Source organism: Camelina sativa, chromosome 19 (assembly GCF_030686135.1).
Source record: "Camelina sativa cultivar CO46 ecotype springtype chromosome 19, ASM3068613v1".
NCBI classification, from domain to species: domain Eukaryota; kingdom Viridiplantae; phylum Streptophyta; class Magnoliopsida; order Brassicales; family Brassicaceae; genus Camelina; species Camelina sativa.
The window spans coordinates 4,541,879-4,782,557 of record NC_141898.1 but is presented as its reverse complement, the minus strand read 5'-3'; the positions used below and the strand labels follow the sequence as shown (position 1 = coordinate 4,782,557).

The window sequence follows — 240,679 nt, the reverse complement described above, 5'->3', positions numbered from 1 at the left end:
GTGTCAAAAAGCTGCACCCCAAGTACAACATCAGCAAGTCGTCGTGGTGGACTTTGTTCCCGATGTCGCGGTTGAAGACGAGGTTGCTGAAGACGCGGGAGGCGATCCTGACTGCGGGATGCCAGATGTTCGTCTGGCTGGCCCTGTTGGAGCGGTAAGGCCCCGAAGCTATCAAGCTCCAAAAGGTGGCTGCCTCTGGGAACTTCCTCGGGAAGCTCATGTTCTCGTCCTCGAGATAGAACCCGTAATGGAGGCCGAAGTCATGCAGGAGCAATTCGTAACGGCGCCCGCCGGCCTTAAAAGAGAATGTGGCGCCGGCGATGGATTTCTTCTTGGGGTCAGCGTGTGTGAGTGTGGCGGAGGCGAGGCACTGCCGGACCAAGTCAGGGTATAAGTCTCCCTCCCAAGTGGTAAAGATCCCAACACGCGCTTGGCACAATATCTGGTAGACTTGGTCGTGCAAGCCGAGCATCTTGAGCGTGTCATCACAAAGAGTGCGGGTGGGCTCGATCTTTACGGACAGCAGCCTATTGTATTGGTTGGCGTCCCTCTGATCCCAAACCGTGTTAGACTCGACGGGTAACGAGTCATCGTTCATGTTGAACGGTTCTCCCTTGCACCGTGGCCACGGGAATGATTGTGAATCGTCGGTTGGTCTCTTTGTTGTGCTCTTTCTTCCCGAGGTAGAGCGTCTAGGGGCCATTTTGTACCTTGAGTGTGTGCTTAAATGGACTAGAGATTGAGGATTGTGGTGGATAATAAAGCAATCTAGTCTCAAAAATCACTGAAATCGGTCTGTTTTTGAAAAAGTTAGCAAAGGGAGAGAATGAGAGCTTCGACGGCGACAAGGAGAAGAAGAGAAGAAAGAAGGAAGAAGAAAAGACAGAAGGGTTTGCGATTTGGTGGGTTACCTGGGCCTGGGCCTGAAATTCATTAAACTTACCTGGCCCAATCGCTCTTCTCTTTTTCTTCTTTTGTTCTCAGTTTGCCGAGCATGTGCATCGGGTTGCTCGCGTCCGGCGAGCATGTGCTCCGCATCTTTTTTCTTTTTTTCTCAGTTCGCCGAGCATGTGCATCGGGTTGCTCGCGTCCTGCGAGCATGTGCTCCGCATCTTCTTCCAACATTCCTGAAACCGAAAAGAGAAGAAACAAATCCTAAAAAGAAAAAGAAAAACTCAGCAATATATACCTAGTGGGTTGCCTCCCACCCAGCGCTTGTTTTAAGTCGTTAGCTTGACTCGAAAGCTCCTTAGGCAGTAGGAGGGTCGCCTTTGGCGAAGGTTTCACCCCTTGCGTGCTCAGAGGCAGCAAGATATTGTTTCAGCCTCTGTCCATTCACCACAAATTCTCCTCCTTTTGTGTCCAGCAACACAACAGCCCCATATGGTCTAATCTCCTTGATGGTGAAGGGTCCGGACCATCGTGATCTTAGCTTTCCGAGAAACAGTTTCAGCCTAGAGTTGAACAACAAGACTTGATCATTAGGAGCAAAGGTCCTAGTGAGGATCCGCTTGTCATGGTAGGCTTTGGTACGCTCCTTGTAGAGTTTTGAGTTTTCATAGGCGAGGTGCCTAATCTTCTCTAGCTCATGCAGTTGTATCTTCCTCCTTTCATGGGCGCTCTTAGTGTCAAAGTTCAACATTTTCACTGCCCAAGCAGCCTTGTACTCTAGCTCAACAGGAAGGTGACACGCCTTACCATACACCAAGTGAAACGGTGTAGTCCCCAGGGGTGTTTTGTAGGCGGTTCTATAAGCCCATAGAGCCTCATCTAGCTTCAGAGACCAATCCTTCCTTGTTGTGTTCACTGTTTTTTGCAAAATGCTCTTGATCTCCCGGTTAGAGATCTCAACTTGGCCGCTTGTTTGTGGGTGGTAGGGGGTGGCGACCTTGTGCCTCACTCCATTCTTCTTGAGAAGACTTTCAAAGACCTTGTTAATGAAATGCGATCGACCATCGCTAATGACTACCCGTGGGACACCAAACCGTGGGAAAATAACCGACTTGAAAATCTTGAGCACGGTCTTTGCATCATTATTGGGGCTGGCTAAAGCTTCAACCTACTTGGACACGTAATCTACAGCCACCAATATGTACTCATTGCCGAATGAGTTCGGGAAAGGTCCCATGAAGTGAATTCCCCAAACATCAAATACCTCAACCTCCAAGATGAAATTCTGAGGCATCTCATTCCTCCTGCTGATGTTCCCTTGTCTCTGACATGTGTCGCAAGTAGACACGAACCGCTGCGCATCTCTGAACATGGTAGGCCACCAATAACCCGCTTGAAGAGCTTTGGACACGGTTTTGAAAGTAGCAAAGTGTCCAACATAGGGTGAGCTATGGCAATGAAACAAGACTCCAGGAACCTCCTCCTCAGTCACACACCTCCTGAAAACACCATCCGAGCAATGCCTATAGAGGTAAGGCTCATCCCAAAAATACCGCCTTATGTCTTTTAGGAACTTCTTCTTCTTGTTCCCCACAAACTCAGTAGGTTCTTTCTATGCTGCTAGGTAGTTTGCATACTCTCCAAACCAAGGAAAACTCGGCTGTTTGTTGGTATCGATTGCCTTGCACGGGGTTTTCGGAGCATGTGCTCCCAGGCGGAGCATGTGCTCGGCGGGATCAAAGATGCCGATCGAGTAAACATGTTCTTCAGGAAGGCTATCATCCAAGGGTAGCTCTTCTTCTATCCTCATTCTTGACAAGTGATCTGCAACTCCGTTCTCAATACCCTTCTTGTCTTTAATCTCCAAGTCAAACTCTTGAAGCAACAAAATCCAACGGAGTAGCCTTGGTTTTGCATCCTTCTTGGTTAGTAGATACCTCAATGCTGCATGATCAGTGTGAACAACCACTTTGGAACCAACAAGGTATGATCGGAACTTCTCAAAAGCAAACACAACCGCTAAAAGTTCTTTCTCGGTTGTAGCGTACTTGCACTGAGCCTCATCCAAGGTACGGCTGGCATAGTATATCACGTGCAGCTTCTTGTCTTTTCTCTGTCCCAGAACTGCTCCCACGGCATAATTACTCGCATCAATCATGACCTCAAAGGGAAGGTCCCAATCTGGCGGTTGTACAATCGGAGCGCTAACCAAAGCTCCTTTGATCGTGTGAAAGGCCTCCAAGCAAGCAGAATCGAAATCAAACTTCACTTCCTTACACAATAGCTGGGTAAGTGGTCTTGCTATCTAGGAGAAATCCTTAATGAACCGTCTGTAGAAACCGGCGTGGCCAAGGAAACTGCGGATCCCTTTTACTGAATTAGGCGGTTGTAAACTCATCATCACCTCAACCTTGGCTTTGTCAACCTCAATCCCCTTTTCAGAAATCTTGTGTCCCAGCACTATCCCATCTCTGACCATGAAGTGGCATTTCTCCTAATTCAGCACCAGATGTTTGTCTTCACACCGCTGCAACACCCTGCACAAATTAGACAAACAAACGGAAAATGAGCTCCCACAGACGGAGAAATCGTCCATGAAAACTTCCATTATATCCTCAATCAGGTCAGTGAAAATGGACATCATGCATCGTTGGGAGGTCGCTGGTGCATTGCACAAGCCAAACGGCATTCTGCGGTAAGCAAAGGTGCCGTAGGGACATGTGAATGTGGTTTTCTCTTGATCGTCGGGATGGATTGGGATCTGAAAGAAACCTGAATAGCCATCTAAGAAACAGTAGTAAGGATGGTTAGCCAATCTCTCAAGCATTTGATCAATAAACGGCAAAGGAAAATGATCCTTACGGGTCGCAGTATTAAGTTTTCTATAGTCTATGCACATGCGATGTCCCGTAACTGTCCTAGTAGGAAACAACACATGCGACTACATGAACTGGACTAATCCAGGAACTATCAGAAATAGCATAAATTACACCCGCATCTAGAAGTTTCATTATCTCTTTCTTAACAACATTCTTTAGATTCGGGTTCAACCTCCTCTGATGTTCTACCGAAGTCATTGATTCATCTTCTAGATGTATCCTATGCATGCAAAGATCTGGTGAGATTCCTGGGATGTCATCTAGTGAATACCCTAGAGCATTTCTATACTTCCTAAGTTCACAAAGGAGCAAAGCGGTCTCTACATTGTTTAGTTCAGAGTTCACTATCACGGGGTATGTAGAGTTAGGACCTAGGAACGCGTACCTTAGTCCGGCTGGAAGTTGTTTTAGCTCTACCTTTGGAGCTCTTAACTCGCTCCAAGGACCGTCCGCTGACTTTACCGGAGCATGTGCTCTGGAATCCGGAGCAGGTGCTCCCTCGGCGGATTCCTCCCCTGATTGGTTCTCATCGTCTAGGCTGGCGTAAGCTACCAGTTGCTGGAACCGTGTACCTGCATCCAAAATGCGTGTAAAACCATCAGCTTCCTCATTCAAGAATCCATACTTACCCTCTGTTTTTGTCAAGGCAACCTCCAACGGGTCGAGAGTGAGAACTTCATCGGTAACCTCATGTGCGACCTCTGAACCATCATCAACCACAAAAGTCTGACCATCTATCATAGGTTTCTTGAGCAGCTTGTTCATCTCAAACCTTGCAATCATATCCCCCAGCTGGAGATCGATCGCTCCCCCTTGCACATCTATAATTGCACCAGCTGTGCATAAGAATGATCTACCTAAGATCAGGGGGTCACGTGGTTCTTCTTCAAGTTCCAGAACCACAAAGTCTGCTGGTATAAGCGTTTTCCCTATCTGGACATGTAAATCCTCCAACACTCCTATGGGGCGCTTGGTGGATCTATCCGCGAATACTAACGAAATCCGTGTAGACTTGAACTTCGTGTATCCCAGCCTTTTAGCCACTGAATATGGCATAAGGTTCATACTGGAACCTAGATCACAGAGGGAGTTTGCAAAAATCATTTTACCAATTCTCACGGATAAGACAAATCGCCCTGGATCATCTCTCTTCTTTAGCACTTTGTTTTGCAGCACAGCACTGCACTCTCTTGAAACCATCATCACGTTCTCTTCCTCTGACACTCTCCCAGAAACTAACCCTTTCACATACCTCTTCAAAGCAGGTATCATCTGAACAGCATCAGCTAGGGGTAGTTTTACCGTCAATTCTCTCAACATCTCCTTGCACTTTGCATCCTCCAAATCCTTGCGAGATTTCTTAGGAGGAACAGGGTAAGGAACCCTAGGGGTGTACACGCGTGCAGGAGGTACCTCAGTAGGAATGGTCTGATCGGGAGTCGGGAGCACGTGCTCGCTGGATGCTTCGGCTTCTTTTTGACTCAACGGTGGAGTCTCAGCAGTATGTTGAGGAAGGTATTCTTCAGCAATACCCTTGCCCTTGTCAATCCTAGTGGATGGTGCTTCTCTAGGGGATAACTTCTTTCCTCCCCTTAGCTCAATCGCATTGACATACTCGTTTCGCGGGTTTGCTTCCCCTTTTCCGGGCAGAGTCCCAGGAGTTCTTTTCACAGCTTCAGCAGTCTGTGCAACCTGAACATCAAGCTTCTTCACATGTGACATTACTGCCTCATACTTCCCATTAAGGTCATTGTACATGATATCGACCTTAGCGTTGATTTCCACTGAAGCTTTTTGTTGATTCACCAAGAGTTGTTGCATCATGTTTTTCAGCTCATCTTGAGAGCTGCTAGCAGATGAAGGTCCCAACTGCTGGTTGGTGAAAGGCAGTGCTTGTTGAGCGCTTGTATATGCCTGCTGGTTCCCCCCTTCGAAGCGGTTTTGAGTGGGTACAAACTGTTTGCCTTGGAAGTTGTTTGAGAAGGTTTTCTGATAACCCATCTGATTCTGAGCTCCTTGCTGCGGATACACCTGATCCTGAGGGTTCTCCACGTTGGTGCTTCTATAGGACAAATTCGGATGGCTTCTGTAGTTCGGGTTGAAACCCCTGTTCTGCACAAAACCTTGCCCACTCACATAATTAACCTCCATCGTTTCATCCTCTCCATCACAAATCTCCTGAGCTAGCGGCATGTCTCCGGTCTCATCGACAAAATGGATAGTTTTCTGGCTCCCCTTCAGAAGAAGGTTCACCTTGGCTGTCAACTTGTCAATCTTTTGCGTATCGACACTGTTGACCTTCACGGACCTGTCATACTCAGGAGCCTTGTTGCTGGAGCTTGCAGCTAGGTTCTCAATCAACTGATATGCTCCTTCCTTAGACTTTGTCATAAAATCCCCATTGCTGGCCGAGTTGAGAACGTTTCTGTAGTCCCAGTTAACTCCATCATAGAAAATGCCCAGAATCTTTTCATCACTGAATCCATGGTGCGGACACTCTCTACGGTACTCTTTGTACCTCTCCCAAGCCTCGCAGAAGGCTTCTCCAGTGTGCTGTTGGAACGATGAAATCCTATTCCTCAGGGCAGCGGTCTTAGCCTTGGTGTAGAAATGGTCCAGAAACGCAGACCTACACTGTTCCCATGATGTCAGAGACCCAGGTGGCAATGACTTCAGCCAACGCGAAGCTCTATCCGCAAGAGAGAAGGGAAAGAGCTTGCACTTCAGAAAGCCTGGCGGTATCCCATTTGAACCAGTGGTGCTACATATCTCCTCAAAATTCTCGATGTGGTCCATCGGAATCTCAGCTGGGAGACCGTGAATAGGTGCTGCTTCACTATAGAGATCATCTGTGGCTTGATCTCAAAATCTTGGTTCGGGATGGTGGGAGGAACAATCGCCGCTCGGTTGGTGTAGGACACATGCGGGTTGTCCTTTTCCCCAATGGACGGTTGCGGCGGCGCGGCTCTTTCGTGTTGAGCACGGAGCAACTGCCCCAACTGTTGTCAAAGTTGCTGCAACTCGGCAGCCATATCCTCATTGTTTATGTTGTCACCCATGTTGACGGATTGAAACTTTCTGTTCTTGCGGTTTGTTCTTTCTGCCAAAGAGAGCTCTGCGGCTGACAAAGCGACTAGTTCTTCGGTGTTGTTTCTTCTTGTAGATCTTCTTGACATGCACCTGAAACACACGCAAAGAAGAAGCAGAAAGACAAATCAGTAAGGTCTTAGTCTAGTAATTTCGCCGAAAACCAAAGGTAAAAATTTGGTCCCCGGCAACGGTGCCAAAAACTTGATACACAGAGTTTTAAACCTTATTTTCCTACTGCAAATGCACAGCAAATAAGTGGTACTTAGGGGTCGCATCCCACGAAGACCAAGTTTTACTCTATGGTTCTATTTGTTCAATTTCAAGCTAAGACAATTCAAAGTTGGGTTTGTTTGGTAACAGTAACGCGATTAAAATGGTATAAAAAGGCAAGAAGCAAAACACTAGATCAGGGGTAATTCTCGGGAATTTCAGAGACAGTAACTAAACAACTATTCAGGGCATAGATTAAGTACCAGTCTAGAACTCAAACATAAATATAAACTGATCCACTGTCGTGGCATCAATAACTCTATCTGATCGATTCTGTGCGGAAACGCGGAGCATGTGCTCAGACATCCGGAGCACATGCTCGGCGGTCCATAAACCATAAACTGTCGTTTGAGCCCAGAATCGCAGACAAGCATTAAAGAACAGGAATGATAAGTTCACAAATCACCTACACATCAACTTTCGCAGGTCTAGGATAATTTGCCCACTAATGTCTTTTCTAGCAACCTATTACACTTTTGATGAATAGATAAACCTAGAATCATAGATTGGGTGATCAAATCAACCTAAGCATTAAGTCTAACAATAGTGAAGACAATCGATTATATAAAGCCCTATTTGTGTTCTGTTGCTAACCCATGAAACCCCTTTTGAAACCCCTAATCTAGCAAAGAAAACTACTCAGACATAGAGAAATGAATCATAGCAAAAGATGAGAAATTCAATGACATAAAAATAAAAAGGGTTCAGAGAATGCTTCACAAGGTGGCCGCTCTTCTTCCTCTCACAAAAACGTTGCTCAAAAACCAAAAGAAAAGAATATCCTCTCTCCTAAAAACCCTAGGTTAAATAGCATACAAGTAGAGAAAAATAAGGAAAGAATCCAAATTTAAATCTCCCTATTAAAAATCGATCTCCTCTCTCTTTCTCTCACAAAAGATCGCCTAAAATAAGGGGAATTAGGCAGGGAATCGGCGCCTAGATGCTTGCCACGTGTCGTCATGAAACCGTAGAGTTGGGAGCATGTGCTCGGAAATCGGGAGCATGTGCTCCTGGGTCTAAAATCAGCTTTTCTGCTCCAATTCAACTCCTTTCTGCTCCGATTGCTCCCGCTGTTCCAATCTTTGCTTTTAGCTTCCTAGCCTCTTATTATAACCTGAAAAGGACTCAAACAACTACAAAACTATCAAATAAACGGGGTCAAAGTGAGTCAAAACCGTAACATATCAGGTATCGCTGTTTCTATCCCCCAACTGGGCGTGTCTATCTTAGTCGCCACGTCGTGTTTGATGAGACAGACTTTCCCTTTACAAACACTTACAGACATCTGCAGCAGTCTGCACCTACTCCTCTCTACACAGCTTGGCTAAAGCAGTTCTCATCTGAATCCGCGATCACTGATCAAATAGAATCTTCTCCACCTGCTCCTACGATTTCCATTCCTGTGACAGGTGAGTTAGTAGTAGCTGCTGCTCAAGCTCCTGTAATACCAGTGAATTCAGAAAGTGAAACCACCATTAGAAGAACTGATGCAGAAACAATAATCAACACGACAGAGGTAATCATTGAATCACCACAAAGGACTGATGATGAGAGTTCTGGGTGTACGGCAAGCTTAGACCTTGTTCCTATAGGCAACAACTCTCAATCATCAGCTCCAAGTGTGCAACATTCAGCAGATACCACTCAAAATTCAGCAGAAGATGTCATGACCAATGTACATTATGTGTCAGCCTCGACTCACCCGATGAACACTCGATCCAAAGTAGGAATTTCTAAACCAAATCCAAGATATGCCCTCCTCACAAAGAAGGTCTCCTATCCTAAACCTGAAACAGTGACTGAAGCTCTCAAGGATCCCAACTGAACAGGAGCAATGAATGAAGAAATGGGAAATTGCAAAGAAGCAAATACCTTCTCATTAGTCCCTCCTTCACCAGATATGCACGTCCTTGGATCAAAATGGGTTTTTCGAGTTAAACTTAATGCAGATGGCTCATTGGACAAGTACAAAGCCAGACTCGTAGCTCAAGGATTCAAGCAGGAAGAAGGAATTGACTACCTTGAGACATATAGTCCAGTAGTCAGGACAGCAACAGTTCGAGCAGTTCTACATTTTGCCACAATGATGAACTGGGAAGTCAAACAAATGGACGTGAAAAACGCTTTTCTACACGGCGATCTCACTGAAACCGTTTATATGAGGCAACCAGCCGGATTCGTTGATGAGAGATACCCGGATCATGTATGTCTATTGCACAAGTCCCTTTACAGTCTCAAACAGTCGCCAAGGGCTTGGTTCGATAAGTTCAGCACCTTCTTGCTTAATTTTGGCTTTACTTGTAGTCTGAGGGATCCTTCTCTTTTTGTTTGCTACAAAGGAAAAAATGTCATCATGCTCCTGCTTTATGTTGATGACATGGCCATCACAGAAAATTCCTCTGGAATTACTCTCTGATCTCCTTTCACAGCTGAACATACATTTTCGAATGAAGGGCCTTGGTAAGCTTCATTACTTTCTTGGGATCCAAATTCAATACACTGAAAATGGAATGTTTCTGTCGCAACAAAAATATGCAGAGGATTTACTAGCTACAGCAGGAATGTCAACGTGTGCCTCCGTTGCAACACCTCTTCCTCAGCAACTCAATCGGAAGCAACAACAATCTACTCTGTTCTCCAATCCCAAATACTTTCGTAGTCTGGCTGGACGCTTGCAATATTTGACACTAACGAGACCGGACCTGCAATTTTCTGTCAATTACGTATACCAAAAGATGCACGAACCTACGGTCTCTGACTTCAATCTTCTCAAACGGATTCTAAGGTATATCAAAGGAACCAGTACCATGGGTATCACCTTTGACAAGCACACAGATTACAAGCTTACGACGTATAGTGACAGTGACTACACCGGTTGTCAGAAGTCCAGCCGCTCCACTGGCGGATTCTGCACTTTTCTCGGACGAAATATGATCTCTTGGTCCTCAAGAAAACATGACACAGTCTCTAAAAGCTCCACTGAAGCTGAATACAGGGCTATGTTCGAAGCTGCCTCTGAAATCACATGGTTAGTCAACCTGCTTCAAGAACTTTTCTGTGACAACCTCTCTGCAGTCTATCTTACAGCAAACCCCAGCTTCCATGCTTGCACCAAACATTTTGCTACACATTACCACTACGTTCGCGAACAGGTAGCTTTCGGAGACCTCATCGTGAATCATATCTCTGCTGATTTTCAACTCGCCGATATACTCACCAAGTCTCTGCCTCAAAGACCCTTCGAGATTCTAAGGCTCAAACTTGGCGTTGGTGTGCCACCTACTCCAAGTTTGCGGGGGAGTGTGAAGACCAATGTCCAAAACGACATGGCTTTGCAAAAAGGCATATTGGGACCACGGCCCAATACAATGCCACAAACTAAGAAATGCTCTCCAAAGCCCACAACTGTCCAACGGTCACATGCAGTTCACGACAAAGGTGAGAGCTCAACAAATAGGACAATATATGCAGAGAGTACGACCATAACAACCAACAATCGTTTTGCTGCCCTTGAATCATGTGAAGACGAATGTAGCCACGTCACAGTCACAGCTAATGATTAGAAGATCCTAGAACTTAGGTTAAAACTTTTGTATCCTTGTATCCCCATATAAAAAGGAACAAGCCACCGTATTATAATCTATCGATTGAAGTAATAAGAATCAATCTTTCCTCTTTCTCTGTTCCTCTGTTTCTTCTTTCACTAGTCACTCTTAGTGATTAATGGCGATCGACAGCGTCTCACGAGTTCATTAATGATGGAGGCAGCTGCAGCTTCTAGCTCGATCACTTCCCCGGACTTTGCATTGCACGTGGTACCTTCCTAATTACAACAATCGCTGTTATTCCTCCATGGCTCCCTTGTCGGATGAGGGCTTACTCGGCAATTATTGCGATAACACTCATGATGAATGGTAGGGTAGGCTTCCGAACCTCAATAAACTCATTATTGAATTCGAGAAGCGCATCTCTTTGTTCGGGACGACACAAGTGCCTCGGATCCGCAAGCACGTCCGCAAAATTAAGAAGGAATGAAATGAGAAAATAAAGTGTAACAAGAATTCAATGATACTCCTTGAATTCCAAAAGCCTTTCATTCATCCTTCTCTACGCTTAATTAACCTTTTTGAATATCAATAATGAAAAAGAAAATATAGAAATTGCTATGGTAGGTAAGAATGACTTCGCACCCATCTCTTAATATACATAAACATAGTAGTAGACTAATATTAATACGAAGTGTTCTGTTAAACGCAGAGAGTAAGAGTTTGAGTTGAATAGTGAATTCACACATTATTGTCGTACGTTAAAGTACACGTGCAGGAAATCGAAAAAGGTTGCCTGTCCAGAAATTGAGAAATCCATGAAAAGAATGGAAAATAAAAAGTAATAGGAATGATACTCATTGAGTTCCAAGAGCTAGCGTTTCGTCCTCAAGCTAATTTACTTTAGTTTTCTTTCATAACGATAATGAAAAACCAAAGACGAAGGTGGAAATTCTGATCGTAAGTAACATGATGGTCCACAAAAATAAATCCAACACAGCTTAATTTGCTATAACTGTCTTCGTACGTGTTGAATAGTCAATTTCCACACATTGTGTCTTACTTTTAATTACGTACAGGAAACTTCAAAACGTTGTTTGTCCAAAAAGAATCAACTCTCTTTGTAAAGTTTTCTCGATTCAACAATAAAATCAAAGATTCTGCCAGACACTGGGGCACGGCTTTAAGACCCAAAAAAAGGAAGTCATATCATATTTGAGTACCTTCTTCAGCTAAAAATTTCTCAGGACGAGGCAGAGAATGTCACGCAAACCCCTGATCTCGCTTTATCGTGTTCTTGTTTCTTCAATATATGGCAGTAGTTAAGCTGTCTCATAACAAAAACAAAAAGATGAATAATTTTGGTGTTAATCACTGCACTTTCTCATTCGATAAAAATGCATAAAGGGAGATTAGTGATGAGAACCAAACCTCCATACGGAATACACTAGTTGGTAAGACGATTCCAGCACCAACTGAAGTTCTAAATGTCTCCAAGAACTTTGGCGCAGAGAAGTTTCTAAACTCATTTTCTGATAACTTTGTCATATTCCCCGCAGATGCAAACACGTGCCCGTGGATTCCTCTCTCTCTTAACCATCTCACTGGCAAATCAAATGAGAGATCCGCAAATGCAGTCACCGCAGCATCTCCTCCAACAAAATCCCGTTCACTATGGCCTTTCCTCTTTGGCTCGTTGGGACCAAGTCCTCTGGTCTTGAATCCCCATAGTGCAGATGGCCCACCTAAAGAGCATAGAGGCGATGAATTGCCACCCAAGAAGAATCTCTCTGGCACAGAGGAAGGGCGGTTCTGGTATCCGCTTCCCCACGGAAAGGAGACACCACCAGACACACCAAAGTTGAGAGCAGCGTTGTAAAACCCGAACGGAACAGCATATCGAAGATCAATTTCCTGAGAAAACAAATGACAATGAGGTGCTAAAAAGTATCAGAGTTCTAAGATTCTTGTTATTTCCTCTCACAGTGAGCATAAATTTCAGACGTACTTCACTAGGGAAGATATGAATGTAAAGAAGGGACTGGTACCACAGAATTTGCCTCTCTCACAGCCAAGCTTCGAGAATCTTGTAATCTTTCAACCTTTGTGAGAGTACAAATATACAAAACAAGTGATAATTTTAAGAAGAAATTGCTAATAGAAACTTAACAAATAGTCATTTGCTTAATTAAATCTTCTTATCAGGTCATTTTTCTTCAATTTAACCCTAAAAAATAGTGATCCTTTAAATAATCTCAGAGGCTTGCTTTCCCAACTTTTTATCTAGTAGTCGTTTAACATATCATCATCACTCGTTCTCCTTAAGGCACAACGAAACTCATAAATTTTCCTCAAAACACACATCTCCATTCTCATTGTAAGTTCCCTGAAATAAGTGTAGAATGAAGCAGGTTGTTGACAAATAAAATAGCTATGTCAACGTCTAATAAAATAATTGCTCAGTATTTCTGTAACTAATTGATATGAACTATGGACATACGTATATATAGATGCGAGAGTCTAATAGGAAAAAGTAAAGATAACATCGCAGAAAAAAAAAATTACATGTGCATTTAAAGGGAGAGTAATTTAAGGTTCGAAACAGAGTAAAAGAGAAACACACAAACCTAAACTGGGAACAATAACCGAAATCTAAACCAATCTGGATTTGGACAAAGCTGGCTTAAAGAGTGGTTACTTTGACTTTCCTCGTCCAGATTCTTCAGATAGGCTTTTATATAAGCCTATAATAACGAAATAGCTGTTAAACAAATATAATTTCATTCTGATGAAAGCTAACAAATTCGTATAAAAGTGAGGACATTACCTCTCTAGTGAGTTGTAGTGGTTCTCCACGATTGTTTTGGCCGAAAGGGTTCATGAACCACTCTGGTTTGCGGGAAACCAATATGTATCCAAATGTCAAACCAGATACAATACCAGGTACGAACCCTATTGCAGCTACTATCCAACTAATCGCCTCTTCGTCTTCTTCCTCTAATTCTGGTGTTTCATATTGTTGATGCGATGCTGGCATGTGAATATCGCCGCAAACTTTGTCAAGAGAAGAGCCAAAAAGAAGTCCCAGGTTATCTTCAAAGGAAGAGCAAGGCTGCGTTTGAAATTGAGTGCCCCCTGGTACTAGACCTGAAAGCCGGTTATGAGAGAAATTCATGTATTCAAGGTAGGAGAGGTTGCCTAGCTCTTTTGGAATTTCTCCTGAAAGAATGTTTTGGGAAACGTCCGAAGACTCGAGAGCTGTGAGGTTCCCCATAGATGAAGGGATGTTGCCAGTGAAAGCATTGTTTGACAAGTTGAGCACATGAAGCTCTTTCATTAGACTGATGGACTTTGGAATCTTTCCTTCAAATTTGTTTCCCGAAAAGTCGATTGTTGTTAAGATTTTTAAGATACGTAGTCGCTCCATCTCTACGCCTTTATTCATCAAAACCATTGAATCATAGTAATAGGTTGATCCCATGTAATTTTCATTCGATCGATCTTCGTCTGTTATAAATGCTGACGTAGCACTCGACGACATAGCACTCCACTTCACAAAGTATTCCGAAGGCAAAGTTCCATTGAAGTGATTATGCGATATGTCGATGATCCGCAACTGAGGGAAGGAGGCTTGATGTATTGGTCCATGAAATGCATTGGAGCGAAGGACAAGAACTTGTAGCTTTTGTAGAGAACCCAACCAGAACGGAAACGTGTCGTTGATTCTGTTGCTTTCCACGTTCAAAACTTCAAGTGTTGAGAAACGATTCAAAGATCTTGGAAGCTTTCCCACAAGTTGGTTATGACCAATGTCAAGCGACCTTAGATTTTCAAATATATGCTTTGGAAGACCTCCACTCAGATTATTCTGACGAAGGTTTAGATGTGAAAGATTACTCTTGAGATTTCCCAAGCAATGAGGGATTGAACCGTTAATGTTGTTTTCAGATAAATCGAGAGTCTCTAGAGAACGAAACTCGCATATGAATGAAGGAATCTTGCCAGTGAAGTTGTTGTTGGAGCCAAGCAAGTACTGCATAGATGGTTTCCGGACAGAGGATAATCCTTGTTTCTTCTTTGATCTTTGGAAACCGTTGAAAGAGTTGTTGGAAAGATCCACGACGTACAAATTTGGTAGAGTCCATAACCAACCAGGAACTTGACCTTCGATTTTGTTGTTGGAGATGTCTAGAACTTGCATCCAATGTAGGGTTCTTAAGAGCTCTGGAAACTCGGTGATACCGCAGTCTGTCAAGTACAAAGATCTAATCAACTGTGAAGGGGGATTTGAAACAAAACTCTTGTTTGTTGTTGAAACATGGTTGCCTGAGAGATCTATAATAGAGAGGCTTTTGGAATATGATAAGATATCATTCAAGTCAATTGTAGTGGTGGTGTTTAAATGGGAAAGGGCAAGATCTTCGAGAGACTTGAGAGGAGAGAAGATACTAAAGTCAACTAGGCGGCCTTGGGTGTCGAAATGAGAAAGGTCAAGTATCTGAAGGTTGACAAATTTGGAAATGGATCTCGGGATTGGCCCTTTGAAGTTGTTGTTGCCAGTGTCTAACGAGTATAGGTTAGATGGTGAAGAAATATTACCAAACTCAAGAGTGCCGTTGAGTTGGTTATCAATCAAAAAAATATCTATCAAAGAAGGAATGGTGAAGAGACGAAAAGGGATAGTTCCAGTGAAATCATTGTGACTTGCATCAAAACATCTTAAGTTTGATAGTGAAGTGATATTCGGAGGAAGCGCACCACTGAACTGATTGTTGGAGATATATAAATGTGACAACCCTGTCAAATTCAGTAGTACATTGGGGAAATTCCCACAAAGCATATTGCTTTGAACATCTAAAGTGGTTAGCTGGTTTAGATTGCCAAAAGAAGATGGTATTTCACCAGATAATTGATTATTAGGAAGCGAGAGAAAGAAGAGTTGAGTAAGGTTTCCAATCGAAAACGGAATTTGACCAGATAATTGATATCAGAAAGGTCGAGATAGGTGAGATGAAAAAGGTTTCCAACCGAAGATGGAATCCGACCAGTGAAATGATTATTCGAAAGGTGGAGAGAGGTGAGATGAAGAAAGTTTCCAATGGAAGATGGAATCCGACCACTGAAATGATTTCCCGAAAAGCTAAGATAGATAAGATTAGAAAGGTTTCCAATCCAATATGGGATTTGGCCAGTAATATCGTTAAATGAAAGGTCAAGAGTGGTTAGAAAAGGAAGGTTTTGAAGACTGCTATTGGAATGAAACCGGCCATGGAAGCCGCTGCAGCTAAGGTCTAGCTCGACCACTTCTCCAGACTTGGCATTGCACTTGATACCCTTCCAACTACAACAGTCGCTGTTATTCCCCCATGACTCCGTCTTCCGATGAGAGTCAATGCGTTCCGGCTGACAATAATAATTAAGCTTCCCAATATGAAACTCGTTTTCCAAAGCGAGAAGTGTATCCCTTTGTTCGGGACGACACAAATGCCTAGTAGGAGCTGCAAGCACGTCTTTCAAATAATAGATGGACAATAAATTAAAACAAAGAGTAATAGGAATGATACTCGCTGAGTTCCATAAGCCTTTCATTTGATTTTCTTGAATTAAAAGTAAGGAAGAAAACTGGGAATTGTGAGAAGATAAATAACATGGTTTCGTGCCCCATCTCTCTTTTATATACATATAATAATACTACATTCTACTCCACAAAGGCAATAAATCCAACACAGCTTGGCTGACTCACTATTACTAGTCTTTCTACTACCAAGCGTTCTAGACGTTTGAATAGTCAATTTCCACAAAATTTGTATTACTTTTAATTAGGTACAGTCGGGGAAACTTCAAATACAAGTTGTTTGTCAAACCAAATTAAATGACCCAGGAAAAAATCAATTCAACGAGAGATGACTTTGTTAGTTGTGTACCAGTAGTACTGATTGATGATTGATATTGATGATCTACAGCGAGAGAAATCCGAAAAGGCTAAAGCCCGATAGTATAGGTTGGATAAAATTAAGATCCACGCCCATTTTATCACATGCCACCAAACTCAGAAGAGTATAAAATATTTTCTTTTTTGAAAAGAAACCAGTAATCACACGTATCCGAGACAAAATAACATTATTATTTGATTGAAATATTTAATTAATAATTTATTATAAATAAAATTTAAAACTCTAACCTAGTTTTCATATTTACTTAATAATCTTACTTATTATTTTTAAAATTTTTATCTATGATATTTTATATGATTTCTATATTATTTTATTTGGTTAAAGTATAAAAATTTATTGGTTTTAAACTTTTTTTAAAAAAAATTAAATTAGTTTTAGTGAATATTGATGAGTTATATAAATTTGGTTGATTTGTTTTATGGTGTACCTTTAAACATTGCTTTTTTAAGATATGTTATAAATTTATTAGTTTGTTTTATTTTTTATTTTTAAGATAAGCTTGGAAAAAGCCAACAAAATCTTGTAGCCCTATTAAAAATGGACCGAACTTTGAATTATAGGCTCAGAAATATTTCGAACCGGATCAGACTCAAACAAATGAGGGATTTGCCGGCTTCGGGTCTAGTCGGGCTGGGCCAATCCAATTAACACCCCTAATTATTCACCTAAGGGGTATATAAATTGATTAACATGATATCTTATTATATAAAGTTGAGTTTTGAAAGTTAACCATTAACAAGATTTTGACATGTGTCAAGTTTATATAAATCTGAGATTTTGACATGTGTAAAAGTTAATATTTAATATGAGAGATTTGAGATTACAACAAAAAACAAAATATTTTGTGTTAAACAATATTAATAATATAAAAAGATAATTATCGAAAAGTTACAAAATTACTGATTTTTTTTTTAATAATTATAAGAAGATTCTATATATATATATATATATATATATTTTTCATAAAATTTGAAACTATAACATTATTTACTTATTTTTAATTTTAATTTATTAATTTTAATTTTAATTTACAAAGAATAGAAAGAAAAATATACAGTTAATTATTAATTCTAAATTTTGTAAATACTCATTTCAGTATAAGCATAGATCGTCTCATATTTTTCATCTAGTAAAATAGTTTATTTAAAAATATTGTTTTCAACTTTGTTCTATTGGTAAATTTTTTTCAATGGAAAGGTAAATTTGTCTTATTTTTTAAAACCAAAATTTTCTCTTACTTTTTCTTTTTCAGTTTGGAATATGTAAGATTAATATGTTGACCCAAAAAAAAGATTAATATATGTGTCTTTTTTCTAATACTGTATTTTAAAATTTAATGTAGTATTTTTAGATTGTTTTGTTTAATTTATCTTTTCACCTTTGAATTATTTGAGATTCATATATTATCGTGTTTATAATTTTCTATTATTTCTTTCTTTATGTCAGATTAATTTTCTTCTAATTTCTTTGATTGGTTGGTCATAGACCCTTTTTTTTGCAAACATAGATAGATAGATTGGAAAAACATAAATTGTTGTTGATAGATCTATAGGAGTTCGGAGACTGTGACACCCTGGTTTACAGATATTTTAAAAAGAATTGATTTGACCACCTTTGTCACCAAAGTGCACTTATCTTTTCGATCAAGGGTCCTCAGGTAACTCTAGAGTTAAATGTGTTTGAGCTGAAGTAGTTTCAGGATAGGTGACTTTTCGGGAAGTAATTGTCGGAACTGTGCGAGTGAAAACAAAACACAATGAAAGATCATATGGTTATTTGTAGGGTCGGTAAACAAGTATTTAAATCCTCTCATACGTAATAAACCAGCAGTCGGATATGGATAAGCCAAGAGTAAATGTGGGGCCCACTGAGAAAGGTGGGCCCATGAAATGGGAGCGGACATGGGGCTCACTAAGCAAGGTGGCAGTGGCAGTCAAGGCATTCTAGAGACAAAGGATACATCATGGTGTGTTGAAGACACTTCCACAAATACATTGAAAAATTTAATAGTAGTTACTATCAAAAAAATTTGTGACGTTAGAAAATGGTCTTTAGTTTCATTGGTAGTCGGAGCAAGAAATTTTGAGATAGCTAAAAGACGTGAACATGTTCTCACCACACATGAGGAGGGCATAGCCATGTAGAGGAGGTTGGACGCAAGGTTATCTCCCCAAGAGAGAAACATGGAGCCAAGGTTCTCTACATGGTGGAGGAGGTTGGACGCAAAGTTCTCTCCATAAGGGAAGAGGGTGGAGCCGAAGTTTTCTCCATTGTTGGTCATACAATATTGTGATGATACATCATTGATTAGTATACTATGTAATATATTTTTTTTATTCAAAATGTATTTTGAGCCAATAATTTTTGTAATTAAAAAAACTATGCAAAAGTGAAAGTAAAAATACATATAATAGTTAACTTAATGTGTTCATACAGACATTTTCTAGATAGTAATAAAAAGTATATTTGTAAGATTCATTATATTTAGATATAAAAAATACGCTTTTAATGGTAACATAAATAAAAGATTTGTAAATGGATATAAATTAGTATATTATATCAAAAATAAAACTTATAAATAACGTACAACAAATTTTAATATATTTTTATTAAATTTAATTTTATTTACAAAACTTTAAACCCGTATATCAGACGTGTCCTTATCTAGTAAAATATATACTGTATGTAAAATAATTTTAATTACCATAAAATATGGAAATAATTCAGAGAAATTCACACTGGATATGTATACACACTGGATTGAGCCACGCTTTAGCCATAACAATTAACAAATATGAATAACGTATACAGTGAGCTGGATATGTCTTTACGTGTAGAAAATTAAATCTTTGAACTGGATATGCTAAAAGTATACATTAAGCTGGATATGTTCATCTACAAAAAAAAAAAAACAAAAAACAAAAACAGATAGGAATAATGGATACACACTGGATATGTCTTGTTTCAATATCCAATTAGCAAACCTTGGAGGGATGAAATATGCAAAATAGAACAATCAATAAGAAAAAATTGTATGCCATTTTGATCATGCTTACAACTTTGGATGTGCATGGGCAGAAAATGGAAACCAATATGCCAAACAAAAGGTAATTTTGGGAATGAACATAGTGGGAAAGTTAATAAAATTGGTCCAAAGTAAAAAGATGGGATTTATCATCAGAGGCTTGCTTTCCTAACTTTTTTCAATAGCCGTTTAGCATATCATCATCACTCGTTCTCCTTAAGCCTCAACGAAACTCATAAATTTTCATCAAAACACACATCTCCATTCTCGTTGGAAGTTCCCTGAAATATATGTGTAGAATGAAGCAGGTTGTTGACAAATAAATAGCTATGTCAACGTCTAATTGCTCAGTATTTCTGTAACTAATTGATATGAACAATGGACATACGTATATATATAGATGCGAGAGTCTAATAGGAAAAGTAAAGATAACATCGCAGAAAACAAAAAAAAACATGTGCATCTAAAGGGAGAGTAATTTAAGGTTCGAAACAAAGTTGCTCAATTACAAAGTTGGCAAAAAACAGAGTAAAAGAGAAACACACAAACCTAAACTGGGAACAATAACCGAAGTTCTAAACCAATCTGAATTTGGACAAAGCTGGCTTAAAAAGATAGTTACTTTGATATTCTTCGTCCACATTCTTCAGATAGGCTTTAAGCCTATAATAACGAGATAGCTGTTAAACAAATATAATTTCATTCTAATGTTTGCTAAAAACATTCGTTAAAAAGTTAGGAACATTACCTCTCTCTACTGAGTTGTGGTGATTCTGCGATTGTTTCGGCCAAAAGGGTTCATGACCCACTCTGGTTTGTGGGAAACCAATATGTATCCAAACGTCAAACCAGATACAATACCGGGTACGAATCCTATTGCAGCTGCTATCCAGCTAATCACCTCTTCTTCATCTTCGTCCTCTGATTCCGGCGTTTCATAGTGTTGATGTGATGCTGGTGGTGTGTGAATATCCCTGCAGACTTTGTCAAGAGAAGAGGCAACAAGTCCCGGATTATCTCCAAAGGAAGAGCAAGACTGCGTTCGAAACTGAGTGCCCTCTGGAACTAGGCCTGAAAGCTGGTTATGAGAGAAGTTCATGTACGCAAGGAACGAGAGGCTCCCTAGCTCTTGTGGAATTTCTCCTGAAAGCTTGTTTTGGGAAACATCCAACGACTCGAGAACTGTCAGATTCCCCATAGATGAAGGGATGCGGCCAGTGAATGCATTGTTTGACAGGTTGAGCACATGAAGCTCTTTCAATAGACCGATGGACTTTGGAATCTTTCCTTCAAATTTGTTTCCAGAAAAGTCGATTGCTGTTAAGATTTTTAAGATACGTATTAGCTCCATCTCTACACCTTTATTCATCAAAACCATTGAATCTTGGTAATAGCCTAATTTATCTCCCATGTACTTTTCGGAAGACTGATCTTCGTCTGTTCCAAGTGATGACATAGCACTCCACTTCACAAAGTATTCCGATGGCAAAGTTCCATTGAAGTGATTATGTGATATGTCGATGATCCGCAACTGAGGGAACAAGGCTTGATGTATTGATCCATGGAATGCATTGGAGCGAAGGACAAGAACTTGTAGCTTTTGTAGAGAACCCAGCCAGAACGGAAACGTATCGTTGATTCGGTTGCTTTCCACGTTGAAAACTTCAAGAGTTGAGAATCGGTTCAAAGATCTTGGAAGCTTTCCCACAAGTTGGTTATGACCAACGTCGAACGACCTTAGACTTTCAAATATATCCTTTGGAATACCTCCACTCAGATTATTCTTACGAAGGTTTAAAACTGAAAGATTACTCCTAAGATTTCCCATACAAGGAGGGATTGACCCATTAAACTTGTTTTCAGATAAATCGAGAGTCTCTAGAGAACGAAACTCGCATATGAATGAAGGAATCTTGCCAGTGAAGTTGTTGTTGGAGCCAAGCAAGTACTGCATAGATGGTTTCCGGACAGAGGATAATCCTTGTTTCTTCTTTGATCTTTGGAAACCGTTGAAAGAGTTGTTGGAAAGATCCACGACGTACAAATTTGGTAGAGTCCATAACCAACCAGGAACTTGACCTTCGATTTTGTTGTTGGAGATGTCTAGATACGCCACTTCATGTAGGGTTCTTAGGAGCTCTGGAAACTCGGTGATACCGCAGCCTGACAAGTACAAAGAATATATCTCCTGTGAAAGGGGATTTGAAACTGAACTTTTGTTTGTTGTTGAAACATGGTTGCCTGAGAGATATAAAAGAGAGAGGCTTTTGGAATATGATAAGATATCATTCAAGTCAATCGTAGTGGTGGTGTTTAAATGTGAAAGGTATAGAGATCTGAGTGAGTTGAGATGCGAGAAGATACTAAAGTCAACTGGACGGCCTTGGGTGTCGAAATGAGAAAGGTCAAGATACGAGAGGTTGACAAATTTGGAAATGGATCTCGGGATTGGCCCTTTGAAGTTGTTGTTGCCAATGTCTAACCATTGTAGGTTAGATGGTGCAGAAGATGTATTCCCAAACTCAAGAGTGCCGTTGAGTTGGTTATATCTCAACATAATAGATGTCAAAGAAGGAATGGTGAAGAGAGAAGAAGGGATTGTTCCAGTGAAAGCATTGTCACTTGCATCAAAACCTCTCAAGTTGGATAGTGAAGTGATATTAGGAGGAAGCGCGCCACTGAACTGATTGTGGGAGAGCGATAAATCTGACAACCCTGTCAAGTTCAGTAGTACAATGGGAAAATTCCCACTGAGCTTGTTCCAAGTAACCTCTAAGGTGGTCAGGTGGTTTAGATTGCCAAAAGAAGATGGGATTTCACCATCGAGATTGTTTTCCCGAAGGTTGAGAGAGGTGAGTTGAGTAAGGTTTCCAATCGAAGATGGAATGCGACCACTGAAATTATTTCCCAAAAGGTCGAGAGAGGTGAGTTGATAAAGGTTTCCAATGGAAGACGGAATCCGACCACTGAAATGACTTTCCGAAAGGCGGAGATTGATAAGATTAGAAAGGTTTCCAATGGAATCTGGGATTTGGCCATTAAGATCATTAGATGAAAGGTCAAGAGTGGTTAGAAAAGGAAGTTTTTAAAGACTGCTATTGGAATGAAACCGGCCATGGAGGCGGCTGCAGCCAAGGTCTAGCTCGACCACATCTCCGGACTTGGCATTGCACTTGATACCCTTCCAACTACAACAGTCGCTATTATTCCCCCATGACTCCGTCTTCCGATGAGAGTCAATGCGTTCCGGCTCGCAATTATAATTAAGCTTCCCAATCTCAAACTCGTTTTTGAACGCGAGAAGTGCATCTCTTTGTTCGGGACGACACAAAAAATGCTTAGTAGGAGCCGCAAGCACGTCTTCAAAATGATAAATGAACAAGAAAATAAAAGAGAGAGTTATAGGAATGATACTCGATGAGTTCCAGAAGCCCTTCATTTAATTTTCTTGAATAGATATAACTGGAAAATATGAGATGGTGAATATTAAATAACATGGTTTCGTGCCCCATCTCTCTTTTATAAACATCATAGTAATAATACACTCTACTCCACAAAGACAATTCCAACACAGCTTGACTGACTCACTATTACTAGTCTTTCTACTACCAAGCGTTCTAGACGTTTGAATAGTCAATTTCCACACAATTTGTCTTACTTTTAATTACGTACAGTCGGGGAAACTTCAAATCAATGTTTTGAAACCCGGACCGGACCGGCCGGTCGGACCGGTCCAACCATGACGCAGTAGACATTCCGGTCCGGGTTACTTCTTAAAAACGAACAAATAAAAACCCGCAAAAACCCGGAAAAACCCGCGAACCGGTGGTTGAACCGGCCAGTCGGACCAATGGGTTAATATCAAATTAGAATATTTTATTTTTATCACACTTCAAATTCAGACTATATTATAAGTAAACGTTGTTATTTATAAAAAAAATACCTACTTATTTTATCTAATCATTTAAAAGATTATTTTTAGTTGTTTAGTACTTAATTATGTATATTTTGTTCATATATTTATATAAATGTAGATGTTATATTCATAACATGTAAATATAATAATAAACTAATTGATCTATAGTTTAACCGGTCCGACCGGTTGACTCAGTGACCCAGAAGATTTCCGGTTTATCTTCCGGTTCGATTTTAAAAACATTGCTTCAAATACAAGTTGTCTGTCAAACCAAATTAAATGACCCAGAAAAAATCAATTCAAGGAGAGATGAGTTTGTTAGTTGTGTACCAGTCCTACTGATTGATGATTGATATTGATGATTGAGAGCGAGAGAAATCCGAAAAGGCTAAAGCCCCATAGTATAGGTAGATAAAATTAAGATCCAGGCCCATTTTATCACATGCCACCAAACTCAGAAGAGTATAAAATATTTCCCTTCTTCAAAAGAAACCAGTAATCACATATCCGAAACAAAATAACAGTAATCATCTTTTCAAAAAACACTACTTATAATATTATACTATTATAGATTATAATCTACACACTATATTAAGACTCGGGTTGAAATTCATTTAATTTATATTATATTTTTATATAAAATATAATTTATATTATTATTTTTAAAAGTTTTTTTGAATAAAACATTATGCAATAAAATCATATGCTAAATATGAAGGCTTGAAAAAAAACACATATTTTGTAAGTTTTATATTGTTAATGATTTTAGATAAGTACCCGTGCTATAACACTGGTTAAATTTTATTTCGTTATCTATCTTGTAACCCACTATTTAACTTGTGATCAATCAATCTATCAATTTCGTAATCTATCTTTGGTTAACGTTGTGGTCTATCGATAAAATCTGTGATTAATAAATTTGTAATATTGTGTTTAAATATCTTTGGAAACAACGTGATATAAGAGTAAAATCTTCTAAAAATACAGTTTGGAATATCCATGATTTTATTTGTTACCATTAATATATCAATTATCAATTTGGAATATCCCTAATATTTAGGTATAACTATTAATATTAATAAATAGATTAATATATAACATATCTATAATCTATTTGTAACTATTTGTAATCATATATTAAAAATATAAAGTTTACAAAAACTATGTTGTGTATTTCCCTTTTAATAAAAAGGGGATTTCAAATTATCAAATATAACCTGTGGTTGTGATGTTGCTTTGTGTTTGCGATGTATAATTTACTTACTATATTATCTTCTATATATTAATAGAGAAGCACATTTGAGAAAAAACTGATGTGTCGCCGCTAGAGAGCTCAACATACTTTTAAGCAAAATACCCTTAAATTTTCTAATTAATTACAGCTCTATGCCATTGTATTTATTTTAAAAACAATTCACTGAATAATAATTATATATGTCATCATTTCTTACACAAATTTAATAGTAAAACAAAATTTCACTAAAATTTACTTACAAATATACAAGTAAAAACTATATTGATTTCTTAAAATTAATATAAATATTGATTTCTTAAAATGAATATAAGTAAAATATTCTAAAAACGCTATAAAAACATATCAATTAATATAAAGTTAATAAAAATAAAGAACATATAACTTATTAAACATATAACTTATTAACATAACCATATAAAAACGAAATGGTATATGTTAGTATTATTACCATAATAATTTAAATAACAAGCTTTCAAGAGTTATTAAAATGGATTATAAAATGAAATATATTATCTCTGAAATATCTCTAACTCATTAAAAGAAACTTAATTCCCAATAAATATAGATTTATATATATTCATAAATAAATATAAAAATGACAACAAATTAGGGGATATCGTGATGTGTGGTTATTTATATATATCTAAGTATGTAAACTAATTAATCTCAACATTTAGTGTGATTATTTATTAAAAAATGGAAATATTGATAACCGAATAGGAATATACATTTTAACTGTATATTCATTTATGTTCTATTAAAAATGAATGAGACAATAACCCTTATCATTATATATATATTTAGTACCCAAAAAAATCATAATATATTTAAAATGAGTGATTATTAGATCATGCAAAATTGTTATAGTTACTCGACAAACCATAAATATAAATTTGATTTTTAAAACACACAAAAATATATATTGCCATAAATTGTAACATTTTATAAATATTTTCTTTACCACATTCACATATTTCACAGGTGAAATGTATTTTTACACAACTACGTTGATTTTGGAATTTCATTAATTTTTCATAATGGTTTTTTGGTAATAATCCGTCATTTATAGAAAATTAACAAATCAACTAACTCAAAATATTTAAATAGAATCAAAAATATTTAATCAATAACTTAGATTATCTTCAGAAAATTTAGTTTAAAATCTGATTGTTACTAACATATAATAAAATTGAATAATTAAACTACCCAGTAATTTAGTATATGTTGTTATGGTTATATAAGAAACATGCAAAATTGTTATGATTACAAAATAAAACGTAAGAAGATATGAATTTGATTTTTAGACCATACAAAAAACATGTTGCAATAAATAGTAAATTTTTATCAATATTTTCTCTACCAGAAATTCTCTTACACATTCAAAAATTTCACGAGTGAAACATATTTTTTACACGAAAAACGCAGCTTTGAATAAATAAATAAAAAATTTAAGTTACATATTATGTTTGACACAAACAAATATTGGTTGTAGAATAATAATTTTACTTATAATAATTTTCTTTAAATCAATTTATTTATGCATAACAATTAGATATTTCTCAAATATAGACTACTAGTATTTATCCCGTCCTCAAACACACACTTAAGATTACAAAGAATAATACCTTGTCATGATTTTGTCTGCATATTGTTTATTTGTTTTCCAAAGATAATTTCTGTTACTAAACTAAATGGATTGATTTTATAACAGAAATGTTTTGAATAATGATTTTGATACACGTAATGTAAATACACTAAATTGGTTGTGCAACAAAACTTGTGACACGAAGGAGAGTAAATCGAGTAGCTTTTCATCCATCACACATTCATAACTGATGTTTCAGACATTAAATATGTTTAGTAGATTGAAATTGTCTTGGATAGAAATTGAATAGTAAATTAAAAAAAAAACGTAATTTAGTTGATGGATTACATCATTAACATAAACACAAAGCAGGCGTCCCTTTAATACATCTTTTCAGGTGGTGGACTTGTGGTATTGTCTTCACCCACTTTCATTTGTCCTTGTTGAAGTCCATAGTAGTACATTTTTTTCTCGCGGACTTGAGTGGTGTGGCTTCATCCTTATAAGTATTTCTCTTTTAATTAATACTGGAGCTTGCAGGCTGCACAAGATGAGCTTGATCGTGGCTCATGCCCTCTCATCTCAAAATTGTTTTTGTTTGTTTTGATATTGGATGGTAAATGTTAGGCTCTCGTTTTTTCTGAAGTTTTATCTCGTGCTTCCTTTATATATTAATAAGACTCTTTTAACTTTTTGTGAAGAAGAGTGATTTTGAAAGTAATAGAGAAGGGAACAAATGGGACAAGGCATGGGCCTATTCATCATTTGTGTTGGCTTGAGCTTTTCTTTGCTAATTGCATGATTGGTTGTGAGTTCGAGTCCAAGCTCGTAGGTCATAAATCATAATCATATACCGGTTTATCTTTGAGATTTTTGGTATTGAGGTTTGAGTATAATGTTGAAAAATCAAAGGACAAGGTACTATAGAGATACAGAGACTAAAAGTAACCAATCAGCTAATTTTCTCTGTTTGAGAGTTGGGGATATATATGAAAAAGAGAGAATCAAGACTTTGGATTAGATGAAACAAGTCAATCAAGGAAAATACAAAGAAGGCTCCAAATTGAACATAAAGTTTCATTCAAAGTGGCCGATGCTTAAAACCAAATAGAATTGATCACAAATTACCTTTTGGTTCTTGTTTTAGATTATATATATTTGATCAAAAGAATGTCAAAATAATAAAGAAATCACAGGTTGCATATAAATTGGAGTGTGGAAATGGAGAAGACAAGACATTTGACAAGAAAAGTGAGAGAGCGAGAAGCCCACCACCACCACCACCGTCCCCTTCACTATCCATTTCCCCCTTCTTTATTTGTCTTCCTCTCTTCTACTCATCATTCATTATGGCTGTGAATATACCAATAACAAGAAAAATCAAACGCAAACTTAACTTTCTTTGTTAAATCAAACACTCAAAAACGTTACGGATATATAATAAATGAGTATACAAAAATATAATAACAACAACTTAACTACAAATTTAAAGAATATTGTAATCTTTCAACCTTTGTGAATGAGAGTACAAATATACAAAACAAATGATAATTTTAAGAAGAAATTGCTAATTAGCAACTTAACAAATAATCATTACTTAATCAAATCTTCTTATCTTGTCATTTCTTAAATCAACCCTAAAAAATAGTGATATATATAAAATCTCAGAGGCTTGCTTTCCTAACTTTTTCTACTACTTAGCATATCATGATCACTCGTTCTCCTTAAGCCACAACGAAAATCATAAATTTTCATCAAATCACACATCTCCATTCTCATTGTAAGTTCCCTGAAAGATGTGTAGAGTGACGCTGACGCAGCTTGTTGACAAATAAATAGCTATGTCAACGTCTTATAAAAAACGACACAACTGACTTTGAATATATCAATGCATGTATAAGGTTATAAAATAATTGCTCTGTATATCTGTAACTAATTGATATGAACAATGGACATACGTATATATAGATGCGAGAGTCTAATAGGAACAAGTAAAGATAACATCGCAGAAAACAAAAAAATTACATGTTCATCTAAAGGGAGAGTAATTTAAGGTTCGAAACAGAGTTGCTCAATAACAAAGTTGACAAAAAACAGAGTAAAAGACAAACACACAAAGCTAAACTGGGAACAATAACCGAAATCTAAACCAATCTGGATTTGGACAAAGCTGGCTTAAGGAGTGGTTACTTTGACTTTCCTCGTCCAGATTCTTCAGATGGGCTTTAAGCCTATACGAGATAGTTGTTAAACAAATGTAATTACATTCTGATGAAAGCTAACAAATTCGTATAAAAGTCAGGACATTACCTCTCTAGTGAGTTGTAGTGCTTCTCCGTCTACGATTGTTTTGGCCGAAAGGGTTCCTGAACCACTCTTGTTTGTAGGAAAGCAATATGTATCCAATCGTAAATCCAAAGGAAATACCAGGTATGAATCCTATTGCAGCTGCTATCCAACTAATCACTTCTTCTTTGTCTTCTTCCTCTGGTTCCGCCGTTTCATACTGTTGATGCGATGGTGGCGTGTGAATATCTCCGCAATCATATTCAAGAGAAGAGCCAAAGAGTCCCGGATTATCTCCAAAGGAAGAGCAAGGCTGCGTTTGAAACTGATTGCCTCCTGGTAGTAGACCTGAAAGCTGGTTATTAGAGAAGTTCATGTATGCAAGGAACGAGAGGTTCCCTAACTCTTGTGGAATTTCTCCTGAAAGCTTGTTTTGGGAAACGTCCAGCGACTCCAGAGCTTTCAGGTTCCCCATAGATGAAGGGATGTTGCCAGTGAATGCATTGTTTGCCAAGTTGAGCACACGAAGCTCTTTCAATAGACCTATGGACTTTGGAATCTCTCCTTCAAATCTGTTTCCAGAATAGTCGATTGCTGTTAAGATTTTTAAGATACGTACCAGCTCCATCTCTACACCTTTATTCATCAAAACCATTGAATCTTGGTAATATCCTGATTTATCTCCCATATACTTTTGGGAAGACTGATCTTCGTCGGTCCCAAGTGATGACATAGCACTCCACTTCGAAAAGTAATCTGATGGCAAAGTTCCATCGAAGTGATTATGTGATATGTCGATGATCCGCAACTGAGGGAACAAGGCTTGATGTATTGATCCATGGAATGCATTGGCGCGAAGGACAAGAACTTGTAGCTTTTGTAGAGAACCCAACCAGTAGGGAAACGTGTCGTTGATTCGGTTGCTTTCCACGTTGAAAACTTCAAGAGTTGAGAATCGGTTCAAAGATCTTGGAAGCTTTCCCACAAGTCGGTTATGACCGAGATCAAGCGACCTCATATTTTCAAATATATGCTCTGGAAGACCTCCACTAAGATTATTCTGCCGAAGGTTTAAAACTGAAAGAGTATTCTTGAGGTTTCCCAAGCAAAGAGGGATTAAACCGTTAAACTTGTTTTCAGATAAATCAAGAGTGTTTAGAGAACGTAGCGAGCATATGAAAGAAGGAATCTTTCCCGCGAAGTTGTTGTTGGAGCCAAACAAGTAACTCACAGATGGTTTCCGGACAGAGGATAGTCCTTGCTTCTTGTTTGAACTTTGGAAACCGATGAAAGTATTGTTGGAAAGATTCACGTACTCCAACTTTGGTAGAGTCCATAACCAGGCAGGAACTTGACCTTGGATTTTGTTGTTGGAGATGTCTAGATCCGTCATTCCATGTTGGGTTCTTAGGAGCTCTGCTGGAAACTTGGTGATACCGCAGCCTGACAAGTACAAAGCATATATCTTGTTTGAAACTGAACTCATGTTTGTTGTTGAAACATGGTTGCCTGAGAGATCTAACTGAGAGAGGCTTTTGGAATATGATAAGATTGATAAGATATCATTCAAGTCAATCGTAGTGATGGTGGTGTTCAAATAGGATAGGTCAAGATAATAGAGTGACTTGAGAGGCGAGAAGATACTAAAGTCAACTGGTCGGCCTTGTGTGTCGAAATGAGAAAGGTCAAGTATCTGAAGGTTGACAAATTTGGAAATGGATCTCGGGATTGGCCCTTTGAAGTTGTTTCTGCCAACGATTAATTGTTCTAGGTTAGATGGTGAAGACGATGTATTTTCAAACTCAAGAGTGACGTTGAGTTTGTTATCACTCAAACCAATATACATCAAAGAAGGAATGGTGAAGAGAGAAGAAGGGATAGTTCCACTGAAAGCGTTGTGTTTTGCGTAAAACTCTACCAAGTTGGATAGTGAAGTGATATTAGGGGGAAGCGCGCCACCGAACAGATTGTTTTTGAGTGATAAATATGACAACTCTGTCAAATTCAATAGTACAATGGGAAAACTTCCACTGAGCATATTGATACCAACATCTAAGCAGTTTAGCTGGTTTAGATTGCCAAAAGAAGATGGGATTTCACCAACGAGATTGTTTTTCCCAAGGATGAGAGAGGCGAGATGAGAAAGGTTTCCAATTGAATTTGGGATTTCACCAACGAGATTGTTACCCGAAAGGCTGAGAGAGGTGAGTTGAGAAAGCTTTCCAATTGAATATGGGATTTCACCAGAAAATTGATTAAAAGTAAGGTCGAGAGAGGTGAGTTGAGTAAGGTTCCCAATTGAAGACGGGATTTGACCAGAGAATTGAGTATGCGAAAGGTCGAGAAAGGTGAGATGAAAAAGGTTTCCAATTGAAGACGGGAGTTGACCAGACAATTGATTATTAGAAAGCTGGAGGGAGGTGAGTTGAGTAAGGTTTCCAATCGAAGATGGAATGCGACCACTGAAATTATTTCCCAAAAGGTCGAGAGAGGTGAGTTGATAAAGGTTTCCAATGGAAGACGGAATCCGACCACTGAAATGACTTTCCGAAAGGCGGAGATTGATAAGATTAGAAAGGTTTCCAATGGAATCTGGGATTTGGCCATTAAGATCATTAGATGAAAGGTCAAGAGTGGTTAGAAAAGGAAGTTTTTGAAGACTGCTATTGGAATGAAACCGGCCATGGAGGCGGCTGCAGCCAAGGTCTAGCTCGACCACATCTCCGGACTTGGCATTGCACTTGATACCCTTCCAACTACAACAGTCGCTATTATTCCCCCATGACTCCGTCTTCCGATGAGAGTCAATGCGTTCCGGCTCGCAATTATAATTAAGCTTCCCAATCTCAAACTCGTTTTTGAACGCGAGAAGTGCATCTCTTTGTTCGGGACGACACAAAAAATGCTTAGTAGGAGCCGCAAGCACGTCTTCAAAATGATAAATGAACAAGAAAATAAAAGAGAGAGTTATAGGAATGATACTCGATGAGTTCCAGAAGCCCTTCATTTAATTTTCTTGAATAGATATAACTGGAAAATATGAGATGGTGAATATTAAATAACATGGTTTCGTGCCCCATCTCTCTTTTATAAACATCATAGTAATAATACACTCTACTCCACTCCACAAAGACAATTCCAACACAGCTTGACTGACTCACATTATAACTAGTCTTTCTACTACCAAGTGTTCTTCACGTTAAAAGTTAAAACGTGTTCTTCACGTTAAAAGTTAAAACGTGTTGTTCACGTTAAAAGTTAAAATGCAAAGACTTAAAAAGAGTCTTTACATTTAAATAGTCAAATTCCACATATTTTGTCTTACTTTTATATAACGTATAGGAAACTTTAAAAACAAGTTGTTTCTTCGAACCAACTTAAATGACCCAGGAAAAAATCACAATTTAAGGAGAGATGACTTTGTTAGTTGTGTACCTAGTCACACTTAGTAATTAATGATGATCGACAGCGTCTCACGAGTTCATTAATGATGGAGTCAGCTGCAGCTTCTAGCTCGATCACTTCCCCTGACTTGGCATTGCACGTGAATACGTGATACCTTCCTAATTACAACAATATAATCGTAGTTACTCCTCCATGGCTCCGTCGTCGGATGAGGGCTTACTCGGCTATTATTGCGATAACACTCATGATGAATGGTACGCTTCGAACCTCAATAAACTCGTTCTTGAATTCGAGAAGCGCATCTTTTTGTTTGGGACGATACAAGTGCCTCGGACCCGTAAGCACGTCCTCAAAATTAGGAAGGAATGAAATGAGAAAATAAAGTGTATAACAGGAATGATACTCCTTGAATTCCAAAAGCCTTTCATTCATCCTTCTCTACGCTTAATTAACCTTTTTGAATATCAATAATGAAAAAGAAAATATAGAAATTGCTATGGTAAGTAAGAATGATTTCGCACCCATCTCTTAATATACATAAACATAGTAGTAGACTAATATTAATACGAAGTGTTCTGTTAAACGCAGAGAGTAAAACTCTGAGTTGAATAGTGAATTCACACATTTTTGTCGTACTTTAAAATACACGTGCAGGAAATCAAAAAAGGTTGCCTGTCCAGAAATTGAGAAATCCATGAAACAATGGCAAATAAATAGTAGTAGGAATGATAGTCATTGAGTTCCAAGAGCTAGCGTTTCGTCCTCAAGCTAATTTACTTTAGTTTTCTTGCAGAACGATAATGAAAAACCAAAGACGAAGGTGGAAATTCTGATCGTAAGTAACATAATTTCGTGTCCATCTCTTTATCTAGCATATACTATATAATAATAGACTCTACTCCACAAATATATTCTTTTTTTTTTTTTTGGACAACTCCACAAAAAATCCAACACAGCTGAATATGCTATAACTATAAGTCTTTGTACGTGTTGAATAGTCAATTTCCAGTTTCTCACACATTGTGCCTTACTTTAATTACGTACAGGAAACTTCAAAACGTCGTTTGTCCAACCAAAATCATAACAACAACAAAAAAACAATAGGTAACGTCTTAGTGAAGAAAATAAATCAGATGAGGATAGTTATTACGAAAGAACATAAGGCGAAAGAAACAGACAGTATGAATGATACTCGTTGACTTGCAAGAGCTTTTTTCATATTCTTTACGCTAATCTAATTTTCTTTAATATATAAAACACTTCACAATAAATAGACCGTTACGGATAGCCAAGGAAAAAGAATTCAAGTAAAGATGACTTGTTAGTACTAGTCCTAGTAATGATCCACAGCGTCAAGAGTTCATCAGCATCATCATATATAGTGGCTGTTATAATTCAAACTCAACCAATTAATGGTGGTTCAATAGTTTTTTTAATTTATTTTTTCTTTATTACCATTCCTCGTGGATTCAGAATGAAAAATCCAGAAATGAGAAATCCATGCAAACATAACAAAAATAATCAACTCTCTTTGTAAAGTTTTCTCGATTCAACAATAAAATCAAAGATTCTGCCAGACACAGGGACACGGCTTAAGACCAAAAAAAATGAAAGGCCATATCATATTGAGTACCTTCTTCAGCTAAAATTTCTCAGGACGAGGCAGAGAATGTCACACAAACCCCTGATCTCGCTTGATCGTGTTCTTGTTTCTTCAATATGTGGCAGTAGTTAAGCTGTCTCATAACAAAAACAAAAACAATGGACAATTTTGGTGTTAATCACTGCACTTTCTCATTCGATAAAAATGCATAAAGGGAGAGTAGTGATGAGAACCAAACCTCCATACGGAATACACTAGTTGGTAAGACGATTCCAGCACCAACTGAAGTTCTGAATGTCTCCAAGAACTTTGGGGCAGAGAAGTTTCTAAACTCATTCTCTGATAACTTTTCCATATTCCCCGCAGATGCAAGCCCGTGGATTCCTCTCTCTCTTAACCATCTCACTGGCAAATCAAATGAGAGATCCGCAAACGCAGTCACCGCTGCATCTCCTCCAACAAAATCCCGTTCATTATCGCCTTTCCTCTTTGGCTCGTTGGGACCAAGTCCTCTGGTCTTGAATCCCCATAGTGCAGATGGCCCACCTAAAGATCATAGAGGCGATGAATTACCACCCAAGAAGAACCTCTCTGGCACAGAGGAAGGGCGGTTCTGGTATCCGCTTCCCCACGGAAAGGAGACACCCCCAGACACACCAAAGTTTAGAGCAGCGTTGTAAAACCCGAACGGAACAGCATATCGAAGATCAATTTCCTGAGAAAAAAATGGCAATGGGTGCTAAAAATTATCAGAGGTATAAAATTCTTGTTATTTCCTCTCACAGTGAGCATAACTTTCAGACGTACTACACTAGGGAAGATATGAATGTAAACAAGGGACTGGTACCACAGAATTTGCTGCGTAAGCAAACTCAACTTCCCAAACTATAAAGTTCATGTAAATGAGGGGACCAACCTGGTTCAAGAAGCGTAAGCTGAAAGACCACCGATTTGAGAAGTAGAGATGAAAGCATATCTCAGAGGCTTGCTTTCCTAACTTTTTCTAGTAGTCGTTTAGCATATCATGATCACTCGTTTTCCTTAAGCCACAACGAAAATCATAAATTTTCATCAAAACACACATCTCCATTCTCGTTGTAAGTTCCCTGAAATATATGTGTAGAATGAAGCAGGTTGTTGACAAATAAAATAGCTATGTCAACGTCTTATAAAAAACGACACAACTGACTTTGAATATATCCATTCATGTATAAAATAATTGCTCTGTATTTCTTTAACTAATTGATATGAACAATGGACGTACGTATATATAGATGCGAGAGTCTAATAGGAACAAGTAAAGATAACATCGCAGAAAACAAAAAAACTTACATGTGCATCTAAAGGGAGAGTAATTTAAGGTTGGAAACAGAGTTCCTCAATTACAAAGTTGACAAAAAAAACAGAGTAAAAGAGAAACACACAAACCTAAACTGGGAACAATAATCGAAATCTAAACCACTCTGGATTTGGACAAAACTGGCTTAAAGACTAGTTGGTTGACGTCCTAAGAGTTTATCGGTTTACTTTGACTTTCCTCGTCCAGATTCTTCAGACAGGCTTTAAGTCTATAATAACGACATAGTTGTTACACAAATATAATTTCATTCTGATGAAAGCTAACAAATTCGTATAAAGTCAGAACATTACCTCTCTAGTGAGTTGTAGTGCTTCTCCGTCTACGATTGTTTCGGCCGAAAGGGTTCAGGAACCACTCTGGTTTGTGGGAAACCAATATGTATCCAAACGTCAAACCAGATACAATACCAGGTACGAACCCTATTGCAGCTGCTATCCAACTAATCGCCTCTCCGTCTTCTTCCTCTAATTCTGGTGTTTCATACTGTTGATGCGATGCTGGCGTGTGAATATCTCCGCAAACTTTGTCAAGAGAAGAGCCAAAAAGAAGTCCCAGGTTATCTTCAAAGGAAGAGCAAGGCTGCGTTTGAAATTGAGTGCCCCCTGGTACTAGACCTGAAAGCCGGTTATGAGAGAAATTCATGTATTCAAGGTACGAGAGGTTGCCTAGCTCTTTTGGAATTTCTCCTGAAAGTTTGTTTTGGGAAACGTCCAAAGACTCGAGAGCTGTGAGGTTCCCCATAGATGAAGGGATGTTGCCAGTGAAAGCATTGTTTGACAAGTTGAGCACATGAAGCTCTTTCATTAGACTGATGGACTTTGGAATCTTTCCTTCAAATTTGTTTCCCGAAAAGTCGATTGCTGTTAAGATTTTTAAGTACGTAGTAGCTCCATCTCTACGCCTTTATTCATCAAAACCATTGAATCATAGTAATAGGTTGATCCCATGTAATTTTCATTCGATCGATCTTCGTCTGTTATAAATGCTGACGTAGCACTCGACGACATAGCACTCCACTTCACAAAGTATTCCGATGGCAAAGTTCCATTGAAGTGATTATGCGATATGTCGATGATCCGCAACTGAGGGAAGGAGGCTTGATGTATTGGTCCATGAAATGCATTGGAGCGAAGGACAAGAACTTGCAGCTTTTGTAGAGAACCCAACCAGTAGGGAAACGTGTCGTTGATTCTGTTGCTTTCCACGTTCAAAACTTCAAGTGTTGAGAAACGATTCAAGGATCTTGGAAGCTTTCCCACAAGTTGGTTATGACCAATGTCGAACGACCTTAGACTTTCAAATATATACTTCGGAAGACCTCCACTCAGATTATTCTGACGAAGGTTTAGATGTGAAAGATTACTCTTGAGATTTTCCAAACAATGAGGGATTAAACCGTTAAAGTTGTTTCCAGATAAATCGAGAGTCTTTAGAGAACGCAATGCGCATATGAAAGAAGGAATCTTTCCCATGAAGTTGTTGTTGGAGCCAAACAAGTGTCTCATAGATGGTTTCCAGACAGATGATAGTCCTTGTTTCTTCTTTGATCTTCTGAAACCGTTGAAATTGTTGTTGGAAAGACTCACGACGTACAAATTTGGTAAAGTCCATAACCAGCCAGGAACTTGACCTTCGATTTTGTTGTTGGAGATGTCTAGAATCATCATTTTGTGTTGGGTACTTAAGAGCCCTGGAAACTCGGTGATACCGCAGCCTGACAAGTGCAAAGATTCTATCTTCTGTGAAGGGGGATTTGAAACCGAACTCTTGTTTGTTGTTGAAACATGGTTGCCTGAGAGATCTAAATAAGAGAGGCTTTTGGAATATGATAAGATATCATTCAAGTCAATCGTAGTGGTGGTGTTCAAATAGGATATGTCAAGAGAATAGAGTGACTTGAGAGGAGAGAAGATACTAAAGTCAACTGGGCGACCTTGGGTGTCGAAAGGAGAAAGGCTTAGAGACTCAAGGTTGACAAATCTGGAAATGGATCTCGGGATTGGCCCTTTGAAGTTGTTGTTGCCAATGTATAACTCTAGTAGGTTAGATGGTGAAGAAGATGTATTCCCAAACTCAAGAGTGCCGTTGAGTTGGTTATCACTCAAATCAATATATGTCAAAGAAGGAATGGTGAAGAGAGAAGAAGGGACAGTTCCAGTGAAAGCATTGTCACTTGCTATAAAAGATCCCAAGTTTGATAGTGAAGTGATATTAGGAGGAAGCACGCCACTGAACTGATTGTTGGAGATATATAAATGTGACAACCCTGTCAAATTCAGTAGTGCAATGGGGAAATTCCCACTGAGCATATTGCGTTGAACATCTAAAGTGGTTAGCTGGTTTAGATTGCCAAAAGAAGATGGTATTTCACCAGAGAATTGATAATCAGAAGGCTGGAGAAAGGTGAGTTGAGTAAGGTTTCCAATTGAAGACGGGATTTGACCAGAGAATTGATTATACGAAAATATGAGTAAGGTAAGATGAAAAAGGTTTCCAATCGAAAACAGAATTTGACCAGATAATTGATTATCAGAAAGGTCGAGATAGGTAAGATGAAAAAGGTTTCCAACCGAAGATGGAATCCGACCAGTGAAATGATTATTCGAAAGGTGGAGAGAGGTGAGATGAAGAAAGTTTCCAATGGAAGATGGAATCCGACCACTGAAATGATTTCCCGAAAAGCTAAGATAGATAAGATTAGAAAGGTTTCCAATCCAATATGGGATTTGGCCAGTAATATCGTTAAATGAAAGGTCAAGAGTGGTTAGAAAAGGAAGGTTTTGAAGACTGCTATTGGAATGAAACTGGCCATGGAGGCCGCTGCAGCTAAGATCTAGCTCGACCACTTCTCCAGACTTGGCATTGCACTTGATACCCTTCCAACTACAACAGTCGCTGTTATTCTCCCATGACTCCGTCTTCGGATGACCATATGAATAACAACTAGAAAGCCTCCTAATCTGAAACTCGTTTTTGAAAGAGAGAAGTGCATCTCTTTGTTCGGGACGACACGGAAAATGCCTAGTAGTAGGAGGAGCCCCAAGCACGTTTTTTAAATAACAAATGAAAAAGAAAATGAAAGAAAGAGTAACAGAAATGATGATACTCGTCGAGTTCCTGAAGCCTTTCATTTTAATTTTCTTGAATTAAAAATAAGGAAGAAAACTGGGTTTCGTGCCCCATCTCTCTTTTATATACATATAATAATACTACATTCTACCCCACAAAGACAATAAATCCAACACAGCTTGACTGACTCACTATTACTAGTCATTCTACTACCAAGCTTTCTTGACGTTTGAAACTTTGAATAGTCAATTTCCACGCAATTTGTCTTACTTTTAATTACGTACAGTCGGGGAAACTTCAAATACAAGTTGTTTGTCAAACCAAATTAAATGACCCAGAAAAAAAAATCAATTCAAGGAGAGATGACTTTGTTAGTTGTGTACCAGTCCTACTGATTGATATTGATGATCGACAGCCAGAGAAATCCGAAAAGGCTAAAGCCCGATAGTATAGGTGGATAAAATTAAGTTCCACGCCATTTTATCACATGCCACCAAACTCAGAAGAGTATAAAATATTTCCCTTAAATCATCTTTTCAAAAAACACCTACTTATAATATTATACTATTATAGATTATAGAGAATTTTATCCAAAATATCATGAACAGTGTCAAACTTTCTCTGGAATGCTATTTTCAATATCTGTTTCTCCCGCCTGCCACAGACAATGCAAAGAAAACCTCTATACCCTCCATCAACCTATCTCCATAATTAAACAAAAGAATTTTAATTAAAAATTATATTTTTATAAATTACAAAAATTATTTACGACATGGCATTAGGAAACCCAACCCGTTTCGTCTTCTCTCATCAGAAATCTTCTTTCTTCGCCTCTCTCGTCTTCCCTAGTGTTTCTCGTCTCTCTCTGTTCCTTCTTTATCGCCGGACAAGCCCCATATCGTCGTCTTAGGGTATAATGATGAATTTCTTAATGAAGCCACTTTTACAGCCGAATCCCCCGCCGATTCCGCCTCCACCCGCCGCAGTAGACGAGACAGGGGAACCTACAGCAGAACGCGACCCTTTGTATGTAAGAGAATTTTTTTTTGTCTTACGATTTGTCCACAAATCCAAAAACCTTACCCTTTCGTCTTTCTTGTTTCAGTCTAGAGTCAGATGCAGATATTTTAAGCGAGGCGAAGCCAAGCGCGTTCATCGGCTCTCCCAGGTAAATTTTTTTCTTTTTTCGAATTCGCATCACAGCCGCGTAATTCGTGTTTCCTGTTAGAATTTTTTGTCAGTTATTCAAATAAATAGTTGTGGTAACCGATCTGATAGACCACTTAGTAGATCCAAATTTCTCTCCACAAAAAATTTGAAAAAACGACGATAGACAAAATTTTGATAGACCTTTTATGATGATTCAACAGTTGGTCTCCGGTAGACAACAATCAGAACATTTTCTTCTCCGCCTTTGTTTTTTTGTCCATCCGTTATTGGGAACTCACTATTAACAATTGTGCAGGTTAGCTGGGGCGGTGGACGCAATCCATCAGGAATCCAGATCTTCTGACCACGAATGCGCCGGTCTTGTCCCATCGTCACAGGAGATACGCCAGGTTGACCAATTACCGCAGCCAATGTATGTCCACCCGTATACTTCTGTCTATCTTTTCGATGGACTAGACTTAATGTCCTCCCGTGTGTCTATCGCTTAACTAACCCCTCATTTTCTTCAGTTTTTTAAATAAATAGTTGACCTAACCGACCTGATAGACAACTTAGTAGATCCTAAATAACTGTCCACCAAGATTTGAAAAAATGAGGATAGAACAAATTTTGTTAGACCTGTTGCGATGATTCACCATTTGGTCTCTCCTAGACAACCATTAGAACATTTTATTCTCCACCTTTGTTTTTTATGTCACTCCGTCTTGGGGAACTCACAACTAACAAATGTGCAGGTTATCTGCGGGCGTTGGACGACATCCATCAGGAATGCAGGTCTGCTGACCAGGAGATATCCCAGGAGGACCAGTTACCGCAGCCAATGTATGTCCACCCGTAACTTCTGTCTAGCTTTTTGGGTGGACTAGACTTCACATCCCCCGTGTGTCTATTGCTTAACTAACCCCCATCTTTATGTCGATACTGTTGTAATGTTGCTGGAGGCCTAACTGACAATGACGTGGCCATGGTGGACCAGCTCAGACACATAAGGTAGATGTCTACTCGACGATGGACCATTCCCATCCACACAAGAATAATATGTCCATATTTGTACCAAACCACTATTTTTTTGAATAACATTGTTGTTCTCCGTTGAGCAGGGTGGGTGAAGTGTTCGGGGACACTTCTAATCCGTTCCCAGGGGAAAATAGTAATGTTGCAGGAGGCCTAACTGACAGTCCGGCGGACCAGATCAGACAGACAAGGTAGATGTCTACTCTACGATGGACCAGTCCACACACTAATTATTTGTGGATTTTGTGACCAAAAACACTAATTGTTTGGACAACATTGTTGTATACAGGGAAGTAGGCGACTATTGGATACTAGTAGGCGATTATCATCTGTCAAATATGTCCATCCAGTGCGATAGACACAACTTTTTTTTTTGGTCTAGTCCCCGCGTATGTCTATCCAAGTCGATTGTGTGTTGTTTTCCTGCTTTTTTTGTCCACCCTTTTGTCTATCTCTAACCTAGTGGAGGGACATGTATTCCTCTTTTTTTGGTCTATGTTTTTCATGGATGTAATACGGATGCAGTGTTTGTTGGTCTACCTTATTGTCATTTCTCTATTACCATATGAACTAAGACATCTTTTCGTTCTTGTATTTGCACAAGTAAACAGTGGTAGGCAGATACTCAGATTAAATGCAAGAATCCTTCTTTGGTAATCGACATTATTAATTGCAAAAACATACCTCCCCTTCTCCAACAACCAATTCCACCTCGTCTTCACCTACTTTTTTTCTTCAGATCTGCTTTTGTTTAATGCAAACCAATGGCAGCATTAACTCATATTAACTCAATTTTTACACTATAAAACTCGTAAATGACTGTCCTCCCCTGCCATTAATGCATGTCCCATCGTTATTACTCACTCATATTTTGAATTTGCCCGCCACTTATTTTCAGCCTTTAACGAGAGGCTATTTTCGTCATTTACTATCCTACTAAACTTATTAAACTGGCATTTTTGACAAGGCATTAACGAAAGTGGCATTTGAGAGAAGTTTTCAAGCAGCAGTGGCATTCTTCATAAAATTCCCTATATTATAATCTACACATTTCAGATCATCAAATAACTTGTGGTTGTGATGTTGCTTTGTGTTTGCGATGTATAATTTACTTATTATATTATATATTATTATAATCTACCCATTCCTTATAAATTATGCATAACTAAAATTTTTTATCAAAAATTAATATTAGATATTTCTCAAATATAGACTACTAGTATTTATCCCGTCCTCAAACACACACTTAATATATTACAAAGAATAATACCTTTTCATGATTTTGTTCTGCATATTGTTTATTTGTTTTCCAAAGATAATTTCTGTTACTAAACTAAATGGATTGATTTTATAACAGAAATATTTTGAAAAAAATGATTTTGATACACGTAACGTAAATACACTAAATTGGTTGTGCAACAAAACTTGTGACATGAAGGAGAGGTAATCGAGTAGCTTTTCATCCATCACACATTCATAACTGATGTTTCAGACATTAAATATGTGCAGTAGATTGAAATTGTCTTGGATAGAAATTGAATAGTAAATTAAAAAAAAAACATAATTTAGTTGATGGATTACATCATCTATATATAATAGCAAACCCATTTTTTGTGTCATTTTTAATCAAACGGATGAGATTTATTCTATTATTTCATCTAACGGTTGAAACTTAATAATGGTCCCAACAGTTGCAAGTCTTATTCCTTCAAATAATCGTGTCTCTTTGTCGTATCCTCATCTTTCAAAAATCGCACATTTTAATTTTTGCATCTCTTCGTCGTACCCCCATCTTTTAAAAATCACACCTATTAATTTTTGCACCTTTTTGTTTCATACCTCTATGTTTTACACCTTTATATTTTTACACCTCTTTGTTTATTATATATAAATTTTTATGGACTACAAAAACATGTTTCGAATTTATTGTTTTCAGAGTATTTTTAAAAAAAAAAAAAAAATCAAAGAATTGTTTTATTGGAGTGTTTTTAAATTTTAACCTGCATCAATCTCATATCAAGGTATTTTTATGAATTTGTTAGTGTCCATTCCGAAAAATTGGTTTTGTTTCCTCCTCGGTTTCGTTCTCGTATATATATTATAGATTAACGAAAAGTTTGGTTCTTCTTAACTGCTCTGTTTGTTTTTATGTTGTCGGTTAAATAATTTATTCAAGATAGCACTTACATTTAATTCCTTCAAGTTAAAGTAGACTATTAAAAGGACGTGAGATCAATACCACTATCACTCGACGCTAGCGGTTCATTACATTGCATATTTGTTGATTTGGCATAACTAATTTATAACGCTCATCATAATTGTAGGTGAATGGTGGAAATCGGATATCGAAGATATTGCAACACATGATCAACGGACACCCAGGCCCCGTTAAAAAATGTCCATCCCAAGGTAATCTCTTTATTTCCAAGTTTACATAATTTCCAACAACATGATGTCAAAAAAAAAAAAAAAAAAAAAAAAAAAAAAAAAAAAAAAGAAACTGATCATGAAAGCCTCTTTCTGTGTGCGAAGGTTACAAACTGTCAGTAGAGAATGGCAAAACCTATTTGCTACGACTAATCATCAATGCTGCACTTAATGAACAGAGCCGTGTCTTAGGCATATAAAAAATGGCATTTGCCTTCGGCCACAAAAAAATTACATAAATAATAGGTCACAGTTTTTTCTAAATTAGGCTAAACATTCATTTATATATAATGTTATAGGACTTTTTTTGGAAACAAGACTCATATAGTTTACATTTATGGAAATTTTGTTTGTTTTTCCTTTCCATGAGCTACTAAATCTTGCTTTTTAGGAATATGTTTTGAAAATGAACAATATATCCTTTTTTATACTAAAAATAAAATAAAACTTCCCTCAAAAATAGAATGTGAGAAGCTACATTTTTTTTTTTTTTTGCCTTAGGCCTCTATTGACCTTGGCACGGCACTGTTAATGAAGAGCTCTTTTTCAAAGTCGCCGGCCATCTTTTCACGGTGGTCGAAGTCCACGCGGTCTACGCTAAACCGTTCAAGATCGACACCGTTCTTAATGCCCCCGGTCAAACCACCAACGTTCTCCTAACCGCCTCAAAATCGGCCGGCAAGTACCTGGTAACCGCTTCACCCTTCATGGACGCCCCAATCGCGGTGGACAACGTAACAGCCACCGCAACAGTTCACTACTCCGGAACACTCTCGTCCTCTCCAACAGTCCGCACACTCCCTCCACTGCAAAACGCTACTTCGATTGCCAACAGCTTTACAAACTCTCTTCGTAGTCTCAACTCCAAGAAATACCCTGCCCTCGTCCCGACCACCACCTCTTATTCACCGTTGGTCTTGGGCTAAACGCATGCCCTACTTGCAAGGCCGGAAACGGAAGCCGTGTCGTGGCCAGCATCAACAACGTAAGTTACGTAACCTTCGTCATGCCCAAAACTGCTCTGCTCTCGGCTCATTACTTCAAGAAAAGTGGAGTGTTCACGACGGATTTTCCCAAAAACCCACCGCATGTTTTCAACTACAGAGGAGGATCAGTCACCAACATGGCCACCAAAACCGGCACCAGGCTATACAAGCTACCGTACAACGCCACAGTTCAGCTTGTCCTCCAAGATACCGGTGTCATATCACCAGAGAACCATCCGTTGCATCTTCACGGTTTTAACATTTTCCAAGTTGGTCGTGGATTAGGTAACTTCAACTCCACGAAAGACCGGTTAAGAGGAACACAATAGGAGTTACATCTGGTGGATGGGTCGCCATCAGATTCAGAGCGGATAATCAAGGTATGGACACTAAATTAACGTTAAAAAAATGAATCAAATATTATAGTTTAGTGATTAATTATCGCCATGTAAAGTTAGGTCGTATAGATCAATTTCTACTAGACACATCATCATCTCTTTGTCCTTTCCGGAATTAACATAATTAGCAGCTACACAAGCTATAGTAATTGGTTTATGACTGGACTTGCAATCTCCATGCCACTAATAAAACAAATGAAATCTTATGGTAGTAAGTCAAATACTATTATAATAAAACCGATGGATTAATATGTTGTAAAATATAGGGGTTTGGTTCATGCATTGTCACTTGGAGGTACACACGACGTGGGGATTAAAGATGGCTTTCTAGGTGGAGAACGGCAAAGGACCCAATCAATCGATTTTGCCACCGCCTAAGGATCTTCCCAAGTGTTAAGTCCTTCAACTAAACAAGGCGACATATCAACATTACGCCACGTCCAAGAAGACCAGTGAGTGATGATGAATTAATGCGTGGATTTGATTAACCAAAATTTTTTTTTTGAGCAAAGCAAAAGGTTCGATATTTTTTTGCTCATGGCAAAGTTTAAATAAAGGATGAAGAAAAAGAGCAATGTATTATAATTACTAGACTCAGACCCTGCGATGTCTGGGGAAACATTTTAAAAAAAAAGAATTTAAATTATATATTATAAAATCATTTGAAAGTATGAATAGTTTCATGGTATGTACTTAAAACAAAAATTAATAACAATGAAAAAAATAATAAGTAGGTTTATAATTGTTCGTAAAAGTCACAACTATTTTAAACAAACACAACATATATATATATATATATAATAGCAAATCCATTTTTAGAGGTCAATTTAAATCTAACGGATGAAATTATTTCTATTTCGGGTCATCTAATGGTTTAGATTTGTTAATTATCTCAAAAGTTGCAATGTTTTGATCCAACAATTGTGTTTTTTCGTCGTACCCCTAACTTTCAATGTTTGCATTTGTTATTTTTCGCACCTTTTTGTTTCACATCTTTTTGTTTCATACTTTTTTGTTTTCACACCTCTTTGTTTTTATATATATACTAATGTTTTTAAACCCGAACTGGAAAGCAAACCGGACAACCTTTCGGGTCACCGGGTCACCGGGTCACCGGATCAACGGGTCAACCCAGTCCAACCGTGGATCATTAATTTACTGAATTTTAATATATATATATATATATATATATATATATATGTTCATACTTTGGTTTTATGAATATCCAAACAAAATTTTTCATATCTATCAGTTATTAATTAGTTTTATGATCTCAAAAGTTGCAAAGTTTTGATCCAACAATTGTGTTTATTCGTCGCATCCCCATCTTTCCATGTTGGCATCCGTTAGTTTTCACACTTTTTTGTTTTACACATCTTTGTTTATATAAAGTTGCAATGTTTTGATCCAACAATTGTGTTTTTTCGTCGCGTCCCTAGCTTTCAGTGTTTGCACTTATTAATTTTCACACATTTTTGTTTCACACCTCTTTGTTTTGTTTCACACTTTTTTGTTTTTATATATATACAGATTTTCATGTTCTTTGAAAAGAATTTTTGTTCTTTGAGTATTATTAATGATCTCACCCTTTGTTAATGACCTTAAAAGTTGCAAAGTTTCGATCCAACAATCGTGTTTCTTCGCCGCACCTCCAGCTTTCCATGATGGCACCCGTTAGTTTTCACACCTTTTTGTTTTACACCTCTTTGTTTATATAAAGTTGCAATGTTTTGATCCAATAATTGTGTTTTTTCGTCGCACCCCTAGCTTTCAATGTTTGCACTTGTTAGTTTTTGTACATTTTTGTTTCACACCTCTTTGTTTTCACACCTTTTTGTTTTTATATATATACAGATTTTTATGGACTTTGAAAAGAGTTTTTGTTATAATGATCCGTTAGTTTTCACACCTTTTTGTTTTACACCTCTTTGTTTATATAAAGTTGCAATGTTTTGATCCAATAATTGTGTTTTTTCGTCGCACCCCTAGCTTTCAATGTTTGCACTTGTTAGTTTTTGTACATTTTTGTTTCACACCTCTTTGTTTTCACACCTTTTTGTTTTTATATATATACAGATTTTTATGGACTTTGAAAAGAGTTTTTGTTATAATGATCCGTTAGTTTTCACACCTTTTTGTTTTACACCTCTTTGTTTATATAAAGTTGCAATGTTTTGATCCAATAATTGTGTTTCTTCGTCGCACCCCTAGCTTTCAATGTTTGCACTTGTTAGTTTTTGTACATTTTTGTTTCATACCTTTTTGTTTCACACCTCTTTGTTTTCACACCTTTTTGTTTATATATATATATACAGATTTTTTTGGACTTTGAAAAGAGTTTTTGTTATTTAAGTATTATTAATGATTTCACCTTTGTTTATGATCACAAAAGTTTCAAAGTTTTGATCCAACAATTATATTTCTTCATCGCATCCCCAGCTTTCCATGTTGGTACCGTTAGTTTTCACACCTTTTTGTTTTACACCTCTTTGTTTATATTAAGTTGCAATGTTTTGATCCAATAATTGTGTTTTTTCGTCGCACCCCTAGCTTTCAATATTTGTACTTGTTAGTTTTTGTACCTTTTTGTTTCACACCTTTTTGTTTTCACACCTTTTTGTTTTTATATATATACAGATTTTTATGGACTGTGAAAAGAGTTTTTGTTATTTGAGTAGTATTAATGATCTTAAAAGTTGCAAAATTTCTATCCAATAATTATATTTCTTCGTCGCACCCCCAGCTTTTCATGTTGACACGTTAGTTTTAACACCTTTTTGTTTTACACCTCTTTGTTTATATAAAGTTGCAATGTTTTGATCCAATGAATGTTTTGTTCCATTTACCACTCAAAAATGAGAAATTAACAATGTTAATCATTTCAAGTTTTCACTTTCCCGTGTGGCAACGCACGGACCGACATCCTAGTTATCATAAACACAAAGCAGACGTTCCTTTAATACTTCTTTTCAGGTGGACTTGTGGTATTGTCTTCACCCACTTTCATTTGTCCTTGTTGAAGTCCATAGTAGTACATTTTTTTCTCGCGGACTTGAGTGGTGTGGCTTCATCCTTATAAGTATTTCTCTTTTAATTATTAGTGGAACTTGCAGGCTGCACAAGATGAGCTTGATCGTGGCTCATGCCCTCTCATCTCAAAAAAAAAAAATTGTTTGTTTTGATATTGGGTGGTAAATGTTAGGCTATCGTTTTTTCTGAAGTTTTATCTCGTGCTTCCTTTATATATTAATAAGACTCTTTTAACTTTTTGTGAAGAAGAGTGATTTTGAAAGTAATAGAGAAGGGAACAAATGGGACAAGGCATAGGCCTATTCATCATTTGTGTTGGCTTGAGCTTTTCCTTGCTAATTGCATGATTGGTTGTGAGTTCGAGTCCAAGCTCGTAGGTCATAAATCATAATTATATACCGGTTTATCTTTGAGATTTTTGGTATTGAGGTTTGAGTATAATGTTGAAAAATCAAAGGACAAGGTACTATAGAGATACAGAGACTAAAAGTAACCAATCAGCTAATTTTCTCTGTTTGAGAGTTGGGGATATATGAAAAAGAGAGAAGCAAGACTTTGGATTAGATGAATGAAAAAAAATCAATCAAGGAAAATACAAAAAAAAAAAAGATTTCAAATTGCTCCAAATTGAAGATGAAGTTTCTTTTCTTTCACAGTGGCCGATGCTTAAAACCAAATAGAATTGTTCACATATCAACATTTGGTTCTTATTTTAGACTATACTTATTTGATCAAAAGAATGTCAAATAATAAAGAAATCACAGGTTGCATATAAACTGGAGTGTGGAAATGGAGAAGACAAGACATTTGACAAGAAAAGTGAGAGAGTGAGAAGCCCACACCACCACCACCGTCCCCTTCACTATCCATTTTCCCCTTCTTTATTTGTCTTCCTCTCTTCTACTCATCATTCATTATGGCTGCGAATATACCAATAACAAGAAAAATGAAACGCAAACTTAACTTTCTTTTGTTAAATCAAACATTCAAAAAACGTTACGGATCTTGAAGTTTTTCAATCCTTATAATGAGTATACAAAAATATAATAACAACTTGACTACAAATCCAAAGAATCTTGTAATCTTTCAACCTTTGTGAATGAGAGTACAAATACACAAAACAAGTGATAATTTTAAGAAGAAATTGCTAATAGCAACTTAACAAATAGTCATTTACTTAGTTAAATCTTCTTATCTTGTCATTTTATAAATTAACCCTAAAAAAATAGTGATTTATATAATCTCAGAGGCTTGCTTTCCTAACTTTTTTCTAGTAGTCGTTTAGCATATCATAATCATTCGTTTTCCTTAAGTCACAACGAAACTCATAATTTTTCATCAAAACACACATCTCCATTCTCATTGTAAGTCCCTGAAATATGTGTAGAATGAAGCAGGTTGTTGACAAATAAAATAGCTATGTCAACGTCTAATAAAAAACGACACAACTGACTTTGAATATATCCATGCATGATCCGCAACTGAGGGAACGAGGCTTGATGTATTGGTCCATGGAATGCATTGGAGCGAAGCACAAGAACTTGTAGCTTTTGTAGAGAACCCAACCAAAACGGAAACGTGTCGTTGAATATGTTGCTTTCCACGTTCAAAACTTCAAGAGTAGTGAAACGGATCAAAGCTCTTGGAAGCTTTCCCACAAGTTGGTTATGACCAACGTCAAGCGACCTTAGACTTTCAAATATATGCTCCGGAAGACCTCCGCTAAGATTATTTTGACGAAGGTTTAGATCTGAAAGAGTACTCTTGAGATTTCCCATTCAACGAGGGATTGAACCGTTAAACTTGTTTTTAGATAAATCGAGAATCTCTAGAGAACGCAACTCGCATATGAAAGAAGGAATTTTGCCCGTGAAGTTGTTTTTGGAGCCAAACAAGTAACTCACAGATGGTTTCCGGACAGAGGATAGTCCTTGTTTCTTCTTTGATCTTTGGAAACCGATGAAAGTGTTGTTGGAAAGATTCACATACCTCAAATTTGGTAGAGTCCACAACCAGCCAGGAACTTGACCTCCGATTTTGTTGTTGGAGATGTCTAGATGCGCCACTTCATGTAGGGTTCTTAGGAGCTCTGGAAACTCGGTGATACCGCAGCCTGACAAGTACAAAGAATATATCTCCTGTGAAAGGGGATTTGAAACTGAACTTTTGTTTGTTGTTGAAACATGGTTGCCTGAGAGATATAAAAGAGAGAGGCTTTTGGAATATGATAAGATATCATTCAAGTCAATCGTAGTGGTGGTGTTCAGATATGATAGGTCAAGATCTTGGAGTGACTTGAGATGCGAGAAGATACTAAATTCAAATGGGCGGCCTTGGGTGTCCAAATGAGAAAGGCTTAGAGACTCAAGGTTGACAAATCTGGAAATGGATCTCGGGATTGGCCCTTTGAAGTTGTTGTTGCCAACGTGTAACTCTTGTAGGTTAGATGGTGAAGAAGATGTATTCCCAAACTCAAGAGTGCCGTTGAGTTGGTTATATCTCAACATAATAGATGTCAAAGAAGGAATGGTGAAGAGAGAAGAAGGGATAGTTCCACTGAAAGCATTGTGACTTGCGTAAAACTCTCCCAAGTTTGATAGTGAAGTGATATTAGGAGGAAGCACGCCACTGAACCGATTTACGGAGATATGTAAACCTAACAACCCTGTCAAATTCAGTAGTACAATTGGAAAATTCCCACTGAGCTTGTTCAAATTAACATCTAAGGTGGTCAGGTGGTTTAGATTGCCAAAAGAAGATGGGATTTCACCATCGAGATTGTTTTCCTGAAGGTTGAGAGAGGTGAGATGAAAAAGGTTTCCAATCGAAGATGGAATCCGACCACTGAAATTGTTAACCGAAAGGTTGAGAGAGGTGAGATAAGAAAGGTTTCCAATGGAATCTGGGATTTGGCCAGTAAGGTCGTTATATGAAAGGTCAAGAGTGGTTAGAAAAGGAAGGTTTTGAAGACTGCTATTGGAATGAAACCGGCCATGGAGAAAACTGCAGCGAAGGTCTAGCTCGATCACTTCTCTGGACTTGGCATTGCACGTGATACCCTTCCAACTACAACAGTCGCTATTATTCCCCCATGACTCCGTCTTTGGATGAGAGTCAATGGGATCGCAATAATATCTAAAAAGCTTCCCAATCTCAAACTCGTTTTTGAACGCGAGAAGTGCATCTCTTTGTTCGGGACGACACAAAAAATGCTTAGTAGGAGCCGCAAGCACGTCTTCAAAATGATAAATAAACAAAAAAATAAAAGACAGAGTTATAGGAATGATACTCGATGAGTTCCAGAAGCCCTTCATTTAATTTTCTTGAATAAAAATAATGAAGAAGACTGGAAACTGTGGGATGGTAAAATATTAAATAACATGGTTTCGTGCCCATCTCTCTTTTATAAACATCATAGTAATAATACACTCTACTCCACAAATATAATAAATCCAACACAGCTTGACTGACTCATTATAACTAGTCTTTCTACTACCAAGTGTTCTTCACGTTAAAAGTTAAAACGCAAAGACTTACAAAGAGTCTTTACATTTAAACAGTCAAATTCCACACATTTTGTCTTACTTTTATATAACGTACAGGAAACTTTAAAAACAAGTTGTTTCTTCGAACCAACTTAAATGACCCAGGAAAAAATCACAATTTAAGGAGAGATGACTTTGTTAGTTGTGTACCTAGTCACTCTTAGTGATTAATGATGATCGACAGCGTCTCACGAGTTCATTAATGATGGAGGCAGCTGCAGCTTCTAGCTCGATCACTTCCCCGGACTTGGCATTGCACGTGATACCTTCCTAATTACAACAATCGCTGTTATTCCTCCATGGCTCTGTCGAAGGAATGAAATGAGAAAATAAAGTGTATAACAGGAATGATACTCCTTGAATTCCAAAAGCTTTTCTTTCATCCTTCTCGACGCTTAATTAACCTTTTTGAATATCAATAACGAAAAAGAAAATATAGAAATTGCTATGGTAATTGGTAAGTAAGAATGATTTCGCACCCATCTCTTAATATACATAAACATAGTTATAGACTAATATTAATACGAAGTGTTCTGTCAAACGCAGAGAGTAAAGTCTGAGTTGAATAGTGAATTCACACATTTTTGTCATACTTAAAAATACACGTGCAGGAAATCGAAAAAGGTTGCCTGTCCAGAAATTGAGAAATCCATGAAAAAGAATGGCAAATAAAAAGTAACAGGAATGATACTCATTGAGTTCCAAGAGCTAGCGTTTCGTCCTCAAGTTAATTTACTTTAGTTTTCTTGCATAACGATAAAGAAAAACCAAAGACGAAGGTGGGAAATTCTGATCGTAAGTAACATGGTTTCGTATCCATCTCTTTATATAGCATAAGTATATATTATACTAGTAGTCGTTCCGTGCTACGCACGGACTTAGTTTACATTGTATTTGGATATTTCTTTTGTAATTTTTGAGATTATTAGTTAATTAAAACAATATTAATAAAATAAAAATATTATGTAACATTTAAGATATGAGGATTAGTAAAATGTGTATCTTTCTATTTATAAGAGAAATTGTAGTTAAGAGTATATGGAAAATTTATTATTTAATTGGATATTAAATGCACTAATATTTATATCAATTAGGTAAATGTAATTCTTTCTCCGGCTTTTTACTTGTCGTTTAAAGTTTTCTCACACAAATTAAAAAAAACTATTAAATTGTCTGTTTTACCCTATATTAATATATTTTATAAATATTTCATTAATCAAAACTTTAAAACATCAGGGATAAATATTCACCAAACATTTTTATTGTAAACCTAAAACGACAACTAAATTAAAACAGAGGGAGTATTTCATTGTTATAGGAGTCACATAAATTATGTGAAAGTTATAGATATGCAATCATTACATATTAATATATTTTCTTATATATGTAATATTTCTAAATATTATTATTAATCATTCATTGCATTACTATAAAGTTACAAAATTGAGAGTTAGTACAAAATATAGGATTGATGAGATGGAATAAAAAAGTTAATAAAAAATGTGTCAGGTTTATAAAAATACATTATTGTGAATTAATAACTAAAATTGTCTATCGTTTTAAATATATACTCAAGAGTTATATATTATAAATATATATATATGAGCGGGCATCTTAGCTAATAAATCATGACTTTAAATATATATTCACTTCTCTCTTTAAACAGAAATATATACAGTTATCTCTTTGTCAAAAAAAATAATATATATATTTAATTCTCATTTAGTTATTTAGAAATTATATATTAAAATATACTTTAGTTTATTTTAAATGGATTGAAAATGAAATAAAATAATGTAATATCAAGATCATTTGAATTATTTATATTAAAGTGTGGAAATAAAGCAACCAATTATTACTCGACATTATCCTATACAACCCAAATATATATACTATAGTCTTATATCCTTAAACTATTTAATCATCAAATTATTTGTTAAGCAAAATTTTTATTATGTAAATTCAATTGAATAAATTTGTTATACTAAAAATTAAAAAAAAAAAACAAAATGGCACTTGTGAAAGAAGAGACCAACAAATGATAATCTTTTGGAGGTTTCCAAAAGAAAACTTTACTTTATTATTAGATGATATAATATAGTAATGTTTCTTTAAGAATATGACGCCCATCATTATTATATATTAAAATTCTTTTAAAATCAATTACACATTAAATTATTTATTTTCTTTAATAAATATTTTAAAATGATTAAGTAAATCATCAAAAGATGAACAATAGTGAAAATAATTTACATTTTTGGAGAAACTATTCAAGACTTAGTAAAATAATATTTCTTCTAAAGTTATGAACTTCCCAAAAACGGATGATCCGAACAACGATACTATTAATACCGGTGTTTTGTTGTTCGTTGGAGATTGAATCGAGGATAGCAAAGAAGAAAAATTCTTGGGTTCACCCCTAGGGGTGAATAACTTTCATTCACCCCCTCTTAATTAACCAATCAGAATACAATAATATGACATGTCATATCATATTTAAATAAAAAAATCAAAATTAAAATAAAAAGACAAAACAAATTAAGGAAACAAATTATGTAGATCTTTTATTAAGGAAATTATGTCGGTTTGGTTTTATAAAAGAAGATTAGAGTTTAAATATATGTCAGTTTGAATTTATAAAAGAATGGTTAGGATTTAGATTTTATAATTAAGCAAAATTATATATCGGTTTGGATTTACAAAAGAGTTGTTAGGGTTTAGATTTTACAATTAAACAAAATTATATGTCGGTTTGGGTTTATAAAATAATGGTTAGGGTTTAGATTTTAGTATTTTACAATTAAACAAAATTATATGTCGGTTTGGGTTTATAAAAGAGTGGTTAGGGTTTAGATTTTACAATTAAACAAAATTATATGTCGGTTTGAGTTTATAAAAGAGTGGTTAGGGTTTAGATTTTACAATTAAACAAAATTATATGTCGGTTTGGGTTTATAAAAGAGTGGTTAGGGTTTAGATTTTACAATTAAACAAAATTATAATTTGTTTGCTTAATTTAAAGGGGGTGAATAAGAGAAGTTCACCCCTAGGGGTGAACCCAAGAATTAGTAAATGTTTTAGTTTTCACAATAGTCTGAAAGAGGATGTGTTCGTATGGTAATAGGTTATTTTTAGAAAACTAAAATTTATAGAATGTTTGAGCCTTTAAGAGAGAGAAGGATTGAAATCAAATATTAATGATCATAAATTCGCAAGTATTTCAAAATAATAAGTTAAAAATGAGAAGTAATATAAACAAAAATGAAAATTGAGGAAATAGTGAGTAGATATAAGGCAATGCATAAAATGATGGTATTATTTCAAATCAAAACATAACTGATTATATTCATAATTTATGAAATTCCAATATGAAAACTTATAAATTTATGTAATTCAAAAATATGACGTTTGAAATAATAAGTTTGAATCGAGCAAAATAATTATAGAATTAGATCAAAACTATCTCACAATCTTATGTAATTTTCTAGAAAGTAAGCTCAAAAATTTAATAATATACTGTATAATTTTTTGAGAAAAAATTAAACTAATTTACTTAAATAATATCCCACCATCTTACTTAAATTTGACTCCGTTTGTGCCCGTGAAAATTATATAAGATTCAAACACAGAAATTAAACCCAAGAATTCAAACCTATAAATTTAATTTAATATTGGTATAGTTCCAAGTGAAACCAACCACAGACTAATATAACGTGGCTCTAGATTCTTGGGGGCTGCATATGTTTCTGATTAGAGAAGCAGAAATGAAATGTTGATGGTCTTTTTGTTTTTTTTCTTTTGATTTTATGAGCATATAGTTATTAAGGTCCAAACTATAGTTAATAAGGTCCAAACTATAGTTAATTAGGTTCAAACCAAAAATACAGATGTTAGAAATATATTAAGCCAAATGTCTATCTCCTTAGCAAAAGTTGAAAAAAACCTTCTCATATTATATAAGATAATAATAGACTGTACTCAACAAAAATAAATCCTTTTCCTTCTTTTTTTTTTCTTTTTTTTTGGGACAACTCCACAAAAATAAATCCAACAACATAGCTTAATTTGCTATAACTACAAGTCTTTGTACGTGTTGAATAGTCAATTTCCACACATTGTGCCTTACTATAATTACGTACAGGAAACTTCAAAACGTCGTTTGCCCAACCAAAATCACAACAACAACAATAGGGAACGTCTTAGTGAAGAAAAGAAATCAGATGAGGATAGTTATTACGAAAGAACATAAGGCGAAAGAAACAGACAGTATGAATGATACTCGTTGACTTGCAAGAGTTTTTTTCATCTTCTTTTATCTAATTTTCTTCAATACATAAAACACTTCACAATAAATAGACAGTCACGGATAGCCAAGAAAAAAGAATTCAAGTAAAGATGACTTGTTAGTACTTAGTACTAGTCCTAGTAATGTTCCACAGCGTCAAGAGTTCATCAGCAGCATCATTAAAAATAGTGGCTGTTATAATTCAAACTCAACCAATTAATGGTGGTTCAATAGTTTTTTTAATTTCCTTTTCTTTATTGCCATTCCTCGTTCAGAATGAAAAATCCAGAAATGAGAAATCCATGCAAACATAACAAAAAAAATCAACTCTCTTTGTAAAATTTTATCGATTTAACAATAAAATCAAAGATTCTGCCAGTCATTGGGACACGGTTTTAAGACCAAAAAAAAATGAGAGGCAATATCATATTGAGTACCTTCTTCAGCTAAAAACTTCTCAGGACGAGGCAGAGAATGTCACACAAACCCCTGATCTCGCTTGATCGTGTTCTTGTTTCTTCAATATATGGCAGTAGTTAAGCTGTCTCATAACAAAAACAAAACGATGGATATAATTTTGGTGTTAATCACTGCACTTTCTCATTCAATAAAAATGCAAAAAGGGAGAGTAGTGATGAGAACCAAACCTCCATACGGAATACATTAGTTGGTAAGACGATTCCAGCACCAACTGAAGTTCTGAATGTCTCCAAGAACTTTGGAACAGTGAAGTTTCTAAACTCATTCTCTGATAACTTTGCCATATTCCCCGCAGATGCAAACACATGCCCGTGGATTCCTCTCTCTCTTAACCATCTCACTGGCAAATCAAATGAGAGATCCGCAAATGCAGTCACCGCTGCATCTCCTCCAACAAAATCCCGTTCACTATCGCCTTTCCTCTTTGGCTCGTTGGGACCAAGTCCTCTGGTCTTGAAACCCCATAGTGCAGATGGCCCTCCTAAAGAGCATAGAGGCGATGAATTGCCACCCAAGAAGAACCTCTCTGGCACAGAGGAAGGGCGGTTCTGGTATCCGCTTCCCCACGGAAAGGAGACACCCCCAGACACACCAAAGTTGAGAGCAGCGTTGTAAACCCCGAAAGGAACAGCATATCTAAGATCAATTTCCTGAGAAAACAAATGAAAATGGGCACTCAAAGTATCAGAGGTCTAAAGATTCTTGTTATTTCCTCTCAGTGAGAATTTCAGACATAAGATATATATGACAAAAAGGGACTAGTACCACAGAATGAGGTCTAAAATTCTTGTTATTTCCTCTCACAGTGAGCATAAATTTCAGACGTACTACACTAGGGAAGATATGAAAGAAAACAAGGGACTTGTACCACAGAATTTGCTGTGTAAGCAAATTCAACTTCCCAAACTTAGATAAAGTTCATGTAAAATGAGGGAACCAACCTGCTTCAAGAAGCGTAAGCTTCGGCTATCAGGAGCAAGACCACCAATTTGAGAAGTAGAGATGAAAGAATATCCACTAGTTGGCCTCAAGTATGAGTTTCTCTGGTCAAATTTGAAAGTATACTTCAACGCAGAAAGCAGACTGTGTCCCAGTTGCCTCCTTATTGACACTGAAGCCGCTCGGGATGGATCTATCAGATTACGCCAGGCAATCGTGTAGACCAGCTCGTGATACTTGCTTGAGAGAAGACCGAGAGAAAGACCGAGGGAACGTTCTTTATACGATGAAAACTTAAGCCAGTCTTGAGTCGAAAGGTAAATACGAGAAGTAAAAGGAGTAGTAAATCCTCTGAACCTTGGTAGATACATCCCCAAGGCAACCTCAGCAGAGTTGTCATAGCCATAAATTATAGACCCGTCCCATATATCTCCATAGCCAAAAATGTTCTTATACTTCAAAGATGCTTCAATGCTTGATGATCTAGCCTAAAAGAGCAATGCACATCATCAGTCCAGATTCAACTTTATCGAAACCAATACCGAATAAACAAACTCAACTGAAGCATAGCAGTGAATTGTTACTATCAAAGCAATACCTGAGCTTTAGTGTAGACGCCAATTTGGCCGGTGAGAGGGCTTTTGCTCTCGACGACTTCAATTACCACATTGGTGGTACCAGGAAGCTCAGGAGGACCAGAATCGAGAGTAATGTTGACGGAATCGAAGATATCTAACGCTCGGAGATTCGAATTAGCAACCCTAGAAGCTTCGAGAAGCTCCTGCAACGTGGTCGCCTCTCTCGCAGCTTCCAATTCCGCCTCGATGATATGGTCCTTTGTCTTCTCGTTTCCTTTCACAATCACGTCGTGAACACGCACCGGCACAGGAGCAGCTCGCATCCGACGGAAAAGCGATTCCGCTTTGATCCTGTCTACACTGGACCGGCCTTCGCGCGTTTGAGATTTCGACTCGGTGTCATCATCGTCTTCTCCTTCGTAATCATCCTCTTCTTCTTCGTCTCCGTTCAGTTCTTCAACTTCTTCTTCTTCTTCTTGGGGTTCTCGGATTGGTGGATTCACGTCGGGTTCTTCCGCCGGATTCGCCATGAGGCCGAGAGATATCAACTGAGAGAGTAGGAATTTCGAGTTTTCGGCAAATCGACGGAATCAATTTGACGACTAATAAGAAGTCGGCGTCTATTGTAACCTTCTAGATTGTTCAGAAGGGTAAGTGAGGTCTCTTGCTTCCTAAAACGCTGTCGTTTAGCAAATAATCAGCAAGTATATGAACTTTGACTATTCACCAAATAAAGGATGTCGTTTTTGTTATTTGACACTGACTGGATGAGTAGATGGATTTGTTTTGGGTAGGTGGACTTTGTGGAGGATCCTAAATCTAAGAACCGTGAAAGAAAAAAAGTATAGAGACCAAGAGATCATTGATGTACTAAACATATGCTCTCTAATCTCTATTATGAGAAGATGAAGTTATTGGAAGAGTCCGAAGAAATGTAAGTATTCGTTTAACGGTGTTCCCCTCTGTATGTATATAATACTATATAGATTATGAAGATAAGTTACTCTATAAGGTCTGCAAGCATAGTTTCAGACATTAATCAACTCTATAACTGTTATTCAGTTTGTTTCACTTCCTTTGAATGGTTAGCAGGATGTGTAATTCCATGTGTCTGCCTTTTTTGATGTATTACAACATAAATAGATGAATACTTTTGAGATTTGGTATTTGATATCTGGAAGGTTTTCAATACTTGAGGATGATGAGTTTGAGTTGGAACATCAAAGAAACTAGCCAAGCCAAGCCAAAATATTAGAATTTCCATTGTTCATCCCAAACTGCTAAAACCTCGTTACAAACCAGCCAAAAACCACAAAACAAAGTACATTTCAGGTAGGTTCTACAAAAGCAATACAAACTCAGGGAAAGTTGACGACTTTGGAGCAGAACTTAAGTAGATGAGTAGCTGTGTCTTCTGTTTCCTTGATGAGTTCCAGCTTGAAGGACTCACCTATATAATATTCACTCCATTAACATAACAAACTCTTTCCACTCTTTTCCCAATCTCATTTTTCCATGTTTGTCGTCCGGTTTAAGACTCGTCGTCCGTTTGATATTGTATTGATCCACGAGAGTTATTTTCCTCGCTCTCTCGATACCATTCGCCTTCACAAATGTCCCCGGTAGACACTACCATAAAGAACTCGAAAACATTGCAAAATCTGACAACAATGTTGAAATGATTGATGCAAACTTACTTACTAGTTTGTACTTCTTGAGATTGTATGGTTTGAGAGTTAGTGTCAAGAATCTGTTTTGGCTCGTCGTAGAAGAAGAACAAAGCTGGAGAACAGGTGTTTTACCGGTTTGCACAAGCTTAAGGGATAAAACATCGTTGACTCTTAGTCGATTTTCGAAGCAGAAACTTCTCCAACCGCCTCTGATGTAAACCTCGCCGTCTGGTTTATGACTCAGGATCAATTTCCATGGTATCCCATCTTCATTCGATAGAATGATCTCACACTTACGATTCATCAAACCATTAGATCTTGAGAAACCTCTAGGGAGAAACTGCATAACTTACAGAGAGTGTATATCAGTATATGATTAGATTCTAAAGAGAAATATTTCAGTGCAGTGCAGAAGTAATCATTCACCAGACTATCTTTGCGTAGATTCGATGCGGTGACACCGACACGTGCTACAAAACAAGAGTGATGATCTGATGAAGATCCTTCATCTGCTGTGTTCTGATTCTTCTCTGAATCTGAATCTGGTTCAAGTTTGAATGAGAATTAACCAAACTACCAGTGTGTATGTATACACATCATTGAATCCGGTTCGCTCAAATAATCAATACTGATACAAAAAGCCGTAAGTCGTACCAGAGGATATTTGAATGACATCATATTGAATCTCACAGCAGCTTGGTCCAAAACACGTGACATGGAACAACAAACCTCCATCATGTCTGAAAACAACTATGTCGCCGACTCGGAGGTCATGGCTGGCGGCGAACTTTTTCCAGCCTTTGGTGAGTCTCCGACCCTCCATCTTCACTTGCCAGGTTATATCAGAAACGTCCGATCTCAGCTTCACCACCGCATTGTCCTCGTTTGTTGTTCCATCTATGTGCCTTAAGAAGAAACACATGGGAATTTTCTGCAACAAAAGAAACCCAGAGAGAGAGAGAGAGAGATCAAACAAACAGTATTTTAAGCATAGCAAAGAAAGAGAGTGAAAGAGAGATAGATCACGAGGTAGCTGTTGGAATCCAGGAAGAAGAGGCTGGAAGAAGTGTGGATTGATCGGTGAGGAAGGTGAAACATTTTCCATTGACGAAGAGCTTTCTTTTTCTTGAATAATGGTTAAAGCTGTGAAGTCGCTTCGTATTCTCCAATTTTGGCTCTGTTTTGGTGGGTTTCTTATAGAGACAAATCTTTTTTTCCAACGTCATGCCGTTTGGGTATGGCATAAACGACACTTTGGCTCCAACCGAGGCGTTTAAACCAAAATCAAACCAAGTTTTTTTCTTTCTAAACAAAATCCAAGCTCAATCTTTTGAAAAGTTAGGAGTAGTAACTTCAGTCACCAGTAAAACCTATGGCAAGAGTTGCATTAAAGCAGTGGACTTGCATAGTTGCATTTATTATTAGACTACGAGTTATTACATTATTCAGCAGTATTAACACACTCTCAACCATTCGGTTAAACAAACAAAACCAAAGAAAAGAAAGGACAAACGGTGCTGTATAGCACAAGGAAGACTGTAACCGAATCAGAATCATCATCATCAAAAGCTGCAGCTCTACTTCTTTAACCCTCATGGAGAAGCATTTGATCAAAATGCCACACTCCTGCAGTTTTCACACCGGAAGGGGGAGTTAATGTAACACCCAAAAGGAAGTGAAATTGCAGTTTTGAGGCTTATGGGTTTAAAAGGACTTACCGTGACCCTTTCCCATTCTTCTTAGCTGTGCAACGTACTCTGAGATTTTCTTGATGGCTTCAACCTGTTTTTACAGGTTACGTGAGGAAGATCGTTGCGTACTTTAAATGTAATGATAATATGAAAACTTTGTGTTTTTACCTGATCGCCTAGAAACTCAGATTCTACAAAATCAACCAGCTGAACATCATTGTTCTTCACACCAACCTGTAGGATCAAACAGGGGAGAGAGATTAATCTAATCATCTTTTTTCACTGTCAAAGCCTGCCCTGTTACTGCAATCATGGCTTTAAGGCTTAGCATTCATAATTCTAATGATGAAAAGATAAGGTCCTTACACTTTGTAACTTCAGAAGCTTTTCATTAGTAAGTTTCTCCAAAGACAATGCAAGCTCCATGGCTGATACATAAAAAGAGTCGGAATCATCAATCAAGAGCATAATATTTAAAAGACCATAGTGATATAATATGAGTCAACTTACCATACAATGCATCTCCCTTCTCCTCGTGATCAAACTCAGATATGGGCATCAAAATAGACTGCAGCTTCACTCTCCCGCCACGCTTGTTCTAAAGATCGATCCATCAAAACATAAGTAACACTATCAAAGATCTACAACCTGATAGTTTTCCTGAAGTTACCTGATACTCCATAAACTTCTCAGCATGACCTCTTTCTTCAAGACTCGAATCGTTAAAGAACCTATCAGTAAAACATACAAATACAACAACCAAAAAAGATGACCAACCAGCTGAAGAGACGCAAATACGATTTTCTTTACAATAAAGGAACTCACCTGGCGAAACCTTTCAAGCCGACATTATCTCTGTCGAAGTAGGCATACAGGGCATGGTAGATGTAGGAAACGTTATACTCCACGCTATGATGATTCACACAAAAGCAAATAAGACATGTTAAGATTCAGACACACGCCGTCACGTATTAAACAATATAAACAACCAAGCTAACTCGATTCAGACAAGCAAAATTAAATTTTTGATTCAGAACAGACGCACCATGATAAGTGAATCGAAGCTGAATCAGTACCAAACTATGACGATTAAGTTATAAAATAAAGCAAAAAAAAACTAAGCAAGAGAGAGTACATACTTGATCTGATCGTTGATCGCAGATTCAGAGTCTTCGTGAAACTTGTGGCGAGCGAGAGAAACAAGAGGGGCAGTGGGAACGAGATCCATTTCCCTTTTGACCTCCTGAAAAGGTTCGAATACAACTCCGGTTAACGACTTCGTGTTCGTTCCTTTCGCAGCTTTAACAGAAAACGTAGATCCACGAGAAGAAAACAGAGGATTTGACGAATTTCTCGACGGATGAAACAGATTCGTTCCGCCGCCGGAGAGAGAGAGAGCGGGAGAAGCCTTGAGCATTGGTTCTCGAGATGTATAGAGAAGGAAGCAAAGAAGAGGAGAGTGTCTCTGTGTTAAAACGTCGGAGTAAGCGAACGAACGGAGAGAGAGAGGAGGTTTAATAAAAGAGACGGCGATGGGTCAGGGGATGTGAATGACGTGGTACACTGTTGCTTGGACACGTGGAAAGACGAGAAAAGGCTTGTGGCATACGCGTGGTCTCTCTAGAATCGGCCGTTGAGCAAATTAAGGCGTCGTGTAATTTAGCTAACGTAAGATGACAACATTGACAAGGAAACTAAGTGAAAACGATGGTTTATAATAATACTGTAGTAAGATATTTTATTAATCATCAACAGCTGCCCAATATAAAAATATATCAACAAAAAGAATTACTAAAAATGTTGCAAGATTATCATTGATCTGCTGGGGAAGTTAAATAAAAATTAATTCGATATTCATGCAGTAATTTGCTGCTATTTGTAATTGATATTACGGTATGTTTCATTTTTGTATCGTTTTTTCCCAGTTACAGTATGTATTATAGATTAAGATTTTGGCGTCAAGCAAAACCACATAGGAGAAATCTTAGAGACCTTCCAGTACAACTAGAAGCGTAGGGGAATCATCCAGCTTGGCCCATGAACCATCTTTACCACAGGTTTGAACTACGAAGCGGACTCCTTTCACTTCCGATTCTACCACCAGTTCCGCTACGTAATAGGCTGGTACGTGAGCGACTCCAAGGAACACTGTCTCGCTTCTCGGTTTCTCTAGAACCTTCCTCGGTCTTACATCAGTCGACTTCGTTTTCTCTGCATACACATTGTACCTTGGGAATACAGAATCTTCAAGGTCTTTCTGTCTCCATTCTAGCTTAACCCTGAGGATCTTTGTACCAGAATTACCGGGTACAAGCTCTATGTTATGAGCTTCGATGACCCACGGCGACGACGCTGGAAGTAAAGTCTCAGGTTTCTGCTGGTACTGAACATGATCTTTGATTGAGATGTGTCCGAGCAATGCAACATATTCTGCCCCCTTTGTCGAATTCTCTGGTCTGTAGCAAAAGGCAGAGATTTCTGTCAGTGTGTGACCATCCATGACAAGATCTGTCTCGTGTACCGTCCACTCGGATACAGTCTGCGGTGATGTGGTGAGACACTGTAAGAGCAGGTCGTCGAATCTGCGGATGGGTTCTTGTGGCGCCACGAGTATGGATTTAGTTTCATGTGATAGAGATGAGAAAGATAGCAGGATTCCAATTTTAGAGGTTTCATCTGATTTCACCTGCACCAGCTCCAAAATCCTCCATTAGTAAAAAAAAAAACAAAATCTCATAGTGTAATGTATTTCAGTATCTAAAAGCAGAGACTTACAGAGTAGGATATTGTGATGGGGGAAGATGAAAGCTGAAGATGGGGTTTGAAGAGCCTTGTTGTGAAAGACGTATTTCCCTCGAGTTTTCCTCTAAAAGCAATGGTCCCTCCTCCGTTAAAAGATACCTCTCGAGAACTGTCAAATTCACAGTACTTCTTGTTTAAATGTTTGCTCAGAATGTCAAAAACATTTTTCCCTTTTTGGTCTTTGCCGAAATAAATATGAGGATAGTATTAGGACCAGAACTCACTCAACAGTGACCTGGATGATATCTTTGTTGTCTTCATTGAATTCTAGGAGAGGCTGACATGAAGAACAGAGCAAAGACGGAGATCAGATGAGAGGAGAGACAAACTCAGATAAAAAAGATTAATTGTCATATTGTGACGGGATAAGTCTCTGGTTCCAATAAACATTAGAAGTGTACAGTAAAATTAAAGACAGTAAGATGGTTGAACCTGAAGACTTTGGCAAGAAATGTTGTACCATGGAGCATCTGACAGTTTGCGACCTTCGAGTGAAACATGGTAACCAAATCCCTAAACAAAAGAGAGAAGAGAGTTTCAGAACATAGCTGAACATCCCTGATAATAACCAAGAAAATCAATGAATGATTCACTGTGCTGTTAGTGTTACAAGATAAGAACAAAGACTTGATCGATCTCAACTTACCTGATTGAAATCTGAGTAAAAAGGCAAGACTTGTGGATAAGTTTGGACAATTCCCCAAGACTTCTCGACAAGTGACCACCATCTGAAGAGAAAACACATGAATAATAGTAAGATCCAGCATCTTCTTTGCAACAGTAGGAAAACAAAAATGGAGCTCAAACACAGTAATGGTAGTTAAAATTTGTAGACCACAAGGAAAGCAAATGATTTAAAGCATTACTTATTTTGAGCCGTATAAAAATTGGGTGGTTGTGCAGTCTCATATACCCATCCCGGAGCAAACATGGCAGCTGACAGATTGTGTCTCTTCAGCAAATCAAGAGCAGCATTTACCTAGCATGTAAAAGAATAGGACGAGGAAGAAAATATTCAAGTACACATTATTTGTTTTCACGCTGTCACCAATAGAGAGGCAAATATCATAAAGAGTTTCAGAGACATACAGTCCATTGCCCACCACCAAAAGAGCCCCGACCAAAGACATCAATTCCCATGTAGACATCGAATTTTCTGTCCCCTGCAACCTCAGCTGATAGTTGTGGGTAGTTCTCCTAAACATCATCACTCACTCATAAAAAACAAGACATATAGAAGAAACTGAGAATGAAGAGATTAATCGAACCCAAAAGGCAGACCTTCCATGTATAGTTCATGAATATTCCATCACATAAGTCAAAGAAAGGTTTGTTCAGCTCAGTCAATTGATCTTGCCATTGAAGATTACCACGAATAGTGACACTGTCATACCTGCAGAAAGTTATCAGATCAAAGTGACACTGTCAAAATATGAACAACGAAAGTCTTCTGAGCAACTCACCATATGACTAAAGCCCCAGGTCTAGATATATGCAAGACTTTTGTTAAATGGCTTACGAATTCCTTCAAATTTGGGATCTGTTCTTCATCTATTTCATTCTCTATATTAATCTGCAAGTTACAATTGCAGACGATTAGAACATAAATATTTATGAAAAATAAAGCAAATGAAAAGAACCTCACCAGCCACCCATCAAAGCCTAGAGCAGTAGCAAGTTCTGCCAAACGCTCTGCATACATCTGAGCAGACTCCTTTGTGGCAAGCATCTCTTTGCAGGTAGCTTTTCCTTCATCCCATTCTGTGATGAAAGTCCCCAATACCTTTTATGTTTCCATAAACACATGAAAGTAAACACTTTTACCCATAAAACACTCAACAACATACATACCCAATTCAACAGACAATCAAATTCTCTAATTTTATAATCCTAATCAGCAAATTCAGAGATATCTCAACCAAAAAATCGAAACTTTGGAAGTTGAAGAATCCAAAAGTATTAAGACAACTTACTTTAACACCATGCCTATGAGCAGTATTGGTCCAGCAAGGAGGAGGAAGAGTAACCAGAGAATGAGAGAAGTAAACAAAAACGTCCATCAAATACCAATGCCAGATCGCATATCCGGCGTCGTTCTCACACCCTTGTACCCACTTATCATCTACATACCCTCCTTTCATATCGTGGCAGGCCAAAACCCTTGGACGATTCGTAACATCAGAGCTTCGCCGGAGAGGAACGGTTGAACGATTAAACTGGAAGTGAAAGGAATCGGAGTAAGAACGAGATTTCAGGTCTTGAAGAGATTTGATCGGGAAAGATATAGGTAACGACGGCTTAGACAGATCGAGAAGCGGAACAGCCTCAGACTCTGCGTCGGCGCCGTCATTGGATTCGGGCATGAGGAGAGAGAGAGGGAACGAAGTAAGAAGCTTACGGGAGATGGAGAAGAAGAGATTGTAAATGTATACAAGAGTTCTTCGAGAGAAATAGGCGCGAAGCAGGTCTCGCATTTTGATGGGAGAGAGAGGTCAACGGAGGAAGAAGACGATGACATATAATTAAAACAGAGCATCATTCTTTAAATGTGAATATGAATCTAAACGACATGAGAATTTCGTTTTTGTAAAGTTAAAAACTTACACGAAAGCAGAGAGAAAGAGATCAGATGCTCTATAATGGGCCTATAAAGTAAAAGAATTGGATTCTTCTTTATTGGGTCTTATAAAACGCTTATAAGGCCTTGGAATGTAAAGTTGAATGTTGTTTTGTTGATCAATTTTATAAAGCTTAAACATGTGATTAGCAAAAAGTTTAGTGGCTTTCTTTGCTTTTCTTTATGCTTTGGTTTTCATAGATTTTCCTGCTAATTAAAAAGTCTTACGAACATATATTCCTAAGTTTTCGAATTAAAATATTAACTGTCGTGCTTAATTATGGGTAGAGTAACATGGGGTTTGGTTTTGGATCGTGCAAGTGCAACAAACTTGTATAGCTTTTATTTTTTTAAATAAATCATACACTATACAAATTACAAATCATTCACTATAGTCCAAATTTCATTTTTAATCAAATTTTGGCATTACAATACATAGAAGACTGAGAAAGGCATACAAAGTGTATAAAAAGAAATAAATTAAACGTTTAAATAAAAAAATGACATCGCCGTTGTTGTTATCACCGTCTCACCGTAGAAAACGCCGTCTCACTCACCTCTTCTACACCGTATTCGCTTTCATCTTACTCGCCGTCTTCATCTACGGCCACGATTTCATCTCTTTCTCCCATCGTTCCCTTAACTCACCAACGATCCTCCACCAATCCGCTGTCGTTGTTGTCGTCGACGAACCTCCTCCTCCTCCGCCACCATCTCCTCCGCCACCGCCTACTCCGCTACTATCTCCTCCGCCGTCATCTCCTCCACCACCGTCACCTCCGCCACCGGCTTTTGCGGTAGGGAAAATGCCGGAAGGATGCGATGTGTTCAGAGGGAATTGGGTCAAAGACTGGTCAACGCGTCCGTTTTACAGAGAATCGGAGTGTCCGTACATTCAGCCGCAGCTCACTTGCCGCACGCATGGCCGTCCCGATAGTGATTATCAGTCATGGAGATGGCAACCTGAGTCATGCTCGCTTCCTTCGTTAGTCTCTCTCTCTCTCTCTCAATTTCGAAATTTTGAATGCGATTATTTTGATTCGGTGGTTGATGTTCAGATCGGTTTGCTCTGTGGTTTGTTGAAATGTGTTATAGGTTTAACGCGACGGTGATGTTGGAGAGCTTGAGAGGGAAGAAGATGATGTTTGTTGGAGATTCGTTGAACAGAGGAATGTATGTTTCTTTGATCTGTCTTCTTCATTCACAAATCCCAGAAAACTCTAAATCAATGGATACATTTGGTTCCCTCACCGTCTTCTCTCTCAAGGTAATTTGGTTCAGATTTAGAAAAGTCTTGTGGAATCCATTGAAGTTGCTCTGTGTAGAATGTGATGATACAGTATACTGAGATCTGAGTATGAAGGATGACAAAGACTAAAGCTTAGATTTGAATATTTCTTGCTAGGATTCTTATAGATTCTTCTGGTATGTTGTTTATGTAGGATTACAATGCAACGATTGAGTTCTACTGGGCACCGTTTCTTCTAGAATCAAATTCAGATAACGCTACTGTTCATAGAGTATCAGATCGGATTGTGAGGAAAGGCTCGATTAACAAACACGGTAGGCATTGGCGTGGTGCTGATATAGTTGTGTTCAACACATACTTGTGGTGGAGGACTGGCTTCAAAATGAAGATCTTGTATGTACCTAATCATGATGACATAAACTCTTATCATCGTTGCTAATAATAGGTTCTCAGATATTTTTTCTGTATACTCTCAATACTGTCTTGTGATTTGATTGATTTTTTTCAATTTGTTATTTGAAGGGAAGGTTCATTCAAGGATGAGAAGAAGAGAATTGTTGAGATGGAGAGCGATGATGCATATCGAATGGCACTGAAGACTATGGTTAAATGGGTGAAGAAGAATATGGATCCATTGAAGACAAGGGTTTTCTTTGCTACCATGTCTCCTACTCACTACAAGTCAGTACCTTCTCCAACTTTTCTGTGATTTCTAGTCATTTACAAACAGTTGCTTCAAATTCAAAACCAGGAACTGAGAAGTGAGGAGGGGATATATGGCTTAGAGCTTTAGAATAATCTAGTCCGGATTTGGTATTGAATGAAATAAGCAATGGGGTTTAGAAGGATCCGGTTTATCTTAATAGTTCAAGTAAATGTGGCTTTTGATTTGATCCGCAAGTTGAAACGAGACTAAGATTTAGCTTGAACGAAGCGTTAGAATTAAATTTTCTACCTCCATGACCAGGGGCGAGGATTGGGGTGGCAAGGAAATAATTGTTACAATCAAACAACTCCGATCCAAGACATGAACCATTGGCCATCAGACTGCAGCAAAACCTTAATGAAAGTGATAGGAGAGGAACTAGACAACAGAGCGGATTTCCCGGTGACTGTACTTAACATCACACAACTCTCCGGCTATCGGAAAGACGCACACACATCAATCTACAAGAAGCAATGGAGCCCATTGACAAAGGAGCAGCTAGCAAATCCGTCTAGCTACTCCGATTGCATACATTGGTGTTTACCTGGTCTTCAAGATACTTGGAATGAGCTTCTCTTTGCGAAGTTATTTTATCCATGATTTTTTTCTCTATATTTAAGATTTTATTTAGAACTGTAATTGTAAATTATGGTTAAATTTTCTGTTTATTTTGTATACACTATTGTTCTACAAAGAGGAGAAAAAGAGTAACCCTGCCGTTCTCTATATTAAACTCAATAGATGAGAATCAACACTTCATGTTCGAAGGAAATAACAAAAACTATAGAGTTATTTAATATTTTTTCATTGTGAATCAGCTCATTAACACCTATTTCTTGTTTCTGCTATGATCAATCCAAAGATCATGGTGTAGTCTTGTAGACCATTGCCTCAGAACTCTCAAAGATCCAGGGAACTCAATCCATCGAACTCGTGACCATCGTGTGGCTCCAGATGAAGCGGATGCATATCATAACTACCAGAATTTATGTGGTTTTGGTCCTCGCTCTGACCAGGACAAGGTAACATGTCTTCATTTATGTCTCCAAGGAGTTCATCAATATCAAACAACTCATTAGGATCCCAAAGTTCCTGATCACTCGGCCAAGGCCAACCATAATCTCCAACAGTAAGCAGATCAGGTTGCTGTTCCTGTTCCTGCTGTAGCTGTTGCTGTAGCTGTAGACGTTGCTGCATCTCTTCTTCTTCCTGCTTGGGTCTCACCTCTTCTTCCTGCTTCGGTCTCTCCTCTTCCTTCATAGCTTCGCCCCAATACTGCTGTTCAAACTCTTTCAACAAATCGTAATTCAGCACGGTATCCACATTTTGATGTCCAACCGCACAATTGTCCATCCTGGTTTCACCAGACTCTTCCCGAAAATCTAATATCTGACTATATTGTTTACTTTCACAATCTGTATCTTCCTGCTTCACACAAATATCACCACAAAGAACCGCCTTATCCTCAAAGGTACACACCTCAGACTGACTCGACGTACTAGTAAACTCAGAACCAACACACTGCGGGAAGTTAAGACGAGCCAACGAACCGTACATAACCCTAGCAGCTTCATCATAAGCGGAAGCAGCTTCTTCAGCAGTAGGAAAAGTACCAAGCCAAAGCCTATTCCCTCTATTAGGTTCCCGAATCTCTGCAACCCATTTACCCCAAATCCTTTGTCTAACACCTCTAAAACTACAGTGCGGATTCTCGGGTCCTCCTTTACCTTTCATACAACCTTTCTTAGACCCTTTGGCAGGAACCTTGCGTCTTGGTTTCTCTCCTTGTATAATAATCGAAGCTTCAACAGTCTCGTTGTACTCTTTCCACTTCTTTAACCTATCAGCTACTGTTAAACCATCAGCTCGAGCCCTCGATTTCCTTTTCTTCTGTGTACTGGTTCCGGTTTGATCATATATAGCCATCGTCCTCTTAGTCGCAATCACAGAATCTACAAGATAGGTTAAAAAATAAATAAAAAAGTTTCGACTCAGTCTCTTTCTCACAATTCCACAAAAACAGAAACCTTATGGAGTCAAACAGAGGATTTATAGTTATATAGAGAGAGAGGCACAGAAACAATTTGGGCACCAAGGGTGTATATTTACTTGCTCACCAAGTTTTACTTTATTTAATAGAAAAGGAAAAATTCGGAACTGAAATTTCCCAATTTTTTTTTTGCCGAATCTTCGGGAGCAAGCTAACGATTGTAAAAAGCCACTCTCAAAAATTAAAGAAATCTTCTAAAATAAAAATACCCTAAAATTGGAAGAAAAAAAAATCCCCAATCTTCTTTAAAACATCGAAACCTAGAAAAGTGGAAAATTTTCATTTTTTTCACAAATCAGTGAGCACGAAAACATCTAAAACCCTAAAATCATCAAACCCAGAAACCTCTTCGAGACTAATTCAGCGAAAAATCGACGAACCCAGAAAACATACCTATCGTGAATGATTCCAGGATTAGAGTCGATTAAGTCGAATCTCTCCTTTAGCGGGGGGGGGGGGGGGGGGGAACAAAATCTTCTTTATTACGCAGATGATATTTGTTGTTCGTTGTTAAAATGAAATCGATCAAAAATCAAATCTTCTTCGGAAGCTTTCTTCGCGTTCTTTCTAGCGTCTCCCTTTTTTTCTGTTTTTGTTAACTTTTAAACTTTTTACCAGAAATAAAAAAAAGTAGGAATTGAAGGGGTCGAAGTGGTATTTACAACTTTGTCTAGATATTTCTGATATTTTAATGAGAGTAGAAGTGACATGGCACTTATTAAAACTCGAGCTCTGGATCAGATCATAAACCAGGTGATGACACGTGTTGAAATCGCCACCACATAAAAACACGCTCTTATTAATACGGGTAAGCAATTGAATCCTTACTATAGTTGATAAAAGCATTCAAACACATAAAGAAACATATTTAACTCAATAAATAATACATTGACAAAAAAATAAAGTTTGGAAAATAACATACAAGTATGTTATTCAAGGTGCAATAATTTAATTCAATCTATTACAAATTTAGATTATAGAATAATATAAATATTTTTAAGTAAGTTATATTTAAAAATTAATGAAAACTTATTTATTAAGATAAAAGTCTCATTTTGAAGATTATATTCACTATTTGAACAAAACCTAATATTTTGAGAAAATAAAAGGGTGAATTTGCGAGATGACCAAAACAAAAAAACAAACAAAGAATATAGTACACTAATGAAAAAAATTAAGTAAATAAATATTGGCTAATGTAAAAAGACAAAAAGGGGTCACATGAAATACACGCTCAGCTTACAAAGGTGTTGGAATATAAGTTCAATTTTATATATAATTATTCTTTTATTTATTTGGATATAATAGTTTTTACCCCCATTAAATTTTAATTGATACAGCTTTTCAACAAAATTAATAAAAACTTTGAAATTTTTATTTTAAAAAATAGAATTTTTTTTCTGCATTCAACCTAACTTGAATTTTTAAAATCGGAAGTTGAAAACTTTAAGTGATGAATAGTGTTTATAATGAAATAGTATAGCAAAAAAAATATTATGGAACATAAATAACTCAAATCCAATTAAAAGTAAAAAAAATGTTATATTTTAAGGGATACAACATAAACAATCTACCCAACTATGTAAATGCTGACCATAAGAGATAAACACATAACAAACAAAATAAACGCAAAACACAGAAAAAACGTTATACCCTAAGTAATACAATATAGACAATCCAAGCCACCATGTTAAACAACGGTGATGACGAAAATGATAACAATGACTATGGTCGTAGCAGTGGTGGTGGTGATGGTGGTGGTGGTAGTGATGGTAGCGGTGATAATATACCCTAAGGGATACAACATAGGCAATCAAGCAAACGAGTTAAATGCATGGAACAAAAAATATATAACATAAGAAATATATATCAGAAAAATAAGTGAATAACCATTGGCCAATATAAAAAGACTAGAGATGATATCAGTGAAGGACACATGCACATGTAATATATAGAATATTTTTTTACAACACCTTAATAAAATAGTATAGAACAAAACTAAATAGTATAGAATGAAACATTTTTCATAAAATATATTGATAGTACTGGTAATGATGGTATGAAATGAAATAAAAAATTATGAAACAAGCCGTTTCATAAGAAATATACAACATATGAAATTTAACATGCCGAATTTAACAATTTCCGAAGAAATTACACTATACCCTAAGGGATGCAACATAGAGAACCCAAACTATCGAATTAAGCGCATACTAAAATTAGGTTACAAGGAAATTAAATTAATTGTAGAATATATATATTTTAAGAAAATGTAATAGAATATTATTGTATTCTATATAGGATAGTAGAATAAATAATTACATTATTTTAGTTACTTATTGAGTTAAAGTTGTTCAATTAAAAAAAACAAATAAAAATATAAAAGAAAATGTTTATTTTAAATAAGATTGTGAAATCTAAATAATTTGTGTAAATAGATTTATGAGAATTGCCCTAGATTTTATTGTAAAGTATAAATGAATAAATAAGAGATAAATAAGTAAATGAGAAAAATAAAGGAAGAAAGAAAAAGAAAGGGAGGAGGGGATGCACGTGAGAAAGGGTGTGTTTAGCTGTTCATAATGTCATATAGGCAAAACTGTCATTATTATAGAAAATATAAAAAATATTATAGGATGATGGTTAGAATACTTAGTGAATTAATTAAAGTTTTTTTGTTGGTTACTTCTGCCAATTTTCCAAAATAAAAAGTTAACAATCTCTTATTCATAATTTTTAACAAAAAAAAAATTGAATGCAATCTATAGTATTGAGAATATTATTTATTTTCTTACTTTATCTATATATTTAAAAAATTGAATTATATATCCAAATACACAAACAACATCACAACCAGAGTTTATTATTATTTGGGCTCGCTCTTCTCTATTTCGGATATGTGATATCTCCAAATATTTATACTTTTCTTAGTTCGGTGGCATGTGGTCATATGGGCCTACATTTTATTTTATCCCCATATTACGATTGGGCCGTAGCCTTTTCGGGTTATTTCTTTTTGGCCCAAAATTGATACATCTATCAGTTACGTGGATGGAACACTCTTGACATCTCAACAATTTTGTGAAGTTTCCCCTACTGTACGTAATTAAGAGTAATGTGCGGAACTTGACTATTCAAAGTTCAAACGTAAAGACTTTTTAAAGTATTTGCGTTCAACGTGAAGAACACTTTGTAAAAAGACTAGTATCAGTCGAGCTGTGTTTGATATATTATCTTTGTGGAGTAGAGTTTATTATGATTATGTATATAAAAGAGAGCCCGAAACGATGTTATTTATTTACCATCTCACAATTTCCAGTTTTCTTCATTAGTAAAATTCAAGAAAATTAAAAAAATGAAAGGCTTGTGGAACTCAGCGAGCATCATTCCTATCACTCTTTCTTTTATTTTATTTTTCATTTGTTATTTCGAAGACGTGCTTGCGACTCCTCCTACTACTAGGCAGCATATTTTGTGTCGTCCCGAACAAAGGGATGCACTTCTCGCTTTCAAAAACGAGTTTCATATTGGGAGGCTTTCTCGCTATTGTTCAAGTGGTAATCGGACGATTGAGTCATGGGGGAATAACAGCGACTGTTGTAGTTGGAAGGGAATCAAGTGCAATGCCAAGTCCGGCGAAGTGGTCGAGCTAGACCTTAGCTGCAGCTTTCTCCATGGCCGGTTTCATGCCAATAGCAGTCTTCAAAAACTTCCTTTTCTAACCACTCTTGACCTTTCATATAACAATCTTACTGGCCAAATCCCAGATTCCATTGGAAACCTTTCTCATCTTATCAATCTCCGCCTTGCGGGAAATCATTTCAGTGGTCGGATTCCATCTTCCATTGGAAACCTTACTCAACTCACCTTTCTCGACCTTTCTCAAAATCAATTATCTGGTCAACTCCCGTCTTCTTTTGGAAACCTTTCTCAACTCACCTTTCTCGACCTTTCGGAAAGCAATCTCGTTGGTAAAATCCCATATTCTTTTGGCAATCTCAACAAGCTGACCAACTTTGAAGCAAGTCGCAATGCTTTCACTGGAACTATCCCTTCTTCTCTCTTCACCATTCCTTCTTTGGCTGCAATTAATTTGAGTAATAACCAACTCAACGGCACTCTTGAGTTTGGGAATACATCTTCTGCACCATCTAACCTACAATGGTTAGACATTGGCAACAACAACTTCAAAGGGCCAATCCCGAGATCCATTTCCAAATTTGTCAACCTTCTGTTTCTTGACCTTTCTCATTTTGACACCCAAGGCCGCCCAGTTGACTTAAGTATCTTCTCCCATCTCAGGTCTCTCCGAGATCTACACCTTTCATATATGAACACCACCACTACGATTGACTTGTATGATATCTTATCATATTCCAAGTGGTAATCGGACGATTGAGTCATGGGGGAATAACAGCGACTGTTGTAGTTGGAAGGGAATCAAGTGCAATGCCAAGTCCGGCGAAGTGGTCGAGCTAGACCTTAGCTGCAGCTTTCTCCATGGCCGGTTTCATGCCAATAGCAGTCTTCAAAAACTTCCTTTTCTAACCACTCTTGACCTTTCATATAACAATCTTACTGGCCAAATCCCAGATTCCATTGGAAACCTTTCTCATCTTATCAATCTCCGCCTTGCGGGAAATCATTTCAGTGGTCGGATTCCATCTTCCATTGGAAACCTTACTCAACTCACCTTTCTCGACCTTTCTCAAAATCAATTATCTGGTCAACTCCCGTCTTCTTTTGGAAACCTTTCTCAACTCACCTTTCTCGACCTTTCGGAAAGAGAGCCCGAAACGATGTTATTTATTTACCATCTCACAATTTCCAGTTTTCTTCATTAGTAAAATTCAAGAAAATTAAAAAAATGAAAGGCTTGTGGAACTCAGCGAGCATCATTCCTATCACTCTTTCTTTTATTTTATTTTTCATTTGTTATTTCGAAGACGTGCTTGCGACTCCTCCTACTACTAGGCAGCATATTTTGTGTCGTCCCGAACAAAGGGATGCACTTCTCGCTTTCAAAAACGAGTTTCATATTGGGAGGCTTTCTCGCTATTGTTCAAGTGGTAATCGGACGATTGAGTCATGGGGGAATAACAGCGACTGTTGTAGTTGGAAGGGAATCAAGTGCAATGCCAAGTCCGGCGAAGTGGTCGAGCTAGACCTTAGCTGCAGCTTTCTCCATGGCCGGTTTCATGCCAATAGCAGTCTTCAAAAACTTCCTTTTCTAACCACTCTTGACCTTTCATATAACAATCTTACTGGCCAAATCCCAGATTCCATTGGAAACCTTTCTCATCTTATCAATCTCCGCCTTGCGGGAAATCATTTCAGTGGTCGGATTCCATCTTCCATTGGAAACCTTACTCAACTCACCTTTCTCGACCTTTCTCAAAATCAATTATCTGGTCAACTCCCGTCTTCTTTTGGAAACCTTTCTCAACTCACCTTTCTCGACCTTTCGGAAAGCAATCTCGTTGGTAAAATCCCATATTCTTTTGGCAATCTCAACAAGCTGACCAACTTTGAAGCAAGTCGCAATGCTTTCACTGGAACTATCCCTTCTTCTCTCTTCACCATTCCTTCTTTGGCTGCAATTAATTTGAGTAATAACCAACTCAACGGCACTCTTGAGTTTGGGAATACATCTTCTGCACCATCTAACCTACAATGGTTAGACATTGGCAACAACAACTTCAAAGGGCCAATCCCGAGATCCATTTCCAAATTTGTCAACCTTCTGTTTCTTGACCTTTCTCATTTTGACACCCAAGGCCGCCCAGTTGACTTAAGTATCTTCTCCCATCTCAGGTCTCTCCGAGATCTACACCTTTCATATATGAACACCACCACTACGATTGACTTGTATGATATCTTATCATATTCCAAAAGGCTCTTCGAATTGGATCTCTCAAGCAACCATGTTTCAACAACAAAAAAGAGTTCAGTTTCAAATCCCCTTTCACAAGAGATATATTCTTTGTACTTGTCAGGTTGCGGTATCACCGAGTTTCCAGAGCTCCTAAGAACCCAACATGAAATGTGGTTTCTAGACATCTCCAACAACAAAATCCAAGGTCAAGTTCCTGGCTGGTTATGGACTCTACCAAAGTTGGAGTACGTGAATCTTTCCAACAACACTTTCATCGGTTTCCAAAGAGCAAAGAAGAAACAAGGACTATCCTCTGTCCGGAAACCATCTGTGAGTTACTTGTTTGGCTCCAACAACAACTTCACAGGCAATATTCCTTCTTTCATATGCGAGTTGCGTTCTCTAGAGACTCTCGATTTATCTGAAAACAACTTTAACGGTTCAATCCCTCTTTGTTTGGGAAACCTCAAGAGTACTCTTTCAGATCTAAATCTTCGCCAGAATAATCTTAGTGGAGGTCTTCCAAAGGATATATTTGAAAGTCTAAGGTCGCTTGACGTCGGTAATAACCAACTTGTGGGAAAGCTTCCAAGTTCTTTGAATCGTTTCTCAACTCTTGAAGTTTTGAACGTGGAAAGCAACAGAATCAACGACACGTTTCCTTTCTGGTTGGGTTCTCTACAAAAGCTACAAGTTCTTGTCCTTCGCTCCAATGCATTCCATGGACCAATACATCAAGCCTCGTTCCCTCAATTGCGGATCATCGACATATCGCATAATCACTTCAATGGAACTTTGCCATCAGAGTACTTTGTGAAGTGGACTGCTATGTCATCGCTTGGGACCGACGAAGATCAGTCTTCTGAAAAGTACATGAGTGGTGGATCAGGCTATTACTATGATTCATTGGTTTTGATGAATAAAGGTGTAGAGATGGAGTTAGTACGTATCTTAAAAATCTTAACAGCAATCGACTTTTCGGGAAACAAATTTGAAGGAGAGATTCCAAAGTCCATCGGTCTATTGAAAGAGCTTTGTGTGCTTAACTTGGCAAACAATGCATTCACTGGCCGCATCCCTTCATCTATGGGGAACATCACAGCTCTCGAGTCTTTGGACGTTTCCCAAAACAAGCTTTCAGGAGAAATTCCACAAGAGCTAGGGGAGCTCTCATTCCTTGCGTACATGAATTTCTCTCATAACAAGCTCACAGGCCTAGTTCCAGGGAGCACTCAGTTTCGGACGCAGCGTTGCTCTTCCTTTGAAGATAACCTGGGACTTCTTTTTGGCTCTTCTCTTGACAAAGTTTGCGGAGATATTCACACGCCAGCATCGCATCAACAGTATGAAACACCAGAATTAGAGGAAGAAGACGAAGAGGTGATTAGTTGGATAGCAGCTGCAATAGGATTCGTACCTGGTATTTCCTTTGGATTTACGATTGGATACATATTGCTTTCCTACAAACCAAAGTGGTTCATGAACCCTTTCAGCCGAAACAATCGTAGAAGGAGAAGCACTCCAACTCACTAGAGAGAGGTAATGTTCTGACTTCTAAACGAATTTGTTAGTAAGCATTAGAATAATTAGGTGGATAATATTTTAAAAATATGTCCGTAATTGATACCGAAGTTTGTGAAATATCTCTTTGATCTTTCATTTTCGTATACTACAACTAGAAGTTCTATTCTGATGATTAAACTGATGAATTTTAAGAATGTAAAGATCTCTCTGTGTTTGGACTTCACATGGAAGCTTTTTCTGGTTGCTTTCTTAGACACAATCCTTTGGTGCTTTCAGGGTGTCCAAGATAACAACAAGAATGAGGCATGAGAGAGAGATGAAGGTCATACTATCTGCATATATGATTTGATAACGTGTAAGAGCTCTCATTGCTTCTCCATTATTCAAGTGTCTTAGTTATTAATTTGCTTGTGAATAAGTGAACCAGAAGAACACGTACAAGCTTTGGAATGATTTAAAGCTTTTAGTTTAATGTCAATGTAAGTTTCATGTAATAGTTAAAATCAAACCTATTTATGTCGAAGAGCAATGGAAGTGAGTAAAAAAATATCATATACCTATTTTTCAGCAATACATACTGAAACTGAAGCATACGAAGTCAAGGATTAGCAATAAAAGATGAAAGAGTATTCCTTTAGAGTGACTTTCAAACTCGGGAGTCAAATCATTTCCATATTCCTTTTTTTCTTCTTCACATATGTTCAAAAGACAAGAAGTAGCTAGAGAAGCATTACAAACTCTAAGAATTTATTCTTAATTTGGGCTTACCATGCATGTGCTTAAAAACTTCCATTGCTCCCTTTTACCCGAAGTATCTCCCTTCTCGATTCAAGCTGCAAGAACCCAAACAAAAGATAAGAGATTTTGTACTTAGCAAGTGTAATAGAAGTATCAATTTGTGAGTTTTGCAAAGTATTTTTACCAGCTCCATCTCCAAAGTAATCATCCTCTCAGCTTGTTTCATCTGAGTATGCTTCAACTCCTTGACTTCCGACAATATCTAGCATAGAAAAGCATATTCATAGTAAGTTTCATTAGAGGGTCATAAGCAAAACTGTTCGTTTTTATTGGTTCAGGGAACAATGGATGACCTAAACTTACCTCAGTCAATATATCCACGAAGGTGGGGGATCCCGTTTCCATCTTCAAATGATCCATACGTCCGATGTCATCAACCGCATCTCCTGTAGTGGCGGAAACATAGGAGGATCCACAAGGAGATTTAGCTATACTTCTTTCCTCAAAGTCCCAGGAAATCTTCTCATCCTCCCAAGAATTAGGCACCATCGATGACGAAGCTGCTCCCATGTTACCCACAAAGCTCTGGAGACCATCCTTATCCTTAGGGTCCTCCAAAATCTTGATATAAGCCATGTGAGAGGGACTGGTAAACCTGGTGACCAAGCTTTGGGATCAATGTTAAATACTTTTCGTTCACTAGCAGCTTCAAAGATGCCGTGAACAGGAACAGCGTCAAACCAGCGTCAAACAGACGGAACTTGAGAAGCAGATGTGGAAGATTCAACACCTTTACATGCTTGAGATGAAAGTTCAGTTAAAGGAAGATACATTTCAATTTAGAAGACATTTGGGTAAATCAGTTAAAGGAAGCGTTCTGTAGTAAGTAAAGGTACCTGAGCAGGATATGGACTTGGATCAGTCCCATTTGGAGACCAAGCTTTGGGATCAATGTTAAGTCTTCCTTCATTCGCAGCTTCAAAGATGCCGTGAACAGGAACAGCGTCAAACCAGGATCAATGTTCTTGATATAAGCCATGTGAGAGGGACTGGTAAACCTGTTCACAAATTAAAGAAATCTTCTAAAATAAAAAAAAATACCCTAAAATTGGACAAAAAAAAAATCGAAACCTAGAGAAGTGGAAAATTTCAGTTTTTTTCACAAATCAGTGAACATGAAAACATCTAAAACCCTAAAATCATCAAACCCAGAGACCTCGTCGAGACTTTTTCAGCGAAAAGTCGACGAACCCAGAAAAGATTAATCAGAAAACATACCTATCGTGAATGACTCCAGGATTTTTAGTTGAATCGTGTCTTTACTGGGGAAAAACAAAACTCTTCTTTCTCACGCAGATGGTTTTTCTTGTTCGTTGCTAAAATCGATCAAAAATCAAATCTTCTTCTGAAGCTTTTTTTCTTCGCGTCTCTCTATTTTTTTTTTTTTAATAAGATTTTAACTTTTCCAGAAAACAAATATTACTAGGAAATAGGAATCGAAAGGGTCAAAGTTACAAACACATAAAGAAACATTTTAATTCAATAAATAGATTGACAAAGAATCAAAATTTTGAAAAAATAACAAGATGCAATTATTTAATTGAATTTAAATCAAATTTAGATTACAGAATAATAGAGATATTTTAAGAAATATATATATTTAAAAAATTAATTGAAACTTAATTAATGAGATCAAAGCCTCATTTTAAAGATTATATTCTATATTTGAACAAAATCTAATATTTTGGGGGAAAAATATAACAATCTGTTATGCATAATTTATAACAAGAAAAATATAAATTATAATCTATAATATTGAAAATATTTATTTTCTTATTTTATCAATATATAAAGTTTGAATTATATATAATATTGAGAAATTATTTATATTTTTATTCTCTTTTTGTTTGACGACAAAAAAACAAACCAACATCACAACAACCAAGGGGCCTGCGTCTTATTTTTTATCCCCTATACTAATGGGCCTTAGCCTTTTCTGGGTTTTTTTCTTTTGCGCAAAATTGATAAAAGTCTTGACGCTGAGACACTGTCGATCATCAATCACCTAGGAGTACACATTACACAACCAATAACAAAGTCATCTCACCTTGAATTCATTTCTTTTGGGTGATTTAATTTTTTTGGTTGGACAAACAATTGTTTTTTTTTTTTTGTGAAGTTTCCTGTACGTTATTAAAAGCAAGACAAAATTTGTGGAAATCGACTATTCAAACGTAAAGACTTTTTTAAGTCTTTGCGTTTTAAACTGAAAGAACATTTGGTAGAAAGAATAGTTTATAATGTGAGTCAGTTATTGTCAAAAAAAAAAAAAAATGTGAGTCAGTCAAGCTGTGTTGGATTTATTACCTTTGTGGAGTAGAATGTATTAGTATTATATGTTTATAAAAGAGATATGGGCACGAAACCTTTTTATATTTACCATCACAATTTCCAGCTTTCTTCATTAATTTTAAATGAAAGGTTTCGGGAACTCAACGATTATCATTCCTATTTCTCTTTGTTTTATTTTCTTATTCATTTATCATTTTGAAGACGTGCTTGCGGCTCCTTCTAGGCATTTGTGTCGTCCCGAACAAAGGGATGCACTTCTCGCTTTCAAAAACGAGTTTGAGATTGGGAAGCTTAATCAGAACTGTATGTATGATAGCTTTGAATCTCATCCGAGGACGGAGTCATGGGGGAATAACAGCGACTGTTGTAGTTGGAAGGGTATCAAGTGCAATGCCAAGTCCGGAGAAGTGGTCGAGCTAGACCTTGCGGGCAGCTGTCTCCATGGCCGGTTTCATGCCAATAGGAGTCTTCAAAACCTTCCTTTTCTAAGAACTCTTGACCTTTCATATAACGACCTTACTGGCCAAATTTCAGATTCCATTGGAAACTTTCCTCATCTCACCATTCTCAGCCTTTCTATGAATCAACTTTTGGGTCAGATTCCATCTTCTATTGGAAATCTTTCTCATCTTATAACTCTCCAACTTTCTGGAAATAATTTTTGTGGTCGGATTCCATCTTCCATTGGAAACCTTTTTCATCTCACCTCTCTCGACCTTTTGGGAAATAATCTCGTTGGTAAAATCCCATATTCAATTGGAAACCTTTCTCAACTCACCATTCTCAGCCTTTTGAGTAACAATCTCGTTGGTGAAATCCCATCTTCAATTGGAAAGCTTTCTCATCTCGCCTCTCTCAACCTTTTCGGAAACAATCTCGTAGGTGAAATCCCATCTTCTTTTGGCAATCTAAACCAGCTGACATACTTATTTGTTGGTAGCAATATGCTCAGTGGAAATTTTCCCAATGTACTATTGAACTTGACATGTTTGTCACTGCTAGATATCTCCAACAATCAGTTCATTGGCGCTTCCTCCTAATATCACTTCACTATTAAACTTGAGAAGTTTTGAAGCAAGTCACAACGCTTTCACTGGAACTATCCCTTCTCCTCTCTTCACCATTCCTTCTTTGGCTGGAATTTATTTGAGTGATAACCAACTCAACGGCACTCTTGAGTTTGGGAATACATCTTCTTCACCATCTAACCTATACTGGTTAGATATTCGCAACAACAACTTCAAAGGGCCAATCCCGAGATCCATCTCCAAATTTGTCAACCTTTTGTCTCTTGACCTTTCTCCTTTCGACACCCAAGGTCGCCCAGTTGACTTTAGTATCTTCTCGCATCTCAAGTCACTCCAACATCTTGACATATCCTATTTGAACACCACCACTACGATTGACTTGAATGATATCTTATCATATTCCAAAAGCCTCTATCATTTAGATCTCTCAGGCAACCATGTTTCAACAACAAACAAAATTTCAGTTTCAAATCCCCTTTCACAGGAGATATACTTTTTGTACTTGTCAGGCTGCGGAATCACCGAGTTTCCAGAGCTCCTAAGAACCCAACATGAAATGATGAGTCTAGACATCTCCAACAACAAAATCCAAGGTCAAGTTCCTGGCTGGTTATGGACTCTACCAAATTTGTACGCCGTGAGTCTTTCCAACAACAATTTCAACAGTTTCGGAAGATCAAAGAAGAAACAAGGACTATCCTCTGTCTGGAAACCATCTATGAGACACTTGTTTGGCTCCAACAACAACTTCATGGGAAAGATTCCTTCTTTCATATGCGAGTTGCGTTCTCTAAAGACTCTCCATTTATCTGAAAACAACTTTAACGGTTCAATCCCTCATTGCTTGAGAAATCTCAAGAGTAATCTTTCACATCTAAACCTTCGTTAGAATAATCTTAGTGGAGGTCTTCCATAGCATATATTTGAAAGTCTAAGGTCGTTCGATGTCGGTCATAACCAACTTGTGGGAAAGCTTCCAAGATCTCTGAATCGTTTCTCTACTCTTGAAGTTTTGAACGTGGAAAGCAACAGAATCAACGACACGTTTCCCTTCTGGTTGGGTTCTCTACAAAAGCTGCAAGTTCTTGTCCTTCGCTCCAATGCATTCCATGGACCAATACATCAAGCCTCGTTCCCTCAGTTGCGGATCATCGACATATCGCATAATCACTTCGATGGAACTTTGCCATCAAAGTACTTTTCGAAGTGGACTGCTATGTCATCACTTGGGCCCGACGAAGATCAGTCTTCTGACAAGTACATGAGAGGTGATACAAGCTATTACTATGATTCAATGGTTTTGATGAATAAAGGTGTAAAGTTGGAGCTGGTACGTATCCTTAAAATCTACACAGCAATCGACTTTTCGGATAATAAATTCGAAGGAGAGATTCCAAAGTCCATCGGTCTATTGAAAGAGCTTCATGTGCTCAACTTGTCAAATAATGCATTCACTGGCTGCATCCCTTCATCATTGGGGAACCTCACAGCTCTCGAGTCTTTGGACATTTCCCAAAACAAGCTTTCAGGAGAAATTCCACAAGAGTTAGGGAACCTCTCGTTCCTTGCATACATGAACTTCTCTCATAACCAGCTTGCTGGTCTAGTACCAGGAAGCAATCAGTTTCGTACGCAGCCTTGCTCTTCCTTTGAAGATAACCTGGGACTTTCTGGCTCTTCTCTTGAGGAAGACTGCAGAGATATTCACACGACAACATCACATCAACAGTATGAAACGCCGGAATCAGAGGAAGAAGACAAAGAGGTGATTAGTTGGATAGCAGCTTCAATAGGATTCGTACCTGGTATTTCCTTTGGATTTACGATTGGATACATACTGGTTTCCTACAAACCGAAGTGGTTCATGAACCCTCTCGGCCGAAACAATCGTAGACGGAGAAGCACTCCAACTCACTAGAGAGGTAAATGTTCCTAACTTTTTAACGAATGTTTTTAGCAAACATTAGAACAATTAATTAGGTGGATAAAATTAGACTGCTGAATTTTCAGAATGTAAAGATCTCTCTATGTTTGGACTTGACATGGAAGCTTTATCTGGTTGCTATCTTTCATACACAAATACACAATCCTTTGGTGCTTTCAGGGTGTCCATGATAACAACAAGAATGAGGCATGAGAGAGAAATGAAGATCATTTCTATCTGCATTTACGGTTTGAAACGTTTAAGAGCTCTCAATGCTTCTCCATTATTCAAACTTCAGGTGCCTCACCAAACCTAGCAAAGATCTCTCTTTCTCAAGTGTCTGTCTAGTTAATAAATTTCTTAGCGCATTTTGCTTGTGAATAAGTGAACCAGAAGAACATGTACGATCTTTGGAATGTTTTAAAGCTTTTAGTTTAAATGTCTATTTAAGTTTCATGTGATAGTTAAAATCAAACCTTTTAACAAGAACAATGGAAGTGAGCTAAAAAAAAAAAACCCCAACCATCTACCGGTTTTTCTGCAATCCATACTAAATCTGAAGCATACTATATGTCAAGGATTAAGAACAAAAGAGGAAAGAGTATTCCTTTAGAGTAACTCTCAAACTCGGGAGTCAAACCATTTCCATATTCTTTCTTTTTTCACATTTGTTCAAAGGACAAGAGAAGAAGCATTACAAACTCCAAGAGTCATCAACCACATCTCTTGTAGTGACGGAAACATACTAGGAGGATCCACAAGGAGATTTAACTATACTTCTTTCCTCAAAGTCTCAGGATATCTTCTCATCCTCTCAAGAATTAGGCACCATCGACGAAGAAGCTGATCCCATGTTACCCCGAAGCTCTTGAAACAATCTTTGTCCTTAGGATCCTCCAAAATCTTGTTCAGTCCATCTAGAAAAGATTAATCAGAAAAAAAAAAAAAAAAAAAATCAAACATACCTATCGTCGTGAATGATGTGGAGAAAAAATCCCCATCTGGTAGATGGGAAGAAACTTGAGTAATATATAAAGAGTTAGGGCCTCTCCACTTATTGCCAATTGGTTTTGAGTTGGAAACCATAACAAACCCTAATTTATCAAATGACTCCAGGATTAGAGTCGAATCTCTTCTTTAATGTTCTTTGTTGTTCGTTTTTTAAATCAATCTAAATAAAATTTTCTTCTGTTAACTAAGATGTTTTGGAATGAATTTCTTAGGTCACGTGTCATTGTTTGATTGAATATAGTACTGGTGGAAGAATATATGTTACCCACTAAGCTCTCATACAAAAATCTCTTCTTCTTTATTATGCAGATGATCTTTGTTAGAAACGATCAAAAATCAAATCTTCTACTGAAGCTTTTTTCTTCGCGTCTCTCTTTTTGTTGATGACACGTGTTCAAATCTTCACCACACAAAAAACACGTTGGGTTACTCCCAAATAAATTAATCATATAATTATTATTAATCTAATCATAGTAACCCACTAAGTACTTATCAAAATTCATCCTTCCACTAAAGTAACTTTCATAGGTTTCTCAATCATTAAAATATACTTTTTTAACTATTGTTTATTAATTTACAAATTTAAATAAATTTAAAATGAGAAATAAGTTATATTAATTACTAATATTACATTTAAAAGTAAAACAAACATATTTTACAGAATTTGGAAATATTAAACATATCTTACAAAATCGGGGAAAATACACAAATATAAATTGCTTTTTATCCTGAGGCAATAACAAGAGAATCGGTTAAAAAAATAAAACTATGTTGAACTCAAATAAAGAGTGAAAGATGATTGAAAGAATACCTCAAGGGGTTCTTCTTCATCTTCTTACCTGGTTTACCTCTGTACCAGAAGCGAGCACACAGATTGAACGAGAGAGCCTGCAACATACTTCGGCACCAGCAGCCAGCAAGAGACAACTGTTGTCCTGCAACCATCTCGGAGCTACTCCTGCTGCACAATATAACAAATAAGAAGCAACATGGTTAAACAAACAACTAAACACTAAACTGTAATTGTAAACAACAAAACAACAAAAATTTAAAAGCATAATATGTGTGTGATCTGCACCCACGCTTTGTACAGAGAGAAGATCCTCAGCAAAGAACAACGGAGAGATCCTAAAACACAAGAGATATAAAAGTAAGTTAGACCAGAATCTAAGATTTTCTATCGGTTAATTGCTAACAATAAGCAACAACGATGGTGTGAAGTGAGGAATAGAGACCAAATTATATATACATAATGCGAGAAACAGAGATTGATTGATGTAAGGGTTGTTCATTACCAGCGGAAGAAGATGAAGAAGATGAGGCTAAACCTCTTCCTCAGATGGGTGATTCAAAGCTTGACAAGAGGCTTTCCGTTGTCGTTTACAAACCGGCAACATCCTCATTGATGTCCCTGCAAGGCTCGTTACATCCAGGACAATTGCCTCCACCGCTTGTGATACAAATACAATCTCTACAGATCTTGAAACCACACTCACATCTCCCATGAACAACCTTCTCATCACAAACAAACCAAAAAAAAACAGTCAAATATCTCTAACCATCGCTCATCACCAAAAGCTAAACCCTATATATTCGATCAGATCCAGTTCACCTAGATCACACAAAATAAAATAAAAATTAACAGAGCACTTGAGAACTAGACTTACAGATCGAGCAATCTGAGCTCCGGTGTCCTCATCTTCGTTAGCTCCTGCATCTTCCCCGTCTCTGTTCGGGTGCCCGGAATAAGCAATCGATTGAATTGATTGAAATCAATTAAAACTGAAGAGAATCTGGATTCACCGTTTCATCGATTGCGTTTCGTTGTGTTTTTTAAGCCGGAACAAGAATCGATGAAATCGATTCGCCGTTTCGTCGAGAGAGAGGAAAGAGAGAGATTCGGTAAAAGAAGAAAACGAGAGAAAAAAAAACTGTGTTTTATATTTTATGAAAAGCCAATTAGAAGTTGACACGTACCGTGTCTTCACGGTTCCTTCTGATACTCCGCAGAGGAACGGTTTTACTAATTTGTGGGCCAAATCTTTTAATTTTTCTTTTCTTTTGGGCTTAGAAATGGCCTGAGTACCCCAAAAAAACTCCACTGGCCATGCTCTAATACGCATAAGCAAAGCAATTGTTTTGGAACTTCTAGACATGTTATTTTGTAATTGTTTTTGCATTTTTAATAAATAAGGGGACTCTTCTTACCAAAAAAAAAAAGACAAAAAAAGCAAAGCAATTAAATCCTCCTTATAGTTTGACAACAAAGCATACAAAGTTACAAACACATAAAGAAACAGTTTAATTCAATAAATAGATTGACAAAGATCAAAATTTTGAAAAAATAACAAGATGTTACTCAAGAGATGCAATAATTTAATTGAATTTAAATCAAATTTAGATTACAGAATAATAGAGATATTTTAAGAAATATATATATTTAAAAATTTATTGAAACTTAATAAATGAGATAAAAGCCTCATTTTAAAGATTATATTCTATATTTGAACAAAATCTAATATTTTGGGGGAAAAAATATAACAATCTGTTATGCATAATTTATAACAAGAAAAATATAAATTATAATCTATACTATTGAAAGAAAAGTCTCATAAAGATAATATATTTGTATATATTTGCGAAACATGTAATATTATGAGATAATATATTTGTATGAAACCATGTTATTTACCATCTCACAATTTCCAGTCTTCTTCATTATTTTTTAATCCAAGAAAATGAAATGAAAGGCTTGTGGAACTCAACGAGTATTATTCCTATTACTCTTTCTTTTATTTTCTTGTTCATTTATCATTTTGAAGACGTGTTTGCGGCTCCTCCTACTAGACATTTTATGTGTCGTTCCGAGGGATGCACTTCTCGCTTTCAAAAACGAGTTTGAGATTGGGGAGCCTAATCCTTCTTGTATGGATTTTGGCATTGAATCTCATGGGAAGACAGAGTCATGGGGGAATAACAGCGACTGTTGTAGTTGGAATGGTATCACGTGCAATGCCAAAGTCCAGAGAAGTGGTTGGGCTAGACCTTCGCCGCAACTTTCTCCATGGCCGATTTCATGCCAATAGCAGTCTTCAAAACCTTCCTTTTCTAAGAGCAAGTTCAAGTGGTTTTTAAGGAGTTTTTAAGATATGCTTAAGATTAAAAATAAATCAAAATACATGATAAATGTTAAAATCGATTCTAAGTTAAGCATTTTTAGAATTCTTTAGGATCTCATATGTGTCGGTCCGTCATTGGTTGGTGAAATTAACAAAAGAAAAAAAAATCGATCGAACCTTTTTTCTACTCTCTCTTTCATTTCTTTAGAGCCGATAATCGGTGAATTTTTGTCTTAACCCTCAATCTGTTGAATTGAGAGAGTCCGTTGAATTGATAGAAGAGATGAGTCGGAAATAGGTTCCTCAATTGCAAACACCAAATCGGGAAGTAAAGAAATCGATGAGTTTGGTTCAAGGACGCTCCAATCTTGTCCCCATGGTATGCATATCTCTGATTTGAAGTATAGATCTTTAATATCTTCTGAATTAAGAGTAGATATTAGATAATTAGAGTTTTCTGATTTATGAATTGATTAGTAAAATTAGGATTCTTTCGATTGGGTATTTATTTTAGCAAAGTTAGTGTTTACAACTGTTAGTAGCTTGTGAATTTGATGATTTGAGGGTTCAATGAATTTTAGCAAAATTAGTGTTTAGGATAAGGTCTCTTACTTCTCTCTCCTCTGTTTCCTCTGTTTGTATACGTCCAATGCTTAACATATGAAGCAATGATTCAACAGAAACCTGCTCTCCCTGCACTTGAACTATTTCTTCATTCAAACGATGAAGAAGTCGTAAAAAATGCTTGCTTGGCACTGTGACATCTCTAATGGTTCTGAAGATGGTATCCAAAGTTTGACTGAGGCTGACTTTGTCTCAAAACTAGTTCAATTTCTCAAGTTAGTACTTCTCAGAACATATTTAAACCCTTTGTGACATGTTTGGTTGCTGATGGCTGATCATTTTTTTTTTTTTTTGCAGACACCCTTCTCCAGCGGTGCTTATTCATGCACTTCGTAACGAAGCCTGCTTGTTGGGTGATTTCAAACATCATTGTAGGCACTGTAGAACAAATTCAGATGACTAGCTTTTGCTTCTACTTTTGCTATACATCCTTTGTCTTTTCCTATCACTACATCATTTGGATGGTAGTTCATTGACTGAGATTTGATTTTAGTAAGGATGCTAGTATTCTCCTGGGGTTTTATTGATTTTACTTTACTCTTAGTTAACATTTTAGTAAGGATGCTAGTATTGTGTGGCAGAGACCTGAAATGAAGAGAAAATGTAGGATTTGGTTGCCTAAGCAGCTCGCATCAATGTACGTGTGTTCATGTGGCGTCTAGTGAGATTTATTGGGTGTATAAATTTTCGACCAATGAACAAGCTTTGGTTTTGTTTCTGATTAGAGGTTTTGTTGATAACGAACCTCATTTAGGACCACTAGGAATGAGATAAAAGAAGGGCTTTTGTAATCAGTCTTCTTCGTTTATTTCTCCAATTCTAAGTTTTAAGAATTTTTCTTGTTGTTGTAATTGTTATGGTAGATGAATAAAGCTTGGGTGGGTCTTGAGAAAGCGTCAGATGGAAGCTTCTTGTCCAATGTCGGATCTAAGCTCCAAGTAATAATAACTATCTCCACTTCAGATTTTCTTTTGTTGCCCATCTTGTTTCATGAATATTGTACCTACCCTTTTCTCTTGCATTTTGATAAACAGAGTATGCAACATTTTTGTGGATCCTCCTGTCCAGAATGTGTTGATATCTCAGCCAGATCAGGATTGGCCAATGCACAAGATGAGGGTGAGAGGTTACTGCATCATGTGTGAAGATCTCTTGAGTTTCTGACATCAGAGTTCCATTTTCTGAACTGATTTCAGAACTTGAAATATGTTTTAGACTGTTTAGGAACCCAAAATTAGAATCTACCATTGGAGCATGCCATTTTACAGATTTTTAAAAATGTTTTTAAGTTAATTATTTCCAATATTATAATTACAAACATGCTTAAATACTTTTTTTGGCACCCAACCGTTGAACATGCTCTAACTACTCTTGACCTTTTCATTTAATGATTTTTATGGTCAAGTCCCGCCTTTGACTATTCAAACGTAAAGACTTTTAAAAGTATTTGCGTTTCAACGTCAAGAACACTTTGTAGAAAGACTAGTCATAATGTGAGTCAGTCAAGCTGTGTTGGATTTATTATCTTTGTAGATTAGAGTGTATTATGATTATTATGTTTATAAAAGAGATGCGTATGAAACCATGCATGTTATTTACCATCTCACAATTTCCAGTTTTCTTCATTATTTTATAATTCAAGGAAATTAAAATGAAAGGCTTGTGGAACTCGACGGGTATTATTCCAATTACTCTTTCTTTTGTTTTATTTTTCATTTGTTATTTCGAAGACGTGCTTGGGGATCCTCCTACTATTACGCAGCATTTTTTGTGTCGTCCCGAACAAAGGGATGCACTTCTTGCTTTCAAAAACGAGTTTCATATTGGGAAGCCTAATCCTTCTTGTATGCGGTATAAAATTGAATCTCATCGGAAGACGGAGTCATGGGGGAATAACAGCGACTGTTGTGGTTGGAAGGGTATCACGTGCAATGCCAAGTCCGGAGAAGTGGTCGAGCTAGACCTTCGCTGCAGCTTTCTCCATGGCCGGTTTCATTCCAATAGCAGTCTTCAAAAACTTCCTTTTCTAACCACTCTTGACCTTTCATTTAACGATCTTAGTGGCCAAATCCCGTATTCCATTGGAAACATTTCTAATCTTGCTTTCTGAAAATTATTTCAATGGTCGGATTCCATCTTCTATTGGAAGCCTTTTTCATCTCCTCTATCTCTACCTTAATGGTAATCAGTTTAGTGATCAGATTCCATCTTCAACTGGAAACCTCCATCGAGCTATGGCTTAATGATAATCAATTTTCTGGTCAAATTCCATATTCAATTGGAAACCTTTCTCATCTCACCTCTCTCCACCTTGGGAGAAACAATCTAGTTGGTGAAATCCCATCTTCTTTTAGCAATCTAAACCAACTAAACGCCTTATTTGTTGGTAGCAATATGCTCAGTGGAAATTTTCCCAATGTACTATTGAACTTGACATGTTTGTTACTGTTATCACTCTCCAACAATCAGTTCAGTGGCGCGCTTCCTCCTAATATCGCTTCACTATCAAACTTGATAGATATTGATGCAATTGGCAATGCTTTCACTGGAACTATCCCTTCTTCGCTCTTCACCATTCCTTCTTTGACTGGAATTTATTTCCGTGATAACCAACTCAACGGCACTCTTGAGTTTGGGAATGCATCTTCATTGTCTAACCTAAAATGGTTAGTCATTGGCAACAACAACTTCAAAGGGCCAATCCCGAGATCCATTTCAAAATTAGTCAACCTCTTTGGATCTTGACCTTTCTCATTTCGACACCCAAGGCCGCCCAGTTGACTTTTAGTATCTTCTCCCATCTCAAGTCTCTCCAACTTCTGTTCCTTTCCTATTTAAACACCACTACTACGATTGACTTGTATGATATCTTATCATATTCCAAAAGCCTCTCTTATTTAGATCTCTCAGGCAACCATGTTTCAACAACAAACTCGGTTTCAAATCCCCTTTCAGATGAGATAGATTATTTGAGCTTATCAGGCTGCGGTATCACCGAGTGTCAAGAGCTCCTAAGAACCCAACATGAAATGATGAGTCTAGACATCTCCAACAACAAAATCGAAGGTCAAATTCCTAGCTGGTTATGGACTCTACCAAAGTTGCACTTCGTGAATATTTCCACAAACACTTTCATCGGTTTCAAAAGATCAAAGAAGAAACAAGGATTATCCTCTGTCTGGAAATCGTCTATAGTTCACTTGCTTGGCTCCAACAACAACTTCACGGGCAAGATTCCTTCTTTCATTTGTGCATTGCGTTCTGTAAGCACTCTCGATTTATCTAAAAATAACTTAAACGGTTCAATCCCTCGTTGTATGGGAAATCTCAATAGTACTCTTTCAAATCTAAACCTTCGGCAGAATAATCTTAGTGGAGGTATTCCAGAGGATATATTTGAAAGTCTAAGGTTGCTTGATGTCGGTCATAACCAACTTGTGGGAAAGCTTCCAAGATCTCTGAATGGTTTCTCAACTCTTGAAGTTTTGAACGTTGAAAGCAACAGAATCAACGACACGTTTCCCTTATGGTTGGCTTCTTTACAACAGCTACAAGTTCTTGTCCTTCGCTCCAATGCATTCCATGGACCAATACATCAAGCCTCGTTCCCTCAGTTGCGAATCATCGACATATCGCATAATCACTTTGATGGAAATTTGTCATCAGAGTACTTTGTTAAGTGGACTGCTATGTCATCACTTGGGCCCGACGAAGATCACTCTTCTGAAAAGTACATGGGAGGTGGATCACGCTATTACTATGATTCATTGGTTTTGATGAATAAAGGTGTAGAGATGGAGCTAGTACGTATCTTAAAAATCTTAACAGCAATCGACTTTTCTGGAAACAAATTTGAAGGAGAGATACCAAAGTCCATCGGTCTATTGAATGAGCTTCGTGAGCTTAACTTGTCCAACAATGCATTCACTGGCCGCATCCCTTCCTCTATGGGGAACTTGATAGCGCTCGAGTCGCTGGATGTTTCACAAAACAAGCTTTCAGGAGAAATTCCACAAGAGCTAGGGAACCTCTCCTACCTTGCGTACATGAACTTCTCTCATAACAAGCTTGCGGGTCTAGTCCCAGGGGGCACTCAGTTTCGAACGCAGGCTTGCTCTTCTTTCGAGGGAAACCTGAGACTTTTTGGCCCTTCTTTTGACGAAGTTTGCAGAGATATTCACACGCCAGCATTGCATCAACAGTATGAAACGCCGGAATCAGAGGAAGACGAGATGATTAGTTGGATAGCAGCTGCAATAGGATTCGTACCTGGTATTGTATCTGGTTTGACGTTTGGATACATATTGGTTTCCCACAAACCAGAGTGGTTCATGAACCCTTTTACCCGAAACAATCGTAGACGGAGAAGCACCACAACACAGTAGAGAGAGGTAACATTAGAATAATTAATTAGGTGGATAAATTTTTTAAAATATGTCCGTAATTGATACCGAATTTTGTTTCGAATATCTCTTTGATCTTTCATTTCCGTATACTACACCCAGACAGAGTCAGAAGTTCTATTTCAGTGACAATTTTAAGAATGTAAAGATCCCTCTATGTTTGGACTTCACATGGAAGTTTTATCTGGTTGCTTTCTTACAGGACACAATCCTTTGGTGTTCAGGGTGTCCAAGAAAACAACAAGAATGAGGCGTGAGAGAGAAAGCTCATACTATCTGCATTTATGGTTTGATAACGTTTAAGAGCTCTCATTGCTTCTCCATTATTCAACAAGGATGGAAACTTCAGGTGCCTCACCAAAACTAGCAAAGATCTCTCTTTCTCAAGTGTCTAGTTAACAAATTTCTTAACGCATTTTGCTTGTGAATAAGTGAACCAGAAGAACATGTACAAGCTTTGAAAAGATTTAAAGCTTTTAGTTTAATGTCAATGTAAGTTTCATGTAATAGTTAAAATCAAACCTTTTTACGTCGAAGAGCAATGGAAATGAGTAAAAAACTATCATATACCTATTTTCAGCAATACATACTGAAACTGAAGCATACGAAGTCAAGGATTAGCAATAAAAGAGGAAAGAGTATTCCTTTAGAGTGACTTTCAAAATCGGGAGTCAAATCTTTTCCATATTCCTTTTTTTCTTCTTCACATATGTTCAAAAGACAAGAAGTAGCTAGAGAAGCATTACAAACTCAAGAGTTTATTCTTAATTTGAGCTTACCATGCATGTGCTTAAAAACTTCCATTGCTCCCTTTTAGCCGAAGTATCTCCCTTCTTGATTCAAGCTGCAAGAACCCAAACAAAAGATAAGAGATTTTGTACTTGAAGCAAGTGTAATAGAAGTATCAATTTGTGAGGTTTGCAAAGTATTTTTACCAGCTCCATCTCCAAAGTAATCATCCTCTCAGCTTGTTTCATCTGAGTATGCTTCAACTCCTTGACTTCCGATAATATCTAGCATAGAAAAGCATATTCATAGTAGTTTCATTAGCGGTCATAAGCATAACTGTTCATTTTTTATGGTTCACGGAACAATGGATGACCTAAACTTACCTCAGTCAATATATCTACGAAGGTGGGGGATCCCGTTTCCATCTTGAAATGATCCATACGTCCGATGTCATCAACCGCATCTCCTGTAGTGGCGGAAACAAAGGAGGATTCACAAGGAGATTTAGCTATACTTCTTTCCTCAAAGTCCCAGGAAATCTTCTCATCCTCCCAAGAATTAGGCACCATCGATGACGAAGCTGCTCCCATGTTACCCACAAAGCTCTGGAGATCATCCTTATCCTTAGGGTCCTCCTAAATCTTGTTCAGTCCATCTAAATGGACTTGAAAGGAAGATGCTGCATCCCAATCGATGACTGAATATGTATCCTCAGCAGGATCTTCCTTGCTAATGCTAGATCCTATTCCATTGTTAGCTGTAGTAGAGGTTCCCTTTTGTGTTGGATGGATATTTTGTTAGTGATGATAATGATTCACTTTGACATCTTCACCTTCCTTAGAAGCGTTTCTGAAACCTTCACTGTCTTGGCGGAAAGACGAACTTGAGAAGCACATGTCCAAGATTCAACATCTTTACATGTTTGAGATGAAAGTTCATCTGAAGATTTGAACAGATTGCTCCACTTATTAACACGTCTTGCTCCTACGCCACTTATCTGTTCACAAACAAGCATCATTTACAAAAAAATTCAAGGTTCAAAGGTTGAATAAATTTGCTCCAATACTGCTGTTCAAACTATTTGCCCCAATAAATCAGCTCATTAATACTTATCTCTTGTTTCTGCTATGATCAATCCAAAGATCATGGTGTAGTCTTGTAGACCATTGCCTCAGAACTCTCAAAGATCCAGGTAACTCAAACCATCGAACTCGTGACCATCGTGTGCCTCCAAATGAAGCGGATGCATATCATAACTACCAGAATTTATGTGGTTTTGGTCCTCGCTCTGACCAGGACCAGATAACATGCCTTCATCCATGTCTCCAAGGAGTTCATCAATATCAAACAACTCATTAGGATCCCAGAGTTCCTGATCACTCGGCCAAGGCCAACCATAATCTCCAACAGTAAGCAGATCAGGTTGCTGTTCCTGTTCCTGTTCCTGCTGCTGCTGTAACTGTAGCTGTAGACGTTGCTGCATCTCTTCTTCTTCCTGCTTTGGTATCTCCTCTTCTTCCTGCTTCGGTCTCTCCTCTTCCTTCATAGCTTCGCCCCAATACTTCTGTTCAAACTCTTTCAACAAATCGTAATTCAGTACGGTATCCACATTTTGATGTCTAACCGCACAGTTGTCCATCCTGGTTTCACCAGACTCTTCCCTAAAATCTAATATCTGGCTATATTGTTTACTTTCACAATCTGTATCTTCCTGCTTCACACAAACATCACCACAAAGAACCGCCTTATCCTCAAAGGTACACACCTCAGACTGACTCGACGTACTAGTAAACTCAGACCCAACACACTGCGGGAAGTTAAGACGAGCCAAAGAACCGTACATAACCCTAGCAGCTTCATCATAAGCGGAAGCAGCTTCTTCAGCAGTAGGAAAAGTACCAAGCCAAAGCCTATTCCCTCTATTAGGTTCCCGAATCTCTGCAACCCATTTACCCCAAATCCTTTGTCTAACACCTCTAAAACTACAGTGAGGATTCTCAGGTCCTCCTTTACCTTTCATACAACCTTTCTTAGACCCTTTGGCAGGAACCTTGCGTCTGGGTTTCTCCCCTTGTATAATAATCGAAGCTTCAACAGTCTCGTTGTACTCTTTCCACTTCTTTAACCTATCAGCTACTGTTAAACCATCAGCTCGAGCCCTCGATTTCCTTTTCTTCTGTGTACTGGTTCCGGTTTGATCATATATAGCCATCGTCCTCTTCGTCGCAATCACAGAATCTACAAGATAGGTTAAATTAAAAAAAAGTTTAGACTCGGTATCTTTCTCACAATTCCACAAAAAAACAGAAAATTTATCGAGTCAAACAGAGAATTTATAGTTATATAGAGAGAGGCACAGAAACAGCTTGGACACCAAGGGTGTATATTTACTTGGTCACCAAGTTTTACTTTATTTAATAGAAAAGGAAAAAATCGGAACTGAAATTTCCCAATTTTGTTTTTGCCGAATCTTCGGGAGCAAGCTAACGATTGTAAAAAGCCACTCTCAAAAATTTAAGAAATCTTCTAAAATAAAAAATACCCTAAAATTGGAAAAAAAAAATCCCCAATCTTTTTTAAAACATCGAAACCTAGAAAAGTTGAAAATTTTCAGTTTATTTCACAAATCAGTGAACACGAGAACATCTAGAACCCTAAAATCATCAAACCCAAAGACTAATTCAGCGAAAACATCAACGAACCCAGAAAAGATTAATCAGAAAACATACCTATCGTGAATGACTCTTTCTCAGGCAGATGATCTTTGTGGATTTAAAGTCGAGTCTCTTCTTTAATGGGGAAAAACATAAATCTCTTCTTCTTTCTCTTTCTCAGGCAGATGATCTTTGTTGTTTCGTTGTTAAAATGAAATCGATCAAAAATCAAATCTTCCTCGGAAGCTTTCTCTTTGTAGTTCTTTCTCGCGTCTCTCTTTTCTTTTTTTTTTTTGGGTAAAGATTTTAACTTTTTACCAGAAATTAATAAAAGTAGGAATTGAAGGGGTCGAAGTGGTATTTATAACTTTGTCTAGATATTTCTGATATTTTAATGAGAGTAGAAGTGACATGGCACTTATTAAAACTCGAACTCTGGAGCAGATCATAAACCAGGTGAGGACACGTGTTGAAATCGTCACCACTTAAAAACACGCTCTTAATACGGGTATGCAATTGAATCCTACTGAGAAAAGCATACAGACACATAAAGAAACAGATTTAACTCAATAATAATACATTGAAAAAAAGAAAAAGTTTGGAAAATAACAAAATGTTACTCAAGGTGCAATATTTTAGTTGAATTTAAATCAAATTTAGGTTACAGAATAATAATACAAATATTTTACGTAATTTATATTTAAAAATTAATAAAAACTTAATTATTAAGATAAAAGTCTCATTTTAAAGATTATATTCTATATTTGAACAAAATCTAATATTTTGAGAAAAAAAAAATTAACAATCTATTATTCATAATTTTAACAAAAAAAAGAATACAATTACATATTTTTATATTTTTGAAGTAAAAGTATTGAGAATATTATTTCTTTTCTCATTTTATCAATATATTAAAAACTGAATTATATATCCAAATACACAAATAATCACAATTCACAAACAGAGTTTATCATTATTTGGGCTCGCTCTTCTTTGTCTCTCGGATATTTGATTTCTCCAAATATTTATACTTTTATGAGTTCGGTGGCTTATGGTCAAATGGGCCTGTATTTTATTTTTGTTCCTCTATACTATTGGGCTTTAGCCTTTTCCGATATACCTTTTTTTATGTCATTTTTTTAAAATACTTTTTTATTTTTGATCATTTTCAAAAATACCCCTTTTTTATGAATAAAATCACTAAATTCTAAATCCTAAACTCCAAATACTAAATCCTAGCTCTTCAAAACTATATCCTAAATGTAAAATGAGAACCCAAACCTAAAAAAAAAAATCTAAAAATTAATTTAACACATTAAAATTATATAAAATAGGATAAAAATAAAAATATTCAAAAAAGAGGGTATTTTTAAAAAAGATATTCAAAAAAAGATATTTTTAACAAATTCTCTATTTTTAAAAATCTTGACATCCATGTGGGATGGAAATTGATACATCCATGTGGGATGGAAAATCTTGACATCTCAACAATTTTTGAAGTTTCCCCTACTGGACGTAATTAAGAATGTGCGGAACTTGAATATTCAAACGTAGAGACTTTTTAAAGTCTTAGCGTTTCAACGTAAAGAACACGTGGTAGAAAGACTAGTTATATACTGAGTCAGTCAAGCTGCGTTGGATTTATTATATTTGTGGAGTAGAGTGTATTATTATGATTATGTATATAAAAGAGAGCACGAAACCACGTTAGTTATTTACCATCTCACAATTTCCTTGGTTTTTCTTCATTATTTTTATAATTCAAGGAAAGTAAAATGAAAGGCTTATGGAACTCGACGAGTATCAATCTAGTTACTCTTTCTTTTATTTTCTTTTTCGTTTGTTATTTCGAAGACGTGTTTGCGGCTCCTCCTACTACTAGACATTTGTGTCGTCCCGAACAAAGGGATGCACTCCTGGCTTTCAAAAACGAGTTTCAGATTGGGAGGCTTTCTCGTTGTTATTCATATGGTCATCCGAAGACGGAGTCATGGACGAATAACAGTGACTGCTGTAGTTGGGAGGGTATCACGTGCAATGCCGAGTCCGGAGAAGTGGTCGAGCTAGACCTTCGATGCAGCTTTCTCCATGGACGGTTTCATGCCAATAGCAGTCTTCAAAACCTTCCTTTTCTAACCACTCTTGACCTTTCATATAACAATCTTACTGGCCAAATCCCAGATTCCATTGGAAACCTTTCTCATCTTATCAATCTCCGCCTTGCGGGAAATCATTTCAGTGGTCGGATTCCATCTTCCATTGGAAACCTTACTCAACTCACCTCTCTCGACCTTTCTCAAAATCAATTATCTGGTCAACTCCCGTCTTCGGTTGGAAACCTTACTCAACTCACCTCCCTCCAGCTTTCTAATAATCAATTGTCTGGTCAAATCCCATATTACATTGGAAACCTTCCTCATCTCATCTCTCTCGATCTTTCGAGAAATAAATTCAGTGGTCGGATTCCATCTTCGATCGGAAACCTTTCAGTGGCGCGCTTCCTCCTAATATCTCTCCACTACGATTGACTTGAATGATATCTTATCATATTCCAAAAGCCTCTATTATTTAGATCTCTCGGGAAACCATGTTTCAACAACAAACAAAAGTTCAGTTTCAACTCCCCTTTCACAAGGGATATATTCTTTGTACTTGTCAGGCTGCGGTATCACCGTGTTTCCAGAGCTCCTAAGAACCCAACATGAAGTGGCGCATCTAGACATCTCCAACAACAAAATCCAAGGTCAAGTTCCTGGCTGGTTATGGACTCTACCAAAATTGACGTACGTGAATCTTTCCAACAACACTTTCATCGGTTTCCAAAGATCAACGAAGAAACAAGGACTATCCTCTGTCCGGAAACCATCTATACGGTACTTGTTTGGCTCCAACAACAACTTCACGGGCAAGATTCCTTCTTTCATATGCGAGTTGCGTTATCTAGAGACTCTCGATTTATCTGAAAACTACTTTAACGGTTCAATCCCTCCTTGTATGGGAAATCTCAATAGTACTCTTTCAGATCTAAACCTTCGTCAAAATAATCTTAGCGGAGGTCTTCCAGAGCATATATTTGAAAGTCTAAGGTCGCTTGATGTCGGTCATAACCAACTTGTGGGGAAACTTCCAAGATCTTTGAATCGTTTCTCAACTCTTGAAGTTTTGAACGTGGAAAGCAACAGAATCAATGACACGTTTCCCTTCTGGTTGGGTTCTCTACAAAAGCTGCAAGTTCTTGTCCTTCGCTCCAATGCATTTCATGGACCAATACATCAAGCCTCCTTCCCTCAGTTGCGAATCATCGACATATCACATAATCACTTCGATGGAACTTTGCCATCAGCGTACTTTTCGAAGTGGACTGCTATGTCATCACTTGGGCCCGACAAAGATCACTCTTCCGAAAAGTACATGGGAGATGAATCAAGCTATGATTCATTGGTTTTGATGAATAAAGGTGTAGAGCTGGAGCTAGTACGTATCTTAAAAATCTTAACAGCAATCGACTTTTCAGGAAACAAATTTGAAGGAGAGATTCCAAAGTCCATCGGTCTATTAAAAGAGCTTCATGTGCTTAACTTGGCAAACAATGCATTCACTGGCCGTATCCCTTCATCTATAGGGAACATGAAAGCTCTCGAGTCCCTGGACGTTTCCCAAAACAAGCTTTCAGGAGAAATTCCACAAGAGCTAGGGGACCTCTCATTCCTTGCGTACATGAACTTCTCTCATAACCAGCTTTCAAGTCTAGTTCCAGGGGGCAATCAGTTTCGGACGCAGCCTTGCTCTTCTTTCGAGGACAATATGGATCTTTTTGGCTCTTCTCTTGACGAAATTTGCAGAGATGCTCACACGCCAACATCACATCAGCAGTATGAAACACCGAAATCAGAGGAAGCAGACGAAGAGGTGATTAGTTGGATAGCAGCTGCCATAGGATTCATACCTGGTATTTCCTTTGGATTTACGATTGGATACATATTGGTTTCCCACAAACCAAAGTGGTTCACGAACCCTTTCGGCCGAAACAATCGTAGACGGAGAAGCACTACAACTCACTAGAGAGAGGTAATGTTCCTAACTTTTTAACGAATGTTTTTAGCAAACATTAGAGCAGTTAATTAGGTGGATAATTGTTTAACGTCCGTAATTGATACCGAATTTTGTTTCGAATATCTCTTTGATCTTTCATTTCCGTATACTACACCCAGACAGAATCAGAAGTTCTATTTCAGTGATGAACTGCTGAATTTTAAGAATGTAAAGATCCCTCTAAACTCCACAAGGAAGTTTTATCTGGTTGCTTTCTTACATACACAATCCTTTGGTGCTTTCAGGGTGTCCAAGAAAACAGCAAGAATGAGGCGTGAGAGAGAAAGCTCATACTATATGCATTTATGGTTTGATAACGTTTAAGAGCTCTCATTGCTTCTCCATTATTCAACAAGGATGGAAACTTCAGGTGCCTCACCAAAACTAGCAAAGATCTCTCGTTCTCAAGTGTCTAGTTAATAAATTTCTTAGCGCATTTTGCTTGTGAATAAGTGAACCAGAAGAACATGTACGATCTTTGGAATGTTTTAAAGCTTTTAGTTTAAATGTCAATGTAAGTTTCATGTAATAGTTAAAATCAAACCTTTTTATGTCGAAGAGCAATGGAAGTGAGTAAAAAACTATCATATACCTATTTTTCAGCAAGATATACTGAAACTGAAGCATACCAAGTCAAGGATTATCAATAAAAGAAGAAAGTGTGTTCCTTTAGAGTAACTTTCAAACTCGGGAGTCAAATCATTTCCATATTCCTTTTTTTCCTTCACATATGTTCAAAAGACAAGAAGTAGCTCGAGAAGCATTACATACTCCAAGAGTTTATTCTTAATTTGAGCTTACCATGCATGTGCTTAAAAACTTCCATTGCTCCATTTTAGCCGAAGTATCCCCCTTCTTGATTCAAGCTTCAAGAACCCAAAAAAAAGATAAGAGAGTTTGTACTAGAAGCAAGTGTAATAGAAGTATCAATTTGTGAGTTTTGCAAAGTATTTTTACCAGCTCCATCTCCAAAGTAATCATCCTCTCAGCTTGTTTCATCTGAGTATGCTTCAACTCCTTGACTTCCGGCAATATCTAGCATAGAAAAGCATATTCATAGTAAGTTTCATTAGTGGATCATAAGCAAAACTGTTCGTTTTTTATGGTTCAGGGAACAATGGATGACCTAAACTTACCTCAGTCAATATATCCACGAAGGTGGGGGATCCCGTTTCCATCTTGAAATGATCCATACGTCCGATGTCATCAACCGCATCTCCTGTAGTGGCGGAAACATAGGAGGATCCACAAGGAGATTTAGCTATACTTCTTTCCTCAAAGTCCCAGGAAATCTTCTCATCCTCCCAAGAATTAGGCACCATCGATGACGAAGCTGCTCCCATGTTACCCACAAAGCTCTGGAGACCATCCTTATCCTTAAGGTCCTCCAAAATCTTGTTCAGTCCATCCAGATGGACTTGAAAGGAAGATGCTGCATCCCAATCGATGACTGAAAATGTATCCTCAGCAGGATCTTCCTTGCTAAAGCTAGATCCTATTCTATTGTTAGCTGTAGTAGAGGTTCCCTTTTGTGTTCGATGGAGATCTTGTTGATGATGGTAAGGATTCACTTTGACATCTTCACCTTCCTTTGAAGCATTTCTGAAACCTCCACTGTCTTGGGTGAAAGACGGAACTTGAGAAGCAGATGTCGAAGATTCAACACCTTTACATGCTTGAGATGAATGTCCATCTGAAGGTTTGAACAGATTGCTCCACTTATCAACACGTGTTGCTCCTGCCTCACCTATCTGTGCAAGAGAAGATGCGGGAATTGGCTTTCTAAGTGGTGGTACAACATCTTTGGATGTTGATGGTGCCCTTACAGATGGTGATGGTGAAAACAAACGGAGCAGCTTGTTTGTTTGACCTCGGTCTAGTTCAAACCAAAACATTTTTATCATCCTTATAGTTCTCCGAAATTACTGGGCTGAACTTTTCTTCAGGCAAGGGCTCACACCGCACTCGGACTCGAACCTTTACCTGTGCCAAAAAATTGTAGAAAGAGATACATTTCAATTTAGAAGACATTTGGGTAAATCAGTTAAAAGGAACCGTTCTGTACTAAGTAAAGGTACTTGAGCCCATTTGGAGACCAAGCTTTGGGATCAATGTTAAGTCTTTCTTCATTAGCAGCTTCAAAGATGCCGTGAACAGGAACAACGTCAAACCAGGATCAATGTTCTTGATATAAGCCATGTGAGGGACCTGTTCACAAATTTATGTTATGATTATATATAATCATAAAGGACCTGTTCACAAATTAAAGAAATCTTCTAAAATAAAATAAAATACCTAAAATTGGAATTAAAAAAAAGAATTTGTTAAAAATACCCTTTTTGGATACCTTTTCAAAAATACTTTTTTTTTTAACATTTTCATTTTTACCCTAATTTACATAATTTCAATGTATTAAATTAATTTTTAGAATCTTTTTTTTAGGTTTGGGTTCTCATTTTACATTTAGGATATAGTTTTGAGGGGTTAGGATTTAGTATTTTAAGTTTAGGGTTTAGAATTTAGTGATTTTATTCATAGAAAAGGGGTATTTTTGAAAATGACCAACATGATAGGGTAATTTTAAAAAGTGATATGGGAAAAGGGGTATTTTTGAAAACCCACCTTAAAAAAATTGGTTTATTGCATCCACACCCACTTTGGGTTCAACTTGTTGCACTCACACCCACTTTACAAACTTGCTATACTTTCTTAAGTTTGCTGCTTAGGTGTCATTGTTAGTTGGACAATTTTGCCCTTCTCCTCTTTCTCTCCTTATTTTCTCTATTTTTCTCTTTTTTGTTATTAACACTTTAAATGGTTATCATAAAACAAATTATCTATTTATTTATATATAATATGTTATGATTATATATTTTCTATATTTTAAGATACATATTGTTATATTTTTGATGAATTTTTAGATTATAAAGTATCCATTTGTCGTTGAACATTTGTTCAATGATAAGTGGATAGTCAATTGCAGTATTGTTAATAGATCGTTACTTGTGTTTATTCATACATAATAGAAGTAATACACATCAATTCAGGTGATTATGACAACGTGTCCATATGGAAACATATGGGGTTATAGTGCAATTTGTGGATACGATATTTGTCCACATGGATAACTATTTGTGGATACAATATTTATAGATACATTATTTGTCAAACTTATCCAAATGGATAACTATTTGTGGATACAATATAAGTAATGAATAACATTCACACAACAAAACTCAAACTTTTTCCCAGATAGAACTAAAACAAATTTAATATTAAAAAGTTCACAAGAGCACAATTAATCAGTAAAATCACAATAAAACTAGGAAAACCCAGATCGAATTTCATATAATCTAAAGTGATAAGAAAAAAGATCTAAAGATTTCACCTTCTCTAGATTTCCACCATTGTTGGAATGGTTTTTGAAAACTTTAGAAAAAGAATGTGAGAGAGAAAGAGAGAGAAACATAAATAAGCTTTTCTCTTTCATTGGATGAGCAAAAACAAAACAAGGAAGAAGAAGATGTATTGTTTGGTTGAATAATTGTGTGAGAGAGATAAAGAGAGAAAAAAAAATAGGAAATGTTAGAAGGAGCAAGAGGTAATATGTAATTAAACTTGAAAAAAATATATGAATAGTAAAAAATGGGTGTGAGTGTTAATACTTTTGGAGAAAGTGGGTGTCGATGCAAAATAAAATCCCCAATCTTCTGTTAAAACATCGAAACCTAGAGAAGTGGAAAATTTCAGTTTTTTTTCACTAATCAGTGAACACGAAAACATCTAAAATCATCAAACCCAGAGACCTCGTCGAGACTAATTCAGCGAAACAATCGACGAACCCAGAAAAGATTAATCAGAAAACATACCTATCGTGAATGACTCTTCTCTCTCACGCAGATGGTTTTTCTTGTTCGTTGTGAAAATCGATCAAAAATCAAATCTTCTACTGAAGCTTTTTTCTTGTTGATGACACGTGTTAAAATCGTCACCACACAAAAAAACACGCTCTTAATACGGGTAAGCAAAGCAATTAAATCCTCTTTATAGTTGACAACAAAGCATACAAAAGTTACAAAAAGTTCACTAAAGTGGAATGGATTGCATTCCAATCTTGCCTATAATGTTGATTATTTTCTGGTTCTCACCACTGATGGTGCTGCTTTGTTATATAAAAAAGACGCTGAGACACTGTCGATCATCACTAGGAGTACACATTACACAACTAATAACAAAGTCATCTCTCCTTGAATTGATATCTTTTGGGTGATTTAATTTTTGGTTGGACAAACAATTTTTTTTTTTTTTTTTTTTGTGAAGTTTCCTGTACGTTATTATAAGCAAGACAAAATTTGTGGAAATCGACTATTCAAACGTAAAGACTTTTTTTTAAGTCTTTGCGTTTTAAACTGAAAGAACATTTGGTAGAAATATTAGTTTATAATGTGAGTCAGTTATTGTCAAAAAAAAAAAAAATGTGAGTCAGTCAAGCTGTGTTGGATTTATTACCTTTGTGGAGTAGAATGTATTAGTATTATATGTTTTATAAAAGAGATATGGGGACAAAACCTTTTTATATTTACCATCGCAAGTTCCAGTTTTCCAGTTGAAAGCAGTGCTTTTGAATAAATTATTTAAATATGAGACGATTTATGTTTATATAGAAGTGTATTTACAAAATTTAGAATTAATAATTAATTGTATATTTTCTTTAATTATAATTTTGAATTTCATGAAATATATATATATATATATATAGTATTCTAATAATTATTTTTAAAAAATTTGTATTTTTTTGTAAATTTTGTAATTTTTGATAATTATCTTTTTACATTATTAATATTTTTTAAATCAAAATATTTTGTTTTTGTTGTAATCAAATTTTTCCTATTAAATATTAATTTTTACACATGTCAAAATATAAGATTGATAATTTAACACATGTCAAAATCTGAATTTGATAATTTGACACATGTCAAAATCCTGTTAATGGCTAACTTTCAAAACCCAACTTTATATACTAAGATATATATTTTTTCTAGAACTTATTTATATTTTTATTCTTTTTTTTTGTTTGACAACAAAAAAACAAACCAACATCACAACAACCAAGGGGCCTGCGTCTTATTTTTTATCCCCAATACTATTGGGCCTTAGCCTTTTCTGGGGTCTTTTCTTTTGCGCAAAATTGATAAAGTCACTGTCGATCATCAAGCACCTAGGAGAGTACACATGACACAACCAATAACAAAGGCATCTCTCCTTGAATTGATTTCTTTTGGGTGATTTAATTTATTTGGTTGGACAAACACTTTTTACTTTTTTTGAAGTTTCCTGCACGTTATTAAAAGTAAGACAAAATTTGTGGAAATCGACTATTCAAACGTAATTCAAACGTAAAGACTTTTTTTTAAGTCTTTGCGTTTTGAACTGAAAGAACATTTGGTAGAAAGACTAGTTTATAATGTGAGTCAGTCAAGCTGTGTTGGATTTATTACCTTTGTGGAGTAGAATGTATTAGTATTATATGTTTTATAAAAGAGATATGGGCACGAAACCTTTTTATATTTACCATCACAATCTCCAGTTTTCTTCATTAATTTTAAATGAAAGGTTTCGGGAGCTCAACGATTATCATTCATATTCCTCTATGTTTTATTTTCTTATTCATTAGTCATTTTGAAGACGTGCTTGCCACTCCTTCTAGGCATTTGTGTAGTCCCGAACAAAGGGATGCACTTCTCGCTTTCAAAAACGAGTTTCATATTGGGAAGCCTAATCCTGATTGTATGGAGTATAGCATTGAACCTCATCCGAGGATGGAGTCATGGGTGGATAACAGCGACTGCTGTACTTGGAAGGGTATCACGTGCAATGCCAAGTCCAGAGAAGTGGTTGGGCTAGACCTTCGCTGCAGCTTTCTCCATGGCCGGTTTCATTCCAATAGCAGTCTTCAAAACCTTCCTTTTCTAACCACTCTTGACCTTTCATTTAATGATTTTTATGGTCAAGTCCCGTCTTTGATTGGAAACTTTCCTCATCTCACCACTCTCAACCTTTCTATGAATCAACTTTCGGGTCAGATTCCATCTTCAATTGGAAATCTTTCTCATCTTACAACTCTCCGCCTTTCGGGAAATAATTTTAGTGGTCGGATTCCATCTTGGATTGAAAATCTTTCTCATCTTACAACTCTCGGCCTTTCGGGAAATAATTTTAGTGGTCGGATTCCATCTTCGATTGAAAACCTTTTTCATCTTACCTCTCTCCAACTTTCGCTTAATAATCTCAGTGGTCGAATTCCATCTTGGATTGGAAACCTTTCTCATCTCACCTCTCTCTACCTTCATTTTAATCAATTTTCTGGTGAAATCCCATCTTCAATTGGAAACCTTTCTCAACTCACCTATCTCAGCCTTTGGAAAAACAATCTCGTTGGTAAAATCCCATCTTCAATTGGAAACCTTTCTCAACTCACCCATCTCGAACTTTGGGGAAACAATCTCGTTGGTGAAATCCCATCTTCTTTTGGCAATCTCAACAAGATGAACTTCTTTCATGCAAGTCAAAATGCTTTCACAGGAACTATCCCTTCTTCTCTCTTCACCATTCCTTCTTTGACATATATTATATTGAGTGATAACCAACTCAACGGCACTCTTGAGTTTGGTAATACATCTTCTTCACCATCTAACTTACAATTTTTATCCCTTGGAAGCAACAACTTCAAAGGGCCAATCCCGAGATCCATTTCCAAATTTGTCAACCTCTCGTATCTTGACCTTTCTCATTTCGACACCCAAGGCCGCCCAGTTGACTTTAGTATCTTCTCGCATCTCAAGTCACTCAGATCTCTATACCTTTCACATTTAAACACCACCACTACGATTGACTTGAATGATATCTTATCATATTCCAAAAGCCTCTCTCAGTTAGATCTCTCAGGCAACCATGTTTCAACAACAAACAAAAGTTCAGTTTCAAATCCCGTTTCACAGGAGGTAGATTCTTTGCGCTTATCAGGCTGCGGTATCACCGAGTTTCCAGCAGAGCTCCTAAGAACCCTACATGGAATGGGATTTCTAGACATTTCCAACAACAAAATCGAAGGTCAAGTCCCTGCCTGGTTATGGACTCTACCAAACTTGACGTACGTGAATCTTTCCAACAACACTTTCAACGGTTTCCAAAGAGCAAAGAAGAAACAAGGACTATCCTCTGTCCGGAAACCATTTGTGAGTTACTTTCTTGGCTCCAACAACAACTTCACTGGCAAGATTCCTTCTTTCATATGCGAGTTTCGTTCTCTAGACACTCTTGATTTATCTGAAAACAACTTCAACAGTTCAATCCCTCATTGTTTGGTAAATCTCAATAATACTCTTTCAGTTTTAAACCTTCGTCAAAATAATCTTAGTGGAGGTCTTCCAGAGCATATATTTGAAAGTCTAAGGTCGTTTGACGTCGGTCATAACCAACTTGTGGGAAAGCTTCCAAGATCTTTCATCCGTTTCTCTACTCTTGAGGTTTTGAACGTGGAAAGCAACAGAATCAACGACACGTTTCCATTCTGGTTGGGTTCTCTACAAAAGCTGCAAGTTCTTGTCCTTCGCTCCAATGCATTTTATGGACCAATACATCAAGCCTCGTTCCCTCAGTTGCGAATCATCGACATATCACATAATCACTTCGATGGAACTTTGCCATCAGATTACTTTTCGAAGTGGACTGCTATGTCATCACTTGGGACCGACGAAGATCAGTCTTCTGAAAAGTACATGAGAGGTGGATCAGGCTATTACTATGATTCATTGGTTTTGATGAATAAAGGTGTAGAGATGGAGTTAGTACGTATCTTAAAAATCTTAACAGCAATCGACTTTTCGGGAAACAAATTTGAAGGACAAATTCCAAAGTCCATCGGTCTATTGAAAGAGCTTCGTGTGCTTAACTTGGCAAACAATGCATTCACTGGCCGCATCCCTTCATCTATGGGGAACCTGACAGTTCTCGAGTCGTTGGATGTTTCCCAAAACAAGCTTTCAGGAGAAATTCCACAAGAGCTAGGGGAGCTCTCGTTCCTTGCGTACATGGACTTCTCTCATAACAAGCTTTCAGGCCTAGTACCAGGGGGCACTCAGTTTCGGACGCAGCGTTGCTCTTCTTTCGAGGGAAACCAGGGACTTTTCGGCCTTTCTTTTGATGAAATTTGTAGAGATGCTCACACGCCAGCCACAAAAGTATATGAAACGTCGGAATCAGAGGAAGAAGACGAAGAGGTGATTAGTTGGATAGCAGCTGCAATAGGATTCATACCTGGTGTTTTCTGTGGTTTGACGATTGGATACATAATGGTTTCCTACAAACCAAAGCGGTTCATGAATCCTTTCGGCCGAAACAATCGTAGAAGGAGAAGCACTCCAACTCACTAGAGAGGTATTGTTCTGACTTTTAAACGAATTTGTTAGCAAGCATTAAAATAATTAGATGGATAGTTTTTTAAGAAATAGGTACGTAATTGATATCGAAATTTGTGAAATATCTATTTGATCTTTCATTTTCCTATACTACACAAAGACGAAATTAGAAGTTCTATTCTGATGATTAAACTGATGAATTTTAAAAAATGTAAAGATCTCTCTATGGAAGCTTTTTCTGGTTTCTTTCTTACAGATACAATCCTTTGGTGCTTTCAGGTTATCCAAGATAACAACAAGAATGAAGCGTGAAAGAGATAAAGCTCATACTATCTGCATTTTATGTTTTGATAACGTTTAAGAGCTCTCATTGCTTCTCCATTATACAACAAGGATGGAAGCTTGAGGTGCTTGACCAAAACTGGCAAAGATCTCTCTTTCTCGAGTGTCTAGTTAATAATAACTTTCTTAGCGCATTTTGCTTCTGAATAAGTGAACCAGAAGAGCATATACAATCTTTGGAGTGATTTCAATGTCAAACCTTTTTTACAAGAACAATGGAAACGCAACCATATACCGGTTTTTCTGCAACACATTACTGAAACTGAAGCATACCAAGTCAAGGATTAAGAACAAAGGAGGAAAGAGTATTTCTTTAGAGTAACTCTCAAACTCGGAGTCAAAACCATATCCTTATTCTTTATTTTTTTCAGATTTTGTTCAAAAGACAAGAAGTAGCTACGGTAGAGAAGCATTGCAAACTCCAAAAGTTTGTACTTAATTTGACATACCAAGTGCTTAGAAACTTCAACTGCTCCCTTTTAGCCGAAGTATCTCCCTTTTTTATTCAACAAATAAATTTGACAAACAATGAAAGTTTGGAAAATAACAATATTTTACCCCGAGAACAATAATTTATTTGAATTTAAATCAAAATTTTATATTACAAAATTGATACAAATATTTTGAGAAATATATAATTAAATTATAATGAAAGAAAAGTCTCATAAAGATAATATATTTGAATATATTAGCGAAAACATGTAATATAATATGAGAAATTTGTGAAAATATTGGTGTCCATCATTAATCACCAGTAGGGCTAGTGTAGCACACAAACTAACAAAGTTTTCTGAATCTCATTGATATTTTTGCTTTTGGCTGGAATAAAACAACTTGTCTTGTGAAGTTTCCTGTACGTTATTAACAGTAAGACAAAATGCGTGGAATTTGATTATTCAAATGTAAAGACTCTTTTAAGTCTTTGCATTTTAACGTGAAGAACACTTGGTAGTAGAAAGACTAGTAATAGTGAGTCAGTCAAGCTGTGTTGGATTTATTATCTTTGTGGAATAGAATGTGTTATTATTATTATGTTCTTTTTCAATGTATATAAGACTATTGAAAATGGTGGAGTGGAGCCTAATATGCTGGCTTTCATTGAGGATGTTTATAAAAGTAAAAAAACTGGCAAGATTGTCTACAAGAAGGCTAAGAGGATTGTGGAGACTTTAAAAGAGCAGGTGAATGACCTCCAATCTGAAGAGACACTTGAAGATGGACCGGTTCAATCTAAAGAGCTCTCTTGTTCTGAGATCAACGATTTGGTTCGTAAGGTATGGGAATTTCATTTTCATTCTTAACATGCTTTCTACTATCTTAGATCAACACTTTTATCCTTGACACTTCTTAACTCTTTGATTCTTAACATGATGTTTCCATATTCTTAACATTATGCATGTTGATTCTCAGGCAATACCCAAAAAGAAAGGACACCGATTTGGATTTGGATCTCTTCCAGACCATGAAGAGTTAAATGCTCCCTTCTTACCCACCTTGGATAATGACAAGAAGTTAGAAGAAGCTTACACCCAGATTTCTGAGTTAGTTAAGGAGAAAGAGGAAAATACCAAGACAATCCAATACCTGAAGGATGTCACTGAGAAGCTTCTCAACAAGTTTCCGGACTGTCGTCCACCTGAAGATGAAGATGATGATGAAACTCAAAATTAGAGATGAGTGCTTTAACTTGCTAGTTTTTTGTGGTAGGATGTCCAAAAAAAGGACTAACGGTTAATGTAAGAATCTATTAATGTGGTTTTAGTGACAATAACTTATTTCTACATTTTTAGTATTTTCTGATTTTTAATCAATTTAGCATTTTTTTATTTTTAATTAATTTTCATTTTTTGTATTTTTAATTAATTTGACAATATTTTGGTACTGATATTTTCAGTAATCCGTTGGAAAATAATCGTATCAGTTGGAAAAGTAAACGGTTGTATATCCGTCGGTAATATAGTCTCGACCGTTTTATACTGTCGGTATTTAGTCGGTATTTAGCTAACCGAAATCCGACCGATCCTTAACCAACGAAATTCCAACCAATGTTCGGTCAGAAATTTTCGACCGATTTCTAACCAAATAAATTTGCGACCAACGATTTCCAACCGATTCCATTGGAAACCTTTCTAACCAGCTATGTTTTCTTGTAGTGGCCTCTGAAACCATGTTATTTACCATCTCACAAATTCCAATTTTCTTCATTATTTTTTAATTCAAGAAAATTAAATGAAAGGCTTCTTGAACTCAACGAGTATCATTCCTATTACTCTTTCTTTTATTTTCTTATTTATTTATCATTTTGAAGACGTGTTTACGGCTCCTACTAGGCATTTTTTGTGTCGTCCCGAACAAAGGGATGCACTTCTCAAATTCAAAAACAAGTTTGAGATTGGGGAGCCTAATCCTATTTGTATGGAGTATGGCATTGAATCCCATCGGAAGACGGAGTCATGGGCGAATAACAGTGACTGTTGTAGTTGGGAGGGTATCAAGTGCAATGCCAAGTCGGGAGAAGTGGTCGAGCTAGACCTTAGCTGCAGCTTCTCCATGGCCGGTTTCATTCCAATAGCAGTCTTCAAAACCTTCCTTTTCTAACCACTCTTGACCTTTCGTGTAACAATCTTACTGGTCAAATCCCAGATTCCATTGGAAACCTTTCTAATCTTATAAATCTCAGCCTTTCGAGAAATAATTTCACTGGTCGGATTCCATCGTACATTGGAAACCTTTATTAACTCACCTCTCTTGACCTTTGGGATAATCATTTCAGTGGTCGAATTCCATCTTTGATTGGAAAGCTCACTCAACTCATCGATCTCAACCTTTCTCGTAATCAATTTTCTGGTGAAATCCCACGTTCAATTGGAAACCTTGCTCAACTCACCTCTCTCGACCTTTTTGATAACCAATTTTCTGGTGAAATCCCATATTCAATTGGGAACCTTTCTCATCTCACCTCTCTTAGGCTTCGGGGAAACAATCTTGTTGGTGGAATCCTATCTTCTTTTGGCAATCTAAACCACCTGACCTATTTAAATGTTCATAGCAATATGCTCAGTGGAAATCTTCCAATTGTACTACTGAATTTGACAGGGTTGTCATATTTAAATATCTCCTACAATCAGTTCAGTGGCGCGCATCATGCAAGTCACAACGCTTTCACTGGTATTATCCCTTCTTCTCTCTTAACCATTCCTTCTTTGATAGATATTTATTTGAGTTAAAACAAACTCAACGGCATTCTTGAGTTTGAAAATACATCGTCTTCACCATCTAACCTACAATATATATATATATTTTTTTTTGGTAAAATCTAACCTACAATATTTATCCCTTGGAAGCAACAACTTCAAAGGGCCAATCCCGAGATCCATTTCCTAATTAGTGGGCCGGCCCTGACCTAAAACCAATGAAACAAGGGCTTTAGGCGCCAAAATAGATACAACATTTTGGGGCATCAAAAATAAGAAAACCCTTGTAGTACAGTCGTTGTCTCCCGTTTCTTTAGATGTGGGCAAAAAAAAAAATGCTTTAGGCAGCCAACAATGTTGGGCCGACACCCAAGGCCGCCCAGTTGACTTTACTATCTTCTCGCCTCTCAAATCGCTCCAACATCTTGACCTATCCTATTTGAACACCACCACTTCGATTGACTTGAAAGATATCTTATCATATTCCAAAAGCCTCTCTGATTTAGATCTCTCATGCAACCATGTCTCAACAACAAACAAAAGTTCAGTTTCAAATCCCCCTTCACGGTTGACTGAATCTTTGTACTTGTCAGGCTGTGGTATTACCGAGTTTCCAGAGCTCCTAAGAACCCAACATGAAATGATGGTTCTAGACATCTCCAACAATAAAATCCAAGGTCAAGTTCCTAGTTGGTTATGGACTCTACCAAAGTTGGAGTACGTGAATCTTTCCAACAACACTTTCGTCGGCTTTGAACGATTAAAGAAGAAACATGGCCTATCATCTATCTGGAAACCATCTGTGTTGCACTTCCTTGGCTCCAACAACAACTTCACGGGTAATATTCCTTCTTTCATATGCGAGTTGCATTCTCTGAACACTCTCGATTTATCTAACAACAACTTTAACGGTTCAATCCCTCATTGTATGGGAAATCTCAATAGTACTCTTTCACATCTAAACCTTCGTCAAAATAGTCTTAGGGGAGCTCTTCCAAAGCATATACTTGAAAGAATAAGTTTGCTTGATGTCGGTTATAACCAACTTGTGGGAAAGCTTCCAAGATCTTTGAAGAGTTTCTCAATTCTCGAAGTTCTGAACGTGGAAAGCAACAAAATCATGGACAAGTTTTCGTCCTGGTTGAGTTCTCTACAAAAGCTGCAAGTTCTTGTCCTTCGCTCCAATGCATTCCATGGACCAATACATCAAGCTTTGTTCCCTCCGTTGCGAATCATCGACATATCACATAATCACTTCGATGGAACTTTGCCATCAGAGTACTTTTTGAATTGGACTGCTATGTCATCACTTTGGACCGACGAAGAACAGTCTTCAGAAAAGTACATGGGAGATGGATCACACTATTACTATGATTCATTGGTTTTGATGAATAAAGGTGTAAAGATGGAGCTAGTACGTATCCTAACAACCTACACAGCAATCGATTTTTCAGGAAACAAATTTAAAGGAGAGATTCCAAAGTCCATCGATCTATTGAAAGAACTGCATGTGCTCAACTTGTCAAACAATGCTTTCACTGGCAACATCCCTTCATCTATGGGGAACCTCACAGCTCTCGAGTCTTTGGACGTTTCCCAAAACAAGCTTTCAGGAGAAATTCCACAAGAACTAGGGGAGCTCTCGTTCCTTGCGTACATGAACTTCTCTCATAACCAGCTTTCGGGTCTAGTACCAGGGGGCACTCAGTTTCGGACGCAGCGTTGCTCTTCTTTCGAGGACAATATGGATCTTTTTGGACCTTCTCTTAACGAAATTTGTAGAGATACTCACACGCCAGCCACACAATTATATCAAACGCCGGAATCAAAGGAAGAAGACGAAGAAGAAGAGGTGATTAGTTGGATAGCAGCTGCGATAGGATTCATACCTGGTATATTCTCTGGTTTGACGATTGGATACATATTGCTTTCCTACAAACAAGAGTGGTTCATGAACCCTTTTAGCCGAAACAATCGTAGAAGCTCCACAACTCACTAGAGAGGTAATGTTCTGATTTCTAAACGAATTTGTTAGCAAGCATTAGAACAATTATGTAGGTGGATAGTTTTTAAATAAATAGGTACGTAATTGATATATAAATTTGTGAGATATCTATTTGATCTTTCATCTTCGTATACAATCCTTAAACTGTTGAATTTTAAGGATGCAAAGACTATCTGTTTGGACTGCTTTGTCTGGTTGCTATCTTACATACACAATCCTTTGGTGTTTGGGATGTCCAAGAAAACAACAACAATGAGGCGTGAGAGAGAAAGCTCATACTATCTGCATTTATGGTTTGATAACGTTTAAGAGCTCTCATATGCCTCACCAAAACTAGCAAAGATCTCTCTTTCTCAAGTGTCTAGTTAATAAATTTCTTAGCGCATTTTACTTGTGAATAAGTGAACCAGAAGAACATGTACAAACTTTGGAATGATTTAAAGCTTTTAGTTTAATGTCAATATAAGTTTCATGTAATAGTTAAAATCAAACCTTTTCATGTCGAAGAGCAATGGAAGTGCGTAAAAAAACTATCATATACCTATTTGTCAGCAAGACATACTGAAACTGAAGCATACCAAGTCAAGGATAAGCAATAAAAGAGGAAAGAGTATTACTTTAGAGTAACTTTCAAACTCGGAGTCAAATCATTTCCATATTCCTTTTTTTTTCTTCTTCACATATGTTCAAAAGACAAGAAGTAGCTAGAGTTTATTCTTAATTTGAGCTTACCATGAATATGCTTTAAAACTTCCATTGCACCCTTTTAGCCGAAGTATCTCCCTTCTTGATTCAAGCCGCAAGAACCCAAACAAAAGATAAGATATTTTGTACTTGAAGCCAATGTAATATAAGTATCAATTTGTGAGTTTTGCAAAGTATTTTTTACCAGCTCCATTTTCAAAGTAATCATCCTCTCAGCTTGTTTCATCTGAGTATGCTTCAACTCCTTGACTTCCCGCCAATATCTAGCATAGAAAAACATATTCATAGTAGTTTCAGTAGTGGGTCATAAGCAAAACTGTTTTTTAATATATCCACGAAGGTGGGGGATCCCGTTTCCATCTTGAAATGATCCATACGTCCGATGTCATCAACCACATCTCCTGTAGTGGCGGAAACATAGGAGGATCCACAGGCAGATTTAGCTATACTTCTTTCCTCAAAGTCCCAGGAAATCTTCTCATACTCCCAAGAATAAGGCACCATCGATGACGAAGCTGCTCCCATGTTACTCACAAAGCTCTGGAGACCATCCTTATCCTTAGGGTCCTCTAAAATCTTGTTCAGTCCATCTAGATGGACTTGAAAGGAAGATGCTGCATCCCAATCGATGCTACATCCTATTCTATTGTTAGCTGTAGTAGAGGTTCCCTTTTGTGTTGGATGGAGATTTTGTTGATGATGATAAGGATTCACGTTGACATCTTCAACTTCCTTTAAAGCATTTCTGAAACCTCCACTGTCTTGGCGGAAAGACGGAACTTGAGAAGCAGATGTCGAAGATTCAACACCTTTACATGCTTGAGATGAAAGTTCTTCTGAAGGTTTGAACAGATTGCTCCAGTTATCAACACGTTTCTCAAAACAAGCTTTCAGGAGAAATTCCACAAGAGCTAGGGGAGCTCTCGTTCCTTGCATACATGAACTTCTCTCATAACCAGCTTTCAGGTCTAGTCCCAGGAGGTAATCAGTTTCGTACGCAGCCTTGCTCTTCCTTTGAAGATAACCTGGGACTTTCTGGCTCTTCTCTTGAGGAAGACTGCAGCGATATTCACACGCCAGCATCACATCAACAGTATGAAACGCCGGAATCAGAGGAAGAAGACAAAGAGGTGATTAGTTGGATAGCAGCTTCAATAGGATTCGTACCTGGTATTTCCTTTGGATTTACGATTGGATACATATTGGTTTCCTACAAACCGAAGTGGTTCATGAACCCTCTCGGCCGAAACAATCGTAGACGGAGAAGCACTCCAACTCACTAGAGAGGTAAATGTTCCTAACTTTATAACGAATGTTTTTTTAGCAAACATTAGAACAATTAATTAGGTGGATAAAATTAGACTGCTGAATTTTCAGAATGTAAAGATCTCTCTATGTTTGGACTTAACATGGAAGCTTTATCTGGTTGCTATCTTTCATACACAAATACACAATCCTTTGGTGCTTTCAGGGTGTCCATGATAACAACAAGAATGAGGCATGAGAGAGAAATGAAGATCATTTCTATCTGCATTTACGGTTTGAAACGTTTAAGAGTTCTCAATGATTCTCCATTATTCAAACTTCAGGTGCCTCACCAAACCTAGCAAAGATCTCTCTTTCTCAAGTGTCTGTCTAGTTAATAAATTTCTTAGCGCATTTTGCTTGTGAATAAGTGAACCAGAAGAACATACATGTACGATCTTTGGAATGTTTTAAAGCTTTTAGTTTAAATGTCTATTTAAGTTTCATGTGATAGTTAAAATCAAACGTTTTAACAAGAACAATGGAAGTGAGCTAAAAAAAAAAAAAAAAAAAACCAACCATCTACCGGTTTTTCTGCAATCCATACTAAATCTGAAGCATACTATACGTCAAGGATTAAGAACAAAAGAGGAAAGAGTATTCCTTTAGAGTAACTCTCAAACTCGGGAGTCAAATCATTTCCATATTCCTTTTTTTCTTCTTCACATATGTTCAAAAGACACAAAGTAGCTAGAGAAGCATTACAAACTCCAAGAGTTTATTCGTAATTTGAGCTTACCATGCATGTGCTTAAAAACTTCCTTTGCTCCCTTTTAGCCGAAGTATCTCCCTTCTTGATTCAAGCTGCAAGAACCCAAACAAAAGATAAGAGATTTTGTACTTGAAGCAAGTGTAATAGAAGTATCAATTTGTGAGTTTTTCAAAGTATTTTTACCAGCTCCATCTCCAAAGTAATCATCCTCTCAGCTTGTTTCATCTGAGTATGCTTCAACTCCTTTACTTCCGATAATATCTACCATAGAAAAGCATATTCATAGTAGTTTCATTAGCGGTCATAAGCAAAACTGTTCGTTTTTTACGGTTCAGGGAACAATGGATGACCTAAACTTACCTCAGTCAATATATCCACGAAGGTGGGGGATCCCGTTTCCATCTTGAAATGATCCATACGTCCGATGTCATCAACCGCATCTCCTGTATTGGCATCCACAAGGAGATTTAGCTATACTTCTTTCCTCAGTCCCAGGAAATCTTCTCATCCTCCCAAGAATTAGGCACCATCGATGACGAAGCTGCTCCCATGTTACCCACAAAGCTCTGGAGTCCATCCTTATCCTTAGGGTCCTCCAAAATTTTGTTCAGTCCATCTAGATGGACTTGAAAGGAAGATGCTGCATCCCAATCGATGACTGAGCATGTATCCTCAGCAGGATCTTCCTTGCTAATGCTAGATCCTATTCTATTGTTGTTAGCTGTAGTAGAGGTTCCCTTTTGTGTTGGATGGAGATGTTGTTGATGATGATAAGGATTCACGTTGACATCTTCAACTTCCTTTGAAGCATTTCTGAAACGTCCACTGTCTTGGCGGAAAGACGGAACTTGAGAAGCAGATGTCGAAGATTCAACACCTTTACATGCTTGAGATGAAAGTTCATCTGAAGGTTTGAACAGATTGCTCCACTTATCAACGTGTGTTGCTCCTGCCTCACCTATCTGTGCAAGAGAAGATGCGGGAATTGGCTTTCTGAGTGGTGGTACAGCATCTTTGGATGTCGATATTGCCCTTACAGATGATGATGGTGAAAACAAACGGAGCAGCTTGTTTGTCTGACCTCGGTCTAGTTCAAACCAAAACATCTTTTCATCCTTGTAGTTCTCCGAAATTACTGGGCTGAACTTTTCTTCAGGCAAGGGCTCACACCACACTCGGACTCGGACCTTTACCTGTGACAAAAATTTGCAGAACGAGATACATTTCAATTTAGAAGACGTTTGGGTAAAACAGTTAAAGGAAGCGTTCTGTAGTAAGTAAAGGTACCTGAGCAGGATATGGACTTGGATCAGTCCCATTTGGAGACCAAGCTTTGGGATCAATGTTAAGTACTTTTCGTTCACTAGCAGCTTCAAAGATGCCGTGAACAGGAACAGCGTCAAACCAGGATCAATGTTCTTGATATAAGCCATGTGAGAGGGACTGGTAAACCTGTTCACAAATTAAAGAAATCTTCTAAAATAAAAAAAAATAACCTAAAATTGGAAAAAAAAATCCCCAATCTTCTATTAAAACATCGAAACCTAGAGCTAGAGGAGTGGAAAATTTCAGTTTTTTTTCACAAATCAGTGAACATGAAAACATCTAAAACACTAAAATCATCAAACCCAGAGACCTCTTCGAGACTAATTCAGCGAAAAAATCGACGAACCCAGAAAAGATTAATCAGAAAACATACCTATCGTGAATGACTCCAGAATTTATAGTTGAATCGTTTCTTTAATGGGCAAAAAAAAACTCTTCTTTCTCATGCAGATGGGCAAAATGTCCGCAATCGGCTAAGAGCATCTTTATAGGTAGGTTCTGATTTTTGGGTTCTTACATTTTTTAGTAATAAAAAGTGCACTTTTATAAGTTAAGAACTTTTGTTTGTTAATTAAATTTGTATTTCTCCAATGGTAAACTCTTAAAAGTGAGGTTCTTAGGTTAAAAAAAAATATATAATTTTTAAATGTTTAAACTATGAAGATTTTATATTGCATTCATAAACTTTTAAACATGCAAAACATAAAAACATATAAAAATAGAAGCAGAAATCACAAATGGGGACAAAGTTTAGTTGTAATTTTGATTTGTGCCAAATTTTTGCCACATATGCTCAACCAAATCATCCTTCAATTGTTGATGTTTTATTTGATTACAAACTTCCTTCCGCTTGCTCAGCATGGTCATCATATTGCTGACATTTGAATGTATATCTGAGTCCACATGTGAAGTTATGTTTGCTTCTACTTGTTCGAATTCTGCTGGATTTAACTGGTTGTACCCATCTCGTTCGTCCTCTACTATCATATTGTGAAGTATGATACACGCTCTCATAATCTTTCCAATTGTTTCCTTATCATGGACAAGAGCCAGATTTTTGTCTATGGCGAAGCGAGCTTGCAAGACTCCAAAAGCACGCTCGATCGACATCTTTACGGACAGCTTCTTGACATGTAGCAAAGAAGGATGCCTTTGGATCTTGTGGGAGTTTAATATATTGAATAAAAGTAGCCCATTTTGGATAAATACCATCAGTGAGATAGTAAGCCAAATGAAAGATTGTTGAAGGAGGAATGGTTTACTTTGAAGGAGAATGAAAGAGATGTGTTTACTTTTAAGGAGGAATGGTTTACTATATAAGGTGAGGTTTAACTTAGTTTGAAAACGTTTTGGGTTGTGTTGTTATTAGCAATCAATGACAATAAAACATGTTGGTGGGTGTTGTTATTAGTAATGCACAATAAGTATGATGTAGACATTTACCTAATCTAACACAACCAAACATTGAACTCAAACACACACTAAGCAATTTACAATAAGTCCACACAACTAATATTCAACCATTTATCACAACCACCAAACACAAAGCAATCAATCCAAGACTCAAGTCTTACCTAATTGATATCAAAAAGCAATTCGTAATACTTAAACACAAGTGCGAGAGATGCATCTGTTAAACAATTATACTCACTATAAGTCCACACAACTAATACACACGAAATTCAAGCTTACTTCAATCAATTTTAGACATATAGACAGAGCTGAGTACCTGAGTTGATGGAGTTATTGTTTTAAATGGCGGCTTCATCATTATATTTCAACCACGTGATCTGAATGAGAAGAAAAAAAAAATTATAGTAGACCATCTCGCCATGATGTATATCCAAGATGTATTCAACATACAATACAATCTAATAAGAGAGATAGATATGATACCTTTCTAATTTAGAGAGCTGTAGTTTTTTAAGAAGACCATCTCGCCATGAATTGAACAAGGTCTCTGCGAATACCCATCATTTTTTCAAACAAGCAGAACAAGAACAAGAGGATGACCAAGGATCATAGACCATAATAACTAAAGCAATGAGAAGATGTCGAATGTGAAAATAATCCAACCAACCAAAATAAGCTTTTCACCAGAGCGATTAAAGAGAAGCACACACAAACTAGATCCAATTTGATTATAAATCATCACTAGAACTAAAACTTAGGGCAATTTTGTTATAAGATTCGAGACTAACCAGAAGATAACCTATGGAATGATTCAATTAGCTCTGAATCACATGAATCAAGTTTTGGGATTCCCAACTTAACCTAAAATCCTAAAGCTACATCAATTCAGGTAAGCGGAGGAGGAAGAAGCAAAAAACATGCAATCTGATAAGAACGAAGGGAGAGAGATGATAAAAAAGCAGAGAAAGAGAGGAATCTTTTACAGAGATAGAATCATGCACCAGAGTCACGTTGAGATCTGCCGTCGGTGGAGATGATGAGTTAACGGGGTTGAACCGCCAGAGGTCACCCAAAATTGAATCATTCTTGTGCTTGCAATCGATTTTTGAGAGAAATCTCTACATCATCCGGGGATATCAGGGCGACCAGTTCCACCAAGGGGTAGATCGATTCCAGCGAGACCATAAGCATATTTATTTAAAATTATCGGGACTCATCCTCTCCCTGGATCGATTTTGCAGTCTCTACTTCGAGAAAGAGAGAGAAGTGGAAGAGAACGATAATCAACAAAAAAAAAAAAAAAAACTTTTGTGTTAAAACAACACCCAACAATATTCGAACACGTCGTCGTCTCTTATGGTGTCTTTAACCTCTTATTTAAGAGGCAATTCTTAACAATATTCTTAGTTTTTATTTAATTTTAAATAGATAAAACCTAAAAAATTGGGGCTAATAGGCCCCGATAATGATGCTCTAAGTACTCTTAGAACTGGCGAGGATATAAACATTCAAACCTGGTTTGCAGCAAGATTTTACTAGCCTTGAACTTATGATTTCATAGGTTGATTTTGTTTGAAATGGTTTTATCAACAGCTTAGTAAAACGTTTTTTTTTTAATATAATTTAACATTAAATTTTAAAAAAAATGTTCATGACACGTGGTTCAAAACAATTGTTTTGGAACCTCTAGACATGTTATTTTGTAATTGTTTTTGCATTTTTAATAAATAAGGGGAACTTCCCTCTTCTTACCAAAAAAAAAAAAAAAAAGCAAAGCAATTAAATCCTCCTTATAGTTTGACAACAAAGCATACAAAGTTACAAACACATGAAGAAACATTTTAATTCAATAAATAGATTGACAAAAATCAAAATTTTGAAAAAATAACAAGATGTTACTCAAGAGATGAAATAATTTAACTGAATTTAAATCAAATTTAGATTACAGAATAATAGAGATATTTTAAGAAATATATATATTTAAAAATTTATTGAAACTTAATAAATGAGATAAAAGCCTCATTTTAAAGATTCTATTCTATATTTGAACAAAATCTAATATTTTGGGGGAAAAATATAACAATCTGTTATGCATAATTTATAACAAGAAAAATATAAATTATAATCTATACTATTGAAAGAAAAGTCTCATAAAGATAATATATTTGTATATATTTGCGAAACATGTAATATTATGAGAAATTTGTGAAAATATCAGTGTCGATCATGATCACTAGTAGGACTAGTGTAGCACACAAACTAGCAAAGGTTTCTGAATCTCATTGATATTTTTGCTTTTGGTTGGTATAAAACAACTTGTCTTGTGAAGTTTCCTGTACGTTATTAAAAGTAGGACAAAATGCGTGGAATTTGATTATTCAAATGTAAAGACTCTTTTAAGTCTTTGCATTTTAACGTGAAGAACACTTGGTAGAAAGACTAGTAATAGTGAGTCAGTCAAGCTGTGTTGGATTTATTATCTTTGTGGAAATAGAGGCCCTGTTATTTTTCTTATCGCTATATTAGCGACCAGCGACACAAATATGTAAGGCAGGGGAGTGAAAAATGGAGGTGAGAGAAAAGAAAAGCTGTCGCCAGCGATCACTTTTATCATCACTGGTTCCAAAAACCCATCGCTGGAATTTTTAGCGATTGAACTCTTCTCCTTCTCCAGGAAGAAAAACAGTCGCTGTGATTAATGATGACAGTTATTCGAACAGGGCCAGAATGTATTATGATTATTATGTATATAAAAGAGATATGCGTATGAAACCATGTTATTTACCATCTCACAATTTCCAGTCTTCTTCATTATTTTTTAATCCAAGAAAAGTAAATGAAAGGCTTGTTGAATTCTTTTATTTTCTTGTTCATTTATCATTTTGAAGACGTGTTTGCGGCTCCTCCTACTAGACATTTTATGTGTCGTCCCGAGGGATGCACTTCTCGCTTTCAAAAACGAGTTTGAGATTGGGGAGCCTAATCCTTCTTGTATGGATTTTGGCATTGAATCTCATGGGAAGACAGAGTCATGGGGGAATAACAGCGACTGTTGTAGTTGGAAGGGTATCAAGTGCAATGCCAAAGTCCAGAGAAGTGGTTGGGCTAGACCTTCGCTGCAACTTTCTCCATGGCCGGTTTCATGCCAATAGCAGTCTTCAAAACCTTCCTTTTCTAACTACTCTTGACCTTTCATTTAACGATCTTAGTGGCCAAATCCCGTATTCCATTGGAAACATTTCTAATCTTATCAATCTCGGGCTTTCTGAAAATTATTTCAGTGGTCGGATTCCATCTTCTATTGGAAACCTTTTTCATCTCCTCTATCTCTACCTTAATGGTAATCAGTTTAGTGATCAGATTCCATCTTCAACTCGAAACCTCCATCAACTCACCGAGCTATGGCTTAATAATAATCAATTCTCTGGTCAAATTCCATCTTCGATTGGAAACCTTACTCATCTCACCACTCTCAACCTTGAGAAAAACAATCTCTTAGGTGAAATTCCATCTTCTTTTGGCAATCTAAACCAGCTGACCTACTTATTTGTTGGTAGCAATATGCTCAGTGGAAATTTTCCCAATGTACTATTGAACTTGACATGTTTGTTACAGTTAGATATCTACAACAATCAGTTCATTGGCGCGCTTCCTCCTAATATCACTTCACTATCAAACTTGATAAATATTGATGCAATTGACAATGCTTTCACTGGAACTATCCCTTCTTCGCTCTTCACCATTCCTTCTTTGACTGGAATTTATTTCCGTGATAACCAACTCAACGGTACTCTTGATTTTGGAAATACATCTTCACTGTCTAACCTAAAATGGTTAGTCATTGGCAACAACAACTTCAAAGGGCCAATCCCGAGATCCATTTCAAAATTAGTCAACCTTTCGGATCTTGACCTTTTTCATTTCGACACCCAAGGCCGCCCAGTTGACTTTAGTATCTTCTCGCATCTCAAGTCTCTCCAACTTCTGTTCCTTTCCTATTTGAACACCACCACTACGATTGACTTGTATGATATCTTATCATATTCCAGAAGCCTCTCTCAATTAGATCTCTCAGGCAACCATGTTTCAACAACAAACTCGGTTTCAAATCCCCTTTCAGATGAGATAGATTATTTGAGCTTATCAGGCTGCGGTATCACCGAGTTTCCAGAGCTCCTAAGAACCCTACATCGAATTGAGTCTCTAGACATCTCCAACAACAAAATCGAAGGTCAAGTTCCTACCTGGTTATGGACTCTACCAAAGTTGCACTTCGTGAATATTTCCACAAACACTTTCATCGGTTTCAAAAGATCAAAGAAGAAACAAGGATTATCCTCTGTCTGGAAATCGTCTATAGTTCACTTGCTTGGCTCCAACAACAACTTCACGGGCAAGATTCCTTCTTTCATATGTGCATTGCGTTCTCTAAGCACTCTCGATTTATCTAAAAATAACTTAAACGGTTCAATCCCTCGTTGTATGGGAAATCTCAATAGTACTCTTTCAAATCTAAACCTTCGGCAGAATAATCTTAGTGGAGGTATTCCAGAGGATATATTTGAAAGTCTAAGGTTGCTTGATGTCGGTCATAACCAACTTGTGGGAAAGCTTCCAAGATCTCTGAATGGTTTCTCAACTCTTGAAGTTTTGAACGTTGTAGGCAACAGAATCAACGACACGTTTCCCTTATGGTTGGCTTCTTTACAACAGCTACAAGTTCTTGTCCTTCGCTCCAATGCATTCCATGGACCAATACATCAAGCCTCGTTCCCTCAGTTGCGAATCATTGACATATCGCATAATCACTTTGATGGAAATTTGTCATCAGAGTACTTTGTTAAGTGGACAGCTATTACTATGATTCATTGGTAGAGATGGAGCTAGTACGTATCTTAAAAGTCTTAACAGCAATCGACTTTTCTGGAAACAAATTTGAAGGAGAGATACCAAAGTCCATCGGTCTATTGAAAGAGCTTCGTGAGCTTAACTTGTCCAACAATGCTTTCACTGGCCGCATCCCTTCCTCTATGGGGAACTTGATAGCTCTTGAGTCTTTGGACGTTTCACAAAACAAGCTTTCAGGAGAAATTCCACAAGAGCTAGGGGACCTCTCATTCCTTGCGTACATGAACTTCTCTCATAACCAGTTTTCAGGTCTAGTTCCAGGGGGAAATCAGTTTCAAACGCAGCCTTGCTCTTCCTTTGGAGATAATCCGGGACTTGTTGGCTCTTCTCTTGAAAAAGTTTGCAGAGATATTCACACACCACCAGCATCACATCAACAATATGAAACGACGGGATCAGACGAAGAAGAGGTGATTAGTTGGATAGCAGCTGCAATAGGATTGGTAACTGGTATTGTATCTGGTTTGACGTTTGGATACATATTGGTTTCCCACAAACCAGAGTGGTTCATGAACCCTTTTGGCCGAAACAATCGTAAAGGCAGCAGAAGCACCACAACTCACTAGAGAGAGGTAATGTTCCTAACTTTACTCGCCGAAATCAGAGGAAGAAGAGATGATTAGTTGGATAGCAGCTGCAATAGGATTCGTACCTGGTATTGTATCTGGTTTGACGTTTGGATACATATTGGTTTCCCACAAACCAGAGTGGTTCTTGAACCCTTTTGGCCGAAACAATCGTAAAGGCAGCAGAAGCACCACAACTCACTAGAGATAGGTAACATTAGAATAATTAATTAGGTAGATAAATTTTTAAAAATATGTCCGTAATTGATACCGAATTTTGTTTCGAATATCTCTTTGATCTTTCATTTCCGTATACTACACCCAGACAGAGTCAGAAGTTCTATTGCAGTGACTGAATTTTAAGAATGTAAAGATCCCTCTATGTTTGGACTTCACATGGAAGTTTTATGTGGTTGCTTTCTTACAGGACACAATCCTTTGGTGTTCATGGTGTCCAAGAAAACAACAAGAATGAGGCGTGAGAGAGAAAGCTCATACTATCTGCATTTATGGTTTGATAACGTTTAAGAGCTCTCATTGCTTCTCCATTATTCAACAAGGATGGAAACTTCAGGTGCCTCACCAAAACTAGCAAAGATCGATCTCTTTCTCAAGTGTCTAGTTAATAAATTTCTTAACGCATTTTGCTTGTGAATAAGTGAACCAGAAGAACATGTACAAGCTTTGAAAAGATTTAAAGCTTATGTAAGTTTCATGTAATAGTTAAAATCAAACCTTTTTATGTCGAAGAGCAATGGAAATGAGTAAAAAACTATCATATACCTATTTTTCAGTAAGACATACTGAAACTGAAGCATACCAAGTCAAATCATTTCCATATTCCTTTTTTTCTTCTTCACATATGTTCAAAAGACGAGAAGTAGCTAGAGAAGCATTACAAACTCCAAGGGTTTATTCTTAATTTGAGCTTACCATGCATGTGCTTAAAAACTTCCATTGCTCCCTTTTAGCCGAAGTATCTCCCTTCTTGATTCAAGCTGCAAGAACCCAAACAAAACAAAAAAAAAATAAGAGAATTTGTACTTGAAGTTCATAAATGCAAAAAAAAAAAGTATCAATTTGTGAATTTTGCGAAGTATTTTTACCAGCTCCATCTCCAAAGTACTCATCCTCTCAGCTTGTTTCATCTGAGTATGCTTCAACTCCTTCACTTCCGATAATATCTAGCATAGAAAAGCATATTCATAGTAGTTTCATTAGCGGTCATAAGCAAAACTGTTCGTTTTTTATGGTTCAGGGAACAATGGATGACCTAAACTTACCTCAGTCAATATATCCACGAAGGTGGGGGATCCCGTTTCCATCTTGAAATGATCCATACGTCCGATGTCATCAACCACATCTCCTGTAGTGGCGGAAACATAGGAGGATCCACAAGGAGATTTAGCTATGCTTCTTTCCTCAAAGTCCCCGGAAATCTTCTCATCCTCCCAAGAATTATGCACCATCGATGACGAAGCTGCTCCCATGTTACCCACAAAGCTCTGGAGACCATCCTTATCCTTAGGGTCCTCCAAAATCTTGTTCAGTCCATCTAGATGGACTTGAAAGGAAGATGCTGCATCCCAACCGATGACTGAATATGTATCCTCAGCAGGATCTTCCTTGCTAATGCTACATCCTATTCTATTGTTAGCTATAGTAGAGGTTCCCTTTTGTGTTGGATGGATAATTTTGTTAGTGATGATAAGGATTCACTTTGACATCTTCACCTTCCTTTGAAGCATTTCTGAAACCTCCACTGTCTTGGCGGAAAGACGGAACTTGAGAAGCAGATGTCCTAGATTCAACACCTTTACATGCTTGAGATGAAAGTTCATCTGAAGATTTGAACAGATTGCTCCACTTATTAACACGTGTTGCTCCTACGCCACTTATCTGTTCACAAACAAGCATCATTTACAAAAAAGTTCAAGGTTCAAAGGTTGAATAAATTTGCTCCAATACTGCTGTTCAAACTATTTGCCCCAATAAATCAGCTCATTAATACTTATCTCTTGTTTCTGCTATGATCAATCCAAAGATTATGGTGTAGTCTTGTAGACCATTGCCTCAGAACTCTCAAAGATCCAGGGAACTCAAACCATCGAACTCGTGACCATCGTGTGGCTCCAGATGAAGCGGATGCATATCATAACTACCAGAATTTATGTGGTTTTGGTCCTCGCTCTGACCAGGACTAGGTAACATGTCTTCATTTATGTCTCCAAGGAGTTCATCAATATCAAACAACTCATTAGGATCCCAAAGCTCCTGATCACTCGGCCAAGGCCAACCATAATCTCCAACAGTAAGCAAATCAGGTTGCAGTTGCAGTTGCTGTTCCTGCTGTAGCTATAGACATTGCTGCATCTCTTCTTCTTCCTGCTTTGCTTTCTCCTCTTCTTCCTGCTTTGGTCTCACCTCTTCCTTCATAGCTTCGCCCCAATACTGCTGTTCAAACTCTTTCAGCAAATCGTAATTCAGCACGGTGTCCATATTTTGATGTCCAACCGCACAATTGTTCATCCTGGTTTCACCAGACTCTTCCCGAAAATCTAATATCTGACTATATTGTTTACTTTCACAATCTGTATCTTCCTGCTTCACACAAATATCACTACAAAGAACCGCCTTATCCTCAAAGGTACACACCTCAGACTGACTCGACGTACTAGTAAACTCAGACCCAACACACTGCGGGAAGTTAAGACGAACCAACGAACCGTACATAACCCTAGCAGCTTCATCATAAGCGGAAGCAGCTTCTTCAGCAGTAGGAAAAGTACCAAGCCAAAGCCTATTCCCTCTATTAGGTTCCCGAATCTCTGCAACCCATTTACCCCAAATCCTTTGTCTAACACCTCTAAAACTACAGTGAGGATTCTCAGGTCCTCCTTTACCTTTCATACAACCTTTCTTAGACCCTTTGGCAGGAACCTTGCGTCTGGGTTTCTCTCCTTGTATAATAATCGAAGCTTCAACAGTCTCGTTGTACTCTTTCCACTTCTTTAACCTATCAGCTACTGTTAAACCATCTGCTCGAGCCCTTGATTTCCTTTTCTTCTGTGTACTGGTTCCGGTTTGATCATATATAGCCATCGTCCTCTTAGTCGCAATCACAGAATCTACAAGATAGGTTAAATAAATAAAAAAAAGTTTCGACTCAGTCTCTTTCTCACAATTCCACAAAAACAGAAAATTTATGGAGTCAAACAGAGAATTTATAGTTATATAGAGAGAGGCACAGAAACAACTTGGGCACCAAGGGTGTATTTACTTGCTCACCGAGTTTTACTTTATTTAATAGAAAAGGAAAAAATCGGAACTGAAATTTCCCAATTTTGTTTTTGCCGAATCTTCGGGAGCAAGCTAACGATTGTAAAAAGCCACTCTCAAAAATTAAAGAAATCTTCTAAAATAAAAATACCCTAAAATTGGAAAAAAAAAAAATCCCCAATCTTCTTTAAAACATCGAAACCTAGAAAAGTGGAAAACTTTCAGTTTTTTTTTCACAAATCAGTGAACACGAAAACATCTAAAACCCTAATCATCAAACCCAAATACTGATTCGGCGAAAAAATCGACGAACCCAGAAAAGATTAATCAGAAAACATACCTATCGTGAATGACTCCAGGATTTAGAGTCGCGTCTCTTCTTTAATGGGGAAATACAAAAATCTCTTCTTCTTTCTCACGCAGATGATCTTTGTTGTTCGTTGTTAATATGAAATCGATCAAAAATCAAATCTTCTTCGGAAGCTTTCTTCGCTTTCTTTGTATGTTCTTTCTAGCGTCTCTCTCTCTCTTTTTTGGTGACGATTTTAAGTTTTTACCAGAAATAAAAAAATATTAGGGTCGAAGTGGAATTTATAACTTTGTTTAGATATTTTAATGAGAGTAGAAGTGACATGGCACTTATTAATACTCGAGCTCTGGATCAGATCATAAACCAGGTGAGGACACGTGTTGAAATCGTCACCACTTAAAAACACGCTCTTAATACGGGTAAGCAATTGAATCCTACTGAGAAAAGACATAAAGAAACAGATTTAACTCAATAATAATACATTGAAAAAAAGAAAAAGTTTGGAAAATAACAAAAGGTTACTCAAGGTGCAATATTTTAGTTGAATTTAAATCAAATTTAGGTTACAGAATAATAATATAAATATTTTAAGTAATTTATATTTAAAAATTAATAAAAACTTAATTATTAAGACAAAAGTCTCATTTTAAAGATTATATTCTATATTTGAACAAAATCTAATATTTTGAGAAAAAGAAAATTTAACAATCTATTATTCATAATTTTAACAAAAAAAAAGAATACAAATACATATTTTTATATTTTTTAAGTATAAGTATTGAGAATATTATTTCTTTTCTTATTTTATCAATATATTAAAAACTGAATTATATATCCAAATACACAAAGTAATCACAATTCACAACCAGAGTTTATCATTATTTGGGCTCGCTCTTCTTTATCTCGGATATTTGATTTCTATGAGTTCGGTGGCTTATGGTCAAATGGGCCTGTATTTTATTTTTATTCCTCTATACTATTGGGCCTTAGCCTTTTCGGATATTTTTTTTTTTGCACAAAATTGATACATCCATGTTGGATGGAAAATCTTGACATCTCAACAATTTTTGAAGTTTCCCCTACTGTACGTAATTAAGAATGTGCGGAACTTGAATATTCAAACGTAAAGAGCATCTTTAACGGGATCTCTTAGCCCCAAATTCTTAGGTTTAAGTTATTTAAAATTAAATCAAAATTGTGAATTTTAGTAAGAATTGCCTCTTAGAGCTTCTCCAACGAGGGGATTTAGCAGGCCTCTTATCTTTAATTTGGGCCAAAAATAAATCAAAAACACAGATAATAATAATAGGCAGTTCTAATTGGATCAATAAGAAATTAAGAAGTGCCTCTTATTGATACGTGTCAGCTTCTTGTTCGATGTTGTTTTAATACTTAAAAAAAAATTATATCGACTCATTTTTCTTCTTCTTTCTCTCTTTCTCGATAATATCTTTGCAAGGCTAGATCGACCAGAACGACAATCAGAGGAGATGGATGGTTATATGAGGTGATCGGAAGTTTTATCATCATCTCCACCGTGGCCGAGTGTCAACGTCGACTGTGGTGCAGCTAATCGGCGAGTCGATTCATGGAAAACGGTGAGTCTCTATTATTATACAATTGTCTTTGTCATGGTACGTTTCTATTTCTGTTTGTATGAATTAGTGTTTAGTTAAGGTTTAGAGATTAGGGTTCTTTGATTTCGGAAATTAGGGCTCTTCGAAATCAGTTTATTTATGTGTTCGTAGGCATGATTGAACTTAGTGTTAATGAAATTAGCCATGATTGAAGATGAGTTTAGGCATATATTGTCTTTTTTCATCGGTCTTGTCTTCATACAGCTCTACGGCTTGTTCTGGTTTTCTTATTTGTATCTCTGCTATTTGCTTCAATCAATAAGTAGTCTCTTGAATATGATAAGTTTTTGCTAATTTAATCTATGTATTTCTGTTTTTGTTGAGGTTAATTTGGAGAAACTGCAATTGGAGATGGTTTATGAGCTGGTTTGGAAGAAATCAAATCAGTCTACTACTTCACTGACCAACTCCACACTTTTAGCTTCAAATGCAGCTCCTAACAGGGATTTCCCTCCAATCACCAACTAGTTATTTCGTGTTTTTACTAAAAGCTCTGACAAATATTGGCAGGGGCTAGATGGTGAAGCTATGGAGCCTATGATCAAGGAATTGGAAGAAGATAGAGAAGAATCACAAGATCCAGAGATTGAGTTTGCAATAGCAGGTGCAGTTCGGGAATATGGTGGTCTGGAAATTTTACTTGATATGATCAAGGTAAGCTTCGTAAAACTATAAACGAAACTGGGATCCGCCCACTCTCTGTCACTGCTCTGTATACTTACATTGGTCTGTCTTTAGTGTTTTAGTGCACTTTTAGATACATCGTGAAGAGGAATACTTATATTACCTGATAGATTTAAGATATCGTAACCTCTGTAACTAACTCTTTATTGCTAACCCAAACACTAACACACTATAGACGAAGGCAAGCACATCACAAGCTCTTCACCTAACGAATATCAGAGACGAAAGCACATCACTCTCACACTAACCATTAGAGAGCACATGACTCTCTCACTTAGCACATCGCTACATTCAACAACAATAAGCATCACCCTCCCCACGCACACATAGCTTGTATTTAAAGAGAAGAATTTCAACGGCAACACTTCTAAATGAGAAAGAGTCTCTGCCCTCCTTAGCCAAGTCAGCTCATTCAACTAATCTTCTTTAAAACCGATTGTGTTGATACACCAATCGTATCAATACTTCCCCCTTTGAAATCAAGCTTGTCCTCAAGCTTGGTAAAAGAAAGAAACTAGCAGCTTCTGAAACTCATTTGTGGTGCTGCTTGTTTGGCCACTTCTTTTATTGTGTTTCTGGTTTGTAATTGAACCTCCAAGTCTTTTTACACTTTCTCTTCTTCTGTATTTGTTGTAGATGAATTTGCAGCATATTTCTTTTTGTGTTACTCACTGAAATAGTTGTTACTGCCCACAATAGATGATCCACGGCTAGTATATTCCCCTTTGAAGAGATTTCCTCAAGAACTATGCTCTCAATTCTCAGCTTGTTCTCAAGTAGTGGAAATAAATCTCCCTCTAAATAATTGTGAACCTCTATTCTCATTTCTGCCCCATAGTCCAGTCTCGGTCTTGTCCAAAAGCACACTGTAAAACTATGATAAAACATCAAAATCTCATTCTCCAAACCTGTGGTAGCCTCCCCATTACTTCCCCCACTGAGAGCTAGCTTGTCCTCAAGCTTGAAATGAGGAAACTGAAACGCTCTAACAGCAATTTGCAACTCAGTAAGTCGTGAAAGAGACTGTACTATAACTGCAGCCATTGGTTTTCCATTTATAGCTTGAAAACATAGCACTCCCTGAGCAATCAAAACAGCAACATCACAATCAGGCCATGAATCACCAATATGAAAATTCACACTGTCTTTGTGAATTCTGGAAATTGGAGAAGTTGCAGGCTTTGTCTTATGAACAAACTGAATGCAAATCAAGCGCCCAAGTAAAAGTGCTTTACTTCACCACTTGTGATACACTTGAAACTGTGCATTACCATGGATAAACTATGTCATGAGTGTTGCATCTCAGTCTTGAAAAGTTGTGTTGACTGCAGGAACCCTTGTTAAGCTAACTGCATACTCTAGAATATCCATTACTAGTCTAGTTTGTAACCGCAGCTTCCCATACTCCTTTGGATACGCTGGCAAGACCTTGAATCCTTGAAAAATCAACTCAGACACAGCTTGCATCCCAGGGCCTGCATCTATTTTTGCTTCCTTGAGTGGGAGTGTTGTCGCTTCCCCTGATTCCACTTGACACAAGAACATGAGCTTCTTATCCCCATGCAGAAGCTGCTTCATACCTCTTGGATCATGCAACATCCTCATTCTAGACATCACCCTTGACATGTGAGCTTGCTTGTTCAGTTTCAGATTCTGAAATCTTTTCTTCTTCCTCACTAAACCAATGTTATGATCCATTTGTGATCCCTTGGTCGACATAACCATGTTTTTGAACTTAAATTTCCATGTCTTAGGAGACAAACTCAGCTTCTTCTTTTTCTGAAGTCTATGGCTTATAGGGAACAATCCATCAAACACCTTATGTGCATTTTTCTTGTTCTTAACACATTCAAAACCAGATTGTGGATATTCCCGATTTCTCCACACAGTTTCAGTTGGCCATTCCCCCAAAACAGTCAATGGTTCATTGCAAAATTTAAGGCTAGGTTCCAATTCTGAATTCGATACCTTAGGTTGTGCAACACCATCAACCTCCATGTTTGTTTGATCAATCTCTCGCATCGAATCCTTGTGCAAAAACACCTCAGATGGAGAACAATGCTTCACCGGAGAAAATCGAGCCAACAATCTCTGCTTAAAGACACTCCAATCCATGATTTTCTCTTTATTCATCTCTCGCATAAACCATGTCAATGCAACTCCGTCTAAAAACAAGAAGACTAGATCAAGTTTCGCATCATCTGAGAAACAACCACGATTGAAAAGCCTCTCCACTTTTGGGATCCACAGCGACAGATCTGTTCCGGTGAACATAGGCGTATCCATACAACCATCATCGTCATAGATCACAGATTCCACCGTCTTCATCGCGTTGAAGCTCCGATCACAGTTTCACCGCACCAATGATAGATTTAAGATATCGTAACCTCTGTAACTAACTCTTTATTGGTAACCCAAACACTAACACACCATAGACGAAGGCAAGCACATCACAAGCTCTTCACCTAACGAATATCAGAGACGAGAGCACATCACTCTCACACTAACCATCAGAGAGCACATGACTCTCTCACTTAGCACATCGCTACATTCAACAACAATAAGCATCACCCTCCCCACACACACATAGCTTGTATTTAAAGAGAAAAATTTCAACGGCAACACTTCTAAATGAGAAAGAGTCTCTGCCCTCCTTAGCCAAGTCAGCTCATTCAACTAATCTTCTTTAAAACCGATTGTGTTGATACACCAATCGTATCATTACCAAAGTGGCTTTTTAAGATAAATTTAATGTATTTGAACGAAGTTGATTAAGACTTAAGATCGCAGATTAAATTTATATTGATCATTTTGCACTTTGCAGAGTTTACGAGATGACTTCAAATCTAACCATAACCAAGAAGAGATGGTTGCAGTTCTTGATCTCTTAAACCATTGCTGCAAGATTAGAGAGAACAGGCGATCCTTACTTAACATATGGCGAGCCTGCAGCTATGGAAGCACTCAGAGCATTTTTAGCCATTACCTGCAAAACTAGTCGAAATTTGATCAGCTTCAGTAACGTCATGAGGAGAACCCCAAGGACGACAGCATTGCTCAGCAAGCGGCGAAGCAGAAGTTTACTGTGGAGAATTTTGTCCCTTTTTCCATAATTTTGTCCCTTGGTCGGAATTTGATCAGCGGCGAAACAATATTTGAACTCTCAACCTCTCTTTTATATTGTTTCTTGTGATCAGTTTGGTCAGAGAGACCATAGTAGACTTGTGAGGAGCAAAAAATTTAAAAAGTAAAAACCCCAATAAGAACTTCACCATTGGAGGAGCAAAATTTTAATAACTCTTTCACAAGTTCTTATTTTCAAAAAATACAAAATATAATCTTAAAATTTTTTAAAACCTCAAAATAGCATCCTCATCATCTAATTGAATTGAGTATGTTCTTTATTTTGCAAATAGGAGCTCAAAGAAATAATCGAGCTAGTTAAGGAGAAGAACAGTAGGAAAAGGATGGGTATTCGCAGAGACCTTGTTACCATTCATGGCCAGATGGTCCTCTTAAAAAAACTACAGCTCTCTGAAGACTGGTTTCTTATTATTATATGTTGTGCGGGTCTGCCATGGTTTGAACTTTGAAGGTGAAGACGAAGAAGAAGACTCTCGCTTCAACAAATCCTTTTTAAGTCTAAGAGTAGACTGAGATATTTTCCTTTTGTTTCTCCTTATTGTTAGAAATTTGCTTATTGACTCTGTTTTGTTTACTCTACTAAACAGCAACTGATCTATTTTCTTCTCTCTTGCAGGAACAAACCCGTCAGCTCACACAAAGACATCTTCACAGAGAGAGACATCGTCTAAGCAGGCATGCAGTTTCTTTTCACCCTTTGGATTTAAGTTTTGATCTCTTATCTTAAATACTAACGTTGGTTCTTCTGATTCACTGAGCAGAGAAGAGAGATATGGACAAATCCTATATCGTTGACATGTAAGTTTTCTCTTTTTTTGTTTGTTCTATTTCTTTCATGTTTATCCCCCAGCCAATGCGTTCTGTAATATGTTTTATTGATCTACCAGCAAATCATCTTTTGTCTTCTTCTCTTTTTCTCTTTTGCAGGAAGAATGGCAAGGGCTAACCAAGCTGGATCACACATAGACGTCTTCTATTTCATTAACAAAAGAAGTGTTATGAATTTCTTATTGATGTTAATGTTTAAATTCAGACTTGATAACTAAAGATGGTTTCTCCTAATTTTTTTATGTGCAGATCGGAGATGGTTTGAAGAATGATGAAGGATACTCAATATTGCTTAAGGGAAGACCGAGAGAATGGTTCACTTTCTTCCCATTATCACTACGGATGATGATTCCTTTCGAGGGTTTTCAATTTGGCTCTTACAAATTTAACTAACGATGCTTCTTCTTCTTAATTCTGTATGTGCAGATCAATGGTTTGAACTATGAATTATGTAATTCCGACTTTGGGAATTTATTAGGGTTTATGTATATTTTCTGGTTTTTCTCATTCGTGTTGATGTTTTAATTCAGAGACTTGATAACTAATTCTCTAATTTTTTTTTTTTCAAAACTAAGAACCTCACTCTTATAAGTACAATTTTAATTAACAAACAATAGATTCTTATTTCATAGAAGTACACTTTTTAATATTAAAAAATGTAAGAACCCAAAAATACAAACCTACCAATAAAGATGCTCTAAAGACTTTTTAAAGTCTTTGCGTTTCAACGTAAAGAACACTTGGTAGAAAGACTAGTTATATACTGAGTCAGTCAAGCTGTGTTGGATTTATTATCTTAGTGGAGTACAGTGTATTATGATTATGTCTATAAAAGAGAGCACGAAACCATGTTAATTATTTACCATCTCACAATTTCCTTGTTTTCTTCATTCTCTTTTTTCAAAAAAAAATCAAGAAAATTAAAATGAAAGGCTTCGGGAACTCGACGAGTATCATTCCTAATATTACTCTTTCTTTTATTTTCTTTTTCGTTTGTTATTTCCAAGACGTGCTTGCGGCTCCTCCTACTACTAGGCAGTATTTTTTGTGTCGTCCCGAACAAAGGGATGCACTTCTCGCTTTCAAAAACGAGTTTCATATTGGGAAGCTTAATCCTTCTTGTATGGATTTAAGCATTGAATCTTATCGGAAGACGAAGTCATGGGGGAATAACAGCGACTGCTGTAGTTGGAAGGGTATCAAGTGCAATGCCAAGTCCGGAGATGTGGTCGAGCTAAACCTTCGCTGCAGCTTTCTCCATGGACGGTTACATTCCAATAGCAGTCTTCAAAACCTTCCTTTTCTAACCACTCTTGACCTTGCAATTAATGCTTTTAATGGTCCAATCCCTTCTTCGATTGGAAACCTTCCTCAACTCACCTATCTCATCCTTTGGCGAAATAATTTCAGTGGTCGGATTCCATCTTCGATTGGAAACCTTTTTCATCTCACCTCTCTTCGACTTTCGCTTAATAATTTCAGTGGTCAAATCCCAGATTCCATTGGAAACCTTTCTAATCTCACATTTCTCTCACTCAGGTATAATCATTTCAGTGATCGGATTCCATCTTCGATTGGAAACCTTACTCAACTCATCGCTCTCGACCTTTCTTTTAATCAATTTTCTGGTGAAATCCCATCTTCTTTTGGAAATCTAAACCACCTGACCAGAATATATGTTGGTGAAAATATGCTCAGTGGAGCTATCCCTTCTTCTCTCTTCACCATTCCTTCTTTGACATATATTATTTTGAATGATAACCAACTCAACGGCACTCTTGAGTTTGGGAATACATCTTCTTCACCGTCTAACCTACAAGAGTTAGACATTGGCAACAACAACTTCAAAGGGCCAATCCCGAGATCCATTTCCAAATTTGTCAACCTTTCGAGACTTGACCTTTCTCCTTTCGACACCCAAGGCCGCCCAGTTGACTTTTGTATCTTCTCGCATCTCAAGTCACTCGAATATCTTGACATATCCTATTTGAACACCACCACTATAATTGACTTGAATGATATCTTATCATATTCCAAAAGCCTCTCTTATTTAGATCTCTCAGGCAACCATGTTTCAACAACAAACAAGAGTTTTGTTTCAAATCCCCTTACACAGGAGATATATTCTTTGAGCTTATCAGGCTGCGGTATCACCGAGTTTCCAGCAGAGCTCCTAAGAACCTTACATGGAATGAGGAGTCTAGACATCTCCAACAACAAAATCGAAGGTCAAGTCCCTGCCTGGTTATGGACTCTACCAAATTTGACGTACGTGAATCTTTCCAACAACACTTTCATTGGTTTCGAAAAATCAAAGAAGAAACAATCTGTGAGTTACTTGCTTGGCTCCAACAACAACTTCACCGGAAATATTCCTTCTTTCATATGTGAGTTGCGTTCTCTATACACTCTCGATTTATCTGAAAACAACTTTAACGGTTCAATCCCTCCTTGTTTGGGAAATTTCAAGAGTAGTCTTTCAGTTTTAAACCTTCGGCAGAATAATCTTAGTGGAGGTCTTCCAGAGGATATATTTGAAAGTCTAAGGTCGCTTGACGTCGGTCATAACCAACTTGTGGGAAAGCTTCCTAGATCTTTGATCCGTTTATCTACTCTTGAAGTTTTGAACGTGGAAAGCAACAGAATCAACGACACGTTTCCCTTCTGGTTGGGTTCTCTACAAAAGCTACAAGTTCTTGTCCTTCGCTCCAATGCGTTCCATGGACCAATACATCAAGCCTCGTTCCCTCAGTTGCGAATCATCGACATATCACATAATCACTTCGCTGGAACTTTGCCATCAGAGTACTTTTCGAAGTGGACTGCTATATCATCACTTGGGACCGACGACGATCAGTCTTCCCAAAAGTACATGGGAGAAGGAGATGGATTAGGCTATTACCATGATTCATTGGTTTTGGTGAATAAAGGTGTAGAGATGGAACTGGTACTTATCTTAAAAATCTTAACAGCAATCGACTTTTCTGGAAACAAATTTGCAGGAGAGATTCCAAAGTCCATTGGTCTAATGAAAGAGCTTTGTGTGCTCAACTTGTCAAACAATGCATTCACTGGCCGCATCCCTTCATCATTGGGGAACCTCACAGCTCTCGAGTCTTTGGACGTTTCCCAAAACAAGCTTTCAGGAGAAATTCCACAAGAGCTAGGGGACCTCTCATTCCTTGCGTACATGAACTTCTCTCATAACCAGCTTTCAGGTCTAGTTCCAGGGGGCACTCAGTTTCAGACGCAGAATTGCTCTTCTTTCGAGGGAAACCTGGGACTTTTCGGCCCTTCTTTTGATGAAGTTTGTAGAGATGCTCACACGCCAGCATCACATCAGCAGTATGAAACACCGGAATCAGAGGAAGCAGACGAAGAGGTGATTAGTTGGATAGCAGCTGCGATAGGATTCATACCTGGTATTTCCTTTGGATTTACGATTGGATACATATTGGTTTCTCACAAACCAAAGTGGTTCACGAACCCTTTCGGCCGAAACAATCGTAGACGGAGAAGCACTACAACTCACTAGAGAGAGGTAATGTTCCTAACTTTTTAACGAATGTTTTTAGCAAACATTAGAGCAGTTAATTAGGTGGATAATTGTTTAACGTCCGTAATTGATACCGAATTTTGTTTCCAATATCTCTTTGATCTTTCATTTCCGTATACTACACCCAGACAGAATCAGAAGTTCTATTTCAGTGATGAACTGCTGAATTTTAAGAATGTAAAGATCCCTCTAAACTCCACAAGGAAGTTTTATCTGGTTGCTTTCTTACATACACAATCCTTTGGTGCTTTCAGGGTGTCCAAGAAAACAGCAAGAATGAGGCGTGAGAGAGAAAGCTCATACTATATGCATTTATGGTTTGATAACGTTTAAGAGCTCTCATTGCTTCTCCATTATTCAACAAGGATGGAAACTTCAGGTGCCTCACCAAAACTAGCAAAGATCTCTTGTTCTCAAGTGTCTAGTTAATAAATTTCTTAGCGCATTTTGCTTGTGAATAAGTGAACCAGAAGAACATGTACGATCTTTGGAATGTTTTAAAGCTTTTAGTTTAAATGTCAATGTAAGTTTCATGTAATAGTTAAAATCAAACCTTTTTATGTCGAAGAGCAATGGAAGTGAGTAAAAAACTATCATATACCTATTTTTCAGCAAGATATACTGAAACTGAAGCATACCAAGTCAAGGATTATCAATAAAAGAAGAAAGTGTGTTCCTTTAGAGTAACTTTCAAACTCGGGAGTCAAATCATTTCCATATTCCTTTTTTTCCTTCACATATGTTCAAAAGACAAGAAGTAGCTAGAGAAGCATTACATACTCCAAGAGTTTATTCTTAATTTGAGCTTACCATGCATGTGCTTAAAAACTTCCATTGCTCCCTTTTAGCCGAAGTATCTCCCTTCTTGATTCAAGCTTCAAGAACCCAAACAAAAGATAAGAGAGTTTGTACTAGAAGCAAGTGTAATAGAAGTATCAATTTGTGAGTTTTGCAAAGTATTTTTACCAGCTCCATCTCCAAAGTAATCATCCTCCCAGCTTGTTTCATCTGAGTATGCTTCAACTCCTTTACTTCCGACAATATCTAGCATAGAAAAGCATATTCATAGTAGTTTCATTAGCGGTCATAAGCAAAACTGTTCGTTTTTTATGGTTGACCTACACTTACCTCAGTCAATATATCCCCAAAGGTGGGGGATCCCGTTTCCATCTTGAAATGATCCATACGTCCAATGTCATCAACCACATCTCCTGTAGTGGCGGAAACATAGGAGGATCCACAGGGAGATTTAGCTATACTTCTTTCCTCAAAGTCCCAGGAAATCTTCTCAAGGCACCATCGATGACGAAGCTGCTCCCATGTTACCCACGAAGCTCTGGAGACCATCCTTATCCTTAGGGTCCTCCAAAATCTTGTTCAGTCCATCTAGATGGACTTGAAAGGAAGATGCTGCATCCCAATTGATGACTGAATATGTATCCTCAGCAGGATCTTCCTTGCTAATGCTAGATCCTATTCTATTGTTTGCTGTAGTAGAGGTTCCCTTTTGTGTTGGATGGAGATGTTGTTGATGATGATAAGGATTCACGTTGACATCTTCAACTTCCTTTAAAGCATTTCTGAAACCTCCACTGTCTTGGCGGAAAGACGGAACTTGAGAAGCAGATGTCGAAGATTCAACACCTTTACATGTTTGAGATGAAAGTTCATCTGAAGGTTTGAACAGATTGCTCCACTTATCAACACGTGTTGCTCCTGCCTCACCTATCTGTACAAGAGAAGATGTGGGTCTATTGAAAGAGCTTCGTGTGCTTAACTTGGCAAACAATGCATTCACTGGCCGCATCCCTTCATCTATGGGGAACCTGACAGTTCTCGAGTCGTTGGATGTTTCCCAAAACAAGCTTTCAGGAGAAATTCCACAAGAGCTAGGGAACCTCTCGTTCCTTGCGTACATGGACTTCTCTCATAACAAGCTTTCAGGCCTAGTACCAGGGGGCACTCAGTTTCGGACGCAGCGTTGCTCTTCTTTCGAGGGAAACCTGGGACTTTTCGGCCTTTCTTTTGATGAAATTTGTAGAGATGCTCACACGCCAGCCACAAAAGTATATGAAACGTCGGAAGAAGACGAAGAGGTGATTAGTTGGATAGCAGCTGCAATAGGATTCATACCTGGTGTTTTCTGTGGTTTGACGATTGGATACATAATGGTTTCCTACAAACCAAAGCGGTTCATGAATCCTTTCGGCCGAAATAATCGTAGAAGGAGAAGCACTCCAACTCACTAGAGAGGTATTGTTCTGACTTCTAAATGAATTTGTTAGTAAGCATTAGAATAATTAGATGGATAGTTTTTAAAAAAATAGGTACGTAACTGATATCGAAATTTGTGAAATATCTATGTGATCTTTAATTTTCGTATACTACACCCAGTCGGTAATTAAACTGCTGAATTTTAAGGATGCAAAGATCTATCTGTTTGGACTGCTTTGTCTGGTTGCTATCTTACATACACAATCCTTTGGTGTCAGGGTGTCCAAGAAAACAACAAGAACGAGGCGTGAGAGAGAAAGCTCATACTATCTGCATTTATGGTTTGATAACGTTTAAGAGCTCTCATTGCTTCTCCATTATTCAACAAGGATGGAAACTTCAGGTGCCTCACCAAACTAGCAAAGATCTCTCTCTTTCTCAAGTGTCTACTTAATAAATTTCGTAGCGCATTTTGCTTGTGAATAAGTAAACCAGAAGAACATGTACAATCTTTGGAATGATTTAAAGCTTTTAGTTTAATGTCAATGTAAGTTTCATGTAATAGTTAAAATCAAACCTTTTTATATCCAAGAGCAATGGAAGTGAGTAAAAAAACTACCATATATGCCTATTTTTCAGCAAGACATACTGAAACTGAAGCATACCAAGTCAAGGATTAGCAATAAAAGAGGAAAGAGTATTCCTTTAGAGTAACTTTCAAACTCGGGTGTCAAATCGTTTCCATATTCCTTTTTTTCTTCTTCACATATGTTCAAAAGACAAGAAGTAGCTAGAACCCAAACAAAAGATAAGAGATTTTGCCGAATGGTAAGTTACCATGCATGTGCTTAAAAACTTCCATGGCTCCCTTTTAGCCGAAGTATCTCCCTTCTTGATTCAAGCTGCAAGAACCCAAACAAAAGATAAGAGATTTTGTACTTGAAGCAAGTGTAATAGAAGTATCAATTTGTGAGTTTTGCAAAGTATTTTTACCAGCTCCATCTCCAAAGTAATCATCCTCTCAGCTTGTTTCATCTGATTATGCTTCAACTCCTTGACTTCCCATAATATCTAGCATAGAAAAACATATTCACAGTAGTTCCATTAGTGTGTCATAAGCAAATCTGTTCGTTTTTTATGGTTCAGGGAACAATGGATGACCTAAACTTACCTCAGTCAATATATCCACGAAGGTGGGGGATCCCATTTCCGTCTTGAAATGATTTTAGGATTAGAGTCGGATCTCTTCTTTCTCAAGCAGATGTTCGTTTTTATAATCAATCTAAATAAAAAATTTCTTCTTGAAGCTTTCTTCACGTTCTTCTTTTCATTAGGATTTTAACTTTTTCCAAAAAAACAAATATTTTTGGGAATCAAACGGAAACAAATATTCTTGGGTTCAGCCCTAAGCTCAACCCTTTTGTTCACCTCTCTTTATTTTAAATCAATACAAAATAAACCAAAAAAAAAATCATTAACAGAGAATTATAATGGCTTTAACGGCGTTGTCACCTTTTCTTTTTAGGTTTTCTTCATCCTCTTTTATTGGTGCAGAGAAGAAAAAACAAAACGTCATTATTATCAAGACAAGAGACGACGTTGCGTTGTTTATCACGTTTCAGTTAAATTCATGTAAATATTCCACCTGCTTACCCCCGAGATAGGCACACGTATGCACATCTCTATATCCACACAATGAAATTTCAATTTCTCAAAAATAAAAGAAAAACCAGAGATAGTCATTACCTGGCTGCAACTAGCTAGTTTCATATTTGTTCTTTACATGTTTCTTTTATTTCTGAGTAAAGGCAGATTTTAAATGGTAAATGTCAACATATCCCATCGTGAATCAAGAGATCGTAATCAGCTTGTATAGGATTATGTATGCTTCTTTCTCTTCGTTTGTAATTATGTTATCTTTGTCTCGTCAAACTTGCTGACTTAAACTATATATCTCCAACTATATTAAATTTTACAGTAGAACGAAAGTGCACATATATAATATATGCATAAAACACGTACATTTGCATATGTAATTTTTGGAATCAAACTTAATTCAAACATCAAGAAGATTTCGATCAAGGAATGTGTTTTGAAAAGTAGCCGATGAGTTGCAGATGTCAAAGATAATCGTTTTCATAAATCTCAATGGTCTGCAAACGGAGTATCATTTATCTAGTATCTATTAAAGATTTATCTTTTTTATGGAAACGATTTAATGATCTATATTAAAAATTGAGATTTAGATCAAGGAACAAAGGTGTATAAACCCATTGAGATTCCGATCAATAGTACATGGAATCTGCAACTCATCGGCTAGTTCATGAACATCGGAGGCTTGCCTCTTCGATGAACATTTCATATTTGGGTGTTGGGTCACTCTCTCCATAACCAGCACAAACTACATTCCAATTTTGCCCACAAGCTCCTGAGATTATATATAATGGAACAATTGGTTGGAACAAACAACTTGTCTTTTGAAGTTTTCTGTTACGTTGAATAAAAGTAAGAAAAAATGTGATTATTCAAATGTAAAGACTCTTTTAAGTCTTTGCATTTTAAACGTGAAGAACACTTGGATTTATTAGAAAGACTAGTTATAATGTGAGCAGACTGAATGTGAGGTCAGTCAAGCAGTGTTGGATTTATTATATATGTGGAGTAGAGTGTATTATGATTATGTATATAAAAGAGAGCACGAAACCAATGTTATTTATTTACCATCTCACATTTTCCTTGTTTTTCTTCATTATTTCTTTTTAAATTCAAGAAAATTGAAAAAATGAAAGGCTTCAGGAAGTCGACGAGTATCATTCCTAATATCACTCTCTCTTTTATTTTCTTATTCATTTGTTATTTCGAAGACGTGCTTGCGGCTCCTCCTACTACTAGGCAGCATATTTTGTGTCGTCCCGAACAAACCGATGCACTTCTCGCTTTCAAAAACGAGTTTCATATTGGGAAGTTTCATCGCAACAATCGTTATTGTAATGGTGTTGGTCATCGGAAGACGGAGTCATGGGGGAACAATAGCGACTGTTGTAGTTGGAAGGGTATCACGTGCGATGCCAAGTCCGGAGATGTGATCGAGCTAGACCTTAGCGGCAGCGGCCTCCATAGCCAGTTTCATTCCAGTAGCAGTCTTCAAAACCTTCCTTTTCTAATCACTCTTGACCTTTCGTGTAATCAGTTTTCAGGTCAGATCCCTACTTCCATTGGAAACCTTACTCATCTCACCTCTCTTGACCTTTCGGGAAACAATCTCGTTGGTGAAATACCATCTTCTTTTGGCAATCTAAACCACCTGGCCTTGTTATTTGTTCATTCGAATATGCTCAGTGGCAACTTTCCCAATGTAATATTGAACTTGACAGGGTTGTCATCAGGTTTCTCACTCTCCAACAATCAGTTCAGTGGCGCCCTTCCTCCTAATATTGCTTCACTATCAAACTTAAGATTTTTTGACGCAAGTCACAATGATTTCACTGGAACTATCCCTTTTCGTCTCTTCACCCTTCCTTCTTTGATAGATATTTTTTTGAGTGATAACCAACTCAACGGCACTCTTGAGTTTGGTAATATTTCTTCACCATCTAACCTACAATCTTTATCCCTTGGAAGCAACAACTTCAAAGGGCCAATCCCGAGATCCATTTCCAAATTTGTCAACCTTCAGTTACTTGACCTTTCTCATTTTGGTAAATCTCAATAATACTCTTTCAGTTTTAAACCTTCGTCAAAATAATCTTAGTGGATGTCTTCCAGAGCATATATTTGAAAGTCTAAGGTCGTTCAATGTCGGTCATAACCAACTTGTGGGAAAGCTTCCAAGATCTTTCATCCGTTTCTCTACTTTTGAAGTTTTGAACGTGGAAAGCAACAGAATCAACGACATGTTTCCGTTCTGGTTGGGTTCTCTACAAAAGCTACAAGTTCTTGTCCTTCGCTCCAATGCATTTTATGGACCAATACATCAAGCCTCCTTCCCTCAGTTGCGAATCATCGACATATCACATAATCACTTCGCTGGAACTTTACCATCAGAGTACTTTGTGAAGTGGAGTGCTATGTCATCACTTGGAAAAAATGAAATTGACCATGACAAAAAGTATATGGGAAATAACTATTACCAAGATTCAATGGTTTTGATGAATAAAGGTCTAGAGTTGGAGCTGGTACATATCCTTAAAATCTACACAGCAATCGACTTTTCGGGTAATAAATTTGAAGGAGAGATTCCAAAGTCCATCGGTCTATTGAAAGAGCTTCATGTGCTCAACTTGTCAAACAACGCATTCACTGGCCGCATCCCTTCATCTATAGGGAACCTCACAGCTCTCGAGTCTTTGGACGTTTCCCAAAACAAGCTTTCAGGAGAAATTCCACAAGAGTTGGGGAACCTCTCATAACCAGCTTGCAGTTCTAGTACCATGAGGCAATCAGTTTCGTACGCAGCCTTTTCAGAATGTAAAGATCTCTCTATGTTTAGACTTAACATGGAAGCTTTATCTGGTTGCTATTTTTCATACACAAATACACAATCCTTTGGTGCTTTCAGGGTGTCCATGATAACAACAAGAATGAGGCATGAGAGAGAAATCAAGATCATTTCTATCTGCATTTACGGTTTGAAACGTTTTAAGAGCTCTCAATGCTTCTCCATTAATAATGGACCATTATTCAACAAGGATGGAAACTTCAGGTGACTCACCAAAACTAGCAAAGATCGATCTCTTTCTCAAGTGTCTAGTTAATAAATTTCTTAGCGCATTTTGCTTGTGAATAAGTGAACCCGAAGAACATACATGTACGATCTTTGGAATGTTTTAAAGCTTTTAGTTGTCGAAGAGAAAACCCCAAGAGAAACCGGCGATTTCAAAATCCTTCTTTTCAATAGAATCAAAAATCCTTCTTTTGAATAGAAACCGGCGATTTCTTTGGCGATTTCTTTGGGTATTTGGATCTTATTCTTCTCTTCTTACCTTTCTTTGTTGTGGTCGAGATTTTCGATTGTGTTTAGATTTCATGTCGATTGTTTTGTAGAATCGGAAATTAATGTAATCATTTTTGTTCATGTTTGTTTGTAGGTTTGTGGAAAGGAGGAATGGCTGAAAAACAAAACGCAATCCTAAGTGAAAATTCGAAATCTACAGAACCAGATATCGCTAATGAAGATGGAGAAGAATCTCATCCAGAAGTTGATACTGAAGGAGCTTCCATCACTGGAGGAGATTCAACGGTATATAACTGAACCCACACGTGAATTACTTAGTAAAGGATTCAGTATAACTCGAATGATTTTGATGTTGTACATTTCTAAAAGTTAAAGGTACAATTGAGTAGGATTTGGTATAACTAGGATGATTTTGGACCCCTTTAGACATTTTAGTAAGTAAAAGGTACAACCCACTAGGATTTGTTATAACTAGGATAATTTTGTACATTAGAAATTTGTGAAAGTAAAAGGTAGAACTGAGTATAACTCAGTATAACTTGTTTTTGAATGCAGGTTTCGGATGAGAAACCAGAAGCTTTACAACCACTTGACATGTTCTTCGAACCTAGTGAATATATGAAACCGTTCAAGATATCAGCTAAGTGCTACATTCATAGAGCATTGAAACTGTTGCAGAGCCATCTTTCAGATGATGAGCTCAAATGGTTTACGGAGCATCCTCAGTTCAAACATTTCTTCCATATGCCTAGGTATGCAAACCATAAGATGAAGGCTCTGTGGATGCTTTTTTCGAACAAAATGCTTAGATAAGAAAAAGGAGTGTTGGTTTATTGTGAACGGGGTTCCAATCCGATACTCTCTCATCGAAATGGCACTCATGTCTGGATTGTATTGTCACAAATATCCAGCCAACTATGAATGTTTGGGTAGTATTGTGTTTGTTGCGAAGCATTTTGGTCCAGGGGCAATGATACAGTTTCACGAGCTGGAGCCAAAGCTATTGTCGATGAATAAATCTTCTGATGACCGTCTAAGAATGGCAGTCCTCTATTTTTTATGTAGTGCCATAGTAGGAAAGGAAAAAACGGGAGAGGATGCACCATCTGTGGAGAGTTTCTTTTACCGAGTCGTAGGTGACTTAGAATTGTGTAAATCATTCCTGTGGGGGAGATTTGCATTTGATGGTAATATGAAAGACCTTTTTCATATTATGCACTCATGTGGAGGAGTTGTGGGTCCACAAAAGGTGTTTCCTAGTTTTGTTACTCTTTTAGAGGTAAAGTATTCATCTCTAGCTTTTTTTCTTATTGTAGATCAATTTATAACTAATTTATAACTAATATTTGATTGATTTCTGTTGTGAATATCTTCTAGGGTATGAAGCTATTCCAGCTCTGAAGAACAATTTTCAAGAAATTGTTCGAGAAGCAAATCCCGAGTGTCCTTGGATGTGTAAGTGGAAGTTCAAACCAAGTCATCTTAAAGGTTTTCCAATGTAAGATTTGTATAAATTACATTACGAAACAATTATTGATGCATTATGGTTGTATTTAAAAATGATTCTTTACTTTTACAGGAGATTCAGAGTATCATGTATCAATCTCCCGATGAGAAAGTTCTTATGAAGAAAATCATGGATGAGGATTCTGGATGGAACGATGTGGATGATGCAATTGCAAACGGTTGGACAAAGCGTCTAGTTAAGGAAAAGAAGATAATATGTTTTGAAAATATGCATAAAGCAGATGTTACTAGCCGAGCAGTTGAGGCTAATCCAGATGCAGGTAATTTGGCTCAGGAAAATATTGGTCAAACGAAACAAGGTCCGAAGAAGGTTGATCGAACCAAGGTGGCTCTGAAGAAGGTGAATAATGGATTGGATGAGGTAGAGAACCGATTGATGAAAGTGTTGAATAGTGGATTCGAGAAGGTGAATGCGAAGTTTGATTCTATGGATACAAGATTAAAAATTGTGGAAGAGAATGTGAAACAGTTGAAAGAGGTTGTTGAGAATGTAGCGGATTGTGGGAATGTGGGTTTGGATGAAGAGGTAGCCGAGGCTACTAAGAATGTAGCGGATTGTGGAAATGTGGGTGAGGATGAAGGGGTTGCTGAGGATGAAGTGGTTGTTGAGGATGAAGTGGTTGCTGAGGATGAGGTGGTGGTACAACTATTGGATTGTGAGGCGAATAAGGAGGTGGTGGGTTATAATGGAAAAGAGGTGGGTGAAGAGGGTGAGGCAAGAACACTTACAAAAGAAAGAGAAAGATGAAAAAAGGAACAGAAGAGGTGGGTCAAGACGATGGAGAGAAGGCTACAACAAAGGTGCAGCATGTAAGCAAGAGAAGGAGTCCCGTTATGACGAGAGGGTTTACCAAGAAAATGTGATGTATGTTTGTAAAACTGGGTAGAACTCGGGTTTTCATTTTGTATAACTATGTTTGTTTGAAAAACTCGGTACAACTGGTGTGTTGTTTTGTTGTGAAACTATGTCAGTTTGAAAAAGTTGTTAGAACTTCGGTTTTTTGGTATAACTATGTTAGTTTGAAAAACTGGGTACAACTGCTGTGTTTATTTTATTTTAGATATCTATGTTAGTTTGAAAAACTTGGTTCAACTGGTGTTTTATTTTGTATAACTATGTTTGTTTGAAAAAATTTGGTACAACTGGTTAAGGAAAACCTAGTTTTACGTAGTTGGACAATAGTTTGCAAACATTATTATTTGAAGAAAATACTTAGAAAACATCATTAAACATTTTAAACATCATTGACCGAAGAAAATATTTAGTAAACATCATACTTAGTTGACTAGGAAAATACATATAGTTGTCTTTGATTGTCCGTAGTTGGACATTGTCAATAGCAACCCCACCATTTCCCAATCACGACCGTGATAATACAACCAGATAAACTAGTACCATACCCATCGTTTTGTTAATTTCCTTCCTCTCGAGGTTCCCGTTCCTTTCCATCTTCAACAACCTAACTTCTTCTTCAAGAACACCCACTTGAAAATCCAATTGTTCAATCTCGTTTATCATCGCCTCATCTACCCACTTAAACACATGGTCGTCGTTCTCAAGCTACAGCTGAAAATTGTAAACATTATAAATATTACCAAGAAGTCCATAAAAAACCGAAACTATTACCTTCTTTGTTGCAGCATAAGCACACCAAAAGTAGCGTCGAAAAGGATTCCCATTCGTCCTAGATGTTTTTTCAACTACGTTCTCACCACACCAACACAACTTTGGAATTCCTGGAACTCTGAATCTTGCGCGGGTAGAGGTTCCAGTCGAAGATGCAGAGACATGACTCATCTTCTCTTGCGAATTGCTTCTCAAACCCCCAAATCTGAAATCTTCAGCCTCTTGATCTCTCCACTCTCTCTCTCTCTCTCTCTTCTTTTGTCTTCTAATGAATAAATGGAATTAATGTGAGAGATTTGTGGGTTTCGAAGTTTTAATTGGGTAGGGTCCGGGTATTGGGGGGAAATCTAAAATTTTTGGGAGAAATCTGAAATTTTTGGGTAGGGTCACAAAATTTTCAAAAAAAAATCATAAAAAAATATCTTGGTCAAACAAACAAGGACCCGTCAATGTTGTCTGCCAGGTGGCGACGCAAAGGAGATGTTGTTTGCCAGGTGGCGCCTCAAAAATACACTCAGTTGTTCCTAGTTTTCAAGTTGTACTTGCTTGTACACATTTTGTTAATTTCGTGTATAATCAGTTATACTTTGAATTAACCAAGTAATTTCTAGTTGGACCCAAAAGTGAAATATATCTAGATTACATTTTCAATGTACTCAAAAAAAAATTTACATTAAAACATCAGTTTTATGTTATTTGTAATGTATTGGAGATAGCAAGAAGAAACTCATCTTAAAAGTATAAGGTCTTTGTTGTACAAGAATGAAATTTATGAATATTATCCTATAAAAAAAAGTTGACTATGTTTGTTTTAGAAGATTAATCACACATATTTCACACATAAGCTTAGTGAATAAGAAGATATATCACCCATTTTTAACATTATCTAGTGAATACGAATATGGTCGTAGTTGTACTAGTTGTCCTAAGTTGTATAAAGATTTTTGAGCAATGTGATTTTATTGGCTGTACAAAGTTGTTCTGACCTAGTTCACACAAAAAGCACCTAAATATGAAGATTTTTATGAATATGATCGTAGTTGTACCATTAGTTGGTCTAAGTTGTACAAACTGAATGGAAGAAAAGTCATACATAGTTCTATAAATATGAAATCAGTTGTACCAAGTTTTACAAATATATTTAAACTAATGCTCATCTTGGCTATCGAAACCATCGTCTTTGCTACCTCCCTCATCTTGGCTACCGACACAATCGCTTTCATCTTCCCAACTTGATTCTTCTTCGCTACCTCCCTCATCTTGGCTACTCATATCGACTTGTCCTTGGCTACTCGTATCGCCTTGTTCTTGGCTACATCCCTCAGACCTCTCAAACCAACGACCTAAATTTCTTCCGGGTACTCACTTATGCTTTCTGCGACGTTCTCCAGATGCACGTTTTCTTCTTTCTTGAGTTCTTCCTTTTCTTTTTTTTTGTAATTTGGAGGTAATGCATACAACTCTTGTTCGTCACTTGGAACAGTCCACTCAGACTTATGCGGCACTAGATAAATCATCCTGACATATCCCAAAATCCAGAACTCTACTAAGTAATATTTGGCGCACAAATCATATAAATCACGTACCTCCGTTGTTCTACCTTCTTGTTTCAATAAATTCATGGCAGTGGTTATTGCATGGATACAAGGGTACTTGTCTAAGTCAAAATAGCGGCAACTGCAACTCTTCTTTTTCAAGTCTACCACATAATTCTTCCCATCGCGACCAATAACATTGTACTCTAACTGGAAGGTGTTTAGCTCAGTCACTGGTAGCTTGCACGCAACCTCACATCTTTTATGTATTAAGTTCTCCACAAAAGGAACTAGTTTCTGTGCATTTGTTCCAGCAGCAGCTTCTTTCCTATGTTTGTTAAACCATTCTGCAAATTTTTTAACAATTGCATCAATCATAGGTAGCAACGCATACTTCCTTGCATCCTTAAAAACAACATTCATAGACTCCACGGAATTGCTGGTGTCAATGTTGTACTTTAATCCAGGAAAGTAACACTTTGCCCATTTTTTCACTTCGGCAAACTCATCAAGCTATGTGGCTGCCTTAGGGTACCTCATCCTAAAATCTTGATATTGTACTTCGAACTCGGCTACTGTATAAATAACAGCAATTTCTCTAAACTTTGCAGCAGTTTCATCTCTCTGCCAGGTTGCAACTTTTTTTTCACATTCTACGACAAATGGTAGATACAATGGTCATGTTCACACCTCGGGAACACCACACTCACTGCCTTGAGCAGGTTTACATTTCTATCTGAAATAAATACCAACTCTTCATTATCCGGTATGATGGTTTTCAAGGTGTTGAAAAACCACGTCCAACTATCCTCTTTTTCACCATCGATTACAGCAAAGGCTATCGGATAATGGTGATGAGCCGGATCTTGAGTTGTAGCAAAAACTAGAACACCACCATATTTGGTCTTTAGGAAAGTAACATCCACAATAATCACTTTTCTCATGGCCTGAAACCCTTCAATACAAGCTCCCAAAGCAACAAAAAGGTACTTGAACTTTTTTGGTCATCTAATACCACACTAGTTTTTGTACCATGATTCACCTTCCTTAACATGTACAAATATGAATATACCATCTTGAAACTCTCTTCTAGACAACCACGAACATCACTAACAACTAGTCTTTTCCCTCTAAATGCAGTAGAGTATGATACATCAACACCAACTTTTCCTTGGACAAGAGAAATGAGTTCCTTAGAAGCTGGAGTAACAAATTTACCTGGATAATTTTCATGCAAAACGGATGCAACTAATCGTGGTGTGCCTTTCCTTTTCAATCTTGTACTCGAAGTACTCCGAGAGCATGAATGCATTGGTCTGTAGACTCTAACTGAAAACTGAGTTGACTTCTTAATCTTTGTAACTCGTAAATACTATTTACACCCTTCTAATGATTGAAGACATCTTACCATATACCGTTTCTTGTCCGAGTTAACAATCGCTACTCCAAAACATCCAAGATGTGAAGCTTTATCAACTAAATCTTGCACTGCTTGCTTGCTTTCAAATTCTTGACCTAATTCCAGACCAATACCATCTTCCCATGGCTCTAAAAACTTTACACTACCAACTTCACAAATACCATTATCAATGTCGTTTTCAAAATCATTGTCCTTGTTGTTATCAACACCCCTCTCCACATCTCGGATAACAACATTTTCTTCCACCACCAAAGTCCCTTGCGGTTCTAAAGGCTCTGCAAGTTGCAAAGGCTCTTGCGGTTGCAAAGGCTCTTGCAGTTGCAAAGGTTCTTGCAGCATCAATGGCTCTTGCCACTCAAAAGGTTCTTGTGACTCTAAAGGTTCTTGTGACTCTAAAGGCCATCGCGGTTCTGCCTATTCCTTGCCTCTACCACTTGAAATCAGTTCATCATAATTCGCACCAACTGAACTTCTTTTCTCTAATCTTGAAATTTGCTTCGGTAGTGTAGCTGTTTCCATATCTTTGATGACTTCTACATGCAACACACTTCTACATTGTTGTTGATCCATCGAGGTTAGATAAACATATAAATCTTCATCATCACAAATATATGTTGGTGTTTTAGTACCCACGACCAATGGAATGTAACTTAATTTTAGCTCCTTCATAGATTCATCTATCCCAATCTTTCGGCCAATATTATCCACTAACATCGAATAAATTATATCCTCTGCTGATGATGTCCTAAACGGTATACCATACAGGCCACCTTCTCTTGGAATCCATTGATATTTTTCTCCGGTCTTTGTGTAATGTCCATCATGAAAATATATGTTGATAGAAAGGTTGCTCATTGTTTGTTCCTGAAAAAATGAAATAACAGTTGTACATTTAAGAATCCCAGTTGTACCAATTATACCAACTCTTACAGATACACCAGTTATACAATTTGTGACCACAATACCTAAAATCCACTACGAATCAGGGTTTAATCAACCCTCTCAGTCCATTTAAATTAATTAATTGACATACAAATACGACTATCAAATCTAAGAGAAGCGGATGTAAGCAAACTAATAAAGAAGGAGAATGAGTACCCAAGGAGAACTCACATGTCTGAAACTAATGTCGAATCGATGTGAGTTAGAGAAGAACAAGGACGTTGTTCTTGGGTTTAAAGGAGCAAGCTTCGCTTTCAATGGGGTCGAGATGCCCGATGAAGACGATGGGTGAGGGGGATGGACTGTGATTGGTCCAATATTTCGCTTGTGATTGGTCCAATATTGGGAATATCTCGTTTCTAATTGGCCAAATTTATTCCTAATTTATTTCTATTTTAAATTTTAATTTAATTGTAATTCGGTTTTTTCTTTTGATTTAATATCAGTTTTGGTAAGGATAAAACTGGATTACTGTTATGTCATTAAAAGCATGAGAATAAAGAAGAGTAAAGAAGAGTACTGAGAATTTTTGTTGAAGAGAAAACAGCTTTCTAGATTTTAAACCGTCTGTCTACATATTTCTAGAGATTATATTTTAACGAGAGTAGTAGTGTGACATGGATGGCACTTAACCCAGGTGATGACACGTGTTTAAATCGTCACCACACAAAAAACACTCTCTTAATACGGGTAAGCAAAGCAATTAAATCCTCCTTATAGTTGACAACAAACAAAGCATACAAAGTTACAAACACATAAGGAAACATTTTAATTCAATAAATAGATTGACAAAAGATCAAAATTTTGAAAAAATTAACAAGTTGTTACTCATGATGAGATGCAATAATTTAATTGAATTTAAATCAAATTTATATTACAGAATAATAGAGATATTTTAAGAAATATATATATTTAAAAATTAATTGAAACTTAATAAATGAGATAAAAGCCTTATTTTAAAGATTATATTCTATATTTGAACAAAACCTAATATTTTGGGGGAAAAATATAACAATCTGTTATGCATAATTTATAACAAGAAAAATATAAATTATAATCTATACTATTGAAAATAATTATTTTCTTATTTTATCAATATAATAAAATTTTGAACTATATATAATATTGAGAACTTATTTATTATTTATTCTTTTTTTGTTTGACGACAAAAAAACAAACCAAACGTCACAACAACCAAGGGGCCTGCGTCTTATTTTTATCCCCTATACTATTGGGCCTTAGCCTTTTCTGGGTTTTTTTTTTCTTTTGCGCAAAATTGATAAAGTCTTGACGCTGAGACTGTGTCGATCATCAATCACCTAGGAGGAGTACACATGACACAACCAATAACAAAGTCATCTCTCCTTGAATTGATTTGGGAATTTAACCAAAAGTACCACATTTGTTAATAAACTTTTCAATTCTACCACATATTAAAACTCTTTTTCTCTCCTACTACAAATGCTACTTAAAATAACAATAAAGCCCTTGAAGTTGTGAGCTGTTGTTATCAATTATGTCGATATATATTTTTTTGACAACATAGATATGCATTAATTGTTTCCACTAGACAGAGAAGTAGGACCCATAGTGGACACTTTGTAGATTAAATTAAATTAAATTTAATTTATTTAAAGGCTTCGTAGAATTTGCAAATTAAATATCTATATGTTTTTCTGGTTTAGAGATCTGGTGGGTGGAGTAGCATAAATCTGTAGACAAAATTATTCATGCGGACAAGTTTTGTCCTATAGACAAATTGAGAAGTACAAACTTATCCATTAACTTAAAAGTACTTGTCCATTTGTCAAGTATGTTGTCTACGAGTTTTTTTTGTGAATCATGTAGTACATGACATGATTAATATTGGACAAGTGAAGGTTTTAGACAAGTGTAAAACTGGTCTATCAAGTAAATAAATTATTGTCTTTGTAAAATAACTTGTCCATCACAAGATTAACAGTGGACAATCTGGTGTGTTTAATTTGTCCACCAAATTAATAGCCCTAATGGTGGCAATAGTGAATGCCATGAAAAAAAACAAAGGTGAGCTTCTGAAAGAATCGACGAAGAGAAAAAAGAGAAACATAGAGATATTATTTAGAAAGAAAAGTTGGAAATATTAGACACAAAAATAAGTTTTTTGTGTTTTGATTTTGTGAAGTTGGAGAGATGTGGAGATAATTAATGGAAAAAAAAAATGAGAAGAAAAAGATGAGATAAGTATTGAGAGATGTAGAGAGAAGTAGTGGAAGAAGAAGGAGATGAGAAAATTGAAAAGAAAAGACATCAAAACAAAATAAAATAAAAACTTTATTTTTGTTTGATAAAAGGAAGGAAAAGATGAAGGTTATTTTAGTATTTTTTTGTTGGACTTATGATATTTCATAAAAAAGAGTTATCAAATGTGGTAGAGCTAATGAGTTTAATTTTTGAATGTGGTAGAATTGTTAAAAAAACTCAATTGATTTCTTTTTGGGTGATTTAATTTTTTTGGTTGGACAAACCCTTTTTACTTTTTTTGAAGTTTCTTGTACGTTATTAAAAATAAGACAAAATTTGTGGAAATCGACTATTCAAACACTTTTTACTTTTTTTGAAGTTTCCTGCACGTTATTAAAAGTAAGACAAAATTTGTGGAAATCGACTATTCAAACGTAATTCAAACGTAAAGACTTTTTTTTAAGTCTTTGCGTTTTGAACTGAAAGAACATTTGGTAGAAAGACTAGTTTATAATGTGAGTCAGTCAAGCTGTGTTGGATTTATTACCTTTGTGGAGTAGAATGTATTAGTATTATATGTTTTATAAAAGAGATATGGGCACGAAACCTTTTTATATTTACCATCACAATCTCCAGTTTTCTTCATTAATTTTAAATGAAAGGTTTCGGGAGCTCAACGATTATCATTCATATTCCTCTATGTTTTATTTTCTTATTCATTAGTCATTTTGAAGACGTGCTTGCCACTCCTTCTAGGCATTTGTGTAGTCCCGAACAAAGGGATGCACTTCTCGCTTTCAAAAACGAGTTTCATATTGGGAAGCCTAATCCTGATTGTATGGAGTATAGCATTGAACCTCATCCGAGGATGGAGTCATGGGTGGATAACAGCGACTGCTGTACTTGGAAGGGTATCACGTGCAATGCCAAGTCCAGAGAAGTGGTTGGGCTAGACCTTCGCTGCAGCTTTCTCCATGGCCGGTTTCATTCCAATAGCAGTCTTCAAAACCTTCCTTTTCTAACCACTCTTGACCTTTCATTTAATGATTTTTATGGTCAAGTCCCGTCTTTGATTGGAAACTTTCCTCATCTCACCACTCTCAACCTTTCTATGAATCAACTTTCGGGTCAGATTCCATCTTCAATTGGAAATCTTTCTCATCTTACAACTCTCCGCCTTTCGGGAAATAATTTTAGTGGTCGGATTCCATCTTGGATTGAAAATCTTTCTCATCTTACAACTCTCGGCCTTTCGGGAAATAATTTTAGTGGTCGGATTCCATCTTCGATTGAAAACCTTTTTCATCTTACCTCTCTCCAACTTTCGCTTAATAATCTCAGTGGTCGAATTCCATCTTGGATTGGAAACCTTTCTCATCTCACCTCTCTCTACCTTCATTTTAATCAATTTTCTGGTGAAATCCCATCTTCAATTGGAAACCTTTCTCAACTCACCTATCTCAGCCTTTGGAAAAACAATCTCGTTGGTAAAATCCCATCTTCAATTGGAAACCTTTCTCAACTCACCCATCTCGAACTTTGGGGAAACAATCTCGTTGGTGAAATCCCATCTTCTTTTGGCAATCTCAACAAGATGAACTTCTTTCATGCAAGTCAAAATGCTTTCACAGGAACTATCCCTTCTTCTCTCTTCACCATTCCTTCTTTGACATATATTATATTGAGTGATAACCAACTCAACGGCACTCTTGAGTTTGGTAATACATCTTCTTCACCATCTAACTTACAATTTTTATCCCTTGGAAGCAACAACTTCAAAGGGCCAATCCCGAGATCCATTTCCAAATTTGTCAACCTCTCGTATCTTGACCTTTCTCATTTCGACACCCAAGGCCGCCCAGTTGACTTTAGTATCTTCTCGCATCTCAAGTCACTCAGATCTCTATACCTTTCACATTTAAACACCACCACTACGATTGACTTGAATGATATCTTATCATATTCCAAAAGCCTCTCTCAGTTAGATCTCTCAGGCAACCATGTTTCAACAACAAACAAAAGTTCAGTTTCAAATCCCGTTTCACAAGAGATAGATTCTTTGAGCTTATCAGGCTGCGGTATCACCGAGTTTCCAGCAGAGCTCCTAAGAACCCTACATGGAATGGGATTTCTAGACATTTCCAACAACAAAATCGAAGGTCAAGTCCCTGCCTGGTTATGGACTCTACCAAACTTGACGTACGTGAATCTTTCCAACAACACTTTCAACGGTTTCCAAAGAGCAAAGAAGAAACAAGGACTATCCTCTGTCCGGAAACCATTTGTGAGTTACTTTCTTGGCTCCAACAACAACTTCACTGGCAAGATTCCTTCTTTCATATGCGAGTTTCGTTCTCTAGACACTCTTGATTTATCTGAAAACAACTTCAACAGTTCAATCCCTCATTGTTTGGTAAATCTCAATAATACTCTTTCAGTTTTAAACCTTCGTCAAAATAATCTTAATGGAGGTCTTCCAGAGCATATATTTGAAAGTCTAAGGTCGTTCGATGTCGGTCATAACCAACTTGTGGGAAAGCTTCCAAGATCTTTGATCCGTTTCTCTACTCTTGAAGTTTTGAACGTGGAAAGCAACAAAATCAACGACACGTTTCCATTCTGGTTAGGTTCTCTACAAAAGCTACAAGTTCTTGTCCTTCGCTCCAATGCATTCCATGGACCAATACATCAAGCCTCCTTCCCTCAGTTGCGAATCATCGACATATCACATAATCACTTCGATGGAACTTTGCCTTCGGAATACTTTGTGAAGTGGAGTGCTATGTCATCACTTAAGCCCGACGAAGATCACTCTTCCGAAAAGTACATGAGAGGGGGATCACGCTATTACTATGATTCATTGGTTTTGATGAATAAAGGTGTAGAGATGGAGCTAGTACGTATTTTAAAAATCTACACAGCAATCGACTTTTCAGGAAACAGATTCGAAGGAGAGATTCCAAAGTCCATCGGTTTATTGAAAGAGCTTCATGTGCTCAACTTGTCAAACAATGCTTTCACTGGCTGCATCCCTTCCTCTATGGGGAACCTGAAAGCTCTCGATTCGCTGGACGTTTCCCAAAACAAGCTTTCAGGAGAAATTCCACAAGAGCTAGGGGATCTCTCTTTCCTTGCGTACATGAACTTCTCTCATAACAAACTTACAGGCCTAGTACCAGTGAGCACTCAGTTTCTAACGCAGCCTTGCTCTTCTTTTGAGAACAATATGGGACTTCTTTTTGGCTCTTCTCTTGACAAAGTTTGCAGAGATATTCACACGCCAGCATCACATCAACAATATGAAACACCAGAATTAGAGGAAGAAGACGAAGAGGTGATTAGTTGGATAGCAGCTGCAATAGGATTCGTACCTGGTATTGTATCTGGTTTGACGTTTGGATACATATCGGTTTCTCACAAACCAGAGTGGTTCATGAACCCTTTTGGCCGAAACAATCGTAAAGGCAGAAGCATCACAACTCACTAGAGAGAGGTAATAATGTTCCCTAACTTTTAAGAGCTCTAGTTGCTTCTCCAAATCTCCCCATTATACAACAAGGATGGAAACTTGAGGTGCTTGACCAAAAGTGGCAAAGATCTTTCTTTCTCAAGTGTCTAGTTAATAACTTTCTTAGCGCATTTTGCTCGTGAATAAGTGAACCAGAAGAGCGAGCATGTACAATCTTTGGAGTGATTTAAAGCTTTTAGTTTAATGTCAATGTAAGTTTCATGTAAGGGTTAAAATCAAACCTTTTTATGTCGAAGAGCAATGGAAGTGAGTTAAAAATTATCATATACCTATTTTTCAGCAATACATACTGAAACTGAAGCATACCAAGTCAAGGATTAGCAATTAAAAGAGGAAAGAGTATTCCTTTAGAGTAACTTAAAAACTCGGGAGTCAAATCATTTCCATATTCCTTTTTTTTTCTTCTTCACATATGTTCAAAAGACAAGAAGTAGCTAGAGAAGCATTACAAACTCCAAGAGTTTATTCTTAATTTGAGCCTACCATGCATGTGCTTAAAAACTTCCATTGCTCCCTTTTAGCCGAAGTATCTCCCTTCGTGATTCAAGCTGCAAGAACCCAAACAAAAGATAAGAGATTTTGTACTTGAAGCAAATGAATAGAAGTATCAATTTGTGAGTTTTGCAAATGAATAGAAGTATCAATTTGTGAGTTTTGCAAATTAATTTTACCAGCTCCATCTCCAAAGTAATCATCCTCTCAGCTTGTTTCATCTGAGTATGCTTCAACTCCTTGACTTCCGACAATATCTAGCATAGAAAAACGTATTCATAGTAGTTTCATTAGCGGTCATAAGCAAAACTGTTCGTTTTTTATGGTTCAGGGAACAATGGATGACCTAAACTTACCTCAGTCAATATATCCACGAAGGTGGGGGATCCCGTTTCCATCTTGAAATGATCCATACGTCCGATGTCATCAACCACATCTCCTGTAGTGGCGGAAACATATGAGGATCCACAGGGAGATTTAGCTATACTTCTTTCCTCAAAGTCCCAGGAAATCTTCTCATCCTCCCAAGAATTAGGCACCATCGATGAAGAAGCTGCTCCCATGTTACCCACAAAGCTCTGGAGACCATCCTTATCCTTAGGGTCCTCCAAAATCTTGTTCAGTCCATCTAGATGGACTTGAAAGGAAGATGCTGCATCCCAATCGATGACTGAATGTGTATCCTCAGCAGGATCTTCCTTGCTAATGCTAGATCCTATTCTATTGTTAGCTGTAGTAGAGGTTCCCTTTTGTGTTGGATGGAGATTTTGTTGATGATGATAAGGATTCACTTTGACATCTTCACCTTCCTTTGAAGCGTTTCTGAAACCTTCACTGTCTTGGCGGAAAGACAGAACTTGAGAAGCAGATGTCGAAGATTCAACACCATGTTTACATGGTTGAGATGAAAGTTCATCTGAAGGTTTGAACAGATTGCTCCACTTATCAACACGTGTTGCTCCTGCCTCACCTATCTGTGCAAGAGAAGATGCGGGAATTGGCTTTCTGGGTGGTGGTACAGCATCTTTGGATGTCGATGGTGCCCTTACAGATGGTGATGGTGAAAACAAACGGAGCAGCTTGTTTGTCTGACCTCGGTCTAGTTCAAACCAAAACATCTTTTCATCCTTGTAGTTCTCCGAAATTACTGGGCTGAACTTTTCGTCAGGCAAGGGCTCACACCGCACTCGGACTCGAACCTTTACCTGTGCCAAAAATTTGCAGAACGAGATACATTTCAATTTAGAAGACATTTGGGTAAATCAGTTAAAGGAAGCGTTCTGTAGTAAGTAAAGGTACCTGAGCAGGATATGGACTTGGATCAGTCCCATTTGGAGACCAAGCTTTGGGATCAATGTTAAGTTTTCCTTCACTAGCAGCTTCAAAGATGCCGTGAAGTGTTCTGTCACTGTAGTTGAACAGGAACAGCGTCAAACCAGGATCAATGTTCTTGATACAAGCCATGTGAGGGGCTGGTAAAACTGTTCACAAACAAGCATCATTCTCAATAATCTGGTCGTTACTAAAGTGAAAGCCTCAAAGGTTGAATAGATTGTATTGAATAGCCAACTAACCAAACAAATTCTTAGCATAGCACTCTTTGATAGTGCTGAACTTGCATCCAAATATAACCCCACAAAGATCACCCTTCTTAAGATTCCTGACACACATAGGTCCATATCCTGATATGTATTGACCATCCGAAGCCAATGTATAGGTCTCTTTCTTCCTCCCTGCACCCATTGCTTCTCACTAGAAAGAACCAATATACATACATGTCAAAAAAACGAAACCGTAACAAAAGCAAAGACTGATGTTAAGTAAAGTGAAACATCAACCCAAAAACTGTCTCCAAAATCATCAAACAAATTGCAGATATTCTCTAAAGTATTCACTTCCAAATACCCTAAGCCAATGTTGAGACAATGTTTGACTACACTTAAACCTAAAAATTTCATGACTACGGAAGAAACCATGGTGAAATTTGTCCTGTCTACTAAGTTCCGAAACCCTAAGCAGAGAGAATCCTCAATTACTGAACGTCCCTATCAGTTCCTACTTCAGAAACCAAAGGAAGATGCAAAATCTCATACGCACAAGTGTTCTTCCCCATCAAACACTCAGTTACAAACCAAAATCGAAGATTTCTAGAAGAGACGAAACATCAATCTGAACGGAAACAACGAAATAAAAACAAATCTATGAAAGCTGAGACAAACTGATACCTCAAATTGCTTAAACGAGAACAGCTAGTTCGAGATTGAAGGATACGATCTCACTCACCGAAGAGAGATTCAAGGTTTCCGACCTTGAAAAAAAAAAAAAAAAAAAAAAGCAAACAGAGCAAAATTCTCGATTAAATTTCAAATAAAGAAAAAAAAAAACCTCCAGAGAAACATCTGCTAAAGCGAGTTAAAATCTCCGGTACCTGAACGATCTCGAGACGAAGAAGACAAAAGCGAACGGTATCTTTTTCAGAAACTCAAATTCCACTGCAAAGATGCATCGGGATGAAGAAATCAACAGAGAAATCGAATCTGAAACGGAGAAATGAAAAAAAAAAAAAAAAATCTTAGGGTTTCTTCGATTTGGGTAATGGCTGATGTGAGGGAGAGAGAGAGAGAGAGAGTTAAAAAGAAGAAGGGGGGTACTAACTAAGACTGAAAAACCCGCAGAAACCACACTGCAATTTTTATTTTTTCCGGAGACAAAAGAAAAAAAAATAAGATGAAGCGCGAAAAAGAAATAATTATGAGACGATTTTACCCTTTTGGGTTTTTGGGCTTTGACACCAAAATGGCAAGTTATAGGGGTTTTTCCGTAATATTAATCATCGGAGGATGCAGAGAGACGTTGCAGTTGCACGGCCATCACGTCAATGCTCTGTGTTTTATTTAATAAAGTAAATATTTGTTTTAAGATCTTCTTGACCAAATATATATTACTAATAATTAATTCTGAACTTGAAATTGTTTTTTTTAATCTAGAAATAGGAGCAAGCTTAGCAAAATCAAAATTGAAACAATTAAATCATGCAAGATCATAATTTTGATTTGAATTTGATTTTTTTTTCTCAATGGGTAATGCAGCAAACTGAGAACTATACTAGCAGTTTTATTCTTATGGTATACATGTAAATTATTTATGGTTTTCAAAATATACAAATACAACTTCTTAACCGACGTCTTTGTATATCAACCCAATTATATTAATCGTTTGTAACTGAATAGTTTTTTATACATTTAAAATTAGATTACCAACCAATAAAATCCATTCAAAAAGATTCATAGATAATGTTTTTCAATATAAAGAGTTAAATGTTGCTGCCAAACAAAATCTATATATCTCTTTTTCTATCTAAAAAATATAATAATATCTGTTTTCCTTAAATCAACGTTTTGTTTTGATTGATTATATACTGTACTTGGATATTTCCATTGAGCTTGCAAAATCCCAAGATTATAGTGTATTCTGTTTTTTTTTTTTTTTTTTGCCAAAATACAAGTCACCACCATAAAAATATCATCTTTAGGGGGAGAGTTAAATCTAGCTAGGGTTTACGACATAGTCTCCACCATGATATCACGGCCGCTGCACAACGTCTCAGAGATTTGTGTAAACATTTCTCCTCGCAAAACACAAGCGATGACCTCAATAGATAACTCCTTTCCGATCCCAATAGATCTCGCTATCGAGATACTCGCGAGGTTGCAGGCGAAATACGTAGGGAGATGTCGTTGCGTATCAAAGTTATGGGCCAACATACTTTGCCGTCAAGATTTCACTGAGTTGTTCTTGACTAAATCTTTTGCTCGCCCGCAACTATTGTTCGCCTGCTTAATGAACGATAGTAGGTTATCCTTCTTCTCCTCATCACATCAGCCTCAAAACCGTAATGAGATCTTGACTGCGATAGATACTAGTTATCTAACTCATGTCCATATGACTTATCGAGTCTGTGGTACGATCAACGGTTTGATCTGTCTCCAAGGTATACGGATCTTTAAGGGATGTATGAATCCAGCGTCGGCGTTGGTTTTATGTAACCCTACCACCCGAGAATCCTTACCTTTACCCAAAATGAAGACGACCAGGAGGAAGGAGAATGATGTGAAGAGCTATTTTGGGTATGTTCCGACTAAGAAACAATTCAAGGTATTGTCTATGACTTTGCCTGTCAAAGGAAACTCTGAGGGGCATCAAGTTTTGACATTCAGAACTGATAAAAAGCTTTCTTGGAGAATGATCACATGTTGTGTTCCCCATCGTCCTGATCGTAATTGGGGGATATGCATCAATGGTATGTTGTATTATACAGCTGTGGTTATAGAAGAGTCTTTAGAGGTTATAAATGTCGTGGTTTGTTTTGATTTTGGATCTGAGAAGTTTAGCGTTCTGAAAGTCATGGAAACTTTCAAAAGAACGTTGCCTAACACGACAACTCCGGTTAACTACAATGGCAAGTTAGGTTTGCTGATGACAGAAGAGTCTAACTGGGTTATTAATGGAATAAGTAGATATTTTGAGTTATGGGTTTTAGAAGACGCTGGAAAACATGAATGGTCGAAGCGTACGTGCGTATTGCCTCCTTCGTGGAAGACTCTAATTGGGAATACAATCCTATACTTTGTGGGAATGATTGGTACAGATGAAATTGTATTGTCATACCACCCAACCATGCCTCACTACGTTTTCTACTACAATATTGAGAGAGACACAGTTAGAGTAGCTAGAATCAGAGGAATGGAAGGGGTGAAAGGTAATGGATGTCGCATCTTCTTAAACCATGTAGAGAATGTTGAGCTTATTCAAAACATTTTAGTACGTTAAGCGCATGAGATTTTGTAACAACGCTAGTTTGTCTCTTCAGTTCTCGCCCTCATAAGTCATCTTTTTAATGTAGGACTTATCCTCTCTTCTTCTTTTTTGTATGTGGCTGTTCTCCATTTCACAATAATTATACATAATAAATTCATTGTATCTAAATTTCCCAAATATATGTATTAGTTTTGAATTTAAACTGAGCATTGTTTGTTTAGAATCTTTAGATCAAAAATCTGATTTAACAAGAACTTTGGAACACTTTATTAGGTTTTACACTAGAGGCGGATAAGCAAAGTACAAATTAGCAAAAAAAAAATATGTTCACTAGCAACAGCTAATTAGCTGATAAAAGTTATATTTCTGAAGACTAATGACCGTCAGAATTAAAGAACAAAACTAATAATTTCTATATTACAGATCATTTATTTTATTTTAGTCAATGAAGAAAATCGATTAGAGACAGTAGGATCTGGACATGATCAAGAATCTTAAATTAGAACACCCCAGTCTTCTTCGTGTCACATTCATAAATAAATAGAATTGATATAAACATTCCTCTTCGTGTTCGTGTTCATAATGATATTACAATACTAAGAGAAGAATCTTATATCTATTGATCGTAATTCGTCAGACTTTCAGATTAATTAATAATGATTATAATTATTCTCTGTTAAATATTATCTGTTTTATCTTATTCAATGAAGAACAATGACTAGGTAGACAGTCGGATTTGGACATGATGACCAAGAAGCTTAATTAAATACTAATTCGAAGTTTAGAACACCTTATTCCTCTTCGTGTCACATTTACAAACCCCGAAAAAAGTACTTTAATAAGAGAGCAAATGAAATAATCGTTTTCTTCTCCCTCAAGTAATTTAAGAACCGCGTTAATCAACTTTTTTATAATAAAACTCTACTTTTCTCTTCTTTACTTAATAAAAGAAAAAAGACAAAGCGATTCTTTGATTTATAATAGAGACATGCATCTTTTTAAATAGTTGTCTTGTATCAGACTTGTTCAAAAACTAAACATTGTTGGAGAAAAAAAAATGGTGGAGTGTAGTGGGAGAGATGTTTTGTAATCCGTACACGACGGAGCTGGTGGTGAGAAGGCGACGTGAGAGCCTGAAAAAGGAACGCTACGACGTTTTCGATCTCTCCAACAATCTCATCTTCACCGTCGACGGTGGTATTTGGGACATCCGCCGTAAACGTGTGCTCCGTGACGCCACGGGAACTCCTCTTCTCTCCATGCGCACTAAGGTCTCACTCTCACATTAATCACATCTATTTTATCTACAAAAATTAATCATTTATTTTTATTGTTGAGGGATCATCACATGTTAATTGTGTCATATGACAATTTGGCTGCATAAACCTAATTTCTCCATATTTAGAACCCAACTTTACACATATATAACATGGTAGCAATGCCTAATTTCACTTTTTTTAGAAATTGGTAGATGTCAATAGACAGAGTGAGAATTAGTCATGAGAGTGTCTAGAGATATTGTTCAAAGGTATTATATTCGAGACTTGAGAATATATTCTCAAGATTATATTAAAAAAAAAAGTAGTTCCCATCTCATGACCAATTGACTAGTTAATTAGGACTTGGTTTTAACTAAAAGGAATTAACAAATGTAGAATGTTTCAGGGACTTATAACGATGAGATACAATTGGGAAGTATACAAAGGAGAAAGCACAGAATCTGAAGATCTTCTTTTCTCAGCAAAGGAACCAAATCTATTATCCTTGAAAACATCACTCGATGTCACTTTACCGCCAAACAAAAATCCGATTGACATTACTAGTATCGAGCCAGATTTTCGAACATTTGGCCGTTATATCGGCTCTTCTTTCAAACTCTTCGAGCCAATTCACAACACTTTTCTTACTGAGGTATCTCATTCATTCATTATTCCCTACCCTCTTTGCTATCTTGCTCAAACTAATTGAAACATCAAACTAGATTTTCAAAGCTTATTCCTCTAGCTAACCACCATTTGCATCCATACGTATATAATTTTGAAGATAATATGAAAAGTGAAAGCTTATATTATGCAGGTGGTTCATGATTTCACGTGGGGAGGACTTATAAAAGGGAGTTACAGCTTCAAAGTGAGAGTGAATCCATATGTAGATTTTGCGTTTGTCGTGGCGTTACTTGTAATCGAGATGATACTTCCAATCTACGTTAGACATAGATTTCTACTAATGTCAGTCACATTTTGTTTTGTTTTGTTTTTTACTTTTTTTTATTTATAAATGGGTACATCAATATATATTATCATGAAATTGATGAGTGTTTTTGGATAACATTTTATGAATATTTTGGGGGCATGGGACATTATCTAGAAAAAAACACATCTAGGATCAATGATTGTCAACATTTGCGTCACTACATCATCCCACGATTAAATTTAAATACTATTAAATACGCCCATGTAGACTTTTATAAGTTTTATCATCCAACTTGATTAATGTTTTTTTATATAGTTCCGTTCTGTTATTATCGTTCCAATCGTCGACACACCAATTTGACCATACGAACGCCAAAAGAGAGTTCACGACAATTAATGGGTGTCCACATCCACAAAAAGACGCACAAGTGACCTTCCTCGTTGCTTCCCACTCCCCCAATCTTTCTCTTTCATAATTTTACCTCTTTTTAAAAATTATTTGCGTCCACGATTACATTATATCCCTTTTATATTTATATTTCTTTCATTAAAAAAGACAAACTATGATGTCAATTCCTATAAACTTTTTTCCAAAAAAAAAAAGAAAAAAAAACTATAAACTACCAAAAAAACAAAAAAACCAATCAGCAAACGTGGTTAATCCTAGTGCATTACATCAATCTCTCAAAAACAATTGATCCTAGACAAGATTATTAACAAAACCGAACTCTTGTGTTTCGAGTCTAATTCAAACCTAACTAAATGGAATTAACATTTTTTTGTAGAACTTGTGTGTATATATATAAACTTAACTCGTATATCAAATTCAGAAAAAACATGGTTTTGCGTACGATAAAGCGGTTGATAAAAAATATCATCATAAGATCCCAAAAGCACATTTTTATTTCAATTATAATATAACCAAACGTTACATCAGATGCAACGAGACAACAAGTCCATTCGGGTTTCCCCATTCTGGTTCCCACTAAAAACAACATACAAGTTTAAAAGCAAATTAAAAAAGAACTAGCGACAGCCAAAACGTAGCGTTAGCTTTCAAACGCACACACCGCGTTTAAAACAGCAACCAAATCTTTTATCAACCCATAAAACAAAACAAAACAAACCAAACACACAACGACACGTAAGCAGCCTTTATTTAGTTATAATCTGACGTGGCTGTTACTTTACCAAATTCCTTCAAATCGCAAGAACCAAACCGGGTACGGATTTACCAGTCCGACCCGAGAATTGGCTTTCCCAGACGGAAGGACAATGCGACGGAGCAATCTCAGCGGAGCGTCGTCCAGCAACAACGTTACCAATCCGCGTAACGGTGAGAGAAGTGTTAGAGTACTCCCTCACCTGAGTGATTATCCCATTCGCAACGGTCCAAGCGTGGATCCAAGAGACCGAGGTCGCGGCGTCGCAGCCTTCAGCGATGACGGTGGATCCGAACGAAACGACGGAGAGAGGGACGAACTCGAACGAGGGAGAGACACCTCCGGTGAGCATGCGCATCAAAAACTGGTGCGGCGGAGGGCCGTGGAACCAGTACTCCAGATCTGGGGTCAGGATCCGGTGAACAGAGTTGACGTCGCGAGATCTCAGGGCTTCATACAGCTTCAGAACCACGTCTCGGTTCTTGATCTCTGATTCCGCCAGAGTATCCAGTTCTTGGCGAGTTTCTGGAATCGATGTTGGTAAATTATAAAAAAAAAGAAACAGAGGAAGATGAAACGAGTCTTTGAGGATTTTGAAAATGGAATGAATGATGAAACTGGGATTTATATAGCAAAGGCATGGGGTTGGGATTTGATTCTGTACAACCAATCCTATTTTTAAGGTTTTTGGATTTTTAATCTTGATTGACACGTGTCGGGTTATTGTTGGGTTAAACTGGATTGTGGGACCCGGAGATAAAGCTCTTTGAAAGTTGAGCCAGCTAATGTTTTGACCCTACTACAGTCGTCGTATTAGGTGAATATTTATTAGGTTAATTGAATTTTGCTTATGGTAAGTGGTAAGTATCAACTCTTGACTTTTAGTTGATGATTTTGAGAAGAAATCAATTTTGATCAAGCACAATTGGCCAAATATTTAAAATGAAACTATAGAATTTAGAACTAATTATTATGATGATTTTTAAATAAATTTTTAAAAACACATAAATTTATGAGTATATTTGTGAAATTTTTAATTATAAAAGATGTTATCAATTATTTTATTAAATCTAATGAAAAATCATTTAGAGAATAACACCATATGTTTTTAGCTAGTATTAAAAATCATGGACATATAACAAACACACGGATTGATTTTTTAAAAAATCAACGATCCACTAAGTACAAACTTTTTAAAAATTAGTATTTTAATTAAAATCCACTAACAAAAAAATCTTTAAATTAATATTTAATAACAACTTTCCAGAATAAAAAATTAATTAATTTTTGATATTTTCCTAGGATCATATATATAGTCAAATTATTGGAGGAAACATTTTAACGGATCATTATTCATTTATAATAAAGAAATGATTTCTTGTTAGTATTCTATTAAAATGATTGGTAGAGAAATTAAGAAATATGTAAAGAAACGTGTTCAACGAGTGTGTTGGTCGGCCAGTCGGGCCAACCGATCACAAAGGTTTCAGAAATCAGAAGGCAGCATCTTGCATGATCACCTTGACACGTGTCGATCAGAGTCCACGTAGATCAGAATGGTCACCTATAGCTTGGTCTAGTCATGTGACTGTGCTGTGTAGCCTTGACACGTTTCGATGTTTTATACTATAATACATTTATACGTATTTTTCTTTCAACAAACAGGGGGAATGTATTGAAGAATTTTGGAATCGTAGAAAGTTTTAATTGGTTATAGATTATGTGAATTTATAGTCTTTTTTAGCTTTATATCGAGCAGAAACAGAAATTAAGCTCTAATTTTGTCAATATTGGTTAATGTTTTGTTCTTTAAACCAATTTAAGACTTTTAGAAACTAAAATTTTAATTGGATGATACAAAAGCAACTTTGTTTTTGTCATAACTCTCTTTTCATATTTTATGCAGCGTTTTACAAGGAAAGATAAAGGCAAGCTTTTTAAAGTAGGGCTTAAAGCTTTAATTAATACATCAAAAGTTGATTACACAAGAAAATACAAAAAGTTGATTGCATAAACAAATAATTATACATAAGTGGATTAGTGATGTGGTTCTCCACGAAAATGACTCTTTAAGACAGCGACACATAATTCCTAATGTTGCATAGTGCTAGTGCATACTCAATGCTCATACTCTGATCTTTCTCTAAAATGACAACTTTGTGGTTTGATTGTATCGGGGTTTGAAATTTTCAGTTAAGTTTGGTTCGGCTCATAATCAAACCGCAATAAGTCCGGTTCTCTAAGGTATGCAATAATATCATCAAGAACGGAGACTTGGTTCGGTATCATATACTCTGAAATATGAATACCTTATATAAATACTTCTTCAGACAATTTTTTTTGCATATATAATTTGTCTGAAGAAATTTGCTTGTTTCTTTTTTTTCAGTTTAGTTTGGTTTCCGTACTCACATATTTACATATCATTTGTGCTCCTTCCAAATTTCTAGATCGAATAACCCAAACATCCAACCATAGCATAACAAAATTGGACAAATTCAAAATCCTATATGAGAATTGCCCATATTTAACCCCAAGAGGAAAAAATAAAAGACTACTGTATGTTCAAAAGATGTGCCTGGACCAAAGATGCAACATGACATACACAAAATCTCTCACGGTCCATGTACGAATTCATCTCAGGTTCTTACTACTTTACTACTAACCCATGTATTAGAAACAAAAGTCAAGCCTGTAAAGTGTAAAGGTCTAACTGAAGTATGACAGAAAAAATTTACATTACAGGATTGTCTACAACTCACATGAATCAACCGGTTTTGTAATCATTCAAACAGACTTGTATTCAAAAGTTATCCTCAAAAAACTTATACATCACCAGAAGAGGAAGAAAGAAGGAGAGTTACCAGTGGCTTCCGACTCCATATCAAGCTTCTCGGTTTATAGACAGAGGAGAAGGTGGAGTCAGAACAACCTCGCTTTTATCTTCTTCTTTCACTCTAGGTGTCTGTACATTTGGACTATGTACCTCTTTCCAAAACCTGCTCGGGCTTGGAGAACTAGCTCCGCTTATGTTTTTCGGGGAGTTCCCGAGACCAAACCGAGGATCAAACACACCATCTTCACGAGGCAGAGGAGATACCATACTCTTCTCTTCAGCTCTCTGGCAGAATTTATCTTCCACTATCTCATAAGTGTTAGCAGTTCGAACTTCTTGAGCTAAAGAGCACCAGCAACAGAATAACCAGAGCGCACAATCAGCAACCGCAGCTCTACCGAAGCAGAACTTGTAACTCGGCAGTTTGAATCTTTTCCTCATCTGAATTCTCCAGAATCCACCATAGAGCAAACCAAACACACAAAGAAGGATTCCAGATATCCCAAGCGCCTCTCTAACCGTCTCATTATCGATATTAACCGCAGCTAAGTTGAATATAAAGAACGGTGCCAAACAAAAGAGAATAAACGTAGCTATGTGAACATACATGTTCCCAAACCCAACTCTCTCCATGTTCCATCCAAAGACACAGAAAGTGCAGAAAAGAGAAAGATAAGCCAATGAAATATCATCCCAAATATCCAAAATCCCACCACTCCATTGAGGATCACTCACCGGAACCATTCCATCCCCAACCCCAGTGGAAGCAGAAGCAAACGAGTACCTCCTCTCTAAAGTAAACCGGCGATTCACAGACCCTTCTTCACGCTGCAGTTGATTCTCCTCATCTTCATGTGAATCATCATAATCTTTCCCAAGTGGACTTAGTATAGTGTACAAACCTGCAACCGCAGGAGCTCCAATCGCAGCAGAGATACATATAGCGACTCCAATGGGAGGTCTCTCTGATCTCCTGTATCCAACATTAAGACCACAAAGCGCGTACTGAGCAAAACAATTCAAGTGAAGCAAAATGATAACAACCAGCATATGCATCCATTCATTAGGCTTATAAGTCCCGTTCTTGCAATAAGCATTCCTAAGCTTTGTAATATCATCATGCTTCCATCTACAAAGAAGCACCAAGTGATAAAACCGTTTCGGATGTTGATAAAGACACATCAAAGTAAACAACCCATTAAGGATCTGGTTGTTAACTTCAAACCAAGCATCTCTCTGTGACTTCTTAGGCAAAGCATGATTCAACATACCAGTCATAACCATGAAGAGAATAGCACCAGAGACTCCAACAACAAGTATCCACACAAATAGAGCCATGTTTATAGGATTCTTAATCCACTCTTTCCCCATTTTCATCAGAGAACTCCAGTCGATCTTCCGGTGAAGCACACCACTGATTCTTTCCCTGAAATTATGGCTGCTGCCGCTACTCGAGCTTGTCACTGACCGTGAAACCTCGTCTCTATCCTCAGCCATTTTCTTGAATTTAGCAGAAGGAGAACCAAATTTCAGAAGCTTGATTCTACTAGAGGAATCAGGTAAAGCACTAACTGACCATCTCCTAGGTTTACCATCACCACCAATTAGAGTTCTTCTAGATGTAGAAAGATCAAGAGGACAAGGAGGAACCTTTGTTTTACCAGAAGAACCATTAGATTCCTCAATCTCTGCTTTCGAATTCTCATCACAATTCGATCCCATTGTATCTCTCTCTTTCTTGAAGAAGATCAAATCTTGTGGAATAAAGCAGAAGCTACTCTTAAAGGCATATATGCTTAAACATTGTTGGCAACGAATATAAAACCCAGTAAAAAAAAGAAGAAGAAAAGATTCCAACTTGCCAACGAAGCTTCTCTTTTCAGCACGTTGAAACCCAAACAAGTCTTCAGATTTGACTCTAAACAAAGATGGTAAAGAAAAAGGAATCAATCAAACCCTTAATTGGGAAACTCGTTTGAATCGAATTTAATATTGCCCCCGAAAATTCGATTCAGCTAGAATTACAGAGAAAACGAAATCCCAGAAAAATTTAGAAAGAAGCGTTACTCAAGAAGACTATGAATTTTCAAAAAAGGAGACTTTGAAGAAGAAGAAGAACAGATAAGCGTGTAAATCAAAAAGGTTTGGTGTGAAATTGCTGGAACATGAGATTGGTCGTTGGGGAAGAACAAGTCTCAGATTCTTGTTTTCTTCTTCTCTTGGTAGCAGTTTAACTTACCATCGATCAGGCCGCCATTATTGTCCCAAGAAATCGCATAATTATTGTATTTGTTCGAAAAAGTTTAGCATATAAGTATTATTAGACTGGCCCATTAACGACCCTATTTGTATAAATAATACCCAACAAAGGTCCATAGTGTTTCTTAGATGCAAACTACGTGGTGTTTTTCATTACTTAAAAACAACGCGACGTCTTACACCGAGAAATTAAAACGACATACTTGGTGTGATCCTCTGGGATATTAGCGTTTTCTCTCTCTCTCTCTCTCTCTCTCTCTCTCTCAACGTTGTCTGGCTCCAAACGTATGAACCAGAACAAAGGCTTTTAAGATAGTTCCGTGTCCGAACCCTAAAAATCAATTCAATAAACCTCACAACAACAAAAAATAAAATAAAAAACGAATGCTTTTGTTCAATCATCTTCTCAGTTTCTGATTCCGAAGAAAACCCTAATTAAACATTAATCATGGACTGCTCATGCAGTACTCGTCCTTCGTCTCTGCTCATCTCTTCCGAACCATCGTTTCGCTTCCCTCGCTCTAGTTTCGCCTCGAATCTTAAATTCTTGGTTTGTATAAGTATCCCTTAGTTGTTCCTGCTTTGTCTTTGATTCGAATTCGATTGAGTTTAATATTAAAGTTCTGGGCTTTTTTATTATTTTCAGATACCGAAAGAGACGAAGCTTGTGAAGGAGCGTCTGGTAGTGAGGAGTTCATCTGGGTCTGATGATCTTAACGGCGACGTTAATGGGTTCCCTCTCAAACCAAACAAACTCTTTGTTCAAGAGGTAAGTCTTTCAAATAGCTCTGTAACTAGAGTAGACTCTGTTTTCTGGGGTTTTTAGTGGATGAGAAGTGGCAATTTGATGAATTTATTGATGATTTGTTGGAATTTTTAAGGCGATTGGAGCTGAGTATGGAGAAGGGTTTGAGACTTTTAGACAGGATGGTCCTCTCAAAGTGGATGTGGTAAGAGCTATTAATGCTTTTGAAATCTTTTATTTGTTAAGAGTTTTGATCAAAAGAGCTGTTTATGGAAAGCTTGTCTTGTTGGTAACATGCTGTTTATTTGGTTTGCTTGTAAGTAGGATTTCTGGAATGAGAAGTTGCAAGATGGGTTTCTTCAAAGAATACGTTACGCTATGAAACCAGATGAAGCCTATGGACTTATTTTCTCTTGGGACAATGTTGTGGTAATCCTTTGACACCATCTTTATGTTTGCAAGTTACTTGGTTGAAGTTCTTGTTGCTTGTAACTAGATTACCTGTGATAGATAGCTTCTTCTTCTGGTGGGGCATGATGATTTTTCTTGTATATATTGGTTTTTTAGTTGGTTTAGATGATACTGCCTTATTATTTGGTAATTCTTGGAAGTTGTAAGATAGAATTGCGTGGTCCATGCATGCCAGATTTAGGCCTAGTTTAGATATAGTTTCTCTTTCTTCTTGTATGGCACGCGGATTTGGCAAAATATGTAGAATTTAATTGCTTCTTCAGATGATGCTTTCATGTGAGGTGGTAAATCTCATGAGGTCTATACTAATTTTGGATTGTGGGATCAAAATTACTCATTTTTCCATTTATGGTTCAAACTTTGTAGGCTGATACTCGAAGTCTTAAGTTGGAAGCTTGGAAGCAGCTTGCTTCAGAAGAAGGTAAGCTTTTATTGCTCTTCTGCTTTTAGATTTTACCTATATATAATCTAATTTCTTTTTTGCATACATGTGAGTGAAAAGAGATATCATGCAATTCCTGCTCATATATGTTTAGTATTGCCCCTGCACCCTATTAAGAATGTCGAGAGAGTGAACCAGAGATTTTAATGAACTCATACGTTAGAATACATTCTAGTCCTCAATTGTTTGTTTTGCATTTTTCTGTTACGTTTTAGATGTTAATATAGTGTGTTTCCCGTTCAGTGTTTTAAGAACCTTTAGATTTTAAATATAAATTTCTTTGTAAATTGTAAACGCAAAGAAACTCCACTGCGTTTACAGTTCGCAACAGAATTTGGAAAGCCCAAATGCATAAGTCGGCGAGTCTGCGTCTAAAACAATCTAATCCTTTCGGTATAGAGATTGCTCTGGATGCTCATTGCAGGATATAGTTGTCTTGTTATGTAGAGGTTTAATATGTTAACTGCTGTATTAAGATAATCTCGTGTGTTTTGGTCTTTATCTGGCATGCTTTAAAATTCAAGGCATTGCTTTTATCTTACATGAATTTGTCTGGCAGGAAAAAAAATTGTGGAGGAGAGGGATATCCAAAGACAGATGCTTTATGCTGGCGCTGACCATGTGCTGAGTAAGGTTTGATTTTTCTGTTCGCAGTTGCCATTTTCTTGGATATGAATTATATGTTCTTGTGAATTCATAACTCTTGTCTCATAGTATTCTTTTATATATACGAGTTAGCCATAACTCAGAGCTCTATGTGTCTGGTTGATTCATATCAGAAGGAAAGGGGTTTAATCAGTGGGTTGATTCCAAAAAATTTCAGGTATTGTTTTGGGAGAAAACGCAAAGCAAAATCGACAGATTGAAACTCAGGCTATCGGAAATATATTATGATAATCTTCTCAAAGTAAGGTCTTTCTTTATCAATCTTTGCTTTACTAAGATGCTTATTTATTTCTAGGTTCCCTGAGTTGTTTTCGCTATCTATATTTCAGCTCACAGAACCAAAAGAGGGACTTAGAGATTGGCTTGACGCTGTTTCAACTGCTCGCATTCCCTGTGCTGTTGTCTCAAATATTGATCGAAAAAACATGATTAATGCCCTTGAACGGATGGGACTTCAAACGTATTTCCAGGCGAGTAATAACTTTAGAGAATCATTTCCTTTTTTTTGCAAATGAATGGTTATATTTGCTGACACTTGTATTCATTTTCTATTTCAGGCAGTGGTTTCAGAGGAAGATGGTATGGAATCTATAGCTCATAGATTTCTTTCAGCAGCTGTGAAGGTACTGTTACAATTTCAATTGTGAATCCTTAGCCAATTTTTGTTAATTGTTTGGTGAAAGATTACATAACTTTTTATGCAGTTGGATAGAAAACCGTCGAAATGTGTTGTGTTTGAGGATGATCCTAGGGGTATAACTGCTGCTCACAACTGTACAATGATGGCAGTTGGATTAATCGGTGCTCATCGGGCGTAAGTATTAAAGTTACTCTTTTACACATCTTTGGGAACCAGAAGCATTCTGGCATCTAACTTTTATCAAAAAAAAACAAATTTGCAGGTATGATCTGGTTCAGGCTGATCTTGCGGTTGGAAACTTTTACGAGCTATCTGTGATAAACCTCAGAAGATTGTTTGCCAACAAAGGCTCTACATTTATGGAGCATGAGAAACAAATCATAGAAAAATCTCCGCCCAAAAGAAAGCTAACCATTGATACCATATTCTAGGCATTGGACCGCAGCATATACTAGTTAGGCTAGGTTCATATAATCTCTTAAGCTCTTGTCTTTATGGTTTATACATATGTTTGAGATACTAGACGCAAACCGGATCTATGGAGTGAATAGCATGTTTATTATCACCATTTTCGTGGGATTTTTTTTGGCTGTTTCAAGACCAATGTTCTTAACTCTTTGCATTGTACATTTTTGGTTGTGTGGAGTTTTCATGAGAAATTGATGGGAAAGTGGACCCAAGAAAACATTCCTGGAGCTTAGGACAATGGCATCAATGGTGGGCTGTTAAAAACGAATCAGATACTTTTAAAGTAGAACCAAAAAGACAAAACTGGAAACAGTGACTGTTAAGGCAAAGTGGTGAAACCAAAAACTTACCCATTTGTGTTTCAGTATTGCCTTTCCTGCTTTACAAAAACCATACATTTTCATCACGTGTCATTTTATCATTAGTAGAAACTAGATTGAGCATAGGCATCAAAATGGGAAAAAATGGCAAATTATAATTTAAGTTACATAAACATTGTACAGTAAAAATCCTACCATATCTAACTTTTTCGAAATTCTTTTGCTAAAAGTCTACAATAAGAGATGTAAATAGAGCTATGGAGTATAATAGCTATGTGTGTTTTACTTGTACCATTACCAATGGTAGTAATACTTCGTGATTATGTTTCAGGATCTCACTTTCTGCCTCGATGGTACAATGTAGGAATTGCATACATATTTGTAGGTCGAATTTAAAAGAGAATAGCAAAAGAAGATGTTTTCCTTTTGGGAAATGGATATGTGGAGCAATTTGATTGTTACAAGCAAAATCCAAAAGGACCTTTGATTCAATTTGCGAATTTGATTGACATGTGCCCTATTAATTGTACTCCACAGAATCGCATAAAACACAAAACTTTTATAAAGTTTATCTCTTAATTATTAATTAATGAATGTATTTAACTCATTTCGACATTTTATTGGGTGGGGATTTTTAAAAAGGATAAAGAAAAGTGGGGTCTCTTTTATGTTTGTAGTTGTACTAATCATAATCAGAATGTTCTTTGACAGACTTATTCTTTGTTCCATTGTGCATAACCTAAACTTGTAATGATTAGATTTCCCAATATCATTAGCTAGCTATTAGGCTTTCTTGTAAATCTTTTTTTTTTATGCATAGATAAAAAGTTTCGAACCAAACTAGTCCAATGAAATCGGTTTTGTTTTGATTAGAATACAGTCTTATTTTAATATTTAAAAGACAATCATTTCTCAATGTTTTACAAAAAAAAAATTCTGCTTTTTCTCTCGTAGTAAACAAACTAAAATTACAATAGAAGCTTCGCTTTTGTTATGGACTATAAATTGTAAAAAAAACTTGTGTCAATGAGTCATGACAACTTATTGACAAGTAACTTGTTTCTCACCCTTAAGTGATCCACTGAAAAAAACAAATATTCCATATAATAACTATTTTATATCTGGATATCGATATCCAAGTTCTCATCCGACAGAATGAACATTTCAATATAGTGGTTTCCTAAGATAATTAACGAAACTAATCAAAACTATATCATGTTAATGACACGTTTCTTCGAAGCAATCAAAGTAATATACGATCACAGAATAAAGGAAGATAAAAAAGGAGATGCAAATGCAAATAAGAAAGTTAGGACTTAAGAATTTGAAATTTGTACTCACCCAATTGGATCAGAGCTTTTATATATATCTTACTAATTTATTCTCATATGAATTAAAATGGGTGTGATTGTACTGCGACTTTTAAACTAATTTCAAACAAATAAAAACATAACAAAAAAGGGTCCACTTCTCCCCAGCCAGCAAAATGTTGATTTTGACATGCACATAGAGGATATGGAAAAGAAAAATAAACCAAAAGACAGTAACATATTCATAAATGAATTAAAATGCTGATCATTCACATTATTTCTTGTAACAATTAGTTAGCTTTTCCCCCCTTTCTTTGTCATACTTTATAATAAAGAACCTACTTGCATAATATACATAAATTGATATTTTTGTTTGTAGTTACAAATACAATCATAAAGTACAAACTACAACAAAGTAATACATCGAGTTTCGTATGAAATATCCTAACGAATCATTGTGATATACGTTTTGGATAAACGTTTGATCCTTTGTGTTTGTTTGAACCCTATATAATATCCTAACGAATCATTTTGATATGGAAATAATATGAAGGTTAAACCCTTTATATACGTTTTGATAAAATTTGATCCATTGTGTTTGTTAAAACCCTATACAACATCCTAACAATTCATTATGATATGGAAATATATATAGGTCTCCGTTTAAATTTTGATCTATTGTATTTGTTTGAACCCTATAATATATCCTAACGAATCATCATGGTGATATTGACATAATATGAATTAGGTTAAACCCTATATATACTTTTTGATAAAAGTTTGATCAGTTGTGTTTTGTTTGAACCCTATATAGCTAGGTTTCATATAGAAGAAGAATACACATAATCTTTTCAAAGAAAGAGAGATCTTCAGTTAAGTCAAATAAGCCAACTAACACACATAAGGACAAGATGTTGCTTGTGTTGCCTACACACTTTAGAGAAATTGGATCAAAAGTCTACATCCGATTAATTTCAAAATCCTGAAAAGTAGTATTTTTTCTTACAATCGATTCATTAAATCTTTTTAAGACATTGTTTTAGGCTTTTAGCCGTAAGCTGCCGAGTACAACGAACCAAATTCGAATCTAAATATGGTGTGGCCGAAAAAGTCTTGAAAATAGTAGTCTGTATCATTGCTTATTTAAAATATTCACTAAAATACTAATGATTAACAAGTGACAAATAAAAGTTTTAATGTATATAATGAATTTTCAGTGGGTTTTTCTTTCCAGAAAAGAAGAAAGTTGAAACACCAGAGGGGAAAAAAGTAGGGGCCAATGCTTTGCCACTAATCACTTTGGTTTGGCCAACTCCATCATTAAAAAGTTCAAACCCCTCCACTGATTAAACTTTCTTAATTTCCACAAATCCACTGCATCTAATCTTGCGTTTCAAAATTATATTCAAAACACACGCACTTAACTCCTCAAATCCATAGGTCAATATGTGTAATTTCCAACAAAATAATCTCAAGCTATTAATTCCTTCCTTGTGCATAGATGTACATATAGTTGCTTGAAACAGTAGCTGTTTAACTTGTGGGTAGTTTAATGAACGTTAATGAACTGACTGATTTAAAAAAAAAAACCACTAAGATAATTGATAGTTATTTCGTGGGTAAAAATAAACAATTAATGATTTTTCTCGTTTAAAGTTTTTTATTCGATAAGAGACGACCAACAAATAAAATGTTGTAGGAAGACTTTGTTGAAAAGTCCTCTAAAGTGACTGATTGAGCCCAACTCTCCATTATGCTCCCTTTGTTTTGTTCCTCTCTATTACTTACCAGCTTCCATTTTGTCCTTTTCTTTCATATTCTCATATATCATGTAATACCTTGATTTTTGAAAATATAGACTTGTAATGGAAAAAATTAAATATAAATTATTCGAATTATACTTTAGAAATCCTAAAATGGAATAATGGATGCCATACAAAGAAAAAAATAGATAATTTTATTTTTATTTTTCTTGTTGGCTTGTCCATAACTTTTGTCATCTTCGTATCATATATACCAAAGAACACCAATAAATAACCAAAACAAGAGAGGGAAATTTCGAAGAGAAATATAACGCTATGGATGAAAATTAAGAAGGGAAGAAGATTCATACTATATGATAGTGCCTTGTTGGTTGTCAAAATCATGTGGAGACGAACAAAAATCTGACAGCACAAAAAGAGTGGTCGAACGATACTTTCCCATGAAACTTTACATATTTCTTCTTTTAGTTTTTATTTTGTCAAATAAGACTTTTTATAATGCTTATACAAAAAAAAATGATAATACTAAAATACAATACTTCATGTCTTTTTTTTTTGTAAGGGAGGACCTACTTAGTTACGATATACTGTACTTGTTACTTATCCAATAGAAAGAAAAAAAAAAAGAACCGAAAGAAAAGAGAATTATTATTTGTAAGTTGGATACAAAGTGGAAACATGTCGAGAATTGTGTTCCTTTTACCGACCTAAACTCCTATGTTTTAAGTCGTGGTGGTCGTTTTATTAATGTTTTTGCTTTGGAGTTTTAGTTTGTAAGCATTAACTCAAAACAAGAAATCTGATGTTGCATCTTTGATCTTAGTCGTCTTAACTCGCAAGTGTTTTATCATTCGCAAAAATGTTACAATTATATCAATCATCAGCTCAGTTTAAATAGTCGACGAAACATTTCATGAACCTAAATTTAAGTATATATAAAATTTTAAATTTCTGTTCACTATCCATATACTATTGTTGTTTTTTTTAACTCTATCGGGATCGTCAGAACTATTTAAACGGCAATTTTTTTTTTTTTTTTTTTTTTGTAATCGTAGACATTTATTTTGATGTTTGACGTTATTGAATGTTGATGGATAAATTAAATTATATGATATACATGGCTACAATAAATTCGACTATGAGGAATCGACTTTTTAGAATAATATTAACATTGTCCATCACTTACGTACACATATATCTCTTATATATCTTTAGTGTGCTAGTACATCAATGTCTATAAAGAATAATTCTAATCCACAAGGAATGGTCACATCTCCTGCTCGCTGTATGCGAGACCTTGATGGTCTCTTTGGTTCAGGATTACGATATTCCATCTTTTGATCATTATTTTACAAACACACATTTAAGTTCATTATTTAAAAAATAAAAACAGTGCATGTAATTTAAAAAGCCATAACTCATAAGAAAACTAATGGAGATACATCACTCAAAGTAGTACAATCGCCTTTCTCTTATTGTTTTAAAACATATTTAATGAATAGTACACAATCGATGATCTAGAAACCAACCTTTAGTTATGTGGACGAGATAAAATCAGTAGAGGTGGAGCCGTCGGATTATGATCGAGAGAAACATAAATATGTTTTGAACCTTCACCAAAAAAGTATATAAAATCAAAATTTGTTATCAAGTTGGTGAACTGCATTTATTAATTGCAAAATTTATTACTCCAAAAGCAAAATGACTGTCCAATACTCCAATGAGGGCATCTCCTCACGTGAAGTCGGCCACCACCAATCTATTTTTTTTTTACAATAATTGATACTACAAATCTGCAAAACAAATACTAGCATTATTAGTTCTTTTTAATACGTAAAAATATACTTTTTCAATTTAAGAAAAATATTAACATGAAGATTCAAAAATATTTGGACTGAGATGGTAGAACGAACTATTTAAAATATCTATTACACCACAAGTCTAGCATTTTGTGTTATCTCATGGTCTTTTTGTGTCCGATAATTAAGAATTACTACTTGTGAGGAGGATATAAGCATGCAAGGTGACTAAATCATTATTTGGGATCATCCTTGAATTGATGAATCTTTATCTTCGTTTCCTTGTGCCACAATATATATCATGACGTTATTCTGCAAACTTTCCTTCCATACACATAAATTTTTATATATACCATCTTCTAGTTGATATGGTGCGATGTAACTGTGAATGTCTTCTACATTTATACTATATAGTAAAGCCTCGAAGACGACTATAAATCCAAGATTCTTACAACCGTATCTTCCTTCGATCAAGCCATCGTCGTCCTCATCATCATATATTCCTATATGGCATACATAGTTAAGATGACCATATCATATTTACGTTCGTCCGTATTAAATTTTTATTTTATTTTTTTTCAAAGCAGATGTTCATAGGTAGAGTAGTCCTAAGTCCTAACCCTCGAACATACGAGAGGGGGAACTATAGAATCTTGAATTACCCCAAAAATATATTAAAAAAAAATGAAGGGAATGCAATCAAGCTTTCAAAATTATAAATCAATATCAAACGCTTGTTTTGAAACCCTCAACCCTAAACGGCTATTTTTAACAATTAAAAGTTAAAACCATAACCCGTAAAATATAAAAGCCCTTATATACCAAATTGCCGAATTCTAATCACACGCTTACATCAACTTGCACAGTACGTGGAAGATTGGTTAGTCCATATGTAGATTAGTAGATAGATAGATGGACCACTCTTTGACAATGGTAAATAGTTGTTTATAAATAAATAAAAATCTATGAAAATGTTTTCTTTTTTTGTCGAATGCTGAAGTAGTAGGTTTTGGAAATAAATACTGCGGCCTACGCAAATAATTGATATGCAATAAAGTGTCGTTACTTGTAGTAAGGCTGATAGTGAGACCTAAACAATAAATAGCATGGCACTCGTAACAAAGACACACTTATAAATGGATGGCCCCCAAAAGATATCTTACGTTCAAATCTACGTTAATCTGTTCTATAGTTCAAATATATGGGTATCGTCTTACCATTATATATTCATGAACTACTTTTCAAATATTTTAGGTTTTGATCAAGATAGCTACACATAAAACAGATTATTTATTCTCTCTCATGTATAGTTAGTTATATTTTCCCTTATTAACTTAATAAGACTAATATTTTAGATCGTGGAAAAACATATCATTATGCTGACAAGACTAAATATTCTGTCATATTAAGAAATTACAAACTGGAGTTTTTCTTCTTTATTTATGTCCGTACACGTGCTGATAATTAGAAAAATGAATGAACTACTTCTTCGAATTCTTTACATCTTGATTATAGTGAGACGTCTATTTTCTGATGATCTTCTTGTCTTCCCCAATATCGACATTTTAATATTTGGTTATTTTTTAAATTAAAATAAGATTCTATGTGATTCAACTAACATTAGTGTTGTTTTTATGATATATTTTTTTAATAATAAGGTGCAGATTATATAAACCAAACTGTTTAGATTGGTGGCATTTTGAAGATTTATAGCTAGACATGAATTGACCCATCAGACGTCGTTGTCGCATCCAAAAATAAATTTAGATTTTTGATAGTGGTTTTGTTTGCTGGGTTATAAAGTCTTTGGGTTCCCGAGAGATCAGCTCTCATTCCTTTGGTATGAAACTAAGTTATAAATAAAACTAAGTTAAAAAAAATATATATATAAACCAAACTGCACGAAGTCGATCAATCGTAGTCAAACCGATATCTTTGACGTCCCCACCAACAAATTGAGTTCAAAAGATTACTCAAGCGATGATCCACTTGAAAACTAAATGATCAAAATTCTTATTCAACAAAAAAAAAAAAAAAGAATAAGACCTTCAAACATAATATTTTCGAAAGCAACATTTAAATTATGGAAAAAACAATCAACTTTTTGCGAAATTATGTCTATTTAGAATATTGGATATCACCGAAAAAAAAAAAGTTGAGAGGTCAAAGTCAATTGGTCAAATATATAATAGGGGTTAGTTAAGAGTTGTTCACATTTTGTATTTTTGTAGCTAGCCAACTTTGTAACTCGACCTTCTTGGCCGCGATTGTGTGTAGTTGCCACATATCCATTACACACCATAATCATAATAAACAATTTTAAAAATATTAGCTCTGCATATGATGACCATTTAGAAAAAAAACTTGATACAAAACTACAAAAGCCACAGTACTTAAAATATCAAGAAAATGACCTCTTTTAAGTGTAAAAAAAAACGTCGAAAATACTCTTCCCGACAAATACGTGTGATTGATTACATGATATAATTACAACAATCCTAAACAAATTCAATAGTCAGAGATTGTATATATTTAAAAAAGTACAAAACTGACTGTTACAAGATGTAAGAGAAATAAAGTGAGAAAGAATCCTGGACACATGGTTACATGTGAGATACTTCTCTTCTAAAGATCCCATTCCTCTCTAACCAGAATCTTTCCTCTTTCTCTAATCATATCAAAAGTTCCCTAATCTCCCCCACTATACTACACACACACACAGCTGTATTATATAATCCTCTCTGATATATATAAGCACAACCCTGTTCTCTTTCACTAGATTACAAAACCCAAAAAAACTAAACAACTTTGTATTTTTCTTTTACTTCTGTGTGATCATCTCATCTCCTCTAATGGAGCAACTACCTTCTACTACTACTAGTACTAGACCCAAGCCCAAGCTACTAAACCGGCTCAACACCTACGTTGGTTCGAGCCGGGTTGGTAAACGCTTCAAACTCGCCGAACGTAATTCAACTTTCACCACTGAGCTCCGTGCTGGTACCGCCACTTTCTTAACCATGGCTTATATCCTCGCCGTCAACGCTTCTATCCTCTCTGATTCCGGTGGTACTTGCTCTGTTTCCGACTGTATCCCTCTCTGCTCTGACCCAACCATCCAACCTTCCCAGTGTACCGGACCGGGTCTCCGATTACTCACCCCCGACGTTTCTTGCAAATTCAACCCGGTTAATCCCGGTTACGCCGCATGCGTCGAAGGAATCCGGAAGGATCTAATCGTCGCCACCGTAGCTGCCTCACTAATCGGATGCGTAATCATGGGATTGATGGCGAATCTCCCGTTGGCTTTAGCTCCGGGAATGGGAACCAACGCTTATTTCGCTTACACCGTCGTCGGGTTTCACGGATCCGGTTCAATCTCATACCGGACCGCACTCGCCGCCGTGTTCATCGAAGGATTGATATTTCTCTTCATCTCCGCCATAGGTTTCAGAGCAAAGCTCGCGAAACTCGTCCCTAAACCGGTCAGAATCAGCTCCTCCGCCGGAATCGGACTTTTCCTAGCTTTCATCGGTTTACAGAACAATCAAGGAATCGGTTTAGTCGGTTATAGTCCATCAACTCTCGTCACTCTCGCCGCCTGTCCAACCTCGTCACGAGTCTCGTTAGCTCCCGTTATAACGTCGGCTAACGGAACCGTTAGTTTACTCGCCGGAGGAGCAGTTTCCGGCGATATCATGTGCGTTCACGGGAGAATGGAGTCTCCAACGTTCTGGTTAGGTATAGTCGGATTCGTGATCATAGCTTATTGTTTGGTGAAGAACGTGAAAGGAGCTATGATCTACGGGATCGTCTTCGTGACGGCGATCTCGTGGTTCCGTAACACGGAGGTAACGGCGTTTCCGAACACATCGGCCGGAGACGCAGCTCACGATTATTTCAAAAAGATCGTCGATGTACACGTCATCAAACACACGGCCGGAGCTTTAAGCTTCTCCGGTATGAGCAAAGGACATTTCTGGGAAGCTCTGGTGACGTTCCTCTACGTGGATATATTAGATACGACGGGGACGCTTTACTCGATGGCTAGATTCGCCGGATTCGTAGACGAGAATGGAGATTTCGCCGGACAGTATTTCGCGTTTATGTCCGACGCGTCCGCGATTGTGATCGGGTCCTTGCTCGGAACATCTCCGGTGACGGTGTTCATCGAATCGTCGACGGGGATAAGAGAAGGAGGGAGGACGGGGCTAACGGCGGTTACGGTTGCGGTTTATTTCTTCTTAGCGATGTTTTTCACGCCGTTGCTAGCTTCGATTCCGGCTTGGGCGGTTGGTCCGCCGCTGATATTAGTGGGGGTGATGATGATGAAATCGGTGACGGAGATTGATTGGGAAGATATGAGGGAAGCGATTCCGGCATTCGTGACGATGATTCTGATGCCGTTGACTTACTCAGTCGCGTATGGGTTGATCGGTGGGATTGGGAGCTACGTGGTGTTGCATCTATGGGATTGGGGTGAAGAAGGTTTGGTGAAGTTTGGGTTTTTGAAAAGGAGAGTTAAAGAAGAAGAAGAGGTTAATCATAACAATGGACTTGTCAAAGCTAGTGAGACTGATAATAACACTACTACCGTTTAGATTTTTACATTGTTTTTTGTTACTATTTGATTTTTTTTTTCTTTCTTAGGAAGAAAAGACTAGTGATTGCATTATTGATTTATTTCTCTTGTAGAGGAAAGTGTACAAATGTGGTGGGAGAAATAAAAGTAAACTGTAGAAATTTTGACATTGGTAAACTTCATTGAAAAAGAATTGGAAGGTTCAATACAGAAACAAAAAGGCAAAACCCCAAAAGGAGTCATGGGGAAACTTCTCTTCTCTTTAGTTAATCTGAATCAAAAAGGACTTCTCACAGTGGTGGGAAGGTTAGGATTCTCTGGATCTAGCTCTCGGTTTGCTCTCTCAACCGTCTAATGGTACTCCTAACTGTCACAGCACTAGCCGTGTTCATTGTGTATGCACCGCCTGCTTTCACTTTACCGCAATCTTTGCAACCCCAAATGCCAACAGCTTTCCTCTTCACGGCGTACTACATAACTAAAAACTTATTTCACAAAATTGAAAAACAAAAAGAGCTTTGCAAACTGAAAGCCTTATTGTAATTCAATGACAATGTGGGTTACTCAAGAGATGGTAAATGAGGAGTACCTTTCCGCAGAACTCGCAGAAGAACTTGCTGTGTTGACTCACTTCCATCTTCTTGATCTGCTTCCTAAGACTGGCACCATATCGTGTACCTTTTTGCAAACACAACACATTCAACAGATTCAGATTGAGGAGGAGGATTCAATCATTATAATAGAGACATTTTGACATCTCTGTTCGTGATCTGATACTAATTCTTCAAACCATGGAAACAAGGTCAATGGGTTTCAACATATGAAATCAAGAGGAATTCTAAAGTTGCATACTTTACGCAAATGCTACAGCCAATTCCAAGTTTCCAACCATCGAAACAAGACTTAGAAGAGAATTCTAATGTTGCATACTTCACAGCAACAGCTATATAGCCAAATGATTGGTTTCTCAATACTCACCATATTTGCCGACAATTCCAGCCTTCTTGGTCCTCTTGGTCTGAAATCGAAAAACACAGATAAGTTGAAAGAACGATACAATCTAAAACCAGATTCCTGAGAGATGGAACAATCTAATACAAAAATCTAAGCAATGAAGTTCACATGATCACACGTCTGAGTATATCTAATCAAATGAATGATCTAGTATGATGAATACATATATTCAAATGGGAGAGAATCAACTACACGAAACAGAAGATTAACTCACCATTTTCGCCGGCTTGGGGAGGAAGGAAGCAGACGATGGGCAAGTGCCGGCGAAGAAGAGGAGGGAACTAGATTTTGGCTCGTTTCGATAAGTATACAGGCGAGATAAAATTAGGGTTTTACTTAATGGGCTATATAACTTTATTAGTTAAAGGCCCATTAAATAAAAAGCCCAATAACACAAATATCGTTTTGTGTGACACCCGGCCATTATTGTAAAACGCATATGTTACTGCAGAGATTTCAATGTTGCAATCAGGTGAAGAACGAGAGATAGAGAGACGATGAGTGTGATTGGAGTCAAGAGCTGTATTTTCCCGGTGACTAGATACTCCCGAGAAACTGAGAGATCTTCTTGCTTCAGTTCTTCGTCGTTTGATCTGAGATTTCACAGAAGAAATCTGGCGGGAGTGTCTTGCAAAATCTCTGGAGAAAGCTCAGGAACAAATGGGGTCTCTCTTAGCTCCAAGAACAAAATGGAGGATTACAATACAGCTATGAAGAGATTGATGAGGAGCCCTTATGAATATCATCATGATCTTGGTATACATCTTTTCTTCGATTTTGTTACATAATTTCACTTAAGTTTATGATTTCTTTCTTTGTTTGTCAAGAGTAGAACAGTGTTCATTCATTTGACTTTGTGGTTAGGTTGGCTAGTGTTTGATTAGATTTGAACTGAGAGAGTGTTCTTGAAGTAGGTGAGTATAGTTGTTTAAGTTCCAAGAACTTTGGTGTATATAGTTTCTTGAACTTGGAAACAGATTTATGAAATTGATAGCTGTGTTTACAAGGATTTAGTGTTTTTTTTCTGAAAGCTAAAAGCACACAGGACAGTGTATTGTGGGCAACACATTTAGTCGCTGTGTTACAATGATTGTTTCATGTGGATACATGGTTTTATGTGATGATTTTTTCTCACATTTTTGGCAATTTGTTCTGTTATTCAGGTATGAACTATACATTGATAAGAGATGAACTGATTGTCGGGTCGCAGCCACAGAAACCTGAGGACATAGATCACTTGAAGCAGGAAGAGAATGTTGCTTACATACTTAACTTGCAGCAGGACAAGGACATTGACTATTGGGGAATCGATCTAGACTCCATTGTTAAACGATGTAAGGTGCTTGGAATCCGTCACATGAGAAGGCCTGTAAGGAATCTTGCGTTCTCAACCTATGGAATCATGTGAATCTGAGATTTTTATTTTTCTCTTTATCAAGTTGGTTTTCTAATTCTGTTAGGCAAAAGACTTTGATCCGCTTTCGTTGAGAAGCCAACTACCAAAAGCTGTTTCTTCTTTGGAATGGGCGGTTTCAGAAGGTAAAGGAAGAGTCTACGTGCATTGCTCAGCCGGATTGGGAAGAGCTCCAGGGGTTTCTATTGCTTATATGTATTGGTTCTGCGACATGAACGTAAGTAAAAAAAAGGTCTCACTCAACTTCACTCCAAGAAAGCTTCATACCTTCTTTTGGGATCTGATTCTGTGTGTTTTGAAACAGCTTAACACGGCTTATGACACGTTGGTATCGAAGCGTCCATGTGGGCCTAACAAAGGAGCCATCCGCGGTGCAACATATGATCTTGCCAAGAACGATCCCTGGAAAGAGCCATTTGAGAGTCTCCCTGAGAATGCATTTGAAGACGTTGCAGATTGGGAAAGGAAATTGATTCAAGAACGTGTTAGTGCCCTTCGTGGAACCTGAAAATCACTAGAGCATATGTATCTATTAAAATAAGATCTCCACTTTTGTATATTCTAAATAAATCTACTGATGGTTACAATTGATGAACCCTTTTATGCGAGTTAATCCGCCTAGTTGTCATGAACTCTATGGTTCTTCTTCTCAATCAAGGTCTTAATAACATGAGGTATATATAGTGCTCAAAATCGTAGCTTTTTTTTTTTTTTTTTTTTCACTGTTTATTAATCAAACCTTCAAACGAAGGAAGAGAAACAAAAATATGATACAAGGCCGGAGGACACATGTAAGTCCCCGGATATTTAGCCGGCGGAAACGAGTATTCCCTGGAGCTAAAGCACAAACCAAAATAACAACAACATAAGCCAATTAATACATCTACTTGCAAACCCAGCTTGATGGGCTTCAAAGATGAAGCTTTGGAACCATCAAATACATGTTGACACCGGTAAAGTCGAGAATTCACTCGACGGAGGACCGGACATGCATAAGTAGACCTTTCAGATCTTGACCCAAATCTGATTGTGAATTCTTGTTGGAGGAAGCTGAAGGAGCTGCCTAACCGCATCATCACCCATCTCAGAGATGAGAGATTGGGATCAATCGGTTGAAGGCCTAGGGAAGAGAAGCTAACTCTGAAGGATTTGAAGACGCCTAAGAGCTAGGGTTGATTTCGAGAGTCGGTGGCTTGGGCACATCATTGACCACCACGACATAAACTTTATTCGGTCATGAACAACCGAGAGCATAGCAGCAAAGAAGCGCTGACGGCCACGCCGATCATCGTGACTATGAAAGTCAAATCGATACCGGATAAAAGCCAACCAAACACCGCAAAGGATCTGGTGCATGTTGGACGAGAGCCCGCTAAACGGGATTTGATAACCGGAAAAGATCCGGACGACAACATAAGTCAGTCGGTCTCCCTCTGGAAAATTCATGAGAGAGAAGAGAGAGAACCGACTTTTTTTTTCTTCTGATTCAGATTCAGACTCAGACACAAGTAAGTGTTGCTCAAAATCGTACCTAAAGTCTATATACTTAGATAAATACTATTTATAACATCTGATAAAGTGATGGCAGAACTCATCAGAACTAGTGATCGGATCTAGGGACATAAGACAACACTGATCTCATGTAAATGGATGATTGTTCCATTTTTCCAATATTATTGGCCTATGGTCTATGTTTTTGGCTCAACGACCACATACTTTTTTTAGAGAATATAATCTATCAAACTCTGCTTTTTTTTCTATACCTTTACCAACTAAAGAAAATATGTCAGCTTTATACGCACAAAAAAAAAATCAAGTTTTCAACTCTCTTGAGCAAAACCATAAAGTCTATAAAGTTCCCACCGCAATATCCATAAATGACGTTCGTGCTATCCTATCTACAACTAATTTTGAAAATTTTGGCTCATCTAATAAAGGAGGCAATAGTTATATATGTTTACACACACGTTAATATAAAGTGTAAATGCATGTGTGTGTGTGACGGTGAGAGTGTGAGCGTATGGGAGAGACTTGGGGAACAAGAAGAAAGGACGCGGTCAAAAAGGTGACGGTGGGCTTCGGCTTTTGTTGGTAGCAGTTGGAAACTCCATTAATGACTTAAAAAAGTGTATACATCATAATTATGTCCTGATGTCATAATTACATATCTTATCTTCTTTTTTAATTTTCGATTTGATATGTAACATTAGTTTGTTTGGAATACATATCATTGAAGAAAATGTTTTACTTTAGTTGTATGAATAGATTTGTATAGTTTTGATTCCAAACGACAAAATATATAGGACTCACAAACTATGTCAAAAACAGTTGCGTACCTGTTTAATATTCTTGTTAATTAAGTATTATAATTGATGATGGAACTCGTGAATGTTATTAAAAAATGTTCATAAGATGTTAATACAAAGACCATGCACTATAAAGTAATCAATCTATCGATTTCGGCACAATAAAAAATTTGATCTCGTATATCCGACGACTCATCTATAAAACGTTTTTTGTTTCTCAATGGTCTCTCTCACACTCTTTGTTTTTCTAATTTTTTAAAAAATTAAACATAAATAATAACACTAGACATTTATATGTAAAGTTGTAAACTTAGCACATCTTTGTTGATTTGCATTTCAACCAAAAAATGTAATTTAAAAAGGTAAAAACTAAAACTTAACTCGTTACAAAATAAAAATGATATTTTAGTTGGATTCAATGAGAGGAAAGGACCGCTTCATTCATTCATTCAACTTTTAACTTTTGTAAGTCCGACACTTGCCGCGTAAGTTTTTTGCTACTCCCATTGACCTTTCTCATTCTCACCTTACAAACTCCATCACCATCCATATATATATGTTATACACTCTCTCTTTTATCTTCACCCACTTCTTCATCTTTCAAACCAAAGTAAGACTAATAAAAAAAGAGAATCCACAAAAAGGTTTTTTTGTTTAGTTTCAAAAGATGGCGATTAACAGATCTTTGCTTTTGATTATAATTTTCATCTCCGTTTCACTATCGACGGCTAGGATCTTACCGGGAGAGTTTCTTCCGGTCACAGATGGTGTCATGTTCTCCGGTGAGATCCCTAAGGCGGCGGTGGTGGGTTGCGGAGGAGAGCAGGAGAGGAAGACGGAATATTCTTCGTTTGCTCCTCAAGTTGTCGCCGGAAAATTCGGGTCGTTGGTGTTGAATGCTCTTCCGAAAGGGTTTCATCCGTCGTCTGGACCAAGCAGGAAAACTAACGACATCAATACTTAGAACTGTTGTTCTTTTTTTGTGTCTCATCTTTTGTTGTCCTAATTCGTACTTTTTTGTTCTTTAGAGATTCTTTAATTTGTTTACTTTCGAATAGAGATTATTGTAAATGTTACAGAAATTACTGTAAGAGTTTAGAAAATTAGGATTGTTTTGGTCTTTTTTTGAGTTGAAAAATGATCAAGAATGTTAAGATTCACATTTTGTATCTCGAATTATCAAATATTATCTTGATAAATGTTGTTCATCAGCTTCTTTCATTAATTTCTCAAGATTATTTCTTTAATTTTATTTAGAGTCGTTCAAGATAGTATATCATTTGAATTGATATGGTGGTTCCGAGAAACAGCTTAAAGAATCTTTGAAAGTCATAATCAGCGGTCAAAGAAAAACATGTAAATTTGACTTTTTTTATAGTACTTTACTATGATCCGTTTTCCACAATTGCATAAGATAATTGTTTTTAAATTAATATAACCCCATTTGTTTGGTATTCTCTTATATACACCAAAGTATGTGTATGCAACCATGCATTATTCAAGAATTCCAAGTTTCGCTACAGATGTAGTTTTTATTTATTTATTAATTTCTTCATAAAAACAAAGAACTTCTTGTGAGAACAATAGCAAAACTTTTTATTCTTGGAAGTATTCGTCAAACAACGTATAACCACACAACTCACTTGAGCTAACTCAAAGAGACCAAAGAGAGACATTGTTATTTCAGACAACCTTAAAAACATAGCAGAGCTGGAAGTGACTCCTCTCTTTTATGTAACCATTCAGTTGCATTCCTTCTCGTAAATTTCGCTTGCATATTTCCAGTTGATCACTTTCCATACATTCTTCAGATATTCCGGCCTCACGTTTTTGTACTGCAAGAGAGATTGAAGAGTGGTTAACGAGCATTGATCTGTATAAGCTCTAGTCATGAGTCTTAAGGGATCAAAAAGTGTTGTAACCTGCAAGTAGTAGGCGTGCTCCCAAACATCTATACCCACCAAAGGAACCAAGCTTCCTCCCTTTGTCACTAATGGATCCTGCAACCAAGCAAACTCTTTTCCTTTTAAAATCCATCAAAATCACATACATTTATGAATCTTAAGAACGCTGGCAAAGCTAAAATCTTTTTGAACAGATCATGGATAAGTACCTGATTGGCAGTTGTGTCAACCACAAGCTTCTTCAGTTCTTTGTCTAGACCGAGCCACTGTTGCAATCCAGGTTACAAGCAAATCAATGATCATGGTTAGAAGTAAAGCACCAGATTCAACAATGGAATTTTAAAAAAAGGTGATATTAGAGTACTGACCACCCATCCTGAGCCTTGCACAGCAGCACCTTCAGCACTCATCTTTTTCACCAAACCTTCAAGGGAGCCAAAGTGAGTGTCAATAGCGCTGCCAAGAGATCCCTTTGGTGGCTCTCCACCACCTTCCTGTTATATATTAAAACAAACAATTAAGCTCAGACCAATTAAATAGACAAAAATTAGATAAGAAAAACTCAAAAAACAAAACTCACCTTGACAGGAGCAAGATTCTTCCAGAAAATCGAGTGGTTCACATGACCTGCACATTAGAATTAGACCCAAATGAGCTTCATCCTCTAGCACAGAACAGAACCCAAAACTCATTTCCCATAGCTATCAAACCAATCCAACTGGTTCCGAGCTCAAGACCCAGCAAACCCAAGTACTTATTTTCCCATAGCTATCAATCAAACCCAGTGGTTCTTAACTCAAGACCCAGCAAAACCAAGTTAATTATATAAGCCAGCTAGTGCCAATTAAACATTGATCGACTCTGAGACAAACCTTCATCCCAATTTCAGACTCTATTCATCAAAACTAATCATCAGCTTCATAGCTCAATTCAATGGATCAAGAGGCCGTAACATCCAACTTATTCTAAATTCCATCCAACATTTACTCAATCCAAACACGATCCAACACAATCAAATCCATCCAAAACGAGATCCGTAAAAAAGAGAAAAAAAAAGTCAGACACACACACACCTCCGCCGTTGAATTTGATAGCGCTCTGAAGCTTAACAACAGCAGAAGTATCACCCTTGCTCACAGCCTGATCAAGCTGCTCAAGAGCATTATTGTAATTAGTAACATAAGTCTGGTGATGCTTCTGGTGGTGAATCTGCATAATCTCTCCGCTAATCGCCGGCTCCAAAGCGCCATAGTCGTAAGGAAGATCAGGAAGCGTAAAAGTCTGGATTCCTCTGAATCCAATCAGCCTCGATGACGTCTCCTTCAAGCCGGCTAGGGTTTTTCTACTCGCAACACAACGAATCGCCATTGTTAGACACTACTGTGTTGGGTTGAAGATTCTTCTTCTTTCCTCTCAGATATGAAAATGTTAAGTGTGTGTAGACGTGGAGGGGGTAATGATAATATCACTGCCTGTCACATATACAATAAAGTGACAGTTTGACACGTACACATATGAATCGTGGTTATGATGACTTACTTATTTGTCGATGTAAAAGATATGGGCCGATAGTGAGCCCAAAAGGCCTTAATATATAGTAATAATTTTCTTCGGTTTTTTTTTTTTTGTTTTTCCGGGAAAATATAATAGGAAATGTTGAAAAGTTGACTAGAAAGGGAGATGTTGAAATTTAGAAATCGATGCATGTGAAAGCGAATTGTATTTTGGTTCCTCCTTGATGACAACGAAATCGTTGTCTGATCATCATCAATCTTAGTTAGTTTCCTTCACAGATCCAAAGCTGTGATCGGAGATTTTTTTAGGAGGCGAGAATTTTTCGAGATTCGGAGTTGGGGTGGGGAGGATTTGGTAGGTTTGATTCGGGGTTTTTGGGAATCTTGAGATGGAGAGTATAAGTGAAAACGGTGGTGATTACGACGGAAGAAATGAAGGAGGATCTTCATCGGATTACCGATTGTTGGGTCGGCAAGTTACGGTTCATCAGTTCATGGGCGGTGGCAAAGGCGAGTTCTTTCTTCGGACTTTTTGTTTCTTTGTTCATCGTTTGGGTAATTTCTGATGAGAATTTCTCGGATTCATCGACTTAGTGTTGGAGATGATACTATGGAAATTTAGGGTTTCTGGTTTTGCTCGGCAAAGTGCTTTCCCAAATGCATATTGGAGATGGTACTTGGAATAGTTAGGGTGTCTGATTTTAGCGGTCTGAAGAAATTTTCATGTGTGCAAGTTCATTTAGCATTTTGGGTTTAGTAGAAGATTGAAAATTTTGGCAGGTGTAAGTTAGGTTAAGGTTTTGATCTTGAATGAGAAATAGCTGAATATCTCTAATTTGGATGTGCCAGTGTTTGTAAAGTTCTTAGTCTCTCAACGATTTTGTATGGCGTTGTTCTTTGATGCAGCTGCTGACTTGCTTTTATGGAGGAAACGTCATCTTTCTTTTGGGGTTCTCATTGTATCAACTGTAGCTTGGCTTATATTCGAGCTTTCGGGATTGCCTTTCTTATCTGTTTCTTCAGATGTCTTACTGATCGGGATCATTATATCATTCGTCCATGCCAGGGTTTCTGCTTTTAGGAATAGGTGACCGCTACTTTTCACCTGTCTTTTTCCTTAGTTCTTTGCTGTTATGTGACTGATGATCTCTACCTGTTATCTCTTTTATAAGCAGACAGGGGCATTCGTTGCCAGAGCTTGTTCTGTCAGAGGAAATGGTGAATAGTGCTGCAGCTTCGTTTCGTATAAAACTCAATCACTTGCTTGTAATGGCTCATGATGTCACAGTTGGCAATGATTTTCGACTCTTCTTTAAGGTTATGAAGCAAATCCTTTCCATAATGGAAACCATTAAGCATTTGAACAACTGGGCTGACAATTGTTCATTGGCAGGTGGTGATTTGTCTGTGGCTTCTCTCTGCCATTGGTAGCTATATATCTCTCTGCACTCTTGTTTATATCGGTTAGTAACTTGATCTTTAAATGCAAATGATAGAAAAAGCTTTTTCTGTTTTTTTTTTATCCTTAAGTTTCTCCCCCCATTAATTCATTAGCTTTTAATCCCTTATCGTTTGCTTGTTGATCTTGTTTTAGTTCCCGTAGACATTGCTGTTGTTAAACGCAGTGAACAGAAGTCTTATATGAAAGTTTTTTTTTATCACGGTGTGAACAGGGACCATTCTATCTGTAACAATACCGGCTTTGTACAGTAAATACCAAAGCAAAGTAGACAAGTGTTGCGGGTCGATACACAGGCGGTTGTCTCACCACTACAAAATAGTGGACGAAAATGTTATAAGCAGACTCTCGTGGAGCTTATCCAAGGATAAAGATTCATGAGCTTAACTTTGGTGATACTGATAATGTGTTTTACTTGTTTTTTTTGTTTAGCTGTTCACACATTAGTTGTGTTTTCTTGTTATTCACCATGTGTAGTATAACTAAACGCCATACCCAGAATGAATATAAGATTCTTCGTTGACCTTAACTCTTGGCTGTGTCTAGAACACAACTGTTAAAAGGGATTCTGAAGAGATGCCTGAACGACGTCGTGACGCATAACAATATTCTCTGACATTCAGATGGATGAGGTACCAGCCCAAGGCTAAATGCGCATATGAGCCCAGTAATGCTAGGTCACTTGTAACTTGTTCACGTCACATAAGCTTTTGCTTATACGAAATTATCAATAGAAGAATGTCACTAACACAGTTTTAATTGCACTAGTTAGTAGTTAATGCTGCAAGTCTGACGTCAAAACTCAACACAAGTAATGATGACTAGTATACGAATGATCAGTAGGTAATCAATTCCATGAGCGCTTTATTACGTATTCCTACGAATACTATTCTTATATCTCATGATCTCTTTCAAAGTTTCAACTACTATCAATTTCATTGTATGTATAATATAATAAAAATGGATATTCTAGAATAATAATACAAACAGTCTCCCATCTCAAATGACCACCTACTATATTTTATATTGATTAGAAGAATATGTGCTAATGTCACACACTTTTGTAGGTGGACATGCTTCAGTAATTTATATCATTAGATCTAGTATGAAATGGTCACCAACTAAATTCAAATAATAATTATATAATTTTTCAAACTACTCGAATTAGACATATATAGATTGATGTTATGAATTTGACATTAAAATAGAGTTAGCTTATCTGTACATATACGAATTAAATACGAGTACCTTAAATTTTCTGAATACGTGAGAGTGAGACCTGTAACAACTTATAACCAAAGTATTTGAATCTAGTATATAGACATAGTAAATACACACAATAGACTCGTGTATGGGGGTTGATATATATGGATCTCACACGTTGGAGTGTTGTTATCAACTATTGGAACTATTGCAGCTAAAGAGAGACAAGTGTTGTGACCTTTGCGTGAACTCGTAATTCTATTTAATTTCATCATTTGTATTTCGTCATTAATTAAATATAGTGTGTCCGTTGTATTGGACTTCTTCTTATACTTGTGGACCCGTAAGTGACACATGAATTTCGTATGGACCATTCAATTCGTAAACCAACCACATACATACACACAAATGTTCATCTTCGAATTTCTACATAACCATTATATGATGAAATATGCAACGACCAAACTAATGGAATGGAAAATCTACTGACCTTGACCAACTACACAAAAACCAAATAGGTTACTAACGATGTGTGTCTACCCCATAATAAGAAAACCAAAACCATGGAATAAATCTATGATAAGTTAATTATATTCGTCATGATTAGTTGGGAATATGATACCCCAACTATACAGTTTTATATAATCCAATATTGCTTTTCTACATCCAATCTCATTTGTCGGTTTTTTCTTATTTGAGAATTAATTCCTTTTAGCTTGATTCCAAAGTTCTTAAAACCACTAGTATTAACGAGTTTGTTAGTTGTCAATTACGATATATCTACTAAACTAATCGTTTTCTTATTTGTCTTCTTCTTCTTTGCTCTATCTTTTAAGTATTTATCCAAATTACTAATACACACAGACACAACAAAGAATGACATCCCACAAATAGAATCAAAATTACTTTTAGGATATACAATTACGGTATGAGATATATAGTGGTTCAATACATGCTCTAATTTGTATAGCAGAAACTGGAAAACAAGATTCATACTAATCTAGGGATCTTATACAAGCGCAAGTTTTTCAAAATGACCATGATATCATATCAACATATGGTTTTATATTTGGATTTTGCTTCTATTAAACCACTGATTCTCGATAGGACGACAAGAAAAATTACATTGGTTAGTGGAGTGAATAAAAATTGACCTTAAAGAATACAAACAAAATTAATAGTGACCATTCACTTGCTACATATATAAATAATACTAACAAATTATAGAGTTTAAAAAAAAAAAAAAAAAAAAAAAAAAAAAAAAAAAAAAAAAAAATTTAGGACCAACCACATCATCATCTCTCTATAACTCTCTGAAGAGAGTCGCCCATAAATCTATTTATGACTTCTTTTATCACAACTTGACATAAATATTTCTGCCTCCCCTCATCTTTACAAGTCACGAGGAAGAAACAAATCAGAAAGATTTGATTTCAGATCGAACAAAATTAATATCAAAACTTCGAGACGAAATAAAGAGAGTGAAGAGAAAACTCGGTGGGGATTCTTAAATCCCACTTCTCCATCCCGTTCGTCACCGATTTATGTAACAACACGAGTCTTGAAGGTGAAGTAATCAAGTTTTTTTGTTCTCTCCTCTGCATCTCGAGCGTACCTCAAAGATGGGTCGGTTGCTACTTGAACCGCAAGCAAACGCACCCACCGATGCAACCCCTAAAACCAGAGGAGGGTTGAACGACACCTACTTCGACACTAACATGGTCATCATTTTAGCTGCTTTACTCTGCGCTTTAATCTGTGCTCTAAGCCTCAACTCTGCCTTGCGATGTGTGCTACGCATCACTCGGAGACTCGCTTCGGATGATCAAGTCGCAAACGCTTCAAACGCAAACGCAAATTCTGGACGTTTAGTAGCTACAACGGGGATCAAGAAACGGGTGCTAGAGCAAATCCCTGTTGGATTGTACGGATCAGGGAACATTGACATGAAAGCTACGGAGTGTTTGATATGTCTAGGAGATTTCGTGGATGGAGAGAAAGTTAGGGTTTTGCCTAAATGTAACCATGGCTTCCACGTGAGGTGCATAGATACTTGGCTGGTCTCGCGTTCCTCTTGCCCTACTTGCAGACAATCGCTACTCGTTGAGCAAACTTCGCCGATGGCTGTTTCCCGCCGGGACGAGGACGTGGTATAGTTTCCATCACATAATTTAAGGACATGCATGATTGGTGATTTTTCTTAACTATGCTCTCTCAAGTGGGCTTGGTTTTTTGTTGGTTGGTTACATAATTGTTTTTGTGTGTGCAAACTAATGTGATTAATTTACACATATTCTTGTGCTGGTAAATTTAGTGTGATGGGTTTTCTTGAAATCAAAGCAAGTCTTTACTGATTTTTTAATGTTTTCTTCCCCAAAAAAAAAAAAAGGTTGTTGTAATGAAAAGATTAGGAGTTTTATTACCGACAACGGATAATGCATTTAATTAACCGGATATGGTCTTCGTTCCGAGAAGTCGTTTGTGGATCTAAGATCCAAAATGTTTTTTTTTTTTTTTTTTTGTGTTGTTAAAATGGTACTATTATAATTATATGATGTATAATAAAATGATCATTTATTTAAAAACGGTAACCCAACCAACAATTATCACTTATAGAAAACAGAAGAAATACGGAGCAACTAGGATCCAATGATTTCTTTAAAAAAATTAATGACAACAAAAATAAATAGGGAGTAATTCATGATGATCGAATATTTTTTTGTTTACTGTTTATTACTCTTACTAGATTAATATCCGTGCTAGAACATGGATTGAAATTCATTTTATTTATATTGTAATTTTTATATAAAATATAATTTATGTGATTGTTTTTAAAAGTTTTTTGGATAAAACATTATGCAATAAAATCATATGATAAATATAATGACTTGAAAAAGACACATATTTTGTAAGTTTTATATAGTTAATGATTCTACATAAGTACCGTGCTATAACATTGATTAAATTTTATTTTATACAAAATTCTGTGTATTTTATATTTTAAAATATAATTTTAATATGTTGTAGTAGGTTATATATGTGAAGTTATTTCTACAATGTATATTGTACATCATGACTTAAATGTCATTATAAGACATAATTTTGTAAATTTAAATTTAAATATTCAAATTTTGACTCGTTACTCAATAAAATTTTTAATTAAATAGATATTATTTCTAAATAATAATATTACTAAAGTTTGAATATTTTATAGATTGAACAATTTATATTTGTTTTTAAAAATTCAACTTATGGTATATCCGAAAATAAAACTATTTTTTAATTATAATAAATAAATATGATAATTTATTTGTTTCACAAAATAGACTCATATATAAATGAATGAGAGATGGAGTATAATGATAATTAACAAATTAATATGTTAAGTTAGATATCAAAAGATTTCATTTGATGAATAATTTAATAAAAAAAATTAATATGGCAAGTTAGATGATATGATTTTTTAGAATATTGTCTTTAAGATTTTTGGTATAACCTATTTGTAACCAATTAATTTATTATTAATATATAATCTATTTGTAACTAACTTATACAAATTATATAGTCTACAAAACAATGTTCAATGTTCGTTTTATTACAAGAAGGATTTTGATTGTGATTTTTTTTTATTTTAAAAATAGTATTTCGAAATATAAATGGGAACGAGCGAACGTTTAATTTAACGGCTCTTCTCGTGTTTGCATTCAGTCAGTGGGAACTTCCACAACCAATCAAACGCCCTACGGAGTACGGACTGCTTCATTCTCTCTCTCTACTTGGCAGTGGCAATATATGGGCCTTATATATCAAAATTTAATTATAGCTAGAAATAAGTAACGTTCTCCTAGTGACCCATATATATGGGCCTTGTTGGGTCTCCCAGCATTTTATTAAGTAACGTTCTCGTTAGTCCTGGGCAGAATAACCGAACCAAATAGACCGAACCGAAACCGAACTAAAATTTTGGTTTTAGTTTAGGTTCGGTTAGAGGCTAATAACCGAATGGATAGTTTTTCAGATATCCATAGATATCGGTTCCGATATCTATTCGGTTACCCGAACATATCCGAATCAAACCAAACTAATATTAAAACTGTTATTGCTGGGGTTCCAAACAACAGATCTCTTGGCCTTAGAGAACTGAATGCAACCACTACACTAGCAAGATATTTTAATAAGTATGTGCATTTCGGATTAATAAGGGGATAACGTTTAAATTAAAAAACTGATACCAGAACTGAACCGATATCATATAAATTTAGATCAAAATATTAAAATATTTTCAATATTGTCAAAATTTTATCATATTTTTATTCAAATTTAATAATATTTTTAAAAATTATATTATTGTAGATATCCGGAATCGAACCGAAAATAACCGAAACCAAACCAAACACGAACCGAAATAGTAAATTAACCGAATGGATCATAAAATCCTATATCCAAATACCCAGAACCGAATAGATATATCCGGAACCGAAGCAAATACCCGAACGCCCAGGAATAGTTCTCGTAGTGAACCATATATATCAAAATTTAATTATAGCTAGAAATATTTTATTATTTTAGGTTTTTTAGAATAAATTCAAAGTTTTATGAATAGCTGATAAATTTTGACAGATGAAATTGCTTTTACAAAAGGATTATAAGATTAAAATTTCAGAATTTTATGTAAATTCTGGAATGCGAACCAAATATTAGTTGTAGTATGATGTCCCTCTGATAATTTTTATATAATGTATTATAGGAAATGTAAATTTAAACTATGCGAGAAAATCCTAATATAATTGAAATATAATAAAACTCGAAGATTACTTTTCGTTTATAGAAAAGAATCATTAAAATGAGCACAATTGGAAAGAACTGACACTGAAAATTGAAAATTCAACTCATGTCATATATGAAAAAAAAAACATGATTTTTACCTACTTTGCTGACTGATATCAAGGAGAAAAGTTCAAACAAAGTGATTATAAGAATAATAGTGTTGGCCCAATTGTTACGCCAGTACTGATTAGGAAGATAATCACAATCAGTATGTTGATCACAATGAAAGTTAGTCAACATACAAAATAACTTACTATTTTAAAATTAATGATAAGGTAAGAAATCATAATAAAAAAAATTATTGTTACTATTTTTGATAAATATATGTAAGAATTATTGTTTATTGAAGATTTCTTATATATTACAGTTGCCACGTGTATAATTTTTGTTATGTAATCCACGAATTAGTGAATATGTTCATGCATTGTAATTGTAAGAAAAAACTGGTAACCATTAGAAAAATAAAAAGAAAAAGAATAAAAAAGAATAATGCAGATCTGAATCAACAGTTTTTGAAGAATGAAAATAAATCTGCAGATAATAAATAAAATAGTAAATGGTAACCAAAACAATATATCTTTTAAGATATATTAAATATTAAATAAAGTAAATTATATTATATTAAATATTAAATAAAGTAAATTATCTTTTAAGATATATTAAATATTAAATAAAGTAAATTTCAATGGTAATATTAATACAATTTTTAATGTATATATAATGAATTTACATTTGATTTTAAAATAAAATTTGTAAATTAAATTTTAGATATGTCATATTAAATATTAATAATTAATATTAACCTACAATAAATTTAAGATATGTCATATACTCTCTATATATAACTACGTATACTAGTCATGAAGACAATAGAGCACAAAAACAAAGTAGCTAGAAAAACAATATGAAGTATTTGTGTTATATAGTGTTTTTAGCGATTGTGATCGCACAAAACTATAATGATCGTCTAGGAGTGGAAGCTGGGTCTAATAATGGGTTCGTTACTAGGAAAGGCGTCCAATTTATTCTTAACGGGAAACCATTTTACGCCAATGGGTTCAATGCCTACTGGCTCACGTATGAAGCCACCGATCTGACCACAAGATATAAGATCACTAATGCGTTTCAAGACGCGACTAGTCACGGTTTGACCATCGCCGCACCTGGGGGTTCCACGATGGCGCCATATACCGCGCTCTCCAAACTTCCCCTGGTATATACGATGAAAAAACGTTTCAGGTTAGTGTGAAGCCTTTTCAACCTTAATATATTTGTTAGTCTTTTGTTAATTAATTAGTTTTTGTTTTCAATGTTGAAAGGGCTTGGATTTTGTGATAGCCGAAGCAAAAAGACTCGGTATAAAAATGATAATCCCCCTTGTCAATAACTGGAGTGACTACGGAGGGAGGAAACAATACGTGGCTTGGGCTCAAAGTAAAGGCGAGAAGGTATCTTCAGATGACGATTTCTACACAAACTCACTTACTAAACAGTTCTACATGAACCACGTCAAGGTAAAAAATACAAATTAACCAAACTTTAATCTCTTCAGATGCGTAACAAAATATCTTTTACACCATATTTTATAATAATAACCTACGATATCTTTATCTCTCTTCTTGTGTAGACTATGATGAACAGAGTGAATACATTTACTAAAGTTGCATACAAAGATGAACCAGCCATTATGGCTTGGCAGCTTATGAACGAGCCACAATGCAAATCAGATCCAAGTGGAAAAACCCTTATGGCTTGGATTAATGAAATGGCTCCTTATGTAAAATCACTTGATCCAAACCATCTCCTCTCCACTGGTCATGAAGGTTTCTATGGTGACTCATCTCCTCAAAGAAAGACTTCTCTAAATCCGCCTGCAGCCAACATAGTTGGAGCTGATTTCATAGCTAATCATAATATCGATGCCATTGATTTCGCATCGGCTCACTGTGCCGCTGACTTATGGTACGCAACAGTGCCCATACTAAGTTTTATACTGTACATTTATTTAGACAAAACAATTTTTCAGAAATTATATTATTCATGCTCTTTTTTTTTGTTCTTGTTTAACAAATCAACCTAGAGAAAAACAAATTTGCATTTATATCCATTCATGCAACAATTCGGATTTTTCCAGTTTTTCTTTTGAAAAATTGCAATTTAAAAGTTTTTTTTAAAAATATATCCATATCACTATATCAGTATGTAAAACTATATATATTCATCTATCCTAAGCGTATGTCAGAGCTAAAAATTCTTCTTTTCTAACATTGATTTTGCTATTTAAAAGAATGAAAATATTATTAGGGTTTACAAATCGAGTACCATTTCAAGCTTTTTGGATTTGCGCAGGTTTCAAAAGTTGAATCAGAAGTCTCGATTGGCTTTCTCACGGAAATGGATCCAAGCCCACATCGACGATGCGCAGAACATTCTTAAAAAACCTTTAATTCTAGCAGAATTCGGGGTAGGAACGGACACACCACGCTACACTCTGGCTAATAGAGACGCCGTGTTCACCGCAACGTATAACATCTTTTACCTGTCTGCGCGAAAAGGCGGTTCGGGCGCGGGAGCTTTGTTTTGGGACCTTATTAGCGACGGCATGAGCAACTCTGACGATCCGTCAGCCATTTTACTTCGTGACAATTCGTCGACGGTTAAGATTATAAGTAAGGCGTCAAAAAGATTGGGTTCGATTGGTGGGAAATAAAGTTAACTCGCAAAATCTAAAGCTAAAATTTTAATCAGGGTCTTCAATTTGTGTAATACTTTATCGAATTTATAAATTCGCAACAATGATTAAATATTAAAAGTTCAGGTACATATACCGATATGATTGTATCTAACTTTTCTTCAAGCAGAGCATAGGCGAAAAATATGATTTATAATATATAACGAATAGTATAATATAAGATATATTTAATGTTTATGCTAGAGCCGTGCCTACTGCCTACTCACAGCAAACAGGTTGTATTGTAATTCTGTTGTACCTTTTCTATGGCATCAAAATATCTTGGCACGGTTCTGTCTAAGCATCTATTGTAACTCTTTCAATAAGATAATGCGTAGAAGAAGATGGTGCAATATATAAGTGCTTAATCAGCTCTGCAATAGTTTTTGATTATAAGATTAAGTCAGATATTACTTAACAAAGTACTTCTTGCAATCCGACGACACTTGGCAGTAGCGTTCTCGTAGTGGAGCAGGTTAGGTTATAGCTTCACGTTTATAATTTTCATCAGAGCCGGTCCAGGGCTAAAGCCCAACAAGCAGATGCTTTAGGTAAAGAATCGTAGACAATGAGGGAAAAATCTTTGTGTGTATTGCATATTGCTTTACAAGGCTTTAATAGGCTACAAGAAGATCGAATGATATCTAATTACAATGAATGCAGAATCCCAATCATATCACAATCATATCACGTAATATTTGTAAACTTGATACGCAAGTATCGGAACTAAAACCAATAGGCATCACAAATATATGAACAAATTAAGGGCATCAGTTTACAAAAAATTCCTTTAGTACAGTGACTAAGTCTCTGTTAAGGGCAGCGTGGGTGTCGGGTTTGAATCCTGAAACAAACTGATTGCCAATTTTAATTTTATTTCGGTTTGTTAATGGACAATTTTGCTTTAGGCAGCAAATATATTCGGTCCGGCCCTGACTTTCATAAACGGAAAACTCATTTTTCATTTTTTGTTATTGTTGACGTATATAAATAAACAATCCTGTTTCTTTAACAAATAAAAAAAAACAATCCTGTTCATGAAAATTAAGATTAAAAAGTATAAACAATCTTAAACTTCTAACCACTTCCAAACTTGTCTTTATAGAGCGTATTTGTATTTTTCGTTTTGCTTTTCTTATTTTTGATTGAAAATAATAATAAAATATAGGTTTTCGTTTGCACTTATCGTTTGTGCCTAGTTTTAGAAATATGGTTTACTGTTGTCTTAACACTTGACTTTAGGGAAAAATGTCAAAAAAAACCTGATGTTATTTTTATTTGGACGTTTAATATCCAATAGTTTTTGGTTGGAATAAAAATACTTGACATATTAAATTAGTGCCAAATAAAACCTTGTCTTTTAAAGATTGGCTGAATCGAACTTACAACTTAACAGACGTTAACTTGGGTAACGGAATCGCTTAACCGGGTTAAATTTTACTCACATATTTCGTAAACAGATATATACTATATATTTACAAAACTAAGCCAATATGTTCATGTAGTCTAATGGTATTGGGTAAATTTTACAACATTAGAGTGCCGGTTTCGAACCCGACCATCAACACTTTTTTTTTTCTCAACGCTGGTATCATCGCCTCACCTGCCGGAAACAAGGAAGAACTCAGCTGCTCCGTTGAATTCACAACCAACGGTTACTGAGTCTTCTGCTCCGTCGAAGTCGCAGCCACCAATTAACGATCCCTATCCAGATCTGCTGTGGAATTATTTGAATTCGCCAGGAAAGCCTCTGTATGAAGCTTCAGACCGTAGCATCATCCATCGTTATCATCAATCTAAGAAGGATGTTTTCGATCCATCGATTTGGCAGCTGCCGTATTAACCTGTGAATCTCGTCGTTTCAGATCCGACATCCGACATAGAAAAAAAAATCTCGAGTTTCCAAAAAAAAAAAAAATCAAAAAGGCTTTGGGGATACGGTTCGAACCCACAACCGATTGATCATAATACAAAACCCTTAACCATTGAGCTACTTCGACACATACATCTTGTAATGTGAACATATTAAATATATGTGTTTAAAAACGTCTGAATGAACCTTAACCGGATTAAGCGATTCCGTTACCCAAATTAACGTCTGTTAAGTTGTAAGTTCGATTCAGCCAATCTTTAAAAGACAAGATTTTATTTGGCACTAATTTAATATGTCAGATATTTTTATTCTAACCGAAAACCATTGGATATTAAACGTACAAATAAAAATAACATCGGGTTTTTTTTGGCATTTTTTCCCTTGACTTTAGCAGTTTATTAGTAAGTCAGCGTCGTACATATATATAAGTAGTATCATCCGTTCAGCTTTTACATTTTGCACTATTATCTAATTAAGTTGTAGTTTTGCATTTATTTTTTTGCGTATGCATCAAAGTTAAACGTTAAGAATTAAGATACATTTGAATGTGTTTGCGTTTAAGATACCAACTGTTCTTTTTTTTTTTCCCTCTTAATATTGGCGTTTAGCTTTGTACCTATTTATTTTCTTGTTATCTGTCATTTTTGTGTTGGCTTCACAAATAAATATTATTCCCCCAATTAGTATGTATGCTTGCTTTAGATTATAAACGAAAAACTTAATTATGTTTCTGTGTTTATATATAATAGCATTCGTGTTTGCGTTAATGTTCGTGTTTACTTTTTAAAAAACTTTGATAGTAACTTATAATATACATGTAATAACTAGCACCTCGAAAATACGATAACTTATATACTTTTGAACAATTTTTTGAATATTTTCCCAAATTTCTTGCTTTTTACTACTTTTTTCCCAAATGTCATCATATATTATAATTTATTTTGTTTAATTTAGAAGAAAATCCAACTTTTACAAAAAGAATAGCAAAAAAATTTGCTAAAGCATGGGGAAAAATTAAAGAATCACAGAAGGTGATTTACGAGAATAAACATGTATTCAATATTGATTAATTAGGAAGATAATCAACACGTTGACCACGATAGAAATTAGTCAGTATTAACAGTTTTGAAATAAAGATTACAAATCAATTTATTTTTCTAATAAGTAAATAACTGATCCCAATGTGATATTCTCTCAATAAATAACTGATCACTATATTATGTATACATTTTTTTTGGTTGGAACTATATTATGTGTACATAGTAATAATAATTGTTCACTTTCTTTTATATTATGGATGGCACGTGTATATAAGTAAATCCAAGATCAATGAATGTTCATGCATCGTAATTGTATGAAAGCACTTATATATGTTCCTCTATATATATATATAACTCTATACACATTTGAAAACAATAGAGCACAAAAACAAAAAAAAAGTAGAGATCAAGAATATGAAGTATTTGTGTTTTGTAGTGTTTTTAGCGATTGTGATCGCACAAAACTATAGCGATCTAGGAGGAGTCGAAGCTGCGTTGAGTAATGGGTTCGTGAGTAGGAAAGGCGTACAGTTTATTTTCAATGGGAAACCATTTTACGCCAATGGTTTCAATGCCTACTGGCTCGCGTACGAAGCTACAGATCCGACCACAAGGTTTAAGATCACTTATGCGTTTCAAAATGCGACAAGTCACGGTTTGACCATAGCCCGCACCTGGGGGTTCCGCGATGGCGCCATATACCGCGGTCTCCAAACTTCCCCTGGTTCCTACGATGAAAAGACGTTTCAGGTAAGTAGATCTCTTAATATAGAGAGATTAACTCAAAAATAGGTTATTTGCATATTAGCTTGATTACCTCAAGCCACTATAGATCGATACATCAAGATTTGATATTCAAAGAAATATAAATTTACCAAAATTATTTTCATTGTTGAAATGAATACTGTATGTTGGTTATGCGGTTTTCTTTTGTTACTTGTTTAAAGTGTAGAAATTATTACAATGCTTTTCAACTAAAATATATATATCTGTTTTAGAAAAATAATTATTTGTGTTAATTTTTTCCTGGTGGAAAGGGTTTGGATTTTGTCATAGCCGAAGCAAAAAGACTCGGTATACAAATGATAATCACCTTTGTCAATAACTATTCTGACTTCGGAGGGAGGAAACAATACGTTGGTTGGGCTAAGAGTAAAGGTCAAAACGTATCTTCAGATGACGATTTCTACACAAACCCTCTTGTTAAACAGTACTACAAAAACCACGTCAAGGTGCAAAATACTCTTAACTCAACTTTATATAACTTCTTTAATCTTACTGAATATTTTAGACCCTGAATCATATAACCTATGATCTCTTTGATTTTTTCTCTGTCGTTGTAGACTATGGTTAACAGAGTGAATACATTTCCAAAGTTGCGTACAAAGATGAACCAAAAATTATGGGTTGGGAGCTTATGAACGAGCCACAATGCAGAGCAGATCCAAGTGGGAAAACCCTTATGGATTGGATTGAGGAAATGGCTCCTTATGTGAAATCAGTTGATTCAAATCATCTCCTCTCTACTGGTCTTGAAGGTTTCTATGGTGACTCATCTCCTCAAAGAAAGAAAACTCTGAATCCGGTTGCAGCCAACGTTCTTGGAACTGATTTCATCGCTAATCACAATGTCGATGCCATTGATTTTGCATCGATTCACTCTTACCCTGACATATGGTAAGTTAAAAATTACTTGTACTACCATATAATCAAGATTTAGTGTTTAGGGGTTATGATTCATCTTTTTAGTACCATACATCTAGCTAAAAACCATTTCTTTAACATCAAATTCTTTTATATGAAAAGAAAGACGTTTTTTGTTTTTTTTTTGTTTTTTATGTTTTACAAGTTCATTACCATTCCAAACCTTTTGATTATTCAGGTTTCCAAACTTGGATGAGAAAGCTCGAATGGACTTCTTGAGAAATTGGCTCGAAGCACACATCGAAGATGCCCAGAACATTCTTAAGAAACCTCTAATCATAGGAGAATTCGGGAAACTAACGACCACACCAGGCTACACACAGGATCAGAGAGACGCCGTGTTCAAGGCAACGTATGACATTGTCTACGCGTCTGCGCAAAAAGGCGGTGCAGCCACGGGAGCATGGTTTTGGCACCTTATTAGCGACGGCATGGACAACTTCAAAGATTCGCTCGCCATTGTACTAAGTGACAACTCGTCGACAGCTAATATTATAAGTGAGGAGTCACGAAAGTTGCGTTTGATGATCTCTGGCAAAGGAAAGTTAAGTCGCAAAATCATAAACTAAAGTTTAAAATAGGTTCTTTCTGTAATATTTGAAGATGAGACAATTACGGTATTAAAATATTAATGATATACTACATTCGTTGAAATGATATCCCAAAGTTCAGTCTCAGCATTATAAAACTCTTTCAATGCATGAAAAAACATGAAGAAGAAGATGAGATGCAACATGTGTTTAGCTCTGCACTAGTTTTGATTACAAGATGAAGTTAGATATTAGTTTGCATCATCCAAAAAGCACATGATCACTTCTACAAGTTTTGGATTTTCTACAAATTTATTTAACAAGACATACCTTTGTTCTTGTCTGAAAGTGATCTTACAAGCTCTAAATATCTCTGCTCATGTAATGATCAAGGGAGAAACAGAGCTGTCTTATAGCCTCTCTTTTCTCTTCCTCTCGTTCTGTTATCACATTTCTCTGCAACTCCACTTGTTTCTCCAGCACTTCAACTCTACCCCTCAGTTCTTCCACAACATTCTTGTCGGCTCCTGATTCAGTGCCTTTAAGACACACCTGGTTCAAATACTCCTCCATTTGCTCAATCTGGATATCTCTTGATCTCAACTCTGCTCTTAGGCTATCTAACAAGTCAGCAGCATTACCACTCTGCAGATTCGCTTTCTCGGTCTTGCATTCATTCAGCATTTCCCACAGCTTTGAAACCTCGGCTTCTGATACACCTAAACACTCTTTAACCACGTCGAGCTGGCTTTCTAAATTCTCAATCTTTTGACTTGATTCTGATAGCTTACTTTCTAAGTCAATCACATGTCTTTTCTCAGTTTCAATGTCTATGTTTCTCGCTTCTAACTCTCTCCTTGCAGTTTCAAGCTCAGCACAAAACATATCAGCAAGCAAATATGCAGAGTAGTTCTTCTCAACCTCACCGTTTCCTTTCAAGCTCTGCAACATCTCGCTGCTACTCGTTGGTGAGACCAGCTGGTTCTTATGAGAGGCTCCTGGCTTAGAGGAGCTAAGTGGAGTTGGTGCAAGGGAAGAGGCATTATTGTTTTGGTCTGAACATGGCATGGTAAAATCAAATTTGAGAAGGCCATTGAGGAGCTCTTGGTTCAAATCGTTGTAAGTCTCACCAAGAGACTGATATAAGCAAAGAAACTTCTCTGTTGACTCGGTTTCGTCATGTTCAATCAATCTTAGCATTCTTTGAACATTGTGATTAATCTCTGTGGATGAATTCAAATACTAACATGTAACAAAAAAATAACCAAATCATATATGAACAGAATAAATAGATCTGTTTACCTGTTAATATATCTGCTATTAATGACTTAGAATGATGAGGCCACAAGGATGAATCAACCTTCTTCTCTGATTCTGTTTCTTTTGTGGTAAAACTAATATCCATATCTAACATATGAATAGATGAAAATTTCAGAAGAAGCTAAGCAAACCAAAAAGCAGAGCTCAGAACAGTAAAATTACAAAACCCTAAATCAGAGACAAATCGAATGATCTCTCACCCAACCCCGAATTACCAGAGAGATAGAGAGAAGAGATTTTACTGACCTGAAACTTTGATTTTGTTGAGAGAGAGAGGAGAAACCCAGATTTTGTCGATTAGAGAGAGAGCTTTACAGGGGAATAGTAACAGTGAAGAGAATTTTGAAATTAGGGCTACGAGTAAAAGGGCGGTTCTTTTGGTTTCAAACTTTCGAAATACTGTAAAAACCTTTAAAAAAGAAATGGAGATAGTGCACTTTCACTTTGGTGTTCGTGTATTTATTTATTATCAATTTTTTATTTATTTATTTTAGTAGCTTGTAAAAGATTTCACAGCCTCACATTTCCCAAAATCATTTAATTTTTTTTATTTTATCATTTTCTTTTTTTACCTTAATTGTCTCTTAAAATTACTTTTATTTTATACTTGTTCAAAATAAATAATTAAGAAGAGTTAATTATGGGATAAGCATTTATTTTGAAGAGTATTGTTTAATTAGGACTTTTTGTCCATGATTACAGATTTAGGCATTTACTTTGATACTAAAAAGACAATTGTATCTTTAATTTTTTTTCTCAATTTAGCGAACGATGTTATTGTGATGATGATGAGATTTGGTAGAGAGTAGTGGCGATGATGAAAGCCGGTAACGGAGGTGGTGGTTACGATGATGAGATTTGGTGAACGGAGATGATGGTGGTGATGATGAAATCCGGTGAAAGTGATGCTGGTAAAGATGATGAGATCCGGTGAACGAGATGGTGGTGGCGAGGATGAGATCCGGTGGTCGTGGTGGTGGTGGAGGAGAAGTTTTGCGTTTTGGTCGGAGAAAGGAATATTAGAAATTTTAATTTGATGATTATTTGTGATTGAATCCCTTGGGTTCACAAGATACTATCTCTTTAGGGTTTAGATTCTTTCATCCAAACAGAGATATATTGAATCCATTGAAACCAGAATCCATTGAAGCCATGGTTGTCAATTGAGAAGAAGCGTGGGTTTTCATCAGCAAAAGGGGAGGAAGAAGAAGGCTAAAACTATATTTTTGGTTTATCTAAAAATGCTTAAAACCGATAGTATGGAAAAAAATACCCAATTTCAAAGTTTTAGAAGAATAAAGGTCCATTTAGACGATAACCCCTAATTAAGAAAGTTTACGTAGAATCTCATGAGTATTATTTATAATTTTTATTAATATAAAACAATTGTTCAATGATAATTAGAGAATCCACAATGATTGAACAGTTTATAAAAAAGAAATTGTATTTTAATTTATTTTTAAAAAGAACCTTTTCAGACAAAGGGAAATGGGATTTCGTCCACTACTATCACCAAGTACGCATGGCATATATCTAGCCTAGCGCACACATGCTTTTGCAAAGTATCGATTCATTCAACATGTAGTTGGAGTATTCAAAATTCGATTGATCACTTTTGATTCAGTAAAGTTTGATCATTAATTTTTGCATGGTCGAGAGTTCATGATGGGTTTCGACTGATCTTACTAGACCCGTTTGATTAAAAAAATATGAACCCCTTTGCATATATGTATCATGTACTTTGGGGTGTATTATGGTCTACACACCTTACCAACTATGAGACAATTTGTGAAACATTTTATGATATTCTAAACAAAACGAACTAGTACGTAAATAAGTCACAGTTTTGGTTATAAAACTAAAAAGTAAATTATATAAACGTTACACAAAATAGATAAGGAAAAAATTGAATCTGATTCCCTTTGTCCACAAAGACACTGACAATTGGCGAAAAGGCTTTCCTTTCGGCACATGTCTCTCGTCTGACCATTTCATATGTCATCTCTCTCACTTATTGCATCCTTTCCTTTTCTCATAAGAAAGGAAAAAGCTAAACTTTTGTTGAATGATTGTTTTTTTTTTTTTTTTTGGAGCTATGGTTATAGCAGATATATAGGTCGGTCTAACAAATAGTATGCGGTCATACACTCACTTTGCAAAAATGTGAACAGTTGATGAATGTTGAGAAATTCACAAGTTTTATTTTCTTGAATTGTCTCCAGCTAGTCTTTTTTTCTTTTCTTTTGGATGTTTCTCTGGTTTTTAAGGACTACACGTTTTTCCGTTAGAACTTCAATAATGGCTAGAGGGAAAGAAAATAATAAAAAAAAGGCATGTAGAAGACCCTCAAAATATGGAATATTTGGCATAGTAGAAAATAACAATTAGAGTTAATCCAAATTCTTGTATATGTCATTTTCATTCACACGTTCGTTTGTCTAGCATGGACAAAGAAAAATTGAAGATAAAGTTGAGTTACAATATAGGTTACAAAATAAACCGAAAAATAGGGAGATATGGGGAGAAAAAAGAAAAATAGTAAAAGACGCTTTCGTTACCCACTGAAAAGGAGGACGAGATAGAAATATCTTCATCTTTGTTTGTGTTGTGACACTTCTCCTCTTTTTTTTAACCTTTTCAATCAGTGCTTCATTATTTGCACCTATAGTTTCGTTTCTTTCATCATTCTTAATAGGTTTTAAACAAAATACACACTCTGAAGAAAAAAACAATTGCACAAAAGTCTCATCTCTTTTCCATTTCTATTTTAATGGTTCTACGTAACTTTAACAACACATACTTTTTCTTTAGTCAATTAAGATTGTCTGATCCGATTCTTAGTTACACAAAAACGTGTAATTTACTTACTTGTTTAACTTTGCATTTACATTCTTTCTTTTTGTAAAATAAAGGAACATACACGTTCAAATTCTAAAGTAAATCAAACAAAGAAAATCGAAGAGCTAGCAGAGGTTTATAGAAAAGAAATTCAAAAAGCAAATTCTTACAAAAATTAGAAGAACAAAAAACTCTAGAGAACATAAATACGTACTTGAGGTTAATAAAATTACTTAATTAGTACTCGATGTGATGGCTATTAGATGTAACATCGTGCATATTTTCAAATGAAATTATAAACGTGAAAATTGCATATGACCAACTAACTGAGTCAATAATTTAAAACTTTTACTTCTTCTTAGAGTTACAGCTTACAAGCATTAAATTGGTCAATGAGAATTATTTATCTTTTTGCGTTAGAAAACTGACCGGAAAATATTGCTAGTACCCTACATAATTAATTTACCTATGGGATATACATATACTAGTATAACTATAACTTTAATCAAATAAAAAAACAAAAATCATAGCACGGGTCTTGATAACACACGTGACATACCTTAATCTATGTAACATTTTACAATAACGATGACTATATATTTTCTTTATCACATCAAACAGAATCCAGCTATCAAATGGTTTTTCTTTATTAGTCGAGATTGAGATTCATTCTATCCTTATCAGTCAGTACCTTCTGGTAATCGTGTAACCGTCGAATATAATTTTTTTTATGGCATGTCATTAGTCATAAATTGTTTAAGACGATAGATATGTAATCAGTGCGGATAAAACGTAAATAGTACTACCAATTATAAGAATATAGTCAGAACACACTTATTACTCATTGACTACCCCAACTATAATAATATGCAATGACCCAAGTGACCACCAATATACAAAAGTCGTATCCACAACCAAAATGATATATCTATATTAGTATATATCCCTTAAAAAGACCCTTCAAATTTCTTTCCCTTCTAATTCTCGTAACATACACCTAATTTTAAGATTAAATTTATCAAAACACACGACTAACGAGTTGCATCAAATTGAGAATTTGCAAAAAGGAAATGTTTACATGAAAAAAAAAAAGAATATGGCATTGTACAACGAAGAACCAATTAATGTATATCTATTACATGGTGACAAAGTTTATTCTTTTACAAAAAAAAAAAATTGGTTCTTTTTGGAATATCTTTATCACAAATTACTATTTGATTGATTTATCCTATTATGTATGTATTTTTACTAAGGGTAACCATTAGAAGAACAAAAAAAAAAGGAATAAAAAGAACAATACAGAATGGAATAAACAGTTTTTGAGGAATGAAAGAAAAATCAGCAGAGAATGAACTAAATAGTAAATAGTAACCAAACAATAAAAATATATTTTTAAATATAGTAAATATTAAATAAATCAAATTCAATATTAATACTAATACTACTTCTAATGTATATACAATGAATTTTTCATTTTTTTTTTAAAATTGTAAATTAAATTTTAGATATGTCATATTAAATATTAATATTTAATATTAACCTACAATACAATTTTAAAGGTAATTTAAAATTTTTTAGTTTTTATTTACGATATAAACATGAGTCTTTTAAATTTATTTTATTATTCATATATGGTTTTCAAATAGCCTTAAGATTAGTTCAACATGAAATTCATATCAAAATTATTTTTTCTGTCAATACATTATGAAAATATGAAAATTATTATATTAGAAAATTGAATATTATTAATAAACTTATTTTTTATTTATTTTAAAATATAAAAACGAATTTTAATATTTGTTCTTTTTTATGTTCTATTTGTTCCTCATCAATTTTGGGGAGGAACACTTTTGTTCTATTGTTCCTTATTTTTTTTAGAATGTAGAGGAATGTAAAGGAAAAATTATTACTATCAAATGGTAAAAAAATTGTGGAATAGAGAAAAATATCACATTCCTTCTTGTTCTCTTCCTAAAATGTGGTCACCAATTGAAGCCTAAATAAAATATTTTGAACTTATTGGTTGTTGGGATTAATTTGGACAAAAATCTGGATTTTTAAAGCTGAAAAATATGCAAAAAAAAACAAATCCTATATCGTTTGGCACACGATGCGCGCACATTTCCGCATAGTATTCTGTATGTAAACAATTTTCTTTCCCATTGGCTCGCTAGCTAATCTTTTGTTGAAAAAAAAAAAAACAAAAACAAATCCTACACATTCTATTCCTTATCAGATTTCTTCTATTCAAGTCTACTTGGTGGTCATTTCTTAATCGTAACAATTATATGAATCATTATTATACTATATACCATAAAAATTCACCCACTGGGAAAGAAGCAAAAAATATTTTTCACTATATATGAGCTTGACAATTGTGACAAGACACACACAGAGCATTCTGTCGAAGGTGCACCCCATACAAAAATCCGGCTAAACTCCAACGTAATCCATATCGATGGCGGAGGAGAATCAAGAAGAAACCCTAGAACTCAAACCGATAAGAAAACCACCACACTTTGTGCTAATACACGGCATGAGCTTAGGATCATGGTGCTGGTACAAGATCAAGTGTCTCATGGAAGTCTCTGGTTTCGACGTCACTTGCATCGACCTTAAATCCTCCGGAATAGATTCTTCATCCGCCGACTCTCTCACTTCCTTCGACCAGTATAACCAACCACTCATCGACTTCCTCTCATCTTCCCCCGAACAAGAGCAGGTAAAAACCTAATTTAGAACTCAATAGAAGTAATTCTTGAATCTGAAGCAAACTCACTCTGTTTTTCTTTTCTCTGTTCTGTTTTTTGTCAGGTGATACTTGTGGGTCACAGTGCAGGAGGGCTTAGCGTGACAAGCGCGATACAGAGGTTCCCTAAGAAGATATGTCTCGCTGTCTATATCGGAGCTTCGATGCTCAAATACGGGCTCCAAACCGATGAAGATATGAAAGATGTAAAGATACAACAAATTAAATTTCTTTAAAACCAAGTTAACTTGTGCGTGACGTTATGTTTCTTTGTCACACTGCAGGGAGTGCCTGAACTATCAGAACATGGTGATGTCTACGAGCTCAGCTTCGGTTTAGGAACCGAGAATCCTCCAACCAGTGCTATTATCAAACATGAGTTCCGACGAAAACTCCTTTACCACATGAGTCCTCAACAGGTTTCTCTACTGTTACATTTCTCATATAGAAAGCTCAAAAGATTTAACGTTTTAAATCCTAAGTTTGATATCCAAAAAATTAATTGCGTTATGATTAATTTGAATATGAAACATATATAAAAAAATAAACTATGCAAATTGTACATATCTATTTTCTTATCCAATCCAAAATTTGGTGTCCCTTATGTTGGTATAAAAGGAATGTTCCTTGGCTGCATTAATGATGAGACCAGCACCGATTCTGGCGCTAACGACAGCAAAACTGGAAGAAGAGGAAAAAACAAAAGGAGAAGAGGATAAGGAGCACGTGCCGCGTGTGTACATAAAGACGTTACATGACCGGGTCATGAAACCGGAGCAGCAAGAGGCGATGATAAGAAGGTGGCCACCGAGCCAAGTTTACGAATTGGACAGCGACCATTCTCCTTTCTTCTCTAACCCTTTCGTTCTCTTCGGTTTACTCATCAAAGCTGCCGTTTCCGTCGGTTCTATCTAAACCAAAAATTAAGAAGCTATAATAATGATCAGTTACGTGGTAGAGAGCGTTATTATTATTATTATTTTTTTCTTAAATGACATTTTTATTTATTTCACAATTGATTTTGAAATAAAAAAAAATATGTTTTCTTTAATATATTAAATGCGTCATTAAACTCAATTAATTTAAAATTAACTTTGAAATGAGACCGGTTAACGTGTAACCCGAATTAAATTTCGGGAAATCGTGTAGAGAAAGCTAAAAAGAAATAGAGTGTAATCAGAAAAGACAAGTGTGATGTGTGAAGGTGTCGGTGTGGGTGAGAATTTAGTGTAGCTTGTAAGCTTCCTCCATAAATCTCTCTGTAGAAGAAGAAGAAGAAGCAGAGTTGATGATCCTCCCAGAGATAAAAAGTGTGTGTGAAGTCTTACATTACGAAGACGAAACCTCTCTCTCTGTTTTCAAAATTTTCTCGATTTTTCTGCATCTTCATGGTAAAGTAATTTCTCTATTTTTTTTCTAAAATTCGAGTATCCTCGTCGCCGACAATTCCAGTGAGCTGACCGGATTATAATTCTTTGGTTTGTTTTTTTTTTTCCCGGGCAGATTTTGAACAGTACCGACGCTTCAGTGGAAATAAGAAAGTAAATTAAGAAGATGGACACAGAAGTAGAAACGACGGTATTGTTTTTACCCTTCGTCTCTTCATCTTCCCATTCTTTATATAAATTTAGGTTTTCCTAATTGAGTTGAGTTTGTATACGAATTTGTTAGGAGAAGATGATGAGTAGTAGTAACGCTGGTGAGCAGATTTGTGAGATTTGTAGTGACAATGTTGGGAAGACTGTGGATGGGGAGCCCTTTGTGGCGTGTGATTTCTGTTCATTCCCAGTTTGTAGACTTTGTTATGAGTATGAAAGGAAAGATGGGAACCAGTCTTGTCCTCAATGCAAGACTAGATATAAGAGACTCAAGGGTACATTTTTGTTTTTTTTTGTTATTGTGTAATTTGAATATTCCCGGAGATGATCATTGTTAAGGTATCGATTTCTGTGTTTAGGTTGTCCTGCTATTCCCGGAGATGATGGCTTTGATGTTGCTGGTGAGTTTGGTTATACAGAAAAGTCACGGAACGAAAAGATTTCAGAACAGATGCTTGGATGGCATCTTACTACAGGTGGGAAAGGGAAGGAGGTTGGAGACTCTGAGTATGACAAAGAGATCTCTCACAATGTTGTTCCTCGGCTCACTAGTAGACAAGAGGTAGGACATTATGGATTCTCTTTCTTTGTGGCATTTTACATCAAACTTAGATAGCTTGACTGGACCTTTGGGATCTGACTTTGTCTCTCGCTTTTTTTTTTTTTTTGGTTTGATAGGTTTCTGAAGAGTTTTCTGCTGCTTCACCTGAACGATTGTCTAGATCTTCTACTATAGCTAGTGGAAAGCAGTTTCCTGACTCATCAGATATCAGTCAATCACGTAGTTTACCTGACCATCATATTCATATATTCATATCAAGGATACTCAAATTTGTCAGCACTAAACCCTGTTGTGTAATTGTCTTGCAGCAAACAGAAGGATTGTGGATCCTGCTAGGGATTTTGGCTCAATAGGATTAGGCAATGTGGCCTGGAAGGAGAGAGTTGATGGCTGGAAAATGAAGCAGGATAACAAATCTGGTCGTATGAGCACTCAAGCTGCTTCTGATATTGATGCCACCACTGATTTCTTTGTTGACGAGGCTTTGCTGTGAGTACTTGTTTTGTTTGTTATCTCTTTAGTCCCTAAAGGTATTCTGTGTCGGGTGATGCTACAATCTTTTTCCTAATCATGCAGGAATGATGAAGCACGGCAACCTCTTTCAAGGAAAGTATCCGTTCCTTCATCACGTATAAATCCCTACAGAATGGTTATAATGCTGCGGCTCGTAATCCTTTGTCTTTTCTTACATTATCGTATCACAAATCCAGTGCCAAATGCATTTGGTCTATGGCTGGTTTCAGTGATATGTGAGATCTGGTTCGCCGTTTCATGGATTCTTGATCAGTTCCCCAAGTGGTTTCCTGTTAACCGGGAAACTTACCTTGATAGACTATCTTTAAGGTCTCCTTTATTTCTCTGTTATGATGCTGTTACTCAGATATTTAGCTGCCTTTTGGTCTTTGCTAATTCCTCTACTTTACTACAGATACGAACGAGAAGGCGAACCATCGCAGTTAGCAGCTGTGGACATTTTTGTGAGTACTGTTGACCCGTTGAAGGAGCCCCCTCTGGTGACAGCCAATACAGTACTCTCTATTATGGCAGTTTATTACCCGGTGGATAAGGTTTCTTGTTATGTTTCTGATGATGGTGCTGCTATGTTATCATTTGAATCATTAGCAGAAACATCTGAATTTGCACGGAAGTGTACCTTTCTGCAAGAAATATAGTATTGAGCCTCGAGCACCAGAATGGTACTTTGCTCAGAAAGTTGATTACCTGAAGGATAAAGTTCATCCATCATTTGTCAAAGATCGCAGAGCTATGAAGGTAAATTTTATAGTCGAGTCTTTCAAAACATCCATACTTATCTTTTGCCGTGCTATAATTACATGTTTTGTTTCTGGCAGAGGGAGTATGAGGAATTCAAGATCCGAATAAATGCTCTTGTTTCCAAGGCCCAGAAAGTTCCTGAAGAAGGGTGGGTTATGAAAGATGGTACGCCATGGCCTGGAAACAACACAAGGGACCATCCGGGAATGATCCAGGTGAGGGAGAACAGGGATTTGTTTGCTACTTAAAATCTTGTTTCCAGTGGCATCAGTTATTACTATCATTTTCCAGTTTGTTTGGTCACTGAGATATAATTTGTTGAGTGCAGGTTTTCTTAGGACAAAATGGTGGATTGGACGCAGATGGCAACGAGCTCCCACGTTTGGTCTATGTTTCTAGAGAAAAGCGACCAGGTTTCCAGCACCACAAAAAGGCTGGTGCTATGAATGCACTTTTAGGTTTCTGATCATTAAATTTTTCTTTTTCTTTGTTACCTATTGTCGCATCTAATGAGCGTACTCTCTCTTCACTTGAACAGGTTAGAGTTTCAGCAGTCCTTACTAATGGACCTTTCCTATTGAATCTTGATTGTGATCATTACATTAATAACAGCAAGGCCTTGAGAGAAGCTATGTGCTTCCTGATGGACCCAAACCTTGGGAAACAAGTTTGTTATGTCCAGTTCCCTCAGAGGTTTGATGGTATTGATAAAAACGATAGATATGCTAACCGTAATACGGTTTTCTTCGATGTAAGTTAAGCTTGTCTTTTAATTTATGTCTATTTTACTATACATTTATACTAACTTTTCTGTGATATGCTCTTCAGATAAATTTGAGAGGCTTAGATGGGATTCAAGGACCAGTATATGTGGGAACTGGGTGTGTTTTCAACAGAACTGCATTATATGGTTATGAACCTCCAGTGAAACCAAAACACAAGAAAGCAAATTTTTTATCTAGACTTTGTGGGGTGAGAAAGAAGAATGCCAAATCTAAAAAAGACACTGACAAAAAGAAATCTGGCAAGCACACGGACTCAACCATTCCTGTGTTTAGCCTCGAGGATATAGAAGAGGGAGTTGAAGGTAAACCTGTTTCTCCCTTCTTTCTAAGTTATCTGTTATATAACATTTTGATTTTGAGACTTTGGTACTTCATGATTAATTTAACACACATGCTGAGTGAAAATGCATTTGAATGTATTGCAAAATCAGATCCTGGTTTGGACGATGACAAGGCACTCTTGATGTCGCAAATGAGCTTGGAGCAGAGATTTGGAAAATCAGCTGTTTTTGTTGCTTCTACCCTAATGGAAAATGGAGGTGTTCCTCCATCTGCAACTCCAGAGAACCTTCTTAAAGAAGCTATTCATGTCATTAGCTGTGGATATGAGGACAAAACAGAGTGGGGAACTGAGGTATTTTTACTAGTTCTTATTCTATTATTTCCGCGTTAGTGTGTCCCCTGTCTATATTCTGATCTCTGGCTTTTTGTTGACATTGTTCAGATCGGATGGATCTATGGCTCTGTTACAGAAGATATTCTCACCGGGTTCAAAATGCATACCCGTGGTTGGAGGTCGATTTACTGTATGCCTAAACGACCTGCATTCAAAGGATCTGCTCCGATCAATCTTTCTGATCGACTGAACCAAGTCCTCCGGTGGGCTCTAGGCTCAGTAGAGATTCTCTTCAGTCGGCATTGTCCAATCTGGTACGGTTATGGAGGTAGGCTGAAATTTCTTGAGAGGTTTGCATATGTGAACACAACCATCTATCCAATCACCTCCATTCCTCTCCTCATGTACTGCACATTGCCTGCCGTTTGTCTCTTCACCAACCAATTCATTATTCCTCAGGTTTGCTCTCACTCTCTCTTGAATATTAGTTTTGTCTTCGATATTTCACTGAAGTGGCGAAAGTATCAATGGTCTAAGCGATGCTGTTTCAATTGCTGTCTTATTTATAGATAAGTAACTTGGCAAGCATTTGGTTTCTGTCTCTCTTTCTCTCCATTTTCGCTACGGGTATACTGGAAATGAGATGGAGCGGTGTGGGCATAGATGAATGGTGGAGAAACGAGCAGTTTTGGGTCATTGGTGGTGTATCAGCTCACTTGTTTGCAGTCTTCCAAGGTCTGCTTAAAGTCCTCGCTGGTATCGACACCAACTTCACAGTCACCTCAAAAGCCTCAGATGAAGATGGTGACTCCGCCGAGCTGTACTTGATCAAATGGACAACACTTTTAGTCCCACCGACGACTCTGCTCTTTATAAACCTTGTAGGAGTGGTTGCAGGAGTATATTATGCTATCAATAGTGGATATCAGTCTTGGGGACCCCTCTTTGGTAAGCTCTTCTTTGCCTTCTGGGTGATTGTTCACTTATACCCATTCCTCAAGGGTTTGATGGGCCGACAGAACCGGACTCCAACCATTATTGTGGTTTGGTCAGTCCTTCTAGCTTCGATCTTCTCGTTGTTGTGGGTTCGGGTTGATCCGTTTATATCTAGAGTCACCGGACCCGACGTGCTGGTATGTGGAATCAACTGTTGAGATGAGCCGGTGTGTTACTGTGTCAATATCAATATACTGTAACTCTGTAAGTAAAAGTTTTTATAGAAACGTCTTAAGCCCTGTTCGTTTCATCATTTAGCATTTCCATCTAAATGATCTATTTAAATGATACATCTAAGTGGTTCATTTCAATGTCAAATGACCCAACAAACAAGACAAAAAATTAGTTCATTTGGATGGATGAACCATCTTCATCCAAATGGTCTGACTAGAATCATCCAAATAAGTTTCAAATTTTTGCCTAAAATTTTAAAACCCATTCAGATGATCCATGTGAATGATTCTGGATGATGCTCTTTTTTTTGACAAAAACAAACAACATTTGAATGGTTCATTCAGATGGTCCATCCAAATGAATAAACGAACAAGGGCTTAATGTGAAGGAAATATTGTCTATGGCAAGCCTAGTGTTTGTAGTCGATGAATCGAGAACATACAAACACGGCGTTAGTGTTTGTAGTCCTCACTTATTTTAGGGATCAATAGATTATAATACGATTCAATCCAATTCCATACCATATCAAGAAAGATGAACATCAACCAACAGTCATTGTCATGAAACCAAAACATTTATTTAACAATAGAGTATCAGAAAAACTGACTCGGACGATTCCCACATGACTTTTTAAAGAGGTTTCAACACAAAAGGAGTGACTTCAAACTAGAGAGTTGTTGTAGAAACGGAGAGTGACTGCATGCTTCAGAATCTGTGCTCAAGCTTCTCCTGTTCCTTGAAGTACTGAGCATACCTGCACTCATTAGTGTATCGAGAAACTTAAGTATGTTAAGATCGAACAAGCAATTACTAGCTTAACAAGCAAGAACTCAATTGGTTTAATGGAAGCACAAATTAGCTATTGATTACAGCACCATTAAAATCCTCAACATCTTGAGATGCAATTCCACAATACTAATTGTTACCTAATAGACTCTTCTAGCTGAGAGTTTCTTTACCACACCACACTCAGTTTCAAAATTACAGACTCAATTGAGAAAATACTAGAGTTGTATGTAACCTATATCTCCAGCTAACGTACTTGCTATCATTATCCCCTTACCAACCCATAAAAGGCTACATCGTCACAAATGAAGAACCCTAAATCCATTTTTTTGATGCACTATTTCGATGACAAAGAAACCGCAAAAACTCGTACAACAACAACCAAATCGACGAACAATCACCAGATCGGAGCTCTCTCTAAAGATTCGTTTCGCAATCAATTGATAAGAGAAAAAGAGAGAGAGTACCAGTAGGTGCTAACAACAGGGGTAACGAGGAGAGTGGCGCTGATCCAATTCTCAGAGACCTTGTGGTGGATCTTCTCCGGTAGATCCTTCCAGAGACCCGTCATGATCTTCTGCTGAAACGGAGAAAGTGCGTAAACCACCGCCTTCAATTTCACCGGCTGCTTCCCCATTTTCTTCTTCTCTTCCCCAGATTAATTTCAACAATTCCACAGTACGAGTACGAGACGACGAATCTTCCCCAAATCTGATATAACCTAAAATGAAAATAAAAGCGAATGTTTCGATTCGATTTTGGTTCGGTTTACGGTTACGAATTAACTTGGTCATAATTTCCGGTTCAAACCGGTTCTGGTGAACCGAATTCGATAACTCCTAGTTTTAGTAGAGTGAGATGATGATGAGTCAGGCGGTTGAGGATTTACAACGATCGATCGAAGGAAGAAGACGATGAAGATCTTCCACGTTCCTTGTCTAGAAGACAATTACTCTTATCTGTGAGCTATTTCGTTTCTCTTTCTTCCTTCTTCTTCGTTTCTTCTTTATCTGATTCGATTCATCATCAATTTTTGGATTTGTTTCTTCTTCTTTTTTATTTATTTATTACCAGGATTATCGATGAGAGCACCGGAGACGCGGCGGTTGTGGATCCAGTTGATCCGGAGAAGGTGATCGCATCAGCTGAGGAGCACCAGGTTAAGATCAAGTTTGTACTCACCACGCATCATCACTGGTAAACTTATCTAATTTGATCCATTAACATCAACATTAGTAGAATTAATTTAAGGGACTTTACCACCATATATAAGCTACCAATTTCAACTGAGCTAGTGATTTACTGTAGTTATATTGGTGCCTAACCAAGTTTAAGTCTAATGTTTGGGTACTTTTTGATGTGATGAGAAAAGGGATCATGCTGGTGGAAACGAGAAGATAAAGCTGTTGGTGCCTGGGATCAAAGTATGTGGAGGTTCTCTGGATAAGGTGAAGGGATGTACTGATGCGGTTGATAATGGTGACAAGTTGTCTTTGGGTCAGGATGTCAACATTTTGGCTCTCCACACCCCTTGGTATGTTCCTGTTTCATGACTTTAGATGCATCTAATCTTATCTTTGATTCTGATTGACTCAGTCATTTCTCTCTTGTTACAGCCACACCAAGGGTCACATTAGTTATTATGTGACTGGTAAAGAAGGAGAAAACCCAGCTGTATTTACCGGAGATACACTTGTAAGTGGTTACATAAAGCTGAATCCTCTTGTTCTCCCCTACCATAGACACTAAATGTTTTTATGCCTAATTGGATATAGTGATAAGTTAAAAATAATCTCGACTCTCGTTTTTTTTGTATTGGTCTTTTGACTCGTGCTGACAAATCTATTAAGGGTTTCAGTGACGTATCACATTAGTCACACACACACACAAATCCTCAACACTTTGTCTTATGTTCTACCAGATCATGAATCTCTGTTACTAATTCCAGTTTACTTTGACTCTATACAGTTTGTTGCTGGATGTGGGAAGTTCTTTGAAGGGACAGCTGAACAGATGCATCAGTCGTTGTGTGTGACTCTGGCTGCATTACCTAAACCGACACAGGTTTACTGTGGCCATGAGGTAAAAAAATAAACAGCTTTAGTATGTCATTTGAGTTCTTAACTCATAAATATGGATGCATATAAACTGAATAGCCCGCTGCTAACTCACAAATTGATACTTCATTACACTTGCTTCAAGTACAAAATCTCTTATCTTTTGTTTGGGTTCTTGCAGCTTGAATCAAGAAGGGAGATACTTCGGCTAAAAGGGAGCAATGGAAGTTTTTAAGCACATGCATGGTAAGCTCAAATTAAGTACAAACTCTTGGAGTCTTTTAGCTACTTCTTGTCTTTTGAACATATGTGAAGAAGAAAAAAAGGAATATGGAAATGATTTGACTCCCGACCGAGTTTGAAAGTTACTCTAAAGGAATACTCTTTCCTCTTTTATTGCTAATCCTTGACTTGGTATGCTTCAGTTTCAGTATGTATTGCTGAAAAATAGGTATATGATAGTTTTTTACTCACTTCCATTGCTTTTCGACATAAATAGGTTTGATTTTAACTATTACATGAAACTTACATTGACAGTAAACTAAAAGCTTTAAATCATTCCAAAGATTGTAAATGTTCAAGCAAAATGCGTTGAGAAATTTATTAACTAGACACTTGAGAAAGAGAGATCTTTGCTAGTTTTGGTGAGGCACCTGAAATTTCCATCCTTGTTGAATAATCTTGTTGAATAATGGAGAAGCAATGAGAGCTCTTAAACGTTATCAAACCATAAATGCAGATAGTATGAGCATTCTCTCTCACGCCTCGTTCTTGTTGTTTTCTTGGACACCCTGAACACCGAAGGATTGTGTCCTGTAAGAAAGCAACCAGATAAAGCTTCCATGTGAAGTCCAAACATAGAGGGATCTTTACATTCTTAAAATTCAGCAGTTCAGTCACTGAAATAGAACTTCTGACTCTGTCTGGGTGTAGTATACGGAAATGAAAGATCAAAGAGATATTCGAAACAAAATTCGGTACCAATTACGGACATATTTTTAAAAATTTATCCACCTAATTAATTGTTAGAATGTTTGCTAGTTACATTCGTTAAAAAGTTAGGAACATTACCTCTCTAGTGAGTTGTAGTGCTTCTCCGTCTACGATTGTTTCGGCCAAAAGGGTTCATGAACCACTTTGGTTTGTAGGAAAACAGTATGTATCCAATCGTAAATCCAAAGGAAATACCAGGTATGAATCCTATTGCAGCTGCTATCCAACTAATCACCTCTTCTTCGTCTTCCAGTGTTTCATACTGATGATGTGATGCTGGCGTGTGAGCATCTCTACAAATTTCGCTAAGAGAAGAGCCAAAAAGTCCCAAGTTTCCCTCGAAAGAAGAGCAACGCTGCGTTCGAAACTGAGTGCCCCCTGGTACTAGACCCGAAAGCTGATTATGAGAGAAGTTCATGTACGCAAGGAACGAGAGGTCCCCTAGCTCTTGTGGAATTTCTCCTGAAAGCTTGTTTTGGGAAACGTCCAAAGACTCGAGAAGTGTCAGGTTCCCCATAGATGAAGGGATGCGGCCAGTGAATGCATTGTTTGCCAAGTTAAGCACACGAAGCTCTTTCAATAGACCGATGGACTTTGGAATCTTTCCTTCAAATTTGTTTCCTGAAAAATTGATTGCTGTGTAGACTGTGAGGATACGTACCAGCTCCATCTCTACACCTTTATTCATCAAAACCATTGAATCATGGTAATAGCCTGATTTATCTCCCATGTAATTGTCATTCGACCGATCGTCGTCTGTCTCAAGTGATGACATAGCACTCCATCTCACAAAGTACTCTGATGGCAAAGTTCCAGCGAAGTGATTATGTGATATGTCGATGATTCTCAACTGAGGGAACAAGGCTTGATGTATTGGTCCATGGAATGCATTGGAGCGAAAGACAAGAACTTGTAGCTTTTGTAGAGAACCCAACCAGAATGGAAACGTGTCGTTGATTTTGTTGCTTTCGACGTTCAAAACTTCAAGAGTAGAGAAACGATTCAGAGATCTTGGAAGCTTTCCCACAAGTTGGTTATGACCGACGTCAAGCGACCTTAGACTTTCAAATATTATATCCTCTGGAAGACCTCCGCTAAGATTATTCTGACGAAGGTTTAGATCTGAAAGAGTACTCTTGAGATTTCCCAAACAATGAGGGATTGCACCGTTAAAGTCGTTTTCAGATAAATCGAGAGTGTTTAGAGAACGTAGCGAGCATATGAAAGAAGGAATCTTGCCCGTGAAGTTGTTGTTGGAGCCAAGCAAGTGCCTCATAGATGGTTTCCCGACAGATGATAGTGCTTGTTTCTTTTTTGATCTTTGAAAACCGATGAAAGTATTGTTTGAAAGATTCACGTACGTCAAATTTGGTAGAGTCCATAACCAGGCAGGGACTTGACCTTCGATTTTGTTGTTGGAAATGTCTAGAAATCCCATTCCATGTAGGGTTCTTAGGAGCTCTGCTGGAAACTCGGTGATACCGCAGCCTGATAAGCTCAAAGAATATATCTCCTGTGAAGGGGGATTTGAAACTGAACTTTTGTTTGTTGTTGAAACATGGTTGCCTGAGAGATCTAACTGAAAGAGGCTTTTGGAATATGATAAGAAATCATTCAAGTCAATCGTAGTGGTGGTGTTTAAATAGGATAGGTCAAGATATTTGAGTGACTTGAGATGCGAGAAGATACTAAAGTCAACTGGGCGGCCTTGGGTGTCGAAATGAGAAAGGTCAAGTCTCTGAAGGTTGACTAATCTAGAAATGGATCTCGGGATTGGCCCTTTGAAGTTGTTGCTTCCAAGGGATAACTCTTCTAGGTTAGATGGTGAAGAAATATTACCAAACTCAGGAGTGCCGTTGAGTTGGTTATCACTCAAATTAATTTCAGCCAAAGAAGGAATGGTGAAGAGAGAAGAAGGGATAGTTCCTGTGAAAGCATTTTGACTTGCTTGAAAGCTGGTCATCTTGTTGAGATTGCCAAAAGAAGATGGGATTTCACCAACGAGATTGTTTCCCAAAAGTTCGAGATGGGTGAGTTGAGAAAGGTTTCCAATTGAAGATGGGATTTTACCAACGAGATTGTTTCCCGAAAGGCTGAGAACGGTGAGATGAGAAAGGTTTCCAATTGAATATGGGATTTCACCAACGAGATTGTTTTCCTCAAGGATGAGAACGGTGAGATGAGAAAGCTTTCCAATTGAATATGGGATTTCACCAACGAGATTGTTTCCCCAAAGGCTAAGCTCGATGAGTTGAGAAAGGTTTCCAATTGAAGATGGGATTTCGCCAACGAGATTGTTTCCCCAAAGGCTAAGCTCGATGAGTTGAGAAAGGTTTCCAATTGAAGATGGGATTTCGCCAACGAGATTGTTTCCCCAAAGGCTGAGAACGGTGAGATGAGAAAGCTTTCCAATTGAATATGGGATTTCACCAACGAGATTGTTTTCCCGAAAGCTGAGATAGTTGAGTTCAGAAAGGTTTCCAATCCAAGTTGGAATCCGACCACTGAAATAATTACCCGAAAGTTGGAGAGAGGTGAGATGAAAAAGGTTTCCAATGGAAGATGGAATCTGACCCGAAAGTTGATTCATAGAAAGGTTGAGAGTGGTGAGATGAGGAAAGTTTCCAATCAAAGACGGGACTTGACCATAAAAATCATTAAATGAAAGGTCAAGAGTGGTTAGAAAAGGAAGGTTTTGGAGACTGCTATTGGCATGAAAAAGGCCATCGAGAAAGCTGCAGCGAAGGTCTAGCTCGATCACATCTCCGGACTTTGCATTGCACTTGATACCCTTCCAACTACAGCAGTCGCTGTTATTCCCCCATGACTCTGTCTTCCGATGAGATTCGATGCTATAACGCATACAATCAGGATTAGGCTTCCCAATATGAAACTCGTTTTTGAAAGCGAGAAGTGCATCCCTTTGTTCGGGACGACACAGAAAATGCCTAGTTGTAGGAGCCGCAAGCACGTTTTTGAAATAACAAATGAAAAAGAAAATAAAAGAAAGAGTTACAGGAATGATACTCGTCGAGTTCCAAAAGCCTTTCATTTGAATTTTCTTGAATTAAAAATAATGAAGAAGACTGGAAACTGTGAGATGGTAAATAACATGGTTTCGTACTCTCTTTTATAAACAGAATAATAATACATTCTACTCCACAAGGTTAATAAATCCAACACAGCTTGACTGACTTTACGTTTGAAATGCAAAGACTTAAAAAGAGTCTTTACATTTGAATAATCAAGCTCCACACGTTTTTTCTTACTTTTATTTAACGTACAGAAAACTTCAAAAGACAAGTTGTTGTTAGAATATTGAGAGGAAGAAGAACAAAACAGAGTAAGAGACATTTTGTCTCTTCTCTTATATAGAAGGCAAGAACGAAATCGAAATATATTTACATGAAACTTATTACAATTTTGTTTTAAAACACACCACAGTTATATATAAGTCAAACGGTCATAACCGTTCGTAACTTGTAATAACTGACAACTTGAAACAATCAATACAATAAAACTTCTATGTTTCTCACCAGAGCATGACATCTCAGCTTTTGTATTGAAGCACAGAGTTACACATCATTTAAAATGAATACACAATCAGATTAAAACAACTAAAACAGCTAAGAATAATATTTGGTGACTCACGATATTTGTCGACTAGGTTTCCTGTCGAAGGAATAAAATTATTTTTTTCTGATTTGCGACCTTCTTCTTCTCACTTCTAAATGTCCCTCAATGTCTCCATAGCAAATTGATGCTTCTTTGTCCTCATTTGTTTAACTTCAACCTTTCCCCGATCTGTATCATTTTAAATTCGTTGGTTTAGATTTGGATCTTGAAAGGGTTTTTGTGTTATATGTTTTGAAGTTATTGTCATCTTCTTCGATTGATTTTTAGATATTTCTTTTTTGGGTTTATGTTTTGAGCTGGATGTGTGGTAGTTACAAAGATAAGCTTAGAGATGGGTCCCGTATTGTTTAGTTTGATTTGATTCTTTAGTTTTAAAACCAAGTATCTCATCAGAAAACAATAAACAAGGAGTGATAAGAAAAAACAAAGAGGTGGTTTTTATTTGAGAAAATAATTTCAGTGACAAAGTTTGAGTCAAGCTTAGGTCAATTGACTTGTCCCACTACAATGTCATCATTTGATATATATTTAGTTTCCTCAAAGAACAAATGGTAAAAATTTATATCATATAAAGTTTATAGGAACTATATGCTGAGATTGGAGAGTTGAAAAAATATGCAATTCACTTTGAGAGGAATGAGCGTCCAAAAGTAATTTTTGTTTTATTTTTGCTCTGGTTTTATTTGTTCTTTACTGCATTCCTGTGATTTTTGACATATGATGTTATGTGTCATACAGGGCTGGGCTGAAGTTGTGTATATGAGAAGAAGTGATGCAATGCTAGCTATGAAGAAATACAACAATGTACTCTTGGATGGAAGGCCTATGAGATTGGAGATTCTGGGTGGAAGTACTGAGGCTGCTCCTGTTGCAGCTCGGGTTAATGTAACCGGATTAAATGGAAGGATGAAGAGGAGTGTCTTCATTGGGTATGTTGCCGTCTCTTGGTCTGTTTTTTTTAACAAAAAAATAGTTTTGCGTGTTTGTGCTGAAGTGAATGGATCACTGATTCTTGCAGTCAATGAGTTGGAGGTGGGAGAGTAGGAAGAGGAAGAGGCTCAGGTTCTTTTATGAGACGCCCTACAACGTAAGTGTTAAAAGGAGCTTCTATTGATTCATATGGGCAGATGATGCATCGGGTTTATCATCTTATTCATATTGTTTATGTTCTGGCAACCTTCTTCCACTCTTTTTTTCTTCGTTTCTCACAGCTTTCAACTTCATAGTCAGTATCCTTCCTTGAGGATCATTTATGGAACAGCGATTGAAATACCTCTTTGATGATCTTCTCTCCTCTTAGGTAAACAGCTCCTTTCTTGCTTGGTGTCTTCCTTTGAACACCATCAGATTCACCTCTCCATGACGTCTCGTGGGTGAAACGTTTTCATGTCTTCTTTGGTTATCTTATCAACCGGTTTATGCTCCATTTTTTCTATGAGGTAAGCATCCTCTTTTAGTGCTTGGTGTCTCTATTTGATCACCATAACGTCTCCATGACGTCTTACGCGTGAATCTCCTCCACGTCATCTTCGGTTACCTCTTCAACCGGCTCCTGCTCCATTTTTTTTCTGAGGTAAGCATTCTCCTTTATTGCTTGGTGTCTCCATTTGATCACCATCAAATGCTCCATTTTTTCTTTGAGGTAAACATCCTCCCTTTATTGCTTGGTGTCACTCTTTGATCACCATCATGTCTCTGTAACGTCTCTTCTTCGGTTATCTGTGTAACCTCACAATTTGTGCAGTGCGTGAATCTTCTCCACGTCTTCTTCGAACAAGTTTCAGAATTCTCCTTCCACAACTCTAATTCACCATCTCTTTCAATTTCCTTTTGAGAAGATCTCATATCTCCTTCATCCCTTTGGAACCTTCTTCTTGAAGGTATTGTTTGTGAATGTTTGTGAAGGTTGATGGTGTTCTCTCTTTTCACCACCATCTTTTCCTATTTCGATTTTCTTTTCTTCTTCTTCTCACCCTTGGTTTGTTGTCTCCATCTTTCTCTTCTTCTTGCAGCGGAATTTTTCTTACATTTGTTTTGCTTGGACAGGCTCCAAGACCAACATAAGCTCTGATACCATGTTAGAATATTGAGAGGAAGAAGAACAAAACAGAGTAAGAAACATTTTGTCTCTTCTCTTATATAGAAGGCAACAACGAAATCGAAATATATTTACATGAAACTTGTTACAATTTTGTTTTACAACACACCACAGTTATATATAAGTCGAACGGTCATAACCGTTCGTAACTTGTCACAACCGACAACTTGAAACAACACATCTAATAACACAACCCTGTATACACACCTCTTCACTAACTACAGACACATTAATTTTTTAATTATAAAACATAATAAAACCAAACTCAATTACAACTAACAGTTGTTTGTTTTGTTCCAACCAATTGTTTCATTATAATCTAAGGAGCTTGTGGGCAAAATTAGAATGTACTTTGTGCTATATGATAGAGCTGGTTATGGAGAGAGTGACCCAACACCCAAATATGAAATGTTAGTCGAAGAGGCAAGCCTCCGATGTTCATGAACTAGCCGATGAGTTGCAGATTCCATGTACTATTGATCGGAAACCTCAATGGGTTTATACACCTTTGTAGAATTACTTGTTCCTTGATCTAAATCTCAATTTTTGATATATAGATCATTAAATCGTTTTCATAAAAAAAAAAGATAACTCTTTAATAGATACTAGATAATGATACTCCGTTTGCAGACCAAGAACCATTGAGATTTATGAAAACGATTGTCTTTGACATCTTGAAGACATCTGCAACTCATCGGCTACTTTTCAAAACATATTCCTTGATCGAAATCTTCTTGGTGTTTGAATTAAGTTTGATTCCAAAATTATATATGCAAATGTACGTGTTTTATGTATATATTATGTCAGCAAGTTTGACGAGACTAAGATAACATAATTACAAACGAAAAGAAAGAAGCATGCATAATCCTATACAAACTGATAAAGATCTCTTGATTCACGATGGGATATGTTGACTTTTACCATTTAATAAGAGGCAACTCTTGTGTTTTTTATCAATTTTGATTTATTTTTTGTCCCAAAAAAAAAAAAGAATAAGAGACCTGCCTAAATCCCTCCAATGGACTTGTTCTAAAATCTGCCTTTACTCAGAAATAAAAGAAAGAAACATGCAAAGAACAAATATGAAACTATGTTGCAGGTAATGACTATCTCTGATTTTTCTTTTACTTTTGAGAAATTGTTTCATTGTGTGGATATAGAGATGTGCATACGTGTGTCTATCTAGAGTAAGCCGGTGGAATCCTATTATATTAATTGAGAAGTACAAATATGAAACTAATTTTAAAATGTGTAAAAATTACATTTAATTGCTATTAGAAAAAATTAATTAAGCTTAATTAACTAATTTAAATAAATATAATTAATTAAAAACAAAAAACACTCACATATCAAATATTAAAAAATCTAAAAAATCTAAAAAAAAATATTTCTCTCTAATAAATTATGGATGAAATTACTAATTATTTTTAAAATATATATAAACCAGTCAGAATTTTAAAAACTAAGATTATATATCCAAGTATATAATACAGTTATTTTTAATAACTAAATTCGAAGATTTTGTTAAGATTTCAAATTATGATTCTCCTATAATCTTTATTTTATTTTATTTACAAATTGTTTGGAATTTTCATATAATACTTATAATTAATAAAATGTATATTTTTTTCTGCATATGTTGTGATTTGAATTTTTGAAAACGAAGATATATTAGTCAATGTATGAAAATGTGTGTTTTAATTTCCACATTGGCGGATTGGTAAAACTAAATTTATATAGATGATAAATTAATAATTTTTATTTGCTCATAATTATAATATTAAAATTACTATTTTATGTTCACAAAATAATGATGCAAATACAACAAACAAACAATATAAAACTGTAATAATATGTCAAAAATAAAATATTATAATATTCTAAAATAATTAATATTCAAATAGACTAATAGATTTACATAACAATTAAAAATAAATATTATCTCAAACAAAATAATTTTAAAAAAAAAATAAAACAATAATTTTTATTATTATATTAAAAAAAAATTTAAAAACATTGACCGTGCTTTAAGCACGGAATATATCCTAATATTTAGATGAATTTAACTGAAACGTTACGTCGTCTCTTGTCTTGATAATAACGTTTTGTTGGGTTTTAGTATAAAAAAAATATCAAATTACAGACTCACAAATTGAGAAAATTCTAGAGTTGACTTGTATGTAAACAATATCTCCAGCTAACGTACTTCCTATCATTTTCTCATTTGTTCCTAGGAATGTTCCCTTATCAACGTACTTTCCTATCATTTCACAAGGCGAATGTTTCGATTCCATTTTGGTTCGGTTTACAGTTACAGAATTTGTTTTGGTTTGTTCCGGTTCAAACCGGTTCTGGTGAACCGAATTCGATAACTCCTAGTTTTAGTAGAGTGAGATGATGATGAGTCAGGCGGTTGAGGATTTACAACGATCGATCGAAGGAAGAAGACGATGAAGATCTTCCACGTTCCTTGTCTAGAAGACAATTACTCTTATCTGTGAGCTATTTCGTTTCTCTTTCTTCCTTCTTCTTCGTTTCTTCTTTATCTGATTCGATTCATCATCAATTTTTGGATTTGTTTCTTCTTCTTTTTTATTTATTTATTACCAGGATTATCGATGAGAGCACCGGAGACGCGGCGGTTGTGGATCCAGTTGATCCGGAGAAGGTGATCGCATCAGCTGAGGAGCACCAGGTTAAGATCAAGTTTGTACTCACCACGCATCATCACTGGTAAACTTATCTAATTTGATCCATTAACATCAACATTAGTAGAATTAATTTAAGGGACTTTACCACCATATATAAGCTACCAATTTCAACTGAGCTAGTGATTTACTGTAGTTATATTGGTGCCTAACCAAGTTTAAGTCTAATGTTTGGGTACTTTTTGATGTGATGAGAAAAGGGATCATGCTGGTGGAAACGAGAAGATAAAGCTGTTGGTGCCTGGGATCAAAGTATGTGGAGGTTCTCTGGATAAGGTGAAGGGATGTACTGATGCGGTTGATAATGGTGACAAGTTGTCTTTGGGTCAGGATGTCAACATTTTGGCTCTCCACACCCCTTGGTATGTTCCTGTTTCATGACTTTAGATGCATCTAATCTTATCTTTGATTCTGATTGACTCAGTCATTTCTCTCTTGTTACAGCCACACCAAGGGTCACATTAGTTATTATGTGACTGGTAAAGAAGGAGAAAACCCAGCTGTATTTACCGGAGATACACTTGTAAGTGGTTACATAAAGCTGAATCCTCTTGTTCTCCCCTACCATAGACACTAAATGTTTTTATGCCTAATTGGATATAGTGATAAGTTAAAAATAATCTCGACTCTCGTTTTTTTTGTATTGGTCTTTTGACTCGTGCTGACAAATCTATTAAGGGTTTCAGTGACGTATCACATTAGTCACACACACACACAAATCCTCAACACTTTGTCTTATGTTCTACCAGATCATGAATCTCTGTTACTAATTCCAGTTTACTTTGACTCTATACAGTTTGTTGCTGGATGTGGGAAGTTCTTTGAAGGGACAGCTGAACAGATGCATCAGTCGTTGTGTGTGACTCTGGCTGCATTACCTAAACCGACACAGGTTTACTGTGGCCATGAGGTAAAAAAATAAACAGCTTTAGTATGTCATTTGAGTTCTTAACTCATAAATATGGATGCATATAAACTGAATAGCCCGCTGTTCATTTCTTATGATTCTCAGTACACCGTTAAGAACTTGGAATTTGCTCTAACTGTGGAACCAAACAACGAGAAGATACAGCAGAAGTTATCATGGGCCCGTCAACAGCGCCAAGAAAATCTTCCCACAATCCCTTCAACACTAGAGGAAGAGCTCGAAACAAATCCATTTATGCGCGTCGATAAGCCAGAGATACAGGTTACTACTAACTCTATTCAGTTCACGTTCTCTGAACAAGACTAGATTACTTTTGTACTTATTTATTTGGTTTTGATCAGTTATCACTAAATATTGAAACTTTACTCTTGTCGCATCTTGGGATCAAATTTGTTATTTTTTTGCAGGAGAAACTTGGTTGCAAGTCGCCAATTGATACACTCAGGGAAATCCGGAACAAGAAAGATCAGTGGAAGGGATGATAAATGCAGAGTTCTTTCTTACCTATATGCTTTTTGTATGTTGTGTGGTCAGTGATCCTGTAAAAAGGTTGTATGAACCGGTGATGTTTTTATTCTGTGTGAGACTGTAAACCGGTTTGGTAAACCAAAATCATACCGACCTGTAAGCCTTGCTTGCACCCTTTTGAGTTTTGAGTTTTGAGTTCTCCGTTTATTGTGGATAATTTACTGTCTTCACCATTGAATGTTTTCCTCATGATTTTTTTCCGTTTTAGAGAATATGTGCAAATCAAACTAATTGGTTCGATTGGAGAATTAAGGCATGGTGGTAAGTTACAACCACCCCACTGCGATACAATTGAGAGTAGTATAAAGAAAAAATACTTGGAAGAAACTTCGAATACATATTATCCTGCTCCATATTACTGCCAAGTGGCAACGAATGGAGATGAGATGAGAATGGTTTTTTACGTTTAGGTCCTTTGTCTTCATCCAAATATCGTTATTTGTCCAATAGATTGAAAGATGAGAACTGGAGAAGTCAGAACTTCACCATACTTTTTTTTCAACCAGATTTCAACAAGACAAAAGTCAGAAAACACTGTATATCTCCTACCTTTCAGTTTTATCTCAGAAAAAAAGCAGAACAAATCTTCTTCTTATATTTTAAGTTATCTTTTTGTCTGATTATTAGGTAAGGAACGATGAATATAAACACCAAATGCATCTTCTTTTTGAACCAACCAAAGCAGATTCTCTTCACTCCCACTTCCTTATCTCTCAACGACAAGCTTACTCTATATTCCTCTAGAACCCATTTTCAGATGTCTCGCCTGATCTCCATCCAACCCTCTCGCCGTCTCATCATCTCCAATGCTGCTTCTTCTTCTCCTTCTCTCTCTGGCGGCTTCCAAGGTACTAATCCCTAAACACATCCAAAAAGATTGATACTTTCTTTCTAGTTTCTACTCAAAATCATCTTGTTTCTTCATAATACGTGTTCAGTAACCATATTGATGTTTATGGGTTCACCTATAAGATTCAGTATTTCAGCTGAATTTGAAACATTTTGAGCTGCTTGTTTCAATTGGATGATATATTAGATTGACTTATGTGTTTCTTTTAATGTATTCGAGTAATTTAGATGCTGGAGCCCAGAGTAAAGAGGAGATGGAAGCTGAAACAGAACAGGATCCAATGAACTTGGCTGATCCAGACAGCTGTTTCTGTGAGTTTCAAGGTGTTCATATACACCACAAAGTTTTTGACCCACAGACACTCTCTGATGATGTTTCAACCACAAGCCTCAATTCTCAAGAAACTCGAAAAACAGACTTCCCCATGATTCTATTGCACGGCTTTGCCGCTTCTGTGTTCTCCTGGAACAGAGTTATGAAGCCTCTGGCTCGGCTTGTCCGTTCTAAAGTTCTAGCCTTTGATAGACCAGCATTTGGTTTGACTTCTCGGATTTTTCACCCGTTTAGTGGTACTACCAATGATGCAAAACCTTTGAATCCCTACTCAATGGTGTATTCCGTGCTCACTACGCTGTACTTCATCGATTTTCTTGCTGCCGAGAAGGCCATTCTTGTGGGGTAAGTTAAGTAGGTTCCATTTACAGTACTTGCATAGTTGCATTTCTTAAGTAAGTGCCACCATAAGCTGAGATTGTTTTTCATATGGCTCTAGGCATTCTGCAGGTTGCCTTGTAGCTGTAGATTCTTACTTTGAAGCTCCTGAGCGTGTTGCTGCTCTCATTCTAGTTGCTCCAGCTATATTCGCTCCTCGTCCTGTGGTCACAACCGATGCTGGAGATAACCGAGAAAAAGAAGCTTCCACGAGCAATTTTCTAGGGACTATAGTTGAGTTGACCAAAGGCGTTATAAGAGCAGTTTTAAGAGCGGTAACAGGGATGGCGAATATGCTTAATTCTCTATACAAGAAAGCTTTAGCAGCTTTCCTCAGATCCTTTATTGGAGTAATGCTGGTACTGCCTTTATTCTCAGCTTAACCAGTCATCTCATCTTCATTATGTTCTTAGACAAAGCAAATAGTGGTCTAGAACCTCTAATTGATCTTACTTGATGTGTTTAAGGTGTTTGTTTTGTCGTTAGGTGAGAATGGCAATCAATAAATTCGGAGTAACAGCTGTTAGAAACGCTTGGTATGACTCAAAACAAGTGACGGATCACGTCGTTCAGGGTTACACAAAGGTAAAAAAAATTTGGTGTTTTCAGGTTTTATTTATTTCTACTGCATTGTCATGTTACATGCTTGAAAATTTGCTTTGCATTTGTTGCAAAAAAAAAAAACAGCCTCTAAAAGCCAAGGGATGGGACAAAGCTCTTGTGGAATTCACCGTCGCTACAATAACAGATACTAATGGCTCAGAGAAAAAACCTCCATTGTCTAAAAGACTACAAGAAATCAAATGCCCCGGTAACTTCTCCTTTTATTCAAACCTATAGTTTCGTGTAGATTAATGTATTTTATATGTCTGAACGAATGACATAACACCATATATCTTGGTAATAGTTCTGATTGTGACTGGAGATACGGACCGGATTGTGCCAGCATGGAACGCAGAGAAGCTGGCACGAGCCATACCGGGATCAGTGTTTGAAGTAATTAAGAAATGCGGTCATCTTCCTCAAGAGGAAAAGCCAGATGAGTTCATATCTATTGTTGCAAAGTTTCTAGAGAATGCTTTTGGAGGGTCACAACAACAAGAAGTGAACTTAAAGTTTCAAGGCATTGTATCATGAAATGAAACTATTTTTTTATAGCTCAATCAAAACTTGGGGTTGGTAAAGAATCTTGATGTTATTAGACCTAAAGAAACAAGGTAAGACCAGATAATATATAAAAACCTAGATACATTGATTCTAGGTTTATAAGCGAGAACAAATACAACCAAATGAAGCTCTAAATAGCAAACACGAAAGTTTAATTATTTGATTAGCAGTAAAAAATCTTGTTCACAAAGAAGATGATGATGATACAAGAAACAAGTCGTCAAAGAGCATTACAAATGGAACTACTTAATAATCTCTTTCTTTCCTTTTGCCCCGTTGGTTGATTCGTCGAAGTTGCACCAAACTTGGAACATACGAACAGAACAAAAGTGGGTAACAACCTTTATATTTTTTCAAAAGTATACAAGAATCCGGAGGTAATTCTCCGAATTTCACAGATATGAGATATTCCTCTTCTCCAACAATGTAAGCTGCATATCTCTCCAACCATTGAGATCCGATGGAATTGAAAACCATAGCGACTTTCTTCTCTACGTCAATGAAGAAGCTCCAAAAGTGACCTCTCTCCGGCAAAGTATCGCGCTCCACTCTCAAAAAATGGTTCCATGTTATCACATTAGGTTCAATCTTAGTTGTCATCCATATCTCCATTCCTGAATTGGAGCGTTGTTTTAAGACAGCGAGGTGCTCTTCTCTAACACAAGATAGAGTCACATCTTCTAAACCACACATGCAAGAGTGAAAGGGCAAAGGAAGGCGGCCCGGTACAAATCTCTCTGCTGTGAAATCGAAACAGAGTAAAAACACTTCAACGTAACTTGGACGTGACGGTTTCTTGAATTTTTTTGGTTCCTGAGCAAAGAAGTAAGTATTTCCCTTCAAGGACACGCCTCTTTTGATATCACAGTCAGGATTGACATCAAGAGTCCTCCATGAATCAGAGTTAAAATCATAGAGTTCGAAAAAGAGATCGAGGTCTGGACGCACAAGAGGATCCAAAAACCTCAAGATTTTGTGATTACGGTTATTATTGTTATCGTTGTCGTTGTATCCGAAAGCAAACATGTCTGATCTGTGAAATTTGTGGTACTTGTGTATGGGTTGGATCCACCTGGTTTGCTCTAAATACGGATTCCAAACCACGCGCCACCTGTTGTCTTTGATGACGCAGAACAATAAGCCATCCCAATGAAAGACGTTAAATACCTCAACTTGGTTGAGTATATTTGCTCGCTTTATACATGGACCAATTACAGAGTCTTCCTTGCCGTCGTTGCTGCGGAGTCCTTGGATATCAAATTTCATTGAATAAATCCTAGAATCCATCACCATGAACCCAAGATGCTGTTTCCTTGTTTTCTCAATTATCTGATTTCTTGATAAATCGTTCCATGCTTTACAAGTATATCGTGCTACACTCAGAGATTTCAATGGAACTCTAGAGAATATCTCCTCTACCAAATCCCCTGGAAGGTCACACATTCTCGTCATGCTTAGCTTCAGTTATTCTTTTACTTTCTAGTTTCTACACAGCCAACCCCTCTTGTCTCGTTATATATATATATAGATAATGTGCGTGCGTGACACGCGTTAACAAGTTCATTACAATTTTCAACTAGGAAAAGCACATTAGAAGTTCACTACAATATACGTTTAGTAACTCAGATTGGATTTAGGAATATATTTTCGAATTAGTTTCTCAAAAACACTAATACTTTATCCAATCAATTTTTATTTATATTTTTTGTGAAATTACATTCCCTTAAAAATACGGAATTGGTTTTCACCAAGTTTCAATAAGAATCCAAAAACCAAATATTTGAATTTTCACTGTTTTTTTCAAGTACATATATATATATATATTTTTTTTTTCTTCTTGCAAAATTTTTTTTGGTAAAAAAAAATCCAAAAATTATAATTCTAAAACCAACTTAAAAACCATTAAACATTCATGTCCTAAAACTGTACTTTTTCACATTTCTTATAAAGAGTTTATTATATATATAAAAGGAGACAAATACAAAAAAGGAATATATATATATATATATATATATATATATCGAAGTTGTTGCAGATTCTAAGAGTTCAAAATATATAATAGACTTTCCTACTCGTTTTTAAATCGGTGTCACACATTATATATAGTGAGACAAGAGGCTTGTCCGATCATATAGATTTGCTTGCGACTCAAGTCGAAAGATTTGCTTGAGACGCAAGACACAAGCCAGACGCTCTGATTGGAGAACCATAGATCAAGATGTTAAATACTCTCTTACTTTTATGTTATTAATTACTAGGTATATTAAAATAAGTATAATGTATTACTAAAACTTGTACAAAAATAAAATAAAATGTTTCCCTTGTTATGAATAATTCTATTGTTGTATGAATGTCCATTATCGATCTATTATTAGACTTAATTAGTGTATAACATAAAACTCTAATGTTATATCACTATATATATGTTAAATTATATGAGATAAAATTAATAACAAAATAACAATTTCATAAACCTCTTGTTTCTAACATTTTATCAGTAGCTCTAAACTCTACAAAATGAAAGAAGAAAAATCACTAGTTCTTTGAAAAAAAATTAAAGAAAATAAATTGACATCTCTGACGTCAGCATATGGACTACACTACATACGTTGCGAATGGGCGGCAAGACGATCACTTGAAACTGGGAAGAGAGAGGTACTCGATATCTTGATAT

At 36.6% G+C, this 240,679-nt stretch overlaps 37 protein-coding genes, 4 long non-coding RNA genes, 1 other non-coding gene and 20 pseudogenes across 124 annotated transcripts; 33 read left to right on the top strand and 29 right to left on the bottom strand.

Moving 5' to 3' along the window:
- The first annotated feature begins 6,249 nt into the window (after positions 1-6,249).
- On the top strand, positions 6,250-6,356 carry LOC147920183 (small nucleolar RNA R71). Its single transcript, XR_015591920.1, has one exon. It is a non-coding gene; the product is annotated as a small nucleolar RNA R71 (small nucleolar RNA).
- Positions 6,357-11,784: 5,428 nt separating this feature from the next.
- Positions 11,785-12,840, bottom strand: LOC147920182 (uncharacterized; the record flags this gene model as incomplete). The annotated part of the gene is made up of 3 exons (XM_087502703.1): positions 11,785-12,002; positions 12,107-12,589; positions 12,724-12,840. Coding segments are annotated over 3 exons (684 nt in total), but the record flags the coding sequence as incomplete, so codon positions are not given.
- Positions 12,841-13,199: 359 nt separating this feature from the next.
- Positions 13,200-16,499, bottom strand: LOC109130780 (receptor-like protein 34 pseudogene; annotated as a pseudogene). The gene is made up of 2 exons (XR_015591404.1): positions 13,503-16,499; positions 13,200-13,419 (listed from the first exon to the last, which is right to left on the bottom strand). The product of XR_015591404.1 is annotated as a receptor-like protein 34 pseudogene (transcript).
- Positions 16,500-19,630: 3,131 nt separating this feature from the next.
- LOC104767338 (receptor-like protein 53) lies at positions 19,631-23,151 on the bottom strand. 2 transcript variants are annotated; one of them, XR_015591400.1, is made up of 3 exons: positions 20,403-23,151; positions 20,204-20,317; positions 19,631-19,935 (listed from the first exon to the last, which is right to left on the bottom strand). XR_015591400.1 is itself a non-coding variant. In XM_087502699.1 (2 exons), exon 1 carries the CDS (start codon positions 22,209-22,211, stop codon positions 20,409-20,411), a length of 1,803 nt encoding a protein of 600 aa, XP_087358825.1. In that variant the 5' UTR covers positions 22,212-23,151; the 3' UTR covers positions 20,100-20,317; positions 20,403-20,408. The 2 variants fall into 2 exon arrangements, 1 of the variants encoding a protein (XP_087358825.1); XM_087502699.1 differs by lacking the exon at positions 19,631-19,935 and having other exon boundaries at positions 20,100-20,317.
- A 5,164-nt stretch (positions 23,152-28,315) lies between these two features.
- Positions 28,316-32,516, bottom strand: LOC104764853 (receptor-like protein 35 pseudogene; annotated as a pseudogene). Its single transcript, XR_015591398.1, has 2 exons — positions 28,721-32,516; positions 28,316-28,641 (listed from the first exon to the last, which is right to left on the bottom strand). The product of XR_015591398.1 is annotated as a receptor-like protein 35 pseudogene (transcript).
- A 1,012-nt stretch (positions 32,517-33,528) lies between these two features.
- LOC104764850 (uncharacterized) lies at positions 33,529-57,663 on the bottom strand. 3 transcript variants are annotated; one of them, XR_015591401.1, is made up of 4 exons: positions 57,006-57,663; positions 56,410-56,895; positions 33,943-34,419; positions 33,529-33,837 (listed from the first exon to the last, which is right to left on the bottom strand). XR_015591401.1 is itself a non-coding variant. In XM_087502700.1 (4 exons), the coding sequence occupies exons 1-4, from the start codon at positions 57,513-57,515 to the stop codon at positions 55,446-55,448; spliced, it is 1,563 nt and encodes a 520-aa protein (XP_087358826.1). In that variant the 5' UTR covers positions 57,516-57,663; the 3' UTR covers positions 55,321-55,445. The 3 variants fall into 3 exon arrangements, 2 of the variants coding, with proteins under 2 accessions (XP_087358827.1, XP_087358826.1); XM_087502700.1 differs by lacking the exons at positions 33,529-33,837; positions 33,943-34,419 and adding exons at positions 55,321-55,529; positions 55,636-56,118; XM_087502701.1 differs by lacking the exons at positions 33,529-33,837; positions 33,943-34,419 and adding an exon at positions 34,525-34,562 and having other exon boundaries at positions 56,349-56,895.
- LOC147920179 (uncharacterized) lies at positions 34,401-48,077 on the top strand. The gene is made up of 2 exons (XR_015591403.1): positions 34,401-34,602; positions 47,974-48,077. It is a non-coding gene; the product is annotated as an uncharacterized LOC147920179 (long non-coding RNA).
- LOC147920181 (receptor-like protein 35 pseudogene) lies at positions 35,176-38,232 on the bottom strand (annotated as a pseudogene). The gene is made up of 2 exons (XR_015591399.1): positions 35,355-38,232; positions 35,176-35,272 (listed from the first exon to the last, which is right to left on the bottom strand). The product of XR_015591399.1 is annotated as a receptor-like protein 35 pseudogene (transcript).
- LOC147920180 (laccase-4-like) lies at positions 43,278-44,640 on the top strand (annotated as a pseudogene).
- Positions 48,446-50,591, bottom strand: LOC147920178 (receptor-like protein 53 pseudogene; annotated as a pseudogene). Its single transcript, XR_015591402.1, has one exon. The product of XR_015591402.1 is annotated as a receptor-like protein 53 pseudogene (transcript).
- A 488-nt stretch (positions 57,664-58,151) lies between the features above and the next one.
- Positions 58,152-59,882, bottom strand: LOC147920177 (B3 domain-containing protein REM7-like). Of its 4 annotated transcripts, none has more exons than XM_087502534.1 (5): positions 59,682-59,882; positions 59,310-59,586; positions 59,082-59,197; positions 58,687-58,995; positions 58,152-58,614 (listed from the first exon to the last, which is right to left on the bottom strand). In XM_087502534.1, the coding sequence occupies exons 1-5, from the start codon at positions 59,751-59,753 to the stop codon at positions 58,447-58,449; spliced, it is 942 nt and encodes a 313-aa protein (XP_087358660.1). In that variant the 5' UTR covers positions 59,754-59,882; the 3' UTR covers positions 58,152-58,446. The 4 variants fall into 4 exon arrangements, with proteins under 4 accessions (XP_087358660.1, XP_087358661.1, XP_087358658.1 ...); XM_087502535.1 differs by having other exon boundaries at positions 58,152-58,590; XM_087502532.1 differs by having other exon boundaries at positions 58,416-58,614; positions 59,310-59,882.
- A 130-nt stretch (positions 59,883-60,012) lies between these two features.
- Positions 60,013-61,842, bottom strand: LOC104745300 (ferritin-2, chloroplastic). The gene is made up of 8 exons (XM_010466500.3): positions 61,486-61,842; positions 61,172-61,255; positions 61,017-61,077; positions 60,857-60,944; positions 60,713-60,774; positions 60,515-60,580; positions 60,374-60,437; positions 60,013-60,281 (listed from the first exon to the last, which is right to left on the bottom strand). Exons 1-8 carry the CDS (start codon positions 61,761-61,763, stop codon positions 60,241-60,243), a joined length of 744 nt encoding a protein of 247 aa, XP_010464802.2. The 5' UTR covers positions 61,764-61,842; the 3' UTR covers positions 60,013-60,240.
- A 292-nt stretch (positions 61,843-62,134) lies between these two features.
- Positions 62,135-65,754, bottom strand: LOC104745299 (cytosolic endo-beta-N-acetylglucosaminidase 2). Of its 3 annotated transcripts, XR_015591348.1 has the most exons (12): positions 65,122-65,728; positions 64,794-64,931; positions 64,612-64,721; positions 64,430-64,541; positions 64,238-64,345; positions 64,015-64,127; positions 63,795-63,876; positions 63,581-63,661; positions 63,373-63,425; positions 63,122-63,257; positions 62,220-63,032; positions 62,135-62,168 (listed from the first exon to the last, which is right to left on the bottom strand). XR_015591348.1 is itself a non-coding variant. In XM_010466499.2 (11 exons), the coding sequence occupies exons 1-11, from the start codon at positions 65,620-65,622 to the stop codon at positions 62,331-62,333; spliced, it is 2,136 nt and encodes a 711-aa protein (XP_010464801.2). In that variant the 5' UTR covers positions 65,623-65,754; the 3' UTR covers positions 62,135-62,330. The 3 variants fall into 3 exon arrangements, 2 of the variants coding, with proteins under 2 accessions (XP_010464801.2, XP_087358657.1); XM_010466499.2 differs by having other exon boundaries at positions 62,135-63,032; positions 65,122-65,754; XM_087502531.1 differs by having other exon boundaries at positions 62,135-63,032; positions 64,794-64,909; positions 65,122-65,710.
- Positions 65,755-66,192: 438 nt separating this feature from the next.
- Positions 66,193-68,446, top strand: LOC104745297 (protein trichome birefringence-like 32). Its single transcript, XM_010466497.3, is given in 6 exon segments — positions 66,193-66,750; positions 66,861-67,032; positions 67,208-67,407; positions 67,537-67,695; positions 67,982-67,998; positions 68,001-68,446. Coding segments are annotated over 6 exon segments (1,353 nt in total). The 5' UTR covers positions 66,193-66,265; the 3' UTR covers positions 68,321-68,446.
- Positions 68,424-86,193, bottom strand: LOC104745298 (dehydration-responsive element-binding protein 2B). 18 transcript variants are annotated; one of them, XM_087502191.1, is made up of 10 exons: positions 86,026-86,148; positions 85,890-85,950; positions 85,518-85,734; positions 85,301-85,350; positions 85,034-85,183; positions 84,873-84,950; positions 84,492-84,622; positions 78,271-78,492; positions 78,092-78,169; positions 77,775-78,002 (listed from the first exon to the last, which is right to left on the bottom strand). In XM_087502191.1, the coding sequence occupies exons 8-10, from the start codon at positions 78,475-78,477 to the stop codon at positions 77,949-77,951; spliced, it is 339 nt and encodes a 112-aa protein (XP_087358317.1). In that variant the 5' UTR covers positions 78,478-78,492; positions 84,492-84,622; positions 84,873-84,950; positions 85,034-85,183; positions 85,301-85,350; positions 85,518-85,734; positions 85,890-85,950; positions 86,026-86,148; the 3' UTR covers positions 77,775-77,948. The 18 variants fall into 18 exon arrangements, 15 of the variants coding, with proteins under 15 accessions (XP_087358307.1, XP_010464800.2, XP_087358317.1 ...); XM_087502192.1 differs by having other exon boundaries at positions 85,034-85,180; XM_087502185.1 differs by having other exon boundaries at positions 85,890-86,193.
- On the top strand, positions 73,126-83,674 carry LOC147920175 (receptor-like protein 53). Of its 3 annotated transcripts, XM_087502179.1 has the most exons (5): positions 73,126-73,831; positions 74,370-74,529; positions 75,000-77,184; positions 77,446-77,604; positions 81,954-83,674. In XM_087502179.1, exons 1-3 carry the CDS (start codon positions 73,126-73,128, stop codon positions 77,176-77,178), a joined length of 3,045 nt encoding a protein of 1,014 aa, XP_087358305.1. In that variant the 3' UTR covers positions 77,179-77,184; positions 77,446-77,604; positions 81,954-83,674. The 3 variants fall into 3 exon arrangements, with proteins under 3 accessions (XP_087358305.1, XP_087358303.1, XP_087358304.1); XM_087502177.1 differs by lacking the exon at positions 73,126-73,831 and having other exon boundaries at positions 74,523-77,184; positions 81,954-83,209; positions 83,392-83,674; XM_087502178.1 differs by lacking the exons at positions 73,126-73,831; positions 77,446-77,604 and having other exon boundaries at positions 74,523-77,184; positions 83,392-83,674.
- On the top strand, positions 80,346-92,935 carry LOC147920172 (receptor-like protein 43). 2 transcript variants are annotated; one of them, XM_087502171.1, is made up of 2 exons: positions 80,346-83,209; positions 83,392-83,674. In XM_087502171.1, the coding sequence occupies exon 1, from the start codon at positions 82,504-82,506 to the stop codon at positions 83,203-83,205; it is 702 nt and encodes a 233-aa protein (XP_087358297.1). In that variant the 5' UTR covers positions 80,346-82,503; the 3' UTR covers positions 83,206-83,209; positions 83,392-83,674. The 2 variants fall into 2 exon arrangements, with proteins under 2 accessions (XP_087358297.1, XP_087358298.1); XM_087502172.1 differs by lacking the exon at positions 83,392-83,674 and adding an exon at positions 92,380-92,935 and having other exon boundaries at positions 82,349-83,267.
- Positions 80,382-83,674, top strand: LOC147920176 (receptor-like protein 35 pseudogene; annotated as a pseudogene). Its single transcript, XR_015591182.1, has one exon. The product of XR_015591182.1 is annotated as a receptor-like protein 35 pseudogene (transcript).
- On the top strand, positions 89,565-90,768 carry LOC147920174 (uncharacterized; annotated as a pseudogene). The gene has a single exon (XR_015591183.1). The product of XR_015591183.1 is annotated as an uncharacterized LOC147920174 (transcript).
- Positions 90,805-92,935, top strand: LOC147920173 (receptor-like protein 35). Of its 2 annotated transcripts, none has more exons than XM_087502173.1 (2): positions 90,805-92,356; positions 92,571-92,935. In XM_087502173.1, exon 1 carries the CDS (start codon positions 90,995-90,997, stop codon positions 92,348-92,350), a length of 1,356 nt encoding a protein of 451 aa, XP_087358299.1. In that variant the 5' UTR covers positions 90,805-90,994; the 3' UTR covers positions 92,351-92,356; positions 92,571-92,935. The 2 variants fall into 2 exon arrangements, with proteins under 2 accessions (XP_087358299.1, XP_087358300.1); XM_087502174.1 differs by having other exon boundaries at positions 90,926-92,356; positions 92,593-92,935.
- A 50-nt stretch (positions 92,936-92,985) lies between these two features.
- LOC147920171 (dehydration-responsive element-binding protein 2B pseudogene) lies at positions 92,986-96,182 on the bottom strand (annotated as a pseudogene). Its single transcript, XR_015591184.1, has 4 exons — positions 95,827-96,182; positions 93,481-95,335; positions 93,304-93,381; positions 92,986-93,212 (listed from the first exon to the last, which is right to left on the bottom strand). The product of XR_015591184.1 is annotated as a dehydration-responsive element-binding protein 2B pseudogene (transcript).
- Positions 96,183-97,458: 1,276 nt separating this feature from the next.
- Positions 97,459-100,430, top strand: LOC104704259 (receptor-like protein 35). Its single transcript, XM_087502197.1, has 3 exons — positions 97,459-98,247; positions 98,387-99,819; positions 100,089-100,430. Exons 1-2 carry the CDS (start codon positions 97,527-97,529, stop codon positions 99,811-99,813), a joined length of 2,148 nt encoding a protein of 715 aa, XP_087358323.1. The 5' UTR covers positions 97,459-97,526; the 3' UTR covers positions 99,814-99,819; positions 100,089-100,430.
- A 62-nt stretch (positions 100,431-100,492) lies between these two features.
- LOC147920170 (uncharacterized) lies at positions 100,493-104,087 on the bottom strand. Of its 3 annotated transcripts, none has more exons than XM_087502195.1 (5): positions 103,713-104,087; positions 101,909-102,051; positions 100,980-101,826; positions 100,801-100,878; positions 100,493-100,709 (listed from the first exon to the last, which is right to left on the bottom strand). In XM_087502195.1, exons 3-5 carry the CDS (start codon positions 101,745-101,747, stop codon positions 100,656-100,658), a joined length of 900 nt encoding a protein of 299 aa, XP_087358321.1. In that variant the 5' UTR covers positions 101,748-101,826; positions 101,909-102,051; positions 103,713-104,087; the 3' UTR covers positions 100,493-100,655. The 3 variants fall into 3 exon arrangements, with proteins under 3 accessions (XP_087358321.1, XP_087358322.1, XP_087358320.1); XM_087502196.1 differs by having other exon boundaries at positions 101,922-102,051; positions 103,713-103,989; XM_087502194.1 differs by lacking the exons at positions 101,909-102,051; positions 103,713-104,087 and having other exon boundaries at positions 100,980-101,842.
- Positions 104,088-105,320: 1,233 nt separating this feature from the next.
- LOC104764827 (receptor-like protein 35) lies at positions 105,321-108,851 on the top strand. Of its 2 annotated transcripts, XM_087502176.1 has the most exons (3): positions 105,363-107,289; positions 107,716-108,279; positions 108,540-108,851. In XM_087502176.1, exons 1-2 carry the CDS (start codon positions 105,450-105,452, stop codon positions 108,273-108,275), a joined length of 2,400 nt encoding a protein of 799 aa, XP_087358302.1. In that variant the 5' UTR covers positions 105,363-105,449; the 3' UTR covers positions 108,276-108,279; positions 108,540-108,851. The 2 variants fall into 2 exon arrangements, with proteins under 2 accessions (XP_087358301.1, XP_087358302.1); XM_087502175.1 differs by having other exon boundaries at positions 105,321-108,279.
- Positions 108,852-109,558: 707 nt separating this feature from the next.
- Positions 109,559-110,394, top strand: LOC104764828 (uncharacterized). The gene is made up of 2 exons (XM_010488429.3): positions 109,559-109,876; positions 110,013-110,394. The coding sequence occupies exons 1-2, from the start codon at positions 109,634-109,636 to the stop codon at positions 110,271-110,273; spliced, it is 504 nt and encodes a 167-aa protein (XP_010486731.1). The 5' UTR covers positions 109,559-109,633; the 3' UTR covers positions 110,274-110,394.
- On the bottom strand, positions 109,864-110,297 carry LOC147920169 (uncharacterized). Its single transcript, XR_015591181.1, has 2 exons — positions 110,187-110,297; positions 109,864-110,095 (listed from the first exon to the last, which is right to left on the bottom strand). It is a non-coding gene; the product is annotated as an uncharacterized LOC147920169 (long non-coding RNA).
- A 437-nt stretch (positions 110,395-110,831) lies between the features above and the next one.
- LOC147920168 (receptor-like protein 35) lies at positions 110,832-115,789 on the top strand (annotated as a pseudogene).
- Positions 115,790-116,387: 598 nt separating this feature from the next.
- LOC104764832 (uncharacterized) lies at positions 116,388-117,975 on the bottom strand (annotated as a pseudogene). Its single transcript, XR_015591177.1, has 4 exons — positions 117,811-117,975; positions 116,884-117,716; positions 116,707-116,784; positions 116,388-116,615 (listed from the first exon to the last, which is right to left on the bottom strand). The product of XR_015591177.1 is annotated as an uncharacterized LOC104764832 (transcript).
- Positions 117,976-118,599: 624 nt separating this feature from the next.
- On the bottom strand, positions 118,600-118,959 carry LOC147920167 (uncharacterized). Its single transcript, XM_087503146.1, has one exon. The coding sequence runs from the start codon at positions 118,957-118,959 to the stop codon at positions 118,600-118,602; it is 360 nt and encodes a 119-aa protein (XP_087359272.1).
- A 3,139-nt stretch (positions 118,960-122,098) lies between these two features.
- LOC147920166 (receptor-like protein 53 pseudogene) lies at positions 122,099-125,557 on the top strand (annotated as a pseudogene). The gene has a single exon (XR_015591175.1). The product of XR_015591175.1 is annotated as a receptor-like protein 53 pseudogene (transcript).
- LOC104764834 (uncharacterized) lies at positions 125,498-126,450 on the bottom strand. The gene is made up of 3 exons (XM_019241145.2): positions 126,020-126,450; positions 125,843-125,920; positions 125,498-125,734 (listed from the first exon to the last, which is right to left on the bottom strand). The coding sequence occupies exons 1-3, from the start codon at positions 126,224-126,226 to the stop codon at positions 125,681-125,683; spliced, it is 339 nt and encodes a 112-aa protein (XP_019096690.2). The 5' UTR covers positions 126,227-126,450; the 3' UTR covers positions 125,498-125,680.
- Positions 126,451-126,667: 217 nt separating this feature from the next.
- LOC104764829 (dehydration-responsive element-binding protein 2B pseudogene) lies at positions 126,668-128,498 on the bottom strand (annotated as a pseudogene). The gene is made up of 2 exons (XR_015591178.1): positions 128,356-128,498; positions 126,668-127,864 (listed from the first exon to the last, which is right to left on the bottom strand). The product of XR_015591178.1 is annotated as a dehydration-responsive element-binding protein 2B pseudogene (transcript).
- Positions 128,499-129,704: 1,206 nt separating this feature from the next.
- On the top strand, positions 129,705-135,125 carry LOC104764835 (uncharacterized). 2 transcript variants are annotated; one of them, XR_015591179.1, is made up of 8 exons: positions 129,705-129,923; positions 130,287-130,616; positions 133,471-134,241; positions 134,407-134,465; positions 134,552-134,588; positions 134,718-134,783; positions 134,868-134,932; positions 135,045-135,125. It is a non-coding gene; the product is annotated as an uncharacterized LOC104764835 (long non-coding RNA). The 2 variants fall into 2 exon arrangements; XR_763788.3 differs by having other exon boundaries at positions 134,868-135,073.
- A 294-nt stretch (positions 135,126-135,419) lies between these two features.
- LOC104764803 (receptor-like protein 53 pseudogene) lies at positions 135,420-138,767 on the top strand (annotated as a pseudogene). The gene is made up of 2 exons (XR_015591176.1): positions 135,420-138,159; positions 138,429-138,767. The product of XR_015591176.1 is annotated as a receptor-like protein 53 pseudogene (transcript).
- Positions 138,768-138,858: 91 nt separating this feature from the next.
- On the bottom strand, positions 138,859-139,224 carry LOC104764804 (uncharacterized). The gene is made up of 2 exons (XR_015591180.1): positions 139,141-139,224; positions 138,859-139,049 (listed from the first exon to the last, which is right to left on the bottom strand). It is a non-coding gene; the product is annotated as an uncharacterized LOC104764804 (long non-coding RNA).
- Positions 139,225-141,064: 1,840 nt separating this feature from the next.
- LOC104767436 (uncharacterized) lies at positions 141,065-161,430 on the bottom strand. Of its 2 annotated transcripts, none has more exons than XM_087502165.1 (7): positions 161,066-161,286; positions 160,863-160,945; positions 160,212-160,389; positions 159,937-160,118; positions 158,994-159,842; positions 158,817-158,894; positions 141,065-141,290 (listed from the first exon to the last, which is right to left on the bottom strand). In XM_087502165.1, the coding sequence occupies exons 3-7, from the start codon at positions 160,378-160,380 to the stop codon at positions 141,237-141,239; spliced, it is 1,332 nt and encodes a 443-aa protein (XP_087358291.1). In that variant the 5' UTR covers positions 160,381-160,389; positions 160,863-160,945; positions 161,066-161,286; the 3' UTR covers positions 141,065-141,236. The 2 variants fall into 2 exon arrangements, with proteins under 2 accessions (XP_087358291.1, XP_087358290.1); XM_087502164.1 differs by lacking the exon at positions 141,065-141,290 and adding an exon at positions 158,463-158,693 and having other exon boundaries at positions 161,066-161,430.
- On the top strand, positions 143,104-147,897 carry LOC147920164 (uncharacterized protein At3g43530-like). 2 transcript variants are annotated; one of them, XM_087502168.1, is made up of 7 exons: positions 143,104-144,855; positions 144,947-145,090; positions 145,476-145,627; positions 145,898-146,094; positions 146,408-146,621; positions 146,720-146,840; positions 146,922-147,897. In XM_087502168.1, the coding sequence occupies exons 2-6, from the start codon at positions 145,057-145,059 to the stop codon at positions 146,741-146,743; spliced, it is 621 nt and encodes a 206-aa protein (XP_087358294.1). In that variant the 5' UTR covers positions 143,104-144,855; positions 144,947-145,056; the 3' UTR covers positions 146,744-146,840; positions 146,922-147,897. The 2 variants fall into 2 exon arrangements, with proteins under 2 accessions (XP_087358294.1, XP_087358293.1); XM_087502167.1 differs by lacking the exon at positions 144,947-145,090 and having other exon boundaries at positions 143,124-143,585.
- On the bottom strand, positions 143,591-144,042 carry LOC147920165 (uncharacterized; the record flags this gene model as incomplete). Its single annotated transcript, XM_087503079.1, is given in 2 exon segments — positions 143,591-143,643; positions 143,646-144,042. Coding segments are annotated over 2 exon segments (450 nt in total), but the record flags the coding sequence as incomplete, so codon positions are not given.
- Positions 155,165-158,411, top strand: LOC147920163 (receptor-like protein 53 pseudogene; annotated as a pseudogene). 2 transcript variants are annotated; one of them, XR_015591174.1, is made up of 2 exons: positions 155,168-155,812; positions 155,886-158,411. The product of XR_015591174.1 is annotated as a receptor-like protein 53 pseudogene, transcript variant X2 (transcript). The 2 variants fall into 2 exon arrangements; XR_015591173.1 differs by having other exon boundaries at positions 155,165-158,411.
- Positions 161,431-162,088: 658 nt separating the features above from the next.
- On the top strand, positions 162,089-163,661 carry LOC104704251 (putative F-box protein At3g23960 pseudogene; annotated as a pseudogene). Its single transcript, XR_015591172.1, has one exon. The product of XR_015591172.1 is annotated as a putative F-box protein At3g23960 pseudogene (transcript).
- Positions 163,662-164,495: 834 nt separating this feature from the next.
- On the top strand, positions 164,496-165,762 carry LOC104764823 (protein LURP-one-related 9 pseudogene; annotated as a pseudogene). Its single transcript, XR_015591628.1, has 3 exons — positions 164,496-164,726; positions 165,121-165,366; positions 165,532-165,762. The product of XR_015591628.1 is annotated as a protein LURP-one-related 9 pseudogene (transcript).
- A 767-nt stretch (positions 165,763-166,529) lies between these two features.
- LOC104764822 (senescence associated gene 20) lies at positions 166,530-167,505 on the bottom strand. Its single transcript, XM_010488419.3, has one exon. It carries the CDS (start codon positions 167,166-167,168, stop codon positions 166,848-166,850), a length of 321 nt encoding a protein of 106 aa, XP_010486721.2. The 5' UTR covers positions 167,169-167,505; the 3' UTR covers positions 166,530-166,847.
- A 2,000-nt stretch (positions 167,506-169,505) lies between these two features.
- On the bottom strand, positions 169,506-171,963 carry LOC147920162 (uncharacterized). Its single transcript, XM_087502924.1, has one exon. The coding sequence runs from the start codon at positions 171,366-171,368 to the stop codon at positions 169,695-169,697; it is 1,674 nt and encodes a 557-aa protein (XP_087359050.1). The 5' UTR covers positions 171,369-171,963; the 3' UTR covers positions 169,506-169,694.
- Positions 171,964-172,091: 128 nt separating this feature from the next.
- Positions 172,092-175,437, top strand: LOC104764819 (5-amino-6-(5-phospho-D-ribitylamino)uracil phosphatase, chloroplastic). 2 transcript variants are annotated; one of them, XM_010488417.3, is made up of 11 exons: positions 172,092-172,455; positions 172,552-172,674; positions 172,787-172,855; positions 172,975-173,079; positions 173,488-173,542; positions 174,123-174,196; positions 174,387-174,470; positions 174,559-174,699; positions 174,787-174,852; positions 174,934-175,043; positions 175,132-175,437. In XM_010488417.3, exons 1-11 carry the CDS (start codon positions 172,354-172,356, stop codon positions 175,298-175,300), a joined length of 1,098 nt encoding a protein of 365 aa, XP_010486719.2. In that variant the 5' UTR covers positions 172,092-172,353; the 3' UTR covers positions 175,301-175,437. The 2 variants fall into 2 exon arrangements, with proteins under 2 accessions (XP_010486719.2, XP_087358288.1); XM_087502162.1 differs by having other exon boundaries at positions 174,559-174,703; positions 174,791-174,852.
- Positions 175,438-182,931: 7,494 nt separating this feature from the next.
- Positions 182,932-185,280, top strand: LOC104764817 (adenine/guanine permease AZG1 pseudogene; annotated as a pseudogene). Its single transcript, XR_015591171.1, has one exon. The product of XR_015591171.1 is annotated as an adenine/guanine permease AZG1 pseudogene (transcript).
- Positions 185,273-186,426, bottom strand: LOC104764818 (large ribosomal subunit protein eL43z-like). The gene is made up of 4 exons (XM_087502161.1): positions 186,340-186,426; positions 186,090-186,129; positions 185,701-185,789; positions 185,273-185,581 (listed from the first exon to the last, which is right to left on the bottom strand). The coding sequence occupies exons 1-4, from the start codon at positions 186,340-186,342 to the stop codon at positions 185,435-185,437; spliced, it is 279 nt and encodes a 92-aa protein (XP_087358287.1). The 5' UTR covers positions 186,343-186,426; the 3' UTR covers positions 185,273-185,434.
- A 60-nt stretch (positions 186,427-186,486) lies between these two features.
- LOC104764816 (phosphoglucan phosphatase LSF2, chloroplastic-like) lies at positions 186,487-188,171 on the top strand. Its single transcript, XM_010488415.2, has 4 exons — positions 186,487-186,881; positions 187,289-187,494; positions 187,586-187,756; positions 187,844-188,171. Exons 1-4 carry the CDS (start codon positions 186,623-186,625, stop codon positions 188,045-188,047), a joined length of 840 nt encoding a protein of 279 aa, XP_010486717.2. The 5' UTR covers positions 186,487-186,622; the 3' UTR covers positions 188,048-188,171.
- Positions 188,172-190,410: 2,239 nt separating this feature from the next.
- LOC104764815 (uncharacterized) lies at positions 190,411-191,053 on the top strand. The gene has a single exon (XM_010488414.2). It carries the CDS (start codon positions 190,513-190,515, stop codon positions 190,807-190,809), a length of 297 nt encoding a protein of 98 aa, XP_010486716.1. The 5' UTR covers positions 190,411-190,512; the 3' UTR covers positions 190,810-191,053.
- Positions 191,054-191,417: 364 nt separating this feature from the next.
- Positions 191,418-193,261, bottom strand: LOC104764814 (superoxide dismutase [Mn] 1, mitochondrial-like). Its single transcript, XM_010488413.3, has 6 exons — positions 192,823-193,261; positions 192,330-192,376; positions 192,118-192,243; positions 191,959-192,015; positions 191,768-191,845; positions 191,418-191,680 (listed from the first exon to the last, which is right to left on the bottom strand). Exons 1-6 carry the CDS (start codon positions 193,115-193,117, stop codon positions 191,588-191,590), a joined length of 696 nt encoding a protein of 231 aa, XP_010486715.2. The 5' UTR covers positions 193,118-193,261; the 3' UTR covers positions 191,418-191,587.
- A 115-nt stretch (positions 193,262-193,376) lies between these two features.
- Positions 193,377-195,251, top strand: LOC147920161 (reticulon-like protein B16). The gene is made up of 5 exons (XM_087502949.1): positions 193,377-193,773; positions 194,170-194,350; positions 194,439-194,580; positions 194,657-194,726; positions 194,937-195,251. The coding sequence occupies exons 1-5, from the start codon at positions 193,653-193,655 to the stop codon at positions 195,101-195,103; spliced, it is 681 nt and encodes a 226-aa protein (XP_087359075.1). The 5' UTR covers positions 193,377-193,652; the 3' UTR covers positions 195,104-195,251.
- A 1,973-nt stretch (positions 195,252-197,224) lies between these two features.
- LOC104764813 (RING-H2 finger protein ATL72) lies at positions 197,225-198,287 on the top strand. Its single transcript, XM_010488412.2, has one exon. The coding sequence runs from the start codon at positions 197,548-197,550 to the stop codon at positions 198,079-198,081; it is 534 nt and encodes a 177-aa protein (XP_010486714.2). The 5' UTR covers positions 197,225-197,547; the 3' UTR covers positions 198,082-198,287.
- Positions 198,288-201,622: 3,335 nt separating this feature from the next.
- LOC104767431 (putative mannan endo-1,4-beta-mannosidase 4) lies at positions 201,623-203,562 on the top strand (annotated as a pseudogene). Its single transcript, XR_015591558.1, has 4 exons — positions 201,623-201,991; positions 202,072-202,266; positions 202,380-202,714; positions 203,102-203,562. The product of XR_015591558.1 is annotated as a putative mannan endo-1,4-beta-mannosidase 4 (transcript).
- A 3,198-nt stretch (positions 203,563-206,760) lies between these two features.
- On the top strand, positions 206,761-208,754 carry LOC104764811 (mannan endo-1,4-beta-mannosidase 3-like; annotated as a pseudogene). The gene is made up of 4 exons (XR_015591170.1): positions 206,761-207,146; positions 207,434-207,628; positions 207,740-208,073; positions 208,279-208,754. The product of XR_015591170.1 is annotated as a mannan endo-1,4-beta-mannosidase 3-like (transcript).
- On the bottom strand, positions 208,170-210,345 carry LOC104764810 (uncharacterized). Of its 2 annotated transcripts, XM_087502160.1 has the most exons (4): positions 210,197-210,345; positions 209,933-210,037; positions 208,961-209,853; positions 208,170-208,631 (listed from the first exon to the last, which is right to left on the bottom strand). In XM_087502160.1, the coding sequence occupies exons 2-3, from the start codon at positions 210,033-210,035 to the stop codon at positions 208,994-208,996; spliced, it is 963 nt and encodes a 320-aa protein (XP_087358286.1). In that variant the 5' UTR covers positions 210,036-210,037; positions 210,197-210,345; the 3' UTR covers positions 208,170-208,631; positions 208,961-208,993. The 2 variants fall into 2 exon arrangements, with proteins under 2 accessions (XP_087358286.1, XP_087358285.1); XM_087502159.1 differs by lacking the exon at positions 210,197-210,345 and having other exon boundaries at positions 209,933-210,167.
- Positions 210,346-214,916: 4,571 nt separating this feature from the next.
- On the top strand, positions 214,917-216,588 carry LOC104764807 (methylesterase 17). The gene is made up of 4 exons (XM_010488406.3): positions 214,917-215,510; positions 215,603-215,743; positions 215,822-215,956; positions 216,156-216,588. Exons 1-4 carry the CDS (start codon positions 215,247-215,249, stop codon positions 216,450-216,452), a joined length of 837 nt encoding a protein of 278 aa, XP_010486708.2. The 5' UTR covers positions 214,917-215,246; the 3' UTR covers positions 216,453-216,588.
- On the top strand, positions 216,337-221,680 carry LOC147920160 (cellulose synthase A catalytic subunit 3 [UDP-forming]-like). 16 transcript variants are annotated; one of them, XM_087502145.1, is made up of 17 exons: positions 216,695-216,928; positions 217,041-217,115; positions 217,209-217,410; positions 217,495-217,697; positions 217,814-217,916; positions 218,006-218,186; positions 218,274-218,346; positions 218,441-218,540; positions 218,626-218,710; positions 218,820-218,969; positions 219,050-219,187; positions 219,301-219,405; positions 219,511-219,723; positions 219,801-220,059; positions 220,189-220,391; positions 220,482-220,832; positions 220,943-221,680. In XM_087502145.1, exons 10-17 carry the CDS (start codon positions 218,964-218,966, stop codon positions 221,525-221,527), a joined length of 1,860 nt encoding a protein of 619 aa, XP_087358271.1. In that variant the 5' UTR covers positions 216,695-216,928; positions 217,041-217,115; positions 217,209-217,410; positions 217,495-217,697; positions 217,814-217,916; positions 218,006-218,186; positions 218,274-218,346; positions 218,441-218,540; positions 218,626-218,710; positions 218,820-218,963; the 3' UTR covers positions 221,528-221,680. The 16 variants fall into 16 exon arrangements, 8 of the variants coding, with proteins under 8 accessions (XP_087358270.1, XP_087358269.1, XP_087358268.1 ...); XR_015591166.1 differs by having other exon boundaries at positions 216,337-216,928; positions 218,274-218,540; positions 218,823-218,969; positions 219,301-219,385; XR_015591163.1 differs by having other exon boundaries at positions 216,337-216,928; positions 218,274-218,540; positions 218,823-218,969; positions 219,301-219,430.
- Positions 221,681-222,041: 361 nt separating this feature from the next.
- LOC104764806 (cytochrome b-c1 complex subunit 8-1, mitochondrial) lies at positions 222,042-223,083 on the bottom strand. Its single transcript, XM_019241290.2, has 2 exons — positions 222,797-223,083; positions 222,042-222,297 (listed from the first exon to the last, which is right to left on the bottom strand). The coding sequence occupies exons 1-2, from the start codon at positions 222,964-222,966 to the stop codon at positions 222,249-222,251; spliced, it is 219 nt and encodes a 72-aa protein (XP_019096835.2). The 5' UTR covers positions 222,967-223,083; the 3' UTR covers positions 222,042-222,248.
- A 67-nt stretch (positions 223,084-223,150) lies between these two features.
- On the top strand, positions 223,151-228,540 carry LOC104764805 (hydroxyacylglutathione hydrolase cytoplasmic-like). Of its 3 annotated transcripts, XR_015591169.1 has the most exons (8): positions 223,151-223,290; positions 223,404-223,526; positions 223,702-223,863; positions 223,946-224,024; positions 224,298-224,411; positions 224,568-224,632; positions 225,633-227,495; positions 227,568-228,540. XR_015591169.1 is itself a non-coding variant. In XM_087502158.1 (7 exons), exons 1-6 carry the CDS (start codon positions 223,244-223,246, stop codon positions 224,619-224,621), a joined length of 579 nt encoding a protein of 192 aa, XP_087358284.1. In that variant the 5' UTR covers positions 223,151-223,243; the 3' UTR covers positions 224,622-224,632; positions 225,633-228,540. The 3 variants fall into 3 exon arrangements, 2 of the variants coding, with proteins under 2 accessions (XP_087358284.1, XP_087358283.1); XM_087502158.1 differs by having other exon boundaries at positions 225,633-228,540; XM_087502157.1 differs by lacking the exons at positions 225,633-227,495; positions 227,568-228,540 and having other exon boundaries at positions 224,568-224,789.
- LOC147920159 (receptor-like protein 53 pseudogene) lies at positions 224,870-228,571 on the bottom strand (annotated as a pseudogene). 2 transcript variants are annotated; one of them, XR_015591168.1, is made up of 3 exons: positions 227,762-228,513; positions 225,458-227,688; positions 224,870-225,199 (listed from the first exon to the last, which is right to left on the bottom strand). The product of XR_015591168.1 is annotated as a receptor-like protein 53 pseudogene, transcript variant X2 (transcript). The 2 variants fall into 2 exon arrangements; XR_015591167.1 differs by having other exon boundaries at positions 225,458-228,571.
- Positions 228,572-228,994: 423 nt separating this feature from the next.
- LOC104764802 (hydroxyacylglutathione hydrolase cytoplasmic) lies at positions 228,995-235,434 on the top strand. 9 transcript variants are annotated; one of them, XM_087502156.1, is made up of 13 exons: positions 228,995-229,665; positions 229,754-229,944; positions 230,034-230,102; positions 230,227-230,657; positions 230,760-230,895; positions 231,028-231,126; positions 233,348-233,610; positions 233,724-233,846; positions 234,022-234,183; positions 234,266-234,344; positions 234,618-234,731; positions 234,834-235,010; positions 235,157-235,434. In XM_087502156.1, exons 7-13 carry the CDS (start codon positions 233,564-233,566, stop codon positions 235,229-235,231), a joined length of 777 nt encoding a protein of 258 aa, XP_087358282.1. In that variant the 5' UTR covers positions 228,995-229,665; positions 229,754-229,944; positions 230,034-230,102; positions 230,227-230,657; positions 230,760-230,895; positions 231,028-231,126; positions 233,348-233,563; the 3' UTR covers positions 235,232-235,434. The 9 variants fall into 9 exon arrangements, with proteins under 9 accessions (XP_087358282.1, XP_087358278.1, XP_087358275.1 ...); XM_087502149.1 differs by having other exon boundaries at positions 229,014-229,665; positions 230,316-230,657; positions 231,062-231,126; XM_087502151.1 differs by having other exon boundaries at positions 229,014-229,665; positions 230,316-230,657.
- Positions 235,435-235,706: 272 nt separating this feature from the next.
- Positions 235,707-238,025, top strand: LOC104764801 (uncharacterized). Its single transcript, XM_019241099.2, has 7 exons — positions 235,707-235,813; positions 235,905-236,125; positions 236,355-236,805; positions 236,900-237,197; positions 237,325-237,423; positions 237,526-237,649; positions 237,746-238,025. Exons 2-7 carry the CDS (start codon positions 235,915-235,917, stop codon positions 237,973-237,975), a joined length of 1,413 nt encoding a protein of 470 aa, XP_019096644.2. The 5' UTR covers positions 235,707-235,813; positions 235,905-235,914; the 3' UTR covers positions 237,976-238,025.
- A 222-nt stretch (positions 238,026-238,247) lies between these two features.
- LOC104767429 (F-box protein At1g66490-like) lies at positions 238,248-239,457 on the bottom strand. The gene is made up of 3 exons (XM_019240807.1): positions 238,989-239,457; positions 238,371-238,943; positions 238,248-238,309 (listed from the first exon to the last, which is right to left on the bottom strand). The coding sequence occupies exons 1-3, from the start codon at positions 239,455-239,457 to the stop codon at positions 238,248-238,250; spliced, it is 1,104 nt and encodes a 367-aa protein (XP_019096352.1).
- Between the last annotated feature and the right edge of the window lie 1,222 nt (positions 239,458-240,679).

What these genes read in the sequence shown, in the direction of transcription:
- LOC104764850 (XM_087502700.1), bottom strand. Translation starts at nt 57,515, where the DNA reads ATGGCGAATCCGGCGGAAGAACCCGACGTGAATCCACCAATCCGAGAA. An exon ending in GCGTCTACACTAAAGCTCAG is followed by an intron (nt 56,896 to 57,005) that starts GTATTGCTTTGA and finishes TTGCTCTTTTAG; the next exon opens with GCTAGATCATCAAGCATTGA. An exon ending in GCTTACGCTTCTTGAAGCAG is followed by an intron (nt 56,119 to 56,409) that starts GTTGGTTCCCTC and finishes TTGTTTTCTCAG; the next exon opens with GAAATTGATCTTAGATATGC.
- LOC147920172 (XM_087502172.1), top strand. Translation starts at nt 82,504, where the DNA reads ATGTCATCACTTGGGCCCGACGAAGATCAGTCTTCTGACAAGTACATG.
- LOC104764814 (XM_010488413.3), bottom strand. Translation starts at nt 193,117, where the DNA reads ATGGCGATTCGTTGTGTTGCGAGTAGAAAAACCCTAGCCGGCTTGAAG. An exon ending in TATCAAATTCAACGGCGGAG is followed by an intron (nt 192,377 to 192,822) that starts GTGTGTGTGTGT and finishes TCTAATGTGCAG; the next exon opens with GTCATGTGAACCACTCGATT. An exon ending in AGCACGCCTACTACTTGCAG is followed by an intron (nt 191,681 to 191,767) that starts GTTACAACACTT and finishes TCTCTCTTGCAG; the next exon opens with TACAAAAACGTGAGGCCGGA.
- LOC104764834 (XM_019241145.2), bottom strand. Translation starts at nt 126,226, where the DNA reads ATGGGAGCAGCTTCGTCATCGATGGTGCATAATTCTTGGGAGGATGAG. An exon ending in TCGTGGATATATTGACTGAG is followed by an intron (nt 125,921 to 126,019) that starts GTAAGTTTAGGT and finishes TTTCTATGCTAG; the next exon opens with ATATTATCGGAAGTGAAGGA. An exon ending in GTACTTTGGAGATGGAGCTG is followed by an intron (nt 125,735 to 125,842) that starts GTAAAAATACTT and finishes GGGTTCTTGCAG; the next exon opens with CTTGAATCAAGAAGGGAGAT.
- LOC104745300 (XM_010466500.3), bottom strand. Translation starts at nt 61,763, where the DNA reads ATGCTCAAGGCTTCTCCCGCTCTCTCTCTCTCCGGCGGCGGAACGAAT. An exon ending in GGCTTGAAAGGTTTCGCCAG is followed by an intron (nt 61,078 to 61,171) that starts GTGAGTTCCTTT and finishes TTTTACTGATAG; the next exon opens with GTTCTTTAACGATTCGAGTC. An exon ending in AGCTTCTGAAGTTACAAAGT is followed by an intron (nt 60,581 to 60,712) that starts GTAAGGACCTTA and finishes TTGATCCTACAG; the next exon opens with GTTGGTGTGAAGAACAATGA.
- LOC104745298 (XM_087502181.1), bottom strand. Translation starts at nt 69,646, where the DNA reads ATGGCTATATATGATCAAACCGGAACCAGTACACAGAAGAAAAGGAAA.
- LOC104745299 (XM_010466499.2), bottom strand. Translation starts at nt 65,622, where the DNA reads ATGCGAGACCTGCTTCGCGCCTATTTCTCTCGAAGAACTCTTGTATAC. An exon ending in CCTGGGGCTTTAGTCATATG is followed by an intron (nt 64,542 to 64,611) that starts GTGAGTTGCTCA and finishes AACTTTCTGCAG; the next exon opens with GTATGACAGTGTCACTATTC. An exon ending in TTGGTGGTGGGCAATGGACT is followed by an intron (nt 64,128 to 64,237) that starts GTATGTCTCTGA and finishes TTTACATGCTAG; the next exon opens with GTAAATGCTGCTCTTGATTT.
- LOC147920164 (XM_087502167.1), top strand. Translation starts at nt 143,171, where the DNA reads ATGAAAGGCTTCAGGAAGTCGACGAGTATCATTCCTAATATCACTCTC. An exon ending in TCACTGGAGGAGATTCAACG is followed by an intron (nt 145,628 to 145,897) that starts GTATATAACTGA and finishes TTTTGAATGCAG; the next exon opens with GTTTCGGATGAGAAACCAGA. An exon ending in GTTTTGTTACTCTTTTAGAG is followed by an intron (nt 146,622 to 146,719) that starts GTAAAGTATTCA and finishes AATATCTTCTAG; the next exon opens with GGTATGAAGCTATTCCAGCT.
- LOC104767338 (XM_087502699.1), bottom strand. Translation starts at nt 22,211, where the DNA reads ATGTTGAGATATAACCAACTCAACGGCACTCTTGAGTTTGGGAATACA.
- LOC104764818 (XM_087502161.1), bottom strand. An exon ending in TGGAATTGTCGGCAAATATG is followed by an intron (nt 185,790 to 186,089) that starts GTGAGTATTGAG and finishes GTTTGCAAAAAG; the next exon opens with GTACACGATATGGTGCCAGT. An exon ending in TCTGCGAGTTCTGCGGAAAG is followed by an intron (nt 185,582 to 185,700) that starts GTACTCCTCATT and finishes TTAGTTATGTAG; the next exon opens with TACGCCGTGAAGAGGAAAGC.
- LOC104764813 (XM_010488412.2), top strand. Translation starts at nt 197,548, where the DNA reads ATGGGTCGGTTGCTACTTGAACCGCAAGCAAACGCACCCACCGATGCA.
- LOC147920162 (XM_087502924.1), bottom strand. Translation starts at nt 171,368, where the DNA reads ATGGGATCGAATTGTGATGAGAATTCGAAAGCAGAGATTGAGGAATCT.
- LOC147920167 (XM_087503146.1), bottom strand. Translation starts at nt 118,959, where the DNA reads ATGTCGATCGAGCGTGCTTTTGGAGTCTTGCAAGCTCGCTTCGCCATA.
- LOC104764816 (XM_010488415.2), top strand. Translation starts at nt 186,623, where the DNA reads ATGAGTGTGATTGGAGTCAAGAGCTGTATTTTCCCGGTGACTAGATAC. An exon ending in TCCGTCACATGAGAAGGCCT is followed by an intron (nt 187,495 to 187,585) that starts GTAAGGAATCTT and finishes TAATTCTGTTAG; the next exon opens with GCAAAAGACTTTGATCCGCT. An exon ending in ATTGGTTCTGCGACATGAAC is followed by an intron (nt 187,757 to 187,843) that starts GTAAGTAAAAAA and finishes GTTTTGAAACAG; the next exon opens with CTTAACACGGCTTATGACAC.
- LOC104764822 (XM_010488419.3), bottom strand. Translation starts at nt 167,168, where the DNA reads ATGCGCATGCTCACCGGAGGTGTCTCTCCCTCGTTCGAGTTCGTCCCT.
- LOC104704259 (XM_087502197.1), top strand. Translation starts at nt 97,527, where the DNA reads ATGAAAGGCTTATGGAACTCGACGAGTATCAATCTAGTTACTCTTTCT. An exon ending in CGGAAACCTTTCAGTGGCGC is followed by an intron (nt 98,248 to 98,386) that starts GCTTCCTCCTAA and finishes CCCTTTCACAAG; the next exon opens with GGATATATTCTTTGTACTTG.
- LOC147920177 (XM_087502532.1), bottom strand. Translation starts at nt 59,760, where the DNA reads ATGGAAAATGTTTCACCTTCCTCACCGATCAATCCACACTTCTTCCAG. An exon ending in ATCTACGCAAAGATAGTCTG is followed by an intron (nt 58,996 to 59,081) that starts GTGAATGATTAC and finishes TAAGTTATGCAG; the next exon opens with TTTCTCCCTAGAGGTTTCTC. An exon ending in ATCTCAAGAAGTACAAACTA is followed by an intron (nt 58,615 to 58,686) that starts GTAAGTAAGTTT and finishes TCTTTATGGTAG; the next exon opens with TGTCTACCGGGGACATTTGT.
- LOC104764807 (XM_010488406.3), top strand. Translation starts at nt 215,247, where the DNA reads ATGGCGGAGGAGAATCAAGAAGAAACCCTAGAACTCAAACCGATAAGA. An exon ending in CTTCCCCCGAACAAGAGCAG is followed by an intron (nt 215,511 to 215,602) that starts GTAAAAACCTAA and finishes GTTTTTTGTCAG; the next exon opens with GTGATACTTGTGGGTCACAG. An exon ending in ACCACATGAGTCCTCAACAG is followed by an intron (nt 215,957 to 216,155) that starts GTTTCTCTACTG and finishes TTGGTATAAAAG; the next exon opens with GAATGTTCCTTGGCTGCATT.
- LOC104764805 (XM_087502158.1), top strand. Translation starts at nt 223,244, where the DNA reads ATGAAGATCTTCCACGTTCCTTGTCTAGAAGACAATTACTCTTATCT. An exon ending in TATTTACCGGAGATACACTT is followed by an intron (nt 224,025 to 224,297) that starts GTAAGTGGTTAC and finishes GACTCTATACAG; the next exon opens with TTTGTTGCTGGATGTGGGAA. An exon ending in AGGTTTACTGTGGCCATGAG is followed by an intron (nt 224,412 to 224,567) that starts GTAAAAAAATAA and finishes GGGTTCTTGCAG; the next exon opens with CTTGAATCAAGAAGGGAGAT.
- LOC104764828 (XM_010488429.3), top strand. Translation starts at nt 109,634, where the DNA reads ATGTTCTTTTTCAATGTATATAAGACTATTGAAAATGGTGGAGTGGAG. An exon ending in TCAACGATTTGGTTCGTAAG is followed by an intron (nt 109,877 to 110,012) that starts GTATGGGAATTT and finishes GTTGATTCTCAG; the next exon opens with GCAATACCCAAAAAGAAAGG.
- LOC104764802 (XM_087502156.1), top strand. Translation starts at nt 233,564, where the DNA reads ATGAAGATCTTCCACGTTCCTTGTCTAGAAGACAATTACTCTTATCT. An exon ending in GAAGACAATTACTCTTATCT is followed by an intron (nt 233,611 to 233,723) that starts GTGAGCTATTTC and finishes ATTTATTACCAG; the next exon opens with GATTATCGATGAGAGCACCG. An exon ending in AGGTTTACTGTGGCCATGAG is followed by an intron (nt 234,732 to 234,833) that starts GTAAAAAAATAA and finishes TATGATTCTCAG; the next exon opens with TACACCGTTAAGAACTTGGA.
- LOC147920160 (XM_087502141.1), top strand. Translation starts at nt 217,092, where the DNA reads ATGGACACAGAAGTAGAAACGACG. An exon ending in TAGATATAAGAGACTCAAGG is followed by an intron (nt 217,411 to 217,494) that starts GTACATTTTTGT and finishes TTCTGTGTTTAG; the next exon opens with GTTGTCCTGCTATTCCCGGA. An exon ending in TTTGTTGACGAGGCTTTGCT is followed by an intron (nt 218,187 to 218,273) that starts GTGAGTACTTGT and finishes CTAATCATGCAG; the next exon opens with GAATGATGAAGCACGGCAAC.
- LOC104767436 (XM_087502164.1), bottom strand. Translation starts at nt 160,380, where the DNA reads ATGGGTGCAGGGAGGAAGAAAGAGACCTATACATTGGCTTCGGATGGT. An exon ending in TCGTGGATATATTGACTGAG is followed by an intron (nt 158,895 to 158,993) that starts GTAAGTTTAGGT and finishes TTTCTATGCTAG; the next exon opens with ATATTGTCGGAAGTCAAGGA. An exon ending in TTACTTTGGAGATGGAGCTG is followed by an intron (nt 158,694 to 158,816) that starts GTAAAATTAATT and finishes GGGTTCTTGCAG; the next exon opens with CTTGAATCACGAAGGGAGAT.
- LOC104764827 (XM_087502175.1), top strand. Translation starts at nt 105,450, where the DNA reads ATGAAAGGTTTCGGGAGCTCAACGATTATCATTCATATTCCTCTATGT.
- LOC147920175 (XM_087502179.1), top strand. Translation starts at nt 73,126, where the DNA reads ATGAAAGGCTTGTGGAACTCAGCGAGCATCATTCCTATCACTCTTTCT. An exon ending in TGGAACTATCCCTTCTTCTC is followed by an intron (nt 73,832 to 74,369) that starts TCTTCACCATTC and finishes TCCCAGATTCCA; the next exon opens with TTGGAAACCTTTCTCATCTT. An exon ending in TCTTTTGGAAACCTTTCTCA is followed by an intron (nt 74,530 to 74,999) that starts ACTCACCTTTCT and finishes AAAACTTCCTTT; the next exon opens with TCTAACCACTCTTGACCTTT.
- LOC104764801 (XM_019241099.2), top strand. Translation starts at nt 235,915, where the DNA reads ATGAATATAAACACCAAATGCATCTTCTTTTTGAACCAACCAAAGCAG. An exon ending in TCTCTCTGGCGGCTTCCAAG is followed by an intron (nt 236,126 to 236,354) that starts GTACTAATCCCT and finishes CGAGTAATTTAG; the next exon opens with ATGCTGGAGCCCAGAGTAAA. An exon ending in CCTTTATTGGAGTAATGCTG is followed by an intron (nt 237,198 to 237,324) that starts GTACTGCCTTTA and finishes TTTTGTCGTTAG; the next exon opens with GTGAGAATGGCAATCAATAA.
- LOC147920170 (XM_087502195.1), bottom strand. Translation starts at nt 101,747, where the DNA reads ATGATAAAAATGTTTTGGTTTGAACTAGACCGAGGTCAAACAAACAAG. An exon ending in TCGTGGATATATTGACTGAG is followed by an intron (nt 100,879 to 100,979) that starts GTAAGTTTAGGT and finishes TTTCTATGCTAG; the next exon opens with ATATTGCCGGAAGTCAAGGA. An exon ending in TTACTTTGGAGATGGAGCTG is followed by an intron (nt 100,710 to 100,800) that starts GTAAAAATACTT and finishes GGGTTCTTGAAG; the next exon opens with CTTGAATCAAGAAGGGGGAT.
- LOC104767429 (XM_019240807.1), bottom strand. Translation starts at nt 239,457, where the DNA reads ATGACGAGAATGTGTGACCTTCCAGGGGATTTGGTAGAGGAGATATTC. An exon ending in CAACGATAACAATAATAACC is followed by an intron (nt 238,944 to 238,988) that starts GTAATCACAAAA and finishes TTGTGCGTCCAG; the next exon opens with ACCTCGATCTCTTTTTCGAA. An exon ending in AGAATTACCTCCGGATTCTT is followed by an intron (nt 238,310 to 238,370) that starts GTATACTTTTGA and finishes GTATGTTCCAAG; the next exon opens with TTTGGTGCAACTTCGACGAA.
- LOC104764806 (XM_019241290.2), bottom strand. Translation starts at nt 222,966, where the DNA reads ATGGGGAAGCAGCCGGTGAAATTGAAGGCGGTGGTTTACGCACTTTCT. An exon ending in CCTGTTGTTAGCACCTACTG is followed by an intron (nt 222,298 to 222,796) that starts GTACTCTCTCTC and finishes TAATGAGTGCAG; the next exon opens with GTATGCTCAGTACTTCAAGG.
- LOC104764810 (XM_087502159.1), bottom strand. Translation starts at nt 210,044, where the DNA reads ATGTTAGATATGGATATTAGTTTTACCACAAAAGAAACAGAATCAGAG. An exon ending in AATAGCAGATATATTAACAG is followed by an intron (nt 209,854 to 209,932) that starts GTAAACAGATCT and finishes ATTCATCCACAG; the next exon opens with AGATTAATCACAATGTTCAA.
- LOC147920161 (XM_087502949.1), top strand. Translation starts at nt 193,653, where the DNA reads ATGGAGAGTATAAGTGAAAACGGTGGTGATTACGACGGAAGAAATGAA. An exon ending in GTTCATGGGCGGTGGCAAAG is followed by an intron (nt 193,774 to 194,169) that starts GCGAGTTCTTTC and finishes TCTTTGATGCAG; the next exon opens with CTGCTGACTTGCTTTTATGG. An exon ending in CTGCACTCTTGTTTATATCG is followed by an intron (nt 194,727 to 194,936) that starts GTTAGTAACTTG and finishes CGGTGTGAACAG; the next exon opens with GGACCATTCTATCTGTAACA.
- LOC104764819 (XM_010488417.3), top strand. Translation starts at nt 172,354, where the DNA reads ATGGACTGCTCATGCAGTACTCGTCCTTCGTCTCTGCTCATCTCTTCC. An exon ending in GTCCTCTCAAAGTGGATGTG is followed by an intron (nt 172,856 to 172,974) that starts GTAAGAGCTATT and finishes GCTTGTAAGTAG; the next exon opens with GATTTCTGGAATGAGAAGTT. An exon ending in GACTTCAAACGTATTTCCAG is followed by an intron (nt 174,700 to 174,786) that starts GCGAGTAATAAC and finishes TTTCTATTTCAG; the next exon opens with GCAGTGGTTTCAGAGGAAGA.
- LOC104764815 (XM_010488414.2), top strand. Translation starts at nt 190,513, where the DNA reads ATGGCGATTAACAGATCTTTGCTTTTGATTATAATTTTCATCTCCGTT.
- LOC147920173 (XM_087502173.1), top strand. Translation starts at nt 90,995, where the DNA reads ATGATGAGTCTAGACATCTCCAACAACAAAATCGAAGGTCAAATTCCT.